Source organism: Eublepharis macularius, chromosome 5, assembly GCF_028583425.1.
Source record: "Eublepharis macularius isolate TG4126 chromosome 5, MPM_Emac_v1.0, whole genome shotgun sequence".
In the NCBI taxonomy this organism is placed as follows: Eukaryota; Metazoa; Chordata; class Lepidosauria; order Squamata; family Eublepharidae; genus Eublepharis; species Eublepharis macularius.
The window spans coordinates 144,838,254-145,126,611 of NC_072794.1; the positions used below are offsets into that span (position 1 = coordinate 144,838,254).

At 43.6% G+C, this 288,358-nt stretch overlaps 4 protein-coding genes and 1 gene segment (V, D, J or C); 1 reads left to right on the forward strand and 4 right to left on the reverse strand.

Moving 5' to 3' along the window:
* Nucleotides 1-48,178: 48,178 nt before the first annotated feature.
* On the reverse strand, nt 48,179-54,804 carry OCSTAMP (osteoclast stimulatory transmembrane protein). Its single transcript, XM_054980442.1, has 3 exons — nt 54,743-54,804; nt 51,193-52,243; nt 48,179-48,544 (listed from the first exon to the last, which is right to left on the reverse strand). The coding sequence occupies exons 1-3, from the start codon at nt 54,802-54,804 to the stop codon at nt 48,179-48,181; spliced, it is 1,479 nt and encodes a 492-aa protein (XP_054836417.1).
* A 13,588-nt stretch (nt 54,805-68,392) lies between these two features.
* SLC13A3 (solute carrier family 13 member 3) lies at nt 68,393-152,326 on the reverse strand. The gene is made up of 13 exons (XM_054981171.1): nt 152,133-152,326; nt 116,753-117,018; nt 111,941-112,095; nt 105,127-105,193; nt 103,668-103,853; nt 102,546-102,671; nt 93,184-93,273; nt 87,368-87,472; nt 85,480-85,577; nt 81,031-81,143; nt 79,418-79,579; nt 77,001-77,138; nt 68,393-72,350 (listed from the first exon to the last, which is right to left on the reverse strand). Exons 1-13 carry the CDS (start codon nt 152,241-152,243, stop codon nt 72,165-72,167), a joined length of 1,803 nt encoding a protein of 600 aa, XP_054837146.1. The 5' UTR covers nt 152,244-152,326; the 3' UTR covers nt 68,393-72,164.
* A 21,086-nt stretch (nt 152,327-173,412) lies between these two features.
* Nucleotides 173,413-191,756, reverse strand: LOC129331038 (immunoglobulin heavy constant mu-like). The segment is given in 8 exon segments: nt 173,413-173,705; nt 174,959-175,273; nt 175,578-175,886; nt 179,019-179,384; nt 183,248-183,364; nt 186,529-186,858; nt 189,091-189,435; nt 191,702-191,756. Coding segments are annotated over 8 exon segments (1,842 nt in total).
* A 5,277-nt stretch (nt 191,757-197,033) lies between these two features.
* TP53RK (TP53 regulating kinase) lies at nt 197,034-199,492 on the reverse strand. The gene is made up of 2 exons (XM_054980827.1): nt 199,237-199,492; nt 197,034-197,655 (listed from the first exon to the last, which is right to left on the reverse strand). The coding sequence occupies exons 1-2, from the start codon at nt 199,484-199,486 to the stop codon at nt 197,177-197,179; spliced, it is 729 nt and encodes a 242-aa protein (XP_054836802.1). The 5' UTR covers nt 199,487-199,492; the 3' UTR covers nt 197,034-197,176.
* A 9,725-nt stretch (nt 199,493-209,217) lies between these two features.
* On the forward strand, nt 209,218-229,733 carry SLC2A10 (solute carrier family 2 member 10). The gene is made up of 5 exons (XM_054980443.1): nt 209,218-209,221; nt 220,446-221,834; nt 224,601-224,723; nt 227,291-227,426; nt 229,371-229,733. The coding sequence occupies exons 1-5, from the start codon at nt 209,218-209,220 to the stop codon at nt 229,468-229,470; spliced, it is 1,752 nt and encodes a 583-aa protein (XP_054836418.1). The 3' UTR covers nt 229,471-229,733.
* Nucleotides 229,734-288,358: the final 58,625 nt, after the last annotated feature.

Consider the following 288,358-nt stretch of genomic DNA (forward strand, 5'->3'; position numbering starts at 1 on the left):
AGAAATAATGTGATATGACCTGTAGTTTAAATGGCCCAAGAAACTGGTTGTTCCGCCACATCACATGGAGACATCAAGCTGAAATTTGTTGGCACAGCGTAATACAAAAACACCAATTCTGATTCGTCTGGAATGTGCCGCTCCTGGTGTTACCCGTTCTTCCCTCTCAAAAGCACAGTCCATTAATGTGGGAAATGAAATCAATGGGTGAAACTGGCATTGAATGCATGATTTTCTGAATGGAGTGCTGAATCAATCAGTCCCCAGTGTTTTAGATTGGGTGTGATGGAAATGAACCACACGTGACGCCAATTAACAGAATTTACAGGCGGGCCCCTATCTGTGCTGGATATCCAGATGTGTTTTTTCTTCTACTGGCGTGGAACAAAAGGAGCTGTTTAAAAGTGGAGGATGCCGAAGGACACTTTGAATATGATGTCCAGAATGATTCTGCTGATATCCTAGGTTTCCCATTCATCACTCCAATCGGGGGGCCAAACGTCGTAGTCTCCAGCCTGGTTGGCACACAGGTTTGAGACAGGTTCCAAACACGAAGAACCACAAAGAACCCACAGAACGCCACATCACAACTTTAAATTTAGCATTCTGTCTGTATTCACTGTATCTTCAGAATGCTTTCTCCATTGTGTCCCCAGGCATAACACCAAATTTTACAGCAAAACAGGAATGGAAATACAGATAAGATTTCAAGGGAATCTATTTTAAGTTCATGGATGTCAATGTGGAACTAAAAAATTGGGTCACCAGAAATAAGAAGCGTTTCTTTAAGAGCAACAGAAAGGTGTTCGATGTTCAAAATGTTTTCTGCATGTTTTTGGACAGCATTTCCCCTGTTAATCCAAGATTGACAAACTTTCTTTATCTACTAATATTTTTGCCAGGAACACAATTGATTCCTATTCTGTCTGTGCGGCACGTAAATCTTCCCTCGATTCTCTGATCCTTTTTTTTCTAATTTTTTTTTAATGAATCTTTGGAATAGCGATATTTTGTTATGTGGGAATAAAAAAAGTATTGCGCCCAGAAAAGGCACCCTAGCCAAGTGTCTCCGTGGTGCTCAACCTTCGGTCGTGACAAACGCCAGCCACGAGACGCACCCTGACCAAACGATTTAATAACATTCCAACAAAATAATTCCGGGTTGGACATTCAAAGCTTTTTATTTTGATCAATCGTCACTGCGTCACGATGTCTTAAGTTTTAAAAAAGCCAAAAAAATTAAAAGAGACATTTCTCAAGGAACAAGAAACACAACAGATTTTAAAAACTTGTTTGTGGTATCATTCAAGAGCACTGTATACATGGGCCGAGGCAGGAGGCGTTAGGACGGCGGTTATATGTGATCTTTGTTGCGCTGGAACACACTACGAAATTTCGCTATGACAGATCTATTTAAAAAAAAAATTTAAAAGAAGAGGGGGGGGAAGAGGATATTCGGGTGGTTGGGGCACTAAAAAGATGTTAATGAGAAAAAAGTTTGGCTTTTGAGAAATCGGATGTTGCTGAACCAAGCAACGAAAGCAAATAAAGGGGAAATATAGGAGAAATCGCTTATGAGCCATCTCTGGTGGAATCGGCCAATGGGAACGCAAGGAAAGGAAGGGGAGACTTGATTGACGGCTGTTTAAAAAAGGAGCGCGAAAATTGCGCTCGCAAGCGTTCACGTCCATCGTGAAACTCCCGCAAGAAAACCGCTACTAGTAATCCGATGGAAATCCGAGAGAGATGCGTGTAGAGGATTGGGTAATGTGACCGGCACTCTGAAATGCGGATTTCATGTGGAGAACAACCGGGAAAAAAGAGGTAATGTGGATTCGACCTGTCTGGGGCCGTGTCTGGCCGGCCGTCCATCAACAGAGAAAGTTGGGTGTCATCCGCATATTGATGACAACCCAGCCCAAACCTCCGCACCAACTGGGCGAGGGGGCGCATATAGATGTTAAATAACATCGGGGAGAGTATCGCCCCTTGGGGAACCCCGCACACCAAAGGGTGACGGGGCGATAGATCTCCCCCGAGTGCCACCCTCTGTCCCCGACCCTGGAGAAAGGAGACCAGCCACTGTAAGACTGTCCCCCTAATCCCTACATCGGCAAGGCGGCTGGCCAACAAATCATAGTCAACCATGTCAAACGCTGCTGTGAGATCAAGTAACACAAGCAGCGCTGACCCACCTCGATCCAGATGCCTGCAAAGGTCGTCTGTGAGGGCAACCAAGGCTGTCTCCGTCCCATGGCCAGGACGGAAGCCAGACTGGAATGGGTCCAGGACTAGAGCATCATTCAGGAATTCCTGCAGTTGTACCGCCACTGCCCGCTCAATCACCTTGCCCAGGAACGGGAGGTTAACACTGGGCGGTAACTGGACGGGTTGGTGGGGTCCAAAGATGTTTTTTTCAGGAGGGGCCGCACTACCGCCTCCTTTAACACTCCTGGAAAAACCCCAGAGCTCAGGGAGATGTTAACAATGGCCTCCAAATGGTCCCGTAGCCCCTCTGAGCTGGCCTTCACCAGCCAGGATGGGCAGGGGTCCAGAGGACAGGTGGTTGGCCTCATCCCCTGCAGGATCCTGTCAACATCGTCCTGAGAGAGCAGCCTGAAATGGTCTAATACGGACCCAGAAGACGGCCAAGGGGTCTCCAGTTCCCTTACTGTATCAACAGTGGGTGGCAGGCCACAGCGAAGGGACAAGATTTTACCCGCAAAATAGCTCGCAAAAGCCTCGCAGCCAATAGTTGAATTAAGAATTTGGTGGTCTCCCTGAGAGAGGGAGACCAAGGTCCGAACTGTTTGAAATAATTGAGCCAGGCATGAGCTAGCGGACGCAATGGAAGCAGCAAAGAAATCCCTCTTTGCTGCTTTCACTGCCACCTCATAGGCTTTCATAAACGTCCTATAAGATGTTCTTGCCTCTTCGTCGCCCCCCCCCGCCTCCACACTCTAGTCGTCTCAGAGACCGCTTCATCTAGCGAAGCTCCTTGGTAAACCAAGGAGCTACCCGTTTGCGGGCTCGGAGAGGACGGCAGGGGGCAATAGTCCCGTAGCCCCTCTGAGCTGGCCTTCACCAGCCAGGATGGGCAGGGGTCCAGAGGACAGGTGGTTGGCCTCATCCCCTGCAGGATCCTATCAACATCGTCCTGAGAGAGCAGCCTGAAATGGTCTAATACGGACCCAGAAGACGGCCAAGGGGTCTCCAGTTCCCTTACTGTATCAACAGTGGGTGGCAGGCCACAGCGAAGGGACAAGATTTTACCCGCAAAATAGCTCGCAAAAGCCTCGCAGCCAATAGTTGAATTAAGAATTTGGTGGTCTCCCTGAGAGAGGGAGACCAAGGACCGAACTGTTTGAAATAATTGAGCCAGGCATGAGCTAGCGGACGCAATGGAAGCAGCAAAGAAATCCCTCTTTGCTGCTTTCACTGCCACCTCATAGGCTTTCATAAACGTCCTATAAGATGTTCTTGCCTCTTCGTCGCCCCCCCCCCCGCCTCCACACTCTAGTCGTCTCAGAGACCGCTTCATCTAGCGAAGCTCCTTGGTAAACCAAGGAGCTACCCGTTTGCGGGCTCGGAGAGGACGGCAGGGGGCAATAGTCCCGTAGCCCCTCTGAGCTGGCCTTCACCAGCCAGGATGGGCAGGGGTCCAGAGGACAGGTGGTTGGCCTCATCCCCTGCAGGATCCTATCAACATCGTCCTGAGAGAGCAGCCTGAAATGGTCTAATACGGACCCAGAAGACGGCCAAGGGGTCTCCAGTTCCCTTACTGTATCAACAGTGGGTGGCAGGCCACAGCGAAGGGACAAGATTTTACCCGCAAAATAGCTCGCAAAAGCCTCGCAGCCAATAGTTGAATTAAGAATTTGGTGGTCTCCCTGAGAGAGGGAGACCAAGGACCGAACTGTTTGAAATAATTGAGCCAGGCATGAGCTAGCGGACGCAATGGAAGCAGCAAAGAAATCCCTCTTTGCTGCTTTCACTGCCACCTCATAGGCTTTCATAAACGTCCTATAAGATGTTCTTGCCTCTTCGTCGCGCCCCCGCCTCCACACTCTAGTCGTCTCAGAGACCGCTTCATCTGGCGAAGCTCCTCGGTAAACCAAGGAGCTACCTGTTTGCGGGCTCGGAGAGGACGGCAGGGGGCAATAGCGTCGATGGCTTCGGAAAGACGGTCATGCCAATCATCCACCAGCTCATCTAATGTACTGCCAGGGGGCATCGGATCCCGCAGAGCCGCCTGGAAACCAATTGGATCCATAAGCCTCCGCGGGCAAGCGTAAATCCGCTCACCGCCCACCCGGGAAAGGAGCGGCATGCTCAGACGAGCCTTCAGAACAAAGTGATCTGACCATGGCACTGCATCATAGGCATCCAGGACCACCATCATCCCTGCCCCAAAAATCAAATCCAGCGTGTGACCTGCTTGATGCGTGGGAGCCGAAACAAACTGGGAGAGTCCTAGGGCCGCCATGGAGGACACCAGGTCAATGGCCTGCATGGAGGCATCGTCGTCAGCATGGACGTTGAAATCCCCGAGAACCAAAAGTTTCGGGAATTCCAAGGCCCAGCTGGCCACCGCCTCCAAGAGACCAGACAGGGAAGATGCAGGTGCAGTAGGCGGTCGGTACACCATGCATATTGCCAACCTCTCCTCGGCGTCCAACGCTAGGCCCACACAATCAATGCCAGTAATTTTTGGGGTGGGGAGTGGTCTGAAGGAGAAAGACTCCCGAATGAGCAAAGCCACGCCTCCCCCCCGACCACTTGTCCGGGACTGGTGGAGGACCGTATAACCTGGGGGGGCTAGTTCTTTCAAAGCGACCGTCTCGCCCTCCCTCACCCATGTCTCGGTCACGCAAGCCAGGTCCACATTCAATGCTGCAAGATAATCTTGCAGCGTTTTGGTCTTATTATTTATGGACCTGGCATTGCACAGCGCCAGTGTCAGAGAGTGGTTTAATATCCTAGCCCCACAACAGGTATATCTTGGGATGGGACGCAGATTGGAAGGGCACCGAGCCCTACCATGTCTCAATGCCCTTCCCTTCCATAATCTGCTCCCACCACCATACCTCCCGCGTCCCCGGATCACTGGGATCCCCGACCCCAAGCCGGCCTCCTCACCAATGATCATAGTGCTAACCCACCACCCTCACAAAATCAACAGCTCACCAACTATCACAGACTAAGCTATCAAACATACACAAAACCCCAATACCCTACCAAATTAACAACATAGACTACAATAACTAACACACATAGTATAAAAACAATACCTGGCCCTCCCTGCGTGAGGTGTCCTCTCCTGCCAGTAGCTGCTTCTCTGCCTCACAGCTCTTGAAAGAACAACTTCCCTCTTTGGAGCGGGGGGGCTTATATTATTTCTCCAATGCTACAGTTTCCTCAGTGCTGATCAACCCAGTTTCCTTTAGTCTTATCCTAAAGCTGGGGAGGATCTTGAGAAATGTAGGCCTGCAGGGGAACTGGCAACCAGCTGATGAGAAATTTACTCTTAAGGCCTCAGGCTTCCTCGAGGTTAGAGATCCCAGGTCCCCTGGTGGGGGATCTTCTGCTCCCCCCCACTATCCACACCACTCACCTGGCCAGTAGGTGGGGAGGCAGGGGCCTCCCAAGTGTGTTTCCAGGGCGGTGCAACAATATCACTTCTGGGAGTGACAACATTGCACTGCCCCAAGCGCGCTCCCACACTTCACACCGGGCCAGTTTTGGCCCCAAACGGGCCTGGAAGTGACATCATTGTGCAGGGGTGCATGCATGAGGACCATGCAAGGAGCAAAGAATAAGTGAGCTTATCCACTTGGAGGGTAAGCGGACCTAGCAACCCTACTTGAGGCCTATAGGCTGGCAATCATGACTAGAACCTTCTTATTTGTCTTTTTGACCATCCTTGATATCTGTAAAACTTTCATCCAGTACCACATTTTCAATGAATCAATTTTTTTTCCTGTCAACTGTCCTCATTGTCCAACTTTCACATCCATACATAGTAATGGGGAATACCACAGTGTGGATTATCTTGATCTTGGTCCCCAGCAACACATCCTTATTCTTAAAGATATTTTCTAGTTCCTTCATGGCTGACTTTCCGAGCCTCAATCTTTTGATTTCTTGGTTACAGTCTCCCATTTGGTTGATTGAGCCATGGAATAGAAAACCTTAAACAATTTCAGTTTCTTCATTGTCAACCTTAAAAAATTGTGTAATTTTGGCAGTTATCACTTTTGTCTTCTTGAGGTTCAGCTGTAATCCTGTTGTGGCATTTTCTCCTTTAATCTTCATCAGTAGTTGTTTCAAGACCACTATTTTCTGCTAGTAATGCGGTGTCATCTGCATCTCTCAAATTGTTAATGTTCCTTCTACCAATTTTCACTCCACCTTCTGTTTAAATCTAACCCATCTTTCCTTATTATTATTTACTACTTTTACTATTTTTCATTATCCTGGCTTAACACAGCCTGGAGGTGGGCATTTTCAGCAGGAGAAATGGCATTGGAAAAATTCTCTTCCTCTCCTCAGCATCAAACAAATGGCTCCCTGCACACTTCTTTTTAGGGTCAAATTGTGCCAGTACCAAAACAAACTCCAGCATCAAGCGCGTAATCTCTTCCAGTCAAAGGACAGGAAAGAATGTGAGAAACGACTTATCTCCTTCTGGTAAAATTTGTTTTTCTGAGAACTGCGATAAAACACAAACAATAACAGGAAGACATTCCCCATCAGCACCCATTTTGGCACACACGCATTGTTTTTGTGCTTGTTAGAAATCTTCCTGTTTGTTTGGTGGTGCCAAATATTAAATGAATTTTTTTTTGGTTCACAAATTATCAATGACACTGATCAGAAGAGGCTGAGGAATTAGCATTTTTTCCCCTTGGGTAAATTTTTTTTTGTAATAGGTGCAGTTACAGCAGCAGGCAGAAACGAGTCTCTGCTCTGGTTGTTCACTAAAGCAACAGAGCCCTAATATTTCTTGGGCATTTTGGATAGATGGGGAGGGGTGGCACTGTGACAGATTAAAGCAGGCTGAACAAACTGGGTTACCATAGGAACCTGAGACATCAGATTTAAGTCTCATAGTCTTCAGAATCCTCATATGCAGAGTTCCATTGAAAGCTTCCAGGTTTAGGAAGCCTTGAATCAAATTCTAGTTTAACAGGTGAATTTACCTTGTTTGTCTGTGGGGATCACACGTGACCTGATCACTGGGTCTGCTTGGTTTGGCAGTGGATGACTCAAACACTTGCTGAACAGGTTTCTATTGCGTTCCCCCCCCCCAAGCGTGCACGCGCAGAAAGAGTGCCAGTTGGAACACATCAGCAGCCATTAATGTTACTAAGAACTTATTAGACGAAGGGTTTCTAACATTTTTGAGCCTATGGGCAGCCTTTGGAATTCTGGTACAGGGTGATGGGAACAACCTCAAAATGGCTGCCACAGGAGGTGGAGTCAACTGCAAAATGGCTGCCACAGCAGGCAGAGCCAGTCCCAAAATGTCAAGGAGTGAGGTTATGCATAACGCTAATAGTAACTCTTCAACATTTCAGACAAAAGTTCTGTTTAATAAGATACTTTTTAAAATGAACATACTATTTTAAAATACTTTCTTGCATATACACAGTTTACCTTTAGTCATTCAGAGCGGAACCATAAGTGACGACTGACACAGGTTGGACACTTGTCATCTTCCCTCCAGTTTTGATGGGGAATGTAGGCAGCTTGGTGGAATGTTGGACAAGTGACAGTTGAAAAGTCCATTGGACAGCAGTCAGAGAGCCAAGCTGTAAGACCAGGATGCCTACATTTCCCATCAAAACTTGAGGGAAGCTGACAAGTGTCCAACCTGTGTCAGGCGTCACTTGTGGTTCCGCTCTCAGTGAAGAACTTTATGCTGTGATGGCAGCTACTCACAAAGCAATATTTCTGAAAATCTGTGCAGCCAATCAGATCTCTAATGGCCAATCAAAAGCCCTGCTGGACAAAAGCCCCATTTGGCCCCATCAGCTTCCAAAAATACTTGATGGGTGTCAGGAAAGCTACTGGCAGGCACCATAGTACTCACAGGCACTGTGCTGGGGACTTCTAACTTTGATGGAAACCACTGATAGAATTTTTTTTTAAATCACAGTGTTTCTTTATGATTGATGTATATGATTTATGACTGATTTAACTTTCTCCTTAAATAAACAGCTGTCAAAAGAAGCAGCAGTGCAGCAGGTATGAGGAAGAATGGAACTGAATCAGGCTATATGTGAACGCACATGCAAGAGAAGCTGATTGTACTGTACTAGGAAACAGCCTGTTAAATAGCCATGAATGAGTTGACAAACAGATGAACAGTCCATCAAAAATTTTCTCCCTGTTCACAACTGGTGAACAGTACATGAGGCAAACTAATAGGTGATCAAAAATCACTAGCTTGAACTGAAATTTGAAAAGGCATCTCAAACCTCTGCCCCACAGTGATTTACCAGGGATAAGTATTAGAAAATTCAAAACGTCCATGCTAAATGGGAACAGCTGGTAGATATGAGGAGACCATGCAGGGAAGAGTTTGGAAGCTTTTGTTGCAGAATATAAACATGCCACAAGTAGAGGTGGGCACGGAACGAAAAATGGACCAAAATTTGACACCGAGCAGCCCGGTTTGGCATTCATGAACAGGCGGGTCATGGGATGCATGTTTTTCACAGACACGATGACTTTTGGGTCACTCTCTTGGTCTGTTGGTCTGTGAAACCAGACATCCTGGTGCCAAGCAATCAATTCCCTAGGCAACGTAGTGGAGTTGCCTGCAGACCTTCTGCTGCCTTTGGAACACACCAATCTTTGCCCTGAAAACCTTGATAGGCAGCTCTGTCTGCCAACCAGAGAGCTCCCATTATTCTCTATGAGAGCAAGCAGTATATATAACACCCGGCACTGAGCTGTGGTTTCATTTTCTAGCTGGTTACCAAGGGAGGAACTGCTTGTTGCAGGAGTTTTTTTGAGTTGTGCAAGAGGGAGGCTTGGGACTTGTGCTGCAGCAAGGCTTTGGGTGAAAGCTTATTGGGCTTCCTCGACTGAGGGCTCACTCTTCTGTTTCATTTTTTCCCTTCAATTCTTATTTGATTGTGGGGTGGTGGGCTAGCCTAGGGCTCTGCCCCAACCTAGTTTCAGGGCTGCAGTCAGGCTCTGGGACCAAGCTTATTGTGCTCCTTGAGGGCTCGTCCTTCTATCTCATTTTTCCCCCTTTCAATTCTTATTTGATTGTGGGGTGTTGGGCTAGCCTAGGGCTCTGCCAATTGCTGCAAGCCAATGCAAGTCAATTGGCATTTGCAGTTCCTAGTCTATCTACTGGAAGTTTCCTGGGAGTGGCCACTTTGAGTGTCTGTAACACAGACTTCCAATATGCAATCTTGGCCAAACTTAGACGGTAGCTGGAGGAGAGCCTGCTGACGACTCACTGCAAGTTTGGCGTCTCTGAGTGCAAAGGGAGTGGTCCTAGGGCCCTTGGAATGATGGACCATGGACCGATGAACCGGTCCACAAACGGGCAGGTCTGTGAAAAGTTCATGGTCTGTGGTCCATGAAACATGATGGACCATGGACCGATGGTTCATGGTTTCCCCCCAGTCCGTGCCCATGTCTAGCCACAAGGGATTAGCACAGGGAAATATGAACAGATGGGCTACTAAAATTTAGGGTTTTTTATAGGTCTATGATTGGGGGTAAGCAATGATTTTTTTTTAAAAAAAACTTATTATTTGTATACAGTGTAGTCAGATCAGAGAGTTCACTTCGTGCTTGGATCATTGCATTGCTTGGTGGGTTATCTCGCATTCTGTCCCTGAAAGGGGCATGATTGGAATGCATCAAAATACAGTGGATGGGGGAAAGAAATTGTCTCTTGAAAACAGTTCTCAGTGTGGTTGAGCTATTGCACCAAATGTTCCCGAAGAGATAATGATAGGTCTAAAGTGGAAGGGAGACACAGGGATCAAATTAGGAGGGCAGAGATCCCTGGCAAGAAAAAAAATAGGATGGTAATTATGGTTGATTTCAGTTCCTAGAATATCTAAGTGTCAACTTTTTAACATTGCAACAATAAATGTTACAGTTACAAAACCACCCCATACTGCTGATTTATTACAGCCCATTGGGAAGATAAAGTCACAGGCATTCTTCTTTAGTTTTGGCTCCTATCGCAATGTAGAACATGTTAAGTGCGTCTGTAACCTTTCCTCCTTTTGTTCCACCAATTTCAGGGACACTTTTCAAAGAATACTGAAAGTTTTCATTTAATAGACCATTTTTACATAATTTCAGAACTATATATTTATAGGAACTAAGATTTTTTTAACACCTTCTATTATTAAACACACACGTGTAAAACTTATAGCAAAAGTCATCTTTGAATTGGAGTCCCAAAATATTCCCATTCCATATGAGTTTCCTATCCAGAGCAAGAAGAATTCAATTTTCCAAGTGAGCACTGCAAAATGAGAATATCACATAATAGAATATATTTATTTTTATTTTATTTATTTCAAATTTCTATTCCACTCTCTCCGTGGGCGGGCTCAGGGCAGATAACAACATATTAAAATACAATTAAAATTCTTCTACATTAAAACTTCATTAAAACAGCAGTGTATTTCTATTAATACACATTTAAAACAGGATGGTGGACAGCCTTCACAGGGAGGGTTAAAATTTTATACACCCCTTTTTTCAGGCCGGTGGAGGTTTGAAAATCATATACTAAACCATATAGAAACAAAAGCTTCAGAAAAAGATCCAGATGCAGATTCTTTTATAATACTGCTGTTGCATATTCTGGATTGGGAAATTCTTGGAGATTTGGGGGTGGAGCCCAGGAAGGGCAAGGCTTGGGGAGGGGAGGAACCTCAGTGGGATGTAATGCCATGAAGTCCACACTGCACAGCTGCCATTTCCTCCTGGGGAACCAATCTCTGTAGACTGGAGATCAGTTGTAATTATGGGAGATCTCCAGGTCCTCCTTGGAGGTTGTCAATCCTAAATACTGTATACAGTTGTTCTCAGTGTATATCATCACCATCTTCAGATTTAGTATACCCTTCACTAGTGGTTGAAGGGGGAGAAGTACATTACTTTTCAATATGATCGCTCATTCATTGTTGCTAAAGGAAGGTGCAGGGGATTGGTAGCCTACCTTTCTTACAAGAGTTTATAATCATAGTAGAGGGTGAGTAGTCTCACAGGGTTGTGGTAGAAGCTTTACACCACACAAGACAGGATTTGCAAAAAAAATAATTCACTGATGGGAGGAGTCACTGTTGCTTTGGATAACCCTGTCCTCTGAGGCTAGATGGGTTGCAATCTGAGAAATGGCCTTCTTGGTTGTGGCACCGAATCTTTGGAACTCCCTCCACAGGGAGATTTGGCTATCTCCCTCTGTTGTTGTCTTTCACCCATGAGCGAAGACTTTTTCGTTTGGTTTGGTTTCAAGTGAGGAGTGATCCCAGCGGGATATAATGCTATAGATCCCACTGTCCAAAGCAGCCATTTTTTCCAGGGGAACTGATTCCTGTAGTTCAGAGATCGGTTGTAATTCCAGGAGATCTCTAAGCCCCACCTGAAGGTTGGCAACCCTATGCACAGACCCTAGAAAATAATATTGCAAGAGCAGTGAGCTATGGGGGGATGAGTGGAGCAAGCAGGGGAGAGTTCCTATTAAGCAAATAGGTGACAATTTGCAATCCTTTAATGCTGCTCCAAATTCTGCCATTCGGACTGCCACTTCAATACTCATGGGCAGCCTTAGCTGCTTCACAATTTATGAAGCATCAATATAGTTTCAAAATGTGAGAATGATTGCCCTTTGAGAATGAAGCTTTCTGCTGCAGAGGTCATCAGATTTTCCCTATATTCTTTTCAACCAAAGTTTTTGCATGAATGGCCCATTCATCCTGTGCTTGCTAAGCCCTTTAGCATTTAGTGATGGTGGGAAGCTTTTAGTTGCCTACTGTATCCACTTGAGTTCAGCAATGCCCAGCCATAGCTAACTGTGTCACTCATGTGGCTTGATGTCCATTCAAAAAAGCCTGAATGAATTTTGAGACTCCAGGCTGTGCCTGCAAGCTCTAGGTGACCATTTTACAACAGTAATTTCCTTCTCACTAAAAATTCAGCATGGCCATATTTTATTTTATTAATGGCTGCAAAAAATTCAGCTAATGCAAGATGGACTTTTTTTTTCTTTTTCAAGAGGACCCTTCAAAACTGGGTTACCAAAAAGTTGAAAATAAAATCACCATATATTGTCAAAGGCTTTCACGGCCAGAGGAATGATGGTTGTTGTGGATTTTCTGGGTTGTATAGACCACGGCTATACAGCCCGGAAAATCCACAACAATCAAAATCATCATAGTCTGCTTTTCTCTCATGAATGAATGAATTAATGAATGAATGATCATCCTGCCTTTGATTTAGCCTGCCTTTCTCTCAAACAAGTCTCCAAGATGGTTTTTATGCAATCCTAAGTATGTATACTTGGAAGTATATCCCATTGAGTTCAGTGGGGCTTGGTCCCTAGTAAATGTGCATCTTTTGACATGCAGAAATCAAAAGGTGAGTCTTTTCATGGCATAAAGCTCAATATTATCATTGGCAAATTATTGCAGATCACAGTGCTGTTAAAGGGACTGCCACAAGTTATGCCTTTAAAGCATAACTTTTCAAAGAGTCTGTGTAATATAGTGCTTAGATCCAGGTTTAGATCCCCATTCTGCCATGGAAGCTTCCCAGGTGACCCTGGGCCAGTCACTGTCACTCAGCATAGCCTACCTCACCGGGTTGTTGTTGGATAATGATATTGTAAGTCATTCTAGATTCCCACTGGGGAGAAAAGCAGAGTAAAAACTAAATAACTAAATAAAGCATGATTTCAAGCATTCTGCCCGAAGTCATTACCAGAATGCTATCCATATACAACCAGGGAAAATTACAATAGAGTATATGTCAATTTTATAATTTTATAAATGTGCGAAGTGCAAAGGCAATTCATATACAATTAAATGCATAGTATAGTCTATCAATAAATTATGTTAAATCCAACAAGTAAAGTCACAAGTCTATCTAATGAAAGTCCAACTGGTGGAGAGTCATACATAAATCAATGATCCATTTCTCTTTCTTTCATTAACAAATTGTGGCCTAGGCCATCGCATGATCTAGAAGTACTAGAGCTGTACATTCTTTCAAACATCATTACCAGCCTTCCTTGCTAGGTGGATCTGCCATATTTGCAGCTGAGGGCCAAGCTACACATGACGAATGACACTTGGACAGCAAGTGTATTTCTCCCTGTTCACTTGCCCTCCACTAAATCCACTTGCTGTTCAAGTGTCATTCGTCATGTGTAGCTTGGCCCTGAGACTTCAAAGAAATCCATGGAGACTCATTTCTTCATAATCAATGTCTTATGTGTACTTTAGGATATTGTAAATTGCTAGCATGAGAAAAGCAGAACATAAGAAGAGCCCCACTGGATCGGGCTAGTGGTCCATCGAGTCCAGCATCCTGCCTCACACAGTTGCCAACCAGTTACTGTGGAGAGGCCGAGGCCTTCACCTGATGTTGCCTCCTCACACTAGTATTCAGAGGTTCACTGCCTCTCAATGTGGAGATTTCCTTTCGTCACGATGGCTAGTAGCCACTGATAGACAGAAGTTTGGTTTTAAAAGCTCAGGAAGTTTTCAAATTTAAAATGTACAGCCCATTTGTCCAGTACTTGCTAAGCCTAGACAAATGGATTCTTTGAACAGATAACAACTTCCTCAAGATATCCCACTGTCCCCTCATCGTAAGTACTGCCAGGTTCGCGTTCATAGCATCTAAAAGCTCCCACCTCCCAGTCACTTAAGCATGATTAAAGGCTTATTAAAGCAATTTTAAAAATGTACCACAGAAAATCTATTATGGGGTGGGCAGAGCTATGCGAGTCCTGTAGATGAAATTTGGAGCACTTAGGAAAGGCGGGCCACCAGCTTCCACTGATTGATCAGAAATTTCATTACTCTAAAGAAGAAGCCCTTGTCCTTTAAATAGAAACCTCACAAACAAGACCTTTATGAAGGCTTTAGCTTTACAGGAAAAGAAACAATGTAATAAATTGAGAGATCATCTGATTAACTCAATTGAACAATCATACAACAAACATAACATTTCTCTCAGTGTTGAACTTTTAACTTTTACAAATGTATAGGGAAACAATCAGAGACGATAAAAATCAACAACAACCCCGAAATGTCATGTTGTTCCACTGGTCACATGACTAATTGTGAAGATGGTCAAAAATGCAGATTAAAAAATCCACAGAATAAGACCATGCACAGATAGCGATCATTTTCCTAGACAGAACAAGGACTCAGGTCTGCAAGGCCAGATTCTTCAGTGTAGTGGCTAGGCTGTGGGTTGACTTCATGATCAGTGGCCCCCATCGAGTCCTATTGGACAAAGTGAATCAGCTAAAGTATGAGACACAGCTGAGTGGGAGAGATGCCAGACCGTATCTCCTAGGTAAAGTGCATAGGAGTACTTATGGGCTGTGCTGAGGTGGAGCAAACTTCAAAATATGTCTCATTTTCACACCTGTGAGGTACATTAGGCAGAGAGACAGCAAGTTGCCCAAGAGCCATCCAGTACATGACACAATTGGTGAGGGATTTAAGCCTAATGTCCAAACTTACTTATCAGATGGCTTGTCAACAAAAGATTCAGGATGGATGCTGCAATTCTTATTTTGAAGAGTTTAGTCTTTTTTGGAAAGTTTCAGGGTTCAACACTGTACACGACAAAACACCCAGGGGTATAAAACACAAATGTCATGCTTTGCAGATCGACAGCATCCGTTAAAGACATTGTCTTTTTCACCCAATTCTAACCATCCTCAGAGCTGAGTTGTCACAATCTGCCAAGCAGTGAAGCTTAGTTTTCCATTAGCAAAGTTCTTGTTAAAGACATAAAATGATAATGAAGCGATGACACCTGTTCTTTGTTTCCTTTTCAAATCAATAGCTTTTCTAATGAGGCTCTGGCACTAATTAAAATTGGATTTTTTTGACTTCTGACCCCAGGAGGGAGAATACATTAATGTACTGATAGAATATCTTCAAAGTTTTTTTTACTTTTAGTTAGTGCATAAATGACAGCTGTGTTCATCTGAGCAGGGTCTTCTGCAGGCGCTAACCTGCAAATGGGCAAAAGCATCAACTGCCCATACAGGTGCTTTCTCCATTATGGTCTTATGAAATGGGTTCTGGAACGCTCCCACTCTCCTGGATTTCCACAAACTATACAAAACGGATGAAGCTGATTCTGCACACGTTGGATAATGCACATCCAATCCTCTTTAGAGACCATTTGGAACTGAATTTTTCGAATGTGAAACAAAAAAATCCACTTCCAAATGATAGCTAAAGTGCATTGAAAGTGCATTATCCAACGTGTGCGGAATCAATTAATTCTAGAGGGATTTTTCCACACAGGTAACAGGATTGTACTGTAAAGAATGGTTTAGAAAGCTAAAAGTCGATGATGGGCTATTCTGTTATGTATAGCTTGTACTGCCTGCTGCTATAAGTAGGATCCCACTATTTAATTTTTGCATCATTTAATGCTTCATATTAATAGTTGGCTTCAAAAATCTACTATACAAATACTATTGCATTGTTAATTGGATGTTTCCAGTACTGTTGATTTATTGACTTCTCTGTGCAATTGTCTTTGAGTCCTAGTGAGAAAAGTGGACTGTAAATAATGTAAATAATTAAAAAAATAAAACAAATAGTTGAAACTGCCAAGCTGCAAGAATGTCAGTTTTGGAATCTACATCCAAAATGAAAAATTGTATATAAGGAATTGGGGGGGGGGACTTTGCATTCTATTCACAGAGAATCTTATGAAAATAAAAACCATTTCTAAATTTTAGAAGAGTGGCTGTGTGGGTCTGTTACAGCAAAAATAGTGCTGATGTTGTATTCAAATTATGTGTGTCTGGTTATCTTAGCCAATTAAGAGAAATGAATACACACACAGAATGAAGTCTAATGAAGGATGTTGTAAAGAAAAAAGAGATATACTTGCAAATATAGGGCGCACACACAGCTACTAGGTGAACTCTGAGTGTGCCACCAGAACAAAGGATTACAAAGGTGCATTACATCACACTAGAGAAACACAAGTCACACTGAAGGCAAAGCATCTGACCTATTTCACATCTTTGGATTGGCTGTTGTCCATTTCTCAAACTTAGTCTTGCAACAGCATCTGCAATTTTATCCCTGTTCATACCTTCTTCTTATCAATTTCCCTTTATATGGTCATTTCACATTTCCTTCAGACTCCATAGCCCATCAATTGTGCTGCACATATCCTCTTCCAGGGGGAGGGAGACCCTCACTCTTGTCTTATCTCTGTTTCTGCAGATGTGTCTAAGGAATTTCCTAGGCAGGAGGAGGTGAATGGAGGCCAAGAGTTCTCCTTTCTGGCCTGCAAGCTCAAGTTTTTAGCCTTCTCATACAAGGAGAGAAAGGCCAAGGCTGAACAGTTACTTTAAAACATGCACAAAGAACACATTTCATTTCTCTTTTTCTATACTAGTGTGATTACATTGTGATCTAAAAGTTACTACTAAAATTTGCTAATCCCACAGTGACATCAAACCCATGGTGGTCTAAGCTTAACTGGGAGGGGGGAAAGAAAATACCATGATTCAAAGTTACTCTTCCTCAGAGATATGACTTTTTCAGTGGTCATGCCATGACTCAGGTCTTCTCACTTCTAGTGAACTTACGGATTGAATTACAGAAAACAGTGAGGATAGAGGCAAAGAATATTCTCTACTCCCTGTCATGTTCCGTTTTTCATTTTTTCATTTTCATTTTAATTAATTTACAAAAACCTATAAACATTTGGCGCTGTTGTTTCTATTCAGAACAGCATACACATATATATGTGAAATAATAATAATTCAATAGTTCATAACAGTGTGTGTGTATATGAAATGATAGTGATAATGATAGTGATAACAATAAATAAGAAGAAAGTGTTTATTGAATATTTACCAATCCCCAACTATATTGTCTTCTAGGTCCCTATACAATTATAAACTAATTGATCAATTATAAAAATGTTGCAAAAAATATACACCAATAGAGAAATGTAACTTTTCCCTTTTCAGAGAAATAAGTCCCATTAGCTGGTCCATCTTTTAGCACTGGGATCCCCCACCTTGCTGAACCATTGGGCATTTTTGGAATTTTGAGAAGACATATAGAATGCCACAACAAAATAGCTGCCATGGGTGGCTGGTCCAATAACAAAAGGGATGTTCCACAATGGAGGCAGCTGTTTCCAAATTGTTGCTCTTCGCAGACAAAGAGCACCAATTTGCCTCCTGGGCTCCTCTGAAGCACTTCCCACTCCAATGAAGTGGACGAAAGCCAGGAGAGTCTCTTAGCTTTAGGACAGAGATACTTTGGGGAAGAAGCAAATGGGGATCAGGAAATACATTACCAGGCATGATGGCACCTCTAGGCACCATGGTAAGGACTGCTGCCGTAGCCTATTTAATTCAGTCAGTTGGGGGTATTTTGCTATTTCCCACATTTGGTTTATCCACAATTTTATATTCAAATATTTTTGCATTTTTCCAGCTCTGTGCAATTAATATTCTTGCAGCAGTAAAAGAAAATCTAGTACCATACATCGCTGAACATTAGGAATTTCTTCAAATAGATGAGCCAACAAAAATCATAATGGACCATTTAAGATTTCATATCCTGAGTAATTTTATCAAGTATCTCTTCCCAAAATTGTTTAACTAGTGGATATTGCCAAAGTGTATGTTTCGTATCCACTTTTCTTGACCCTCATTTTCAACATGTGTGTTTATCGGAATGGCAAATTATATTGAATATGTTTTGACTCAAATACCATTATATTATCTTGTAAAAAATTCCCTTTCACGGCTGAAGCAGCAACTAATGAGAAAACTGTCAACCATTATTTCCCAGAAATTTTATTATTTACTATATTTTCCCATTTCTTAAAAGTGCTTCAATTTACTGCGAAAGAGTCATGCAATAAACGTGAATAAATGGTGGATAATAAAACTCTTTTGATTGTCCTTTATTCACATTAATATCTCAAATATTGTATGTTCAGTGTGTACTAGATGTACTTCTTTTTTTGAGTAACAAAATTATGAATTTTAATATACTGAAACCATGTCACTTCTGTGTTTTTGGTGAATAATTCCCATATATGAGAGACAATCTCCATTAGAGATAACTTCTACTTCGTGCTCCATTTCTTTTAACATATCTCTTTAGCTAGGCTGTCAGAATTGAGCTGGGAGAAAAATGCTGAAAATGCTTCATTCTTGTTTAAATAATAGGCTTTCCCATCTGCAGTGCTGATGGAAATGAACCAGGGACCTCATTAAGGAAAAACTCACATACATTTCATAGAGCAGGTGGAGATGTCAGGTAGTATCTCTGCCTGAAAGCTGCCTCTTCACTCAGTCCCTACTTTTCCAGCACAGAGATGGCCCAACATTCCTGTTAAACATAGTGCTTAATGATGTCTTATTTCCAGGGCTCATTTTGAGGGGGAAGACGCAGGAACGGAGTTCTGGTAGTTCTCCAAAGAGATCACATGTCAGGGGCCCCCACCCACCTGATTTTCAGCCATTTTGGGCCCCTTGTGGTCTGAATTGGGGCTGAAACGGCCTGGATTGGGGCTGAAACGGCCCAGATCGGGTTGGTGCTAGGCGGGGGAACCCTCCCCTGCCTGGCACCGACCCGGTCCCAGCCGTTTCAGTCCCGATCCAGGCCCAAATGGCCATTTTCAGCCATTTGGGGCCCAAAACAGCCAGGATTGGTCCCAAAATGGCCCAGATCGGGCCTCTGACGGGTGGTGGATCTTGACCATTTTGGGCCCCTAATGGCCATTTTCAGCCCCTTTTTGCCATTTTGGGCCCAATTTCGGCCCTGAATGGCCAGGATTGGGTCCAAAACAGCCAGGATAGGTGATGTTAGGGGTGTGTGACATATGCAAATCAGTTATTCTAATGGCACACTTTTGGTGATGTCAAGGGGTGTGACATATGCTAATGAGTTATGCTAATGAGTTCCTGCGGCTCTTTTGACCCCTGCTTATTTCTGTGCTATTGTGCCTACTCTGTCATGCTGCTTGATGTCTTTGGGTTGCCAAAGATCACCCTCTGCCCACTTGCCCACCATAGTGGGCAATCTGCTGCTCCCAATGGTTTTTCCCTGCTCTCAGCTGCTCTTGCAGTCAGAGAAAATGGTGAGAGCAATGAGGCCATGGATGCAGTGAGATCACTTCTGCATCTGTGACACTCTAGGACTTTCCCCATTCTCTATTGTCTTTGCCACTCCCCTTCACAATACTCCACCCCCCCAATCTCCTGGGGGGTTGCCAGCACAGGGATGGCAATACTATAACTGCCCCACTCCGCATGTAAGAAATGTACCATGCAATCCTAAGCAGAGTTACATAAATGCAATGAAGTTAATGGGCTTAAAAGAGATATCTCTGCTTAGGTTTGCTCTGCTTATTGCCTCTAAAATTGGGGCACTTACTATTTGTTTGAAATGTATGGTGCGTGGTAGAACCTCTTTCAGCCTCCATTGGATATGGTGGGAAATTACAACTGGAAATGCCTATCCCATTGAAACCTAATGAAAAAAATGAATAAAAATATATAGCTTTAATAACAACTTTAACTAAACCAAGCTTTTTAAAAAATGAAAAGAAACCAGTAATATGATTAAGTGTGTGTGTGTGTGTGCGTGCGCGTGCATGCAACTGTACTGTACACTTCACTGCAGACTTGTAAATTCTTTTTCATTTCAGGTGCAAGTTGATGAGAAGGCGAAACAGAGATCTCAGAATGTTATCATAAGCGTTCCTTTACCTTTGGCAATATAATGGAAGCAGAGGAAGGAACTGGTTGCCTGTCAGGGCAGAAACTTGTATGAGATCCCAGCCCAAGGCAAAATACAAAAAGAAAAGCAAAGAAATAAGTGCCCTGTGAATGGGGAAAGGTTCAGTGGCAGCAGCTTCACTCATCCAAGCAGAGCCTTTTGAGGGTGCCACCCTGCAAATGGGCAAAAACATCAGCTGCCAGTACACATGCATTCTTTGCAGTGGCTCCCATTGATGAGGTGTGGCAAGTCCAATCGTGGGCATCACCTTGCCATGTGCACCTGTTCTCTGCAGGGCAGGGAAGTGGCATTGGCAGCTCACAACAGGGAAATGCTGCCTGGCTCGTGGACTGGCTATGCCTTTCCTTGCCACTCACAGCGCTATCAACTGCAGCCACCCTGCAATTGGTGGATTCTGCCAGCGTTGCCAGGCAACTACAGAGCATTCTCTCCTCGCCACACCTTGCCAGGCTCGAGAGGAGCTCTGCCCCATGGCAGGGACACTAAAGGTGCAGACAGGGTGCCAGTCCACCCAGGCTCACCCACTCGCTTAATCCCCTTCCCAACAAGGGCCAGGCTGGTGGAGGAAGCACTGCTTGCTTGCAATCCCCCCCCCCCCCATTGTCCTGGCACTGCCCTAAGAAACATGCACCCCCTCCTTGAACAGCAAGACCAGAAAGCTTGGGGGACCCAGCAAGGGTCATGTCCAGAACCCTCAGCATTCAGAAGCAGCCCCTCAAGTCCCGAAGAGGCAGTCCCTTAGAGGCAGGCGTGGTGTGGGTTCTGAAACAATTGAAAGGAATGCCTATTGGAAAACACGGGAGAGGCTGGAAGGCCTATTGGATGTGATGAGAGCAATGCCCCCTGCCAGATACATGCAGGCAAAACTCCAAGTCCTATCTCACTGCTTGCAGTGGAGTCAAGTGGAGGGGAAAGAGGGGAGGGAAGCTGGATGGGGCTTGAGCCTCCAAGGTGCCACTGAACTCCTCGTCGTGGCAGCAGAGCCACGCAAAGGCATGGAGGCACCTGGGGCCTCTTTGGGGCCACCCCATCTATTGTGTACTGAGCCTGGAGCTCAGAATGATTGCAGCCCAGAGTGATTTCAGCCAAACAAAGCTCTTTATTGCAAGCCAGAACAGACAACAGCTGACACTACTCACTATACACTCACTACTGAACTGAATAGAAGCCCTCAATATAAATACAGAAACCCCGCCCCAATAATAGCCAGCAACCAATAAGAATGTATACTTTAGAATGCCATCATTTGCATAAACTATATACAATGTATTGTGCAGGCAGGCCACTGATTGGTCTTTATTTGAGAGGACCGATTGGCAGCTGCCCCCGGAAAGAAACCAGTGAATGTGCTTGTGAATGTACCTAATGAGAGTTAAGTGCAGGCAATGTAACCAATGGGAATGAAGTGTGTTAGGAACCTTGATAGGTAATGAAGCTCAACACAGTGCATGACATTTAATATGAGACAGAAGAGGCCTTGTCTGGCCTCACTCAGCCCAATACACAACACCATTGATACCGGCCCAGGGCCAGAGACCATTCGGTGGGATGTGTGAATGGGCAGACCGATGGGGAAGTAGATCTACTGTCATGCACAGGCAAGCAAACAGACAAGGAGGGAGTTGTTGTTCAGCACAGTCTTTATTAAACAGCCAAAAGGGAAGAGCACGTCTAAAAGCATGCCTACTGGATGTCTGGAAGCATGCCCAACTGCCTTGTCCAGGTAGGGAGTTGTGCCTCGTGGCACAGAAGTTGGACCCAGAAGAGCCATCCATCATGCTGCCTTTTCCAGAGCAGGGTCAAGTAATGGGCTGCCCTGGGGATGGCTCCATGGGCTGAGATCATATGGCAACTGGGATGGATCTCCAGGGGCTGGTACGACCATGCTCCTCAGCCTCCCTGACAGCTCACAAGTCACCACTTGCCTAGAAGGGAAACAGATACACGTGTAGTGAGGGGCTGGGCCTTGCACAAGCAACATCCTAGTCTGCCACATCTGGAGGTGGCAGCAGTGGCTCTATCATCACAGATGCCCCTCTGGCGAGGAAGTGCTCTTTGTCTGTATCAGGATCTTCTGCTGCTGCGTGGCTGCTTGAAGCTCTGATACTGTGAGGAAGACAGTCAAAGGATTGTGTGCCCACCATTGTGGGGAAGTTACAAGAGCAAGCACCCAGTCACCTGACCTGCAGCTGTGCTCTGTCCTCTGCCGGGGGGGGCAGCTGAGGGAGTCTGAACAGAGCCCCCAAATGGGATGCTAGAAGTCCCCTGCAGAACAGTTGTGCCAAGCAAGGCTTCCTGGGTGACTGCCTCTGTGGCAGGCATGGGCCACACCGACTCACAGGCAGGGGCCACACCCCACTACACCGGCAAACCTCACCCACAGAGTCTGGTGTTTGGGAGGGCGTGGGGGAGGCTGGTGTGAATGAGTGAGCCAGGGCGGCTGCCTCCCCAGCTCCTTACCTGTCAGTGCGCCCTCGCAACTCCTCGAGTTGGGACTGAGGAGCTGGGTAACTTGCAAGAAAACTCAGGTGGTCATTGTTAGTCAGACATTCTGGGCTTAATTCTTTTCCCTGAGTGAGTGCAAGATACACCCATTTGTCACAAAGTTTCCCCAGTGCACTCTTGCCCCACCACCATGTGCACTCTCTCCCCCCTCATGCTGTACGTCCCTATGGCTGGGGGCTCTCAGGCAGAGCCCCAGGCCACCTCCCTACTTACCTGGGGTCATAGGTGCCCTAGCCAGAGGTTATGTAGGGTGCCCAGGGAGTTGATTGAGCATGGGGAAGGGGGCTTGGCCCACGGGGGCACGAGCGGATTGGTCCCTGTTGTAGTTGGCATCTGATGCTCCTCCAGGCCACTCGGACAGGGCCAAGTGCAGGGGAGGGCAAACGACTTTTCCCATTTAGTGGGCCCCCATGGGCTATGCCATTTTTTTTGTGGTGTAACTTTCCGCCGCTGCTGGGGATATGGCCATGCCCAGAACATCTTAGGGAACTGACTAACTTGTGCCCTGCCCCCTGGCAGCTCCCCTAGGCACTGGCACAAGGACTTACACCAGACGTATGGCCACCTCCAGCCACAGCCAGGTGCCTTTGTGGGGGGGAGGTTATGCTCTCATAAGTGTGGGATATGCTGATGCAACTCTTAGTTCACTCCCTGAGTGTTTTCAGCCCCTCCTCTCTGGATGAGGCTGGATGAGGCAGTTGAATGAAACTCTTATATCCTAAAATTCTTGTTTTAACAGCTGTAGTTGTCATGCCTATATCCATAAGGTTGCATGGACATTTTATGGCATAGACCATAAACCATAGACAATTTACAAAGGAGACAATTAAAAAAAAATTTTCACCTTACAAGAAATGTATAAATCTTCAAACAGTTACCACAAACACTACAGTTGTCATATGGAAAATTACCCTTGGGAAGATCTACCCTTAAAACTGGGGGCTGAACCAGAACTACTGTCTTGACCTTACTATGGATTAGTATATCCTTTAAATTAGCAGTCTTTAGAGTAAACACAGTCTTAGATTTACAACGATGTATGTGTTGACCTCATGAAAAATGTTCCTATTTTGGAACATGGAATACAGGTTATAATTCTCAATGACTGGGAATAATTAAGAAGACAAGAAGAGAGTGGGTTAGCATTGCATGTTGGACTTAAATGCATAAGTTATCATTTGACTATAACTATTTTCTCTGTTTTCATGTTTTATTAAATTATGTTGAGAAACAACAACAAAAAAGATTTACAATGATATCAGATAAACAGTGCAATCCTATGGAGAGTTACTTCAGTCTAGGTCCATTGACTTCAGTGGTCTTAGACTGGAATAACTCACCATAGGATTGCACTGAAAAGATGTCAGTGTTTTTCTACAATACTGCTAACACAACTAAATGTTCCGTTATATGCCAAAAGAACAACCATTCTGTCCACATTATTGCTTTTTTCTTAGAAGGGATGTCCTATTAATATTTCAAGTCTTGAAAAATGTTTGCTTTACGATTCCAGAGGAATAGCCACCAGCTTTACACTGTTTCATCAAGATATTAGCTTGTCTACAAAAATCTGCATCCATTACTACAATTCCTTCTCAATCTCAATAACTAAGAAAAATGCAGTTTTGTTTAAATAATGGGGGGGGGACTCTCCCAGCCCCCCCCCAAAAGAATTAATATCTGTAGGTTTCCTAAAGGAATTAGTATGGCTTCAATAGCTTACTGTTCTAACTTGAACATGCAAAAAAATTGATCTTGGTGCTGTCAAACTTCATCTCAAATATAATAGCCTGATGTATAGAGTTAGTAAAATCCCTAAGTTATGTCAAAGACTCCACAGAGCCTTGCCAGATAATAAAAATATTGTCCACATTTCTCTTATATAACAAAATCTTATCCAAACACCCACTACTGCTATGAAGAATACACCTACTAATGTATCCATAAATAAATTGGCCAATTCAGGGGGAAATTTGCACCCTATAACAGAGCCAGGTATCTGCCAATAAATGTCAGCATGAAATTGATTATTTTTCCTTTGGGTATATTTCTGAAATATTACATCCTCCCTCCCATCCAGAATATGTGCAATAACCTCTAGTGCCTTTTCCTGGGGTATGTTGGTATAGAAAGAAATCACATCTAATGTTATAAAACAGATTTCCTCCATCTCCGACTGGATGCTATCAACATAACTGAGAAAATCCATGGAGTCCTTCAAAAAAGACCTAGTCATGTTTTCAAAAAGTGATCTAAACACATTGCTAATAGCTCCAAAATGGAACCTTAACCAGATACAATAGGCCTACCAGGTACAGGGAATATATTGTTATGTATGTTTGATAGGTAGTAGAATTGAGGCATCCAATCTTGAGTATCCAAAAGAAAATCGTATATAGATTTACTAATAAAACCTTTCAATATCACCTCCTCCAAAATGCTATCTTTTTTTAAAACCAAAGATGTAGGATCCTAAACACAGTTTTGATAATGGCAAACTACCTCTGCAGATCCTCAGGAACATCTCCGATTGATGTACTATTGTCAGATCGATATACTACTGTCAGACACATGTTCAGTAAATAAAGCAAAAAAACCTTGACAACTGATTAAAAACAAAAATAAATATATTCCTGGAGGCTGTGGTGACTTGCCAGGGAGTACAGTAAACAGGACTGTGGAGTTATCCTTTTTCAGTGATATAATGATTTATCAGTAGAAGAGATGCATTTTAAAAAACTGAAAATGAAACCACACATTTTCCAGGGCAGAGAGGGAAGGGGGAAAGTTGAGGGTGTGGTTCGATGACAAAAGTCCAGCCATCGAAAAGTGGGTTGGAGTTGGGTGGGAGTGGGTGGAACAAACAAAACTGAAAGAAACATTATTCATGAGAAACAAAGGCAAATCAAAATTGATTTCAAAAAAAGATTGAGCTAAAGTGATCCCTAAAGAACCAAGAAAAAGGAGGGGCAAAAACAAAAGGCACAAGAAAACAAGTGGAAATCAGGGGATAAAACCCTGATTTGGGGCTAGAACCAATGGAAAAACCCCATGCAGAAAACTCCTGGCTGGGATATGAGAGACCCAGATTCAAATCTTCATTGTGCCATGAAGATTGCTGGGTGACCTTAGCTGATCACCTGGGCCCAATCACTGACTCTTTCAGCCTAATCTACTGCACAGGGCTGTTGTGAGGATAAAAATGGCAAAGGGGAGAACAATGTAGGCTGCCATGAGCTCCTTGGAGGAAGGAAGACATAATAATAATAATAATTTTTTGGAATCTCTCTCTTATCTAAATGCACTCTCCGTTCTTCTTAATGAAAGGTTCCATGTAACTTGGATCTTTGCCATCTCTGTAACCAGTTGTGATTTTGATTAAATGCTGCCTTGGCTGTTTTGCTTTTTTATTCTTCGGGACCAACATGCCAACCTTGTCTTAATGGAACTCCGCTTTTGGCAGACTTCCTGAGCCCATCTTCTGCCAGCTTCACTGTCTGCCTTTGTATCTAAATAACTTTTAATTACTTGGGAGTTTTAAAATGTAATATACACAGAGAAAATCAGAAGCCAACAAGCCTCCTCACATAATGAAGCTGTCCAGAAGAATCAGAAGCGTATCAGAGCAAAAAGTCTCACATTTGTGTGACTGAAGGAGGCAAGGGAACTGCAGAAGGTGCCTCACATCACTCATCTCATTAAAACACTTGATATTAATATTGGGTTAGATTCCAAATCAGAAACACACCTCCGGGTTTAATGGATACTCTTTGGATGCAAAACATTCCTTGGGGCATTTTCCAATAGCTCTTCTGTTGTACAACATGCGTATGACAGCAATGAGAGCAAGTTTGGTGTAGTGGTTAAGTGCAGCAGGACTCTCATCTGGTGAGCTGGGTTTGATTCCACTTGAAGCCAGCTGCATGACCTTGGGTCAGTCACAGCTCTCTCAGAGCTCTCTCAGCCCCACCCACCTTGCAGGGATAATAATAACATACTTTGTAAACCACTCTGAGTGAGTGTTAAGTCATCCTGAAGGGCGGTATATAAATCAAATATGATGATGAGGAGGAGGGATTTTTTTGGTCAGATTTTCATATCTGCTGATACAGCCTGTGGGGTTGGGAGAATCATCAATTGAAACTTGGGTTGCAAATGCATTAATGGTACATCCTATTGAACTCACGGGGCCCTATTTCTTAGGGGAAATCCTTTGAACCACACTGCATGGATTGTTCTTCCAGTGGAACTACTTGTTATGAGGTCCACATTTGCCTGGAAGAGTATTTGCATAGGGAAAATGGAAGAAAAGTGCTTGAAACTATTGAGGGGGGGATTTTTTTCCCGAATTTCCCCCTAAGCCTTCACATCACTAGTTCTGCTTGAGCAAGATCTTGTACAATACTTAGAGCTTTCCTCCAGCTTCTTGCACAAGCAGGAAAATGGTTGAGGATACACTGTGTTTAACTTAGGGAATAGGGGTAAAATGACAGATTTTACACTTCTGATTGTACAACTACCCTAGTACATGCATAAATTTTTGGTGGATCCAAGCTATACGTCTCCTTTCTAAACTGACTAACTTTTTAAAAAAAATACGCTGCTATCTAGATAACGTTAATTGCATGTAAGTGCCACTGATTTCAAGAGGGGCATCTTAGACATCCATGAACTGGATGCCTATAAAGTCTCATAAAAACTTGGAAGCTAAGCAGGGTCAGCCCAGGTTAGTACTTGGATGGGGGACCACCAAGGAAGTCCAGCGTTGTTTTGCAGAGGCAGCTAATGGAAAACCACTTCTGTTCACCTCTTGCCTTGAAAACCCTCTGAGGGGCCTGAGTCCTGATGGCACTTTACACACACACACACACATGTTAAAGGTAAAAAAGGTAAAGGTGCAAGCACTGAGTCATACTGACCTATGCAGGGACGTCGCACTCGCAACGTGTTTTCTTGGCAGACTTTTGTTATGGGGTGGTTTCCCATTGCCTTCCCCAGTCATCTACACTTTACCCCCAGGAAACTGGGTACTCATTTTACCAACCTTGGACAGATGGAAGGCTGAGTCAACCTTGAGCCGGTTATCTGAACCCAGCTTCCGCCAGGATCGAACTCAGTGAGCAGAGCTTGGGCTGCAGTACTGCAGCTTACCACTCGACATGTTAGGCATATGCATAAGTATCATATTGAAATCAATGAGACTGATACATGCTTAACTTCACCAAATCATGTCAATTTCAAGGAGGAATTTAAGCAAGAGACACCTTCTCCCTACCTTTCTTGTTTACTGCAAATGGGAACAAAATTCAATAGGGAACTGGTGTTGTTTTTCTGACAGTACAAAGATTTGACCTGTCATTTCTTAAACAAAGAAATACTGTATCAGACAAATTACTTTGATACTACATCTACATCTCTGCTTTCAACGACTACTTTATGTATTTATGTAAAATCCTTTTAAAAAGTTTATTTTGATGTTTGCGCTAATACAAATGAACCCCGATAATTTCTCTCAAAATGTAGAACAGTCTTTATGATTGATGGATGAGTAACTCTGAACAAGCAACTCTTTAAATAGTCTGTAATAGTCTATACATTTTTTTCATTATGATGAATTACTGTGAAACTTTGCTTAACTCTAATAAATGTATGTTATTAATACGGGACTCTGTAATTGCACATTGTTGCAGCCTGCATTTGTACTGATTTTTGTGAACTAATTAAACCATGACATTCAAATCCTGTATCTTTTAAAATAATTCCCTTTTTTCTTTGGACACAGGCTCTCGGAAACAGGAAACAACTCAGCTTTGTAAATGATGCTCAAGGAACAGCCAGACAAAGAATAAAAACATTTGCATCTTCTTTGAAGATTGATGGCATGTTTTATTTCTTAGACCTGACTGTTTCTGCAGAAATTTGTACATGCAAGTTTTGGTGTCACTTTTGCAAGGATGAAAAGCCAACAAAAAAGTCATGTGCCAATCAGCATAGCTCATTATGAGCTTTTTTAATATGTATGATTTCTCATTTTGCATAATTTACTCTGCAATGTTTACTGTTTTGCATAATTTATTCTGTTTCTATTTGTCATTTAGCAATACAGCTTAAGTTCAGAACTAGGGAATTTGGTGTACAAATTCCTTCAGTATGGAACTCCTGAGCTAACCTTTCCAACATTTGGGATCAGCTTCTAATTAGTTAAACCTCATCGCCAGCTGTTTCTGTAGCCACCCTGGAGGCTACAGATCAGAAATCCAGATACCTGGGACTGTTAAATCCCAGGGTGTACTCAAGGTTGCAAAAGCATCCCAACTTTTTGTCATCACCAGGTCAGTTTTGGACAGCATTGGCAACTCTAGCTTGGGAAATTCCTGGAGGTTTGGGGGCAATGCCTAGGAAAGGAGTTTAGCTTCTCCTAGTCTCTATGGTATACCATAGAGTCCACCATCTGAAGCTGCCATTTTCTCCAGGGGGGCTGATCTGTGTAATCTGGAGATCAGTTATAATTCCAGAAAATCTCCAGACCCTATTTTTGGGAGAAAGAAGGAGACAGCAGGAGGGGGTTCAGGGTCTAACAGCCTCAAGGTTCATCATGTTTCATCAGAAACATAACCTTAAAATCAGCTAATTTGGGCCCAATCTGAATCAACTTGGAGAAAACATTAGAATGTTAAGGAAATAAAGTCAGGGATTTGGTCAGTGATCTCATTTCTGTCTGCACCTTGGCCTACACCCTGAGGCCATCAGGGCCATTTTCCTGGTGGCCTCAGCCCAAACAGGACGGGGTTCACTCACCTGAGCCCTTCTTCCTTCTCCTCTTCTATTCTGTCTATTCTATCCTGGCTGTGGTGTTGGCTTGCCCTTCCCAGAATCTTCTGCTCACCTGGGAAGGCATCCTTGCTTCAGGTACCTCCTCCACCTGCTGGCAGGGTGCCTATATAGCAGTCAGGAGACACGGAACTGATTCAGAGTAACAAAGCTTTATTAATAGAACTAACAAACTGGATAAGAAAGAAAAAGAGCTCGCCACCTTGCTACTTGAGAGAGTTCTCTAGAGCATTGAGAAGAAGGAGATTAACCTAAGAGTAGCATTCTGTAGACAGCCAGGGAGAAAACCCCTTATTAGAAAAAAGTACTCCCCGCACAGTCCTGTCTAACTAAAGCTTGTTACCCCTGTGTTTAGGTGATAAGCAGTATCAATGGCAGGGCAGCCATCACCTGACAGCCTTGTGCTTGGCAGGGGGCAACTGTAGAATCTGTTTTAGACAGGTTACCTAAGGGACAATGTGCTATCTCATGGCATACCAAAGCAGAGATCTGAGTCTTTAATTATTTGTTCAGGGTCAGAAACTCACCTACATCAACTGCAGCCCACTCTAGTTTCATGTGGGGAGCTATGTTGATCTGTAGTAGAAGAGCAAGATTCGGGTCCAGTAGCACCTTAAAGACCAACTAAGTTACCAGGGTATGAGTTTCCCTGGGTTGGAGCTCTCTTCGTCAGATATAAGGAGCAGGAAAAGGAAAGAGACCTTATAATCCAGGCAGAGGGTAGGAGGGGTATTGTAAATTAGAATGCAAGGAAGCTAGCTGTAATCCACCTTGTAGTTAACTTGATAGTATCTGGATGCAAAGTGCAGGAATACAAGAAAAATCCTATGTCTTGATTCAACCCTGTTCCAGATTTGCAAATAAACTCAGTTTCAGCAATCTCACATTGTAACTTTCCTTTGAGGTTTTTCTGCTTGAGAACTGCTACTCTTAGGTCAGCGATGGAGTGGCCTGGCAGATTGAAATATTCTAGCATGACACTCTAATTTTAAAAAAAAACAAACCTCAGTGGAAAAATATAAAGTTATAGGTGTAGATAGGGTTGGATTCAGCCAGTTTTTCTGCTGGTGAAGGTAGGAGGAGTTTCCCTTGACCATCAAAAATGGCTGCACAGTGTATGACGGGACCTGCATGTACAAAAGTGACATGGGCTGTAGAATGGATGCAATTGGGTGCACTCTTACTCAGGAGCAAATTGCACCTGATACAGTGAATAAATATGGATAAGAATAGTTTGTGTGTATCAGATTTTTTCTGCCCCTCATTTCCCATTGTTTTGTTTCTCCTTCTGAAGAATGCTTTACAGGTTTTATGCAGTATGTCTTAGGTCCTGAATTAACATGAAAATACATAAAAATACATATACACAAGAAGGCATATCAGTCATTAAACACAGCTCGAGCCTGAATTTTTTTGGCTGCCAAGGTCAACTGCGCCACTTTAAAAGAGATATACTAATCGAAATCGGAAAGAAGGAAAGTTAATTTCTCCACCACAGGAGAAGAATCAATGCCTTTTAAGATCTTGGCAAGAAATTTATTTCTGGTCAGAAAGAAAGAACAAAATATAGTGTGGAAAGTATTCTGGGACAGAAGCTCCACAAATACACAGATGGGCAGCAATTTACATTTGTTTATAATTAGAGATGGGCACGAAAAGAAAAAACAAACAAACATGATGTTTGTTCTTCGTTGCCATCCACGAACAGGGACTCACGAACAACCACGAGCATGGCCCTGTTCACGAACATGTTCGTGGTTGGCTGTTTGTAGGGGCCAGCATGCCCATCTCTATTTATAACAACCCTCTAGAATGGCTGAGGGCATGGTTTGAAACTGTAGAGAGGCTAAAGCCATTCTAAGACAAGGGAAGGTTACATTGGTCAGATAAGAGGCTTACCATGATCCTCTTTAAACATCTTGAACCAGAAAGAAAATTTGGAACAGAAAATTGTACTTCTGTCCAATGCAGCATCAGTCTTACAGATCTAATCTTGTATATGGAGACTGAGTAAGGGGGCACCCTGGAAGTCATCCACCAGAGAATAGCAATGGAGGGTATCGTTAAAGCCAGCTGTGAAGCCAGCGTCTGAATGCAGCAGTGCGTCGCTTTGCCTTGAGAGTGGACTAGTAGAAAGATTCCTTTGCTTTCTTCAGAATCTAAATATGGCCAAGTGCAAACTGGCTGTGACGGAAGGTAACTCAAGTTTAGCCCACATTAAGCTGTTGGAGTACTACAAGGCAAAGCTAGAATTCTCTTTGAAAAGAGCTTTTGGATTGGTTCCAGGGTCAAGATCAAAAAGTTCATTCCAACCTCAGATCTCTGAATCATATAGGAGCTGCAGGAGGGCCTTACACTGCAACAGTTTCAAGGCCGGCTTAACTAAAAATTCTCCTTTTGAGCTGTAAAATTTTAATATGGCCTCAGTCATTCTCAAAGGCTCTTGTTATTGCCATGACAGGGTTTCACTAAACGTCACCATACTTAAAGGTTCTGCATTGTTCAATGGGATTGCCATCTATTGACCATTTAAATCTCGTCCCAAAGACCATTACTTTGGTCTTGGCAAAGCCAATGTTTAAGGCCTCGTCCTTACAGAAATTGCCCTGTTTGTACAAAATCCTTCTTAAACCGACACAAGTTGAGGACACTAACACCATGACATCGGCATATTGGAGAATCAATACTTTCTGACTCCCTAAAGGATGGTTGGAAAGAATGCAGTTTTACCCAATATGGATGGTTTCCTTGCGAGTTTAGGGAATTAGTGTGCAAGGAGAGGCAGCGAGAGGGGGGTAACTCCGGGATCCTCCACCAATGTATACCAGGTTCCTCCCCCAGAGGACTCTCGAAATGACTAGGCGGGTGTTTCAAAGGAAATGGTTTTTATTAAAGGGGAAGCAAGCAGTTAAACAAAAACATTCACCCCACACTTACAGATTTCCTAGGAAAAGCAGTGAGGAGGTTGGATAGAGTTTCAGGGAATGGGCTATAGTTACCATCCAGAAGAGCAGAGTTGTCTGTGGAGGAAAGCAGCTTAAGCGACCAACACTTTAGCAGGACGGCTCAGATGGGAGCTGAGGGTATAAGCACATGGATCTACGGAAGTGCACTCACATTTAGCAGGCCATGGAGGACTGCTATCAGCAGGGCCTGATAAACTTGGAACAATATTGTTTAGATTCAGATTGAAGAACAGAGGGGCCAAAATACACTTATGTTTGACCCCCCCCCCAAGTAACTGGAGTCCCCTCTGTTAGAGAGCCTGAGGAGCCTATCTTAACTCCAACAACTATATTGGAATGAAATTTCCAAATCAGAACAATAATTGTCCATATTAGAACCTACTAGTTTTGTCCACAGTCGGTTCTGATCTATTGAGTTGAAGGCAGCAGTTAGATCCACAAATGTTAGGAACACGCCCTTGGTGGGACTGTGGTGGAGACAGACCAAGATGGTGACTGCTGTAGACACTCCACGGCCTTGCGCCTTTTAATTTGTTTTAATTTGTTCTCTTTTAATCTGTTTGAGCAACAAGTTCCCTTGAGCAGCAAGAGATAGTGTCTGGGAGCCAGGAGGGTTTTTATGCTCTGTTTTTAACTTGTTTTATCTCCAGGTCTGTAGGTGTGTTATTTAGTGAGTGACAAACTACTGATAGTTTGAGAATACTGGCTTAACATATAGGAGGGTAGTGCCTCCATTCTAATAGTGCTGATCCTCCGGGGAGGGGGGAAGATGAGTGAAGAAGACAGTATAATTCTTTTAAATCAATAAATGCCCTTACTTGAGTCCATCTTTTGTGTCTTGTCATTTGCATCACAATCCAACTCCTTTTGCAGGGGAAGAAATGATCAGCTAATAAACAGTGGATGATTCAGACACCTAAAATATATCATTGTCTCCCACTGTAATTTACATTTGAATAAGTGCTTGGCATTATTAAAATACATGTGCTTCCCCTAAAGGGAGGGGGACAAAGAGGATAATAATAAAGCAATCACACCATACTCCTCTGTGTTTTTAATTATACTGTGTTTGTTCCAAAATAGACGTGCCTTGCTGTCATCAACAGTGCTCTGTTATGACAGCTGAAAGGGTGATGTGTAGCTAATAAAACATTATGCTCGAGTCATAATGCGTGTGCGCATGTTTGTTTGCTGGTGGTGTTTCCTCTGTGACTATGTGCCTACAAAGAATGTTTCTCAGTCCATTGCTTTTCCTGTTAAATGTCAGCATGAAACTTTTTAGCGTTCCTTTTTTTTAAGTATATTGATCATGCCCTTAGACGCTGTCAGTTTCTCATCAAAGTGCAGAAATGCAATCCAGCCCTGAACGTAGCCTTTCTTTGCAAAATGTCATGTGGTCCGTGCTGCCAGGGTGAGTCACACATCTTGAAGCTATGTAGGGATCGTAATAAATAGTCAATGCATTAGAGTGATTTCGAAAACTGGCTGTTTCTGGCATGTTATAGAGCTCCGTAGCATTTCCACTTTCATTTCTTCACTAAAGTGTCTCCACCTGTCAGGTTTTGCACAAAGTAAAACAAAAGGCACTCTTCAAGGAATGTTACAAAGTATAAGCAATGGAGGAATAGCAGAGAAGATCTGAAACAATGCTGCAACAATCATTCTAAATCAATATGTGGTTTAGTTAAAGATTTGAAAACATATCAAATGAGTCAAAAAGGGTCACAACTCAGAGAAACTGGCAGACATGGTCACAGGATTCCACTACTCCTGAACATAAAACTGCTAGTAAGTAAAGTAAATTTCTGGAACCAAAATCCATTCCAGGCATTAGCAAGCCTTGAACTCTAGGTGGGGCTGCTACATTTCTAGTAGGGGCTTCAAATGAATGGAAAATCAATGACTGGTAAAAACTCATACAACCCTGTTCCTTGAGTTGCAGATTATAAACTGGTCTCTCTGTCCCTTTAATATCAGTTTGACCTGCAGCAATTATCGGGGAATATTGTTTAGTTCCAAGCCATTAAAAAGTTCAGCTACTTATTTCTGCACATTAAAGGGACAAAATCAAAATAATCCAGACTATCGTATTCCCATTACTGTGTATGGGTATGGAAGTTGGACAGTGAAGAAAGCTGACAGGAAGAAAATTTATTCATTTGAAATGTGGTGCTGGAGGATAGTTTTGTGGATATCATGGGTGGCCAAAAAGACAAATAAGTTTAACTAGATCAAATCAAGTCTGAATTCCCCCTAGAAACTAAAATGACAAAACTGAGGTTGTCGTACTTTGGTCATATCGTGAGAAGACAAGACTCATTGGAGAAGGCAATGACACTAGGAAAAGTGGAAGGCAGTAGGAAAAGAGGAAGACCCAAAATGAGACGGCTTTACTCAATAAAGGAAGCCACGTCCTCCAGTCTGCAAGATCTGAGTAAGTCTGTTAATAATAGGATGTTTTGGAGGTCTTTCATTCATAGGGCTGCCATAATTTGGAAGCGACCGAGAGCACATAACATAGTCTTGTTTAAGGGACAAGACTATTTTTCCTGGCTAGTTAGCAACTTTGCCTGTTTAAGGAAAATTAAATTTTCCTTAAATCTCTCTCTGTGTGTCTACCCCAGTAGAAATTTAGACTTTATATTAAGTTTATTTAAGATACTTTACTTTATAATCTGTTTGACTCACTGATTTTTGAGATATTGTTTATGGTCTGCTTGACTCACTGTTTTTTGAGGTAGCTGTTATTTAGGGTTGCCAGCCTCCAGGTGGTGGCTGGAGATCTCCCAGAATTACAACTGATCTCCAGGTGACAGAGATCAGTTCCCTTGGAGAAAATGGCTGCTTTGGAGGGTGGACTCTATGGCATTATACCGTTCTAAGGCCTAGGGTTGCCAGGCCCCCTCAACCTCCCAGTGGGGAATTGGGGCCTGGCACTTACCTGGGGTGTGTGTGTGCGTGCGCACAAAGCATGTATGGTCCTACAAGCACAATGACATCACTTCCAGGAAGTGATGTCATCATGCAGCCCCTGGGAGCACGCCCATGCTCTGCAGGGGCCTGGGTTGGGGATGCTGCAGAGTGCAGAAACACTCCTGCCCTCCACAGCAGCCCAAAACGGGGGAGCACTCCACAGCGGCCTGAACCAGGCCCAATCCATACAAAACTGGGACCGTTTTGGGCCGCTGCAGAGCAGAGGTGCGCTCCCACACTCCGCAGCAGCTCAAAATGGGCCCAAAACGAGCCCGATCTGGGCTGAAATGGGTGTGTTTTGGGCTGCTGTGGAAGGCAGGAGCACTCCTGCACTCTGCAGCGGCTCAAAATGGGCCCCAAACAAGCCCAATCTGGGCTGAAATGGGCACTTTTGGGGCTGCTGTGGAAGGCAGGAGCACTCCTGTGCTCCACAGTGGCCCGAATCCATACCTGATCCGGGCCAAAGTCCCAATCCAGGTGGCTGCAGCACACGGGAGCGCAAATGGAAGGTGTGCTCCCCCCGCTGGCTAGGTAAGCGGGGGCAGGATGTGGGCACGGGGGATCCCCCGGTGGGGGTCTGGCATCCCTACTGAGGCCCCTTCCCTCCCCAAACCATGCCCTCTCCAGGCTCCATCCCCCAAATCCCCAGGAATTTCCCAACTTGGAGCTGGCAACTCTATGGTTATTTGTAGTTTGACTCGCATGTTTTTGAGTTGCTCGTTATCTATAATTCAGAACTCACTGATTATGGTACCGCATAGGGTTGCCACCCTCCAGATGAGGCTAGAATATGTTCTGGAATTTCTCCAGACTACGGAGATCAGTTCCCCTGGAGAAAAGCGGCAGCTTCAGAGGATAAACTGTGCGGCCTTGCATTCCTGCTGAGCTCCCCCCCCTTGCCAAAATCCACCTTCCCCGGGCTCCATCCCCCAAATCTCCAGGAATTTCCCAGCTGAGACTTAGCGACCCAATTAATGTATAGTTTAAATCTTTCTCTGCTTATTAAGTAATAACTCAACATTCTTGTTTAGCTAATGTTTAATTATCAGTGTAATCTATATGGAGTGAGGGTATGTGGATAGAGAGAGAAAGAGCTTTCCTTTAGTCCTGCTTTTGTGGGAAAGGATAGTTTGTAGTGCCTACATATGTGCTGAGGGAATTATAATGCCTCACCACTGTCCCCAAATGTTGGAGAGAAGGGGTCCCATAGATGTTCATTTGTCACATAGACAGAAGCTACCTAAATAGGTGCGCTTGTGTGGGTGGGCGTTTACTGTCTCGTCACCAGCAGCTTTTCCCCCTCTCAGTTTGTCTGTGTGATAAAGCTACTTTGTAAGACATTTTAAAGTATTCATTTCCAACATTTCTATAAATCCACGTAAGGATACCTCCATTGTCGAAGGCACCCATTGTTGCTGTGATAATTGCTTCTTCTGAGAATGTGCTTGCTGATCAAATGTCATGCCTATTCTTATTCAGGCATTTGAATTGTGCAACATATAAGTGAGGGGTGAAATAGTCAGAGTTTCTCAATATCAGCCAGGGAAAGGGGGAGAATGTGAGTTGATGCCACTGACCTTTTAGTTGAGACCATTTTATAATGAACTGTGATGGTTTAAAGGGCAGACTTTTCCCATAGATGGATGCTTATGACCAGGCAGAATCAGACAGACTGCTCAAACCTACATTCCTGATAACAGGTAGTGCTCGCCCACAGGAAAACGCCTCATGTTTGATTAACGACTCAAATGTGGTACTTCAGTGTCATCATTGTTTATAATAATCAGGGACTGCTAAATCCTATTCAGAATAAATGTCTTCATGCACAGATGGGTTGTAAATGGAACTATAAACTTAAAATATCATAAAAGTCACACATTAATATGTCTTAGAGAAAGGTCTCCTGGAAATGACAGGCAATTCAAGCAATATGAAGGGGGGAGGGTAACCAAGTTAAAGGGAGGTAGAGATACAGTGGCAAGAACTATCAGTCCCTCAGAGGTCTGTCTTCTAAGTGTTCAGTCTCCTTAGATCCCTTTTATAGTTGCACACTTTACTTATAGCTTTATGATTTTTTCAAGGAATTGGTTTTCTTGTAATAAAGTACAGCTGCTGATGCAGCAATTTTGAAGGTGAGATTGGCACAGGAAATAGGGTTACCAGCCTCAAGATAGGACCTGGAGTTCTCCTGGAATGACAACTGATCTCCAGAGTACAGAGAACAGTATCCCAGAGGAAACAGCAACTTGGAAGAGTGGACTCTATGGTATACCATAGACTCTAGAGGAAACAGAAGTTCTAGAATAACAACACATCCCCACTGAGCTCTGCCTAGGGTTGCCAGGTCCCTTTACCCTCCCAGCAGGACAGGGGGGACCCTGCACTCACATCTGAAATTTCCTTGGTGAAGCGTGATGACATCACTTCCAGGAGTGATGTCATTGCACAGGCCCCAGGAGCACTCCTGTGCTTTGCAATCCATTTGAGCCCAAATCAGCCCAGCGATGTAGCACTCCCAGGGTTTGTGCAATGATGTCACTCCTGGGAGTGACATCATCGCAATGCACTGAGAGCATGCCCTAGGAGGCCCGTTCCCCCACCTTTCCCCCGTGCTGGCCAGGTAAGTGGTGGCGAGGGATGGAGGTTGGGAATGAGGGATCCCCCACCCCCACCAGAGGGACCAGCCACTACTGCCTCTACTTTCTGTTTATTTGTTTTAATTAGGGCTGCCAGGTCCCCTCACCCTCCTGGAGGGAAGGGAGGGAGCCCAGCACTCAGCTTTGGAGTCTTCTCATGTGTGTGTGTAGTGTGCATGTGCTCCTGACACAGTGCAATGACATCACTTCCAGGAGTGACATCATCGCACAGGCCCCAGAAGTGCTCCTTTGCTTCACACTTGGCCGTTTCTTAAAGAATTGGCCCATTTGGGGCCCAAATTGGCCTGGTGCAAAGTGTGGGAGCACTCCTGAGGCGCATGATGACATCACTCCTGGGACACCTGGGATGCCTGTTTCCCCGCCTTTTCCCCTGCCAGTCAGGTGAGTGGTGGCAGGGAGTGGAGGCTGGGAGTGGGGGATCCCTTGCCCTCACCTGGAGACCAGCACCCCCAGTTTTCATTGTTTAAGCATTTTGTTTTATTGTTGTTTTAAATTGATCTCATAATGTATATTTTTTTAAAAAAAAACTTTAATGGTTTTGATAATTTGACATCTTCGGGGAACCCTGGTTGGATGGGAAGATGGCATAAAAATGTTCCAGACAAATAAATAATGTATTAAACTTCTATATTAGGAAGAGGGCTGTGCTAACCCCTTTTCCACTGATGTGCTTATTTATTACTTGCAACAAGGGTTTTGGAGACCCAGTGTGGCGTATGGTTTGAGTATCAGAATAGGATCTGGGAGACCCAGGTTCAAATCCTCACTGTGCCATGGAAGCTCTCTGGGAGACCTTGGGCCAATCACACACTTACTCTAACCTACTTCACAGGGTATTTGTGAGGATAAATTGGAGAAGCCGAGGATATTGTAGGTCACTTTGGGTCCCCATTGCGGTGAAAAGTACGGTACAAATGTTAGCTCAATATGGGTAGCCGTGTTAGTCTGTCTGTAGCAGTAGAAAAGAACAAGAGTCCAGTAGCACCTATAAGAGCTTTCGTGAGTCTGAAGAAGTGAGCTGTGACTCACGAAAGCTCATACCCTACCACAATTTTTTTTAGTCTTCTAGGTGCTACTGGACTCTTGCTCTTTTCTACTGGTACAAATGATGTAAATTTAAAAAGTAAAAAAATTAAGTGTTGGGGAACCTTAAAAATACAAACTTCCCGGAAATGTGAAGGATTACAGCCCAGAATTCTACTACCTCATTGCACATCATGAGTTGGGGCCTATGTAGTACGAGTAGAGCAACGCTGCATAAATGAGGACTTTCCTTCCGCTTTTCTTCTGCAGCCTTCTGTTCCACCTGAAGCTGTGCTGCCTGGGAATGTCAAAAATGAGGGTCCACGGTGAGAGGAGGGAATCAATGAAAATCCCCCTCCCCCTCCTTCTTTGAACAGAAAGAGCACTTAGGAACATTGCTTCAGAATCAATGGCCAATCTGTTCTGCCTCATATGTTCCAGAAAAATTATTATTGGCACTAAAAACAACAACAACAACAAAAAGATCTCGAGACTGCTGAATGGTGGCTCAGATGCAATCATACAGCTGTTTTGCCTCTAGCAGAACTCCCTCTGACTTTAAGAATATGATTCTGTATATAGATAGCTAGATTATAGAGCATGCATGGAAATATCCACAAGCGAGTGTTCCTACATATAATTACCATTACCCTTTTTAGCTCTGTGAGATTGATACAGACATTTTTAAGCCAGCCAACAAAAAAATTATAATTAATGTTGCTGCCACTTTGGAGGTGGCATTTAACAAAAAGGAAAATAAATAAAAGCCAGAGGGGAAAGATTCCTAACAACATATTTTCAAACAAACAAAAAACGTGGGCTGCATTTGAGGCTCATCCCATTTTAATTTAGCATGGGGGACACCCACGTTCCGGTTGTTGGTGCCCACATCAGTTATTTATTGGAATACTCACAGAGTTATTCCATTTCCATTTGAAATACCAAATGTGGTCAGACTGAAATAGGCATGAAGCATGAGGACATAAAGAGAGCACAGTTGGCATACCTCTCAGAGGACATTTCTTCCGTATGCCCTGTAGCAACAGGCCTCCAGTCTCCTGCGTTATTGATTCCTGCATACTGTAGTGGAGCAGTGGTTAGTCTCCCTACACGAGATGCCTCAGTGCATGTTCGTCAAGTGTAGGGAGACGCAGTGTTAGCAGGGAAGCATAGTTTAAACGGAGGGTTTGTTAATTTCGTCTTCACCTCCCCAAAGGCTGTCAATTTCACCCCTCCAGTCTAAAACTGTGAGGGATAGCAATCAGAGGGCTGTGAGGAATGAAAATGAGCTGGAGTTGCCTTCCAGAGCTGGGCTTGGACCTGGAGAGGTCATAATGGGCTGAAGTTTCCCTTCTGGCATTTCACGGCCCCTTCACACAGCTCCAGTGTATAGCAAAACCATTACCCTGCAGCTGGTGCTATCTTTTTAAACTACCCTTCCCGGTGACCATTGCATCTCCTGGCAGTGTTCTTCTTCATGTGTCAGATGTCTCATGTAGAGAGACTCTCCACTCTGTCATGGAAGCCTGCTAGGTCACTAGGGGCCAGTCACACACTTGCCTACTTTACAGGGTTGTTGTGAGGATAAAATGGAGAATAGGAGAATGACAGAAGGCACTTTGTGTCCTCATTGAGAAGGAAGGGTCTATATGAAGTAAATAAATAAATAAATATAAATAAATAAATTCTAAATGCAATCATTGGCAGGAAGAGAATGGAACAAATAGGCACAACGCTATGTATGGAGCCACGCCTAATAGCACCAGGATCGTCAACCTACAGGGAGGGGGGCTGAAAATCTCTTGGAATTACAACTTGTCTCCAGGCTGAAGAGATCAGTTCCTCTGGAGAAAATGGCTGCTTTGGATGGTGAATTCTATGATATTATACCCTATTGATGTCCCTCCGCTCCCTCCTGCTCTCAGGGACTCATGGCAGGAAGATGATCTGAAATTAGGATTGTCAATCTCCAGGTGGAACTTGGAGTTCTCCCAGAATTACATCTGATCACCAGACTACAAGGATCATTTCCCATGGAGAGAATGGCAACTTTGGAACTGTATGACATCACATCCCTGCTGAGCTCCATTCCCTCCCCAAATTGTCTTCTCCATGCTTTGCCTCCAAATCTCCAGGAATTTCACAACCTAGATGAAATCTAAAAAACAATCATCATAGTTCTTGGCTTTTTCCTGGCTGTCATATCAGGTCATGGCTTGAATGAGAATGGTAAACTGCAGGGCTTTTTTTCTGGGAAAAGATGTGGTGGATCTCTCTATTATCTTATATGCACACGCAAAGCATGCACGCTGCAGGAAACACATGATGACGTCACTTCTGGGAAGTGACATCACTTCCGGAAGTGGCCTTGCAGTTGTCCGCCCGAGCGCTCCTTCTCCTCCCCCTCAGCAGGCACCTCCACCAGCACCACCGTGAAGTTGGTGGGTAGGATGGGGGCCCTTTTCCTGCAGGGCGACTGAGGGGTGCTGCCGAGCTGCTCCTTCGCCCCAACCTCCAGCCAGCTGTGCACCTCCTTCCTTCTCTTGCCCCTTGCTTGGTGCGGTGGCAGCGGAAAGAGCAAAGGAGGGCAGCTTTCTCTTCCTTTCTTCTCCCTCCTGGCCTGCCTCTCAGCCAGCCAGGTGGTGGCGCCACAGGAAGGAAGGTAAAGAAAGGGAAGAAGAAAAGACATGGAAGGAGAAAGGGAGGGAGGGAAAGAAAAAGGGAAGCAAGGAAAGAAGGACAGAAAGAGAAAGGGAGGGAGAGAAAGGCCTGGGAAGAGGCCGGGGAAGCAGGCGGCCCAGGAGAAGCTCCACCTGGGGAGACGGCCCATGGGTCTTTGGGCACCGGGGGTGGGGCCATCAGTCACATGATCTTTTTTCAGAGGTGCTGGATCTCAGATCCTGGGAGATCACGCTGAAAAAAAGCCCTGGTAAAATGTCAATTCTTTATAGCTCTCCAGTGAATATTTAGCCTATACACCTTGGGGTTGTTTGGCTCCTGCCCAGATCCTGCAGGTGGGTGGGTGGGTGAGTGGGATCCTGGAGCCTGCATTATTGTTTGACAAACCGGTAGTGCAAGTGGCCATGAATTCCTTTTTTTATCTTAGGCTTTTTTACCAGTTGTCACCATTCCTGGAAACAGTAGACATCCTTGGTTATACATGTCTTGCTTGATAACATAAAGCTTTAATAATGTTAAACCCCTAAATAGCCTTGGATCATGATATTTGAGGGAAGGTCCACAGCCTTATGAACCTGCTTGCATCTTTAGATTTTCAAGGGATGAATGTTTATATGCCAACTCTATGTAAGATAAAACTCGTGGTCCGCAACTTCTGGACCAGCAGCCAAGAAGCTTCTTTGGTGTGTGCCCTAGGCAGTAGAATTCCCTCCCGCTGGAGACTTGGTTGGCCCTCTTGTTGATGGCCTTCTGGAGCTAGCCTCCTCTCACATCTGGACTATTTCCCTATCATTTTTAAAATTATGATTAATTCTACTTTGGATTTAATGTGCTATACTCTTTCATTTTGGTTGCTGTTTTTAAAGTCTTGTCAGTGAGAGTAGTCTTTCAGGCTGTGGCTGTTTGTTACAGTAACATTGGATGTTTTAGGTTATTGATTTTATCATTTGCTGTTTCCAAACTCCCTCTTGAAAGCCTCCTAGAGTGCTTTAAAATGGAATGCTGGAGTATACATTTCATAAAATAAATTAATTAGCAAAACAACCCATTTGCCCAAGGGCTCTATTCTTACCCAAGTTCTATATTTCTTGCTCTTTCCAGTCAAAGAGCCATGAAAGACTCTCCATTCATCTTGGCTGCATGTTCAGTTGTGCTCAGTCAAGGGAAACATTATCAAATGAATAATTCGGTGATAAGGAAGTTGAGCTGTTTCTCTAGGCAAGGCTCTGACTTATCTTCTACATTCAGTCTTGTCCTTCATCCGTCAGCACTATATGCAAACATAAGCTAAAAATATGTCTTAAGCAAGACCCTTCTGTTCACAATCTTCAGAGCTACCTAGACTGATAGATTCTAGGGAATTATACTTAAATGAATTGCTTGCGTTTGGAAATCTCTTTATCTTCCATGAAGACTTTAAGTGTTATCTATCTATCAAAGCCAAACATTATACACCTGCTAAGTAATGATAATAACTGCATTGATCATCCCAGCAATTTATCTCAATGCATCCTCCTCTAGCTCTACAATAGTATTCTGTGTGGTACAGAAGCAGGGAATAGTTTCTTTTCTTAGTGAATAGTTTATTTCATTTTTTAAAAAATTGCCATTCTTCCTGTACTGTATATAAATCAAGTGTTGTTGTTGTTATTACTCCCAAGCAGCTTAACTAAGAGTTATCATTCTTCCAGAGTATGTGGGATAAAACTTACACACCCATTAGTATTTTTAGTTGATTTTAATGTGCTTAGGGCTGATGTGCTCTCTGCTGTACAAACAAGAGTCCAGTAGTATGAAGCGGAATGGAAGCAGAGGGGAACACTGGCTGAGGAATCCCTTCTGCCCTGCTCCAATCTGAGGTTCAGAAATCAAGGCTGGAATCCAGTTACTGCAGCTGAAGGCAAGAGTGTAGTGTGGTGGTTGTTCCATCAAAGGCGCGATGAGGCCTTAAATACTCTTTCAAGGAGGTGGAGACATAGGCCCCACCCCTCCAGGAGCTGCCTGCCACTAATTTAAAGGTTATAAAGGTGAGTACTGCAAAGGGGCTGAGGGGGAGGGTTCAGGATCAAAGACCAGAATCAGAAAACAGGGCTGTATCCAGGGGTTCCATTTCCTCAGTAAGGGTGGGGGATTCCCTGCCCCCTGCTCCTTTTGCCTACCACCTCTCTGATCAGTAGCAGGGGGGAAATGTGAAAAACCCACAGTGTTGGCTGTATCACTTTACTTCTGGTAAAAAAACTGGAAGTGACATAGCATAGCTCTAGGAATTGCAAAAAACTCTATGGTACATCCATAGCATTTCTGGCAATTCCTAGAGCTACCTATGTCACTTCTGGGTTTTTTTTCCTGAAAATGATGTAACACCATAGCATGCGTCACAGCCTACCACATATATCCACCCATAGCACTTCTGCCAGTTGCAGGCACTGCCTGCCAACTCTAGCTGTATTCCAGAGTGAGCCGACTCAGTGTTGAGGCTCCTCCTGCACATCAAGGGAAGTTCTTGGAGGTATCTACAGTATTGTCCCCTACCCAGCTGCATCCTCCTCCAAGTCTTTATCCTTTTTAGCCCAAGGAGGAGGAGTCTGTACTCTGGTATATGCCAACTTCCCAGCAAGCAGACAGATCTGTGCCCCTTCATCCATTCTCACCCCTTTCTTCTTCCTGTCTTTGTCAACCCAATCAGCAGACCAAGTAATGGCACCAACCTGGTTTTCATGTCCCTTAACTTGAGAGGGCCCAGGTCACCCTACCCTTCCCCTGTATCCCCCCAGCAGCACTTCCCTTATTGAGAGGAGGGTGTTGCCTGGATGAGCAACTGAATCTTGGACACTGAACATCCTGGAAGATTTTAAAAAGCTTTATTAAAACACTGCATTCAAGACAGAATAGAGAAAAAATGTAAAGCATTATTAATAGCTTGCATAGGAAAAGAGTGTCTCACAAAAAGGGAAGCTTGCGTAAAAATCAAGTTAGAGCAAAGGAACCAGGGTGTGCCCTAAAAAAATGCCATGTAATGTGGGAGTTCTGCTTAGAGCCACAGAGCAGCTGGTTAGCTAGCACTGGAAGTGCAGCAGAAGAGCCGTGGCAAACAGGCTGGAATCTAAGCCATGCCTGCTGTCAGCAAAACAAACCAAGGGGGCTGGCCAAAGGGAGGTAAACCCCTGGATTATTTGGGTTAAAGGTATCTAGAAAGGAGCTATGACGGTCCATTCTGGCAAAACAAAACAGAAAAGAGCTAACAACATTTATTGCAGCACACGCTTTTGTGCATCGGAGCTCATTTCTTCAGGCGGTGTTTTGGAAGGAAATTGTTTTGCATGCTTTTGTAAGGACTGTTACAGAAGGGGTGGTGGTGGAGGAGGAGCTGGGGCAGAGAAGAGCTTGGTGTGAATCCTGTCACAGATCTTTCAGGCATGTTTCTGTATGTGAGGAACTGGAAGGGTTTCGTTTGTTTCACAATATGAATGATGAGAGGGGTCAAATGAGAAGTTCTAGCCTTTCACAGGGTGCAGATAAACAAAAGTGTAACTAGGAAGCTGCCCGGAGTATTAGAACACCAGTAAAAGTTGATATAATATGATGATACATGTTAAGAAGAACCCACGAAGGCGTCTACAAAGGGAGTCTTATTGAGCTGTGAGATATTTCAAGTGGAGACCTGCAAGACTCATGTGAAGGATCCCATCCCACTTGCGCTAGCTCATGCCTCCCTCTTTGGTCTGAGGTCCCACTCCTCCCACCTACAGGGACCAAAGAGAAACTTGTGGGAGAGAAGGAATCTTACGCCCACCCCGCTCTACTTTCCTGCCCCCTTCCTCTCCACTCTGACCTCCCACTCTCCTCTTCCCCATCACTATTCCTGTTCTCCTGCCTGCTCCCCTGCCGCTCGGCCTGCCTTACTCCCCCTGGCTCTGGCCCCCCGGCTGTCTGACTCTCCAACATTCTGCCCAACTTCAACTTACCCCTCAGCTACTCTGCCTGCCTGCCCCCTCCTCTCTGATCTGCCCTCCTGTCCAGCCCTACCACTCTGCCAGCCCAGCTATGGGGAGCAGCAGGCTCAGGGGCTCTCACTCTCCCCGCACGCCTCACCCCATCCTGCTCACATGCGTTACTGCCTTCTCCAGTTCTCTTGGCAGGCCAATGGAGGTATGTTACTGGCACTTGCACTGAAAATACTTCTCTGATCTCCGTGGGATTTTACCCCCCATTTTTTAACTTTTCATTTTTTCTTTACAAACCAGGGGAGGGCTCCCCAAGTTTTCTGGGGGGGGGGACCCCTCCCTTCTGTCTATGTTCCCCAAATTCATGGTTTAAGTATCTGCACATGGGGCCATGTTCACTGTTAAATATATTGATAGCATGTAAGGAAATCCAAGTCTCAAAAACTCCCCTAAGGCAAATTGATTGAATTTATTCCCTAAGCTAGTCACTTGTTTATCCATCACTTGAATCCAGTTGGCATGGTTTGTATTCCCTGCAGGGGCACAATAATTCCATTGTCAACAGGCAGCCCAGGTCCAGGGAAATGCACGTCTGAGCCCCTTGGAAGTGGAGTTGCCTTATTTAGAGTTAGGGCCTGCCAGACTTTACTTTTAGATTTATAGGACACAAAAGAAAAGAACAAATCACTTGTGATTAAAATTGTGATTGTTCAGGTTTAACAAGACATTATAAGCAGGCTGGTAGTTACGCTGCATCCCTCCCTGAAGATTACGTCCCTGGCAGTCCTCTTGAGCCATCACTTGGTAGAGCAAATTGTCTAGCTTGTTACGAGTTGCTGTGGCCTAATTGAATGCAAGCACCAGACCTGTCAGTGGGAAGATTTCCCACAGAGAGGCTGCTTACTGCCTTTAGTGTTATCTCTAATTATGCATTAATTGACTGGGAACTGGCAGGGCAAAGCTGGAACCATGGGGTCCGTAAAGATTCATTGCTTCCTCACCATACAATTATGGCTGCCAACTCTGGGTTGGGAAATTCCTAGGGGTCGGGGAGAGTGGGGTGAGACTTCAGCAGGCTATAGTGCCATAAAGTCTACCCTCCAAAGTAGCTATTTCCTCTAGGAGAACAGATCTCTGTATTCTCGAGAACAATAGTAATTCTGGGAAATCTCCAGGCCCCACCTGGAGGTTGGCAAACCTAAGATGGTCTTCTGCATGTGAACCCACTACAGGAAGTTTTGGGCCAGTGTCCATCTTGGGACTCTGATTGGCTTCATTTTTGTACTGAATGCTGGCATGGAGGGGTGACCTTTTTACCCAGGAGGGTTGGCAAGAAGAGAAGGGCTAACAACTTTATTCTAGAGAGGGGAACTCTATTAAACGTGCGGCTGCTTTTTGTAGCTTAAAAGGCAAATAGTCCACTCTAAGTACCTAAGAAGGTAACTCTGAAAAAGAAATGAATCAGGAGGTCAGGGAATGTCAGCAAAAAAATAGCAAAAATCAATGAATCCATGGCATCATAGGTTGTTCGTTCGTTCATTCGTTCGTTCGTTCGTTCGTTCGTTCGTTCGTTCGTTCGTTCGTTCGACTTTTATCCTGTAGCTGAATGACTGCTGAATGACTGCTGGAAGCCAGCCCAGGACCTGTTCATGGAGGATGATGGAAGCCATCTACACACGCATTTGGCTGGTTCGGGACCATGATTTGGTTTGGCAGCAATGGTGAATCAACCCATTGTCTCTGTGTGCATCTGTGTATTTGATTACCTAGATTTAGGAACCGACCTCCCTAGCTTTTGGTTTCAAACATGAATGCACTCTGGATCAGAACATGAGAGCGGCGAGATTTTTGTCTTCTCTTGTCAGAATGCAATGCAGAAGAACACACTGTTAGCCTTTAGCAACCAGCAACAGTCTAAAACACCCAATGCCAGTTTGTAATAAAACACAAGATTGCAGGAGGCAGTGTTAGCTCTGCCATCTGCAAACAGCAACCTACGGTGTGACTGCGTTCTTTTGCCATGTTATTGTTTTGTGCAAGTCACAGACCTCTCAGTTTTTAAAAAGCAAAGAAACAAAAGTCTAGTATGTATGGATGACTTTCAGCTGGTGAGGCCTGATGGTGGCTAAGCTCTTTCAAAGTGTGCCACCTGCCACATCCAATCTTGCCACTTGCCCTTCATGGCTAATAGTATCATGTCTGGCTGGGTGGGTTGCCTCGGTTCAGGAGAGAATAAATGCTTCGCTCTCTTTGTGGGGTAGGAGGTAGTTCCAACTGCTTTGAAAGGGGCAGATATGAGATACCTCCTGAAGAAGGCACCCTGGATCCAAATGACCCAAACAATTACTGCCCAGTGACCAGAATTACCTCCTGTTAGGTGGGGGCTAGAGATCTGCCTGCAACTGCCCTGCACCACCCCAGCATCATATCTGCTGCCACCCTCCAGGACCACCGTGGCTCTCAGTGTGGCAAGACCCCCCTCCAATATTACCCCATCACAAACCACAAAATTTTGTTGTGGGTCCCCTCTTGTATATACTAATAAAGAGCGCCCTCCCTGAAGCAATTTAAGAAAATACTGTGGATTTCTGCTGGTGTTGCTTTTGCTCCTTTCTTTTGTGTTTCCTAACAAGTTTCCTGTACAGATACTGGAGCCTCTGATCTTCATGGCTCTCAAAAAAAGAGGCTGAAATTTTTCGGCACAGTCGATGTGAGTACGTTTCCAGAAATATCATAGCATAAATGATGCAATAAAGGAGTCCGACAGCAAAGATCACAGATGGGTTCGGAGGACACGGCCACTTCAGGGAGCAGTTAGCAGAGACAACGGTCAGATTCTGATGGTAACTGCTTTCAAATGGAGCTATGACTTGTCCTGTTGGAAAAGCATCATTAAAAATCTTTCCCAAAAATTTCAACCAAGTAAGTTTGACCTGAAAAACAATCAAAGAGAATCATTCAGTAGAAATGTAGAAGCCTCTTCAGAGCAAAAGAAAAGTATCCATTAGGGACTGTGAAAAATCATTCTTAATTGTAAACTAGAATTCAGAAAGCGAATCCAGTGCCATCCGAATAAGACTTATATTCTTTTAAGTTCATTCAGATCTCCTCGGCTTAGTCATGTTCAAATGAGATTATACTCAAGATTAGACTAGGGCCGTTTCCACACAGCTTACCTGTGTGCGTTATGTCCCGGCAGATCGCGCAAAAAACGCAGAAGATCGCGTTTCCTCGCGCAAGATTTGCGCGATGTCATGCGACGTCGCGCAAATCTCGCGCGAGGAAATGCGATCTTCCGTGTTTTTTGCGCGATCTGCCGGGACATAACGCACACAGGTAAGCCGTGTGGAAACGGCCTAGGTCATTGGAACATAAGCATACTTGTCTGGACTAAGCCAAATAGCATAATTTCTTACCATTTATAAAGTCTTTCAATAGTTTTCCATCTAGCCACTAAAAACATTCTTTGAAACAACCAACCTAAATGTATAGTGGAAAGATGGTACACAGAGACAGGCAATGGCAAACCACCTCTGTTAGTCTGTTGCCTTGAGAACTCCAGCAGGAAGTTTCGTAAGTCAGCTATGACCTGAAGGCACTTTCTTCTACTATCAAGGAGAGTACAACTATATTTTGACCTCATTTTATCTGTTCCTCTGAACTTAATTACTTCATTTATACCCCATCTTTCTCCTCAATGGAGGCCCAAAGCAGCTTACATAATTTTCTATTCCTCCATTTTGTCCTCACAACAATCCTGTGAGGTGGGTTAGGCTGAGAGAATGTGACTGATCCAAGGTCACCCAGGAAGCTTCCATGGCAGAGTGGGGATTCAAACCTGAGTCTTCCCAACACCCTATCCACAGTTTGAATATCATGAAACATATGAGGAAATCCCTATATCTTTGGATGTTATAATCCATATTTGTGTCAGTCAGTTCATACTACCAGATGGCCATGCTAGTATAAAATCCATCCTGGGGTGAGGGCAGGGAGCATTAAATCACATGGATTAAACCTTAATTATGAAAAGTCTGCTTTAAAAGTATAGGGAGTTGAAAGACCATAAGAAATGATGAACTTTGAATGAACCCTTGCATTTTATGAATGGATTTCAGCTACAAAACTGGAGCATGCTCAGACATCCTGGAATGTGGTGACACTGGGTTTAATTTCCAGGTGGAATGCTACAGGCCACTTCCAGACACACTTCTAAGGTCTGGTTTTAACCAACAATGCCCTAACCAGTCAAGGATTGAGGCATCTGTAGTATTTCATTTGCCTACGAAAAGATGATCCATCAGGTGAAATTTTCATTGGAGGCCCCACTTTCTGAGATTAGGCAGGTGGCTACTATGGTTGCTAGGTCCCCCAACCCCCTGGGCAAGAGGTTGGAATCCTGGCACCTACCTTTTGGTGTCCGTCTCGCGTGCACTTCCAGCCTGCACAATAATGTCACTTCTGGGAAGTGAAGTCATCATTCAGGCCATGTGCTGCCCTGGGAGTGCTCCCATACCCCACATGGGGGCTGCTTCGGCCTGATTTGGGCCCGAATTGGCCTGAATTGGGCTGCTGCAGAGTGCGGGAGCACTGCTGAACTCTGCAGAGGCCCAATTCGGGTCCTAATTGGACTGAATCAGGCTGCTGTGGAGCACAAGAGGCACGTCCCCCCGCCCCGGCCAGGTAAGCAGGGGCAGGGGGTGGAGGCTGTAAGTGGGGGATCCCTCACCCCCAGTGGGGGATTGGCAATCCTTGTGGCTACCAAAGACAGGGTCTTCTCTCTGGTAATGCATCAGTACTTCTCTCTGGTAATGCTACTGATTGTACTAATCTCACACTATGTAATCCACCTTAAGCCTCAGTGAGAAAGGCGGACTATACACAAACAAACAAACAAACAAGTTTACAGTTCTTCTTCATTAAGCATATTATGGTACCGTCTCTGTCTTTCAAATGCCAAGTTGTTGTTTTTTTTAATTCTTTTCTTTTTAGGGTAATATTGTTCAATTGCCCTACCGGTGATATTCATACCAATCTAAATTATGTTTGTAAGTGGCCTGCAAGACCGAAATGAGGATTGGAAAGCTGGAGATAAATCTTTCCAATAAATAAAATAAGGTCTTGTTGACAACTACTTTCTACCTACATTTGCCAGTTCCATATGCTAGCTTTTTAAGTGATAGTTTTGGCCACCTCGAGGTGGGATCATTACACCGGCTGCTGCTCAATGGTAAAGCATCAGCTCTGCATGCAGAAGGCCCCAAGTTCAATCCCCAGAGTCTCCAGTTAAAAGGATCAGGTAGTAAGTGAGGTGAAAGATCTGTCCCTGAGATGCTAGGGTGCTGCTGCCGGCCGGAGGAAATAATAGTCACCTTGATAGACCAAAGGCAGCTTCATGTTTTCATCACTGGATATCTGAATCTATATTCTAAGTAATAAGACTAGATTATTACCATGCGATAGTGTTTCTCATTATCATTGTATGAGCCTGATAATAGAAGCATTCAGCTCAGTTTTGTTTGGCATTGACATCTTGACATGCCTTCATTTAAAGAGTCAAGCGAGAGGCTCTGATACTCACATCATATTTTATCTGGAATTTAATTGGCACTGCAGGGAACCGAGAGACTTCAGTCACAGTTGCTTGCGCCAAGTGGAAGGCAATATAATCTGTTGCTATGATCACTAGGGTCAATATCAGCATTAATGTGATGAGAATCATCTGTCTCAAACATGTCATGAGTTCCTCTCGGGTCAACTTGAGACCAGTGGGCTTGATCAGCTTTTTAGGAGAGCAAACCAGTAGGTGAGTGGCTTGATTTTTCTGAGCCAAATCTTCTAGCTTTTTGGTGATATAAATATTGTCAAATTGGAGGTCAGTCAGATAGTTCTTCAGATACCAAGCTGATTCAAAAATCAAGTAGAAGAGGAAGAAGCCAGCCACGACCCGGTTGGACAACAGTGCAGCCTTCTGGGCCAGCATTTCAACATGTGAGAAATCTTCCTTGATCCCTTGGCTCGTGGTGATCATTTTTCGACTCAGCAAGAAGCTGTTGTTGTGTGTTTCAAACTGAATGTGGCCGTCTCCAGGTTTCACTATTTGGCTGGGCATGTAGTTAATCACCCCTTTGAGATAGTGGCTGAAATCCCAAGAAGCATTTCCCAACAGGTGGGTTGAGGTAAGAACGCTCTTGGAGGAATTCTTGCAGATGCATTTAATGACCTGCAGTATGGCTTGGATGTTGCTCAAGATGTTAGGGGTGATGTTGACTGCCACAATCATGAAGCATGCAGACAGGAGAAGCCTCCGCCCTTGCTTGGTCCCTAACGTAGGCACAATCATCGTGAACATGCAACGGGCAGGGTGCACTAAGAAAAGAGTCAACAAGGCAAGAAGACTAACTGCGGCGGCAGTCGCAGCAGAGAACCGGAAGGAGTACTGCAGTGAGGAAAACATCCAGCGATAAAAGAGGCCTCCTATTGACACAGCTATGCAACAGCACATCAGAAACAAGGACCGCAGCTGCTTGTGGTTTGACGGTAATGGTGCTGAGTAAGCAAGCCAGACTTCCCAGGTGAATGCTTGTATCTGCGGGAATAAAGTATCCTGGGAGTAGGTCCAGACCTCCAACCTGTTCCAAAAATGCACATTATTTATTCCTAGTTATTATAACAAATATTTGCTAATACTTGAAATTTACTAACACTTCCAATTCATCACTCACTTGATATGAGTTTTTTTGCTCCCAAAATTCATATTTTAGGTACTTTAGACTCAATGGCTTCTATGAATCTGGGGAGGAGGCAGCACCAAATATGAATTCTTGTAAATGGTCAGCTATTAGGGGAGATTGGCCCTTTTTACCTTACTAGGGAAGTTCCTGGTGAGCTCATCTGGAGGCAGGGTTGCCACTTGCCAGGTCCCCCTGGCAACTAGTGGGAGGTAGATGATACTTACCTGTGTGTGCATGCATGACCACGTGCATGCACCCATGGCCCCTGCCTATGGGATTACTTTTGGCATGACTTGAAACGGCATTGCACCAGAATCAGTTCTATAACACTTGGCTCAAAGATTACCAAAACCACTGTTTTGAGCTGAGTGTTGCAGGATCAGCCCTGGCATGTTGCTATTGTTTCTGGGTCACACCGTAAGTGACATCATTGTCTGTGGCCATTTCTCCTAGCCCACCTCTTCCTGCCAGTTAGCTGGTGATTGGTGGGGAACATGGTAAGCCTATCTAGAAGGCCACTGGCAAGTAAACAGAGCTAAGTGAGTCCCAGTGGTGCTGGTGATATCACATGGCCGCTTCAGCTCTTGTCTAGTCAAAGGCAAGGTATTGTTTCTGGTGGGGTTAGAGAACAGCGGCTCTTGCAGTGCTCCCAGTACAGCTTGGGCTAATCAGCTCACCTTGTTCCCAGGTCATTTTATTATCTCAATCTGCCTGGTCAGCTATTAAATACAACCAGATACTGAATACTAACCTGGTTCACAAGGTATAATAACATCAATAACATTCAATGTATATACTGCCCTTCAGGACAACTTAACACCTATTCAGAGCATTTTCAGAGCAGAGTGTTGTTATTCTCACAACACTCATCCTGTGAGGTGGGTGGGGCTGAGAGAGCTCTGACTGACCCAGGGTCACCCAGTTGGCTTCAAGCAGAGGCGTGAGGAATCAAACCCAGTTCTCCAGATGAACATCCATGCAATCCGTTTACAGAGTACACTTGATTTGTCTTTATATGTGTGTTGAGTAATTTTCCTGTTATCTTCAATGTATGTACAGATGAATGTATGATTGAAACTGCACATTATCCAGGAATTGGTTCCCAGTGAGTGCACATTGGCTCCCTCTTTACAAACAGATGCATGCATGTACATAGAGGATATACATATGTTCATTATAACATGCAAAACCATCACATGTTGCCAAGTACTAGGATTAAATGCCATAAAATCCATTGCATCTCAGCTATAAAAGTACACTCAAATACTTGGGGAACATTCAGCATCAAAATTAGAGTGGGGTAGGAATTAGAAACTCATAGCCCTTGGTCTGTCAGCCTCTAGCATTTTCTTTTTCCTCCCCTGGACCCTTCATCTTCAAAAGTACTTCTTGTGTCTCTCTGGCATGTCTCCCCAAGGTGAGACTTCAGACTCTATCGGGGAATTTTTTGCTCAGGTTAGTTGCAGCATTACTCTGGGAAAATAATGCATAGGGTTGGAACCTCTGGTGGGATGTGAAGTGTTATCCACTGGGTATTATTAATGAGTCTTGAGCAATGCTGCAGCTTTTGGTGCTACAGTGGGTACAATTAGTGTGCTCCAAGAAGGAAGATATGGCAATGGAAAAAGTGGTATTTGTTTACTTATTTATTTTGATATTTATACCCCACTTTCTCCTCAATGGGGACCCAAGATGGCTTACAACATTCTCTCCTCCTCCATTTTATCCTTACAACATCCTTGTGAGGTAGGTTAGGCTAAGAGCATATGACTGGCTGAAGGTTGCCCAGCAAGCTGCCATGGCAGAGTAGGGATTAGTGAGGAATATTACAACACCTCAGTCCACAGGCAGCGCTTGTAAAATGTAATGCATACTGCTTAAGTGGGGGCCCTATTTGAGTGGAAAAGTGGCACAGAAATGTTTTAATTAAATGAATAAATGAATTGTTCATGATGCTTTCCATGGTTTCGATACTGCAGTTTCCTAAGATGAAAAAGATTGTGCTACAGTAGGCTCATTCACATTTTTACAATGCATCTTCCATCCAGGTCCTCAGACTTCTTTAAACCAAGGGCTATAATAATTCCTTCCCTATATAGCATCAAATGCAAATTCACATGGTGTTTTTCTGAAGAAATAAATTAAATCCAAACTTGGTTGCATTCCCTCAAAGGCAGTGTAGAATGTCATTATGCCAACCAAATCACCATAGGCTCTATTATAGCAATCCAGTATTAGTTTAGTGAACACATTTCCCCAAGCAAGGCATAACTGAGCCAGTTGTTCTTCTGAGGGACAATTCTTAACAGAAGTATTAGAGCAATTCTTCCTTTGATTATTTTTCTAGGCACAGAGCAACAGTTTGCGTGATATTTAAGTGAAAAAAAAGCTACGTACCGAGTTCGGTGAAGGCGTCCCCAGTTCTTTCGTAAGTGCTCTGCGATCCTCCAAATATTCATTTTGTCAAGGGAAAAAAAAATTCATAGATAAAGCTCCCAACTGACAGAGGGATGACCAAGAAAGATAGCTAGTTTTCAACAGAGAGATGGAGAGGTTCTTAAAAGGAGTACTCAGTGGTTGGGAGCTGGTCAGGTCTTCTCCCCATAGCCTTCTCCATTTCAGTGGTGGAGCTGTGGTTCATGGTAAATCACCAGCAGACAGAAAATCCTGGATTCAATCTCCAGCATTTCCAATGGAAAGGAACAAATAGTAGCTAATGTGAAGGCCCTTGGAAAGCTGCTACCAGTCAGAGTAGACAACACTGACCTTGATAAAACAATGGTATGACTGTGTAAGGCACTTCATATGAAATTGTGTGAGCAAGCCCCAAATTCTTATATCGGTTCCTGTTAAGAAACCTCTTACTAGACTATACATATTCTCCCATACAGATCCCAGTTTAAAGCCACCCTAGGTATTACCAAAATGAGTTCAGAAAAGCAGAAGATCTGTATTGCCAGTCAGGATTTATTTTTACTCTGTGGCAAGGCTGGTTGTTGTGAATAACCACAGGACTTTGGTGAGACGTTTGCTAGTCAGCTGATCCACCCCCGCTGACTGAGATTGCAAGGTGTTTGCTAGAAAAGAGTAGAATTTTCACACAGAGAACACAAGCCTGCTTAAAATCTCAACTCCATATAGTGCAGCAATAAACAAAACAAAAAAGCCAACTCGGTTGGGATTGGGAATTATTAGAAAGAGATTGACTCTAAAATGGCCAGCACAAAATGGTTATATAAATCCTTAGGATGGTCATATTGGCAGTACTGTACATAGTTGAGGTTACCTCACCTTTTAAAAAGTATCACAGAGATTGAAATGATGCAGAAGAGGTATAGGGTTGCCAGGTTATCTGGGCGTGAAACCTGGGGACAGGGCGGATTTGGGGAGAGCAGGCCAGGAGGACTTACCTCTCTCATGCTCTGAAGCACTTCCTCATCACACTGGGAATGACATAGTTTGTGGCATGATGCAGAAGTGATGGGTCATGCTGAGGGCCGATTTGATAAAAATTGGCCCCAAACAAAAGACTGGGGGCTGATTTTTATCAGTTTGGCCCTGAGTGTGACCTATTGCTTCTGCATTGCACTGAGAATGACATCTTTTGCAGCATGATGAGGAAGTGCTCCGGAGTGCGCGGGAGCACACTGTGGGGATTTGAGGCCCATTCCCATGACTTGCTCCCTACCAACCAGGTGAGAGGTGGCAGCAGCAGAGGCTCAGAGCAGGGGATGCTCCGCCCCTACTGAGGGAATGGGATCCCTAGGTAACTATGGTGGTCCAGAGGTTAATTTGCTACTAACTTTGCTACTAACACGGGTCCTCAACATGGTTGCTGTGGCAAATTGATCCCGCCAACACCTTTCCTGGTGCCTGCCAAGTGTTTTAGAAAGTGGGTGGGGCTAAGTGGGCCTTTTGCAGAGTATGGCTTCTGATTGGCCATTGGAGTATTGATTGGCTGTGCAGATTTTTAAAAACACTGCTTTGGCAGAAACTGCTTCCACAGCACAAAGATCTTCACTGTGTACCTGAAGGTAAGCTGTAGTATCCATTTTGTGTCTGGCTCTGCCTCCATCTCTTGCAGCAGTCATTTTGTGGCAGCCGTTTTGTTGTTGAGCCCACCATGTCAGAATTCCAAATGTGCCTGCAGGCTCAAAAAAAATTGGGGACCCCAATCTGAGGCTTTTCAGTTTAGAAACAAAGAGAAAGATGAATGATTGACAGGAATGTGGTTAAGGTTTATAAAAATTATGAATGAGGAGGATGGTGGATAGAAGGAATTTTTCCTGTCTCATAATACTAGAACACAAGCTGGAAGCAGAATGTAGGACCAGTGAAAGAAAGTACTGCACACAGGGGGTGTATCACAAGATGTAACTTTTTTAAAAAGCCCATTCTCAAAGAATTTATTTTCCCCTTCTCAATGCTTGTTGTTAGTCATAATAGCTAAATGGAACCTCTGTGTATGGAAGCTATATATGCCTTTCAGTGCCAGATGCTGACAGAAACCTATTTGCTAGGGCTTTTATTGGGGTTTAAACTAAAGGTATTTTCTTGTGGAGTGTGTTAATGTGGTTTGATTATATTGGACATAGTTTTTATTTGAAACTGTCGTCTGCCTTGAGCCATAAAGAAAAGATGGGGTAGTACATACATGGGTATATATGTACGTACACACATACTTAAAGTGCAATTCCTTCTCATCCATTTGTGAACTTCTGACTGACTCCTGACAGAAACAGAGTGCTCAACTAGGCAGGCATACCTTTGGTCTGATCTGAGAATGGACTGGATTATTTGTTTAGATTGTATCAGAAGCTGTTTCCTTCGTATATTCAAACTTTGAAAAAAATCTTGGGATCTCAACAAAACCACTTCTTGGTGTACCCGAAAGAGGGAGGAGCTGTGGCAGAACCCGTAGTAGAGCTACTTGCGGTGCAGCAATAAGTGGCCGTTTCCACACGGCTTACCTTTTGTCAGGATACAGCATCTTCACGTGCGAAATCACTCCAGGAAGATGCTGTTATCGCATGATTTCGCATGAGAACATGCTGCATCCCGTCAAAAGATAAGCCGTGTGGAAACGGCCAGAGTGTTACTCCAGGACTTGGAAGACCTGGGTTCAAAATCTCAACTCAGAATAAAAAGCTCACAGGGTGACTTTCAGCAAGTCACTTTATCTCCCACCTAACCTACATTTATTGGGTGATCATTATGTATGCTGCTCTGAGCTTCTTGGTGGAACAGTGGGGTACAAATTGCAATCTAAATAGATGCTTTGCATGCAGACTAGGATTGTGAACCTCCAGGTGGTGGATGGAGATCTTCTGGAATTATAACGGCTCTCCAAGCAACAGACATTAGTTCCCCTTGAGAAAATGATTGCCCTAGAAGGTGGACTCTACGGCATTATACCCAGCTGAGGCCCCTCCCCTCCTCAAACCCTATTGTCCCCCAAGCTCCACCCACAAAATTTCTAGGAATTTCCCTACCTGCAGCTGGCAATCCTAATTCGCAAACAGTTCCATATTCAGTCTTGGGTATCTTCAGTTAAAGATTTCAGCTAGCAGGTTTTTTTGAAAAAGACTTTTCCTGAGACTGCCAGTGTGAGAGAAAAAAGACAGCCACAGTGTGTCATAAGGATGTTGTGTACGTACAACCCCTGGCAGAGCACATACTAGGAAAGATCACTTTCTAGAGAACGGATGCCAATCCATGTAGGCAATACTGAGCTTAGATGGACCAATGATCTGACTTAGTATGGCAGCTACATGTGTACAACCACCAGCCATTGCTTTTATTCAATTCATTTCAATAGAATTTATATAACAGGCATCGCCTTCCTGGCAGATTTTGCCTGCAGTCAATTGTTTCGTTAAAGCTGTGACCTTTGTAACCCTGGTTAGGCTGTAAGATGGGGCTGCTCTAGCAGTATAAAGAGAAGCATGGGCTTTTTAAAAAATATTTCATCTGTGCCCAACCAAGAATGCTATTGCAAGACAAGTGCAGAATAACAGAAACACAGAAGAGAAAGCAGAAGAGAATAGCAGACACAGGAAAAGAATCTCTCTCTCTCTCTCTCTCTCTCTCTCTCTCTCTCTCTCTCTCTCTCTCTCTCTCTCTCTTGTAATTAAATTTTCCACTTAAAATCTTCCAAGTTAACTAGGGGAAAAAACCTTAGCAACTATATTATGCCCCAAAGGAAACAACAACTAAAGACTCTCATTAATCAAGGAGAGATTCTGTTGTCACAAGTGCCTCCCCCACCCTCTCCTATCTCTGACTCACCTCCCTGCCTCTGACTTTACTCCCATTCATTAAGAAATCATTGGAAAATCCCATTTGATAGCTGTCTGACAGCCTTCTGAGTAATAGGCTCACTGCTGGTGGGCCAAAGCCTGTCTGATTAGGGGTGACAGGGTTTGCAGGGGTGGACACTTAACCTGAGGTGGGACCCCGCTCCTAAAAGCTGATGATCAATCTACGTGCAGTGCCATCTGTCAATCTCACACACATGCATTATATAAATGGTATTGTATTTGGACTGAAACTATGTCACATACTCTCTTCCCTTGCCTCCAAGGGAACGACGACGACGACAACAACAACAATATGGATTTTGGGAGAAATTGCCCTCCCCCATTTTTGAGCGTTTTTTCATCATTTTTTCATCAATTTTTTCCATAATGATTTTTTCATCATTGACACCTGTAGAGAATTTCTAAACTTGGCAAGGTCCTGCTTTCCTATACACCAAATAACGCACTTTCAACCCACTTTCAATGCACTTTGCGGCTGAATTTTAACTTGTGAAACCCACTTGCAAATCATTACTAAAGTGCATTGAAAGTGCATGTATGAAAGCGGCCCAAATCACAAGCCCTTAAACTGGGAGCCTACCAAGTGTGCAAATTAAAAGCACACGGCCCCTGCGATGCACCTGATACAGGACAATGGCCATATTGTATGAATTGGGCATGTGAGGCTTTTCCTTGTGCCGGTTGCCTCCACATAGACATGTTTTAGCTCCTGATCTGTTGGCTTCTGTGTTCCCTGGACCTGTTTGTCTTCAGCAGAGCCCCCTGCTGTGCAGCTTGGCACCTCCTAGCACAGCAACTGCTAGGGGTGCAAGCCTCCAGGTGGTAGCTGGAGATCTCCCGGAATTACAACTGATCTCCAGCTGACAGACATCACTTTCTCTGGAGGAAATGGCTGCTTTGGAGAGTGGACTGTGTGACATTATACCTTGCTGAGCATCCTCCACTCCCTAAACCCCACCCTCTCCAGGCTCCACCTCCAAAATCTCCAGGAATTTCCCAACCTGGAGCTGGCAACCCTAGCAACTGCTTGTGCTGCTGAGCCAGGCCACTGCTAGCTAGGAGCTGTTTTTGCCCAGTCCAAGACCTAAATAGTCTCATTTGCTGTTTGTTCCATTAGGGGACTAAATGCTTCAAGTTCTCCAAATGGCTGATTCAGGAGGAACACATGGGAAGAATGCATTCAGAGTGGGCAAGATTAGTTATCCGTATTATGGTCACATGATTTATTTTATTTATTTACTTCATTTATGTAATAACAACACGAGGCATAGGCAACGGTTTTCTCCCAATTTGAGTTGAACACTGCTCTGAAAGCAAAGTGTGTGCCAGAGTACTACATTTTCATATCCTCCTTTGCACTGAAGTAGAGATTTCTGTTATTTCATGATAACGGAATCTCCATTCTTCTATAGAACAAACTTCTGGAATATAAATGCATGTTTTACATGGGCGGGAATACATGTCATTTAATCATTCTGTGGCTTAAAAAAGAAACTTCCACTTCTACTTTCTACGGAAAGCTGTGGGTAGCTTCATATTGCACAAGAAATAAAATCCAATTTCATCTTTCCCCCCATCTTTTTTTATCTAACATTTAAGTGTTTTTTAAAAAGGCCATTTCTGCTGTCTTTATCTGATGATTTGTGGGCTATTCACACGATGAAAAATTAGAAATTCTTCAATTGCATTGTTTTAGAGAAAACTCCGATATGAGTTTTTGTGAAAACCCATTTAAGATTGCACTGTTCGGGATAGCTAAACTTTCATTTCTTTGTAAAATCTATTTACAGAGTGGTAAGCTGTTAAGTTAAAACTATTCACTCTATTTCTTGCCCTCAATGTGAAGTTTGGTTAACAAAAATGAAGCATAATAATGGGACGAATTTTGGAAGAAATTGCCCTCCCCCATTTTTGAGGGTTTTTTTCATCAGTTTTTTCATCAATTTTTTTATATATATATAATCATTGACACATGTAAAGAATTTCTAAACATGGCAAAGTTCTGTCTGGTTTATGTTAAGATTTAGGTATTATCAAATGTATGAGATGAATAAGAATCAGATATTTGGGATACTATTATATATACACCTGGAAGTCTGAATGTGCTGAGAGGCTTGTTCAGATTGGTTTATATAGTCCGCAGATCTTTCCAGCATGTCCATTTCTGCCCATAAACCCCATGACTCCAATTGTTTATTCCTAAACAAATAGAAAATTCATGAACAGTCTATGACATCACAGAGCCTCAACTTGTGACAGGGCAAAAAGGGAAGCTCATTTCAATAAACTGAATTGAAAGTTTACGTTTATACAAAAGGAAACAATGTTTGTGAAATAATATTAATAATTGTATTATTAATATACAATATTAATATTGTTTTGAGTGTTTATAAAATGAATGGCCAGCTTCCAGAGTTGCTGAAATTTCTCTGTGTACTTTTCTAGATTGCAGATTGATACATTTTTACTATCTGTTGCCCTTTCAACAGTTTTCCAAATCTTATTAACTACTGCTATAAAGTTGTATGGTTAGACTGATGATGAATAAAACTTGCCATTAAAATTTTGGCAGCAATTAATCAATGATTAAAGTATTTCAGTTATACAGATCTCTCTAAAGATCAAAGCAGTTACATATATGTTCAGTTACATATAAGACTTCTCCAGTCCAGATATGGAAAACTTTTACAAGAGTACGTCTCTAATACATATTATTTTTACTTATCTGATGTAAGGTATCAGTGATACAGTAATTTATAGTAATTCTTGTTCAGAGTTATATAGAGACACAATGTTGACCCCTTGGTGAAAAATGTGTGCCAAAAAATATCTGGGATAGGAGTTACTAACATCTTTTTCATGTATTCTAGAAATTATTACCTAGAGAGTATTGTGGTCAAGCGTTGCTTATAAATTTTTAACACTAAAACCTCCCAATAATTCAAAATCTGTTAACTGGGTTCTCAAGTTTCTATTATTAATATGGCTCCCAATCTGAAAATGTTGGCTCCATAATGGTGATCTATTGCCTAAGCCACAACCATTGTTGACCTCCTGCAATGACGTCTTTAAACCTAACTACATTATATGAAGCATATAAAATTATTTTCCCCAGGGGAGGAAAATATTATTTTTTGTAAAGGAAACCAGTAAGGAAGCCAACTGATTTCTTGGAAGGGCAATATTTTAGGGTGACTGACTGATAAAAAACAGCATGCAATTTAACAGGTATGTCCCCAAATCACTGGACCCCTTGCAATGCCACAGAAAATGCTGAGGAGAATCACTTGAGCTGTGTAACACAATGGCCTGGGTAGATTAAATGCTTTTGTTCCTTCCTTTGCCACTAACTGAGCATATATACAAAGGGGAAGGGGGAACGAGGGAGCAGAGAACTTGAGCATCCAATAGAAGGATATTCCATTAACTGAACTGAGCAAGAGCCCAGAAAGAAGGTTCCTTCCAGAGTTTTCTGTCCATACAGCTAATTCTCCTATCAAGCATGTATCCTATTCTACTCTGTATGATTTCAGATTAAAATGCTGCTACTTCATGCAGTTACTAAGGACTTAGTAGAGATCACTCGGTGAGCCAATATGCTTTTATTAAACATATAGGGGTTCTTTGTTAATAAATTGCCTTTTAATTTGCTCACACACTGTGCTGTGCTGTGACATTTTGATCAGAGCGTATTCCTTCACAATTCTTTGGATACCAACTTCTTTGTCATTTCCTAGGCAAAGAAAGGCAAAATAGAACCAGACTATGACAAGCTCCATGTTTTTAGTGACATCCCTGGAACAAACGAGCCAATAGGGCTGAAAGTAGCTGCTTCATTATGTACATAAATGCTGTCAAGTCACAACCAACTTATGGTGACCCTGTCAAGGGGCTTTCATGTCAAGCGAAAAGTAGAGGAGGCTTGCCATTGCCTTCCTCTGTAGAGAGAAAATCCACAACAACCATCTTCCTTGGTGGTTTCCCATCCACCAAGTACCAACCTTGCTTAGCTTCTGAGGAGACTGGGCTCTATCTTGCTATCTCTGCCCATCCCCCCGGCCACTGCTGCCTCATTACTGGATAATAGCAGAATTCAGTTTCTCCCCTGTTCAATTGTGATTAGGAGACAAATTTTCCAGGTGAAAGGATATTTCTGAACCTAAGGACCCAAGGACCTGTCTTAGTGGTCCATTTAACTCAGAGCAGCAGCTCTTCAGGGTCTCAGGTAAAGAAAAATGTCCCCCAGCACCTGCCATCTGATACTTTGGTGATGCCAAAACCTGGGCTCTGTCCCTGAGCTATGGGCCTTCCCTCAAACTTCTGGGAAGACTTAGGCCTATTGTCATGAATAAAGCCAGACTGAGAGATGCAATCCTGGAAGTAAGCCCCATTGACTAAAATGGAGCGTACTTCTCAGCAGACCTGCTAGGTGATTGCTTCTGAACACCCTTATAAAAAGAAACGGCTAAATATCACTGTGCTCAAAAACAGATGTCAAGGTAACCAAAAACTGGTACAGCCAGTATCTCACATAAGCACACAGGCACACACTTGCACAGCAACTACCAGCTGTTGATAGATTTCAAGGAATATCGATAACTCTAACTGAACAAATACAGATAAATATTTACTCTTCCATAATACATAAAATGACATTAATTCACCAGAATGGCAGATTTAAAGCCAGCAAAGGAAAAACCTTCTTGACCCTTGAGGCAGAGTCATGGCAGGGCATCTGCTTTACATGTAGAAAGTTCCAGCTCAATCTCCAGCATCCCCACTTAAAAGGACCAGGTAGTAGGTGATGGGAAAGACTTCTACCAGAGACCCTGGAGAACCACTGGAGAATGAACCAGGGACCTTCTTCATTCATTACAGATGCTTTTTCACAGAGCCGTGGCCCTTTATTGTGAGTCACTGGACCCATCTCCCTAGATTACTGTTTCCCATGTTTAAGTCTGAGAAGATGTCCATTGCACATGACAGATACCACTCTGGAATAGATTTATTCAGTGCACAGCGGCAGGCTGACTGGAATGATTTATTCACGCACTGGCAGATGAGTAATGCAGAGGTTTGCGCAAAAGCCGTTTTTGGAAATGTGCAGGCTTCCTTGGGGCGGGGGAGGGTGTTACAGAAAAGGGAGAGAGAGGAGAGAGGCCACAGGTTATAAAACGGCAGCCCTTTGCACAAACTTTCTGGTAATTTAACACCAAGTCTTGACTTCCTTGAATCTTTGATATATTTGAATAAAATATTTCTTACCAACCATTTATTTCTACTTGTGTGGAACAATTCTGACTCCTGGTGGCCAGATGCTGCTATTCCACCGCAGTACTGCCTGATGAGTATGACCCAGCTGATCAACTCAGATTTTGGAGTGATGATGCACAAAACTGCTTCCAGAGGAAAGACTTTTCACACATTAGGTACTATGATTCAGCATACCCAAGACTGGTAAGCCAGAGGCGTACTATACTTCTCCCCGTTTAATCCAAATTGTAGACAGAGAGTCACATCAGGTAGTGTGGTCCAGATTGAAGTACTGTAGAAAACCAAAGGCAACAGTAACCCCATGTGAATGCTGAATCTGTATACAGATGAACATGTCGAGGGAGGATCCAGCTCATGCCTGCTGGGGAGCTGGATTATGTCCAGCTTCCATGCCTTCAAGCTCTCATCTGCATAGGAAGCTCTGCAGCATGTACATCCCAATGGGATTCCGGTTGTGGACTCTGTGCGTTACAAAAACAGAGGATCCGCATTGTGCGTACAGACACTATGTACATGGGGTGTAAGTTCTGAACTGCAAATATACGAGGAATAGAAGCATGGAGCTTTGGAGGAGCACCACCATAGACTATCTGACAAGACATCATACGCTCCTCCGTTGCTCTTCAGTCTCAAGGAGACTGACCATCCTAGAATGAATGCATAAGGATGATTGGACAGGGGCCATTCGGTATTGGCTTCATTACTGGTACAACTGACTGTTGAATTTTTTGGTGAGCTTCCTCAGATCCTAACCCTAAGGCCTTCTGGAAGCGCATTAAGAAAATCCAGTTCCAAGAGGGGAGATTGCTATTGCTGGCACAAAGGCTTTTATCAAGGCCTATTGAATAATATGCTAATATAACGAGATATAGAGCGGGGTATCCTCTGCATACTGATGGCATGCAATTCCATAGGTAGGAATGCTTTCTCCTAAAGGTTTTACATAGAGGTTGAATAACATGGGGGATAAGACTGAGCCCTGAGGAACCTCACAAGACAATTCCCAAACTGAGGATAGCTGGTCTTCAATAGTAAGTCTCTGAGTCCATTCGCTGAAGTCTATAATAATGTGTTTTCTGGGGAAACACAGCAACTTTAAATCATATATTTAAGTCATATATTTGCTTAAATGCAATTTTTTTCAGTGCTGTTGCCTGAGAAGCTCGTAAGTACTGTGTGTGTTCTGTTTGTGGTATCCTGTGCCTAAATTAATAACTACTGGAATAAAATGCAAAATAGTATTAGCAGGAGTTGCTCACTTCAGCAAAGTGGATTGAAGGCTGGATAGGAAAGGAAACTGAAGTGTCCTTTCTCTTACCATGCTTCCACAATGAAATATAGTAAGAAAGTTGTAGATGAGAGATGTGCATGGCCAATATGTGAAAACAGCTGTAACGTCAGACGCATTATCAGACGCGGAATCAATTTTTTCTCAATTTTTCTGCTGCCAAGAGATCCTTGAATACCACAACCCCCTTGAATTTTGCAAAGGATTCTGCATTGTCTTCTGATGAAGAGAACTGTGATTCTCGAAAGCTTATGCTACAGTAAAGTTGGTTAGTCTTAAAGGTGCTACTGGACTCTTGTGTAGAAGCAATGGCTATGCCTATTGGGCTTTTCCATCTCTCCATATAAACTCCCACTGTGTTAGACCCAAAGTTTATTCTATACATTGATTTAAAATATTTTATCCCAGCTTTCTTTCCAGATTTGTAGAACCTAAAGTGATAAGCTTCCCTATTTCCCCTGTTTTGTTATAATGTGTGGCAAGATCATTATGACTGTAATCTAGCAAACAAGTAAGGGAAAAGGTTCTCTGAATGGTACTTTGGGAAAAGATACTATGGATGGTTATTTGGAGGACACATTTAATTTTTAAAAAATAAACTATTGACCCGTTTCTTTGTGATATTGAATGACACAGACCTCAAAGAATCATCAACTGTATTAACCTTCCTACTACTGGAAGACCAAAGAACTTTGGATCCATTTACAGGGATCGCTATCTAAGCATATTTAACTGTACTATGCAGGCATGGGTAGCACTTCCCCTTGAAATGTTCAAATGTGACTATCTGTACCCTTTTCACATTGCAAACATGAGCCTTGTTCAACATAACCTGCAGCCAATGAGAGCCTGAACAGGCTGGGTTTTTCATTCTGCAACTTCTGTTTATACTCTTGTTCTCCATTTTCAGAGCTCTAACATTCTCCTGGATCTATCTGCAACCTTCAGTACAGTAGACCTTGCCACCCCATTGGGGCATTTGGAGGCAGAAGTAGGTATCGGGATGTGTGCCTTGGACTGGTTTAAATTGTTCCTCAAGGAATGGACTCAAAAGGGTTGCTATTGAAGACCAGCTATCCTCAGTGTGGGAATTATCTTGTGAGGTTCTCCAGGGCTCAATCTTATCCCCCATGTTGTTCAACCTCTATGTAAAGCCTTTAGGAGAAAGCATTCCTACCTATGGAATTGCATGCCATCAATATGCAGATGATACCCAGCTCTATATCTCGTTATCCGAATCCCCTGATGATGCTGTTGATTTATATTGTATTCTCTTGCAATGTGTAATCTGCCTTGAATCTCAGTGAGCAAAGTGGACTATAAATAAATAAATAAATAAATAAATAAATAAAAAATAAAAATTATGTCCAAAACCCTTTAACCTAAGCGCCTCCATGTAGCTTCATAGAGCAGAACTACAAGTGACAAAAGGCACAGGTTGGACACTTGTCAGCTTCCCTCAAGTTTTGATGGAAAATGTAGGCATCCTGGTCTTGCAGCTTGGCTCTCCGACTGCTGTTCAATGGACTTTTCAACTGTCACTTGTCCAACATTCCACCAAGCTGCCTACATTTCCCATCAAAACTTGAGGGAAGCTGACAAGTGTCCAGTCTGTGCCTTTTGTCACTTGTGGTTCTGCTCATTGTCTTTGCAGAACCCTGAGAGTCTGTTCCATTTGGAATAGTAACAAAGGGATTGTTGAGTTTCTCCTCTTATATGGGAATCTCCCCCATAAAGAGATAAAAGGGCTTTTGCAAAAAAGATCCTGTGACCTGTTTTAAGGGTTGTGAAGGATTTTGTTTCACAAATGGTTACTGTCGTTGCAATGGGAAATGCATAGTGGTAGTAGTGGGTGGTATATAAAACCAAGCAGTCATTCTTCTCAACATATGCTTTGGGGATGAACATAAGTGCTTATGGTGTACGTGCCAATGTGCAACTATACCCCTATGATCATCCAAAGTCACACCTAGGATTTGCATGAATACATCACAGCCATTAAGTAGGAGGTATGTTTGTTGAATCATAACCTTTGAATCATCCTTAGGACAATTAGTGGATTTTAATATTAACAAAAGTGTGATGCTTAGAGATATAATCACAGCATTCCAAATACCTTCCCCTGGATATATCTGTCTCTCTAAGCATTTTAGTATTACCAGGGGCTTTGGTAATTATGAGTTGTGTATAACTAAAGAACCATCAAGCCCTAAGAAAGTGACCCAAGAGAACAATTTCATTCAGGAGTTTAAATGTGGTGGCTGTTGCATCTTTAACAATGTAACAAGCTGAGATGATGTGCAATCTGTGTATGGGGCATGCTGATTGGTTCAAGCTGGGCTCACAACAATACCCATTTCACTAATGCCATTCCAATGGGCCTCAGCCCCAAAGACCACCTCCAACATGGTCCTAATTACAGTCATTGCATGAGTCTTGGCATTGAGAAGCTGGTATGAAGGTCCCATTTTGCACTTTTTTTCTGCATTGAGTTTTCTAATTTGATCCATCAAAACTGCTGTGCCCATGCGACAGTCAGATGCAAATTTTATGAAGCTATAATTAAGAGGAATTGAGTTGCTCCCTCGCTGCATTTTTTTAAACCAGCCCTGTACTGTTGCCCTGTCTTTGATAGCACTTTGATACACAGCATTAAGCATGTGAAATGCTTCCTACCACATTTCCTCAATTCTTGGAAAAGTGTATCTCCATGCCCCATGCTATTAAAGGCAAGGCCAATAAAAGCTGGGAGAAGATAGTTGGTGAATTGTTCTATGAGCCTGTCATTCTAAATGTACATTTATGTCACTTATAATACCATCCTAAGCAGAGATTTACCCTTTGACTTCAAAGGATTTAAAAGGGTATAACTCTTTAGGGCTTCAATGATGCCGTCATCTAATTTCCTGATTCTATACACGTTTCATCCGACTGTTCAATGGAATTACGCTTAAGGTTGTTGGCACAGGATTGCAGCCTATGGTTTACTAAAGGGGGCTGTGTTTCTTTGTTTCCTACCATTGCCATGAGCCATACCATCCTCTGTTTTATGGGAGGGAGACTTGAGATTAATTCCACTTGGGCTACAGAGGATAATGTGCAGGAGAGGAGAACATGCGCAGGAGCATTTTCCTGTGACTCACAAAAATGTAACAGCACAACAGGCCAATGAATGCATTTTTATTTTCAGAATCATGGGCCTCAACAGTGGTTTGGTCGACCTGATGACGCTTTGGTTTCAGCTTGACTTCCTAATTTTCATAGCAATAGCAAAGATGACAGAGTGTGTGTGCGTATGTGTGTGTGTTTGCCCTGGGAACAGGTCCCAAATGATTCAAATAAGGCAAGTTAACGTTAAGTAATTTCTTCAACAGGCCAAAGTCAGTATTGTTCCAAACATTTTGTAACAGGTAAAATGAATTGCAACGCCATCACATTCATTTTCACCACATCAAGAATTTACTCCAAGGCCTCCCCCACCCCTACCCCTACCCCTACAACAGCACAACTCCTGGTGCGACATCTTCCCAAAGATTTCATTTAAATAAATCCATTCCTTAACATTGCACATACGTAACGTAGGATCTTGATTACAGTGGTGATTAGAATCACTGTCCATTTACAAACACTTTCATTGAAAGTATCTAAATAATCAATTTCATATAAAAAAGTGATCAAAGTGTTAATCCCCCCCTTTAAAATCCAACAAAAATAATCCTTTGCAGTGTTCTCTCAGTCAGAAGCTCTCAACTGTGCAAATCAGTCTTAAAATATTGCATGCATTAAGTTTGCATAGTTGCAACAAGTAGAGAGAGACCCTCTGTGGCACGTTATATGAGGATGTCATTTGGCACTGCCTACCTACAATTCTCCAGCCAGCACCGGGAACTGAATAAAGTTATTTATCGCTTCTATAGCACTTATAAATTTTATAGTCCTTCTCTCACTTACCCTTACAACAGAAGTCTGAAGCAATTTGTCATTATCCCCATGTTAACTGTGAATGACTGGCCTAACGCTATGAGGATGAAGACCCAAGTGCAATGTTTTAAGAGCAGTGGGTACAGTTTGAAAGTGCCCTCACTATGTTCAATATGAATATCCTTTTTCTGTCCTGGGATGGTCTTCAAAAACCTGTTTTTGTGTTTTCAGCATTGTTCAGTTTGAACACTGAAAACACTGGGTATGGAGGTCCCCTTGCAGGCTAGCACCCGCAGTCTGCACAGCCTTTGCAAAAAATGTGTAAGATAAAGGATGAATGTATATACCACAAAACATGCAGGCACCACTTTCAAATAAGGCAAGTTGTGAAGCTGGAATAACACTGTTAGTGAAAAACCTGCACTGACCTCTGTTAAAATGCTACAGCTGTCTTCTTCCCAAATGACTTATTTGCCACGTTGAATTTAAACCAGCCTTCCACGTCTATTGGCTCACACGTCAACATCAGAGTTGAGAAGGGCAAAGCAAATGACTGGAAACCCTCAGGTTTCTTTCTGTATTTCATAATTGTCTACCAATAGAGGAATAGCCCAAATGCCACTCCCAGTAAAACTCCTGAAGCAATACGCTCCATGCTACAAGAAATAATCACTTGCAAAACATTAAGAACATTGTGTCTTGGCATGCTTTTTTCCCACATCCTAGCATCAGAAATCCTCTTCCTAAGCCTGATCCTCATAACCTAGCCATCACTGAACATCAAACATTATATGCCAGCAGGGCTTTTTTTCTGGGAAAAGAGGTGGTGGAACTCAGTGGGTTGCCCTCGGCAAAAATGGTCACATGCCTGGTGGCCCCACCCCCTGATCTCCAGACAGAGGGGAGTTTAGATTGCCCTCCGCGCCGCCTCCGCGCCACCAGCCATGTGACCATTTTCAAGAGGTTCCGGAACTCCGTTCCCCCGTGTTCCCCCTGAAAAAAAGCCCTGTATGCCAGTATATCCTTCTGGTAGAACAGAGGAGGATAGGGGATAGTTAGTCGGTCTGCAAAGTACTATTGTGGAGATCAACATGGCAATAACAAGAATGACATTAGCTACTGGGTATGATGTTAACTGGCACTTTCTCAAATTATAACTGTCAATAATATACATAACAAGAGTGCATCTGGACTAACAATTTTTTTACTCCACTACCACTACTGATATTCACAAGAGGAAACTCCACTTTGTCTCCCTTGATAGGTCACTGTTTATACTCTGTTTCCTAGATTTCTCCCCCCAGAGGCAAGCATTTTCTTCTAGACTGAAGTTTTGTGTTGTTCCTTTTCCAAGGCACCTCCTCCTTTTCTACTCAAGATTTTTCTTTACTTTTTTTTAAAATGAAGTTGTATCATTATACCTATGTATTCCTTCATCTATAGAGATAGAGTAAGACAGGTAGCTGTGTTAGTCTGTCTGTAGCAGTAGAAAAGAGCAAGAGTCCAGTAGCACCTATAAGGCTAACAAAATTTGTGGTAGGGTATGAGCTTTCATGAGCCACAGCTCACCTCTTCTTCTGTGGCTCACGGAAGCTCACACCCTACCACAAATTTTGTTAGTCTTATAGGTGCTATAGGACTCTTGCTCTTTTCTGTTCCTACACCTAGACAGTTGGCTAATTTTGTCTCCTGGCAGGTATGGCTGCTACACAATTTTGCCTCAAGGTTTTCTTTCTCACCACTAGCCCTTTCCTTGACATACCTGCAAAACTTCATTACTGGAGTAAATTAGTGCATAGGTATTCAGGTGCAATTTCAAACATTTAGTGCTTATTAAAAGAAAAAAACATTTAAAAAACAGGCACAAAATTCCGGAAGGGGAGAATGTGTGCGTACAGAGCAAAGACACAAAATTAGTTCTGTGATGGAAGGCACAAAATATGGTGAGAAATGAGGCAAGAGCACTTGTGCAGTCACACATTTAAGACTCAGATCTACTGCCCACATTTAAGACTCAGATCTACTAGATTCTATAAGAGAAGAATGGCCAGATGATGTTTGTCTTGAAAGCTTCAATAATTTTGAGCAATTGTCTGAGAGGACACAGCACCAAACCTTTTATTCACTAGGGGTGCTCGAACAAGCTTTATTCTGTAGTTCACACATTCCCTTCTCCTTTCCCCTCATTCAGATTCCAGATTGAAGACTTCTAAACTATAGTTTAATCATGGCATACAATTCCAGCTTGTTGACAAGAAACACTCCAATGTATCAAAATGTCCACATTCAAGTGTCACCCCCCCCCAAAAAGTGGCTAGATTACGGATTTCTTAATCCAGGAAGTTTTCAATCTTTGTTGTTTTTGTTGCAAGGGTGGGGAGAAATGCATGCTCACAAAACCAAACCAAGCTCATTCTTATTGTAAACAAACTCTGGCTTACAATTCAAGAGGGTTCCGTTTCATGAAGGCTTATTCCAGAATAAAATCATCCTGGTTTCTAAGGTGCCACCAGTCTTGTTCATTGAAACTCATTGTGTTCCCAGCATCAAAATACAGTTTAGGTACTCCTATAATTTTTCAGCCAAATGAGCTGTTTGACAGGAGCACTCTCCAAGTTGTTCCCCATCTTTTAAATATAATGACTATTTTGTTATGCCTCATGAGGCTGTTCTGTCATTTGCAAGGGGCCTGTGAGACCCCAAAAGGAACAAGGGAGGGAAAATATGCCTTACTTTTCTAATTATTATATTTCCATTTGCTGCGTGTAATTTTTTCCCTCAATTTACTGCCTTATCTCGGAAGGATCTTTAAAACCCTGAGCTCTCAGCCATCTCCTTGGGCAAGACTTGTTCATCATCTGATTAACAAAGTCTGTCCTCCAGACTTCTTTATTCTAAACATCGGCAGATGCAGCTAGGTAGCTATCACCACGGACGAATGAGATCATGTACTTGACGTTGATTGATTTCAGTGCCCAAATTTGAAGGCAGCAGCTCCCTCTCAAGGTTGCTTTGTTCATAATTTACTCAGTGAGTTCAAAGTGACATTTTGAACACCTTCCAGTAGGGTGGTGGTGTTTTCCAAATGTACGTTGGCCCAAGCAGGGAATGTGCCTAGCTGGAAGATGCTCTTGGCCCAAGTATTAATTGCCAGACTGAGAAGTAAAACCCCCATCAGATTCATAAGCAGACCAGTCTTTGCCTGTAAGAGAAGAAACAAAGAAATGAATTGTTTTTTATTTTCAGAGTATAAAGAGTTTGAGGGGCCATGGCTCAGTGGTAGAGCATCTACTTTGAATGCCAAAGTGCCAGATTCAATCCCCGGCATCCCTAGTTAAAAAGGATCTGGTGGGAGGCGATGTGAAAGACCCTCTCCTGAAACCCTGAAGAGCCACCACCAGTCTGAATAGACAATACTGACCTTGATAGACTAATGGCCTGACTCAGTATAAGCCAGCTAGCTACATGAGTTCATGTGAGTGTGAGCCAAGTTAGGGGAAGTACAGAATGCCAAAGAGAGAGAGAGAGAAAATTATAGAGAAGTATCAAATTGTAAGGGGAACCCACAAGGACTTGCCGGGAGGGGGCATCTTATTTTCCTCTCCGCCTCCATGTCCTCTTTCCCTGCCCCCCATAGCCTCTCCCCCGTTTCCTGCTTCCTTCTCTCCTTGTCCACCTCTGTCTGCCCCCCTCACTTTCACATTTCCCCCTTCCTTCCAGCAGCCTCTCCCCTATGGCCCAGTTGTGTGGTTCTGGCTGAGCCAGGCCCAGTTGCATGGTGGGGAACCGGCAAGGACTTGTGGGGGGAGGCACTTCACTTTCACCTGTATTCTGTTCTCCACATTATTTCCTCTTTCACGCCTCCTGGCAGCCGCCATATGCTCGCCTTTCCCTACATCCTTCTCTTCTTCAAACCCACTAAACAACTTATCTTTTGTCTGTCCCCTACCTTCATCTATATTTACTAACTTTCTTCATGTATATACCACTTTTCTCCACAATGGGGATCCAAAGCCGCTTACATAATTCTCCTTGCTTCCATATTATCCTCACATAGGATTGTCAGCTCAAGGTTGTGAAATGCTTGGAGATTTGGGGGATGGAGTCTGGGGATGATGGGGTTTGAGGAAGGGCTAGAGCTCAGCAGATTAGCTCAGCATGGAGTCCACCCTCCAAAGCAGTCAGCTGCTTCAGAGGAACTAATCTCTGTCATCTGGAGATCAGTTGTAATTCCAGGAAATCTCCAGGCCCCACCCAGAGATTGGCAACCCTATCCTCTTAACAACCCTGAGAAGTAGGTTAGGCTGAGAGTGTGTAACTGGATCAGTGTCACCCACTGACCTTCCACAGCAGAGAGGTGATTCAAACCTGGGTCTATCAAATCCAAGTCTGAAACTCTAAACACTACACTACACTGGCTTTGGGGGTGGGGCGCTGTTGAACAGTAGCAAGCAGCCAGGCCTGGGTAAGTCATGGAAGTCATGTGGTATCAAGTTGTCTGGTGGTTGCTTCAGGGCCTGGACCCAAGAAGTCCTCCCTCAGAGGCCAGAACAGTCCTGGAAAGGGTGCTGCCCCCTCCCCCTGCCTTTTACTGACAGGGTTGGACTAGATGGTCTGTATGGCCACTTCCAACTCTATGATTCTATGATTCTATGAAACCAGTCCTGGAGTAGTGGCTAAAATGTTATGGCTGCCTAGCAATAGCCACTGAGAGCATCTGGTTAAAGCTGCAGGCACTCCTTTTATCATTTGGGTTTTGAAACTCCCCAGTGTATTTTTTTTAAGATTTCAGATTTTTCTGCAAACCTGAGGCATTTTTCAGGTGTGTAGGAAGATCTGTCTTGTCCATTCATGACTCCAATCTCCAGATTTAAGTATCCACAGATCAGGCCACTTGGCTGTTAGTATACAAGATAAATCCATCTTATGTCCATGTCCAGATTAGTTTGGCAACTTATAAAAATGATTTTTGCCCATACTTATCCATATCTGACAAAAGGAGCTTGACTCTCGAAAGTTTATATTCTGGATATCTTGTTGGCCTTTAAGGGGCTACTAGACTCGAATCTTGCTCTTCTACCGCAGACTAGACTTGAATCTACTGCTCTTCTACACAGCCTCCCACCTGAAACTTGCCTATCCTTAGACAGTCTGTTCGAATTGCTTAGAATCTGCCTACTTTACCTCTTTCCAAATTAAAACCATCCATGCAATTGCTTTGTATCGTATATCAAGTAATTTCTTTCAGATCAAGGGAGCCAAATGTAGGAATTTTAGGTTGGGTCAAAGTCTGGCAACAGTACAGGAATTTAATCCATGAGCAGATAAACACCACCTGCACTTTCTGTGAGAGAATATTTATCTTCTTCTGCAATTTTTGATGATGTCCCACTGGAGCAATTTAGTTTGGTCTGATTAGTAACTTCTTGCTTGTCGTCTTTTTGAAAACAAGGCAGTTTAATAGCCTCAATCTCAAAAACCTGAGAGCTAATGAAGTCTGGCAGGAGCCAAAGGTGAGCCTGCAATTACTGGTAGCTTCATTACTAGAATCCTGTTCTTTGAATAAATATAAATGGTTGCCAACACATCCAAGAATTAACTCCCCTTCATCAGTCCACACATTCATAAGCTACATTTATCCTTATTGAGCCTTAATAAATGAAAATTTAGTTCTCACTTACTTGCTGATACAAACAACGGCCAAGGTTTCAGTGCAGCAGAATTGGCTCTTTGCTGCTAGATGTGTTCCTTCCTACCACTGCACAGTTCACACAGACAGGGACAGCTTGGTGTTAAATTATTCCTGGAAGATCTAAAAGTATTTTATTGCTGCTGAAACAGCATAGACAAGTTCTAAAGTAACTGTCCCATATCTTTGTAAAGAGTCCAGTAGCTCCTTTAAGACTAACCAAATTTATTGTAGCATAAGCTTTCAAGAATCACAGCTCTCTTTGTCAGATGCAATTACAGACTAATATGGCTAACTCCTCTGGATCTACGTCCCATATCTTCTTTCTCTTGAACCCAAATAACTGGTGCAGTGGTCTTTTCTATGGCACTCTCCTCAAAGCAAAGAGATATATGATAGCCACTGCTTTTCTTCTCAGCCTTGGGTTCAGGATGCACCACCTTCTTCACTAGCCACATGTCAGCTAAGAAGCAAAGATCCAGCCCCTTTCCGCACCAATGGACAAGGTGAATAGGACCAAGCCTGACTTCATAACATTTAACTGAGGAATAACAGCATTCCAGAGAAAGAAACTCTGACCTGCCTAGTATCCAGCCATCAGACTATAAATCCTGCACATTACACACCCTCAAAGGCCTGTGTCCATACTAGCATTTTCTACATGGTTCTTAGTTCAGGCTAACACAATTTGGACAGGTTTGAATTCCTGGGGTAAATGCAGTTCAATGGGCAATTAAGACTGCCTGCAACAGGCACACACACCCTTCCCAATCCTTATTTGAAATATTCCCAGGACCACTGGAACACCCTCCTTTTCATCTTCAGGAAGCAAAACTGTTAGGTCATCTTGCCCCCTTCCCACTGTCCAAGCTGGAAGAGAAAAAAAACCACTTTTGCTTTGAAACTCAAGCCTCTTGCTTTGTAACTGAAGCCAAGATCTGTCCTCCAAAAAAACCTGTGCTCCACTGTTGCCATGTATGAGTACAGTGCCTTTCCATGTTCAGCCCTGCCTGGCAAAGTTCCTGTGTGCTCCTGCTGACTTCACTCCTGTAAGAGGCTAGGGAGGCAACCCTTCTCTAGACAGACAGCCTCTCTACTCACTTTGGACTGATCTCCACTGATCTCCCATTTGGATTTACCTTTGGATTATTTGCTGCTTGGGACACACCTGCACAACTATCCTCGTTTTACCTGTCTGGCCCCTTGTCTTTCCATTCTTGGATGATATATACCTTGCACAGTGCGTGAAAGCATCTGGAATATTTGCATCTCAGCATGGGCATCTTAGGGCTGAAGTGTGATTAACCATACACTTGCTGTGACTGCTGGACTGTGCTAATTATCCCCCTCAATAAACAATCTCTGATTCATCTTATCCAAAACTCTCAATACTTCTCTCAAACTTTGGGGGCTGCTTAGTCCCTTCTTTTCCTTTTAAACATTAAACTAGCATAAGAATCATAGCATGGTATTTTCCCTCATATGGTATGTGGAGGAGCACCTTCTTTGTAAAACTGGATCCCTTTGCGCCATTCCCGTAAGACTGAGTGGGGAAGGCACTTCATTGTAGAGGGAAGACTACTTCCAGTGCAAATTTTGTGTCATTAGATTTTAAAAAAACAGCTGTCCAAGACCCCCTAGATTGACTCCCTCCGTAAGAATTAATGGTGCCAAAATTCTGGATTCCAGGTGGGGGGAAGCAAACAGAATCCCAAAATGGTAACAAGAAATCCAGAAATTCAATATAATGAAAAAAAATGGCCATCTGAATCCCAGACCCAAACTTAAAACAGAATTTTCTAGTGCACACCCCTAATACATACAGACCTGTGTGTAAGTCACATCAGTCTCCTCGAACACACACACTCAGGGCCAAGCTAGAAGTGACGAATTACACTTGAATGGCAAGTGAACAGACTCACATGTATTCCTCCCTGTTCACTTGCGCTCCACGCAATTGCGTGGAGCGCAAGTGGAGCACAAGTGAACAGGGAGGAATACATGTGAGTCTGTTCACTTGCCATTCAAGTGTAATTCGTCACTTCTAGCTTGGCTCTCAGAGTAGCCTAGTGGATCATTCATAATTTTCTGATAAGTTCAAGGGCACTAAAACACATGCTCTAACCATGGTCTGTGATATCAACAGAATACAAAACAACTTACCATATCTTTGACCATTAAGTGCCCAGAAGCAAAGGCAATAGAATTTGGGGGTGTGGAGACGGGAAGCATGAAAGCGAATGAGCATCCTATTGTTCCTGGAATCATTAAGTAGAGGGGATTCACTTTCAGATGAATAGCCTTAAAAGAACAAAGCAAAAGTTAGGAAACTGGTAACCTGATATTTATTACCTTGGATTGTAGAGACATGACATGATTGTAGAGACATCATTAATTCTGTGAGTTTCCACTAGATGATCTTATTTTAACTCCCTGCAGAGCTTCTCATACTGTTTCTTGGGTTCGTTTCTCCAGAAAGCACAGCCAGATTTCCTTCCATCCCTGCTATATATTTCAGCAGGAAAGGAAGAGGGAAGCAGCCAAATGGTCCTTTATTCTTGGATTGTGCCCTGGAAACTGCAATCCAACTGCTGCTCATTCCCATTCCTTCCCTTCTCTTGATTTAGAATTAGATTCTTCCACTTCAGAGAATAAAGTGCAGAATGCGGGAATAGTGTATTTCCCCCAGCTTTGGCCCTTTCCACATGTGCTTAAGGGTACAGCCCACTCACTGAACGCGGGTGGCTTTTCTCCTTGACTCCCCATACGTCCCCATTTTCAAAATGGTTGCAGGCTGTTTGGCTTCTGGTTTGGGGTGGGGGGCGCCTTACTGTGGGAAAGTGTGCTTCTAGAAAAGGCACTGAAAAAACAGGAGCCAAACAGCTTGCAACCATTTTGAAGAAGTCTGGAGTCAAGAGGAAAAGCTGCCAGCATTTGGCGAGTGGGCCGTCCCTTTAAGGACATGTGGAAAGGGCCTTTGTTACAGATTTACCCAGACCGTTATTGGCTTGGGGTCCTGCTAAACCCATGCAAGTCATATTAACCCCTTCCTTGAACTTCTGCCATAATCTTCTTGACTATTCCAACTCCCATTTGCTCTTCTCTGCGCCACCTCATTCAGAATTACTTCCTTGGGGTTTTTTTTAACCACAGCTTCTAGTCATGTTATCTTTGGAACTTACCTCAGAGATTTATGATACTACTAATTCTAGAAGATACTGTTTCAGGTGGACAGCCATGTTGGTCTGCAGTAGAGCAGCAAGGTTCAAGTCCAGTGGCACTTTAAAAGTCAACAAGATTTTCAGGGTATAAGCTATTGAGAATCAAGACACTGAAGGATATCTGAAGAAGGGAGTTTTGACTCTCGAAAGCTTATACCCTGGAAACCTTATTGGTCTTTAAAGTGCTATTGGACTCAAATCTCACTGCTAATTCTTGAGGAACAGCAAGATTCCTGAACCAATCAACCACCATCATCACCTGTGCCAGACACCAGACATCTATCAATCTGTACTGGCCTTCAACATCAATGCAGAGCTCTCTGGTCTTCCCATATGAATCCCTGCCTTAGCGATATGAAAGTTGGCACAGTGAGATCATACCAAGCAGCAGCATCTGTTGCCATTGCAAGGCATGTGTAGATTTCTTTGCTACCCCTGAAGAATATGGAACAGAAACGAAGTTCCCTGCATCTATCAGCATCCACTGACTGTAGATGAGACCAGGCCGGGGGGGGGGGGGGGAGAGCAGATGGAACAGTTCGCCTAATACAGATCAGTATAAAAGCAGATGAAAACTGCATTTTATGAGAATGAAAACAGGTGAACATTGTCAGGAGCTCAGCGCTAATATTTGGGACCTGGCACTAGCAGAGATTTTTCCCTGGCAATAAGCAGAAGAAATCATTACACAGACAGATGACTTGGCTTGTTTTCCATTATGGACTGAATTCTGGCAACAGGTACAAGGATTCCTCTTTCCTTGATATTCAGAATGCTCAGTTAAAATTCAAAGGAAGCTCAAACATGCTATTCAGAGGAATTCAGGGCTGTTTCCACACGGAGGTTTTCCTCTGCCTTGGCTTCCTTACAGAAGTCCTGTTTTCAAGAGCATTCACGTGACCTTGTTTTTTACTGGACCTTTTCATGTTTATCCCAGCTCTGCTGCAATCTTTCTTAAACCTGGTTTGACACAAATGTTTTGGCTTTTTTTTAAGACTGGAAAAAAACCCTTCTGATGTCATGGTGCAAGGGAAATGACAGACACTGTGGACTCAGTCAAGGAAAGTGAGGAGAAAGCTTATATGGGGATGGCTCTGTTGCCACTGTGAATGCCTGTGTGTTTGAAGCAACAAGAAGTATGCAGAAGTAGCCCTGCAGTCAACACAGTATGGCATTTTCAGCTGTGTAGCTAAAACCATCTCTTCTGCTGGTTATGCCACATGAATTAACTGACATCAGAAGGGAAATCATATGGGCCAGTGCAGGCTTTACATTTGAGCTGATTTCCACTTCATGTGTGAGAAAGGCCTACACAGATGCAGCTGCGACATGGCTGTAAGATTTGCAAACATCTCTTACCAATTCTGCCAAGACAGGAAGGAAGATTATGATTGTGGCTGTGTTGCTAGCAAATTCTGTGAATAAGGCAATCACTACTGTGATAAGAATAACAGCCACAGGAGGAGGGAGATTCTCCAGAGGGTCGAGGCGGCCTCCAATCCAGATGGACAAGCCTGACTCCTACAGCAGGAAACAAAATCCAGAAGTTTCCATAAGAAAGTTGCCTTCTGTGTATTTTGTGACTTTCTCAGCTTGCTTGTGAAATGATTTCGTAAACACATGAAACGGGATTATACAAAGACATAGTGGCCTCAGAGTTCAGGGGCAGAATATCTTTGAATGCCAAGTGCTGAAAGGCAATGAAAGAGAAGACAAGCCTCCATGCTTGTTGATCTTTCAGGGCTGGCTGGCCTATGTGGGAAACAGGGTGCTAGAACAGATAGACCTTTGATCTGATCCACCACAACCACTGTTATGATGAGATAATTTTATCTGATATAACAACAAAAACATTTGATTTATATACCTCCCTTCAGGACAACCTAATGCCCACTCAGAGAGCTTTACAAAGTGAGTTATCATTATCCTCATGATGACAATCAGCCTGCGAGGTGGGTGTGGCTGAGAGAGCTCTGAAACAGCTGTGACTGACCCAAGGTCCCCCAGCTGGCTTCAAGTGGAGGAGTGGGGAATCAAACCTGGTTCTCCAGATTACAGTCCTGCTCTTCTTAACCACTGCACCAAACTGGCTCTATCTTTTTTCTAAAAAGAGATGCTGGTACTTATGATGTTCTCCCCTCTCAGCCCAAGTTCCAAACGCCCAAGAGATGCCGGTACTCTGTAATGAGGTGCCAGTACTCTGTACTGTTGCATTCCCCCCCCTTGAAAAAAGCCATGATTTCATACTCAAGGACGGGGTGGGAGGGGGGGAATACAAGTGACTTCTAGCTCACCAGACTGTTGTAGTGGTTAGAATATTGGACTAGGATCTGGGAGACCCTGTCATGGAAGCTTGCTGGAAGGCCTTGGGCCACTTACTCTCTTTTCAGTCTAATGTGTCTCTCAGGGCTGTTGTGAGACTGTAAATGGTGGGGGCGGGGAGACCAACATATGTCATCTCAAACTCCTTGGAGAAAGGGCAGGATAAAAATGCACTCAATAAATACAAACACACCTGATACATTGGGCAAAATCTTCTTTACCACTGGTAGGATGACACAGGTGAGTAGGCTATGGGAAGACAGCCCACAAATTGGTCATCTGTATGAGGCACAGAATATTGTCCTCTAAAGTCTTATTCTACTTTAAATTAAGGCCAAGTGGCATGACCGTTTGGAGCCCTGGCAGCTCCCACATAGTTATTTTTTTGGCTGTTTTAACATGTGTGTGTATGTTTATGTGTGTGAAGATCATTACCACATTACCTACATGCCTCCACCCCTTTTATCCTCAAAACAACCCTTTAAGGTGGGTTAGGCTTATGGCTACCCAGTGAACTTCAGGGCAGTGTGGAGATTTGAATAAAGGTCTTCTCAGTCATAGTCCCTAACCACTTCACCGCTTCAGTTCATGAAGTGCAGGCACGTTTCCAGAAAAGTCAGCACCTAGAAAATCAGAGATGTTAAGCATACCTCACATCCTTTTGCCATAGCAAAACCTCCTCCAAGCAGCAAAATTATGTTCCAAGGTACGCTCTCTTCAGCTTTTCTCCATGATAGCAAGGGTTGGTTTTCCGTGTTTGGTGCTACACAAACAAGTTCATGACACAGAAAAGAAACAGATAGTGGTTACCATCATGGATCATTTGAGCAAAAGACTCTATGAAGTCCTCAGACTTGGGAACTACCTTCCAAATTCCTCTAAGGACAGTGATTTCCAGCAATGCTGTTCCAATCAGACATAAGGACAACCTACAATCCCTCCCCAACATTTCTTGATCTTGAACCAAGAGCTCAGCCCTGGTTTGCAAACTTGGTTTGCAGACAAAGGAACAAAACACGGTTGTTCTGTCAACCTTTAATCTCTGAGCTCCATGCAAGAGGAAGAGGGAGGGGTAGGGAAGGAGACGAGCATGTGAGCCTGAAGGTTTCCAAGGCTCCTTCCTATAAGGACAAACCACAATTTATTATGCCTTAATGGAACATCACATTCATTTCCATCCACAGAATTTCATATCATGTATCGAAAGTCACATATCTGGATAACATACCAGTGGTCACATTTGGGGTTGTTCAGTTTGGAAAATAATGACTAAGGTAAACGTTTACAACATCATGTGAAGAGAGGGATTGGAGAGAAATGATCTCCTTCTTTCAGAATTCCAGAACTTGGGGTCATCAAGTAAAGTTGTTTGATAGTGGTAATTTTAAAGCCTTTTTTTTAAAAAAAAAACCCAATGCATAACTGGCTTATGGAAATCCCTGTCACAAGATGAAACTGTGTGTTTTTATTAAAGGGAAGAATTCATGGATTATAGGTCTATATCAACTAAACAGAATCCCCATGTTGAGAGGCAGTATACCACTGAATACCAGTTCCAGGATTAGAAGGGCTTTGGTCTGATTCTTATGTTCCTATTTATTTATTAATTCATGTTTGTTCCTTTTTTATGCTGCCTTTTCTGGCCCAGGGTCATCCAGCCAGCTTCATGGCACAGTGAGGACTGAAACCTAGATCTCCCAGATCCTAGAACACTTTAACCATTATTTTAATCACTTGTGGCCATATATATGTATTCAACATGTGTCACCAGGCATCTAGCCAAAGGTATTTTCTTTCTGGCATGAATTCTTAAAGAGTATGTTATTATTAGCTATTATTACACATGTATTTAAGCTGATGTGAATAAAAAGATACTTTGAAAATTGTTTGCTATGCACAATTGCTTAGGGTGGGGCACAACAAGCAAAGTCACAGCACCAGGTTACAAATCAACACCAGAATTGCAGTGGATTGTTTTCTGACATCACTGAAGATAGATAAGCCAGTGGATAGGTTTTGAGAAGCAGAAAGCTGGAACAGAACTTAACCCACACACCAAACAGAACCCAGATGCTTTCTATTTAAGGATTGGTTTGTTATGGGAAAGATTGGGTGTACAAGGTTCACCGTACCAGAGACAAACCCTAATGAATCGGAGTGAGTAATCACACGTGCTGCTGAGGCAGGAAGAAATACCCACTGACATTGGCTGTTGTGGGTTTTCCGGGCTGTATTGCCGTGGTCTTGGCATTGTAGTTCCTGACGTTTCGCCAGCAGCTGTGGCTGGCATCTTCAGAGGTGTAGCATCTTCAGAGGCTGAGAGTGGGTGAGTGGACCAAAGGTTGTAAGAACATAAGAAAAGGTCTGCAGGATGAGGTCAGTGGTCCATCTAGTCCAGCACTCTGTTTCAGCACAGCAGCCAACCAGCTGCTCTGAAGGGACAACAAACATGAATCTGTCTAATCCTTTTTAAAGCCATTTTTGCCTGTGACCATCACTACCTCCACTGGCAGTGAATTCTACAATTTAATTTAATTATTAATTGAGCAAAAGTCACCAGTGAGTTTTATGTTAAAGGTGAGATCTTAATCCAGGTCTCTCAAATTCTAGTCCAACACACTAACCACCACACCATGCTGGTGTTAGCTAATTTGAACTAGGGGGAAACAACAACAACAACAACAACAACTGTGTTTATATACCACTCTTCTAGACAGATTAGTGCCTCACCCAGAGCGGTGAACAAGTTAGTGTTGTTATTATCCCCACAATACAGCTGGGGATCTGGGGCTGAGAGGAGCGGCTTACCCAAGGCCACCTACTGAGCTCATGACAGTAGTGGGATTCGAACCAGAAGAGTGCTGATTCGCAGCCAAACCACTTAACCGCTGTGCTACAAATGCTTTCCTTGCCCCATTAGATACATTAGGAAAGTGACATTTGCCACTTTGCCTGCAGTGCTAGCTGCAGAGTGAATCTTCTTACACTAGACTTGATGAATGAATAAAATATGCAAATTTGGGGCAAATGTGTTTTTCAGTGCAAAATAGGCAATATTCTTCAACATCAGTCTGGTCACAAATGGCCATTTCCCTTTCATTTGCCTTGTGGATCCAAGTTAATTATGGAATTTTTCAGCTCAAATATTGTGTGTTTTATGTCAAAGAAATATCCAGATCCTTCCATAAGCAATCATAAATTGATCCCCCCCCCACCACCACAGAGCTAGATACTGTGTTACACAAGGGGTTCCCCATGGTAGTAGAGAAAGACTAAACAAGAGACTGAAACCCCTGTGAAACACCCTACCTGAGGAGATCAGGAGAGCCCCCACTCTCTTAGCTTTCTGCAAACGATGTAAAACCAAATTATTCAAAAAGCCTTTTGTATTGGGGGGGGGGGCTCTCAGATGCTTCACTAATGAATTAAGGACCATAGACCTTAATTGTTGCCTTATGTACTACCTGTTGCCTTATATACGTGCTCCTATGAGCTACTTGTACATCATGTGGTCTAATGTCAGCCCCAGAATTGCTTATGTTCTGTTTCAGCATTTCTACAACTCTGTATTGGATTCTTACTAATGCTATGTCGTTGTAAAATTGTGTTTATTTACCCTATAGCATTGTTTATGGAAATGTTCTTGATATTGACTGTACTAATCTCACGCTGTGTAATTCTCCTTGAGACTCAGTGAGAAAGGCAGACTATAAATGACAAATAAATAAATATACAGAAGCACTCTGACTGATAGTTTTAGTACACTAGTATAAATCTTCACATGGTCACACTTGGATTACTGGCAACCAGGGCTCATTTCGAGGGGGAACGCAGTTCTGGCAGTTCCCCAAAGAGGTCACATGTCAGGTGGCCCTGCCCACCTGACTCTCGGCCATTTTGGGCCTGTTTCAGCCTGGATTGGGGCTGAAACAGCCTGGATCGGGCCTCTGACGGGTGGTGGAGCACTCTCCCACTCAGCAGCGGCCCAATCCTGACCATTTTGGGCCCCTTTTTGGCCATTTTCAGCCCCTTTTTGCCATTTTGGGCCCAATTTCGGCCCTGAATGGCCAAGATTGGGTCCAAAACAGCCAGGATAGGTGATGTCAGGGGGTGTGGCATATGTAAATCAGTTATGCTAATAACACACTTCCAGTGATGGCAAGGGGCGTGGCATATGCTAATGAGTTATGCTAATGAGTCATGCTAATGAGTTCCTCCAGCTCTTTTTCTACGAAATGAACCCTGCTGGCAACAGTTTGCCTCCACCATTTTTCTTTCCCTAAAGGATCTCTAAGAAGCCCTTTGGTCCCATAAAAATCCTTTTCCTGTCATTCCCTTCACATACTGGTCATTCTAGCACCCCATCTATCCTTCTATTATACCTAAACTTTTGGCTCCATACTGAGCCATATTTGGCTCTGGAGCCACAAGTTGCAGGCACTTGCTTCAGACCATACCTTGGGACCTCATAAGGCCACTAAGGCACCCTTCTGTTGAGCAGGGAATTAAAAAATCAAGTCACCTTATCTTCCAGATACCATCTTCCATAATATCTTCCATAATATCTCTATAATAGTGTCCCAGATGTTCCTGAGCAACTCTGTCCAGGTTCTCCTCCTGAAACACTTCACTGGTGCAGGCTGGAGAGGGAGTGGAATGTGACAGAATATGTTTGGGGTGACATTTAATGGGGAAGAGAGCACCTCAAAAGGACTCATAGTCTTAGGAACAGAATATTCCCTCAGTGTGTGGTTACGAGCTATTATGACATCAGCAGCCAGCAACTCTAAGCGGGTCTAATAGGAAGTAAGTCATATTTTATTCAGTGGGGATTACTTCCAGGCAAGTGGAAGAGCAACCTAATTTGCTCACCCATCCCTTCCTCTTCTGAGCTCCAAAACAACTACTCAGGCCATTAGAGGAAGCCCGTGACCCCTCCACACACACACACACACACACACAGCTTCAGAGAATAGGGAAACTGGGGGCAGATAGTGACAGCCAGCTTATGACTCACGGGAACCTAGCTTGATGATAATTTGAACAGAACACCCAGAAAACAAGAACAGGACCTTGGTGTTGGTGGATCAGGCACTTACCTTTCAAGTCAAACCACCATTTAAGGGATGGCCTTTTTGAAGGGAAGAAGAACAATATTGTCACTATTGTGACTCCAGTAACAGCATCTGTGACAAAACTAACGCAAAAAAGGAGGAAGAATTACAAGCTGAAAGGCAGAAAAGGGTCTTCATTATTCTCAGTATAAGGGGTGGGAACAGGGGCTGTCAAAGAAAATGTTGCATCAAAGGTCAGTAATGCTAATTGTTTGTTTCTCTGGTTTAAAATCTCTCCTGCAAATTACAGCCCCCAAATGGGCTACTGCTCCAGTGGAAAAACGAGCTACAAACCTAAATGAAAACTAGAGAGAACATGACTGTCTTAGCTTTTATGAAGGCTTCTCTTCTGCAATTTGTTTGACTATTCATAGTTTGATTGATTATACAGGCCCATTGCAGCCATCTCCCACTCTTAGGAAACCAGGTTTTCTAGGACAAAAGGTCTGGGAGAAACCTTGAGTTGACTACACAGTTCAGAGGAAACTTTGATAAATGGACCTAATTTGGTTAGGAACTATAATCTCTTTATGACAAACTGAGACACCAACAAGATGAGTTAATTAAACTATCCTTGATCTTCATTCTGTCAAATAGGCTTTCAGCCTATCTGTCATGCATCATATGTATTTTGTCTCAGTGCCTCTGAGTGGGAGCGGAGAGTACCAGAACTGTGTAAACCTGTTGCTAGCTGCTTATCTTCCAGGCAAGGTGTTTTGGTTACGAGTTCTTGCAGATGCCTGGGAATGTGACCTTGGGTCCACTACAGAGACTGAACTGAGCTCTTCTTCTTCCCCCTCCCTTCTTCCCAGGCGATGCGCACCAAAACTCCTAACTGCCTCTTCTTCCTGCTGGCGGCCGGGAGGAGACATTAACCTATAACTGATCTAACTTTTCCACCTTTAGTCATTCCAGTCAATTCCCTTATTACAGTATCTTGAAACTGGTATTTACTCTAAATAAACATTTTAAACTTATAAACTGGAGTAATGCAGTAAAGTGTTTAGGAGAAGTATCTGGCAAGACCTGACACATTAATCAGAAACACTTAAGAGCCTTCTTCTGACTAGCAATTTGCACAACTGCTTTAGCAACTTTTACATACCTGATCAATTTTGACAATAATTACACAGTAAGATGCCTTATTCTGAACCACACCAATGTCCCAGGGCAATATGCCAAGACTATCTCTGAATCTCTAAGGTATTAGGCAGAAGCCCTTCTACATTTTAATACCTGAGATCTCTTTTTTTTTGGACATATCTGTGCTTGATCCTGAAAACTACCTGTGAAGTCCTTGCAAGACCCAGATATGGCTTTCCCTCAAAGTTCTCATAACAGTGTACATGTCTTAATTGATCCAGAGGAGTTAGCCATGTCAGTCCTGTAGTAGCAAAAATAGAAAAGAGTCCAGTAGCACCTTTAAGACTAACCAACTTTACTGTAGCATAAGCTTTCGAGAATCACAGTTCTCTTCTGCATCTGAAGAAGAGAACTGTGGTTCTCGAAAACTTATGCTACAGTGAAGTTGGTTAGTCTTAAAGGTGCTACTGGATTCTTTTCATGTCTTAATTATATCAGGACCAGCAAGCAACAGTAGTGGGTGGGTGGGAGGGAGGGAGGAGCAAGCTAGCTCACTTGGTCAAGGTACCCCTGGAGTCCACCATGGACAAGGGCAGAAACGGCATAGGTCTGAGGGGTGATGATGGATGCAAACCACTCTTGTCACTTCCTCCCACACTGCCTCCAGTTGGAAGTAAGATGAGGCAAGTGCCATCTTGACACCCTAGGCAGGTTGTTGCAACCCTAGGAGTTGCTTGAGCCATTTGGATGAAGAAGTGGATTTGGATACAGTAAGGGGAAAGATTCTTACCCTGGGTTGAAAAAGCTTGCCCAACCAGTGATGAATTTTGGGTCTCTGGAGAATAGCAGGATGGCAAATAAGCAGAAGAGAACAAAAACTGCTTGTTCAGCAAACCTGCAGGGGAAGGAAATGCAATAAGCCATTCTAAGGAAGACATCAAAGCTTCTTTTCTAAACTTGCTTAGAGTAAGTTCAACTAGATGGATGGAACCTTGCATGAGATGGCTCCTAGCAGGCTGCTGGGTTGTAAATAAATTATAACCCTAGGGTCAGCAATGTGTTCAGTAATGAGGATCAGAGAAGGAATTTTTGCAGTTGTATGCTCGAACATTGCAACAACCATGAGTAAAGTATTTGAATCAGCCATACCAAAAAAAACACAAACCCAATGAGTATGAATATACACAACTAGATTAATTTTTTTATAATGAATGCCATTAAAAAGTGAGCACTTATGGGAAGTTTTAAGCTGCAGTTGCATTGTATATCTGTTTCTTTCCTGTTTTTAAAGCAAAAAAAAATTGCAACCCTACACTTGGGGATAGGATTGCATTGCCAGCCCCCACCCCATTTTTTGCACGCCCACCCACACCCACACACTCTCCCAGCCTGAATGTATGTATTGAATCATGCTCCTCACAGTTACTCACAGCTACCTCACTTGGTATATACATTTCCCCGTGCAAAAACAGTGCAGGGAAGAGTTTTCCCCTTTCTGCTGCTGCATGTGCACACAATACCTCCACGAGGAGCAGCAAAAATGAAGAACTGTCTCCCTTCTGCACTGTTTTTGCATGGGGGGGGGGGAAGCTTGGGAGAAAGCCAGGAGCTTTCTCTCCCCCAGCGGCAGCTTTTGCAGGCTGTTTGTTTTATAGAAGCCAGTCCTCGGCTCGAGGTGATGTGTGTCTGTGCAGAGCACAGCTTGGCTCTGTGCAGAACTTGTGAAAGAAGTAACATGTAGGGTGATTGTCAGGGGCCATGGAACTAAGACAACCTGATTAGCCTGAATGCAGTAGCTCCTGACCCCAACAAATGTATGTGTACTCAGATGCAACCCTGAAAGCAACTCTGGGCAGGAGCCATGTTTTCTGATCACCTCCCTGACTTCTCAGGCCATAGGCTGTCTGGGATTGCAGGAGAGAGACAGATCATGCTTGATATCAAACTGAGATACAAAGATCAGGCAGCAGGAACAGAAAAGCTAACTCACTGACAGGAAAGGTAGCCAGGCTTCCCTGGGAGCCTGGACACTCCCTTAACAATAGTTCTATTCTTTGGCGTCCGAGGGACATCACAATTCAGGCCGTATTTAAAGATCAGTTTGCTGAGTGATAATTGACTTTCCAGAACCATCAAGAAATGCAGAGTCCCCTGAAAAATTAATCATAAGGAAGGCTAGGACATCACCCATCTCCCAGCCTTTGTTAATCAGGCTTGCTGCTCAGATAAATCCATCAAGCCATTATCCAGTCTTTGTCCAACAGACCTGAGCTGGCCACCTGTCAGGTAAACTACTTTTTCTTTCCACATACTTTTAAATCATGTCCATATCTGGAGTTCGCTTTACCTTTCACTCCCCTAAAATTCCAACCTTCCAATCAAAGTTTGTAAGCCTGGGCCCGGGCCCGTGAAAGCAGAGGCATTACCTTCCTCTCAATACATCTAGAGGTGCATAAAAGCCATCTCTCAGCCCCCCAAATTTTGTAGCTGGTTTCTGGATCCTACTTACTACCCTAACTCCACAGTCGGTCTAATACAGAAATCACTTAGAGCCAAGCTACAAGTGACACCTTACACAGGTTGGACGCTTGTCAGCTTCCCTCAAATTTTGATGGGAAATGTAGGTGTCCTGGTTTTACAGCTTGGCTCTCTATTACAGCTGCAAGACTAAGATGCCGACATTTCCCATCAAAACCTGAGGTGACCTGACAAGTGTCCAACCTGTGTCAGGCGTCACTTGTATCTTGGCTCTTAGTCTCCTCTGGGTTTCCCACAGACAGCAATAGGCTTCCGCTGCATTGGATCCTTCCTTCTTCCTTTCGATTTCTACGAAGAATAGGAAAGGTATATCTTTGCTCCCCATCTTTAAGCTATAGCCCCTTATGTTCCAGTTCTCACTGCACCACACAGAGAGCTGGCATTCTGCTTCTCTCTGCTAGTTAGAAAGAGAAGACACTTCTCTTCCCCATTCCCTCACATTTACACCTTATACCTTAGAGGCAACCACTGCTCCAATTGGAATTGGAATAGTTTTGATTGATGTTTTCTGGGTGTTGTTAAGAAATGTGCTATTGCTTGTGCTCTGTTTTAATACTTGCTAGTATTTACTTAGGAGAAGTCCCCCCTTCATAATATTGTACCTAGTCCCTCAATAAATTCCATATTTCTCTTCAAACCTTTAAAATCTATGTCTGTTGTCCATTTACTGCTGAATCCTGCTCCTCACAGTTACTCACAGCCACCTCATTAGGTAAAGATCCCTTTCCCCACACTGTACAAACAAGCAAGCTAATTCCCTATACCAGCCTAAATGTGCATGTTCATACATGTGCATGGATACGTGTGCAGGGATACGTGTAACAGCTGCCAGCCTCCAGGTGGTGCCTGGAGATCTCCCAGAATTACAACTGCTCTCCAGAGCAGTTCAGCTCCCCCAGAGCAAACGGCTGCCTTTGAGGATGGACTGTATGGCATTATGCCTCTCAGAAGTCCCTCCCCAAACCCTGTTTTCCCCAGGCTCCACCCCCAAATCTCCAGGAATTTCCCAGCCTGCAGTTGGCAAACCTACTGGGGTTGGGGGAAAACATGATTTTAAAAAGCCGTAAGTGAGCACTTAAATGGAAACTCACTCAGTTATCCTTTATTCTTCAAGGCTTTATGTAATAGCAAAGTCTAGGGTCCAAATCACAAAACATTAGATTTAAGGGCAGGAGAGGTGCGCTGATGCCATGTGGAAGAAATCTGGAGTTGCTAATCAAATTGGCAGCGGCTGGTTTAATGGACTTTCAGAGCTCTTAGAATGGGGGAAAGAGTCTTTGATTCTTAAGATGACAATTTGCAGGCTGCTGGTGCAGGACGAAGGGGGAGGTTAATTGCTTTCATTTAGCACTTGCAGAACAAATCACTGTCTCAAGAAACATTTGAATTAATAATTAGATAGGCTGACCTCAAACTGCTGTCAAACTAGAGGAGATGAGAGAAGTTCTGTGACTGGGGTTCTCAAGCATTTTCTTTGTCAATTAGCATCTGTACAGAGTTGTAGCTGTGTGGTGTATGTGGACTGGGATATGTTGCAGAAGGAACCAAGAAAATGGCACACGGGGTGAAGGGTTAAACCCTTTCCCCAGTGCAGGGCACCCTAGTCTGCCTTAGGGCCTGCATTGTTGCTATTGACCAAGAGAAAAAAAATCCTTGGTAGCCCTGAACACGGCTCCTGGTTCTCATCTCCTTTCAATTCAATACTCAAAACAAAAGTGTTGAAAATCTTAACCAGCATCAGGATTTGCATGTGTGTGCCTTCTCAGCTATTATTTAAAAAAAGAGCCTATAATTTTAAAACTTCTGAACAACTTCTTAAGAAATCTTTAGCACCAGCTTCCTCTTATGAAATATTAAAGCTAAAGAAATACTTGCTACTGAACAACATATTAAACCAAACCCTCTTAATTACTCTCTAGTCATTATGTCAACAATTATTCATGAAGTCATCAGCATTGCATCATTTGTCTGTGGAATCATTCTTGGAACATTTTACTACAAAATTCAGTGGGCTGGCTAATTAGAGAATTAGTCTGTTCCTTGGTTAAGTAATTTAGAAGGTGTAATTAACCAAGACATCCTCAGCTGTGAAGATGCAAGTTGACTCCTCAATTTGAAATTCACTTTGAAGGTATATTTGAGATATGCCTTCTCAAGCCACCTTAACATGGGTCTAAAGGTGAAACATTTGTGAAAAGTAAATAAGAAAAGAATGAGGAAGAGATGGGAAAGAGGTTTCCAGTGATTCAAAAAAAAAAGAAGAAGAAGAAAGGCCAGTCTAATAAAATTGACAGAGTCAAACTACACATTACATTTTTTTTGGCATTCATTTCAAAGTAATTTTCTTCTGAAAATGCAGCTGACTGGGATACTTTTTAAGGATAAGAACAGCATGGAGGGATGGGGGTTCTTTAACTTTTTCCTCCCTTGAAGTTTTGTTGCTGAAAAAAATCCATTCCCAATCTGCTTTTACTGCCAGTGGGGAATATGCCTTTTTCTTTGTAAGGGTATATGCCACGTGGCTGGCTTTATTTTTCAGTGACAGAATAGCAGAAGAGCAAACCTCTCCCCCTCCGCTCCATGAACATGAAATAAACCATAATGTATAATATGTATAGTATGGCACTAAATGATAAAAAAACACTTCATGACAAATGCCTTAATTAGTACATGGAACTTTAGATGGAACCACATTTTATCTCAGCAAATCCATATTCCCAAGGCCAAGCCCACATTTCCAAGATAATACCTGCCTGCATCTGTGTGTGTGGGAGAAAATCAACAGTGGGAGAAGATGTACCTATGCCTTCCTACACCTGTTTATTTTACCCTGCCAACTGTTTCCTGCCTCCTCATGACAAGGAGGCCATTTTCCCTTTAGTTTGGCTGACTTCTGATCTTAAAGCCAGGGTGAGAGAAAAATAAGCTAAAAACAACTAGGAAGAGGAGGGCACTGAACAGATTTGCTTGGTATACAGTCTTCTCCTACCCGCTGATTTCCCCATGCCAATATCCCCCAAACTATGTTAATGGTTTTCAAGAGGCTATGAACCATGTGTTTGTCTGGTAACTTTGGCTTTGCTGTGGCATACTGCTTAAGTGGCTGGGCTGCAAATCAGCACTCTGCTAGTTCAAATCCCACTACTGCTATCTCCCACTACTGCCACTTCTCTCAGCCCTGGCTCCCAAGCTGTATTGTGGGGATAACAATAACACTCACGTTGTTCAGCGCTGAGTCCAGAAAGGTAGTATATAAGCACACTGTTGTTGTTATTTTTGTTATTACTACTACTACTACTACTACTACTACTATTATTACACTCAATGACACTCTAGCATAAATAGCTTTCCTAAAGGATATGTGATTATTATCATGACTATTAAAATGCTTAATTAGCATGATGGGCAGATAGTAATATGACTAATATATTGCAGATGCAATCACTTCATGCACATATACTTCATGAGATTCCTGTAAGAGGAAAATGAATTAGCACAAGTATAGGTTTTACTCTCACAATGTACCCATGAACAGTAGTTTACTCTTCTGGGAAAACAGCATGAGAGATAGGAAGGCTTACATCCCTTCATCCCACATGCTGTTGCCCTGATCCAAACCAGGCCCGTGCATAAATTATTCCAAGTACAGAATGCAAATGATTAACAAGACCCAGGGAAGACACATGAGTTGGCCCTCTGAGTGGAGATTTGATCCTAAGTCTTCTGGGGCAAAGTCCTAGAAAACTGCACTTGGTCTCTATAACACACGTTCTGATTTTTAGTTCATGACTCACTCCAGACCACGCAGTGAGCTTCATGTCTGAGCAAAGGATGTGAAACTGGTTTTCTACATGTGAACTCAGCATGCTGTCTACTAAGCTACATTGGCCCTTGCTCCATACCGGCCACTGACTTTGAAATGGCTACTAATTAAACTAGCCAGCGCTCTAGCCACTACAGAACACTGTTACACCCCTACATATGATATTCTTATAATAATGCTGCTGCCCCCTTCTCTGATTTTAGCACCTCTAGTTTGCTTCTTGTATTGTTTTATTTGCAACTTACTTTATTGGTCCCAATTTTTGATATTCATCTTTTATAACCGATTTGGCTTTGGCTTCTGCATCTGCTCTGATTTCTGATTTCTTCGTTCTCCTACCAACATGGGAAGAAAAAAAAACAGGCTTAGTTTTCATATTCTAAGTACACAGCAAACCTTCTTGTGGAAAAGTGTAAGGCGTTCTGTTACCTTATCTGTGCATTTGTAGGCAAAAGATTTTAAGAAGCATTCATTTTTGGAGGAGCTTTTAGTTGAATATATAATTATTTGTCCTTGTTGACAGCTTTAGCTTTTTATTTTCACGTTCTGTGGTTTTAAGGCTTTAGTTTTATTTCTTACTGTAATATTAATTTTGTTTTTAGTTGTAAACTGCTTTGGGAGCCACTGGCTGAAAAAGTTGGATATATAACCCTAAGAAAACTAAATAAAAATACTGATGTTTGATTAAATATGTTGAAACCTAAGCTGAAAACTCTGTTAAGATTTTAACCCCTTCTGCATAGGCCAGTTTTGCTTGCTCAGTTCCCATACTGCAGTGGTTGCTTTGTGACCATGTTTTGTGACTAATTGCTGCCATGAGTAGTCATTCTGGCCATTATGTGGTTTTCCTACTGCTTTCCATGGAACTCTTATACCACAACGTTTTTAAAGTCCATTTTGCAGTCGGCTATTTCCCTGTGCACACACTTTATTCCGTTTTTTGGTGTTCCACCCTCTTCTGCTCACCCTCCTGGCCTTCTGCCCTCCCACTTCATTGTGATCGGCTACTCTCATCTACCCAGCCACTCCCTCTCCCATCCTTTCCATCCCTCTCCCATCTTTTCCTTCTTTCTGTCCTCCCCTCTTTCCTCTCCTTTTTTAAAAAAAAAATTAAGTCCACCACAGGATCAATGAATTGTTTGAAAGCACACAGGTGGAACTTCCCTTTTTATTCTTTTTGCTTTTGCATGGGTGGAAATATTGTATAGAGGGCAAAATATCTGGGTATCAGAAATAAAGACTTTAATATTGAGTTTTAGATTCTCTTTTTATCTCATGGTAGAGAAACAGGTGCTTGAGGGCAACAGAGAAGGAGGCAGGAACAGAGTTTTGCTCCAATGAGATCATTACTTCAAGGTAAAATTCCTTTTAAAAATATTATTTCTCTTTGTTTCTGGGAAAGAAAATGTCCTTGTTCAAATGAGGAATCATAGTTGATTCTCACAACCTATCACACGCGGAGTGCCTTAAAAGGAAAAAGAGGAGCACAGGCGAATCAGCAAATCAGGATCAACAAAGGAAGGGGGGGGAGGGTGGAGAGGCTGAAATCCAGGAAATAAGTCAATCCAGAGCATCGAAGCATCGATTCAGCGCATACACAAAAGGCAGGAAGGAGGGAAGGGCTGGTGCTGCGATGCCACAAATGATGGCATCAGTGACAACAATGTAGGCACTCATGATCTCAACACATTTTGGCACAGTGTGGACTAAAAATAATGGGTCCACATCAACCAAACATGAGAGGTGCAAACTGCCACATACAAGCCAATTCCATGCCTTTTGGCTTGAATTCTGGGATAGTGAGGAGGAGTTATGTCTGTGGTGCAGAAGGAGATTTTGCTGCTTCTGCTGTACAAATGAAACCTTTGAGGACCAATTTTCTTGCAAATGGTTCATTTTACCAAGCATGACAAAAAACTCTCTTGGGGGGCATAGTTGTTTTAAGAAAATCTTTTGGTGTTAAAGAAAATCCCTGGTAACAGGCACACCCAGCTTATACTGGAGAATCATCTCCCACTCCTATTGTGAGTACAGTGTAAAACTCAATATGCAAAAATCCCTTCTCTTTATATCTATGCAAAAGGAACTCTGTTTTCCCACAACTAGGGAAAATGTTTTGGGTTTTTTGTTGTAACTATCAAAGTTTGCATTTACAAAGATTAATTTAAACACAAATCAGGGCAAATTTATCAGTCGTTTATCACCTATATGTAGCCTCCCTCATAATAAACGTCTGGATCAGAAAACATGAAAACTGGGTATCCATCGCTCAATATAATCACAAATTGTCTGGATCATTTACTTTATGCAAAGCACTAACAGATGATAAAATAAGGAATTTGGAGGAAATAAAGACTGAAATACTAATGTGTTTCTACTTATTTCAGTCAGGCTAAACCTCTTAGGCAGACAGCGCTAGGCTCAAAGGGGCTTTGACCTATGATGCCATTTTTCCTTCCACTTTTCATAGGTGCATAAGAAAGACACATCTGTCCTAACATTTTTCATGTTAGTAGTGTCATGCCATAAATATACATTTCTGACATTCCCTAGGCTTCCATTAGCTCTGTAGAACTAAATAAGATCATCAGACATTCAGTCTGCCCTTTACTGAGGATGTTGTAATAAATATGAAGAGCATTGCATAGAAAAAGGTACGTTACATTGATTTTTAAAGCAAAATTAGCGGTGTTTTTAAAAGGCTGTAACTACATATTTCCAAGTCAAAGTTTTTTTCTTACACAGTTAATGCTTTTGAAAGATTTTAACTCAAGAGAAGAAAACCTTTTCTTCCTTAAAATGCAAACAGGTTAACCAGTTAAGCCTCTTGTCCTTTGCCTGCATGGCCCCAATGCAAATTGAGGCTCCACATGATTATATGTTGCAATTTATATACAGATGCAAGAAGGGCTTTTTTTCTGTGGAAAGAGGTGGGGGAACTCTCACCTGGGACAGCTCCCAACAGAAGGTGGTGCCCTGTCATGCACGCATGTTCCTGAAACCATGTGATGACATCACTTCCAGGAAGTGATGTCATCACACATGGTGCAGCTGCCCCCCAGGAGCACTCCTGTGATTTGGGCCCACACATGCACCCAGCCCTTACCTGGGAGCTGGGCCCTCCACCACGGGCCTGAATTCTGGGAGATATTCCCAAAGCAGCAGACACGGCTTGAAATATATCAAACCCACACCAATAAGGGCTTTATAGATCACAGCCCATTGTGTTATTAACAGCCCACAATGTTATTAACAGTCAATGTAGTTCCTTGAGTCTACTCAAAATATTAGCCTAACTGCAATGGTCTGCATGAGATGTCTCTTCAAACCATATTCCATCTTCATGGGCATTTCCATAGTAGTCTAGGTCACTAAGGCATAAATGACAGTAGCCAGATCTCCATCTTCCAGTAAAGGACACAGCTTATGAAGAAGTCAAAGTTAATAATAGGCAATATAGGCTGCACCCAACAACGAAATAGCTAAAACCAGAAGCAGGATGTAGCTCAGGGGCAACAGCAAAGTTGGGTCACCTACGTTGCACACTGATCTTGCAATGAGAGTGTGACCCTATCTAAGACACATCTTCCCTTTAACTGGGTCAAGAAGCCCCCCACCATTGTTACTTTCATTTAGTCTAGACTGAGCTTAAATTTATTCACCTTCATCCAATTCACTACAGAACTCAGACACAAGTCCAGGACTGACCCCACCTCACCTGGGAAAGATGAAAAGGAAAGAGAAGAGTTGAATGTCATCTGCATGTTGATGACACCATGCTCTGTTAACTCCAGATACCCTCACTCAGCAGCATCATATAGATGTGAAAATATGGGAGGTCTTTGAGGAAACCTGTAGGACAATTCCCAAGGAAAGGAGCAATAAATTCCCAAAGCAACCTTTGAAATGTAGGTCAAAAAAGTAATGGGAACTCGATACAGTGGTGTCCCAAGCCAAAAAGATCCAGAATGATACCATAGGCTATGGTATTAAAAGCTAGCGAGGGACCGAGAAGAACCAACAGGGATACACTCCCCATATTTTTCTCCTAATATGGGTCATCAACTAGGGTAGCCAAGGCAATCATCTCTTCCCCAAACCAGTTAAAAGATCCAGATCACCAGCTTATCCTAAAGTGTTTTGAGTTGTCAGGATGGATCTGCAATTGTTCATGCCAGCTACCTCCAAAGGTTTATTTAAAAAGCAGGAAGAATCTACCATTCTCCAAAATGGCTGGTATGTGTTCCTTCGAAAAGAAATTGAACACTATCTTTGGCTAACCTACCACTGTATGAAGTTACTAACCCCAATGGGAAAGGACTGAGCAAGCAAGTAGTATCCCAAATTGCCTTCTCAGGTGAAAGTGACAAAAACTCATCCAAGCAAAAACCACTGATGTCATTCTCAGGAATTACAGGTAAAAAACTATTATCAAATGTATTCCCTAAATCAGAGCGGATGCAAGCAATTTTATTTGCAAAGCACCTTGAAAAAGAGTAACAATGGGTTACAAATGGTTCTTAATGGTTCCAGTAATGAAAAGTGAACCAGTTTCTTAACTAGCTGGAAAAACTCCACTAGATGGCAACTTGCAGATAGAATACTGGTAGGCTAGGCATGTCTTCTTTGCTGCCAGAACTGCCACAGAATAGCAAGTGGCTTCAAATGGATTCTGAGCCATATTCAACAGGATTCAGTTCAAGTTTTCTGCCACTTGTGCTCATATGATCACCCCAATCATTCCCACAGGAGTTCTTCATTTAACCAGAGAGAAACTTCACATCTACAAATTGGGAGAGGGGTTCTCAAAGCAACTGTGTCTATGGCTCAATTCAGTTTTCTATTCCAGGAGTCAACCAAGACCTTGAGAAGATAGCCTGTCAAATCATCTGATAGTTTTTGAGAGCTTCCTGGAAGTCTTTGGCACCAGGAGTTTATGGGAATGAGCCGTTTTATCAGTCCTCTACCCCTGTGGAAGGTGATGCATTCCATGAACTTCACCTTCACCAGGGCCGTTTTCACACTACTAACCTGCTTCCATAATGTTGCGAAACATTGTGCAAAAAACATGGAAGATAGCTTCTTCTCGCAAGAGTTTTGCGCGATGTCGCGCATGTCCGAGGTCTGAGCCCCAGCCCCCAGACTTGACAAGAGGGAACAGCAGGTCAACCGGGCTGACGGGCAAACAGAGGGAGCAGCCAGCAGCCAGCAGGTCAGCCAGCAGGCAGTAGGTCAACCAGTCTGACTGGCAAACAGAGGGGGCAGCCTGGGGACAGCAGGTCATCCCCTCCCACGGGCAAATGGAGCCAGAACCTGCCGGTGCCAGGGGCAAGAGGCAAAGGCCCAGGGCCTCAGGAGTCAGGGGGAGACAGAGAGAAGCCAGCGAGTTCCACTCCCCTGAGGAGGGAAGGGGGGACTAAGCAAGGCAGAAGGGGGCAAGGGCAGAGGGATTGGGGGCCCAGCAGTCACCCACCCAAAGACCTTACCTAAGGAGGAGAAGCAGCAGCAGCCCCAACAGCCCAAAGCCATGCCCCAGCTAGAAAATAGTAGCCTGGCCCAGGAGTTGCCAAAAGCCAAGCCACTCCAGGTGGGGCTATTGGAGGCACTCTGCAGGAAGCCCTGGGCAACCAGCCAAGGAGCCGCAGCTGGACCCACCTTCAGCCATCAGCTCAGCCAGGGAGGCCGAGCTGCTAGCCAGGGGACTGCAGCTGGACAGGCCTTCAGCAATCAGCCAAGGCAGGGAGGCTGGGCAGCCAGGGAACAAGGCACAGCTGGTGCTGGTCAGTGGGGCCAGATCAGCTACCCCAGCTGCAACTGCTTGGTGCAGCCCAAGACTGGGCTGGAAGAGGGGTGGGGCAGTAGAAGGAAGCCCTATAAAAGCTGGCTGGGAAGAGCCCTGTGGTGGTGGATGTGAGTAAGGAGTGATAATGCGGAGTGAGAGCGGTGCAATGCAAGAGTGGAGGTTTGGAGGAGAGTTCTGGAAGGAGGGGATGAAGAAGGACACAGGGGGCAAGCAGGCCAGGTTGAGCAGGCCAGCGAGTGAACTGAGAGGGAGTCTGGGTGAGGTATACCGCCCCTCCTTTCACAGAGCAGGGTCCTGCAGCATCCCTGGCCCCCCTATGACGTCAGGAGCAGACCGCCCAATGCCACGCCCAGCGGCAGCGGCGGCAAGCCCTGACAGCGCAAAACTCTCGCAAGAAGACACCATCTTCCGCATTTTTTGCGCAACGTTTTGCAACGTTATGGAAGCAGGTTAGTAGTGTGAAAACAGCCCAGGTTAGTAGTGTGAAAATGGCCCAGGTGCTGACCTGTTCACAACAAGGCACATATCCAAGGCTACCCAGTTCACAAACCTACCTCATCTGACCCTGAACAAAACATCAGTCTCATGGGGGCGGGGGCAGAGACTCAACGTTTAGAGCAAACAGAGCATGCAGACAAGCCTATCCTTTGGCCTATCTCCCCGTCATCCATATCTGCAACTGAGCTACACTCCTGGAAGTGAAGGAGCTTGAAGAGAAAAGCTGTAGGGAGGTAAATGGCAAGCAGAGGTTCTTTTCCTGTAACCAGTGTCCTTTTAGCTATAAAAATAGGAAACCTACCACACATTTCATTCATAGTTGTGCCAATCTTGAGTCTGGCTGTTGTCACATGGAGTTCAACCTGAGTTTGCCTGGTTATAGTTTGCAGCTTTTGACTGGTTATTTTCTAAATCACTTCAAACCATCACAGTCCACTGTGGTATGGCTTTCACTGAAGAGGTAAACCTATGTCTGGCTTGTATTGTTTTAGACTGCAAAGCTCAGATGATTGACTCTTTCTCCATACCAAGAAAAGAAAAGATTTTCTCCTTGCAGAAAACTAAATGTCGGGGAGATGGCTTCTAGCCAAGTTTCTTTCCTACCATGCTGCACACAGCTATTTTTTCCTTGGGGCGTGTGTGTGCATGCATGTGTGTGAACATACTATCGTGTAAGCTCCCACTTGCAGTGCTGTGGTCCAGCCCAGACAAAGGTTTGTCGCCTCAGAAAGGGCCATGCATGATAGCCACTCCAGTTTAGATAAGGCCACAGTGTGGGAGTGGGGAAATTTAACTTTGACTTCCATGTCATTTTTCCTGTTTATGCTTTCCCAAATAGCAGCTCCTCCTGTATGTGTGCATGACCTGCAACAGGAAAATAGTGCAGGAAAAGAATTAAATCCAAGCGAAATTCACCCTCTCAGTGTCACCACTTCAATTTAGTTTGGGTATTATTTACATGGCTGCTGTTTACTCTTCAAAAAGCCACCATGTTTAGCTAAGAATATGACCATGGATATAATTATTCCACCAGTTCAGCAGAGGGGCTTCAGCTCACAGACACAGATTGCATAAAGTTAAATCCATGATCATCTCCAGATAAAGAGATCTGAAGTATCAAAATAGGGAAAGACCCTCTGCCCAAGACCTTAGAAAGCAACTTCTAATGTGGGCTAGGAGTGGACCAAAGTTCTGTCACAGCACAAGACAGCTTTAGCTGTTCTAATGTGTATCACTCCTCACTTACTGACACTGTCCTCCCTTCTTTTATCTATCTAATCAAGAAACTGCATTTATAAGTTTTCCACATACCCAAGCACAAAGTGGACCATCTATTTGATGGAACTAATAATCCAGTTTTGATCAAAAGTCAGAAGAGTATCAGAAATGTGTTTTGACAGCAAAGCCACAACTTCCCTTGAAAAGTTCTATATCATGTGTGCAGTAAGCAGAAATATCTATTATACTGTCTGTCATCAGCAATTCCTCAAGTCAAAATGCTCCAAGTGAAGGAGCTGATGCAGAGGGGGAGGGGAGAATGTTGTAAATACCCAGATTAGTGAAAGGTTTACAATAAAACCCATGTTACTGCTCAGTGACAGATTAACAAATTGTGTTATAAAATCACTGAAGTTTAATCCTTGTCAGAATGTAACACATTCTGGGCGACATTTCCAGCCACAGACTTTATACCCGCAAAGACTTTATACCCACAAAGGCAACACATTGTGAGGACTATGCCTGAAAAAAAGATATTGGCAAATTAATTACCTAACCACAAAGTTTACATCAGAGATGCCTCCTTACCCTGATGAATTTATGCTAGTACAATGCATGCAGGCACCGAAAGCTCAGGAATTAAGTTAAGTGGTAGTATAGTCAAGAAAAAAAACCTTTTGAATTCTACCCTCATTATGGCAAACGAGCATGCTCTGTAGACCTCAGCAGTGCCAAAATAAATCTCCTAAATGTCATCTGTGCTTACATAGGATAAAGCAAATTAAAATAATATCCACAGGTCAAATGATGAATGATCAGGGCATGTCTGCAACATTGTTTGCATACCCTATATTGAGTTACTTCATTCTAAGCCTATTTATTTCAATGAGTCTACTGGGGGACTCCAAGGTCTACGATTTTCCTTCTGAATGCTGAAATCTCTCCCTTCTTTGCTGAACTGAATATTATATACATTAATTATATCAGTTCTGCTTTTGATCATAAGATGCAGTTCCTCCTTTTCATATCTTCTTAAGGGTATGTTTTAATGCTATGAGCTATCTGGACAAAAATGCTTTGTTTTTGAACATCCAAAATATCCAAAAACAAATAAGCAACTACTGAAATGCAAGGGCTCTCCAAGATTGAAATGGCAGGGGGAGTGAATAAAAGGTTGTAGACAGCAATAGCAATCAAAATTTATAGAAAATACACATTCCCCTTGAAAGAGTCCTGTATTCCAAGGTGTATGAACCATGAATAAACTTTTTTCCATATGTCGACTAAATCATATTCTTTGAAATGATGACTAAAGTACACAGCTGTTTCTCTGTCAACAGATGGTATATGTTATCATTTGGTAATAAGATAGTTATGGTATCCATTTTCATTGGTAGGAACAGTCTACAGCAGGGATTCTCAAATTCAGTCATGGTAGCAACGTGTGGTTTTGGCACAAATTTGATCCACTGTACGTGGAATATGATGGTTTTGTGGCCATATATGCAGTCATCATGCTTGTTCTTTGACTTGACCTGCACTTGCAGCCTTAAATAAAGACTAGGCTCAGAAACACAGTCTGGGATGCTCCCTCTCTTCTAATTCAGAGCTCCTCTTTTTTATTCTGTATTTGTTTGGGGGGACAAAAATGTCCTGCATAATAATAGGGCACTTCCAATAACTAAAGTAAATCTCGCTTGTATTTACTGCATGAGGATCTCTCCCCAACTCCCTTAGACATATGTTACAGAATCAGATTACACAGGCTGGATCTGGAGTCCCCATCCAGTGCATCAGTCAAAAGCGAGCTGCAAGTTCTCCTCCAGTTTGGATCTGGACTGGATGGAGAAACCTTTCTTCCCTATACCATTTGCCCAACCAGAAATAATCCCGATAGTGCTACTTGGCCCACTAGAGAAACCAATGAGTATCCCAGGTACTTTCAGGTTATTCCCATGGGCAAAATAGCTCCCACCCCCTTACCGTACTATTTCAGGTCAGGAAAACCTGTTTGAAAATCAGACTATTACTTTGACCACAGTTAGAATCAAAGGCTAAGTTAGTCAAATAAGTCAGGAAAAAAGGTACCTTAAGGTGATGCATCCATAGAGAAAGGAGATCCAAAGCCATCCAACAAACAGAAAAAGCACCATCAAGGGAAATGCAAACAAAAACCAAGAGCCAAAGTTCACAACATCGCATTCTGGAAAAAAGCTTTGAGAAGGAGAAAGTCAAATTAATATATAAACTGAAAAAAAAGAATGCTATATATGTAATGAAGGGAAACGTATCATGCAAAAATTCCAGATATGAATTTTTAACCATCTTCCCAATATAAGATTAGCCAAAATTTCTAATGGCTGACTTACAATGAATTCTGGCATGAAATATTTACATGTTTAGAAAATCACTTGGATTTGTATTCACACATATGCACCTATGCTTTGTGTATGCTTTGTGTATGCAATGGGTTGGATCCAGCAAAAAAAAAAAAAATTCCACTAATGGACGAGATTATTTTTGTCAATTCCCCCCTCTGGCAGAAGACCTCCAACTCCACAGGAGTGGCTTTTCAGGGGGCTGTGGCAGAAGGAAGTGGAGAAATCTCTTCAGTGACAGAAATTCCTTCAGTCAGCAGAGATTTTGCAATTGAAACCAGCATATACACCACAAAAAAAGAAAGACAGCTCACAGGCATAGACTTATGTGAACATATATACACACACACATTCTGGATCATACATGCTGCCCTACAACTATTAAAAGAGTGCACAGGAGCCCAAGACCCATTCATGTGCTCCATCTCATGCAGAACCTACAAACTGCCGGAGAGAATTGTTGACCTGTCCTTGAGCCACATAGAAGAACCACAGCCACTCCACTGAAAAAAACAGTCCACAGCAGTACTTCCACCTCTAGCTTGCACTGTTCCACTTTCCCTCCAAAAAGTCTCTGGGAGATATTCCCCGCCCCCCATCCATAGGTCACACTGAGGCTGTCATTGTCACTGCTTCCCCTCTCAAAAGGAACGCAATACAGGCAGAAGCAAATTCCCATCAAATCACTAAAAATGTAACTACAAAAATCTTCTTTGTCCACACTGCCTGGGAGCCACATTTTTACCAGTTAAAAATCATGTGTAGTTCTTGAGTCACACTTTGGCAACTCTCACTATTGGCAGTCCTCTCAGCACAGTCCCATCCCCCATACCTCTTTAGCTGTCCCAAAAGGAGGAGGTTTGGTGCCGTTCCAGTAAGTGTTGCTGTCCCACCAATACTCGCAGAGTAAGGGATGGAAATGAGGAAACCTTTCCAAATGTTAGTCTGGTATTCTTGTTCCTTCCTTAAATCTGAGGACGCTTCAACGGTCACATCCTTCTTCTCTGTCAAATCATTTCTTTAAACACATTCCAAAAGACAATTCTTGAAACTTTTTGTTTCCTTGTGTGGATTTTTTTAAAAGTTGGTTAAGTTTTGCTTTCAGAACTGACACTTTCACTGTATTGTTTTTGCCAAAAATACCATCAAGGGATTTTCTATAAAACTATTCTGCTTGAGGTTTGAAAGTGATAGAATAAAACCAGGCTCATTGAATAACTTTTGTTTAGATGGCTATTTTAAAACAGGTAATGCTTCCTCTGCCTTACAGCATTTTCACACACAAGGCTAAAATCAGATTGTTTTTCATGAGTGTAAAACTTACAATGTCCCAATATTCATTTTCTATCCCTTTTCTATGAATTACTGACAACATCCACACAGGTTATTGAGTACAGGAGAGGCAGAATACATTTCAGCATCATGTGTGAGAATTTCCACCTTTACATTGGGTAATATACATATCTGCATATATAATGGCTCTCTTCTGCTTTCTATCATGCATAACACAAGTTTAATACTGCAAGGTAAGAAATATTATTAGAATCAATTGTGAAAATATTAATGCAGTCCAAACCTATGCACATTTTCTTGGAAAGTTTGTCCACTAGTCTCATTGTGTTCAATAGAACTTACTCCACAGATATATTTTAAAAGGGCGGGATGCATGCCTGAGGCAGAAAGGCAGCACAGAAATTAATTAAAACAATCTTTTAAAAAATAAAAAAGTAGCCTTGGTTTTGCCATGCAGGTTTTGCCATCCAGGTAGCCTTGGTTTTGCCATCCAGGTAGCCTTGGTTTTGCCATCATCTTGCCCATTTGCTTGAACAACTGCCTGTACACAGCGGCCCCCACTTTGTAGAATGGCCTGCCTATGGTGGTCAAGAAGGTTCCCATGCTTCTGTCTTTCCACAAACTTATCTAAAACAGAATTGTTCAAGAGGCCATTTTATAAAGGAAATAGGGCTATATTTAACAAAATGGTTTGAGAAGGTGCTTTTATAAAAGGAATGGACTGTAAACTATATGTGTTACCTGTTTGCTGTATGTATTATCCTGCTCTCAGTGCATTGTTTTTTATTTCTGCCTTGTTTAATGTGTCATGTCTAATACTTTATGCTTTGTTCAAGATTTCTGTAATCCTGTTACATTGCTTATTAGATGTTCTGCCCTACTGATTGCACTGACTTACGCTATGTAATCCACCTTGTCTCAGCAAGAAAGGTTGACTATAAATACAGTAAATAAATATATAAATAAACTCTCCAATACAACCAGTAACGATAACTTACTCATCAACAGTGGCGAGCAGCTGCATCTCAGTTGACACCGTGTGAAGGTTATTATGTTCCATGGAAGCTGGAAGAGAAAGCATTTTGAAAAGCATTGAAATATAGAAAAATGCTTTCTAGACTATATCTATACAATGAGGTGTTAGTATTTTCTTTTTAAAAAAAATGTTATATTCTAGCCACTGGGAATAATTAAAGTACCACCTGAAACACAATGAATTCAGGTCACACGGTCAACTGCAAGTAATCACAAAGGGAATGGGAGGTGTTTGAAAACTGCAGGTATGAAGCTGCTTTATACCATTAACCTAGTGATCCATCTGGCTCAAAATAGTCCATCCTGACTGGCAGGAGCTGTCCATGGTCTCTTCCAGAGAAGGGTCTTTCCCAACACCTGCTGTTTATGATTCCCCCCCCCCCAAATAGATCCAGAGGAGTTAGCCGTGTTAGTCTGTAGTAGCAAAATAGTAAAGAGTCCAGTAGCACTTTTAGGACTAACCAACTTTACATCTGACGAAGACAACTGTGGTTCTCAAAAGCTTATGCTACAGTAAAATTGGTTAGTCTTAAAGGTGCTACTGGACTCTTTACTATTTTCCCTGAAAATGCAAGGGGTTAAATGTAGGGCCTTCTGATTTCAAAGTACACACTCTTAACACTGAGCAATGAACCCTCCCTTCTCGTCAATGTGACAATCCCCACCGACAAATTCTTCAAATGTCTAAATACTTGGATACACCCAAGTGAAAGGTGACATTGCGAGCATTCATTAATGCAAGTGCAAAAATGAGGAAATATAATTTTATCAGTGTCTTAAAATAGATAGACATGCTCTCATTTTCCAGACATGTGCCAAAAAACTTAATGGTTGTTTTTAGTCAGCAGTCAGCATTCACCTGCACATCTCTGGATTTTTAGATATCCACAAAATGAAGCCAGGACTCTCATTCACATGTAAATGCCAACATATATCAAGTCAGGGAACCCCAAAATAGAACATGTCCATCTACCACAAAGGAATTTGAAAAGGGGGCATAGCTGAGTGGTAGAGCATCAGCTTGATATACAGAAGATCCCGGGTTGAATCCCTGACCCTGACATCTCCAAAAATGGCTCAATAGGTGATGGGAAAACCCTCTGTCTGAGGCCCTCGAGGGCCATTGTCAGTCTGGGTGGACAATACTGACCTTGATGGACCAATGGTCTGATTCAGTATAAGCAGCTTTATGTGTTCATGTTCCCCAAACTATGGCTTGTGCCTCCTACTGCAGGGTTCTTTTCTGTTGCTGAGGTGCAGAGCACGTTCCTCCAGTGCTAGACATCATGCAGCAACTGAAACGTACCTAGCGCACAAGGAAAGCAATATACAATGGAAGGCTGCTTCCACAAGGAAGAGGGACACCAGTGGAAATAAGTCTTAGGATCCCAGCCTATGGGCCTAACCAGGTGTGATGTCAAAAGCACAAGCCCACAGATGAATCCTAATGTTTTTGGAGCCATCTTGTTGTTTGGCTCTATATATGGACATACAAACGGTGTGTCTCTGGGATTTGCTTAATGTTGAGTTGTTGTTTCACAAGGTTGCTTGTTTTTGCTCTGCCATGGTTTTAATGTTCCACATTGCCAGGTTCATAGTTTAATGGTTAGTCTCTCCGCCCTGGCCACCTCATTAATCGCCATCTCTTGGTTCTCCCCCCTTCACCTGTTAATAAATTCAGGGGTGCAAGGAACGGTCTGCTCTAAGTGTATTTTTGTGCCTTTAACTTGCATATCCATTCTTTTTCGACCCTTCCAAAGAGATTCCCTTGTCATAAGATCTTCTGCTGCACTTCTGGGCTTTATATAAGTATCATGAGTTTTCAGTATGCAGAGAACAGAACAGTAATTATAGTTGCTATTTTTGTTTGTTTATCACACTTTATCCTATGATTGACAGCTTTCAGTTATATTACATATTTGAATGAGATGTTTTTACTTTAAAGGGCAACACTGTAGCTCAAGGTAGAGCATTTGCTTTGCATGCAGTTCAACCGGTGGCATGTTAACTTAGAAGGATCAGGTAGTAGGCAATGTGAAAATCCTCGGCCCAAAACCCTGGAGAGCCACTGCCAGTCAGAGTACATAATATTGAAGTTAGACCTATGGTCTGACTCAGTATACGGCAGCTTTGTGAATTCACGGGCATTTTTTTTTAAATTATCTTTTTCTCTTGCACATAGTATATTGGTGAGTTTCATTTGCTGTAAATTGTGTTTGGGATCACTGAGCTTTGGAATGCCATTTCTCAGAATGAATGCTATTTGGACGCCAAGATTTCCCTGGATTTTTCCATTTGAGAATGTTGCCTGCTGTTCCATTTCCACGTGTTAAGAAATTACAAGAAAAGTCCATCATGGCCAAAGTCTATGGACTTGTTCACCCTACTGCAGAAGGCATGTAAATGTACACTGCTCAGTGAACCAGTGTCCTTTTTTGCAGTGTCATGTTTTACATCTCATTTACTCATCATCACAGGTCTTATTGCTCAGTGAAGCAATATAAATGAGGTTCACTTCCATGACCACAATAATAACTAGGAGAACACTGGAAAGAAGAGCATGAATGCTTTGGCAACCAAGCTGATCTCCCTTTTCACCAACATATTGAAATCGTTCAAGTCTTCTTAGGTTGTGCACAAACTACTGCCTTTTGAAAAGTATTAAAGGTGGTATATAGACATGGCTTGTAGTACAGACAATGGTTCCAGAAAAGTCCACAGGGATATGTAAAGTGCTTCTCCCCATGCACAAGAGTGCCACCTTGCAGTAGCAGTCCTTCCCACTTAACAGAAGGCTGCTCTTTTGAGCTAGCTTTTCAGGGGGTCTCCCACTAGAAAAGGAAGCCTGAAAATGCATGCTTAGGCCTTAGAATGCCAGCCTAAATTTATGATCCTTATTCCAATAGGTTTGGCTGGTTTTTAGTGCTTCAAAAGTCTGTTTAACCAACAACCTGTCCAAATATCTATAGAGTGGCTTACAAGATTTTGCGTTATACCAGATCGATGCATTGAGGTGACAAACTGGTTATTCCACAAAAGTGGTGGAGAGACTTAAAGAATGTTGGGGGGGGGGAGTATGCACATGTATTCTTAGATGAAGTTTGGGGAAATGAAGTCATTTCCCTCCATGGTTTAGAGTCAATTTCCATGAGACACACAGTTCACAGCTTAGGGTTGATTCCCATGAGATACAGTTCACAGGGTGGGAACCCCACTTCAAATTTGTGAACTGCATCGCAGTGATGCATGTTCCCTGGTCTTCCCTTGTGTGCTACTCCTGCTCCAAATCAGATTATGGGAGTTTTAGCCCTCCCCTCCGAACTGTTACTCTGAACAGGAATGATCAGGGACGGCATTATTTGGCCCATTGTGGAATTCTGCAATGGCCAGATAGTTCCTTCCCTGGACCATTTCTATTCAGGGTAACAGTGCAGGTGGTGGAGGGGGGGGAAGGAGGCTAAAGCTCCTTCTGCATGTACATTATGATCTGATCCAGAGTGAGAACAGCATCTGGAGAAAGAAAGAGACTAGAAGAGAGAAGTTGAGAAGACAGAATTCACAGGTGGGTCCAGGGTCCCCACCATCTTGTACCTGCAAACTTCATTTCACAGAAATCAACCCTTACTCAAAGCCTACAGGTATTTGAGCTTGATTCAAAAGTGTACTTTAGCCCATGTACATGGGCACAAGGCCTTGCTTTAAATTACACATGCAGCTCCTGGGGATTGCTATATGCAACAGATGAAACTGAATTGCAATGTCTTGTTGATTCCAGACTAATGGGAAATGCGAAACATTTCTCATCCCTGTCTCCCCAACTGTATTATGGGAATAATGGCACCGACTTTGTTCACCACTCTGGGTGGGCACTAATCTGTCCAGGAGAGGGGTATACAAATAAACTGCTGTTGTTGTTGATGAAACAAAACAAAATTTTATGAAACATCCTAAATTTCAGGAAGAAAGAAAGGAGGCTTATGTTTGGTAAATGATTTATTTATCATATGATTTTTAAAAATTCCTAAGCTGAAATGTAAGCAAACATTACATAGGCTAAATATACTTCCTTGGTGACATAATACTATTGTAAGCAATTTGTCATGGCTTGCCTAAGCAGCCACTGACATCAATGGGCTTAGAAGGGTGCAACAGAGGATTGGTCTGCTATGCATGTTATGAGTAGAATTGGATGTGTAGTCCCACCTATTGTTGTGTAACAGGTTGCTCATAGATATCTTGTTTACAGGAACACAGAAGTCAAGGGTGTGTTTTTTTTTGCTCAATCCAGTTTGCTGGATTTGCCCCATTCTGTATTTTTCTCCCCTGAGTGAAATTAAGTGCAACTAAGGCTCCATCATGGTCATTATTTAATTCTCTCTGCCTCCTCTTAAGGTGTTGGTATTGTACTTTCAGCCTTACCTACCTCACAGGGTTGTGTTAAGGAGGAGAATTATGTAAGCTGCTTTGGGTCCCCACCGGAGAGATAGGTGGGGTATAAATGAAGTTAAAAAAACTAAAGATAAATAAATTTTAAAATAGTCAAATTTGCATTTTCAATATGGAAGTAAAGTCACAGAAGAGTGAAGAAGTAAGTCTGGGGGTGCAGAGAACAGATATCCTTGACATAATTTAGAAATTAAACCTGCATGCAATAGTCTTCCAAAATACTTCCTCCTGCTTTGCAATTAGTGAACACCCCCCCCCAATGATGCCTGGAAATATTGTCAATCATTATGCAAGATTTAAATGACTATTATGTATTTAGATTGCTCTCTTTCCCATGTGAGCTGAAAAACTAATGACATTTCTGAGCATCTCTGATTTTCATGGGGGAGCAAATCTAATATTTAGCTAGAGCTGGGTTGAGTTTTTGTTTTGATGGGGGAGGGGGCCAGACTGGGAAGTTAAAACAGCTCCGAGCAAGACAAGCTATGTGAAATTTGCTGTGCTACAAGCCAACACAGTAAAGCCAGCAGGGCCAACAGCAGGCATTGGCGCATCCATTGCCTCCTCTGGCAGACTGGTGGCCTTTCAGGAGAAGGTGATCGGTGAGCTGACACCAATTATCATTGCTGCTGAAGAATCCAAGCCAATTGGCCTGAGACTGACTCAGAGCCAAGCTACAAGTGACGCCTGACACAGGTTGGATGCTTGTCAGCTTCCCTCAAGTTTTGATGGGAAATGTAGGCATCCTGGTCTTGCAGCTGTAATGGAGAGCCAAGCTGTAAAACCAGGACGCCTACATTTCCCATCAAAACTTGAGGGAAGCTGACAAGTGTCCAACCCGTGTCAGGCGTCACTTGTAGCTTGGCTCTGACAGCTGAGTTGATGGGGGTTGGCTCTGCTTGCTGCTGGCTGCCAGCAGCCCACCAGGAATTTGCCTGTATGTTAAGTGGCCAATCCATCCCTAATGAGGGCTCTTCAGCTAGATCCTTGCTTATTTTGCCTCTCTCTCCTAGTGCCATGTGGAAAAACAACGCAGTGTCCTTGAGAATGTGCATTCCTTTGCAACTGCATGACCTCCTCTCTGAACAGCTGAAATTAGGGAAAAGAACAAATGCTTCTAAGCACTGCCACTCATTTTCTAAATCTACTAAATGTCCACCTGTAGCTGGCGTGGATAGAAGATCACAGACTGTGCATGAACTACACTAGTCCAGATGATCAACTGGGAGCCCCTCGGGATACTTTGTGGCATGGCAAATGTGGGCCAGCTGTACCTTGTGTCTTCATAGATCTTACTGCTGTTGGTGGAACCAATACAGACACTTCACAGAAATAGCAACCTTCTGTCCTAAACCACTCGAATCGAACAGCCTTCGAGGTTTGAAGGAACCGGTCACATGATAATGCACTCACTTTTGCGTTAGTCATCGCCAGTTCTACAAACCAGTCACGACTGCTGCACAAGAGCATCAGCAACCATTGACACACGGCCAAGATCTCTAAGCTCGTAAGAGAACTCTGTTGCTCAACTGCAGCTCGGCACTGTACTACCAACATTATATGGTGGTGGTGGAGAGTGCCCTCAAGTCATAGCTGGCTTATGGAGACCCCTGGTGGGGTTTTCATGGCAAGACACTAACAGAGCTGGTTTGCCATTGGCTGCCTCTGCAACCCTGGTCTTCGTTGGAGGTCTCCCATGCAGTTATTAACCAAGGACAATCCTGCTTAGCTTCTGAGATCTGATGAGATCAGGCTCACCCGGGCTATCCTAGTCAGGGCACCAACATTATATAGCCTGAGATATTTTTCATCCGTTTTGGCTGAGTGTCTAATGCTGCCATTCCTGATGACCTCACCCTTGAGACTTGACCATCCAAACCTTAAAATAGTCACTAGGCCTCTGAAATTGTCAACTGGCTCCCCCTCCTGCCAGACCCCTCCCTCTTTTTAGCAGTCTGTTTGTTTAGAAAACGGGGTGCTGGTAAGGGCAGCAAGCCTGTTATAACTGGGTTTGAACTTTGGTGGAATTGTTGTGAGCTCAGCTTGTGGTGTGGTGAAGTGGCAAATCCTTCTGTTCATAATTATAACTCCCTGCCCAATTCTGTACTAATTCCAATGCACCAATTTTAATTGGACATTTTAAAGACAAGTATTTAAAACTGCTGTTTAAGTACTGGGAAATAGCAGTGTTCCAGAAATGTACATGTTAGTAAGTGGAACATAACCAAGGATCTCACTCAATAACTCAACCACTGATAGGTTTACATTTTGTCATTAAAATATTTGCCATAACATTTGCAGCAACCACTGAAATGAACCCATCTGACTTACCTTGATTTTCCTCCTTCTCCCTGCTAGATATTTCTCTCTCTCCAAAGAGACTCTTCAGAATTGCTGTCGCGATGGGTAGCATCATAGCAGTTGAGGCTGTGTTACTCAGCCACATAGACAGGAAGGAAGTTGTCAACATCATTCCTAAAATGAGCCTGGAAGAAAGGAAAAGGAAAAGGGAGTAGGAGAAGGAAGGAAGGAAGGAAGGAAGGAAGGAAGGAAGGAAGGAAGGAAGGAAGAAAGAAAGAACCATGTTGTTTGTTTGTTTGTTTCCCACTCCCGTGCCAAAGCCTTATAGAAGATGAATCAGGACAAAGCTGTCTCTGGCTGTACTCTGTAAGTCATCCAAGCCTATACAACTGGGATCAGTGCTATCAGATGCCAACAGTGTTGAAGTAGCTACATTTCTCCTCTTCTGCTAGTCGGGGGGAGGGGGGGATTTTCCATATGATTATAACAAATTCAAGTTCTTCTTTCCTTAGCTCTACACTCGTATGAATCTCTACTCATATGTGGCCTAATTGGTGCATGGCAGCCTCCTATTTACACAGTTCCAGGCAGGCATCAAAAACAGACGGCTTATTGTGATTCAGAATGCAGGTTCACGCTGATTCAGAATATTGGACACGGTCCCACACATGTCGTGCCCCCAGCCCAGTTACACTGTATCTATTCCACATGCCGCAGCAAGATATCTGGTCATCTTTCCTTCTTTCTTTTTAGGCAATTCTGGGCAGATTGCACTTCGTCACTGAAGAAGGAAGCCTTCAAAGACTAAATAGCGTCTATGTGGCTCAGTGGCAGAGCATCTGACTTGCATGAAGCATGATCTTGGCTTGTTCCCAGCACCTCCAGTTAAAAGGAGTGGGAAATAAGTGGTGTGAAAGGCCTCTGCCTGGAAGCGTGGAAAGCGCCTGTCATAAGAATGGACAATGTTGAGTTTAGGGTTGCCATCCTCCAGGTGGTAGCTGGGGATCTCCTGGAAGTACAACTGATCTCCAGGTGACAGAGACCAGTTCCCCTGGAAAAAATGGCTGCTGTAGAGGGTGGACTCTATGACATTATACCATTCTGAGGCCCCTCCCCAAACCCCACCCTCTCCAGGCACTACCCCCAAAATCTCCAGGAATTTTCCAACCTGGACCTGGCAACCCTAATTGAGTTTGATAGACCAATGGTTTCGATCAGTATAAAGCAGATGCATGCGTACTGAACAATCACAGTGGGACACAGATGTTGCAAAGGAAAGGGGTGGCCTTGCTTATGTTGGCAACTTTTTAACAGACCAATATGAGCACTCCTACACTTGAGTGGCATGTTCACACAAGCTCTAACACATGCTAAGAAATAATTAGGTACAACAACAATAAAAAAGAATTTGCATATGCCACTGGCATGAGGAGTCAGCAGGCTTGGGCATTTGCAAAGCCTCACAATGGGCAAGGGGCCCACCTCCATCTGGAGGAAAGTGGGTGGATCTCCAATCTTCCAATGGAGAGAAACAGAGTGCAAAATAAACATGCTTTTCTTAGGGTTGCCAACCTCCAGGTGGGCCTGGAGTGCTCCTAGAATTTCAGTTGAGCTCCGGAACATAGAAATCAGTTCCCCTGGAGGAAATGGGAGCTTCAGAGGGTGGGCTCCACGTCATTATGTCCCTGTTGAATTTCTTCCTCTACTGAAGCACCACCCAAAACTCTCCAAGAATTTCCTAAGCCACAGTTGGCAGCACTTGCTATGCTTCTTTTTACGGGAAACCAGAGTTGCTTACAACATTATAGTGACCTATTTTTGGCTTGTTTTTGGGCGTGCCAGCAGACCCAGGCTAAAGGGAGTATGAAAAAAGTCACATTCTGCTCCACATAGCATAGCTGTAAGTGGTTGAGGGGGAAAGGGTACTGCGAATGGAAGGGGGCAAAGATGGCTGCGACAGGAAATAAGAATAGAGCCACGCTGGGTGGAGGGAGAGAGTGAACACGATCAAGGTTCTCTTTTCCTTATTTTGCGTAATGCATTTGCTTAATTTAATTATAAAAACTGGCTATTCACCTTTCTGTCACAGGGCACAGAAAGCAACAATAGCAACCGAACAATATACAAAAAAAGGTTATATTGCACATATTCTATCCAATGGCACTTACGCAGCCAAATTCCATATTCTGCTCATAAACCCAACTGAGGCTGTATTGGGTGAGATCATATGTTCCCTACAAACAAGTGTTGCATTCTGAGAACTGGGGGAAATGTGATGCTCCTACAACAGAAGCACTGCCATTGGGAATCCACCATAATTAATAACAACTGTGTGTTTATTACACCAAAGAACAAAATATTATTTAGAAGGTCTCTTAGCTTTATGGGGAAAATGTCACACAGACAGCACATTGCCTACTGTGGTTTTGTGGGTCACTTGCACAATATCTTTTTATGGTGTTCTCCTTTGTTTGGTGCAAGTCTGACTCCACGCCCCACACTCACATATCCTATTAATTGGAGGGGGAGGAAAGTTTATCATGCAGCATAAACTACCTTGAGGCCTAACAAAAACATGATTTACCATGTATACAGAGTTCGGATCATGCATCTGACGAAGAGAACTTGATTCTCGAAAGCTTATGCTACAATAAAATTGGTTAGTCTTAAAGGTGCTACTGGACTCTTTTTGATTTTGCTACTACAGACTAACACGGCTAACTCCTTTAAATTCAAAAAGTCTCTTCACACATTACAGAGTACCTGTCGGGTCTGGGGCCCCTCTCTGTGGCCCATGTACCAGTCACACAGGATGTGCAGGTTCTACTCAATTCCTGTGCATATGGGGAGGGGCTATGGCTCAATGGAAGAGCCTCTGCTTTGCATGCAGAAGGTCCCAGGTTCAATCCCCGGCAGGTCCAAAGGATCAGGGAGGAGGTGATAGGAAAGACCCCAGTTCGAGGCTCTGGAGCGCCGTTGCCAGTCTGAGCAGAAGTACTTATCTCAATGGGCCAAGGGTCTGGCTCAGTAGAAGGCAGTTTCGTGTGTCCATGTTCATGGTGCTCAATTCAGATTAAGAATGTCGTGTGTGTGTACAGTGGAGTTTTAGCCTTCCTTCCTGACCTAATATGACCTGCTGGTGAATACAAGTGTGGGCCAAAGAGCATACCCCACCCCGCCCCCCGGGGACAACTGAAGGAGGCTGAAGCCCATTCACCATTCATGCCACAGGCACAATCCAAATCAGGCTTCACAGAGACAGGCAATGAGGACAACCTATAAGCCACATGTGACCATAACACAGGGCACTGAGAGGGGACCCTGGTAATGTAGGAAGAGAGTTCTCAAAGCACTTTAACTCAATAACTCTATCAGGTAGATCATTTTAATTTAATTTCTTCCAGGCATTTTGGTGTTCCCTTCCCCCATTTTATCTCATAGGTAGGTTGTGCGGAAAGACAGACCATGATTACTTAAAAGCTTCATAGGAGGGTACAGAACTGAACACGGTCTCCCCAACTCCTCCTCTAACCATCAGGCTAGCCCTCAGGTTAGGCTAATTTATATTCTTCCCTTCTGCTCCCAGTATGTAGTATCTCTTGAAGACAGAGGGATTAGCCCACATAAAAGGATTAACAGCAGTCCAAGAACATTTTCCATTCCTCAGGGCATGCCTATACTAATAAATTAAGTCTGTTTAATGCCCATACTTTCTCTTTGTGTGTTCTAAAAACCATAGTTCTGAAATAACATGGTTGATTTATTTACTTATTTGTAATATCTTGGATGACAAGAAGACTCACTGGAAAAGACAATAATGCTATGAAAAGTTGAAGGTGGTAGGAAAAGAAGATGACCCAACATGAGTTGGATGGACTCAATAAAGAAAGCCGTGGCCTTCAGTCTGCAAAACCTGAGCGAGGCTGTCAATGATAGGATGTTTTGGAGCTCATTAATTCACAGAATTGTCATAAGTTGAAAGCTACTTGGTGGCACATAACACACAATACTTGGGAGCCAATGTGGTTTAGTTGTTAGGGTGTTTGACCACAGAGAGCTGGGTTCAAATCCCTGCTCAGCCTTGGAGCTCACGAAGAGAACTTGGTCCAGTCACACTCTCAGCCTAACCTACCTCACAGAGTTGTAAAGATAAAATGGAGGCGTGTAGAACCATGTATGCTGCTTTCAACTCCTTGGAGGAAGAGCAGTATAGAGACATACTTATACCCAAAGTCAGGAGACACTCAAGGCATATTACATAATACATATTAAAATGCTAATAACAGAGAAAGGAACAGAAAATTTCAGAAATATCGGACCAATACTTCCAATATGGAATAAAAAAACAGTCATGGCCTTTCCCCACTTCTCCATACAGAATTAAGAGGGAGGAAGACAACGGGGAAGTGCCCCTGCACTTTAGTGCCTTGGTGTTTTAAACTTTAAAGGGGCATTATTTTCTAAGAGGGTAGAACTGCACTCCAGATTAGGCCTTTCTTTAAAATAGCCCTTTAAATTTTAAAGGGCCAAGGCCTGACTCCCAGTGAGGGAATGCTCCCAGCTCCCTGGCCACTGCTGTATGCCCCACATGACTCCCAATGCTATTGGGAGTGATAACCTTAGAATTGGGAGTTGTGCCAGCAGAGTTGAATATTGTCCACAGACCTGATACCCTAAGTATCAGGCATCTTTTGGGGCTATATCTGACTGCACACCTCTACTAGCAAATATACTGCTTCTTCCTTAGTCAACCAATCCTTTTGATGGGTCCGCTTTGCTCAGTCCCTTATTATCCACTTTTGCAGCAAAGTCAATGACAAGTTCAGGGACTGCCTCAATCACCTGGCTGGCTGGACTCCCACGAACATGAGGATTCTCAGAGCGATCCTGCGATGCAGATTCCACTCTTCAATGGCTGCTGCCATGATTAAGCCACTCAGGAAGAGGAAATTGGTGTCTAAAAAATACTGCGGGCAAACTTTGCTGGCAGGGAGGACCCCCAGGAAGGGAAAGAGAATTATGGGAAGAAGGGCCGTCACAGACAACGGCAATGCTTCGGTGCACCAGTAGAAGGCCATGAGTAGAATTACGTAGAGACATTTTCCTTCCTGAAAGAAAACAAAAGGAGAAAGAGGTTAAGAGAGAATATTATAAACCGCTTAGTTCTTGTGAATATGCAAAAACTCCCTTTAAAATTCTTATCTTTATCTTACTCTTTTTAATACCAACCCCACAAATTAGGTAGCCAATATTTCTATGGGGATTTGAGGTCGCTACACCTATATTCTAAAAGTATCTCAATTCATAGCTTTAGATTTAGTCAACTTCCTCTCTGTGCTCAAGATAAGTTATTTCTTTGTGTTTATTTATTGTAACTTTTACACTGTATCTTTCTTCTTAGTCTTGGCCCCAATACACGCATAAATAAAACAGTAATCAGATGCTGTCAACGGTCTGGGCAAATAAAGACATTTATTTCTAAGCAGCTAATAGAAAATCAAATAGCATAGGTGCCTCATGAACTTGTTTGGAGGCAGTATTTTAAAGTCTGAGTGCCTCCACAGCTTGGAGAATAATGTTCTGTCCCTTTAATAGCAATTTAATGATATTATTTAACTCCCTACCTTGAGAAGCTTAAACTGCCCATTTCCACACATTAAGCCTCTAATAAAAGGGCAGGACATTTTTCTCCAGGCTTGTTAGCAATCCTACACAGTAAAGACCCTCTTTCCAATAGCCAACCTCTTCACATAAGAAAAAAGACGTCAACGAAACAGTAGAGGATCCACTTCTGAATTTCCAGTCCAAACTACAGCCTACGCTGGCCCATTCCCAGCGGCTGCTTCACTGGCCAGTGGGGGAAGTGCGGGGGCTTGCCAGCATCACACATCATGATGCATAAACAGAAGTGACCTGCAGGGAGACATTGGGATGCTGCTCTAGGATGTACCCCAAACTCATATGGTTTAACCACAGAGTTTTGGCCAAATCCTAGAGGCTCTTCCCAAATGACATCATTTCTGGTTGTACATTGAAAGTTATGTTGCATGTTAGTGTGATGCCAGTGTGACTTTCCCAACACTCCAGAATCTCCCCGCAGCTGCTTTTTTTTTTTTTAAGGAATACTGATGGGAAACCTTTCCACTACAGAGCAGCATGTGTAGTTTTTATCATATCTCTTTTTAGCCTGAGAGGGCCTTAGGCAAGCTCACCAAAGCCCACATTCCTACCAAGAGCAGACCGATGGGCAACGCATTCACTTGACCTATGTGCTTGTGTTTTTGCCCTTAACATTTCTAAGCACAAATCTAAGCTGTATAATATCCTGTCTTTTTTTACGGGTAAGACTTTAGAAAAACAAAGTCCATACTGTGTGTCCATGTGGTGGAAGAGGCCAAAGTGCACCAGTTTCTATGTAAATGATGGTGGAATGGGAATAGCATCCTCTCTGACCACCTTTGACTTCCCCAGATCAACAGAGAAGCAACTCCTCCCCCACTGCTTCTTTGCACCACAAAGCTTAAAGCAAGAGATCTATATGCTTCTTTATGTGCTTCTGCTGACAAGTATTGGGAAATGGTTCAGCATAACACATTTTTCAGTTCCTTAGCAGTTTCTTCATACATTTCTCGTTTTGCTCTGCCTCTAAGGCGCATTTTGTCCAGGGCAGCCACCTTCACATTGGCCTGTGAAAAAGTGCTGTGAGTTTTGGAAAAATAAATAATTATCCAACTTGTTTAAAGTACAGATCATTTTGGTCTCAGATGAGAACTTTCTTATGCATCTTGTGACTCCATTAATTTTCCGGCCATGTAAATGATTGGCGGTGAAGGACAAGGCAATGCCTTGGGTTTTTCCTCAGTTACACAACAGCTCCTTTACACAAGTACTTCTATTCAGAAAGAGAAGGAAGAAGATAAGAATACTATGGTTTCACTTTACAAAACAGCAGAGATTCCCGAACCTCCAAAGTGGAAAGTGAAACTGCCTAGTACATAGCTCCTGGCTGCTGCTATGTAGCACTCACTAACTTATCTCCTGTCATCCACCCATTTCTTCTCTAAAGCAAAGCTACAGAAGGGCCAAAGAGATATCACCTTTTTGTCTTCAGAGAGCACCCAATCTGACACAACTGAAGTTCTATGACTGGCCCCAGCCCCCATAGCAGTGTTAGCTTAGAGCTTGGTTTGTGCTGCAGAAGGGGGATGATGCTTATGGAAGAAAGTCCAAATTAGGTTTGTTGCTTTAGAAAAGAAATAGAAGCTCTTTGTTTTGAAGGAATACCATACTGGGTAGGAAAGGTAGAGAAAAGGGTTCTCACTTTCTAAGCTAGGGTGGAAAGAGATTGCATAGAGCATACCTTACCGGTATAGTGGTTAGGGAAAGAAGGAGAATGGGTTAGCTGGAAGGAAGTCACTCCTAAGAGTAGCATTCTTACTAAACAAAAGGACTTTGCTGGCTTCACTGTTCCCTCTGATGTACCAGCGTGCTTTGTAAAAAGGAGCATAGCAGTCCTCCACTTCCAGCAATGGCAGCCATTTTGCAACTGGTTGTGCCTTTCCCCTGGCAGCCATTTTGTAGTGTTCTCATAATTCCAGAAGCACCCACAGGTTCAACAAGATTGAGGACACCTGTTGGCCGCTGTAACCCAGAAGCAATGGTCCGCTAGAGAGAAGCCGACTGGGTCTGATGGAAACATGATGTAGACATCTTGTAATGTCAGCCCTTGAAAAACCGTTGATATGCGAAACAGATATGGCCAATAATCTGTAGGGCATGGAGGTTGGTGTGTGAAGAAATAACATTGAACGCAGCATGATCTTTTGAAGATTGGTCTTGTACTTCATTGGTTACTCCAACGTTATCTACCTCAATATTCACAGCACTTACATCTTGTATGGACTAAATGGACTGTGTTTCTTATAATTCCCCAGGAATCATTCCATCAGCTTTGTACATCAGTGTCATATATCGGCTGGAACAATTGCAGTATATATTTGTATTGGAAAGTATTCATTGTATATGATTGTATATGTTTACTTCCTTAATGCACTTTCAGCACTATTGCACTTTCTTAATATAAAATTTGTAAAAATTACATTGCTTGTTTGGTTAAGAGATCCATCACCAGGAGTTTGTAGTATTGTAGTAAGTCAGTCACCTAAGCAGGTATCTGGTGATGGCAACTGCCCCTTGTTCACATCCTTCATATCCATGGAGCACCGTTTGCTCTGAGCAGAAATTGTTGTTTAGTCAGGCAAGCAAGCACAGTTTCTGCTCGCTGGCAGAGGGAAAGCTATCTGCCAGAACTAGGCTTGCCATTTGCCCACTACTGGTGCAGGCCCCCCTGCTAGCATGCCCTCTCACCTGCCAATATTTAATGGGGGAGGATGGGGGATGAAACAGTGTACTGCAGCATAACTTCCAGCTGTATCACTGGAAATGATGTCACCGCATCACAGGGCACTCTAGGATACACCTGCAACACAGTGACATCGTTTCTGGTTGTGCAGCTAGATATGGAATTGCAGGATACCATTAGGGTAAGGCCTGCTCCCACCAGTCTCCTGGGGGTTGCTGAGGGCTGGCAGTCCTGGCCATGACTGATCCCATTCATACCTACTGCCCATGCAAGGAGAAATTGTTCAGTCCACAGAAGAAAGGTAGTGAATGAGCGGTGACTGCTCATCGCCACCATTGCTGCTTGCAAAGGCAGGCATGAACATGAAGACAGGTCCTTCTCTGCAGTCAGAAGAGTGTAGGCTATCTCTTGCATCGTTTGTGTGCTTACTCTCCCACCCATGTGCCTGCTGCTGTCTGATATGTGCACCAACAGTGGGAAAAAGGAGGGGCCCAATTCTTTCAAGGGGGTCCAATTCCAAGAGAATGAAGACTGTCAGCTATGTAGCAGTGGGCTCATACAAGGTGCCTTTCCGTGCCAATCTCTGCCCCACTTCCCTGATGGAAATGACAGTCTAAAGTATGGGAGAAGATCAAGGCACAGTCCCACCAAGTATTCTCCTGGCATCATGGCAGGATTTGCAGGGGCTACCTTTCCAGTAGACATATCTCAAGCTTTAGACCCAAAATTCTGACCAATGGGAGTTGAACCTTACTAAGTAGACACAAATGAAATCTTGAAAATTTAAAAGGAAATCAAATATTCTGCACTAAAATCGGTTGAAATTATTTGTCTCCCTTCAATGGAATTATCAGATGTAGGAATAATCCGAGTTTTGAGGTTTAGCTATTCAGCCACAGCACTGAAGATTCGTCACTAGAATAGGGATCAATGCTTACATAACTTGTTTTACTCTGGGCACAGCACTGCCAGCTAACGTCCATTGGCTGTTCCCGTCTCCACTTGAAAATGAAAATTTCCTTTACGCCCCCTTACATTATTTTTGAAACCTTAACCCAGTGTTCTTTGTCATCTCTAACACACATTTTTACAAGTGCAAGTCCAGTTGTCAGTGTATTGTCCAAATTAAGAAAAAACAATCAAACCTCCTGTGACGGTCCATTTTTAAAAGCTTAGAAGTGCTGTATAAACAGTTGAAGGACTGAGAAGGGTTAATTCTTCACAGAAACAGACAGCTTTGAGTGACAAGCTACTCCAAGGGATCTGATTGGGTAGCATGAGCTGAACAAAGAAAAATGTCTGAACTAGATGTTGGGGAGAAGGAAGTCTAGGGTTGCCAGGACCCCTGACCTCCCTGGCGGGAGATCTGGGGCCCAGCTCTTATCTTGGGCTTTTTCAGGGGGGCAATTCAGCCCAATTAGGGCCCGAATCAACCCAGATTGGGCCACTGCGGAGTGCAACAGCGCTCCCGCACTATGCAGAGGCCTGATTTGGGCCTGATTCTGCCTGAATCTGGGCCTATTTGATCCAAATAAGGCCTGAATCCACCTGTATCCGGCTGCTGTGGAGCATGGAAGCACTCCCGCACCACGCAGTGGCCTGATTCAGGCTGAATTGGGCTGCTGTGGTTCATGGGAGCATGTTTTTTTTTTTTTGAAAAATTTTTATTGGGTTAGAATCCATTATTTCCACATTTACATTCAATTTTCCCCAATTTTTTCATCTCTAACCCCCTCCCTTTCCCCCCCTTTTTGTTGACTTCCAACAGCTTTCCAACCCTTTGTCCCCTTTCCCTTACTTTTATTAGCTTCCTCTATCTAAAACAAATATATATTCTCCATTATTCTAAGCAGTACATCCTTAACTATTTTTAACATTATATGCCCAAACTGTAAGTCTTTGTTTCCATCTTAGATAAACAATTTATCCCAATTTTTCAGTTTCAGATATTTCTATATATCATAAACCATATAGATCATACATTCGTTTATATCAAACAATTTGACTTATTCTCTATATATATTACTCATTCTATCTTTTTATAATAGTTCTATATATCTCTCCTCACGTAGTCAATCAATTTGACCCATCTATATCTTCAGACATTCAGTTTGGTACAAAACTTATCAGAAAAAAAGAAAATATTGTTAGTTAATCGCTCCTTATATTTAGTCCTTATAATTAATTATTTTCTCTATGTTCTGTTTGTTAACCTATATATATCTATATATATGTCAATCTATTAATCTGACTGCTTATTAATTCACATTTATCTCTTCTCCCCCCGGTAAAGTCTCCCCCCTCTACTTCAATACTTCAGTAGTTCTCAAACTGCCACAGTTTTCCTCCCACCTCCCATTTCTTCTCCAGGTATTGTTTCAGCTTCTCCCAATCTGTGTTGAACTGCCCTGAGTCCAGATCTCTCAGTTTTCTTGTCATCTTGTCCATTTCAGCCATATACAGCAATTTGTAAGTCCAATCTTCAATAGTTGGCACTTCTTGTACTTTCCATTTTTGCGCATACAAAAGTCTAGCTGCTGCTGTCATATAAAATATCAACGTCCTGTGTTGGGCTGGAATTCCCTCCATTCCCAAGTTCAGTAGCAGGAGTTCTGGGTTCTTATTAATTTGAAATTGTAAAATTTCACTCATTTCTCTTATTATTTCCCCCCAGTACTGCCTGGCTACCTCACACGACCACCACATATGATAGAGGGAGCCCTCATGCTTCTTACATTTCCAGCATTTATTAGAAGTATTCAAATTCCCTAGCGCAATCTTCTTTGGTGTCATGTACCAACGATAGATCATTTTGTAAATGTTCTCTTTGATATTAATACATGTCGTTGTCTTCATTGTAGTTTTCCACAAGTATTCCCATGCCTCCATTGTTATTTCTTTATTAAAGTTTATAGCCCATTTCACCATTTGTGTTTTAACTATCTCATCCTCGGTATACCACTTCAACAGTACTTAGTATACCTTGGATATTCTTTTCTTATCTTCTTTAAGAAGGGTCTGCTCTAGTTCCGAATTCTCTATTCGTATACCTCCCTTTACAGAGTCCGAATTATATAAGTCTCTGATCTGTCTATACTGGAACCAATCGTAGTTAGGTGATAGTTCCTCTTGTGTCTTTATTCTAAGTTTGGATGCTTCAGTTTTAGTTATTTCTTTATACGTTAAACATTGTTGTTCATTATCAACAGCTCTCGGGTCTATCACCTCATATGGAACCACCCACAAAGGGGTTCCTTTTTGTAGATAAATTCTGTACTTCTTCCAGATTATATATAGACTTCTCCGAACAAAGTGATGCAGGAACATCGAGTTGACCTTTACTTTGTCATGCCATAAATATGCGTGCCATCCAAATATTTTTTTATATCCCTCTAGGGCTAATAGTTTCTTGTTCTTTAATGTCATCCATTCTTTCAACCAAACTAGGCAGATTGCATCATGATAAAGTCTCAGATTGGGCAGTTGCATTCCGCCTCTTTCCTTTGCATCTTGTAAAACTTTCACTTTCACTCGAGGCTTCTTGCCTGCCCAAACAAAATCTGATATTTTCCTCTGCCATTTTTCAAATTGTTTGGAGTCTCTGATGATTGGTATTGTCTGTAGCAAAAACATTACTCTTGGTAACACATTCATCTTAACTGCTGCAATCCTGCCCAACCATGACAAACTCAATCTATTCCATTTAATCAAGTCTCTCTCTATCTGAGTCCATAGTTTTTCATAATTGTTTTTGAATAGATCTATGTTCTTTGCAGTTAATTCGACTCCCAAATATTTCACTTTACTTGTTACTTCACAATCCGTTGTTTCCATTAACAATTGTTGTTTCTGCTTAGTCATATTTTTGCATAATATCTTTGACTTCTTTTTGTTAATGAAGAAACCTGCCAAGTCTCCAAACTCCTTGATCTTATCTATCACTCTTGGCATGTTCTCCAATGGGTCCTCTACAATTAACATTATGTCATCCGCAAATGCTCTGACCTTGTATGAATAGTCCTTTATTTTTATTCCACGAATTTCATCATCTTGACGTATTTGTATCATCAGAATCTCCAATACTAAAATGAACAACAATGGAGATAACGGGCAACCTTGTCTTGTTCCTTTACTTATCGTCAATTTCTTGGTCAATTCATCATTCACCACGATTGCTGCAGTCTGGTCTCTATAAATTTCCTTAATTGCTCTGATGAATCTTTCTCCCAATTGTAGCTTTTCCATAGTGGCAAACATAAAGTCCCAGTTTAAATTGTCAAACGCTTTTTCAGCGTCTACAAAGAAGAAACCAACCTCTTTGTCACAACGCTTGTCATAATATTCAATAGCATTGATCACTGTCCTTAAGTTGTCTCTTATTTGTCTGTCTGGCAAAAAGCCTGCTTGTTCCTCCTCTATGACTTCCGAGAGCCACCCCTTCAATCTCTCCGCCAATATCTTCGCAAAAATTTTATAGTCATTGTTGAGTAGCGATATAGGTCTATAATTTTTCACATTAGTCAGGTCTTGGCCCTCTTTTGGGATCAATGATATATTCGCTTCACTCCAAGTTTCTGGAATCCTTTGATCCCTTAAAACCCCATTCATCACCTCTTTTAGGAATGGTGCCAGTTCATTAGCCATTGTCTTATAGAATTTAGCCGTAAGTCCATCTGGCCCTGGCGCCTTTCCTAGATTTGCAGATTGTATTGCCTTACTTATTTCCTCGTCAGTTACTTCACTATTCAACTTATTTCTCCAAGCTTCCGAGATTTCTGGAAGTTTGGTTTTCTCCAAATATGACGCTATTGATTCTTTGTTTACTTCTTTTTTATTATACAGCTTAGCGTAAAATTTATAAAAGGCTCTACTAATGGTAGCCTGCTCCAAATACGTTTTGTTATCTTCGCAAATTTTATTTATTATCTTCTTTTCCCTTTTCTTCTTCAATTGCCATGCCAGGTACTTCCCAGGTTTATTAGCACCCTCAAACGCTTTTTGATTCAGTCTTTTGAAATTCCACTCCAATTCTTTATTGCTCATTGCTGTTAGCTGTTCTTGAAGTATTTTAATTTCCTGGTATACCTTCTTTTTCCTTGGTCTCTTTTTTAGCTGTATTTCTTTGGCTTTTATTTTCTCCTCAATCTCTTGTCTTTTCTCCTCTTTCTTCTTTCTTGCTCTACCATTTAAGTCCATTAGTATGCCCCTTACAACCGCCTTGTAAGCATCCCAAACTTTATTGGTTGGTACTTCTTTATTCACGTTGTATTGTATAAAAAACTTTGTCTCTCTTCTCAATATTTCCATATTCTCTCTTTCCTGTAACAAGTCCTCATTTATTCTCCATGCTTTCCTTTTTCTCTTTTTTCCAAATTTCCACATAATTGGGTTGTGATCTGAGCCTACCATAGGCATTATTTCTACCTCCTTAGTCCATAATGCTAAGTCTTTTGAGGCCCAGATCATATCAATTCTTGATAATGTAGAATGCCTTGCAGAATAAAAAGTAAACTGTCTGCTTTTAGGATATTCTCTCCTCCATACATCTTCAAGAGTCTCTTGTTGAATCAACTCAAAAAAAAGCTTTGGTAATAATCCTCTTTTCTTTTGTGCCGTTGTAGTCTTTTTGTCTAGTTCCAAGTCTGTCACTCCATTGAAGTCTCCAGCAAGAATTATCTGGTCATATGCAAGATCGTCTAAATGCTTCCTTAAATCCTCAAAGAAGCTTTCTTTTGCACCGTTAGGTGCATAAAGTCCGACTACCAACACTCTCTTTAAATTCCAAATACATTCCACTGCTACAAATCTAGCTTCCACATCTCTCATAACAAATTTTGGCTGTAGCTCCTCTTTTATGTACAACACCACTCCTCTTTTTTTCTTGTTGGAGGCCGCTACAAATTCTTTGCCCAGTTTTCCAGATTTTAAATATTTTACATCCTGCTTTCTGATATGGGTCTCTTGCAAACAAACAATGTCACATTTTTGTTTTAGTAGCCAGTGAAAAGTATTTTTCCTCTTATTCGGTGAGTTTAGTCCATTTACATTCCAAGATAATACTTTACACTCCATACTCATGATCTTGTTGGTAAGTCTTTTTCATTGTCCTTAATAAATCGCTCCATCTCTCGCTCAGATCTGATGCGTTTTTTGGCCCCTCCAAACTCAAAGGACACTCCTTCCGGTAACTCCCATCTGTACCTGATTTTCATGTCCTTCAAAATCTGAATTAGCACTTTATATTTTTTCCGGTCCAGTAACACTGATCTGGGCAGTTCCTTCATTATAATAATCGTCTTGCCATCAATCTCCAATGGATCTTGAAACTGTTTTGTCACAATCCTCTCTTTCATATTTCGTGTTGTAAACTGCACAATCACATCTCTTGGTAGTTTCCTCTGGGTTGCTATTCTCGAATTCACACGGTATGCCACATCTAGGATAGCCACAACTTCCTCCTCCTCCTTCCCCAGGTACTCAGCCAACACCTCAGTCATCTGTTCTTGCGCTGACTTTCCTTCCACTTCTGGCAAGCCACGAAAACGTAGCTGCTTCTCCATATGTTTAGTTTCTGCAACTGACATTCTCCCCTTCACCAATCTCATCTCTGTTTGTTGCGTGTCTGCTAAATTCTCCATCGCGTCTTCTACTGTTTTAACTCTCTGCTGCGTTCCTTGTAATTCACTTCGTATTGTTTCCATACCTTTTTTCACTTCTGACAGCTCCGATTTTACTGTCTGTGTAACCTCTTTAACCTCTTTTATCAGCTCCAATTTCGTGTCCTTAAGTTCTTTAATCATATCTAAAAGTTTTTTGTCCAGGTTTTTATCCAGGTTTTCTATTGCCGATTGCCACTCTTTTTTTGACATCGTGGGGCTTGCTTTAGCTCGCTCCCACGAATCCGCTCTCTTCCTTAACTCCGTGGCGTAAAATTTAACGTTTTTCTATTTTAAATGTCCCGGTCTTCTTATAGAAATTAAATTTTAAAGAGTCCAAAATGTCGGGCGTCTTTTCTCTATGGTTTCTCTATGATTTTGTAATCCAAGATGGCCTACTTCCTCTTCCGCTGAAGCCGCGACCCTTCCCCTTTCAAAAATGGCGATTCCCTACTTCCTGCCCTCCAGCAAGGGCCGCTTCTCTCCAGCCACTCTATTGTTATTACGCACTTCCTGTCTCCCGTCTTCCCACAGCAGATCTCGCGATGGTGTCTTTTTCTCACAGCTCCAAAGCCACAGGTATTCAAAACAATAGTCCCATTTCTTTAATAACTTCTTTAAACTTAGTCTCTTTTTAAATTCAATTCCTGCCGAGTCTTCCCCTCCTTTTCACTAGTCTGTTGCAGTTTAAAAATCTACTTTTTTTCCTCTCTGTTTTTATCAATCTGTCCCGTCTCAGAAGATAATGATCTTTACCTTCTCTTCACTTTTCTCGGGTTGTAATCGCTGTTTCGATTTTAAGTTCTCCTCTCAGCTTCTTCCCCCAATCGAAGCTTGGGTATGTAGGTCTTATGCCAGCCGAATTGGCCCCAAAACTGCCGCAGAGATTATAGCCGACCCGTCGCAAGGTGGGACCTCAAGGATCGGGAGGGGACCCGTTGTGTAGAGCCCCCCCTCGTCCGAGATCTAGCTCACCCTAGGGTCTTGAGCGTTCTTTGCCTGCTCCCCGCCTGAGAGCAGTCGGCCGCGGGCTATTTTCACCCCGCCGGCCGGTTAAAACGGCAGTCCGGTCAGCTCTGCAAGTGGAGCTGCGTTAGACCTCCATGGATCCCAAACAGGAAGTCCATTCATGGGAGCATGTTGTGGGAGACATGTCCCCCCCTGCCACCCAGTTAAGCGGGGGTGGGGTGGAGGGTGGGAGCAGGGGATCCCCTAGTGGTGGGGTGGTGGTGGCATCCCTTAGGAAATCTGAATTCAGCCCTAGCTGAGAGGAGTTGAGTACTGATGGACTTGAGATTCAACCCTGACAGAGAGCAGTTTAACAGACAGGAGAACTGGAGGAGAGTTGGCAAGGAAGTTTGGGAAGTAGGCACAGACTATCATTCGGTCCAAAGAAAAAGGACAGATCTTCTAGTGAGAGGAGAATTTCCCTACCCAGTCAAACAGGAAGTTAGCTCTGAGGAGTGAAGAAATTCTTGGTGTAGTTAGAAACTGCCTCTGAAGGCCTTAAGAGTCAGTTAAAAACTGAAGGCGAGTACTGGTGTTTCAAGAGAAGGAGTCTGGATACTGGAAAGAGGGTACTAACCTTCTTAAAACCAAAAGCATAAGAGAATACTCAAAGAAAATGTACTAGAGTGATTGGGAAAACATTGGAACAAAAGCCTCTCAACATAAAGATTTAGATAATGGTGAAGAGCTTGAGAAAGTCTCATTAGTCTGAAACCTAAGAACTAAATTCTGAGCATGTACTGATTTTACCTCAGAGTTATCTATATTGAGTTGCCTCAGACATTTTCAGCCTCTAAATTCACCTGACCTTTCTCATCTATGTTAAATATTTTGTTATTTTTGAATTTAAAAACACCTCTAGTGCCATATTATGTCAAATGGGGGGGCGACCTACTCCCCCCCCAAACTTCAGTAAATATTATCAACACTGATTCAAAGAGAACAAAAGAGAACTTTCTACCCGCCACACAGATAGATTATGAGGATCTGATAGACAAGTTTGGAGTACACATTTCCACAGATAACATCAGAACAAGAAGTCAGAGAATAAGCCCCTTCGAGCACCCCTTGCCCTGGCTCCTTACAAAGAGAACTCACTAAGCAGGGACTCCACCCCATGAAACTAAACCAACTCACACAAACATCAAGAGGGAAGCAGACTGTTCCATTCCATGTAAGCAATTCAATATGTCATGTCCCTCATTGTTTAACAAGCTGTCCAAATGAATCGGGATGTGTTCATTGCATGTGATTACTGTTTCGTGCATGTCAGAAACCACAGTGCTGGTTATTATGAATCTCTCTCCAAACTTCTTGCTGACGTCACCCTTTAAAAAATTCAATTGGTATTACACTGTTTGTACCATTAGGCAATACTCCTGGTGTTGTGGCAAACAATTACATCACACTAGCTCTGGACAAAATCTACATATAGGTTAAAGTAATGATAAGGTATGAATAGCCAGTGAGTAATTGTTGTATTTATGATTCAGTTTTCCCTTTTTTGTTTTCAAACTCCACTACAAGATTACTTGAATCAATAATTTACAGTACATGAATCAAAACCAATTAACATGGATGAGTCACCCCATGATACATTTTAAATCTCCATGTTAGACTTCGTAAGTACCATTAAAATGATGGTTTCCATATATAGACAATTAAGCGAATAGATCGGTTAAAATTTGTTTTAATCGGCTAAAAATGCGCACCTAATAAACCTAATGTTTATTTATAACATGAGTACTTATAAAAACTATGGATGGCAAGTACCATCTTAGATGAGGCATTCCCTCTTCTCTCCCACACAGGGAATGCCTCTTCTAAAATGGGCCCTGATAAGAGGACATCATCCCAAAACAAAGAAAAGTAGGCCTTTTCTAAGTATTGTTTATTCAAATGCAAATGTTTGCACACTAAATAAATTAAATAGCATACAATTAATTTATTCACGTGGCAGGTCTACTCAAAATATGCTAAAGGTATTGATTATTTCATGTATTTTATGTGTATGGGTAGTGGGTTTTTAATCTAGGCTAGTGATCATGAACATAAAACCTGGGAGACGTCATTATTTTGAGTCAGTCTAGCATACCCTGCTCTCATCTTTCAAGGTTCTTTCCTACTGCTGCTTTAGATGGCCAGAAAAGTGGTAGAGCTCAAACACATTTTGGTTCATGACACATTGGCTTCCAACCATTCAAGCACTACTTAGATGAGAATGAGCAGTCATTCTGCCTGCTGATCCAACTGATACACATGCTAAGTGGAGTTCAGCTGACTGCATAAACACCTGACTGCATAAACTGTCCTGGGAACAGTCCTTTCCTTCTGAATGAGGTCCACTCAGGGTAATACTGGGGCTCATATATTTTGCAAAGCAGTCAATCCAAAGTGGGATAGCAGGTTTCAATAAACTGGTGAAGAGAACAAGGAAGTATGGGAGTTTGCTGAGCATTTTAGGAAGCCACAACTACTGAATCACCCACCCATTCTCTGCCCTCAACCTAACCTCAATACAAAGCCAAGAAATGTATCCTGGACATGCAAAGGAAACAGCTAAGCTGTGTTACAGCTGCAGCCTCTCGTATTGTCTCTAGTCTTCCTTGGTTTCAATTACTACAATTTCCCAGAGTACCTCCATCACTGAAACAGAGACCTTCAGCAACCCAAACTTGAGTGGTGGCTTAAAGCCTCCTACCGTGAAGAACTGCCTTCAATACCTACTGCCAATTTCAAACTTGGGCACTGCTGACACCAAGTTCATAAAAACCTGTTGTGATGCAGCTTTTGCAAACCTCATTAACAATGTCCCCTGTGCCTCTGCCAAGAACCCAGGTGCCCCCTGAGTCCTCTTGAATCATTCATCACTCACAAGAAGAGCTTCCTGGCTCCCAAGTTAAGCATTCCACAATTTTAGCAGAACTTGAACATGAGACGAGGCATGGCTAAGTGTTTCTGGTGCATACCATATTAAAAAAGCAGCTTGCAGTGCACCCTTAGGAATCCTTGAGCTGCAGCTTTTATGGAGTAATCAGTATATTCAATTGCACAGCCTATCCAGACAAAAGTCTCTTTCCTATTATGATAATGCCTCTAGTGGTTATTGCAGGATTGTATAAAGCCTCTTGCCCAACTAACTGCCTGAACACCTAAAAACAGCCTCTGGCCAGGCTGGCAGGAAAGCTTTAGCAGGAGAGTTTCCCCCTCCTTTAACTCAAAAATGTACCTTTGTGAACCCAGTCCCTGATTAATTAGAGGAAGGACTTTTTAAAAGACTTCTTAAAATATAAGTACCTGCAAATCCCACAGAAAAGAGTGAATCTACTGAAAAGTTTGTTTGCTTAAATTATTTATATTCCACTTTATTTAGTCAAACCATGCAATGCTAGGTTGAAAGGATCCAAAACATAATGGTCCGATTAGCAAGATCTTTAAAATGTACAGATAGTGCCTTCTGAGACATACTAATCTAAAAACAAAAAGTTATCTAATCACTATACCAATGTTTTCTCAAACTAGGGCTCTACGATGGTCTGTAAGATTATTCCACAGGACCCATGAGTCTTTTCTAAAGACAAAGGATAAGCCATTCTCACTCCCATTCAGCTGATATGAAAACAGAGCCCTCTCAGTTTTCTAAGAATTGGGTCAGGTACTCTCTGTCTCAAGGAAAGGTAACAAAATCAGCTTTCCTTTCAACTGTTTCTAAGAGCAAGAGCTCACAGAGTTCCCACCTGCAATAACTAGCATTGCCAGGTTCCCTCCAGCAACCAAAAGAGGGGGGTGGGTGGGACTGATGGCAGGCAGCAGTGGGGGAGACTTACCAGCCTGTTCACATACTCACCTGTGACAGAATGGTATCATTTCCAGAAGTGACATCATCATATCACTAGCCCACTGGAACCACTCTGGTTGGAGGGCAAAACTCTATGGCTTCAACAGCGACATGATGGTGCCACTTCCTGGTGATGTTACATAACTGGTGAGGGCATGAACTTGCTGGTGAGTCCCTGTTTTCCCCTTTAATATGCCCCTGCCTCCTAGGTGAACAGTAGCAGAGGGTGGTAGGCTAGGGGTGAGGGATCTCCCATGTCCAGAGGGCCGATGGCAATCTTAGCAGTCAACCTGCTTCCATGTCATCCCACAGCACTAATCAGAAAATGCACTGATTGGAAAGGATTTAAGCACAGACAGACCCCACTCTCCCGCTGGGAGAGTATACTGACCTGGCACCTCATTCAGCAGCCATTTTGTGGTCTGAGCCACCACTCTGTGTCAGAATTCCAAAGATACCCAAAGGCTTAAAAAGGTTGGGGGACCCTGCCCTACAGAATCATCTGTCCTTTGAGATCTGACACTGTAGACCATGTACAGACAGTAAAACTATTTTTCTTAAACATGCTTTTAAACAGCTAGTAAAGATCACACAGTATTGCTCTGAGATGCAAGAAGACAAAGCCTCCACAGGTCATTAACATCTTGCTGCTTGAAAAGGGGCTTCCAGTGTGGTGTGTGCTCGTGAGGGAGAAGGAGAGAGCTTAGAGACTGTGAAAATGGAGGACCTCAGGTTGCTAAAGTTTCAGTGCTGCACTACATCACCCTTACTTTTTCACTTTAGAACTATCATTCAATTCGTATTTGTTTATTTAATAAACACAAATATACACAGATTGAATTGATTAAAACACATGCATGGTAATGCTGGAGCATTACCTGATGTCTCTGTAATTACTAATTGAATAGTATGTTCAAAAGCAAACGAAACTGACGTCAGTTCAGCCATCTTATTATACCATCTTTGATAATGAATGGAAATGGGATTAAGGAAGAGAACTGGTCAACCCGTCGAATGGTCTTCTTTTTCCATCTACCTCATCAATCTGTACATTATTAACTATACCTATGGACTTGGCTTCTGAACTGTGATTTATTGGAATTGAAACAGACTGTTGCAATATTGTTTACAAGCACTTTGAATGGTATCAGTTCATAGGAATTAATTGTATTGTATCTGCACAAGCACTTTATGTACAGTATCTGGGGGTTGGAAGACTGCGTGTATTAAGAGGCTGAAGGCTATTGATGGATAAAATACAATACTTGTAACAGACTTTTGCTAAAGATATTATAAATAATTCATACATGAGTATCTATTGTACTAGTAATTTATTAAGGTTATAGTTAGTTTTCACGAATATATTGTATCTGCTTGGTCCTTTTTCGTGATACTCTCCTTTTTGCTAGTAAGGATAATAATGGCATACTTGGTAAACCACTCTGAATTGGCGTTAAGTTGTCCTGAAGGGCAGTATATAAATCAAATGTTGTTATTATTATTGTTATTATTACTTTGTGGGCTAGTAACTTTTTCAGACTTAGAAATATTTTATTTATTTATTTACTGCACTTAATTTGCTTTTTGATGATTTAGCCTCAGAGATGTGGGAAAATGGGGGGAAAACTCTGGCTTCCTGGCAGGAAGCTAGTAGCAACTGAGATCCATCTATGGGGACTTTCCCCCCCTCCTCTTCCTACAGGTGTTTAGCTTGGGCTAGGCCAAAGGCAGCATGTGCTCTTGGGCAAAAAGCCAAAGGCAGTAGACCCTTGACTCTTAACCGATGGGTCATGGACGGGTTGCTGAGTCCCGGGTGCAGGGACATGGGGGGTGCCATCAGGTTATGGTGTCAGGTGGGGGCGCCATCAAGTTATGGCGTCACTTCTGAGGAAAGCTCGGAAGTGGTGTGATCTCTCTCGGAATCACTGGAAATCACTGGTGATTCCTGTATCAGACTGATGTTACTTCTGGGTTTTTTCCGAAAAGTGATGTCATGCCAACAACTGACAGCAATTTTTTAAAGTTATTTTTCTCTTGCCAACCACAGGAGTGGAGGTGGGAAACAACAGTTAGGGGCAGAGGATTCCCAAGCAGAGAAGACGGCAGCCCTGGCTCATGACCTGGGACCTGCAATCATCAGTGTGATGGACTTGGACAAGCTCAGGGTTGCTTCCCCCCCTCCCATTTGGGTTTACAATTTGAATTTTTCTCTTCTTTTTGTTAGCTGCTTTGGGTCCCTCAGGGAAAAAAAGTGGCCTAAAAATACTTGCTTAAATGAATAGTTTTTTTACAACTGCAGGTTTACCTCCTTGGTTGTTGACCTTGCAGAAATCTCACCCTTCATCCAGTTTCTTGTCTTTAGAAGACTGATTTGGTGTTCGATACAAAGTGCTTGAACCAGAGTGACATACATAGACCAGCTATGGTATTTGTTTTAGCTTCAAGAATTCGAAAGGCTAGTGGTATAATTATGGAATTATTGTCCATGATTACACCACTGCCAGCAAAGCCCAGTGTTTTTAAATGAACAATGAAGACCCATCTTCATGAACCAGAGGCTTCATTTTAAATGGCATCTCCGAGCCTTTATGGAGAAAAAATTGGGAGGACTATGACTATGCAGTGACTATGATGTCATAAATAAGCAAAGGAAATGATTTCCCCAACAATCACGTTTTTATGACTACCTTATCCAATTGTTAGCTTCTGATGATCCCTTTCCTCTCTGTATGCATGGTCATGAGACTCATTTGATTCAAGCAAATGCTGGTTTTGTTGGTCTTCACTACCCCCCTTGATGTAAACCAGCAGGGCCATGAAAAACGTGGAAGCTTCCGGCTTATGGTGAAGAAATCACACCACCAGCTTGCCATATCCAAGGAGCCATAGCCTAAAGAAAAGAAGTCTGCCACAGCCTAAAGAAAAGAAGTCTCTGCAGTCTCGTAACTCATCTATGAGTCATTCCTCAGTATCCAACCAAAAATGTGATTTATGCCTTCCTGCACAGGTACAGTAGTCTACTGGGAGAATTCGAAGCATGTTAGCAACAGTGTACCAAGTAAGAAAATTAGTATGCATGTACCCATTAAATGCAGTATGCATTTTCTTACTCGCACTGACAATCTGGGGAACAAAGAATTATTTCAAGAACTGCACAACTAGATGAAAATTCTAGCATTCTGTGTCCATAGACTTGTATAAATTTAGAAGTACATGGAGCACAAACTTCCCTTCATCTCTGCGTGCCGTCTGGAATCCAGTCACATGAAGTTCCTTTGCCTGCTGTGACTATGCCTTTCTTGCTCCCCTTGGCATTTTTCAAGACGCAGTTAAAAATGTAACCTGTACCTTCTTTTTTTCCCAGCAGTAACTTTCTGGTTGTGGCTGCACAGAACAAATTCAGACACAACTCTCCATGTTAAAAGTTTAATTTCACTTGGGAGCAAACAAACATCTCTGCTGGCAAAAACAAAATAAAGCTGTTTATTTTTAACCCCAAGAAACCCATAGCAGAAAGAAACTACCTTAGGAGAGTGCAAATTCTATGAAAAGCAACACTAGGTGCAAAGAGAGAAAATAGAGTTCTCTGTGTTTGATTTAGCATGGTAAAATCATATTAACTTCAGCATGAAAGAGGCCTGTTGTAGAGATACAGCAGTGAAGCACATTTTGATTTTCCACACCACTCCAACAGAACACAAGAGCCAACTATGCTGGATCAGACCAAAGATCCTTCAAGGCCAGCATCCTATTTATTTATTTAAATATTTCTATACCACCTCTCCAAAGTCCTGCTCAAGTAGAGTTACCAGCCCCCCCCCGCAGTGGGGGGTGGGGCTGGCCAGCAGGGTGGGAGGCTCAGGAATGGGCCAAGGAACCCTGCAGAGTGCATGCACCTGCCCCCCCCCCCAACTCCCCTTCTCCTGCTGTCGAGCCTAGGGAACCTGGCAACCGTACGCTCAAGGCAGCTTACAATTAACAGCCACAGGATAAAACATGAGCCATTAAAAAACATATACAGCATAAAAACTGTCCATAAAACAAAGCAGTACAGAGGAAAGCTGATAAGAACCCCCTAATTAAAGGACTGGGTTAAAAGATGTGTTTTAGCCTGGCGCCTAAAAGAAAGTAACATAGGCGCCAGGCAAGTCTCAAGGAAGACTGTTCCAGAGGCAAGGTGCCACCACCTAAAATGCCCCGTTTACCACCCACCTCACCTCTAAAGCCAGAGGTACAGAGAGCAGGGCTTGAGAGGCAGATCATAACTGGCAGGCTGGATAGTATGGGAGCAGATGGTCCTTATGGTATCCTGACCCCAAGCCGTTTAAGACCTTGAAGGAAAGAATCAGCTCTTTGAATTGTGACTGGAAGCAGATGGGTAAACAGTACAGCTCTTTCAGTACAGGGGTTATACAATTCCTGCAACTAACCCCTGACAGTAGCCTGGCCACCACAGTAGCCTGACCAACTGAACTTTCCCAACCATTTTCAAAGGCACTTACAGCACGTTACGGTAATCTAGCATGGATCACTATGGCCAAATCATGATTTTGAGGAATAGCTGTAACTGGCGAATCAGCTGGAGCTGAAAAAAGACACTACATGCCACGGATAATATCTGATCCACCAACCGTGGGCCAGGATCTATTAGCACCCCCCAACCTACAAACCTATTCCTTCAGGGGCAGTGCTTGATCAGCAACACCTTAGTCGTGCCTGGATTGTGCTTCAATTTATTGGCCTTTATCCATCCCATTACATTCTTCAGGCACCAGTTTCCCACAGTGGCCAACCAGATGCCCTTGGGAAAACCCACTAGTTTGGATCCACAATAGGCATTGGGGGGGGGGCTGTAACAAATAACAAAGTTGCACTCCACAGACAAAAGTCCTTGTGCCCATGGAAATGCTCCTCTGGATCTGACGAAGAGTGCTGTGGTTCTTGAAAGCTTATGCTACAATAAAGTTGGTTAGTCTTAAACAGTACAGTGCTACAGGACTCTTTACTATTTTGCCTCTGGATCCAGGTCACTGACTGGCATATTGGCTAAGCTAACAGCCATATCATAAACTTAATAGCCATGATGAGTTTATTGCTCTAGTAAGGAATGGCCAAAACAAAGTAGATTCTGAATATTGTAGAGGGTGGAAATTTAATGTACCATGTGATAACTAGTCCTTCCCTCAGTGATCCCGCCTCCCTCCCCAATATTTTAACTGTTGTTTTTATCTTTTGTATTGATTTTAAGCTCTGGTTTTTAATTGTTTTAATGATGTATTTATGTGCTGGTTTTTAAGATGAGAATTTAATCTGTATGATTGAATTTGTTAGCTGTCTTGGGCAGAAAGGTGTGGTAAAAATCTTGTAAAAAAAGAGGTAACTTAGAAGCATGGAAAGCCACAAGTTATGCATTTGTATGGGCAGGATATTTGCATGAAAAGTGAACAATTATACATGATTATGAATGTTCCTTGCTTTGAGCCAACAGGAATGTTTGGGTATAAATATTTTAATAAATAAACAATAAATAAATGGTTGAGAAGTTGTTGGCTGAGTAAGTGCCATTAGGTGAAGCTGCTGATATTTGGCAATGCCCAACAACTTGTATTCATATGAAACTTATTCCCAGAGGCATGGGCATCCCTTGATGACTGCCACATTAACTGACAGCTTAAATGTGTGAATGGGCCATAGTTAGAAGTTTCATGTCAGTGATTTGCAGTGGAACTACTTTGCTCATTCAGCTGCAAGTCATAAAATGCCAAGAAATCAACTGATGTACATGCATGTGGGAATCAACCAATCCTTGCTAGAGCAAAAATTCATGGTGTATACTGAGAAAAATGCTCCATGCCAACCGGCTACATTCAATCCGTTACTACTTCTGTCTTGGACGTTTCGTGAAACCTTTAAGCTTGCTCTTCACATCCTTCACTTCCTTTCTAGTAAATTCCTTGTTTCTGTTTCTTCATTATTATCCACAGTTTGGCCAAAGCACTGTGCCTGAATTCATAGCATTCCTAGCCCACGTTTGATCTTTTAGCTCCCTGTCCCTCAACAGCTGGCCTGCCCGCAATATCAACACAGCAATCCTAAGCAGGTCTTAGACCCAGCAGTAGATTTCCACTAATACGAACCAAGGGTGGTTCATATTAAAACAATTAAAAACCAGAGCTTAAAATCAATACAAAAGATAAAAACAACAGTTAAAATATTGGGGAGGGAGGCGGGATCACTGAGGGAAGGACTAGTTATCACATGGTACATTAAATTTCCACCCTCAACATGATAGAGGTTTACAAGATAATGCACGGGTTAGAGAAGGTAGAGAAAGATGTGTTTTTCTCCCTTTCTCACAATACAAGAACTCGTGGGCACTCTATGAAATTATTGAGCAGTCGGGTTAGAACAGATAGAAGAAAATACTACTTTACACAAAGGGTGATAAACACATGGAATTCGTTGCCACAGGAGGTGGTGGCAGCTACAAGCATTGCCAGCTTCAAGAGGGGACTGGACAAATATATAGAGCAGAGGTCCATCAGTGGCTATTAGCCACAGGAGATAGATGGTATTCTCTTTGTGGGGAGGTGGTGCTCTGTTGTCTTGGTGCTGGAAGGAAGGCAGTGGGAGGGCTTCTGGTTTCCTGGCCTCACTGACAGTCCTTTAGATGGCACTGGATTTCTAGCCACTGTGTGTGACAGAATGTTGGACTGGATGGGCCACTGGCCTGATCCAACATGGCTTTGCTTATGTTCTTATGTTCTTAAGGGAGGGATTTTTGCTGGATCCTTCTTTCCATTGCAGATTCACCACTCATACTATTTCGGGGGGTCATACATTTCACAGTAGCAGTTTTTCAGGGAGTCCTTTGGGTTGCAACATGGAGGTGAGGCACTCCCATTCTGCTGATGGATTTCCCTTCCACTGGATCCAACCTCAAGTCTATTCAATGGGGATTTTCCCCAGGGCAGTGGTCTGAGAATTGCACTCCAATTGATCCCCCCTGCCTTTTCTCCTCTCATTATTGTTTGCATAATCTCCCTGTGCAACTCCTGGTGGCTGCCAGTGTCCCTGTTGCTTGCCACCAGTTTTTTATGTGGCTGTACTGGTAAGTGGCCGCTAAATGTAATCAAACAGGGCAATGCCTATACAGAGTAAGTGTGTAGTAGTGGTTAGAGCAATGGACTGATATTCAGGTTCCAGTCCCCACTCAGTCACAAAGCTCATTGTGTGACTTTGGGCCAGTCACCCTCTTTCAGCATAGGGTTGTTGTGAGGATAAAATAGAAAGGGGAGAACCATGTAGCCCACACAGAGTGGGAAAGAAAAAACAGTTTAAGTGCTTGCCAGACAGCAGCAGCAGGTCTTTATCCTAAGCATCACTGTAAAATAAGTGCTTTCCAGCTGCACAAGGAAGTGCAAAGGGTTTGCATCAATCACAAGCTCCGAATGATGGTAGACAACAGGTCAGAAGGCGTCAGTTGCACTGGCTTTTTTGATAATCAGACTGTAGAGCAATCCTAAATAGGCCTACTCAGGTCTATTCAATGAGTTTTACTCCCAGGATTCTTAGAAAAACACTGCTGATCCTCTTATTCTTTCCACCATTTTTTGCCAAGAGGAAAAAAAAAGGTGGGCTGCTGTTGCTTACCTATGTGAAAAATTGTGTCAGCGATCAGCATACATAAGGAAAAGCTGGCTTAACCAGTGTGCTCCCATTAGACTACAAGTTCATAATAACCCACCAGGCCAATCACAGCTGCCTGTCCATGTACGGTGGCCTACCAGGAGTTTGGCAATACCTGCTTTCTTCTGGAACTGCTCTTCTGAACTTCCAAGGTGGAAGCAAACCACAAGTTCACTGAGCCTAGAGGTACCATACATGTCCCACGGGTTGCAGCAGATCACAGATTGTGCAGGCCTGCTCCATGTGAAATAACAACACTGTGTGTATGATGTGCTGACAAGCTGCTTCTAATTTATGGCAATTCTACCAATTAATAACCTCCAAAATATCCTATTATTAATACCCTTGCTCAGAGCTTGCAGACTGGAGGTTATAGCTTCCTTTATCCAGTCACGCCATCTCATTTTGGGTCTTCCCTTTTTCCTACCACCTTCCACCTTTCCTAGCATTGTCATCTTTTCCAGTGAGTTTTGTCTTTTCATGATGTGACCAAAGTTCTGTCATTTTAGCTTCTAGAAAGAATTCAGGCTTGATCTGATCTAGAACCCACTCAATGGCTGTATAATTCAGCATAACCTCCACCCCACAACAGGCAATCTTGACTACTATTTGTGCAAAACCCAAAGCCTGGGCACTTTTAATGAAAATATTCTGCCTTTAGAAGGCAACATACTGTTTGTTCCTCAAGCCCTATATGTAAGCTTGTATCTGCAAATCTTCAAAAGATATTATAAGCTATTAAAGTTGTTTGTCAACTTAATGTGCAATAACAGGCTAATATAATGAGATATTTACAAGCTGCTAAAAGGAATTAAATCTGTTCTGTAATTCTATTTCTATCTTTGAATCAAATGAAACATTGCAAATGCACTTACAAAGCACAGAACAAACATCCAAAAAAGAATTTATAAACAGTAAATTTTGAAAGCTCTTCCATCCTATGTGCTATAATATCAAATGGAGCAATATATTGCTCCCCTTTGCCTTATTTTGAGGAAGCTGTAAACTGGGGAAATAATAGCACAGTCCTGTGTCTTATCTACATACAGACACGAAATAGATATGTCAAGGAGATACCTCCCATAAAAATCAACTACAACTCTTTCACAGTACATGGTTCATTTGACTACCCTTTTGTCACACTCTCTAGCCCAAGGGTGTCCAGATTATGAACTCTTTTCTTCCAGCACATGTGGACATAATGAAAAACAAAAAGTGTGGCCAAAGTAGTTGTTGTCAAGCGCCCAGGTCAGCTCCTTGATTTCAACAGCATACCTGAAAGTAAACACAGGCACCTCAGTTCCATGCATATCTCAGCCACTCTAGGACTTGTAAAGGGGAAGGGAGTCTTCCCTTTATAGATAGTCTAAAGGGGAGACTCTGTTCTGCTTTACAAATTCTAGAATGGCTGTGGCATGGAAAGGAGCTAAGTTTGGTGCAGCAGTTAAGCCAGTTTGGTGTACTGGTTAAGAGTGGCAGGACTCTAATTTAGAGAACCAGGTTTGATTCCTCACTCTTCCACTTGAAGTCAGCTGGGTGACCTTGGGTCAGTCACAGCTCTCTCAGAGCTCTCTCAGCCCCATCTACTTCACAGGGTATCTTTTATGGGGATAATAATAACACTGACTTGTTAACTGCTCTGAGAGTTATACTGCTCTTCAGGACTAATCTGTCCTGAAGAGCAGTATATAAGCACAAGATTATTATTAAATAGGCCCACCCAATGGTCTCTTTTATCTCAATATGGCCCAGACCAGAATATTTGGATTGTTATTATGTGCATGCAAGTAGAAATATCGAAGTAGATCCCACAAAACTAGTGATTTCAGCTCATGATTTCCTGAAGACCCAAGTTTGAATCCCCACTCTGTCATGAAGCTTGCTGGATGACCCTAGGCCAGTAACACACTCTCAGCCTAACTTACCTCATAGGGTTGTTGTGAGGATAAAATAGAGGAGAGAAGAATGATGTAAGCCAACTTGGGTCCTCACCGGGGAGAAATACAGGATAAAAATAAAAAGTAAAACTAAAGAAACATTTTTCCATGTTTTTTTTTTTCAGGACCCTGAGGTAAATGAGTTAAAATTTCATACTGAAGAGTAAAAGTTGTCAGCTGCTATAAGTTGTACTTTCCATGAAAATGTCCTTGGCAGTCTGGGTGGCAGTCACCTCCTTCTTTGCTAACAGGGGGAGGGGGGAGGACAGCCCTGCTGAGCCTTACCCCCTCATCAGGGCTGACCGAAGTTTCTTGCTGCCATAGATGAATTAAAATGTCCTCTTAAAACGTATAGAGAAGCATTCATTCTGCAGCATTTTACATCCTCAAAAGTTGTCAAATATTCACAGATTCAGACTGAATACCTGACACTTCTTTTGCTTCCAGGCCTTTACAACTGTACCTGTGTCCCAGGCAGGTGATGGAGATTAGAAAGGTCCTTTTTGTGTCCCCAAGAACCAGGGATGCATTTTGTCCCAAAGTGGCTCTCTCTCTCCAAGCCTGATGTCCTAGGAATTTTGACCACTTGCCCCTAGTCGAACTATAGATTGCAGACTCCAGGAGACAGGATTTTTATCTTTTGTCTACACATTTTTAAAGCCTCTATTAAATAACAATAAAAACAATAACCATACCATCACAAGGAATGTGATAGAGAGGAACTGAAATAGCAAACAGCCACTTTCAATAAAACGATACATCTGGGGGGGGCCGAATGAGAAACATTATCAGCCTATAAGGGTAAACGTTGTAATTAGGGATGTGCGTTTCGGCATTCAGAATGCCGAAAGAATGCCGAAACAAAAGTGTTTCGACTTCTTTCGGGGAATGCCGAAACGTTTCGGGGAATGCCGAAACGTTTCTGGTAGCCGAAAGAAAAAAGCCAAAACGTTTCGGGATTCTTTCGGCTTTCTTTCGGCTTTTCAATGGGAAAATGCCTCCGTCTTCCCGGACGTCTGGGGGAGGCATTTTCCCACCGAATAAGCCCAAAATTGGTGGGGACCTTCCTCTAACCCTTCTCTAACAACCACCCAAGTTTCAGACAGATTGGACTTTGGGGGGCCATGTTATGGTCCCCCAAAGCAGGTCCCCCCATCCTCCCATAAGAAAGCGAAGGAGCAGCATATTGTTAGCATGCTGCTACTCATCTTCTTCATTATTTCCTATGGGGAAAAAATGAAGAAGCAGGCTTCCTTTGCCAGGGGTGGCATTTTGCATGCAAAATGCCCCCTCACCCTCAGGGGCCCTTCTCCCACCCCTCCTCCCACCCCCCACCAAGGCTCAGCCTGCTCCCACTTGGGGGGGCCATTTCATGGCCTCCCCAAGTAGGTGCTCTAATCTCTACCACTGACAGCTGGGGGAGGCTTGTCTTGCCAGGGGTGGCATTTTGCATGCAAAATGCCCCCCAGCCCTCTGGGGCCCTTCTCCCACCCTTCCTCCCACCCCCCACCAAGGCTCAGACTGCTCCCACTTGGGGGGGGGCATTTCATGGCCTCCCCAAGTAGGTCCTCTCAGCCCCTAAAGTCCACCCCTTACAGCCCCACACAAACCCAATTCCCCCCCAGCTGCCACACACAGACCCAAATCCCCACATTAGCCCCTCACAGACCCAAATCCACCCCCACCTGCCCCACACCCATAACCCCAGGAACAGGCTGGCAAAGGCCAGCCCTCTCCCTTTGTTCCCTATGCTGGGAACTTCTAAACTCTCTTTCCCTGGGCAATTCTGCACAGCCCAGGGGTGCCACAATGGTGGGCACACTTCTGAGTGCCAGCTGGTCCCTGTGAAAGAGCACCTGAACCACAGACACCCTCCCTCAAATTCCCCCACCACCTACAGAGATGGCTGGCCAGCCAGCCCCATTGTTCCCTATGATGGGAACCAACTGCACAACAAAGAATAAAACAAGAACAACACAAAATAAAGTTTTAAATTTTTTTTCTCCCTTCCAAAGTACAAGTAGGCAAAGCATTATGACACATTACACCAGCAGTCCCCCACACAGAAAAATAACACAACTCACTTAACATCAGAGAATCACAAAGCATGATTCCTGTCAAAAACACTTTATTTCTTGAACAGCTTTAGGTTACACAGCAGGGGGGAACACCAAAGGGCATGGCAGCACTATCTTACACAAAAATAACACAACTCACTTAACATCAGAGAATCACAAAGCACAATTCCTATCAAAAACACTTTATTTCTTGAACAGCTTTAGGTTACACAGCAGGGGGGAACACCAAAGGGCATGGCAGCACTATCTTACACAAAAATAACACAACTCACTTAACATCAGAGAATCACAAAAACACAATTCCTGGCAAAAACACTTTATTTCTTGAACAGCTTTAGGTTACACAGTAGGAGGGCACAACAGGGCATGATAGCAATGTACTACAAAAAATAATACAACCCACTTCACCGTTTTTGACAGCAATTGTGTTTGTGTGATTCTCTGATGTGAAGTGAGTTGTGTTATTTTTGTGTAGTACACCGCTTTCCTGCTCTGTGGTGCCTTCCTACTGTGTAACCTAAAGCAGTTACAGAAATAAAGTGCTTTTGACAGCAATTTTTTGGGGTGATTCTTTAATGTGAAGTGAGTTGTGTTATTTTTGTGTAAGATACTGCTTCCATGCCCTTTGGTGTTCCCCCCCTGCTGTGTAACCTAAAGCTGTTCAAGAAATAAAGTGTTTTTGACAGGAATTGTGCTTTTGTGATTCTCTGATGTTAAGTGAGTTTTGTTTTAATTTTTCTGTGTGGGGGACTGCTGGTGTAATGTGTCATAATGCTTTGCCTACTTGTACTTTGGAAGGGAGAAAATAATTTTTTTAAAACTTTATTTTGTGTTGTTCTTGTTTTATTCTTTGTTGTGCAGTTGGTTCCCATCATAGGGAACAATGGGGCTGGCTGGCCAGCCATCTCTGTAGGTGGTGGGGGAATTTGAGGGAGGGTGTCTGTGGTTCAGGTGCTCTTTCACGGGGACCAGCTGGCACTCAGAAGTGTGCCCACCATTGTGGCACCCCTGGGCTGTGCATAATTGCCCAGGGAAAGAGAGTTTAGAAGTTCCCAGCATAGGGAACAAAGGGAGAGGGCTGGCCTTTGCCAGCCTGTTCCTGGGGTTATGGGTGTGGGGCAGGTGGGGGTGGATTTGGGTCTGTGAGGGCTAATGTGGGGATTTGGGTCTGTGTGTGGCAGCTGGGGGGGAATTGGGTTTGTGTGGGGCTGTAAGGGGTGGACTTTAGGGGCTGAGAGGACCTACTTGGGGAGGCTATGAAATGGCCCTCCCAAGTGGGAGCAGTCTGAGCCTTGGTGGGGGGTGGGAGGAAGGGTGGGAGAAGGGCCCCAGAGGGCTGGGGGGCATTTTGCATGCAAAATGCCACCCCTGGCAAGACAAGCCTCCCCCAGCTGTCAGTGGTAGAGATTAGAGCACCTACTTGGGGAGGCCATGAAATGCCCCCCCCAAGTGGGAGCAGGCTGAGCCTTGGTGGGGGGTGGGAGGAGGGGTGGGAGAAGGGCCCCAGAGGGTTGGGGGCATTTTGCATGCAAAATGCCACCCCTGGCAACACAAGCCTCCCCCAGCTGTCAGTGGTAGAGATTAGAGCACCTACTTGGGGAGGCCATGAAATGCCCCCCCCCCAAGTGGGAGCAGGCTGAGCCTTGGTGGGGGGTGGGAGGAGGGGTGGGAGAAGGGCCCCTGAGGGTAAGGGGGCATTTTGCATGCAAAATGCCACCCCTGGCAAAGGAAGCCTGCCTCTTCATTTTTTCCCCATAGGAAATAATGAAGAAAGATGAGCAGCAGCATGCTAACAATATGCTGCTCCTTCGCTTTCTTATGGGAGGATGGGGGGACCTGCTTTGGGGGGCCATAACATGGCCCCCCAAAGTTCAATCTGTCTGAAACTTGGGTGGTTGTTAGAGAAGGGTTAGAGGAAGGTCCCCACCAATTTTGGGCTTATTCGGTGGGAAAATGCCTCCTCCAGGCGTCCTGGAAGACGGAGGCATTTTCCCATAGAAAAAAGCCGAAAGAATGCCGAAATAATGCCGAAAGAATCCCGAAAGCCGAAAGCCGAAAGAGATTCTTGTTTCGGCTTTCGGCTTTACGATAGAGAATCTTCTTTCGGCTTTCTACTTTCGGCTATAGCCGAAAATTTTTGGCTTGCACACCCCTAGTTGTAATCTGTTGGAGCAAAAAATATACAGGAGTCTTGTAGTGCCTTTAATAAATTTTTATTCTAGCGTAAATATTTGTGAACTACAGTGCAGATGCCTGAATGCTCAAGAAAACACAAACGCACACACCTGGGGAATTTTTTTTAAAGAACACATCTAGGAAGTGAACAAATCCACAACCAAACAGATTGAACAAAGTCCAGATACAAAAATGCCCTTTTGGAAATTTTCCTACCAGCAGCCCTTCTTAGTTAAACCAGAGGTCCAATCCTGTGCACCCTTATTTGGGAAGAAGTCTAAATGAATTCAGTGGCACTGATGTATAAGCAAACAGGCATATCATTACACTGACAGAACGGCTTATGTTTTAAATTGCCACATCTTTTCCACAGTAATGGTGGGGATTAAGATTGAAACGAAGATTTCACAGGATTGTATGCTGCAGCCAACATGGGTTAGTTAATTGAAATACTTCTTGATCACCGTTCCCTATCAAATGCAGGCTCAAGACAGGCTCAAGATGGTTTACAGACACAGTTGACACAAAAGTAGACCACAATGTAGTTCAATAAAACCAAATGTCCAATAATAATAGCAGTTTAAAATACATTCCACCACAAATTTGTACCAGTTTACTGTTTCAAAATTCAGTGCCACTACTAAAAAAGTGCTGGAATGAGCCGCCACCATCCTGACCTCCCTTGGGAAGGGGGCAGGGAAGAAGAACCAATGTGATGAATGAAGCTAGCGTATAAATTCATACAAGGAAAAGACTTGGAACAACATGGGCCAGATTCCCAGATTTTGAGGATTAAACGATAGAAGAAAGTACATATCCTCACCATTCCTAGCACTTATGATAGAGGAGAAAAAAATCAAAATAAAGGATATATTATGAAACAGATAAATATCCTTTCCCCTAAATATCAACATAAATATCCTTCTTAAGTTTATATAAGCTGATATTTTGTGTACAGTTGACTTGACAAGGAAATAAGTTTGTTAGAGTTCTGCCACCCAGTTATTTAGCATAATGGCTTAGTGTTTGGGCTGCAAATAAGTATGCTATTGGTTCAAATGCCACTACTGCCCTGAGCTCAGTAGGTGGCTTTGGGTAAGCCCCTCCTCTGAGCCCCAGCTCCCCAGTTGTATTGTGGGGATAATAATAACACCAACTTTGTTCACTGCTCTGAATGGAACACTAATCTGTCTAGAAGAGTGGTATGTAAGTGCAGTTGTTGTTGTTGTTATTCCAAGCAATAGGAATGTTAAGATGACATGAAATAATTATTACACTGTTTTTTATTGCCCTGGCAAGCAAATAAAGCAATGAATGGAGAGAACTAAATCAGAGTCTCATGACCTGATATGCAAAGAGTTGATAGAACCAATTTATTATAGCAGCAGAAGAGGGGTGCTTTCATCATATGCCACAGGGTCTTTTTAAGAACGTGTCAGAGGGCTGAGATTAGTATGAAGATATTATAGAATATATCCCACAAGACAAATCTGCACAAACAGTCACAACAATGTACTAAAATAACATTCAAGTCCAGTAACATCTTAAAGATCAACAAGATTATAAGAGTCAAGCTGGCACTGTCAGATACAAGTATATCTGTAGGATTTGAGTCCAGTGGCACTTTAGAGACCAACAACAATAATAATAATAATATTTGATTTATATACTGCCCTTCAGGACAACTTAATGCCCACTCAGAGTGGTTTACAAAGTATGTTATTATTATCCCCACAACAAAACACCCTGTGAGGTGGGTGGGGCTGAGAGAGCTCCAGAGAACTGTGACTCGCCCAACGTCACTCAGCTGGCTTCAAGTGGAGGAGTGGGGAATCAAACCCGGCTCTCCAGATTAGAGTCCCGTGCTCTTAACCACGACACCAAACTGGCTTTTGAGAGTCATAGCTTCCTTCTTCAGAAACCTGAAGAAATGGAGCTTTGACTCTGAAAAGTTTACACCCTGGAAATCTTGTTGGTCTCTAAGGTATATTGGACTGAAATCCTGCTGTTCTACTGCAGACCAACAGCTACCCACCTAAAATCTAACAGTGCAATCCTAAGCAGAGTTACTCCAGTCTAAGTCCATTGAAATCAATGGGCTTAGACGGGGGTAACGCTGTTTAGGATCACACTATAAGTGTATCTGTCTCTCTTTTATCTGGTGAAGGGAGCTTAACTCACAAAAACCTATACCCTGGAAATCTCGTTGGTCTGGACTTGCATCTTGCTCTTCAACTGTAGCTCAACATGGCTTCCCACCTGAAATAATATATAAAATTGATGCTTGTATGTTGTTCACCGCAAGCTAGCTAAGGGGTGGAATACAAATACTTAAAATAAATAGCTTGCAAGACAGTGGTGAGGCCTATGCACAGTATTATAGATTCTCCAAGATACTGTGTGTCAGTTCTCTAAGCCCACTGACTTCAATGAACTTAGAAGGTTGTCACTCTGCTTAGACAGCACTGCTAGATTTAGCAGATTTAGAGGCAAGAACAGCAGGCAAAACAAGAAAAGGCATATATTGCCGGAGCCTGGGAACTTTTGGCTTCTTTGGGATTAATGAATGCTCCTCTGAAAGCTTCCGTCCAAATTTGGCAAGAAGAGAAAGAGAAGGCAGATTATTCTAGTTTGGAAAATACTTCTATTTGATTTTCTCTGTACTGAGTCCCTAAAACATTTTCAGTTCCTCCACTAATACGTATAAATTAATCATTATATATTCTTTAAATTGGGGTGGGAGGGGTGGGATCTGTAATTAAAATCCTCTGCTGTGTCCCAATACTGTCAAGGCAATCTAGAGTGCCAAGATTTAAGAACAATTACAAAGAATTGCTATAGAATTTGCAGGCCTGTATAATAAGTCCAAAAGTAACTGTAGCATCTTAAGTAGGACCAATTGAGAGCAAGCTTTTAAGGTCATGAGAGCTCTTTATCAGGCAGTATGTTGACAACAAACAAGAAAGGAGGGAGGGATATTGTGTTTGATGGAAAGACCAACAGCACAATCCTATGGAGAGTTACTCCTGTCTAAGTCCATTGACTTCAAGAGGATTAGACTGGAGTAACTCACCATAGGATTGCATGGTAAATCTGCAAATGATATCACCCAGATTGCTAAGGAAGTTGTCATAGGCTGGGTCTATGCACGGTGTTGGAACTTGTGCAAAATCTTTATTGACCAAATAAATATCCATCAGTTGGAGCAGGATATCTCCACCTCTTACTTCCCACTGCACCCCCCTCAATTCCTCCTGAAATGTTGCTCCTGGGGTCAAGGGACCTTAGGAACAGCAGGGGTGGAGGATTGCTGCAGGAGAGAGCAATCAGTCAAAACTGTGACCTCCTGTCACTTCCATCAGTGGAAATTTCCAGCTGGATCCAACTCAAGGAGTAGAACATAAAGAAAGAATGCTGAGGTGGTAAAATGGATTCTACCACTTCAGACTACAGTTGAGGTATGCCACATTTGAATGTTCTCCCACATTTTCTTCAACCCCCAGCAAACATCCCCCCAACACAACGAGGACATTTGTACCAGACCTTTCCCCCCCCCTTTTTTTTTTTTTGCTGCGCTGGTTTTCTATTTCCAGGGCTTTTTGCCCCACGGGGAGCATTCAAAATGTGATTCTCCACCTGCTGTCTGAAATGGTACACTCCACTCTGCCATCTCTGCATTCTATCGCCTCATTCTACCACATGGGCAGGCGAAGATGCAGGCTTTGTTGACTCCTCATTTCAGGAACATCTTCTGCACTTCTGTGAATGAGCCCCTATCTGTGAGCCAACTGGAAGGGACTCACGCCTTTTTTGTATGGGCGATTTGGGCTGCTTTTGGCCCCATACTTCTTCAGGTTTTCTGAATTCTGGCCACTTAACTTCCCCTTCAGAAAAAGCGCAGGGAGAGGTACTGGGCCAAAGAGGAACTGGGCCAAAAACAGCAAAAATTGCCCATGCAAAAAAAGGCCTTTGTCTGGGAGGCAGACTGACTGAGAAACAGAGGCAAAGAATTAGTGAAATTGTGCTTTTTATTGGTCTGACAAGCTTGGAGAACTGGCATAGAACAATGCCTGGATAAGGAAGAAAGGGCATTCCTGAGCGGAACCACGGACAAGACTAAGGAGAGAATTACTGTCTTGTGACAAGAATGAAAGAGATGCACAGCCAGTCTTTAAGTAGAGTGGCTAGATGACGAGGCTGCAATCCAGAACTGGGATTTCCATTCTACAGGGGAATGTTCTCCGGAAATCAAGGATGGTCGTTATCCTTGGAAGGAAATGTACTGCTCTGAATTAAGAGGAGCATTTTTATGAAATGGAGAAGAACAGAATACTCCACATGGAATAGAAAAAGTGGGGAAATAACTGCCCCTCTGAGCTGTTTCTGAATGGGAAAATGTCTGAGGGGGCAGTCAGTAGCCCTTCCTCCCTCAGTAGCAGTAGTCTCAGTGTTCCAAGACTGTTCAGGCTCTCCCTTTACTTTTTAAAAATAATTTCCAACAGCTGCTATGCGGCTGTGGAGAACCCAAGTGGATGGCAGGCAACTTGGACTCAACTTAATAAAAACTCGAGAGTCTGCTATGGAGAGAGTGACACGTCTTTGGAACAGAATTCAAGGAGATGCCATGTAGACGAGATAAAAAAGTGGAGGGAAGGAATGGAAAACAAGGGAGAAAGGAAGAAAGGAGAAAGGGAAGATAGATTTTCTTTTATGGGCCGTTGACAGGAAGTTTTCTTTGGAAAAAATCCGCTCAGAAGCATATTGCCCTGCAGGATTTGCTGTCAGTTCTTCTCAGTGTTTTTTTTAAAGGGTGCCAGTACCAATAGATATGGTTGCAATGATTCCCAGCAATTCCTCCCTCTGAACTTGGGACAGCCCCCCCCCTCAAAGTACCAGTACTCAGTACTGGTGAGTATTGCCACACACAAAAAAGCATCCTGGTTTTTCTCTTACAGGCAAGAGTTGCAAGTTCTCTTGGTGGGAGCATGAGTCAGAGAACTTCATCATGAGGGGCTTCAAAGGGGACATCTAGGATTGTTCTTAGTGGCCCCCCACAAACAGTCAAGGGCACATATGTGGAATGCGTCATGGGGAGTCAGGTGAGGCAGAGAGCTACTCTAGGATTCCTTGGTTGGGATTACAGATAAGATAGCCATTGTGGAAGTATGGTAGAGTGGCACAGAGTGGTAAGCTGCAATACTGCAGCCCAAGCTCTTCTCACGTCATGACCTGAGTTCGATCCTGGCGGAAGCTAGGTTCAGGTAGCCGGCTCGAGGTTGACTCAGCCTTCCATCCTTCCGAAGTCGGTAAAATGAGTACCCAGTTTCCTGGGGGTAAAGTGTCGATGACTGGGGAAGGCAATGGGTTGACTCAGCCTTCCTTCCTTCCAAAGTCGGTAAAATGAGTACCCAGTTTCCTGGGGGTAAAGTTTAGATGACAGGGGAAGGCAATGGCAAACCACTCCATAACAAAAGTCTGCCAAAAAAACGTTGTGATGCAACGTCCCCCCATGAGTCAGTAATGACTTGGTGCTTGCACAGGAGACTACCTTTACCTTTACCTAGATGTGGTGTTGGTGGAAGGCTCAGGGCAGAGGAAAAGGTGCTATGACTAGTAGTTTCTTTGCTGCTGCAGGATGAAGGATTTCCTTGAACACATTTGAGAGAGGACTTGTTAGGGAAGCTGTAACTCAGGTTAAGCAGAATGTCGCGCCCCCAAAATATTCACGTGACAGACACAGAAGAAGAGCAAAAGACAGCAACATAATGGACAGCTGATGGTGAGATGTGGGCATTTTTCCTCAGGAAAGATGGGTGAGTTTTTCTTGAGTTACGGGGAAAGGCAAATGGCATCACCTTTTCTGATCTGACAGATCTCCTAAATGATAGCTACCCAACAGTGATCACTGACAGAAAGTCAACTGGGAAGCTCTTCAGAGCACAGAAATGCAGTGATAAGGAAAGCTTCCCCTGTTGACGCTCTAAATCCACAGAGCAGAGGTTGATAAGAAAAGCTCTGGTAGTTCAGATCCATCTAGGATCTGATTGCTGTAATGGCCTATCAAATGTCCCCTGGAGACCTACAAAATGGGCAGGAAGGTCAAAGCTGTTGCTCCCCTGCTGTTGGCATTCAGAGATATACTGCCTCTGAACATGGAAGCACACTGCTAAGGGGGGGGGGAGTAATATTGTAAAGGAAGTTTTAGGTGGGTAGCTGTGTTGGTCTGCAGTACAGCAGCAGGATCTGAGTCCAGTGGCACCTTAGAGATCAATAAGATTGTCAGAGTGTAAGCTTTCAAGGGTCTGGAGACTCTGGAAAGCTTCTATATTGTGAAGAGAGAAAACAAGATGAACATTGGGAAGTTCCCTTGGCGGGCTGGGTCTCTTGAATGGGGGGGGGCTGCGGGGGGAGAGGCAGCAAGCTAGTTACTGGGGGCAATACTAGCGCGGGCCCCGGGGGGCGGGGGCGGCAAAGGTTACCTTGGGGGGCAGGCTGAAGAGGACGGGCAGCAGCACCAGCGGGCTACAGAGCAGCACCAGGAAGCGGCGGATACTCCACACTTTCTTCACCAGGGCTCCCAGCGCTGCCATCACCCGAGAGGCACCGGCTTGAGAGATCGGCCGCGGCGCCAGGGCTGCCGTTTTATGCAGGGGGGGAGGGAGGGAGGCGGGCGAAGGCGGTCGGGCTCTCGCCTCGGGGCGGCGGCAGGGAGCACGGGGCGCCTCGTCCCGCCTGACTCCCGCCTCCCCCTCCAGCCCCCAAGAAGCGCCGCCCTCTCTCCGGGCTTACGGTCAGTTCCACCCCCGCGGCGGGGAGTAAAGGGGAAGCCGGGGCGGGGAGTCGCCACGCGCCAAGCGCAGCGGGCGGCGGCGGGCCACGAGGTTGGGTCTGTTTACGAGGGAGAGGGAAAGGCCGCGCAGCCGCCAATCGCCCGCGGCGGCGCTGGGAGAGGCAAGCCAGGCGGCGCTGGGACAGCCGAGCGCCTGACAGTCCAAAGCCGCGCTGCCTTTTCAGCGGGACCGACCCGAATTGCGCGAAGCGGGGGGCCAGCTTGGGAGAAGGAAGCCCCGAGGTCCAGTTCCCAGCATCTGCAGGGAGGTGCCTAAAAGAAGTTTCAGGTGGGAAGCGGTGTTGGGTTGTAATAGAAGAGCAAGATTCCGGTCCGGTAGCACCTCAGGGCTTGAGAGATCTGAAACTGTCTTCATAGAAGGCACCTTATTCAGCCGCCTGGAATGGAAATACATCAACCTAACAAAAAACTTGCATAGGTACGGATTGATAATCACTTTTCTTACCAGATGCAAAAGACTGGATATTATACCTAAGGAGCAGAGAATTAAAAATCCCTTACAAACCACTTATTGAAATCTAGTTGGTTTTTAAGGTGGTACTGGACCCGAATGTTGCCTGGAAAAGTTACTTCCAGGTATTTTATTTATTTTTATTTATTTACGTCTTTTATAGTCGGCCTTTTTCACTGAGTCTCAAGCGGATTACACAGTATGAGGTTAATACAATCCATATCAAGTACATTTCAATACAATACCACAAGATAAACAGAGACAAGTTTAAAAGACATAGCATTAGCAAGGATCCAAGACAGAGTAGAAAAAATACTGGAGCAAAACATAATCAATTCTAGGACTAACATTAGACAACATGGAGCGCTGGTTGTACATAGGAGTACATATTTAAAGCAGCAGATAATATATAAGGCAAAAATAGTGAAGAAGTCTATGGTCCCCAACTCATTAGCGAAGCATCTGAGACCCCATCCCTACAATACAGCCCTCCCATTTGAGTAAAAAGCCTTTTTGAATAGTTCGGTTTTGCATCATTTACGGAAAGCCAGGAGAGTGGGAGCTCTTCTGACTTCCTCAGGCAGGTCATTCCACAGGATAGGGGCCACCACAGAGAAAGCCCTTGTATGGACTGCTGCTGACTTCACCTGTGTGCAGCCTGGTACCTGCAGGAGACCCTGTTCAGATGAGGGAAGCTGCCGTGGAGGAGCATAGGGAGGTTTGCAGTTTTTCCATTATTTTGGTTGGTCCTAATTAAAAGGTTTCCAGAAAGAAAGTACAAATCAGAGTCCACCCCTCCAATGCATCATCAAATGAAAGAGTACTGGGGCTGTTTTAGGATTCTGTTTTTAATTTTTATACGTGTGATTTATGTAAGCTGCTTTGAGTGACCCATACATGTACAAAAGGGGTATAAAGGTAATTTTATAAATAATTAGATAAATATCCAGGGCATGGCTCCTCCTGAGTTCACATAGTGTCTCATAAAATCCGCTGTCAAACCACACCCTTGTCTGGGAACTGAATTATTAAAAAATCACAAATCTACCACTTTGTGGCTTCACCACAATGCAGAAAACTGGATGGATATTCACAATTTTCACAAAGAATCCCCTGGAACAGCTGCATCTAGAGCCTAAGATGTAGCAGGATACACAATCCAGAACCCTGGAAAATCAAGAGAAAGCTCTGCTTGCATAGCAGTTATTAGATGGTCATACTAGGGCCAAGTAGATTTATGTTCAAATTCCCTTTTTCTTTTTTTTAGATATTTATGCCCTCACTTTTCTCTCCAAAGCAGCTTACATCATTCTCCCCTCCTCTGTTTTCTCCTCACCGTAACAACTCTGTGAGGTACATTAAGGCTGAGAGAGAAGGTGACCTGCTCAAGATCACCCAGCAAGCTTCCATGTCAGAGTGGAGGATTTGATCCTGGCTCTCTAAGCCCAGTCCAGCACTCCAACCATAATTACACTTTGCTGGAAGCTTAGTCAATGATTTTGTGCTGGCTACTTATGGGTGGGTTAAAGGAGGATCCACATACCACCCTCAGCAAATAATAACAACAACAAAACACAGACTGTGCATGTCACCTGGGGAAATTTGCCACTGAAGCTGAGCTTCTCCACCCACTCAGCCCCACCCTAAGCTGCCACCTGTAAAAATCAAAACAAAACTTGAAAGCCAGGACTGGGTTGTTTGTTAAAGGTTGGACATGTGACATTTCTGTTATAATAGGAAGTTATAGTAGAAGGATCCATGAGCCCACAAAGGCTCATAGACCCTTCCAGATTCCAAAATGCCTTGGGAGATTTTAGAATTCCAGATACATGCTCCGCATAAGCAGCTGTAGGAGCATGAAACACAAGCTATTGACACCATTGCTCCTTGTCAACTCCTCCAGCCGTTGGGATGGAAGTCAGCACCATGGTTTAACATGGAGCTGGCTGACCTGAAAGGGGCTGGAAGACATCTAGAAAGACGCTGGTGAAAAACTCACACGGAAGCTGATAGAGCTTGCTATAGAACACACTGGAGGAGCTATGAAGCGGAAATGAAAGTGGCAAAGAAACGTTATTTCTCGGCAGCCATTGTGTAGGCTAGTTCATGACCGTCCCTGTTGTTCAGGATATCCAGACACCTTCTAACCCCTAAATCTGAACCTTTACAGTCCCGAGAACAGACAATTACCTGTGAGGCCTTTGCTAAGTTTTTTTGCTGATAAAATAGCACGGATACACTCTGATCTAGATGCTAGCTGCAATGCAAATGAGATAGGAGAAATGCTTAATACACCACTTGGCCTACATTTGGACAGCTTTGAACCAATTACAATGACAGACCTTAACAGGATCCTGGCATTTATGAAAGCCACTACTTGTGTGCTCAATCCTTGTCCATCTTGGTTATTAAAATCAAGTAAAGATCACATAAGTGAACCACTGAGATCTATTGTAAATCAATCACTAACTCAGGGCTCCTTCCACCGGCCACTCAAACACAGGCAGTTATCCGTCCACTAATTAAAAAACCATCTCTAGACAAAACTGATGTGGCCAATTATCATCCAGTCTCTAATCTGCCCTTTCTGGGCAAAGTGATTGAAAGGGCAGCAGCTGACCAGCTCCAAATCTTCTGGGAAAACTTTAGCACTCTAGACCCTTTCCAGTCTGGTTTCAGACCAGGGCATGGGACAGAGACAGCACTAGTAGCATTAGTGGATGATCTCTGTCTGAATATAGACGAAGGCCATGCCTCCTTATTGCTCCTCTGTTTGCAACCTTTGATACAGTAGACCATGTCATCCTGTTGAGGCATTTAGAAACAGAAGTGGACATCAAAGGATGTGCCTTGGACTGGTTTAAATTGTTTCTCATGGAACGGACTCAAAGGGTTGCCATTGGAGATCATCTATCTCCAGAATAGGAGCTATCTTGTGGGGTTCCACAGAGCGTAATCTTATCTCCCATGTTATTCAACCTCTACGTAAAACCTTTAGGAGAACTCATTTGCAGCCATGGAATGGGATGTCATCAATATGCAGATGACACCCAACTCTATATCTCGCTATCCAGGTCCCCACAGGATGCAGTAGAAATCTTAGATCACTGCCTGACAGCTGTGGTGAAATAGCTGAAAAATAACAAATTGAACCTAGACAAGACTGAAGTGATGCTTGTTGGGAAGGCAGAGAACTTGAAAGACATTGTACTCCCCACTTTCGATGGAGTTTGTCTGTCCCTTGCAGACTCGGTTAAGAGCCTAGGGGTTATACTGGATCCAGTGCTACTACTAGAAAACAAGTTAAGACAGCCACAAAAAATGCTTACTACAATCTCACTCTATCCTACGTAGAAGATGGCTTCTTATCTCGACATGGCCGACATGGCCACCTGGATCCATGTTATGGTAACGTCAAAACTTGACTATTGTACTACACTATACATTGGTCTCCAATCTAACTAGGAAGCTCCAATTGGTGCAAAATGCTGCAGCTCAAATGTTAGCAGGAGCGAGCAGGGGCATGAACATCACTCCCATCCTACAGTCACTCCATTGGCTACCTATCAGTTACCGTGCTCAATTCAAGGTATTGTTTATTACATACAAAGCACTTCACAGCCTTGACCCGACATACCTAAAGGATCACCTCCTTCCCTATGTCCCTTCACGGCAGCTTTGCTCATCTGAACAGGGTCTCCTGCAGGTGCCAGCCTGCACATGGGTGAAATCAACAGCAGCCCGTACATGGGCTTTCTCTGTGGTGGCCCCTACCATGTGGCACGGCCTGTCTGAGGAGGTCAGGTGAGCCCCCACTCTCCTGGCTTTCTGCAAAACTGAATTACTCAAAAAGGCTTTTTACTCAGATAGGAGGGCAGTATTGTAGGACGGGGGTCTCAGATGCTTCACTAATGAGTTAGGGACCATAGACTTCTGCCTTGAGTCTCAGTGAAAGGAGTGGACTATAAATAACAAAAAATAAAAATAAAAAGTCTAGCATCCTGTTTCACATAATGAGCAGCCAGCTGTCCCGAATTTTGTCTTTTTATTTTATTTACTTCATTTATACCCTACCTTCCTCCCCATAGCAGGTTATGTCATTCTCCTTTCCTCCATTTTGGCCACCAAACCAAACAGAGAGGCCAACACCTTTTCTTGATGTTGCCTCCTAGCAAGGTTTGCTGCCTCTGAATTTGGACGCTCCCTTTAGTCTTCATGGCTAGTTGCCAGGAAATGACCTTTCCTCCATAAATCCGTCTAATCCCCTTTTAAAGCCATTTATGCTCCCTCATAGATGAAGGGGCAGAGTTTACCACTGTAATCACACATACACCGCTGCACACTTCACTGTACATTCTTTCAACATTTGAAAAGGGCTTCAATGATTAGTCGCAAAGTATAAATTGATAGGCAGACGTTATAGCTGGACCACAGTGTTTTCCAACAAAGTCTTTCTGTTCATGTAGAAAGCTACCAGTACTCAAGAACACAATAATCAACCTTACCAGAGAAAACATAAGATTATACATCTGTAAATTTTGTGTTTTTTCTGTGGAAAGAGCCGAGGGCGGTTCCTCACACAAAGGCTGCTTAAGGAAAACAGTTGCTTAATGCTGATCAGTCATGTAGATCCCCAGTGTGTGGTGTGTCTTCATGCTGATGCAGACATCTGTTGGCAAGACTCTGCAAGCTTGCTACCAAAAAAGCTCCACCTGCGGCAACTTAGCCAGAATTCTGAGTGAAGAAATGCCCTATTCTGCAACCTGTGCTCTGCAGTGTCATAGCCAAGATTTCTGAGGCTGGGGCAAGGTGTATTATGCTGTAGCAGTCTCCAACAGGTAGTTTGCTAGCTGCTTCAGAGTAGTTTGTGCATGCCCTAGAAGATCCAGGAAAGGTTTGCGAAAAGATCCTCTCTAGGCTTTTTAAAAAAAATTTCATAGGACTTTTCCTGTATGCTGCTTAGTTTTGTTTCTGGTGCTGTTCCTACTCCATATTGTTTTCCAAGGACTGAACAAAACTTGGTCACATTCAGAGGGGAAGGTAGCTCAGGATATTTTTCATCACTCAAAAGCAGGTCTCATTAAAAAAAAGGCTGGTAACCCCCAGAATGACATAGGAACAGACATTGTGTAAATGACGTTCATAAAACCATAAAGTTGCATAACATTGTTCTCTATATACTTTATGATATTGCACATTATAAAGAACAGTGTCCTAATGTAATTAAAGATGCACTTATTTGGGCAAGCATCCAGCTGAATATTTTGATTTTCTTTTAGATTTGTGCGTACCATAATAGCTGCCTAGTGGTGCCTATAGTTTTTATGCTGATGACTGTAGTTTTTATGGTGAATTGATCATGTTTTCCTTTTTTGATTTTACTATAAGCTGATTTCAGCATATTAGGGCATACTGAGATATACAGATGATGATGATGATGATGATGATGATGATGATGATGATGATGATGATGATGATGATGATGATGATGATGATGATGATGATGAGAGACAAGAGCAAGATTCAAGTCCAGTAAAGACTAGAGGTGGGCACAAGCAGCAATACGAACGAAAAATACCCATGAACAGCCCGATCGGCTGTTTGCGAACAAGCCGTTTGTGAGGTGCCATTGTAAATGAACAAGTGGTCGTTGCAAGCCTCGTTCATTGCGCTTGTCCACTGTTCATGAAGCCAGTCAGGCGCCTTCAATCAGTTCCATTGGCAATGGAAGCAGGGACTGCCTGAACTCTGTCTGCACTCTTTCTGTTGCCCTGGAAACCCCAATCAACGCCCAACTTAGCTTGATAGGCAGGTCTTCCTTCCAAGTGTGGAGCTCCAAATTGGTTACATGGGGAGCAGAGATCAGGGGGGAAGGGGGTGTTCTGTAGCCATGGGAACTCCAATCTCATCCCTGAAACCCTGTTAGGCAATTCTAACTGCCAACCACAGACCTCCCTCTTTGCTTTATGGCAGCGGTGGGGAATCTCCAGCTTGTGGGCCGTTTACGGCCCACGAAGCCATTTGGACTACCCCGTGGACGGCAAACCCCCTGATCCCACCCTTCCCCCCTGCTCCCACTTACCCACTTGGCAGGGGGCGCACTCCCTGGGGCACCCCTTCCCTGGGGGGGTGCTCCCACACTGCAAGAGCAGGCGGCAACGGCAGCAAAAGCAGACTGCTCTTGCTGCCACCATCACCTGCTATTACCAGCACTGCCCACTGCCGCCACCGCCGCCACTGAGAGTGACCTGCAGCACTAGTGAAAGCGGCCTGTGCCGCTGCAGCGAGAGCAAGCGGCAGCAGCAACAGCAGGGGGCACTGGTGCCAGAGCTGCTGCCGCTGCTGCAGCCGCCGCCACCACCGCAAGCAGCGGCAGGGAGAAAGGGGACACAAGCGCCCTTTCTCCCGAGCGTGACGTCACTCCTGGAAGTGACGTCATCATGCATGGCACATGATGGCGTCATTTCCGGGAGCGAGTTGTGTGTGTGCGCGCGCGCACAAGCACACACACAGGAGAAAGGGCCCTCCCCACATGGGACAACATAAAGTTGGCTGGGAAAAAGATTCCCTACCCCTGCTCTATGCGACCTCTGGTTATAAAAGGAAGTGTGCTCCAAGCTCTAGCTTTCAGTTTCAGCAGGCAGTAGAGTGGGAGAGAGCTAGCATTTTGGGAGAGAGACAGGGAGAGTGCATTGGTAGCTTGAATTTTTGTGTGTGTGGTGGGATAGGGTGATGGCTGGAGGAGAGCCTGCTGAACACTCCCTGTGAATATGGGCTCGCTAAATCCCAAGGGGGCCATTCTGGCTCCCACGAACAACGAACAATGAACATGTTCGTTAATGGGTCATGTTCGTTACTGTTTGTTTGTTCGTGTTCGTTGACGGCAAAGAACAATGAACAGCGTGTTCGGTTTTTTCCCCCGTTCGTGCCCATGTCTAGTAAAGACCACCAAGATTTCCAGAGCATAAGTTTCCAAGGGTTAAAGCTCTCTTTGAAAAGTTTATACCCTGGAAATCTTGGTGCTCTTTAAGGTGCTGCTGGATTTGAATCATGCTGCTTGAATGTAAACCAACACCGCTACTCACCTGAGACAGACAGACACTTCCACATTACATTTAATTCCCTACCAAAATGTAATGACAACCCTTACTGTCTTCATACGGAGCTGGACCCCAAGCTCTCGGCAGCCTGAAAGTCCTGGATGGGCCACAGACCTAGGTCCTGAGAGGGAACTGAATTCTGAACTATGAGAAGTCCATTTAGGGACATTTGTCCCTTTTTTTCATTTGGGCATGAAAGGTGAAATGCCCTGGATACCAGACCCTAATCTAAATTCCATCCTTAGGGGTTGCAGTTGTAAAACAGCAGAACATACACAAGTGTGTTCTGTCTGGATAGCAGTTTGGAGCCTTCTAGCAGTTTGATACTCTGGCACATATACAAGAACATGTGAAGGATCCCTGGAAAATGAAGGACCCTCTTTTCTTTTGGGAAATTTGGAATGCCTTGCTAGAGTTCCCAGGTTGTTTTTCTCATCAGCGCTGGCTTAGCTTTTATAATCATCATCATTTACTGACCTAACAACACTTATTTTATTTATTTATTTATTTCAGATTTCTATTCCACCCTCCCTGCGAGTGGGCTCAGGGCAGATAACAACATATTAAAAATACAATTAAAAATTCATGTACATTAAAAACAACACATTTAACTTAACATGTTACTCTAAAGCTCAGCTGTAGACCAACTCTGCAAAGCTGCGTCAAATAATTTTCTCCTAATGAACACACCTTTACAATGAAAACAAATTTTAAAGGAAGTTTCTTTTCTCTCTTCAGCTTTTATAATTTTCACTTATGAAGCTTTACAATACAGATTTTGCTGCAAACAGAAATATATTTATTTACTTCATTTATATGCACCTTTCTCCACAACGGGGACACAAAGCAGCTTATGTTGTCCTCCTTGTCTTCATTTTATCCTCATAACAAACCTGTGAGGTAGGTCCGGCCAAAAGTGTGTGACTGGCCCGTCACCCAGCAAGCTTCCACAACAGAGTGGGAATTTGAACCCAGATCTCCTAGACCCTCCTCTGACACTAACCACTACAGCACACTGGCTGCACTACACTAAACACAAAGTAGAAAATGCCCTGCAACTGACAAGGAGCAAAGGAAGGACGGTGGGAGAATAACAGTGCCATCCTAAACACAGTCACACTCTGCTAAGCCCAGTGATTTAAATGGACTTGGAAAGGTGTAATTCTGCTTAGGATGGCAATATTAAGGTACTGGGTGGCACAAATACTACACTTGAAGCAGCAGGACCTTAAAAGATCTCTGGTTCAGGAGAATGGGTAACAGACATTCAAAAACCCCTAATGGGTTGAAACAGAACCGTGGGGCAGACTCTGTTGGGTGAGCCTATCATTGGCAGTTTTCTGTACCCCACCTCTGTCAAGTTTGGTGAGATCAAAGGCCATGAGAGCTATTGCAGCAGGCCAACTTCTCCCTACTTTCCGCTCAATGGAATGTATTTTGTACAGTACCCTGCAGGATCAAAGCAGGGGTGTGGCTTGGGGGGGAGCAAGGAGGAGGGGCTAAATTGGATGAAGCAACGTTCAACTGAGTCAGACCACTAGTCTTTCAAGGTCACTATTGCCTATTCAGACTGGTAGCAACTTTCCAGGATCTCAGGTGGAAGTCTTTCACATCACCTATTACCTGATCTTGTTAACCAGAGACACCGGGGACTGAACCTGGGACATTTTGCATGCAAAATGGATGCTTGAACATTGCGCCACAAGCACAGTGCGAGGCTGGAGCTTGTGGGTTTCATTATACACCCCTTTACCTTCCCCCCACAATTTGAGCAGTGGCTGTTTTCTCTCTTGGGTTCTACCTTGCAAAGGATTTTCACAGAATCACAGAGTTGGAAGGGGCCATACAGACCTTCTAGTCCAACCCCCTGCCCAATGCAGGATGAGCCTAAAGCATCCCTGACAAATATTCATCCAGCCTCTTCTTGAAAACTGCCAGTGAAGGGGAGCTAACCACCTCCCTAGGCAGCTGATTCCACCTTTGAACTACTCTGACCATGAATTTTGAGCATGACTAGCATGTTGAGTCAATATAATGGATGCCTGTGCTTCACACACAGGCTGGCACGAAGCTGTCCCCCTTCTTAGCCCAATCAGACTAACAAAGTCAGCTTGAACAGCAAATCACATAGGCTCGTGCTAACTGCAGCCTCTATCCCCTCGCCTATAGTTTGGCGCATCATTGGGGTGCCAATTGAAGATGCCATATTCAGGCAGTCCCATGTTGAAAGAGCAAAGACCACCATGCTTCACACTAACCATGGAATAGCTCCTGTCCACGATATGAACAAATGAGAATGTAATGAGATGAGAACCTTGTGTGCATGTACTGGAGTTTTAAAAAATTCCACAATGCTGGTCGCCAAGTGCACAAGTCAGTTCAAAGAGCATCTCCTCGCTCATAATTATCCTGCTGCTTCAAAATGGATCTTTGTATTATTGCTCCAAATACAAGTCACTTCATTTATGATGTTAACCATTAAAAAGAACCCTGATTGGTCTCAACAGGAAGAATTTTAACTTGAGCATAGCGGGCTGCCCACCGCATTTAACATCTGGAGGGTAAAGGTGATGCTTAGGATAAATCTTCCACACCAGAAGGCCACTTAAACTTTAGAGAGCTTTTGAGAGGGGAGGAGAGTCATTTGAAGATGAGGCTTCACATAACCTGCAAACAAACTATTCCACAGCAAAGGACTGGGTGGACATAGTCCATCATATCCAGGGTAGAGGCGCTCTAGTAAATGAATATTTTGGATTGGCCTATTTATTAACCAGCATTTCGAGAGCACAGTTCCATGACCCATCCCCTGCTATATACTTCATCATCAAATAACTCCATAAGTCTACAAGGGAAAAGAAGCAATACTCACTTGCAGCCTTTGTTGATTTATCATCAGAATTTGATTATATTAATAGAGACTGATAATGGAAGAAACTCAGCAAGGCTGTTTATTAACATGCTTAGAAATGGATCCTATTCTCTGCTGTGCAATGGTAGCAGAATATATGGGAATATTCCTGGTGCTCGTTCAAGGGATGCCTCACCCTCTCGCTCCAGTACTAGTCCTTTCTCTGAACTGGGGCACCTGCAAACACTGGGATATCTATTCTGGTGCTGGAAGAAGTCCCTCTGTGGCTCAGGAGGACCATGCAAGGCATTTGGGGGGAACAGTTGGTGGGAGCGTATCAGCAAGAAGGGGATGGGCGGTGGCTCAGTGACAGAGTATCTATATTGAATGCAGGAGTTCTGCCCTTGACACCTCCAGTTAAAAGGGTCAGGAGGTAGGTGATATGACGGACGTTGACCTGAGACCCTGGAGACCTGCTGCCAGTCTGAGTAGATTGCACTCATCTTGATAGACCAAAGGTATGCGTGTATTCAACCTAAGAGCGAACCCTAGCACAGCATCCCAAGAGCAGAAAGAGGGGCTGGCTAAAATGTCAGCTTGTGCCACAAACAGCTTTCTAGGGAAAAGCGGAGCAAAGATATCCATTCCCTGCTGGCTGGACTGCTCAGCATCCTTTCGTAGTTAATGATGTGCGCAAAGCCTTTGTGGTCCGCTTGGTGATCTGTCTGGGATAACCCGGTCAATGATCCAAGTTAATCTGGACTCTGAATTGCTAATGTGAGCGCTTGCATAACGCTAGGCTTGGTCAAAATCAACGAAGCTTTAGATGAAGCATTTACAAGCGCAGATCTGGCCATTTCAAAGCTGGTAGATGGGAAATCCATAGCTCTGTGGCAGAATGTAGGCTTTGCAGGCACAATGCTCTGGATTCTATTCCCACATCTCCTGCTAAGGATATCTGGTAGCAGGAATCCAGAGGAGTTAGCCATGTTAGTCTGTAGTAGCAAAATCAAAAAGATCACTGTAAAGGTCACTGTAGTCCAACAGAAACCTTTCAACAACAAAATCCAACGGGAAGCTGCTGAATTGGAATTCATATGTAAATTTGACTCTGTCAAGCTGGGACTGAATAGGGACTATGAATGGTTATCTCATTATCAGAGGTAACTGATTTCCTCAACAGAAGCAAACTGATCTCCATAGCAGAAGGAGCTGTTTGCATCTCCATATCAGAAGGAGCTGTTTGCATCTACTCCGCCCTCCCCTCTCCTCCTCTATATCTGACCAGTTTCTTTTTGCCCTCCATGCATCTGACGAAGAGAACTGTGATTCTCGAAAGCTACAATAAAGTTGGTTAGTCTTAAAGGTGCTACTGGACTCTTTTTGGTAGCAGGAAGGATCTGTCTGAGACTTTGCCAGTAAGAGTATGCATGCATGAATGCGTACATGTATTGACTTCATTTATGCCCCACTTTTCTCCCCCTTGGGGATGCAAAGCTACTTACATCACTCTCTTCTCTTCCATTTTATCATTATAACAGCCCTGTGAGATAGGTTCAGTAGAGGGTATGTGACTGGCCCAAGGTCACCCAGTAAGCTTTCACAGCAGATTTGGGATCCAAACCTGGGTCTCCCACATCATAGTCTGAGACTCTAGCTGGCAATAATAAATAGGCAAAAATGGGTTAGCTGTGCCATGAGTGGTACCACTGTATGCCATTCACACATGACACACAGGTTTCAGGTTCCCAGCCCAAAGAGAACCTGACCCATGAGGTCAGGTTCTCAGTTCCAGCATATGCAGTGTGCAATTTGTATTGCAACTGCAATGCACATGGAGAAGGGCTTAACCCATCTTCTCCCCTTGCCTTTCCCCCAAGCTGCAACAATGTCAGAGGTGTGCTATTTTGGCCTCTAGGGAAACACAGGTGTATACTTGTGTGTTTCCTTGACAGGCCAAGTAGAGGCTGCCAGACCAGTTCTGATCAGGAAAATAATGTAGAGGTGGCAACTGAAGCCCCTGATCCGTATTTGCAGCAGTAGCAATCCGAATCAGGTTCTCCACATGCAGGAATTAAGAATAGCTTGCAACTTATGTGTGACTGTTTCACAGGACGCATAGTGGGGATCCTGGACCTGACATGTATATTTCATAATGTATGAACTGGCAGCCTTATTCTGTATGTCTTTGTATCCCTTCATATCTATCACTGACACCCCGCTATCAATGGGTTTTTTGCCAGCTTTTAAAATCAGTAGTCGCTGAATAGCTATAAGCCAGTGTGCTGCAGTGGTTAGAGTGTCAGGCTAGGACCTGGGAGACCCAAGTTCAAATCCCCACTCTGCCATGGAAGCTCACTGGGTGGCCTTGGGTCAGCCGCGCACACTCAGCCCTACCTACCTCACAGGTTAAAATGAAGCACGCACACTCAGCCTAACCCACCTCACAGGTTATGATAAAATGAAGGAGAGATCAATGTAAGCCACTTTAGGTTCCCATTGGGGAGAAAGGTGGGGTACAAATGCAGTAAATATAAATATAACACTATAGAAATAGAGCTATTGTCAAATTCTAAAAAGCTGGTAAAAAGTCATCTGGCAGTGCACGCAGGAAGGGGGCTGAACAGGCCCAAGGGGATACTGAGGGAAACATGGAGAACCCCCCCCCCACGTGGTTGCTTCTTTGCCACTGTGAACTCGTCTGCATTTGCAGTGGTAATGAGCGCACAAGAGCAAATCGCCCCCTGCGGAAGCACCCCTGGTCATTGAAGGCATTCAGAAGTTACACAAGCTGCTGCCTTCCAAAAGCAATTATAATACGTCAAAGACCTGGCTGGTTGAGCCGGCCCAACACCCCCAACCAAGTCTTACAACATGGAGCCATCTCACAGTCAGGCAGTGCTGTTCTTTTAGTTACCAAACAAGGGGGAAGCAGACCGCATAAAGAGAGGGGAGATTATTCCTTTTAGCAGTCTAAAAAGCAAGAAGATCCCTGCCAGGGAGCCACGGAACAAAGGGTAGAAGACACAGCTTCCATCTCATGCTTTGTAATCAAATTGAAGAACAGATCAAAGCTGTAAAAGATGAGAAGGAAATTATCTGCTGGATGTTCCCCCTGCATTGTTTGTGACATGGAGAATGAGGGCAATATTAGAAAGCAAAAGAAATGGATCTTACGTTTTGGTTTCATGATGTTCTTGATATATGGAAACACCGATGAAAAATCCTATAGCATGCCTGGGGCACAGAAAAAAATACGATCAAGTCAAAAACCAAGCTTTCTTCTTCCTAGATAATTTCCCATCAAGAGAGTTGCAGGTACTAGAGAAGGGAAATGACTAATCAAATTCAAGTATATAACAATAAAATAGAAAAATGAGTTTGCAAAGGTGGACCGCAAACAAGACTTCCCAAGAAACACTGTTGATCACATCTGGGTTGTGGGGAAGGGGAGGGGGTTCTCAAGCAGTACCAGCCACCCCCAGGGAACCTCAGAGAATGACGCCATCTTGGAGGGAAGGTGGTCGCCTATTCACATTTGAGACATGATGTCACACCCAGAGTCCTGGGCTCTCTGCTGGGCCACCCCAGTCCTAATGGATGCTGGACAAATTAAAGCACTCAAAGGGTGATGGAAGGAAAATCCTACCGGATTTATGGAACAGGCTGTGTTTAGATCTCTACTCATCCCACCAACCTAAGACTTTTAAGAAATGTTTCTTAAACCGAGGAATAGGGAAAGGAGATGGAGTTAAGGGCAGCCTCAAGGAACTTCCACCCGGCGCTGTTTTCCTGGGGAGGGGTCAGTCCTTGGCATTTCAAAGTCTCCCAAGGAAAGCCTTGTGCTTACAAAAGAGGTCTTGTGCTGTGGCCATGCTTTACAAAGCAGTGCAAAGAACTCCCCGGGGTCCTTTCTCCAACTTCACACCATGACATACTAGTTGGCCCTGAAAAAGACACACTATGTAAGAAAGCACTTAGATTTGTTCATTGACTGGGGCTTTGTTTGTAAATAGCGACCTTCCGGTGTCGACCTTGGAACATAAATGAGGTTTTATGCTTTTATTGCACTGCTTGTCTTCTTTTTCTGTACCGGATTCAGTAAGAGCCTTGGTGCACGGTTCTGATAGCACTTTGCAAAACACAGAGCCAAGCTACAAGTGATGAATGACACTTGCCTGGCAAGTGAACAGACTCACGTGTGTTCCTCCCTTGTGGAGAGCAAGTGTAACTTCTCTTTACGTGGGTTCTATGGGGCTTAGAAAGCAACTTTCACAAAATTTTAAGAAACAACTTTTTTTTCTTTTAAACTTTTTAACACTTAATAAAATACAATTTTAACAAAAAATTAACTTTTAAGTACAACCATACAAAAAAACTCCAAATCAACAATGTCGTTGAAAAGGCATCCAAGAAGTGATGATGTGTCCTCTCTCATCCATTTGAAGCAGCTGTACCCCAGGCTTCAGGCTTCTGGTTGGGAATTATAGCCCTGCAAAAATTATACAACCCCAGTAACACCAGCTACACACAATACACAAACACCACTTTAAATCATATTTTACATACAATATTTGATTACCTTATTCAAGGTGATAAGAGCTTATAATTTATTAAGCTCCCCAGCAAACAGCCTCCTCCTCAGCAGCCTGCCTCTAGCTTCTGACTCCACCCCACTGGGCTAAACCAATTAACCTCACAGGGGTTACACAAGCGAATGGCAAGTGAACAGGAAGGAATACACTGAATCTGTTCACTTGCCAGGCAAGTGTCATTTGTCACTTGTAGCTCGGCTCTGAGGGATAGTACATTCCTGCATATCTAACCGCCTGCCCAACCAGTCAGAATTGGGTGTGCATCACTTGCACATATAAGTTGCCATGCAAAAGCTCCATAAGCTGCAGGGATGATGAACAGTCCATATTTGCAAGGGTCATCTTCTCTGCTTCCAGCAGATTAACTGCTGATGTGGAAGATATGGTCTTGTGGGGATGCAGCCAAGCACTTGCTATTATTCTGACAGGTGAAGATCACTTTACATCAGGTACAATGAGTTCGTAACAATGCATCCAACCTAAAAAGATGGCACATTGGCTCCTTAGGCTACAGTCATAAAAGATTTCATGCTGCTTTCCCACGATCACTGCAAAGTCAAAAAGCAACTTACCGGGTCCATTCCCTTGTGAGAACTGCAGATATTTTTGTAAAGTCAATTTATTTACAATTATATAGAGACAGCGGATAGAAAGCAACATGTACAAAACATGCTAGTCACAAAGCAGCACAAGTCTCTCCCAAAATCAACAGCACAGCCTTGCGCCACTGCAAGGTTGCTTCTTGACTTTAGTAGCTTCCACTCAGACTGTTCGTCATGCTGAAATCAGTGAGGCAAATTAGTCATAACTAGTGCTACGCTGAATGTTCGGAGTTGTTGATTTTCAGATCACGAGAACTAATTTTAGAGGACAGAATTTTGCTCTCCAAAAAACCATGCAAATATTTCCCCTTGCTTCAGTCTGGTTCACCCACTACTGATTTCCCATGGCCGCTACTTCTTGGGGCAACCCACGTCCCCTGTGCTGCCGTTTCCTGAGTTAGTTGCCTATTTAATCTCACCCAATCAAGGATAATTCTGTAGTGAGCAGAATGGATATCAGCATGATCTTTGGTGTGGTAACATCACAGGATGACAGAAAATAAAGTCGAAACCAATCAGGTACGATATGATGACACTGAAGAAAAGCTCAAGCTAGAGCGGGCGAGGGGTGCCCATGCCTTTCCTGGTGGGCCCTGTTAGCTATGTGATTTGGTCTCCATATACTTCTGTTCAAAGATGACACACACCCCCTCCCAAACATGGATTTCTCAGCCATGTCTCTCTGTGGCTATAGATTTGGCCCAGTTTGATCCTTGTTCTAAATTGCTTTGTTTACTCTGGATCTCTCTTCATCCTGCTGGCAGGCTGCCTGCCCTTCTCCCTTCAGGGACTTGACTAGATTAGCTACTCCCTCTGTCCAGATACGCTCTTGCCACACAGTGCTAAATAGTTATTTAAACAGTGTTTAAGCCCATTCATATCACCGGCCGTAAGCATGCTTCCCATTGTGTTGGATTTTGGCTAATATGTTTAGGATCAGGACTTCGGTCTGCATTGCTTATTTACTGTTTTCTAAAGTAATTACACCAAAGGTTTATCTACTTAACCTTTGGTATTATTAATACCGCCAGAGATTTCAAAGCAGTTCAGAACAACTAGTGACATTTTAAAACCCAAATGCAGAAATGTTCCATAAGACGAATCAGTAATCCTTATATTTAGTGGTGTCTATATTCAAGTATGTCTTATTCCTTATTCAAATAAGTGATACTGATAAATATCCATTTGTCCGGCCACCTGCGGCACATAAGAACCACTTCCAGGAAATCAGACAAGAAACCAACAGCTTCCAGATCTGAAATGACTAGCATAGATGGGGACTCATCCAGTAGCACCTTTAAGACTAACCAACTTTATTGTACCATAAGCTTTCAAGAACCACAGCTCTCTTCATCAGCATAAGCTTTCGAGAACCACAGTTCTCTTCATCAGATGCATCTGATGAAGAGAGCTGTGGTTCTCGAAAGCTTATGCTACAATAAAGCTGGTTAGTCTTAAAGGTGCTACTGGACTCTTCACTATTTTGCGACTACAGACTAACACACAGCTAACTCCTCTGTATAGATGGGGACGTGAACTAATAACTTTGGGGGGCTTATTTCCTCCAATTGTATGTACATTGCATACATTGTAAAAGAAGCAGACTTCCAGGGTCCCAAAATGATGCCTTTGCGGCAGCCAAGGCATCCCAGAAGTAGGGTTGCCAACAAGCCTGGAGAAAAATATACACGCCCTTTAATAGAGGGTTAATAAGAGGAAATGGGGCAGCTGAAGATTTTCACGGCATGAACATTTTTCTCCAGACTTGTTGGCAACCCAGGGGACCAGAGCTGCTTCGCTTCATAGGAGACAAGAAAGGAGTCTTATAGAAATATTTGCTTTGTTTATAGACAAAAGGGGGAGCACAGGAAAAGAGGCAGCAGATCCTACATCAGGTAGCAGAGACAGAGGTTGATTTATTTATGTTTAGATATTTATACCTTGTTCTTCTTCCCAAAGAGGACCCAAAAGCAGCTTACAACACCATTCTCCCCTCCTCCATTTTATCCTAACAACAACCCCGTGAGGTAGGTTAGGCTGAGAAAGAATGACTGGCTCAAGGTCATGCAATTAGCTTCCATGGCAGTGGAGATTCAAAGCTCCATCTTCCAATTCTCTCTCTTCCAAACCTGTTTCTTTACAGTCCTGATCCTGTTCCCTCCCCACAGCTGGGAAGGTCGTGTCTCCCAAACACTAACGAGAGCTTCAACAAAGCCATGGCAGGACTATCTCCTAACAATTGGCACCCCTTAATAAAACCTTCTGAACCATTAACCTAACAAAGGAATCGTCAATCCTCAGCAGTAATTGTATTATACTACTATACAGAGGAAGACCATTGGTCCCTCTGGCCCAGATCATCTTACTGGCAGCTGGTCTCATATCTGTCTTGTAAGAGCTATATTGGCTTCTACATGCCCCTGCTACAATGCTATGCTATGCTAAACCATGGCAGGTGATAATTCTCATCTCTATGCTGGCCTACTCACCTGGCCAGCAGGGGGGGAAAGAGGGAGAAGCAGGCCAAGACACACTTCCAGTTGAAAACTGGACGCTACAGGGTCTCAATGGGGCCAAATCAGCCCCAAACATAGTGAAAATTCTGTGTTTGGGGTTGATTTTTCCTCCCTCTGAGACCTCATTGCTTCTTTTTTTCAACTGGAAGTGATGTCATCAGACGCTCTGGAGCACATGCACGAGGAGGCTGCATCAGGCCCCCACACCTGCAACAAAGGTGTGGACAGTAAGGAAGAGTGGCGCTTTGACAGTAAGGAAGAGTGGCGACCTTTATGCTCTGAAAGGCTTCCAGGACTGAGTTCTGCAAATCAAACTCACGTTCAAAGGCACAAGCCCATTTTTCCCTGATCAGCTGGCAACCCTTCCTAATAGCCCAGTACTTGGACTCTGTTCTGGCTACCAGCTGATCCAAACTATAATTCATACATGTGGAAAAGAAGAGAGTTTGACTAAGACATGACCTGACGTTCTGAATTTTATTCTAGGCTTGGAGGCGGGCTGGGTGAAAGTATAAGGTATTTCCCAAGGTTTACACCCAGTTACTTCTTTATCATTCTAGTACTGTACTAGGAGGGCACCTTAGTAGGGGGTCGGTCTAGAGGTTCTCAGGAGGTCCCTGAGTGGTGGCAGCCAGTTACCAAGGTACTTTCCTGGGAATCCTTGGTCTAAGGGAGTTTCCCAGAAAGAAAATCCACCGCCCACTCAGCGGTGTGGTTAGAGTGTTGAACTAGGATCTGGAGAACCAGGTCTGAATCCCTGCTCTGCCATGGAAACTTGCTGCATGACCCTGGGCGCATACTTTTTCAGTCTCACTTACCCCACAGGATTGTTGTGAGGATAAAATTGAGGAAAGGACAATTACATAAACCACTGGGGAGAAAGGTGGGGTAAAAATGAAGTAAATAAATAATAATATTAATTTTGACCTGAATTTTTACAGCATAAAGCCAGTTATAAAGCTGTTCTCTTTCAGCGCAAGCAAATAAATCCTTACATAATAAGCATTTTTTCATGGAATTTTCCATTTGGAATGCCAGTTTTGAAAACAAGCAATGGAAAACAACAGATTTCATTAATATTAGTATTATTATTATAGCACACGTCAGCTCAGTCAACAGCAAATCCCTGCTTCCAAAATATACATAATTCAAACTGTCTCTCTCCATAGGATATCTCCTTCCCCACTGCTCTTTTCACCATTTCATTCCTTCTCACACGTTTATTCCTTGAGTGATTTATTATCATTCTTTATTAGGCCAGATTCACTCTAAAAATCAGCTGATTCACAGCTGAAGCCTAAAGTTGATCCATTATAAAAGAATTTTTCAGTTTCTTAGCACAGCTGGGACCTGTTCTTGTAAAGACTGGCAGCCTTTCTATAGTAGAACTCTACTTTTAATAACTGCATAGAAGAGAAGTTTTCAGCTCATACACTTTGTCATGTCATAGGGCTGCAAGAATTTGTAGTCTTCTCTACACAAGTATCATCATGTATGTGTGTGTACAAATAAGTAAGGCATCCTTGATTGCTCTCTGAGGAGATCTGGGTGTTTTAGCTTGATGGTAAAGGGAAGTCTAGTTTTAGTAACTTCAGGGGATGGACCTGAGACTTTCGGATGAGTGTATAAAGAGAGGCTTTTGAGGGCACATTCTAGCAAGTATTACTGATGGATTTGTATGTAGTTTTTTGTCAGTTTTCTTGTGAAAAGACTCATGGTAATTAAGTAAACAAAAATAAATACAACTGAAAGCACAGCCTTTGCTGCTGAGAGCCAACAGGCAAAGATTCTTTCTTCCCCCCATGTCCACACACATTTGGGCCACATATTCAGAAAAAACCCACAAAAGATCCTTAATTAGAATAGACATGCTCCTAACACGCACACGTGCGCGTGCGCACAAACACACACATACTTTTATCCCGCCCTTCCTTCAAGGAGCTGTTGGTGGCTTTACATAATTCTCCTCTCCTCCCTTTTTTCTTCACAACAGCCCTGTGAAGTAGTTTAGTCTGACAGTGTGATGGGCCAAAGACCAGCCAGTGGGCTTGAGTGGAGACTGAATCCCATTCCCCAAGTCCTAGACTGACACTCTAATTAGTATATTACAGTGCTCTCCCCCAGTGGCATCTTGTCTGGTGACTCTCAAGGGTGCCAACATTTTCTACTCCTAGCCCCCTTCCCACATCCCTGTTATAGGTTCTCAGATACATTTAGAATTTGGCCAGCCCCAAGTTCTTTTAGTGGGAGGGTTGCTCCGGTGATGATGGTTTATCTTTCATGTATATGAAACAAAGGGCACAAACATTTAACAATGAAATACAAATAACAACAACAACAACAACATTCAATTTATATACCAGCCTTCAGGACAACTTAGCACCCACTCAGAGCGGTTTACAAAGTATGTTGTTATTATCTTCACAACAATCACCCTGTGAGGTAGGTGGGGCTGAGAGAGCTCTGAAAGATTAGAGTCCTGGCACTCTTAACCACTACACCAAACTCTTTCTCCCCAGGTTCTTTCCGTTCCTTTTGCACTTCAGTACCCAAATTTAAATAGCAAAACGTGTGTGCGATGCCATCCAGGGCTTAATTTTCCTAGCTGTTGCATCCCACGTGATGGGAAACATAGCCAGTAATGCACAAATGTCATTCACAATTGGCATTTGGCACAGTTGGCACAGAGCATGCATTTGCCATTTTGAAACTCAAAATGCCAATGTAGCCCACGTTTTAAAAGGAAATTTTTATTGGATGGGTCATTATACAAATATAAAAACATACACAGTTAACTTTCCATCATATTGTAATACCCCCCCCCCACACACACACCCTTTCCCCCACGTTTTAAAAGTAAAGTACTAGCTAAACCATGAAAGAGCTTTTATAACTTTTCACTTCACCCGTTGGCGGTGTAGAGAGACATCTAGTGGTTAGTGAAGATATTACATATTACTTTTGTTTCTCCTTGTTCTGTTCCTGAACTGTAGTGCATTTGATGCTTTTGTGCAGTTTGCCTCTGTTTGCTTCTATGCAACTTCCATTCCTTTTCCATTAATTCAGTTCGGCCTCTTCCCAGTCAATCTATAAAAGAAAGGTACAGAATTAACATTCTAGCATTACCATTAACAGTTGGCTACTTGTAGCATAATAGCTGGCCACTGATTTATTGAGATACTTATATCCCACTTTTCTCCCCAGTGGGACCCTAAGAAGCTTACAACAGTTTCTCCTGACAGAACACACCTTGCTCACTTGGAAGGTGGAGGACGCAAATGCTACGGTGGAGGAAAGCCTCCACAGCGGCCAGAGAGAAACACAAGGGGAATGATGTCATGGGATCCAGTAGCACCTAGGGTTGCCAACCTCGAGGTGAAATCTGGAGAGCTTCTGGAATTATTAATGATCTCAAGACAACAGTATTCAGTTCTCCTGGAGAAAATGCTCTGGAGGCTGGCCTCTATGGCATTATACTGCTTCCCAAACCCCATTCTCTCCAGGCTCCACTCCCCCCCCCAAATCTCCAGGAATTTCACAGCCTGGAGTTGGCAGCCCTGGCTGCACCTTAAAGACCTTACAGGATTCCACTGCAAAACAGCTACCAGTCAAAGGTGTTCCCCCAGCATTCCAGTCAAGAATTGTTTCCACCTGGGGAAAATTCACAAGTATTCACCTCCTCAACCACCCCACCCACACAAAGTGGCCTTCTGGCAGAATTCATGCAGGAATGTGACCCCACTGGAGAGGCCATAATAGCTGCCAGTACTACAGGCAGTCTCAGACCCCACTGGACAGGCCATAATAGTTGCCAGTACTACTGATCAGGCCACGGAACTGGATCTAGTAACCAACCACTAATAAAACTAATTACTTAACCCCAGAACACATGTATTAGGCTGCCCAGAGAAGTCTCAGGGACTCCAACTTGCGTAACCTCTCAGCAGCCCTAAAAAATGTTCCCCCAGCATTCCAGTCGCTTGCAGGAAGCAGCCAAAGGCTACATTTTAATAGATTCACAATAATATTAATAATTGGAAATCAACGGCTTCAAAGCACTCCGTAAGCAAAATTTAATCCCTCTGCCACCCTGTGCGGTATTTTTACAGATGAAGCTCTTCGGCGAAAAGCCAAAGTATGTTGCTTTGCATCCTGTGGTGAAAGTGGCGGAAGGTCTCATTCAAGCTCCTACCTCGCCGCTTTCTATTCAAATCGTTTTACCAAACCTCTCCTCATGGTTCCCTTTAGGCCTGCTTCTGGCCTCTTTTTCAGTCATACTGTTTGTCCAAAGATCTTATCGACTTTGCTATCCAAACAGAGACAGCATATAAAGGGCTCACCAGGCATCTGCAGAGCGTATGATCTTTCTACGCATTCTCTCAGGGCCCCGTGCTCCACCCTGCAGGTAAACACAGTCTTTCCCACCCCCTGCGCGGGTATAACTCTCAGAAGACTCCACATGGAATACAAGCCATTGGTGCCGATGACAGAGACTGAATGGCAGATTCCAGTCTGCAGTGGCTTCCCGTCCTGGAACCAGTTCACTCTAATCACGTTAGGGGAGAAGTTATTGATTCTGCAATTCAATCTCAGCTCTTCCCCTGCCACAGGAACTGAGGGGTCTGCAGTGATCCAGAGGACTTCTGGAGGGGTTCCTGATTGGGGGGAAAAAAATAATGCTGTTGGCTATATGAGCTGCTTGTGAAAGAGGCTTGATGTATACAAGGCATCCTGCTATACGCAGATCATTTGGGAAAGGATGGGGCATAATTTGTTGAATTTTTCAGGGAGGGGGAACTCTTGTAAGTCTCTAGTCCATGTTTTGTAGAGAAAATCTTGTAGTAGGTGGATGGGGAACCAGCCTACAGTCCAGGCATTCAGAATTCAGTCTCCAAAAGGAATGAGACGACAAACTAGCTATCAGATGAACTCTAGGACTTCTCAATAATAATATCCTACCTTGCAGATTTATTTCATAGGAGAGCTCCTCAACATTTCCAAAACTGCTGTGTTTGAGCTGACAGGTATAAATGGCTCCCTCCTCATCTGGGTTCAAGATAAACTCAATCTGGCTCCACACGCTGTAAAAGTCGCTTCCGCATGGGAAAGGCCCAAATTGCACTACACCTTGCACTGGCTGTCCGTTTCGAAACCAATCCAAAGCGATGTCCTTGGGGTAAAAATTCTCCACCACGCAGATCAGAATGAGCTTCTCTCCTTGCACGGGAGCTTGAGGCCAGATGAAGATATAATGACTTGCTGGGCGAGCTGCCAGGCAGAGATCAGAAGTGGGTTTTAATGTAGGCCTTTCAGACACTATGCTTGAGTCAGCATAGTGCAGAGTGGGGTGCACACAAAAAAAGAGTCAAACTTCAGAGCTGATACTTATGTCATTGTTTGAAAACCAGGGCTGGGTTCTTTAATATCACAATAAGATGTATTAGGGAATCATTCTCTGATAGATGGTCTCCATTTAAAAAAAAAAAAAGGAAATTACTTGCCATGTGTAATTTTCCTTCCTCATGCAATTGGGAGGAAATTCTCAGATACTGTATCTCTCACCTAAGAGATTCTCCATACTACGTTTCAACTAGACAGGATAGATAATTCTTATTTTAGAAGCAACTCAAATTCACACTCATAGAGCACAGAGAGGCATGAAGGGGCATGTAAGAGAGCTTTGCTTCCTTTAGTGGGAGCCTTGGGGAGGTCTTCTCCCAGGCTAGCTGACTTCTCATATTAGATCCTGACTGAGATAAAATATGTTTCAAACAATGGAGTATGGCAAAGCAAGAGGGAGGGAGAAGCAGCTTTCCTTGTTCACATACTATAAAGGTGTCATGGAGAACTCAGGTCCTGAATCGATTCTCTCACACATGGAGAGACATAATCTTATTCCGTTTATATTGCACCTCTCCAGAAACCTGCTCAAGGCATCTCACAACTACGATGATAAAACCAAACCAGTAAAACAGAACCATTATAAACAAAGCCAGTTTGGTGTAGTGGTTAAGAGCGGTGGTGGGACTCTAATCTGGAGAACTGGGTTTGATTCCCCACTCCCCCACTTGAAACCAGCTGGGTGTCCTTGAGTCAGTCACAGCTCTTCCAGAGTTCTCTCAGCCCTACCCACCTCAACAGGGTGATTGTTGGGATAATAATAACATACTTTGTAATGTGCTCTGAGTGGGTGTTAAGTTGTCCTGAAGGGTGGTATATAAATTGAACGTTGTTGTTAAAGCCATTATAGCAAACAAATTAAAATGAAATAATATTTCAACCCTTCTCTGTCTCATGTTTCCTCGTGTTTCCTCTCCGAGGGTCTGATGACATGAGCTAAGTGCAAGGTGGGAACGGGGCATTTAACATGTGACCACACTCGCCTTCAAAGTGATGGGGGGGAACGGGCCCCCAAGCACACACACAGGCAGGAGCGGCTTCATCAGTTCCTGTTTTTCACCTAATGTGTTTTTGCAGACAGAAGAGGGCTGTGGAAGGCAGGGAGACATGCTGGAGACGCACATCTGGCCAGGACCCACAGACCTTCAGTGTGTTTGCTTATTACTATTATTGGGGGGGGGGCTTAATGTGACCCATACTGCAGCCAACCATTCTTTCGTGGGGGAGGGGCAAAGATTTCTTGAAGTCAGGCCTCCACCTCTGTGTTCCCTTTCCACTCTGCCTTACAGTGTGTGAAAACAAAGCTTTTATCTAGTACACACGTCCCCAGAGTTGCATCCTTTCAATGAGCATAAGCTAGTTGCCTGCTTTTTGTACCTGTACAGTCAGCAGCACCATCTATTCAAGAATGATCATAGAACAGATGACAAGATGACCTCGTTCATGGCAGTCACCAAAGGAAAACAGAAACATTTAATAGTAAGCCCCAACTCAAAAAATCTAAGTCTGGGAAAGACTTCTGCCTCAGACCCTGGAGAGCCAGTCCCAGTCGGAGTAGCTAATAATGGGCTAGATAGAACTATGGCATGAATTAGTGTAAAATAGCTTCATATGACAGGTGTGCATAGTATTATTTTCATTTTCATTTGTATTTCGTTCATTATTTTCATTTTCCACTGTGGGAATATTCCCACTTGCTCCCCCTCCTCCCTCACCATCTTCATATGTATTTTGCTTGACACTGCAGCCACCGCTGGGTAGGCTGGTTGCAGTAGCAGTACCTCATCTTTTCTATGTCCAGCAGGGCCATTGGCTGCCCTTCTCTGGAATAGCTTCTCAGAGGGGGTGAGGCTGGCATAATAGTCCTGAGGAGAGGCTTCAAAACCATATTGTGCAGGAGGGGATTTGGCATTAGAAAAGTAACTCTTTGGACATAACATCATGATTACCCTTGGATTAGGCTCTGCTGGCCATTCATGAAACTATAGCTTATGCAGACATTAGGACCCAAGCTTATAAAGTATCACGATATCTTCCCTAAGCAAATGAGATGCTCCTATTCCATGGAAACAAGAGCTAACCAATATGGTTGGATAACATCCCTAACACACACATCTGGGGAGTCATTCTTTTCCCCTTGCTACCCCTCCTGCTGCTGGGTCAACGAACTCAGAGAACAAGGTGCCAAAATAACTGTCCAATTAGAATATTCTCACAGTTCCCAAATGTCCAAAATAATTTTATTCGGATTCAGAGATTTATGATATTTATGAATGGGCATTGTTGGGTAAGATCTTGAATAGTACTTTTCTGACAGCGCATACTTACTATTCACCATTCCCTGCTAATGTTATCCCTTCATTCATCTAGGAAAAAGACCCAGGTGGGACAGTGCTGACTTGGGACACCTGGATTCAACTCTCCCTCATCCATGAAGCTTTCTGGATGACTGATCACTGTCTCTCAGCCTTATGGCACAGTCAGGCTGCCAATGTATGTTATGCTGAACTCACAGAGAAGGAGTGGAGTAAAAATGAAATAGATAATCTATTCAGTTAGCTAGTATCTAAGTCAGGTCTTATTTTATTGGGGGGGGGGCGGGGGGGAGTAGAACAGTGACAACTTGCTGTTAGGGCATTTTTCCTCATCTGGGGGAAAGGCTGGAAACAACATTTATACATGTTTCGGCCCTTCTATCCACTCTTCTGTGGTGACTGGGACCAGAACTGTGATTTCAAAAATAATTTGATCATGGGGAGAGGGAGAGACCATGGCTGCTGACAAGAGAGAAAGGAGAATTGTAGCAAAAATCCTTTTCAAACACCAGTAGTTGGGGTACAACACAATATAGTCCACTGAGGAAGATACGCTTGTATTCCCCAACGCATCACTCACAACGCTCCTATTCTTAACCTGGTTTCAACTGACTCACATTATCATGTAAGATAAAAGCATCATGATCTGAAAATGGCTACCTCCAACATATGGCATCACCCTTACCAGTAACATGAATAGTTGTGGCTTTCCTTTTAGGGGTCTTCAGTGTGCTGTGCTGGATCCTGCATTCAAATTCTGCCCCATCATCCTTTATAGTGGGTGTGTAGGTCAGGCAAGAGGAAACGCTATAAAATCTGCCATTGGCTTCCACGGACTGTGTGGTCAGATTGGTGACATCTTCTCTAGCCTCAGAAAGGGCCACGTCATCCCTTGTCGAGTCTTCTGATGATGCCATTGTCTGTGGGTTTCTTAGGTACCACTTCACTTTAATCGTTTTGGGTCGGAATCCATTTATATTGCATATCAGTTTGAATTTTTCATTAATTGGAAACAGATCAGGCTTGATGATTGAAGAGACCTGAGGTTCCACTGAAAATAAAACAGTCATCGATCATGCTTTGTCTCATCCAGAAATGACTCTGTTTAATACCTGATAAGCGCTGAGGAAATACCTTTTTGGGTCCCAGAACTGACCTTAAAACATTTTGTTGAGCTGTTTCCTGCATTGGGATAGCTGTCTGCAAATGTTGTGCTGGTGTTCCATCCATGCAATGTTGGAGCCACCAGCGAGTGTGTGGATCCCTATGATGCACCCAATACACATGGTCATGTAACACACGAAAAGGCAGGGTTCTGGTCTCTGTGAATGGAAAATCCATGCATTGCCCTTTTCACACATTATATGACCATGCATAGTTTACTCTCCAAACACACAGCTGGAAAGCTCCCACATAACATGAGTGGAATGCCAGGGTAACGTCTGGCCACAGTTACTTTAAGTATAGGTAGTATCTATTTGCTCCCATTATTCTTCCCACATCCAGAATGGTTAGATACCATTGACAGACTGGTCTGTTTTTAACCTTATAGCTTCAGGGAAAAAACGAGTCCAAAGGTAAAGTAACCATAGGATCTGACCTGCTCAATTTGTGGTTGTCAATTCAGCCATCCCAGCCAGTGGCAACAGCCACTCAGGCCGGTGGCTGCTTTTGCCTCCTCGGAAGGAGGAAAGCAGAAGGCACACCCTGGCATCCAGGGCTTAGCATTGGGGGCGGAGCCTGTAGCCTTAGCTGGCTTCTCTGCCCCATTGCATTGTTGTGCCTCATGCTCGGCCCACCCACCTCACCCTATTGCAGTGCAGGATTAGCTGGTCGCCTTTTGGGCCAGGTAGGAATTTTTCTCTCCTTGTCCCTGATTGGCACTTGGGAATGGAGTTTTTTCGCCTACCTTGCACTGTGAGAAGAGGAAGGTAATTGGCTTGGTGGGATTGAGGTAATTCCCTGGTGGCAGGATTTTAGTTAGGGAAAATCTGTAGCGGGCCGGTGAGCACCCTTGGCACCTCCCCATTGGTGGGGAATTGGGATCTTTCAGGAGCGGCTGGCTGCCGTACGGCCCAGCTGCGAGGTCAGACGCCCTGGGTGGGGAACCCCTGGACAAGCCAGTCTCCCCCCGCTGCCGTACGGCCGGGAGGGGGAGCTTTACAGGGGTGAACCACTCCACCTCCGCCTGGCCAGGCCGGGTCCCAGCCATTTGGTGGATGGCTCGCACCCGGAGCAGCGGGTGCTCGCCCAGACAGGTCAGGGCGGGGTCCAGGAGTGACCCCAGGGCCTGACCTGTACCGCTAGTTAGGCCCTTGCCGTAGTTTATATTTAATTGTTGTAATTTTAATAAAGCTGCCCATTTTAGAACCCAAATACTGTGTCTGCCTTTCATTCCGACTGAGGGGGCAAAGCCTCCGTGCTTGTTTTTCTGCCAAATATGACAACTTGTCATACATTATGGTCAATTGGTCATTTTGCAATCATTCACCAAAGGTCCCTGGCAAACATCTCAAGTACACCTGAGCATGTGAAGAGAGGACTATCACATTAATGTCCACAAAAAGCAGCACTGATTTATTTAGACCAACTGCAGGAAGGAAAAATCCTTAAGCTTATATTGTATAGAGAATTTGTAATTTATAAAAATTACTTTTATTTATTTACGCTGAGACTCAAGGCGGATTACAAAGTGTGAGTCAAATTTTATTTTATTGAATGTCTGATGCTTTTAGGTTACATTTATGTTGTTTTCATAGTATTTTGATTATGGTTTTCAGTGCACTAAAACAGATGGATTATTAATTTTTGCTCAGATGTCAAGACAGAACAGTACATTTTACAATGATTTGGAAAGTATCATTACCAATTAATGGTCTGGACATTTTTAGTGAGTTTGATTTTCGTTTACCTTTGTATAAATTAGAATGATATTCTTTATTATTATCTAATAAACAGTATTATTAATTTTTAAAATAATATTTAAATATATAATACTGGCAATGACTTTGTGGAATAGTTTCCATGAGATCCATTGAACCGAACAGCTTAATAGTCATAGGGATCCTACACTCTGACTCTGTAGTTCTATACAGAGATGTTGTTGTGCCATCAAGACACAGCCAACTTATGGCAACTGTATAGAGTTTTCAAGGCAAGAGATGTTCAGAGGTGGTTTGCCATTGTGTGACTCTGCAAAGCGACTTTGGCATTTCTTAGTGGTCTCCTGTCCAAATACTGGCCAGGGCTGACACTGCTTAGCTTCTGAGATCTGACGAGATCAGGCTACCTGGAACAATATACGTCCGCTGAAATCAGCGGGCTTAGAAGGGTGTAAGTTTCCTTAGGATTGCACTGTACACTGTTCTTGAAAAGTTCAGAAAGAATACCATCCTCACCTGGTGCCTTAAAGAGATGCTAACAACTTCATAACTGTATCAAACATCAAGATATTTGCCAAGATCCTTATCACTCAGTCCGCTCCACTGTTAAACACTGTGTAAAACTGTTGTTCCCATCTCCTATTTTAAATGCTTGAAGCTAGTAGAGTCTCGGTTCCATTCTAGCACCAGCTAACTATCTGTAGTGAAACTGCAGAAGACCATTGGCATTTTGAGGAGTCAGGTGGTGTGCCACAATTTCTCCATTTGTGCTTGAGCCACCTTCCACAGAAGTGTTACAGACCCAAACATTTGTCTCTGTTTTGCATGTAGCAATAGCTGATGTACTGCTTGTCATGGGTCTGAGATGTATCACTCCTGTCTAGGTCTGTTATGTATTAATGCAAGCACAAGTGAAATTAATGAATCCTAAGATAGTTGTATATAAAGCCTCAGGAGTAGCCCTCAGAGCAGACGACTGAAACCACCAAATAGTACTGTGTGAGTACCAGGAGTTACTCCAGGAGTTCCCAGCAGCTGAAGGGACATAAGCATATTCTTGCACTGATTCTTCTGTACAAGTTGTGTTCTGCTGAAGACTACTTAATAAAATCTCTTTTCTTTCACTATATGTGTGTTTATTGCCTCTGTATCCCTTACAGGAAAAGAACCATTGGCCATCGTCACACGGCCATAAATTTAGCGCCAAACTAGCGCCATCTCCCGCTGAATGCTCACCTTATTCCGGTTCTCTTGCGATTTCGCCATTCTCCCCAATTCACGCTTTGTGACTCTTTATGTCGTCTTTATCCACTTCCATGTGAATGCCCTGGATCGACTATGAACGCTTTGCAGCACCAAAACGCTCACTCTCCCCGATCATCTGTCTCACCTAACACTGTCTGCCCTACACTCCCACAAGCCCCAGCACGACCCGCAATTAAGCCTCAAAGTAATTTTTTTTTAAAAAAAACGTCAGCCTTATAGCGCTATAGCACTATTCTGCCATGGGTGGGAAACCTCTGCTACCTATCACAGTTGGCTTTTGGGTTGGCCCAGCACAACACTGGTATAACAGAAGAGTGATATAGCGCAAGTATGCGAATTTTTCTTTTAAAGGGGCGGGATTTTTAGGGCCCCGTTTCCGGAGGCACTTTGACTGACCGTTGAATTGCGCTTTCCCCTTTTAATGTGACTGACTGGAAGCGCAAGCAGTCGTCAAAAGATGGGAGAATCCGTTCTAATAACAATAACAGAAGAAACGATTTCCAGTGCAAAACTGACGAAATAAGGGCCTGTGTGACGATGGCCATTGTCGCTTAGCAGTCCAGCATCTTTCAAAAGTCCACGGTATTCTCTTGTCTTGCTTGCAGCACAATGAATTTCATCCCGAATAGCTCTCTCCAAGAAAGAGAAGTCTGACTCTTCACTAACTTCTTACTTCTGACTTCCCTGGCCTGTATTTACAGAAAACAATCCTGTCTAAAACGAATGGCTTCCCTGCTAAAGTGTTTCAAGTTTTTTTTAATTTTACCTTTTGCAAGCCTCTGTTGATAAAATATGGTAAAAAATATGCTGCATAAGCCTGTCACCACAACGCAAGCGCCAGCCACCCCGGTGATAAATCCTGTGTCCCGATGATAGTGTTTTGCTGCTAGGAACAAATATATGTATTAAAAAACAGTAGAGATGGTTCTTTTGGACATCCACTTCATCACCTCTTTGGTCTCATCCTCCAATGCTGATTGTTTGATGGGAATGTCTTGGTCAGAAGGGAATTCATTTTATTTAGCCTATCCTGTTATTAACTCTACTAGTAAAACAATAGAACTATTTGAAAGGAAATCAGTTCAGCTGTCCTGTAAGATTTGGTCTTGCTATGTGAATCAAAAAACAGCCCCTTGGCTCCAGTCCCCAGAGATGTGTGCTGGCCATAATTATTTAGACAGTGTTGGTTCCAAAGATCTACTATAGGATTCTGCAAAACCCTCTCAAGTCTGTTGCAGCAGAAGTTTTGTGGCATCTTAAATGTTTATTCTAGCTTGAACTTTCATGGACTACTGCCCACTCTCTCAGATATCCGAGAGTGGAATTTCTGTTGGCCTCTTCCAATAGAAGATCTGCCTCGTGCATTTAAGGAAATGGGCTCAAGTCCATGAAAGCTCATGCCAGAATAAACATTTGTTCATTTTAAAACTCCTGTAGGATGTTGCATGTATTTTCATTGTAGCAGGTGCATTTACATTGCACAGGACAGCAGTTTAAATCTATGCAGCTAATAAAACTCATGGACTCATTCTGGCAGTATTACTCATTCTGGCAGTCTAACAGAACAGAGTGGTGTCAGCGTCTCCAAATAAACAAAGTTTCCTGATACTACCCTTCTACTGGGACTTAGAATAATACATTCTACCATCCAGACATAATTAAGTAGAATTTGATAGCTTCTGCTCCCAGACAGTAGTTTTGCTAATTTTTTTCACAGTTTGAAAAAGAATTTAATTGTTACTGACCTAGGAATTTTATAGCATTTACCAGTAGTACTCACTCTGTGGCTCATAAAGAATTACATTTACAATGATCATCGACCAAAAGGCGGTAATTGTGTAACATCATAAATGCACAGATACAATAATACATATTTAATATCAGCTCTGTTGTCTAACTACAAACATGTCTAATTAGCAGCGTACCCCTATGCATGTAGGGCTGCCTCTCCCCACCATGGCTGAACTTTGAACAGCCCTTGTGTGTCTGGAAGGAGGAGAAGGCTTTCCTCTCAACCTCTGCTCTCTCCTCAGCATGAGGCACAAGAGTTTGGGTGAGAGAATGAGCCTGTCAAGGCACCTAGAAGAGAGCATGCTGGTTATGTGAAGAAAACCACCACTCTTTTCATAGGTGACCACTGTGGTGGTTGGTTTCACTCTCTCCTCTCTGAGCCAAGCTACAAGTGACGCCTGACACAGGTTGGACACTTATCAGCTTCCCTCAAGTTTTGATGGGAAATGTAGGCATCCTGGTCTTGCAGCTTGGTTCACCGACTGCTGTCCAATGGATTTTTCAACTGTCACTTGTCCAACATTCCGCCAAGCTGCCTACATTTCCCATCAAAACTGGAGGGAAGCTGACAAGTGTCCAACCTGTGTCAGGCGTCACTTGTAGCTTGGCTCAGACTGTCTTCAGATTGCTCCCCTCCTGACAGCCACCCAAGTGCTAGAATCATCATGCAAAGGCTGTGGAGAATGGGGGTGGGTGGGTGGTGTTAAGGAGGATGGGCCCTTTACTTCCATCCCTAGTGTGAAGCCTGTAGCTCACAGTTTATCCATCCTTCAATCCCTGCAGCAGCTGTGCCAAGGTGGGATGCACCTGCCAGCCAGGAGCCCTAAAGAGCTTCCCTGGAACATGGGGTTGGGGCCACACTAGTGAGCAGTGTCCATAAGAGCCTTAGATGGCATGTCAAAGAACCATGCATGGCTCTCAAGCCACTGTGAGTATTGCTGGCATACACAAGTCATGCCAAGGGTGGGAGTGAACCCCAGAATGCTGCCATGAAGCAAAGGAGCGCACCGCTGTGGTGCACCTTCTTTCCTGATTCCTACATAGTTGTTGTACCCCTGCTTGGATCAAGGAGATGTGAACCAGAGCAGCAAACCTTTCCGATGTACAATCACAGAAGTATGACTCTGTTATTAAACTTTAAATCTGGCTTCTGTGTCATTTTAAACAAAAAATCTACATCGAGTCCCACAGAATGGCTTGGTTCCTATGAACAAGTTTTGCATGTGCAAGACAACCTCAAGTGTGTAGCGCACTCCCTTCCGTACTAGGACTTCTATTTGTGCAAGGGCTCATTGAAAATCCTAGCTTTTGCATAAATGGACATCCTAGTACAAGAGGAAGCACCCTCTGCAGCAGAGACTATCTAGCGTGCACAGAACTTGTTCATAGGATCCAAGCCAATGTCACCGTTCCTATTATGCAAATAAAGGGCATATAAGCACTGCAGACTAAACAGGTTTAATAGTTATTCCATCTCCTCTTGGAACCCGAGGAATCAGGCATGCGGTGGGAACTTGCACTCTCAGTACATTGGAGCTCCCAGAATTATTTGGGTGGGACAATGAAGCTGGTATAAAACCAACATAAGCACATAGAGTAGATTCACCCTAAGAAGAACTGCACCTTTTTGCTTTCTAAGGATGATTTATGGTTGTGCCTTTTGTTCTCATCACAGAGCAGGGAAAGAAGTTATAAAGAGTCAATTCAACTCTTATCCTAAGTAATCTTCTCCTTCTCAGGTACTTTCAGATTTATCTTTGCAGCCATGAGGGATACAAACTTGATTATTAAAAGGATGAGCCGTGGAGATTCTCATGCTGTTAAATGCTGTCCCAATACAATACTATGGCTTGGAGCCCATGAATGAGTTCCAGTCATGCTAAATCATGTCTGCCACGGAGCCCACTTCTGTAGGGCTCATTGAACACCATTGGTCTTGCACAAGCAAAAATGCTAGTGCAAGAGGAAGCATGATACGTGGCAGAAGCAATCTATCAGGTATGAAACTTGTTCCAGCATCCAAGGCGGTGTGTTTATTGAGCCCTTGTGCTTCTGTGCCTCATCTTGCCTGAGTGTGTCTAAGCCCTTAAGAACCTTCAAGTAATACACTGCATTGCAAAAGCTCTCTCAACAGCACCACCACATCCTGGAGTTAGATTCAGGCTCACATCTCCCATTTCCCTTAAAGCCCTCTCATCTACCGAGCAAGCACACAGGCCAAAATCTCTTTAAAGAAATAGACATGAGACCGCTTACTTGTGACGAACAGTGTCGTATTTCTCCGTAGAGGTTTCAACAGGGACTCGTGTTGGACTTCACAGATGTACAGGGAACCATTGTTGGTCTCATACATCACTTGGGTTACCCGACTCAGCACAGTGAACAAACCATTGTGGCCACTAACAGATGGGACACCGGTGCATATATCGGAAGACAGTGGCATCTCATGTGCATTGACATGCTGTCTGACCAGCCAGGAGATGTTAATTGCTTGAGGATAGAAGTCATGAACATGACAGGACAATGTCTTCTCCCCTTCTGCTACAACCCGGAGGCTTTGGGGTGTCAGCATCACTGTAGGCTGGGCTTGGGTGGAAAGACAAACGGTTATTCTTAGGGAGGCAGAAGAACCCACTGTCCATAATCAGTTTCTCTAAAAATCTGTAAAGAATCTAGTAGCACTTTTAAGACTAACCAACTTTATTGTAGCATAAGCTTTCGAGAACCACAGCTCTCTTCATCAGATACATCTGACAAAGAGAGCTGTGGTTCTTGAAATCTTATGCTACAATAAAGTTGGTTAGTCTTAAAAGTGCTCCTGGCCTCTTTACTGTTTTGCAACTACAGACTAACATGGCGACTCCTCTGGATCTAAAAATCTGGCCTCTTCCAGGCATTTTAGCAAACTGGTGGGAAGTTTTCCATTGATGGAGATACTGTCCAACAAAAAGATATTTTATGGCTATGTTTTTTAAAGGCGTGGAGGTACAGCAATGGGGAAGTGACACCTGCAGCTCTGATATGAGCCCCTGTGCCAGAAGATCAGTCCAGCAGGTCCTGCTGCGGTATCCTCACTAGGTCCAACGAGAAAAGAACAGCTGCCAGAGGAAAAGGGACTGGTATTTAGTAACCCTCACCCCAGCTCCCATCCAGGCAGGCCGATATTTCACATGCTAGTGACGTGACTGACAAACAGATAGACAGAGCGTGTGTGTGATCTTTAAAGTCTGGCAGAGAAAACAGAAATAAACTGCTGCAGGATCTCCTAGCAGTAATAGAACACCAAATTACCATTGGTCAAGTGCAAATGCTACAATGCGGGGGGTATATTAGTAAGTTATTAGCACAGCTGCATGCCCAATTAGGTTCTTGCAATAATATTGCTCCTTTTAATAGCAAATGTCCTGTGCCCATCTGCAGGGCAGAACATGAGGCCATCCATGGGTGAGGTAAGGGTGTCTGCAACTCAAGGGAGGCCTCACATATTCAGAAATAGATTCATCTTTGAATTAAAAAGAAGACCCCCCCCCTCTAAAAGTATAGCCCAGTGAAGACTAAATATGCTCACAGGCTTTCAGGATGCATGAGATTTTAAATTAAAAATGTTGAATATAAAAAGATGCATGGGATTTTCAGTGCAATTGAGCATCAGTCTTGGGGGGAGCAGGAGGGCGAAGGGAAATCGGTTCACTTGTATCCCCAAAAGGAGCCCTGGAAAAGGAGATTAGAACTGGGGGAAAGCTCTATAAGCTTTTAAGCATTCTCATCACTTTGAAGCTTAAAGACTCTTGATGGTTAATTAGGATCAAAAGAAAATTGTTTTCTCCAGTCCTAATTAATAAAGTAGGGGTGGGCTGTGGCTCAGTGGAAGAGACCCTGATTTGCCTGCGGAAGGTTCCAAGCGCAGTCCCAGGCACCTGCAGCTAAAAGGCCCAGCCCATAGCTGATGTCAAAGACCTCTGCCTGAGACCCCAGACAGCTGCTGCCAGTCTAAGTAGACAGTACTGACCTTGATGGGCCACTGGTCTGATTCAGTCTCAGGCAGCTTTATGTGCATCTGTTATTGCAGCTCCAAGAATGCTTTGGGCTGCGAGGAGGGCAGAGCGTCTAACAGTTCATAGCCCTTGACGGGAAGGTGAAATTAGGGTGGTGAGGATGCTGGCCTGATGTTGCCCCAACCCTAATTTTTTCCATACATCATTCAAAGGGAGGGCACCTTGCATTGTACCAATGAGGTTCTAGTTTAGATGAGCATGAGGCAATTGCGCTACAGTTGCTAGACCACTGAGTTCCAGGGCTAAGAGAGCAGGACAGCACTCATCCAGCCCCATCTACCTCACAGTGTTATGGTGAGGATAAAATGAAAGAGAAGAGAACAATGTAAGCCACTTCGGGTCCTCACTGGGGAGAAAATCGGGGTATAAATTAAGTAATAAAGTAAATAAATAAAACTAAATCAGGAAATTCCCCTGCCCACAAGTCTTGCATGTTCCCCTTGTAACACTGTATTAAACCCTTTCACTGATGTGATGGCACCTTGCCTCTCAAACGTTCTCCCTCTTGAAACTCAATTGGGGCCCACTTTATTTTCTTATGGGTACCTGGACAAAACACATCTTTTTACCCAGACTTTTAGTTTGAGGTTTTATTTCACCAGCTTTTCTTAATGGTATGCTTCTAGTTTATGGATCATTTTTATGCTATTTATGTCCAACGACTTGTTTTTAATTATTTCTTTGTATATTTTTGTAGTTTAAATTGTAAGCCAACTCAAGCAAGACTCCAAAAAGATGGCATAGAAACAGTCTAAAGAAATACCTCTGACTTTGAGCTGGATCTTCCCGTGTCCATATTGAGGAGGTACTAAAATAGTGCACGTGTAAATCCCTTCATCTCTCAGCATCACATTAGAAAGGGCAAGTGATGCAATGCCAAAGGGTAGCAACTCTGTCTTTACAAGGGATCCGTGTCGGTGATCTGCAATGAGATTCCCATCAAACTCATAAACTGGCTTCTCTTCTCCAGATGCTGTCTTCAGGGTCCACTTCACAGCCACATCTTCCTTCTTAATACTCTGCCAGAGTGTAAAGTTACAGTGAAGCATAACATGCGTCTCCACCAACCCTACTACTGGAGAAGTGCTTGTCTTTACTTCTAAGGCCGCTAGAAAGACAACAGAAACAAACAAATTGTGGAATGCCTCATAGCTTTCATGAAGATGTTACACACCGATAATGGATCTGTTTCAGTCATAGGCTGCTTCAGCATAGAGACTTTCCCTCAATGGAAAACAGGAAGCCCCACTGAAAGGGGAATGTCCACATGCTTGGAACAAGCATGACTTGGGATGTTTCTGTGGCATTCCCCTTTCAGCCAGACCAAAAAAAAACCCAAATACACCTGCTTTTCTGTTGTTTTAAGAGAATTCTCAGAGCAGTTGTACAAGGGGGGAATCTGTGGACACTTCTCTTTGAGGTGGTGGTGGGGGGTGGAACTAACCTCAGCTGTCAAAATGTCACAGGGTGCCTTGTTTCCATGTACCATTCCCCCACCCTCTCCTTTAAAGGGCTTTTCTCCCCTGCCAAGTCATGCTGTAGTGTAAGAGCCTGGCTCAGTATGCAGAAGGAAAGGAGGTTTTCTGGCCCGTGAGTGATCCTGGCACAATCATCATTATGATGAGTTGGGCAGGGTTGGGGGGCAGCAGTGAGCAGCATAGGAATGGGTGCATGTGGATGCCGTTCCTGCCCATTTGTCAGGCAGGGCTAGCAAACCAGCCTGCCTGCCATACATGGAGGTTTCTTACTATTGGGGGGATGGGGAATAGAACAACTGCTTTGCTGTTTCTCTGCTGCTGTCTCATTATTGCTTTGCTGAGCTGTCTTATCATTACAGGTGAGAGTGTATGGAGCCACCAGACGCCTGAGAACCAGCTGGCTGACCTTGAGGTCCCAGCTCTGCATCTCTCCCTGGCTCCCACTTAGGAGCTATGCACCAACTCTGACTTTCATTTGAAACAGGGGGAGGAGAATGAGGGGTATTTCTATTCTGCGAGGGCTTCGCTCTGGCATAACAGGCACTTGCTTTGTACGGTGCACTACTGGTGGAAATCTCATAATAAAGACCTTTAACTTGTGCAGCCAAAGTGAAGAGTCTGAGAGTCCTCTAGCCAGGCCTGACACCATTCCTGTGCCAGTTGCTGCTGCTGCTGCTGCCCTGGTGGGTTCCTTTCTCACTCCCCATATGGAAACAGCAACAGTGCAGAAGTTGCCTTTTTCTTGGGAAAATCTGGAGTTGGGGCAACTGATTACTGGGAAATTAGCTGCATCAAAAAAGGAGAGTACTTCATGTTATGGCTTGGTAAGAGGTCACATGAAATCATGGTGTTCTTTAACTATGGTTAGTGTGATGGTGTGAAGGTGGGCCGCTTCGATATGGTTCGTTAGGGCCTGTCAAACCAGCATTCTCTTGAAAATAACAACCTGGCATATATTTTATTTCTGCAGTAGGTATAGAAAAAAGAACAAGAGGAAACTGTCCCACATGTCACTTTTTCTCAGCTGTGGCTGAGGAAAGCAGCATGTAAGCTTACCAGCTGCACACACTAAACCTGCTTAAATGGCATTAAACTACAAAAATAAATGGTACGATTCTAAATGCCCTCTATGCCTCTGGTTATGCTTAACTTTGAACTTCAGTGTCTAGGACAGCTGTATTTGCATATGATAGCCTCACACATCTCTTAAGTTTCCAAATAAATCATTGCAGCTTGTGAAGTTTACTTCCAAGAAACTTCCAAGAAAAATCGGAGTATAAATCTGTTATTATAAATATGAGGGTTGGGGTGGGTGGAATAAATTCAGTTGAAATCATGGGATCTGTTTCCAGAGATGCAGGAGAACACTTTGCCCTCTGAGGAAACTGCCCCCCCCAGTCTCTTTATGAGTCCTTGCCATACCTCCCCCCCCATAAAAAAACCCCAGAACTCCAGTGGCACTTTAAGGATTAACAATACTTATTCCAGCATAAACTCACTTCAGTCCCGCCTCACTCCATCAAATGCATAATGTGCCCATTCAAACCATCAACATTTATACACTTATAGTCTACAGATGGGAGGGTCTGGGCTAGGAATCTATCTGAAAAGATACTGGGGACATTTGTCCTATTTTGCTACAACAGACTAACCTGCTGCCCCTTCAGAAATGTTTCCATTGCCAAAAGCGGCCCATGTAGTGATACATGGGATAGGCTACTTTGAGATCTGATAATTTCTTACACAGTCTAGAAGTCAACCCTTTCAGTGTCTCAATGAAACTCTCTTCCATTTTTTAGCTCTAGGATTTTTGGACTAGCTGGAGGCCACTCCATACGTTGCATTTGCTTGCTCGACATCCTAAACACACAACTCCACAAAGCAAAGGGTACTTACCTGCTGTGGTGAGGCTTAACAAAAGGAGCAGGGATAATTCCGTGGAGTAAGCCATTCAGAAAGAGAAAGGGAGTGGGTGGACTTTGAGCTGAACCTTAAAAGGTTAAAAGTACACAACGGTTATAAGACTCGCCTAGAAAGCAACTGGGATCTACAGTGAAAAGTTGCATTAATATTTGCTGAAGCTGGAATTAGGAAACCTGGAATTAGGAAACGGTGCTTTTTCCCTCTCAGGGCATAAATCCTATTGAAATTATGAAAATTTTTCTGTTCCTATTGGGCTTAATCATTACCCAAAGGGGAGACTGCACCCAAGAAATCAGGAAATTGAGACTTGGAAGGGCAGCCATGAAGGAACTAAGTAAGATGCTTAAGGATAAGGAAGTGTCACTGGGGAGGCAAGATCAAGATAATTCATACTATGGCATTCCCCATTACAATGTATGGACCTGAGAGCTGGACACTGAAGAAAGACAGGAAGAAGGTTAATTCATTCGAAATGTGGTATTGGAAGAGAGTTTTACAGATATCATGGGTGGCCAAATAGATGAAAAAATGGGGTTTACATCAAATCAAACCGGAATCCTCCGTAGAAGCTAAAACGACAACACACTTCAGCATGTGTTCATCACGTGTAGGAAGGAGCAATGTGAGCTGGAAGCCTGCTGAGACCTCCTCAGAGGGTTTGTTAATTTCATCTTCTCCTCCCTAAGGGTCTGTCAATTTCACCTCTCCAGTCTAAAACTGTGTGGGATCCCAACCAGAGGGCAGCCAGGAATGGAAATGGGCTGGAACTGCCTTCGAGAGCCAGGCAGCTCCCATTATAGCCTGGAGAGGTTATAATGGGCTGAAGTTTCCCTTCTGGCATTTCACAGCCCTTTCACACAGCTCCAGTGTATAGCAAAGCATTTGCCCTGCCCTGCTCTGTCTTTTTAAACTCCTGGCTAACGTTGCATCTCTCAACATGTGTTCTTTACTTGTCAGATGTCTGGTGTAGAGAGACTCTAGTCACATCATGAGAAGACAAGACTCCCTGAAAAAGTCAGTAATGCTAGGAAAAGTTGAAGGCTGTAGGAAAAGAGGAAGACCCAAAAAGAGATGGCGTGACTCAATAAAAGAAGCCACGTCCACCAGTTTGCAAGATCTGAGCAAGGCTTTTAACGATAGGACATTTTAGAGGTCTATCATTTATAGAAACGACTTGACGGCATGAAACGCACACCAGAAGGCTACCTATGTTACTCTGCTGAAGCAAAACTAGAACTGAATCTTGTGGCGCTACCCTTTAAAGACTTGCTGCAAAATTTATGCAAGTTTCCTGAAAAGTAATTCCAACTATGTTCAATGCGACTTAAGAGGATATAGGATTGCAATCTTTCCTGGGTGTAAACTAGTATGGTGTAGTGGTTAAAGTGTAGGGAGATCCAGGTAGAGATCCCCACGATGGGAGACCGTAGGCCATTCACACATTCTCAGCCTAACCTATCTCACAGGGTTGTGGTGAGGATAAAATGCAGGACAGTAGAACAATGTAAAGCACTTAGTTATTAAATAAATAAATATTAAATAAATAGCAAACGCCACTGAATAAAGAGAGTGGGATAGAATTCACGCTGCTTGTGCGTTCTGTTCCTGATTTATCTGTGATAAACCTGTTAGTTCTTAAGATGCCATAAGGCTCCTTCTTGAATGAACTCAAGTAAGCAAGTAACTACGTGCATCAAACTACAATAGGTGCGTGAGAAATGGGGCACGCTTTCCTGCTTTTGGGGCAGGAGGCAGCGAAGACGGAAGGCGCACATGGCGACAGCCTTGAGCTAAAATTATGCCCTGGCCGGTGGAACCCTGGATCCACAAGGGAAACAGAGCACTTGGCCTGGATCAGTTTTCTCTAGCAAGTAAGTGAATACGCCTCCGACACCAGCAACCAGGGGCGCTAGGACGCTTGCATGGGAATTATCTGCCCGCCGCAGTCTCGAACTCTCTGCCACATTTTCTTTGATATTGATTGCGCGGCGCACTGCCGCTAGGCTAGTTTGGAAGTAGCTCGGCTTCTATTTCAAGAGACCGTAAATAAAGTGGTTTTCCTCCGCAAGGGGCGCAAGTGTACGATCTGCAGCTAGAGTGTGGAAGTTCCCTCTTTTTCGATTCCTACCATCCGGTTTCTGCATCGCGATTCTGTCGCATCACCAAAACTGCCGGAGCAGGGCTCTCGGCCGATTTTCGGATACAAGCAGCCCTAAGAAACTACGCACATTTATTTGGATGTAGATCTCATTGTGTTCTCATAAGGCGTAATCTCAAGTAGGTGTAACCCTACGCAAATTTATGCAGAGTAACCCCATATGCTCCAAGGGGCTTGTTGTAAGTAAGGTAATGGTTGCAGAGGTAGGATATAATTCTGCTGTTATTTACTGTGGAGTAAGCCCTGCTAGATTAATTGGGGGGTTTTCAGATAAAGGTGAACGAGGGTGAACAAAGGAGTTGATTGAATATTATTAACCCCTGGCCCAAGGTTTTACAAAAATCCAGTGTGACATTATCCTCTTTAACGTAAACAGGGGGAAATATTTGGCAATGAGCTAGTGTGGCAGAGTGGCTAGTGCACGGGAGTAGGGAAATCTAGATTGGTTCAAATCCCCCCTCTAAGACCAAGTTCAATGTTGCTGTCCCAGTCATGGGGTTGCAAACACGGGTAGGAAGATGTCCTATCCCTTTAATAGAGACTTAATAGGGTGTTATGCACCCCCATGCCCTGAAAAGCTGCGCATTTTCATAAGCTTCTACTAAAAGGACAGTCTGTTTACAACCCTGGCCAGTGACACTTTTAGATGAACCTACCTTATAAGAATGTTGTAAGGATAAATGCATGAACAAAGAATCCTTGGGAAAGAAAGGGATTAAAAATATAATGATCCAATACATGTATTCTCCGGAGTAAACTCTGTGGAATACAGTGGGATTTATGTGTAAACCTGCATTAGATTGGAAGAAATTAATACTTCATTCCAACCATTTAGTCAATGATCCTCAACCTGCTGTCAGTTTTGCAAGTATAAATCATTTGAAAATAGTTTCAGGGGGGTAGCCATGTTGGTGTGCAGTAGAACAGCAAGACGGCAGTCCAGTAGCACCTTAAAGACTAACAAGATTTTCAGGGTATATGCTTTTAAAAGTCAAAGAAGGGAGCTTTGACTCTTGAAAGCTTATACCCTGAAAATCTTGTTGATCTTGCTACTGGACTTGAATCTTGATGTTCCTTTGATGTTTCTACAGTGATCCTTATATTCTAAAAGCTCCCACACATTCAGCTAGAATTGCCCTTTTAGTGTAAATTCTAAACCAGCAGTTTAATGGGCCATAATCGAATAGGTGAAGATTTTCCCATGCTGGGATAAGCCCGTTGAATCTCTACCTGTCAAGAAACTGTTAAAAGCTGAGCAAACCTGCCAGTCCCAGTGACAGTATCGAAACCTTAAAAGGTTGTCGACAATTTCTGTAGCATTTTTACTATGCAGATGAAAGACAGTCCACATTCATTAGAACATACTTCCTATAAAATGTGCATGCGAGTTAAGCTTTAATCTAATTAAAAATGAACGGATTTTGTTTCTGATTATTAAAGCTCAATTTTTCACCTGTTGGAGCTATTACCTATTGCCATAAAGTTACTTCCAGCCACTGCTAACACTGGTAGCAAAGCCTTTGAACTAAAAGTGTTATCAATTGAACCACAATGACAGCACATAGTCTGCCTTTTGTTCCGTGTTTCTGAAACACTGCGCAAGGTTCAGACATCTTCTTGAGTGCCAGCAGTTGACTTAAACTGCAGTGTACTCCTGATCAGCTTTATTCTGCATATTTGACAATTGATTTCTTTTTTCAAAGCTATGGGAAAGGCCAGAGTGATCAGACTTACATATTGCCTCGGTTTCCATCCATACCCAGCTATGGCATATTTAGGGAAGAGGCTGGGGGTCAGCAGTAGGATGGCTGCTTTGCATGCAAGAAGTCCCAGGTTCTCAGCCCCTGGAATCTCCAGACAGAACGATTAGGAGCAGGGGATGAGGAAGACCAAGAGTCAGAGATTCTGGAAACTCACTGCCGGTCGGACTTGACAATACTGACTAGATAGACCAAGGGTCTGACTCAGTATAAGGCAGCTTCATGTGCTGATAACACGAGTAAGACTGAATTACCAATTTTGCGAGAAAGGACAAAAACTAAGATATGTGCTATCAAACAGTTCCATCAGAAAATAGGAGGCCCCATAACCAGATATTCCCAGCTAAGGAAGGCATTATATTATAGAATTAACAGAAGGATAAACAATTGCTAGTGGTCCCTAGCCCCAAAGAGGAGGTCCTTGCCTCAACCAAGACCAGGGCCTTCTTGGCCCTGGCTCCTGGCTGGTAGAACTGTCTGTGGAGACCCAGGTCCAGCAGGAATTATCTTTCTGCCAGGCCTGTAAGACAAGAGATGTTCCACCAGGCAGATGGTGGTTGAGGCAGGTGTGCTGTGAAACTGGCCTCCTGCCATGGGGGAGATCTCCTGTTAGCATCTAATAGTTGGCCATCCAGCCCCACGGATTGCTGTTTGGGATATGCAATACGTGTGCTGCTTTTAGAAGTTGTATCGTTATGTTTACTGACTTTTAATCTGGTTTTAAATTAACATGTTTATGTATTTTATATATGTTGTATTCTGCTCTGAGCCCATTTGCAAGGAGAGCAGATTAGAAATATAATAAATAATAATTATAATAGTATATGCAACAAAATGGAAGGCTGAACTTTGTCCAGCTGTGACTGAATGGATGTATTAATTGCATTTTTATGTGTCAATGGCTAAATTAACCTCTTATATACATAATAGACCAATTTCAGGGAAAATGAAAAGTTTGACTATGTGACTGAAAGTTAAGTTCTTTTAAATGATGAATATAAAATGTCAAGTATAATGTATAACTTATATATTCTGTTTTCAATATTATGTTTACTGTCTCATGTTACTTTTTGTTACATATTCTGCTTTTGATATTTTCTCTATAGTCCAATGTTCTGTTTTAATATTTAAAAATAGAAACTAAAATGGCCCATGTTAGCTATCTTACCAGGACGGCTGGATTGTGCACCAGAACCTTCCCATAAGAAATCACATCAGGCATCTGTTTTATGTTTTTATGAACTCCTTATGTTTTGAATTCCAGGTATAAATTACTAGTTGATTCAGGTGAGAAAGAAGATGAAAAACTCAAAGCCAAAGCTAGTGCCTGTTTCCACTTCAACAGTTAAGTTTCAGCTGTCTTTAGGATATGATTACTACCGAGCCATAGAATCACAAGCAGTTTTATTGGACAAACGAAAGAACATTGAAAACAAACCTAACAATTTTATTATCCTATGTAACTGAAAATATTTCACACACTTAAGAAGTGCATAGAAATAAAAAACCCTAATTGCTGTCAGTGTTCTCCTACCCAACCATAGATCTCTTTCTTCCTCTTAGCCGTACTTCATCCAGCTTCTTAACCACAGGGGCTGACTTTTTAGATGCAGCCGAGTACTTTTTCAAGAGTGCTTCAAACAGAACCTCTGTATTTGGGTGGGTACTCAAAAAAGCTTTCTCCAAGACATACAAATCAACTCCCTTATCCTCAGGAAGGGCAGAAATAAAACTCAGTCCAAAATCTATCAGTACCAACTCCAATTTTTCTGCTGGTGATCGCAAAAGTATATTGGAAGTTGTAAGATCTCCATGAATGAGATCTTCATCATGCATTCGTGCCAAAACCTCCCCTATCTTCTCTGCTGCTGGAATGAGGCTGCTGGTATCCTTTTGGGATTTCTGTACAGATACGATATAGTCCCGGACAGTAATTGATCCCACAATATCTTCAAGATATATACAGTTGGAAACATAATCCACAAAGTATACCACAGGTGCAGAAATTCCTAAAAAAAAAAAAAGTATTGTGTTACTTTGGTCTTAATAAAAGGTATTACATGGCTTTTGCTTTAGGGTTTTGCTATGGATCAGTGCAGTTATCCACATCTTTTATTATTAGACCATAGCTGTGTTGTAGTAATCTGATTATCTACAACTATAACTACATCTTATCGACTCGTTTGCTGACTAGATAAGACTTTTTTTTGTGGTCTGTACAAACAGCAGCTCCGGTTTGTAATACTTGGCCACCTACAACTAGTAAAACTTGCTTCCAGGGGACTAATGCAAGTCCCCATTTTGCCTTCTAACTTAAATTGCTACTGGACCTTTAATGCCAGGTGCAAGTCACAGGCTGCTCAAACTGCAGATTAACAGAAGCGCTACCATCATAACCATCAGCCAGCCCCCAAGGCAGCTTGTTACATCTTCTGCCTCCTCCCTCTGTAGAGAAGAGCCTGGAACTTCAACAATCGCATTTATCATCACGGGCCAGGAAAGATTAATACAGACACAACCATATTTCATGTTTTGTCTCTATGCTGGATTTCAACTTGTGAGCTGCTTCGGGTCCTTATCGTGGTTGAAAAGGAAGGTATAAATAAAAGGAACAAAACATCAGAATCTAAGCCTGGGTAAAACAGGACTGACATTGTGGGTGGGCTCTTCCTTTCTTCCATGATTCAAAGTCAGAGCTCTAAGGTAGTCATCCTTAGAGCTGTACCAGGGAAACTGCAGTCGCCCATCCTGGCTTTGAGAAATGGGGGTTTGGAAAGAGAAGGAGGGAGTTGCAGGGGAAAGGAGTCAAGTGTAGACATCAGGCCCTGTGGCGTTATCTTCCAAGGTCAACACTATTTACAAGCATGGCAGAGCACTGTTGGGAATCTTTAGAAGCCCAATTTTTTTATTCTTGGCAAGGTTAGCAAGAGGCTTTAAAACTGTGGAATGCAATATATAATACCTGAAGCACACTTAAGGCCCTAATATTTGGGAATAGAACCAAGAGCATGGCTACTTAAAAGCTAACGATCAAACACTGCAAACGTTGTCATTTCCAAGATCTGAGTCCAGTGGCACCTTAGCGATTAACAAGATTTTCAGGGTATAAGCTTTCAAGAGTCATAGGTTCCTTCTGAACCCCAACTCAGAATTGCGATTTTAAGATTCATAGTTAGTGGCATACTGTGCAATCCTCATGAGTTCCAGCACCCTTCTAAACTCACTGAAGACTGCTGAGCATTACTCCCACCATCCGCAAAGCACACCACAGGCGCCCTAAATGCTGGCCCCGCGGTGCAGAGGTCAAATCGGGAGTATGCCTAAGGAAATATTGTTCTTGCCATTCCCGAACAGAGGGGAGTGGAAATCCTCCCTTGCCCCAGGACCCCTGTTAATTTCTACCCTATACCGCAGGGAAAGGCTGCTCCTGCAGCTCTTATTTGGCATCTGCGCACTGGACTCAACAGTATTGCCATTATAATCGAGGTTCCAACGGTAGCTCTTATTCATTAGCTTGAGCGGGTACGGAACACGTGACACACCCGTCCCCTCCTTCTCACGTCGAATCCCAACACAAGCCCCGCCCCCACCTGCCCGTCGGCACCGCAGCAGCGAGCGGGCTTCCTGGGTTGTCCGTTTGCGGTTCAACCGTTCTTCCAGCAACGGGTGGCGGTAGCGCTTGGGGAAGCGGAGCTTCATCACGGTCGGCCGGCCCAGGAACAAGCCGCGATAAAGCCTCGCCTCGGCGCCCTGCTGAATCAGCTGCACCCCCGGTATAGGCGCAGCGACCACTTCAGGCTCCGCTTCAGCCGCGCTATCCTCACCGCCCGGCCCCGCCATGATGGCAGAAAGGCCGAGTTTCTCACTGCGCGTGCGCGGATTATCTCGCTACGCACGTCCCGTCCCGTGCGAAAATTCCGGAGGCGGAAGCGTACACGGCGCAACCTTCCCTCTCCGGCAATCATCGGCTCAGGTTTCCGAAAAGAAACGAAGCTGGAATCGGAGACGGCTGTCTCCCCCTCCCCTCTTGCCATTTTATTTTGAAATAAGCGTGCGTAAGATTGCAGTTGTGGGAATAAGCCTCCTGGGATTTACTTCCAAGTAAACATCTACGCTGTTGAAATATAATATAATCACCAGATTCCTCGGAATTCACTTTTGGATCAGTTTGGTTAGGATTGTGCTGTTATTCCTACGCATTTTTAGAAACATGCTGGAGTGTGTTAGGTGCCAGGTACGCTTCAAGGACAGACAGTCCACACAATACTTGGCAGGCTACAGTACAGGACAAAACTGGCCAGGAGATTGCTGGGCGATCTTGGGTCTGTCGTGCTTGCAGCTTAGCCTACTTCATAGGTAGCTCTTTGAAGGAAGTTCAGGGTAAACTATGTGATGCATACAAGTGACAAATGAGTGGACTACCCTGCTGGAGTGGTATATGCACTTCCCTGGACTCCAAAGCCCCTCACGCTGGGTTCTTGTTTATTTTATTAAACAATCACTCAAAGTCCCACTGCCATAAAAATGTTAAGGTGGTTTATAGAATTTTTTTAAAAAGAAAAATAGTGTATTGAGAACTACGCTGGCAGTTTTGTACTAGTCCAAGATCCAAGATCAAATCCACAGTTTACTGTAAAGCACACTAGGTGACCTTAGGCAAGTCATGCTCTCAGCCAAGCCTGTATCACAGAATTGCTGTGAGGATAAAAGGGGAGATTGTGTGACTCTGAACTCGGTCAGAGGACAAGCAGCGTAAAAGTCAAGTAAGTGGACTAAAACAACCATACAGAAGGTACTATTCCTGCTAACCATCAACACCACTTTAGAGGGGCTGGAATACTATTCAAAGATGGGCTGCGGTTAAGATTTCAGCTGATGAGCAGGACTGTATGAGAATATGCAGTCCTTGAGATGCCCTCGTCCCAGTCAATTTCGGGCTTTATACATCAAAAGCCACATAACCAAATTCTTTCCAGAAACAAGCTAGGCATTTCAGTGCTTCAAGGCACGTTCTTTTCTTTTGAATTTTTCAGTTTTTACAGCTCTGCAATGAGTCTGTTTCCAATCGGCACTTCCTGTCTGTAGCGGCCCTAAGATATCCTGATGATTTGCTGCTGCCTTCCCTCTAACTGTAATTTTTAGTTCCCCATTAATTGAGCCCATCAGTAGAGCTTCATCATGTTTATTTGGGAAGCTTTGTTTCGGCTCTCACACATAACAAAGTGTAACCTTTCCAAAAACAATTTAAGTCATCTTAAGACAATGAAAACATCTGCAGTAGTTCATGTGGTCTCTGAATCACAGAATTTCTATGTGTAAAGCTGGCTACATGTGCTGTGACAAAAACATGGCTGTGGTAGTTTTGATAACACTTATAGTAACAGATTTGAACTCTCGCCCCTCCAAATGTTTTCTCTGAAACATCTGGCTACATTAGACATTTTGTTTGGTATGTGGGGGGGCGCACATACCAAGTTCTGCCTAAAATGCTATGACGCGGATGCATGTGGATGCAGTAGGTGTGATCTTCACAGCACTCTTCTAAATGTGAGCTGCTCCCACTTGGCTTGCAAAAAGAACTTGATTTAAGGAATAGCTGCTCTGCATAGTTGGCAGCCCAGTTTAAACAAGACTGCAACATCCTATGGGACGTGTTTGCCTTCCCTATGTCACGCCTCAGGAAAACCTACCTCCAGGAAAATCACTAGCTCTCAAAATGTTTTACTAGTCCATCACATGCCTTAATTAATAATTTGTAGTGTGCAGTAAAAAGTCAGTTAATTGAAGAAACAAGGTAGGTGGCTGAATTGTAACAGACATTTAGAACCTAATGCCATATTCTTAATTCTTGTCCTTGTTAGTTTGCAAATAAATACCTCTGCTCCATGTAGATGCAAGGGTTTGGTGCCCTCTGCTGACAAGTTTTAGAACTAGCACAAGAGATTGAGTGAACTGAACATTGTTGTATTGTCGAAGGCTTTCATGGCCGGAGAACGATGGTTGTTGTGGGTTTTCCGGGCTGTATTGCCGTGGTCTTGGCATTGTAGTTCCTGACGTTTCGCCAGCAGCTGTGGCTGGCATCTTCAGAGGTGTAGCACCAAAAGACAGAGATCTCTCAGTGTCACCAACACCTGACCTGACCCTCACCTGACACTGAGAGATCTCTGTCTTTTGGTGCTACACCTCTGAAGATGCCAGCCACAGCTGCTGGCGAAACGTCAGGAACTACAATGCCAAGACCACGGCAATACAGCCCGGAAAACCCACAGCAACCATTGAACTGAACATTCCTTTGGAAGAAGCTTGTCTCAGTTGCATACAGCTATAGAGCTAATAATAATAAACATTATGAAAAATCTTATGAAGGCTTCTATGATTTGTACTAAAAATTCAGGGAATTGAAATTCTGGGCCTAAAAACATTTGCCTTAAGCAGGCTGAAAGCAAGTCAGTTTGTTTGTTTTTAAAAAATAGAATTTATATATAGTGAGGAATTGTAAAAGATTTATTTTTCCCATACTCAAATCTCCCAGGACACTGTACGTTTAACAAGCATGATTAGGCCAATTTCTCCTCCCTCACCCCCCATTTTTCCATTTTTTAAATTTAGCTGTCACTCAACTGTTCTCAGTATTACAAGCCACCCCCACTTGACTATGATGATAAAATAATAAAACTTGCAAATGTGCTCTTTTGCACATTTCCTTCTGAACCCCACTAATTGAGGTTTTGTGGCATAGAGAACATTTGTAGGAGCAATTGGAATACATGGGTTGTTACCCTGCACTCAGCTCTGCTGACCAAGTCACTGGCACAGGTTCATTACAGGATTCTAGTGGAAGCAAGACCAGGGAGCACGCAAGTGCTTGGATTTATAAATATTATGATTGTGGTTATAAATGTCCATGTAAAACTTCCCATTCATATTATGCATTTGAAGAAGTGAGGTCTGACTCAACAAAGCTTATCCTGGAATAAACTCAGGTGGTCTTAAAGGGGATGCTTGATTTCTGTTTTACTTTGCTACAACAGACTAATGTGAAACGATCTGAAAGCAAGAGTTCAGGTTGTCTTTTTCTCACTAGAGATCCTGTGTTCTCTGATCAAGAGGACTCAAATCACAATAGTCACTCTTAACTAGCATCATATAGTGTTGTGTATCATAAAACTGCCAGTGTTTACAACAACGGGAATCTTTCCAGTTTGAAGTTCGGTTTTTCAGGGTAAGTCCAAAGATACACATTGATTACACACTGTGGTATAAAGAATGTTTGTTTTATTGCTAGGTGAGGGTCATTTCTTATCTCTTGGAAATTATTTTTTTTTTAATGCTGAAACAGTATTATATTCAGTGGGTATCATGTCAGTGTCTTAGAATGTCACTCCCAACCACAGCTAAAATCATCTTGATGCACCCACTAGAGAGCATTTTCTTATGTGTATAATTAAATCATAAAAACCCTTTCCATATCACATGTCCTTGTTGTCTTTGCTAGTTAATTACCTAATTACTAAGACCTGTCCAAGACACATGTTGAGATGATTCTGTGATGCTAGATCATTTTTCTTAACAATTGATGTTGTCCTCAAAGAATGTTGACTTCCCTCTCCCCTTTGAACACTTTGCCATGAAGCGAGGTGAGGGTCAGACGCTGAGAAAAATTCAACACTCCCTTGGGTTCACTGATCAAGTGACATGTTTTTTTGGATCCTGGCCACTAATAACTCTCCCTGGAGCTCAGACCAATAGGCCTTCCACCTTGTGTTCAGACAAAATTCCTGTCCTGTGATTTAATGTTTGTGTGATAGGCAAAAATGCATTGGATGCCATTCAGCCTGTTGCTGCATCTCAGTGGGTTACCTGTTAAATTTCTGTTTGTTCTACAAGCAGACACAAGACTATTACTTTTTCCTCTTTGCTGTGAACGCAGTTTGTTTATTCACTTCCTGTATATTCCATCTTTCCTGCAGACTCAAGGCATATTGCAAAAATTATGAATAGTACAATATACATACAAAACAGTCTAGAAAACACCCACATCCATTAAAACTTCTTAAATTCCTAATAAAAACACTCTCCTATACAGTTAATTTTTGCACATTCCACAGAACGATAGCAGTGTGGGAACCTTCCTGACCGCTTTGGGAAAGCCATTCCATCAAGCAGGGGCCACAACCGAGAGGGCTTGGGTACGGACAGCAGTTGATTTTACCTCTTTGTAAAATGGCATCTTCCAAAGGCCTCACTCATCTTAAAACTTAAAGCTATATTTGTATTGATGATCATCTAGGGGGACCAGATTCAAAGGAGGAGCCACCTTTTCTGTTAGTTTTTTTTTGGGGGGGGGAGTTGGAAAGTGTTGCTTGTCATGCATATCTTCAATACAATAATAAACATGACAGGAGTCTTTTCTTCTTTTGCAGTCACCCTTTTCTCCTTTGTTGCATAGGATATCAAACCACTGCACTGGGCCCAATGATGCATTGAGGATTCCTACTTTATTGTAGCATAAGCTTTTGAGAATCACAGTTCTCTTCATCAGATGCATGGAGGGCAAGAAGAAACTGGTCAGATATAGAGGAGGAGAGGGGAGGGCGGATCATCAGTGAGCTACAACCCATCCTGGAAAATGATACCTCTCTCTCAGAAGCCCTGGGTGGAAGACCTCTCCTTGCCTACAGACAGCCCCCCAACCTTAAACGACTTCTCACTTACAATCATGAATCGGCTAGCAGAGTCACCAGCACAGGTACCAGGCCCTGCAACAGACCCAGATGCCAGCTCTGCCCTTTTATCTACCCAGGGAATACAATTACAGGACCCAATGGCATCAACTACACTGTCTCTGGCTCTTACAGCTGCTCATCCTCCAATCTGATATATGCCCCCATGTGCCAACAATGGACACAAATCTGACATTAAAAATGGCAACATCCAGAAACTAGTGGGAGAACACTTCAATCTACCAGGACATTCCATCAAAGACTTAAAGGTCACTGTAGTCCAACAGAAACCTTTCAAAAACAAAATTCAATGGGAAGCTGCTGAATTGGAATTCATATGTAAATTTGACTCTGTCAAGCTGGGACTGAATAGGGACTATGAATGGTTATCTCATTATCAAAAGTAACTGATTTCCTTTACAGAAGCAAACTGATCTCCGTATCAGAAGGAGCTGTTTGCATCTACTCCGCCCTCCCCTCTCCTCCTCTATATCTGACCAGTTTCTTCTTGTCCTCCATGCATCTGACGAAGAGAACTGTGATTCTCGAAAGCTTATGCTACAATATAGTTGGTTAGTCTTAAAGGTGCTACTGGACTCTTTTTGATTTTGCTACTACAGACTAACACGGCTAACTCCTCTGGACTGGGGATTCCTGTGTCTGAAAACTGCACATGGCATTGTTGTACACTCAAAAAAAGCTGGCTTTTTATTGTGCACTCAGAATTGTTCATGTGGTACATTGGCACTGTTGCTTTAAGAACTCCCAGAAGCCCTCCAGAGAGGCCCAGGTGTTGTGACCACAGCTGGAGGAGGGGTTACAATTGTAGAGGCCTAGGTCTGGCCTGTTCAGTTAGTTAATAATAACAACATTTAATTTTCAAACTGCCCTTCAGGACAACTTAACACTCAAAGTATGTTATTCCTACAACAATCACCCTGTGAGGTGGGTGGGGCTGAGAGAGCTCCAGAGAGCTATGACTGACCCAAACTCACCCAGCTGGCTTCAAGTGGAGGAGTGGGAGATCAAATCTGGTTCTCCAGATTAGAGGTTCTGCAGATTAGAGTCCCGTTGCTCTTAACTACTACAGCAAACTGGCTATAGCCAGTTTGTTAAATGTAGTTCTTGCAATCATTGCTGCCGCCACTACTGATCCTCTCCCTCTCCACAGACACTGGTGTCAGAAGTCAGCATACGTCTACATCTAGCCTGAACAGTTGCAGAGTGGTAGCTGTGTTAAGATGAAGTCCTAAGAATACTTTCATAGGAGTAAGCCCCATTGAATAAAATGGCACTTACTTCTGAGTGGACTTGGTTAAGATTGCTTCCTTAGTCTGTTGTAGCAAAAACAAATAGGTGCATTGTGTGGTGGCATCTTCAAGACTATCAGATACATCACTACATAATTTTTAAAAGTACCATGATGTACCACAAGATGCCTTTTAATTTTCTGCAACAGGTGAGTCTAATTTATACATGCATAGAAATGAACTGACAGAAAGTTCTGTAGTCTGTGCTACAGCAGACCACAGAGGAAAGATCACAAATTGAAATGTTCCTTATGCTAAAAACTTTTTCAAAATAGAAAACTAGTATTGCAAGAAAGAAAGGAAGCTGAAAATTTTCTCTTTACTGCACTAACTTTTCATTTCCATCTAATTTTTTTTACCTGAAGGAACATTCAAAACTGGCACCCACCACATCCTGTCAACAATGGTGCATTCCATTCTTCCACCTCAACATTCTGCCATCTCCTTTTCCTGCCTGAGTAAAACCAGCCCTAGGACAGTGACCATTCTGGAATTTGTCACTATGGAAGGCACCATATTCAATCATATGAAGTAAAAATATACACACGCTAATTTTGGAGCAACTAATTCATTCCTAGAGATGTATGCCTGTGGTTTTGCAGTAGCTAAGGATGGCAGAGCACCTCTGAGGGTGAACGCAGAAAAAAACGAATTCAAGTTTATTGATGCTTCCGAGGATTGTGAACTTCAGAAGAGAATTCCCTCCTGCTTCAAAAATTGCACAAGGAGATGCCTGGCACAATACATGAAGTCATCAATCAGTTGGCAAACTTTTGTATTTTTTTATTTTTTAATGAATTCCTTCCTGTTATTTCAAATTGGACCATCTAGTGTCATTTTCACAGCATGACACTGTCATTTTCTGTCCTTCAGCAATTAAAGTCACTTGAAAACCACAGAACTTGCGGTCAGTCCTTGAAGCACAAATCCCAATTTGCATAGTGAAAAGCATCCCCCCCCAAACAGTTGCTATGGTTACTAAACCTTTCAAATCTCCATCCAGAAACCTTTTGAAAAGCCACTCCCTTGGAAGTTACTTATCTTATTGGTCCTCTTCTGCATCTAAATCATTAGGGCTGCAATCCTAAGAACACTTTTCCTGGGAGTAAGACCAACTGAATAAAATGGGACTTACTTTTGAGAAGACCTGCTTAGGGTTGCTCCCTAAAATCGCCACACTGTTGTAAGTGTATTCAGGATGCAAAATTGGGTTAAATGCTTCATTTGAAATTGAAATGAAGGAAGGTGAAGCCCATTTGTTACTATGCAAACATCTGGCAAGCTTCTAACACATTCAAATACAGTCTAGATGATTTGATTTTGAAAGAAAACAAAAGACACGTCTGTTGCACAAATTTCAGACCAGAACAGATGGTCTTCAAGCTTCAATCATATTTCCAAACATGCTTCAAGGATATACAACTCCCTTTCACTAACACAACTCCAGGTAAAAGCTCCGAGTTAAGCTCCCTGATGAAACAGTTTTTATCATTAGATTTTTTTAAAGCTGACATTTTTTAAAATTTCATTTAAGAAAAAAAACACTTCAAGAACTTTCTTTACACAGAGGACACCTCTGCAATTTAAATACATGAACAGATGTCTTTAGATTATCAGCAGACACTCCATAAACACACTTGAAAAGCATGTCCAGAATGCACAGAGAATGGGAAAAGATTCTGTTCATAGTTCTCAATAGGATTGTCAACTGACCAGAGAAACCAGCTTGGTGGGCTCCTGTGACTTTTACAAAATTCAGGTGAGGAGGTGGCGCTTTCCCCCAGTCTGGAGAGGAGGATATCTGTTAAGGTCTGTAGAACAAGCTGTTGTTAAAGGCACATATGCAAGAGCCTGTAAAGACAAATTGGCCACCCAAGTCTGGATCTGTTTGCTAGTCTGAAGTTATCTGTAAGAGCCAGGCACTCTGCTCATGCTTATAAAAAGTACTCTCTTCCTATTTGTTAAGTTACATGTTTCATGGATGGCCTCACCAATACAAAAAACAAATCCTGAGGCTTAGTCTTGGACAGCCTTAATACGAATTAAGCCTTTGGGGTCTTGCTTTTAAAAATTGTGTGACTGGTCCAATGCTTTCTGCATAGGGTGGGATGTGTGACCAAATCCATGCTAACCCATACGATGACTCCCGCACAGAAGGCTCAGTATTCTGTGACATGCATAGGAAAGGAGTGGCTATTCGTCCTTCCTACATATAGTGCAAAAATCTTGTGCATACAACTGCCGGGTGCTAATTTCCATGGGAGTTCCATGTTAATTCTTGCATAGAAGTATGTTCTATGTAGTAGTTCTGCCAAGCAGCCCATGGGACAGAGAGACTGTTTGCATGACTGATGACATGTACAATATCACCTTAAAGATCAACTAGATTTCCAAGGCATGAGCTTTCAACAGTCAAAGCACTGACTCTCAAAAGCTCATACCTTGGAAATCTAGTGAGTCTTTAAGGTGCTATTGGTCACAGATGTCACTCTTCAATAGCAGTCCAACACTGATACCTACCTGAAAATATCCTGATGACATGTAGGATCAAACATAGTAAGCACTCACTAACTCTATTTCAAATTTGTTTTGGGTGGGGAGGTTATACTACTCTCAAATCAATTGTACTGTGCTATGCCCTTTCATTTTGCATATATATCAGGGATGCCAAGTCAGCCATTGCAGCTGTCTTTAATAGTGGCTGGATTGGTTGCAATTCCCACCTAACCATGATTACCTGCAGGCATCAAAATCATTTCCTAACATTTGGGGTGGGGAACAAGGCGCATGGGCCTCTTACCGTCGGCCTATTTCTGGTAAACCGACAAAGGTACATGATGCTGAATCTGTTTGCCACACATTTCCCAACTCGATAATCGCAATGGCTGCACATTCATATGTTGGTAAACACGAGCTCCACACCCATATCTTACGTTTCTAGCCGCACGCCAAAAATAAAATAATGGGTGAATCTGACCTAAATGTACGAAGTTAGCCATAGCTTAACAATAACCTGAAGGAAAGGTGAGTTTTACGATGCAAAAAGATGATGGACGGCGCGTCTGGACCTCCAGACGTCCCAGCAGCCGGACAAACCCCCGTTTGTGCAAAGAGGTCTTCTCTCCCTTCCCCATCCCCCGCAGTAGGCAGGGCCGGAGCAACGTGGCGCTGTTCGGCTCCGCTGGCCAACGAAGAGAGAGAACTTTTTGCGAAGCGCCGGAGAAAACTCCAGCCTCTTGGCCCTGAAGCTCCGCGGGGGACGCCAGTCTAGTGTCTCTCCCCTGGTTTGCGAGGGCGGCTCTCCGCGATGCCGGCGCCTGGAAGCTGAGCAGCCTCGCTCTGGGTGAGCATCCAGGCGCTGGGCTGTGGCATGCAAAGCGCGCCTCCCTTTCAGGCGCCGGCCGAGGGCTAAAAAGCGCCGACCCGCTTGCTTTGCGCTTCGTTCCCAGCAGCCCTCCGGGATTTCGCTTTTGCCCGCGCTGTTGGAATGGGAAGCAAACTTTGGGGGAGTTGAACTTTCGATGCCTCTTCCGTCGCCATGGGTAAGTGGACTGAGGAGCCTCCCTGCAGGACAGCTGGGGGGAGGAGGGGGCGCGTCCGGCTGGCTGCAGGAGGGGGAGAGGGAGGCGCAGGGAATTTTTTCATCCGCATCTGTTGGGGGGGGCGGTTGTAGCCCGTTCTTCCCATCCTTCTCCCTCCCTCCTTCCGCAGCGGATTCACTACGCAGGGTACGATGCGCCTAGCTTTGCAAGGATTGGTGCAAAAGAACGAGGCTTTTTAAAACGAATTCCTGGAAACGTTCAGTGCGTTTCTTTCTAGTTTCGGAGTTACAAGTCAAAAGGGTGAAACTGACACCGAGATTAATTCTGTTCAGCATCAAGGCAGCCTATGCAACCGCTGCGCAACGCTCGAGGCAATTCTGCACGGTTGCAATCCCGTGTGTACTTGCAAAAGAAGCCGCGCCGAGTAACTTCTGAGTAAACATGGATCAGTTTGGACTGTAAGACCGAAATTCTAAATGTATTTACTCGAAATGACCCCCCCCCCCCAAATTAAGACAGCGAGTTCTCATAACGAGTACTATCGCCAGCAAAGGAGGAAAGGGAGAGAATTGGTTTCAATCCTTTTTGGAAAGAGGGGGGTTTGATACTTGGTCGAGCACAGTGAGGCCTTTGGTTAGGTTTCTTAGCATCTGGTTTGTAATGTAGTCACTTCAGTGAATACTGACCTATCAGGATGACATTTGGCACACAAATCCAAGTTGGGATCCCACTTCGAGCCCCGCCGGCTTTATTCCCTCCATTTGCAAAGGAGCAGAATTAGGAAAATGCAAAAGATAACGCAAGCGGAGGTTCAGTGGCGAAGCATGCGCTTTGCATTGCAGGAGGTCTCCGTTTCAGCCTCCAGCTTTCAGAGGATCAGGTAGCAGCAGGTGATATGAAAGGTCTCTGCCCAAAACCCTTGTAACTGGACAGTACTGACCTTCATGTGTGTTCAGTGCCTCCTCTGCCTTGATAGACTGGAATGCAAGTGGGAGAGTAATGTTTAGAACAAGCGGCCTCTCAAGTACAAACTCCAGTTGGACCCTTAAATGGGGGGTGGGCGGGCATTTGCAGCCATTCACATATATCATGCTGAAGAAAAGCACCTTTTTGTAAGATCTGTTTGGTCCTTGGAGCCTAAGCTTTAGTTGAGAAAGCATCCACAAATTTCAGTAACTGAATTAATGTTCCCTTTTACTGGGTGCGTGTCTCACCTTTAGCCTGTAGGATGAGGCTGCCTATAAATAAAGACAGCCTGGTAAAGTCTGCATATATAGTGCACTTTTATCAGCTCAGTGTGTATGATTCTTATATTATCCACACAGCCACCACCTAGGTAAGACCCGGAGAAAGTGACTGCAACGCTCCCACCCATGAAGATAGTTTCAGGTGGGTTGGTCTGCAGTCGAAGAGCAAGGCAGCGCCTTAAAGACCAACTCAATTTCCAAGGCGTGAGCATCTTAGAGAGCAACTAGATTTCCAAGATATACCTTCAAGAACAAGTTGGTCTTTAAGGGGCTGTTGGACCCCTCCCACTCAGTAACCTTCATTGCAAAATGGAGATCTGAGTCCAGTACTCTCACCCCCCCATCTAACCACTGCACTGCACTGGCTCTCTGCAGAAATTCATCTGTTGTAAATCATCTGTACGCACCAGCTACAAACGCTTGAGATGTGAGGCCACTGCCGTACCTAGCAGTGCATCCTGCCCTCCCTCCACTGGTCTTATTTCTAAAGTTACTAGACAGGCTTTTCTGTTTCTACATTGTCCCTACCTGCTCCATTCATATAGTCTTGGAAAGGCTTGTTACATACTGGGAAGGCTGGAGAATTAAAATATCTCACAAACATCCTCATTATAGTCTTTTACTTCCTACATTTTCTTTGGGATGTTCTGAATTATAATGCGGGCTAAATTTTACCAGATGGTACAAGAAGTCAAATACATCATTTGGGGGGGGGGAGATCTGGTCAAAATAACATGCTGTAACTGCAGACCCTCTAAACTCTTTGCCCCAATTCCGAGGCTTGATTATTTCTTTATTTTATTTATACCCTGCCCTCCCCACAAATGGGCTCAGGGTGGCTCACAGCATGCATTCAATATAATAAGTTAATCATAAAAAACTATAAAATCAGAGGTAAGTTAAAACAATCATTAAAATAGTTCAGACGCCTTCTGTCTTTAGGCCACTTAAATGAACAATCGGCAGCTGCATATGAGCCATAACATGTGGGCATACACATGGCCAAGGCTAGTCACAGAAAAGGTGGTGGTCATTAAGTGGAAGGGTAAAGGACACCCGCTGGTCCTCAGCCAAAGGCCCGGCGGAACATCTTTGTTTTACAGGCCCTGTGGAACTGTAACGGGTCCCACAGGGCCCAGATCTCCAGCAGGAGAGCATTCCACCAGGCCGGGGACCAGGGTAGAAAAGATCCTGGTCCTAGTTGAGGCCAGACGGACGTCCTTCAGGCCAGGGACCACCAAGAGCTGCTTGTCTGCAGAGCGCAACACCCTGCAGGGGACATAATGAGAGAGGCAGTCCTGCAGGTATTCAGTTAATTACTGATTGCTTCAATCCTTGCCCCAATTTTTAAAATCAAGGATAGAATTACCTCCTAACCATACCTGGGAGTCACAAGGCACAGCTAAACATTTACTGTGTAGAGAGTGACTGATGCTGAGGCCGGGCACAGACTTTTTGAAAATCACAGGAGTCCATCATAGTTGCTTTGTACTTTTTAAAAAGCCGGAATGGTAATGGCCATGAGTCTTCCATGTCACATTTAGTTTGATCCTTAATTCCATTAGGTGATGAGAAATACTTTCTTTTTGTTGATCAGCTTTTCATTGGACTGAAGAGTTTAAGGCCATGCAGTATTACCCTCAACGGCATAAAAGGGAACCTTGTGGTGAGTGGCAGTCCTGGGCATTTGATGAGTCAATAAGATTTACTGGTTCGATGTATTGTCGAAGGCTTTCACGGCCGGAGAACGATGGTTGTTGTGGGTTTTCCGGGCTGTATTGCCGTGGTCTTGGCATTGTAGTTCCTGACGTTTCGCCAGCAGCTGTGGCTGGCATCTTCAGAGGTGTAGCACCAAAAGACAGAGATCTCTCAGTGTCACAGTGTGGAAAAGATGTAGGTCATTTGTATCTACTCAGGAGGGGTGGGGTTGAGCTGAGTCATCCTGTAAGAGTTTCCCCGGGTGTGGAATGCTAATGGCGGGAGGCTTCACTGTATCCTGAGAAGGTTCTTTTGCATATGGATTGGTACTTGATGTGCTAATCTTCTCTGCAGGGCTATTGTCAAGGATAGAATGTTTTGTTAGCCTGGTGTTTTTCAGAACTGGCAACCATGCTCGGTTCATTCTTAAGGTTTCTTCTTTCCTGTTGAAGTTTTGCTTATGCTTGTGAATTTCAATGGCTTCCCTGTGCAGTCTGACAAAGTAGTTGGAAGTGTTGTCCAGTATTTTGGTGTCCTGGAATAAGATACTGTGCCCTGTTTGAGTTAGGCTATGTTCAGCCACTGCTGATTTTTCAGGTTGTCCAAGTCTGCAGTGTCTTTCATGTTCTTTTATTCTTGTCTGGATGCTACGCTTTGTGGTCCCGATGTAAACTTGTCCACAGCTGCAGGGTATGCGGTATACTCCTGCAGAGGTTAGGGGGTCTCTACTGTCTTTTGCTGATCGTAGCATCTGTTGTATTTTTCGGGTGGGTCTGAATACTGCTTGAAGGTTATGATTTTTCATAAGCTTTCCCATCTGATCAGTAATTCCTTTGATATATGGCAAAAACACTTTTCCTGTGGGAGACTGTTTTTCTTTGGTTGTTTGCTTCATCCTGGGTTTGATTGCTCTTCGGATTTCATTTCTGGAGTAGCCATTTGCCTGAAGTGCGTGGTTTAGATGATTAATTTCCTCATTTAGCAAGTGCGGCTCACATATCCGTCTTGCACGATCCACTAATGTTTTCATTATGCCTCTTTTCTGTCGGGGATGGTGATTGGAGTTTTTGTGTAGGTACCGATCAGTGTGAGTTGGTTTCCTGTAGACCTTGTGACCTAACTGAAAGTTTGCTTTGCGGATGACCCAGGTATCCAGGAATGGGAGTTTTCCCTCGATTTCTTTCTCCATGGTGGAGAACCCCACATCAGCACCCCACAAACCTAGTGTATGGTTCCGGTTTGTGGATGATACATTTATCATTTGGAGCCATGGGGAGGAAGAATTGATGAGGTTTTTGAATCATCTCAACAACATCCACCTGAACATACAATTCACCATGGAGAAAGAAATCGAGGGAAAACTCCCATTCCTGGATACCTGGGTCATCCGCAAAGCAAACTTTCAGTTAGGTCACAAGGTCTACAGGAAACCAACTCACACTGATCGGTACCTACACAAAAACTCCAATCACCATCCCCGACAGAAAAGAGGCATAATGAAAACATTAGTGGATCGTGCAAGACGGATATGTGAGCCGCACTTGCTAAATGAGGAAATTAATCATCTAAACCACGCACTTCAGGCAAATGGCTACTCCAGAAATGAAATCCGAAGAGCAATCAAACCCAGGATGAAGCAAACAACCAAAGAAAAACAGTCTCCCACAGGAAAAGTGTTTTTGCCATATATCAAAGGAATTACTGATCAGATGGGAAAGCTTATGAAAAAGCATAACCTTCAAGCAGTATTCAGACCCACCCGAAAAATACAACAGATGCTACGATCAGCAAAAGACAGTAGAGACCCCCTAACCTCTGCAGGAGTATACCGCATACCCTGCAGCTGTGGACAAGTTTACATCGGGACCACAAAGCGTAGCATCCAGACAAGAATAAAAGAACATGAAAGACACTGCAGACTTGGACAACCTGAAAAATCAGCAGTGGCTGAACATAGCCTAACTCAAACAGGGCACAGTATCTTATTCCAGGACACCAAAATACTGGACAACACTTCCAACTACTTTGTCAGACTGCACAGGGAAGCCATTGAAATTCACAAGCATAAGCAAAACTTCAACAGGAAAGAAGAAACCTTAAGAATGAACCGAGCATGGTTGCCAGTTCTGAAAAACACCAGGCTAACAAAACATTCTATCCTTGACAATAGCCCTGCAGAGAAGATTAGCACATCAAGTACCAATCCATATGCAAAAGAACCTTCTCAGGATACAGTGAAGCCTCCCGCCATTAGCATTCCACACCCGGGGAAACTCTTACAGGATGACTCAGCTCAACCCCACCCCTCCTGAGTAGATACAAATGACCTACATCTTTTCCACACTGTGACACTGAGAGATCTCTGTCTTTTGGTGCTACACCTCTGAAGATGCCAGCCACAGCTGCTGGCGAAACGTCAGGAACTACAATGCCAAGACCACGGCAATACAGCCCGGAAAACCCACAACAACCAACGTTTACTGGTTCTCTAACCAATTGATGGTGTAGGGTAGGCTACTGCCACAAATCACTAGTGTACAGATGTTCCATGGAAATGGTGCTTTAACACGTGAGGAAATAATCTTTTTATGTATGTTATTTATAGTCCACCCTTCTCACTGAGAGTCAAGGCGGATTACATAGTGTAAGTCAGTATAATCAATTGCTGGGCCATTCGGTAAATAATATAATAGGGTATGAATTGCAGAGATTTGAAAACAAGCAGAAATCTAATACAGAGCTGAAACAAAACGTAAACAATTTAACACGACATATTAAGCAATGCAGCTGCTACCCAGTAAGGGCATACTCTTAGCAACAGACAATATACAGTAATATAGTCTGCACAATCCCTCTCCCTTTGACAAAGCATCTCTGTGAACCATCTCCTTACAGCACAGCCCTATTACGTGTATAAAAAAGCCCTCCTGATCAATTCAGTTTTCATAGTTTGCAGAAAGCCAGGCGAGTGGGAGCTTTCCTGACCTCTCCAGGCAGGTCGTTCCATAAGGTGGAGACCACCATAGAGAAAATGTGTGCGGGCAGCTGTTGATTTTGCCCAATTGCAAGGTAGTACCTGCAGAAGACTCTGTTCAGATGAACAAAGCTGCTGTGACAGAGCATAGGAATAGAGGCAGTCCCATAGAGAAGAGGGACCAAGGCCATGAAGGGCTTTGTGACAGTCAAAACCTCACACTGTCTGAGTAACGAGCAGCATTTTAATCAAAGCTTATAAACCATTTGCACCCTGAAAATTGCAGGAGAATCTAATTGGATCAGCCACAGCATTTGCTGCCACACCATATGTGCCTAATAGAGTTTGAAGATTGGAACTAATGAGCCTTTCCAGTTCTCCGCAAAGCTCTTTTATTCTTCCAGAATAAATATTGTTGCTAATTGTCTGTCTAACCTAGGTGCAAGAATCATTTACGGCAGTATAGATAGCTGTGTAGACAGCAGGATTTTTCAGCATGTGTGTGAGTGGAATAACAAGTAGAAATGAGATGGTAAAAGCGGGTTTAATAAATGCAAATATCAATACAGCTCTTTTAAAAAAAAGATGAGACAACAGACTTTGCTAAATGCAAAAAAGAAATACTATATTAAGATCTGACTGTAAAAAGGATTTATAAACGCCTAGCAAGGAAAAGCTTCCATATTTTAGATGGTGTTTCCGTAATTTTTACCCTTTGAAGTGGCTTTAAAGAAAAGCCTTTTTAGTTAAAAAGATGTTTTACAAAATAAAAATGGCAGTTTATTACAAAATGTATAACATTTTGGAAAACCTGGAGCCACTGGCTCTTGTGATAGTGTGAAATCCTGGTGTTTTATTGTCATTATGGTTCCTTTCATGCACATCAACACAGAAAATGAGCATCTGGCAGGAACACATGAATCTGACGGTTGGTCCATCAAGATCAGTATGGTCAAGTAGCTGTAGTTCTCCAAGGTTTCAGGTGGAGGTCTTTCACATCACCTCCAACCTGGTCCTTTTAACTGGCGATGCCAAGGATTGATCCTGGGACCTTCTGCATGCCAACCAATGCTCTGTCACTGAGCCACAGCCCCTCCACTGGTATTTTTTACCAGGTAGGATGAAGCGGCACAGCACAATGTTATAATGTTGCTACCAGCGGAGAAGATAAAGTGAAGGTAGGGCTGGTGGTAATTCTGTTTACACACCATCCTAAAGGAGCTTCAGTAATCACCAAGTCATGAGTGTTGCCTTGGCTCTGACACATGATAGATGTTTTAAAGACAAAGAGGAAAACACGCACCTTGAGATTATGAACCAGTTTCATCTGAAATGCTGCTGTTAGTATACTGGGAGCAAAATCTTTGAACTCAAGGAGAAGTGAGGCAAAATAGGTGCAGGCAAGATTTGGAGTGGTGCAGGAAATAAGTCTGGCAATATGGTAGAGATGGCAAAGGAGATTAAACATGGCAGAGTTCCCCGAGGCCCTTTTTTCAACTCTGTGAAATTGAAAGCGCAAAGCACAAATCATTTGTGTTCCTGCAAAACTCCTAGCTGGAAAAGGGACCCACAGATGTTGCCCGTCTGTGTAAAGAAGGCTGAAATAGTAATGCAAACTAACAAAGACGTACGTACAGCTTTTCTGACTGGCAGACTGTTGACAGTTTACCAGCAGCAGTTAGCTGGAATATCAGAAAAAGCATTTGAATGGCTGGTCTGCTGTGCATCACTGTCACCTTGAAAGCTTGTGTTCAGGAAAAAAAAAATGTTGATCCAGGACCTTGTAAGGCTGAAACTGGAATACCAGAAAAGTTTTCATGGCAGAGGGGAATATTTTAAGTGTGGTAAGAACAAGACCTGTGCCACATGGAGGCTGAAACTGATCCTTGTGGCAGTGAGGGGTTGTTAGGCCCCCAGCACTTCAAGCCCCAGAGGCATATGGGGTGGGGCCTAGTGATGTCACATTGAACAGCACTGCCAATGGGGATAATTTCACACACCATTCGGAATTTTGCCCTATGAAGCGTTTAAAGATGCCTGGCCAATGGAATGGTAAGGAATGTTAGGTGCTTTGGCTCTTGTGGGGTAGGGTGCAGTAGGGAGGAGAGAGCAGCAAGAGGGAACAGCCTGGGAGGGCAGTCTGCATCCCTTGTGGAGACATCTCCAAATGACTTCTCCCTGTAGGCATACATACAATTCCTAGGATCTTCTGAAGCACCTCCTGCATTGAGGAGATGGAGTAAAGCTGAGATCTCCTTTTTCCTTTGAGGAAGAGATGTTTGGTGTCATTTTCCAAAGGGGGAGGTGTTCTTAGTGTGGCTAGAGAGAGATGTTTCCCAGGGTAGGAACATAAGAAAATCTGTGGCTATGACTGAGCTCTTGGCACACAGCTGTGAGTGATGCAGCTGCCCAGGATGAGCTCACAGCTCTGGTAGTCAGTCAGTTGTTCTTAGGGAACTATCAGAAATGCCTTTTTTTGAGTGATTGTTTCTGTTTCATTTAAGACCTTTGGAATTCCATCCCCAAAATCCAAGCAGCGAGCAGGACCTTGGAAATACAAGAAGCCAGTGAGGCATAGAGTGACAGACTAGGATCTGGGTGGCCCAGGTTCGAATCCCCTCTCTGCCATGGAAGCTTGCTGGGTGATCTTGGGCCAGTCACACTCACTCAGCCTAACTTACCTCATGTGATTGTTGTGAGGATAAAATGGAAGAGAGGAGAACAATGTGAGCCACTTTGGATCCTCATTGGGGAGAAAGACGAGCTATAAATAAAAAGTAAATCAATAAAATAAATCAGTCTGTTGCCATCAGTGCTGCATTGGGGATCCCTGTTGTAATAGGACTTTTCAACACGTGCACCAGGAGTTCAAGCAAGGGCTTCCCACCCAGCACATGGCACATATTTCCTCTTAGTACGAGCGGGTGCGTATAGACGGTAGATAGTCCTCCAGGTAATTTGGGCCTGAGCAGTTTAGGGTTTTGAAGGTCAAAACCAGCACTCTGGAAACAAAAGGAGCCAAAGTAGTTGAAACAGTGTACGGGTTATCTGCCTGTGGCAAGGGGCCCTTCAGCGACAAACCTCATTTGTGTAGCTTCGGAGAACTCGAAGCACTTCACATATAACTTCTTAGTAATCTTTACCACAGCCATGTAAGGAAATCATTACATATATGGCTCTAAGGTTGAGAGAAGAGCTTGGCTAAGGGTTCAGTGCGGCAGAAGCAAGTCATCCTGACTTTGTGGTTCATAGCCAGAGTCCTCTCTAGCTTCTACAGGTGCTGAATTTTCACTGGAGAATGCAGTTTTCTGTCTGCTATAACTGTTTAGGCAAGGATAGGTGTTGTGTTATTTGCACAGTAATGATAATTTAATAAGTATTTGAAGAATGATAAAACAAATTTTAAAGTTCAGTGAATTAAACTTTATTGGACAGTGTACTGCTGGTCCACATTTATTTATTTATTTATTTTGGTTGATTTATACCCTACCCTTCCCACGAATGGGCTCAGGGTGGCTCAAGCATGCATACAATACAATAAATTCATCATCAACTGTGAAATCAATAACACTCTTAAAATCGTCATTAAAATACTCCAGGTGCCTTATACATAGGCTACTTTGAATAAATAATCAGAAACGTGCATATAGGCCATAGCATGTGGGCAGAACACATGGCCGAGGGCAGTCACAAAAGAGGTGGTGGTCTTGGATGGAGTGAGGGGGGACACCTGCTGGTCCTCAGCCAAAGGCCCTGCGGAACTCTAGTAGGTCCTGTAGGGCCCGATTCTACAGCAGGAAAGCGTTCCACCAGGCTGAGGCGAGGGCAGAAAAAGCCCTGGGCCTGGTCGAGGCCAGATGGATGTCCCTTGGGCCGGGGACCACCAGAAGTTGTTTGTCTGCTGGGGACATAATGGGAGAGGTGGTCCCACAGGTATGCCATTCCGTCTGTGAAGAGCTTTAAACACCAAGGTTAACACCTTGAACCGGATCCAGAACTCCACTGTAAGCCAGTGCAGCTGGCACAGCACAGGATGGATGTGCGCTCGAAGTGGCGTTCCTGTAAGAATGCATGCCGCTGTGTTCTGGACCAGGTGCAACGTCCAGATCAGGCCCAAGGGCAGCCCAGCATGGAGTGAGTTGCAGTAGTTTAGCCTGGAGGTGACGGTTGCATGGATTACTGTAGCCAGGTCTTGGGGCGAGAGATAGGGCACCAGTTGCCTGGCCTGCTGGAGATGGAAAAAGGCAGACCTGGCAATAGTTGTGACCTGGGCCTCCATTGAAAGTGTGGCATCCAGAGTCATGCCCAGGCTTCTCACTGTCAATGAAGGCTTTAGTTGTACCCCATCGAGGGTTGGGAGCCGGGTCCCCAACTCCATTTCCCCGCAACCCAGACACAGAACCTCCATCTTCAGGGGATTCAGTTTCAGGTGACTCTTGACATAATCATGCCATCACAGCCTCAAGGCCCTTCGCCAAGGAATCCAGAGCAAAATCAGACTGGCCGTCCATCAACAGATAGAGCTGGGTGTCATCCTCATACTGGTGACAACCCAGCCCAAAATTGCAGACTGCCTGGGTGAGGGACACTGCATACCAAAGAATGGTGGGCAGACATTTGTTTCCCAAGTGCCACCCTCTGTTCCTGGCTATGAAGGAAGGAGCTCAGCCATTGTAGGGCTGTCCCTTGAATTCCCATGTTGGTGAGGCAGTGGGTCAAGAGATCATAACCATATCGAACGTTGCTTTGAGATCTGGATGTATCAGCAGTGCTGATCCGCCCCGATCCAAGTGTCACCGCAAATCACATGAAATACTCATTTTAACAGGACTTCATTCCAACAAATGTATCTGGAGTGAAGTCTATGAATCCCTTGGTCACTTTGTGTAAAACAATTGCATCAATTTTCCCTTTCAAATGTAAACTGGGATCTGACTGTATTCATGTTCTATTCATCTTTCAGGCAATTTGAAATTATCTTTCATGTGTACTACTGCTACTACTATTAGTAATAATAACAACAACAACAGTAACAACAGCTGGGGCTGACAGGAGTGGCTTACCCAAGGCCACCTGCTGAACTCATGGCAGTAGTAGGATTCGAACCAGCAGAGTGCTAATTTGCAGTCCAACCACTTAACCACTAGGCTACAGCAGGAGGTTTTTTTTAAAAAAAAAAAATGATGGACTGGTCAGTGCTGCCTAACAATGACCTTGATGAATTGCTGAATAAGATTTTATGTAAAAGGTGGGCGAACAACAGGCTGAGATCTCATCATTGTGTTTTTTCCCTCTTGATGTGTAGGGCATGCCTTGATGGTCCTCCTGTTGTCTTCAGCCGTCTCACTCCTTGGTGGGTTGATGTTCGGATATGAGTTCGGAATCATCTCCGGGGCATTGTTGCAGCTGCAGCTGGACTTTCATCTTGGCTGTTTTGAACAGGAAGTCCTAGTGAGTTCCTTGCTCCTTGGAGCTCTCCTGGCTTCTTTAGTGGGCGGGTTCTTCATTGACCGACAGGGAAGACGGAAAGCAATACTCGTCAGCAATGCAGTTTTGCTGTGTGGCAGCCTCCTCCTAACACTAGCTGGGTCATTTGTTTGCCTGGTCTTTGGGCGCATGACTGTAGGTTTTGCAATCTCTTTGTCATCCATGGCATGCTGCATCTATGTCTCTGAAATGGTGGCTGCACATCAGCGAGGGGTACTAGTTTCCCTCTATGAAGTGGGCATCACAGTGGGCATCTTACTTTCATATGCTCTGAATTACATCTTCTCAGATACGACAGAAGGATGGCGATACATGTTTGGCTTGGCTACAGGTCCAGCGGCTGTTCAGTTTCTCTGCACCCTGTTCCTCCCAAAGAACTCAGTTAAGTTTAGTGTATGCGGCAACGAGAGTCGCAAAAGTCTCATTCAGCTACAGAAGAATGAAGATGGTGAAGATGTAATACCAAAGTGCCCTAAGGAGAAGCATTATTCTCTTATGGACCTTCTGAGGTCGAGGGATAATATGAGAAGGAGAACTCTGGTGGGCCTTGGACTGGTGCTCTTTCAGCAGTTCACAGGGCAGCCCAACATTCTCGGTTACGCATCCAAAATCTTCCGCTCCGTAGGGTTTCAGAGTGACTCCTCTGCAGTCCTGGCTTCTGTTGGCCTTGGAGTGGTGAAAGTTGTGGCTACTCTTGTTGCAATGGCTTTTGCAGATAAGGCCGGCCGGAGGGTGCTGTTGATGGCTGGTTGTACGGTGATGGCCTGTTCAGTGATGGCAATTGGCTTGACCAGCTTCTCCATTCCATTAGATATGGCCAAAGACTGTGAAACGATTGTAGGGTCAAACAACACTTTGTTTGGCTCAAATAATTTCCCTATGAAGTCAGTGTCTTCTCAACCAAATGTGTCGTACTTCCCACGGGCGTCAGATGGTGTTGACATTCAGGAGGATCCATCTTTTGCTATCTCAAGGCCAGGAGGAGTTACCAAAACAGTTGCTGGCAATAAAAACAGAAACAGTATGGCAAATGTTTCTTTGCATGGTGAAAAAGCAGGCTTGTTGGATCCGCCTGTTGAAGAAGGGACACAAAATTCCAGTTCATCTCTCCCTGAGGCCCTTTCCAAGGATCTTAAGATTCTCAACTGGATTACTCTGCTAAGCTTAATGGCTTTTGTGACTGCATTCTCCATTGGATTTGGGCCAAGTAAGTACATGTGCATCCACATCCCCAGCACATAGAACTCATCTGTGTGCATGGTTCTGGTTGGGGATTCTGAGCTTCTATATTTTCCAAGCTGCTGCATTGGGTCATAATAGAATTAGCACAGTAGGACCTCTGAAACAAGAAACTCTTCATTTTTGCTTCTTTTGAATCTCTGTTGCTGCCTTAATGCCAACTCACACCATTGCTCTACCTAGCCTGGCAATTGCTTTCTAGGATCTTAGGTAGAATCCTTTATCTACTGTCCGAGATCCTTGAACCAAAGATGTTAGGCTTGATTTACATGTGCTTTACATGTACATCAGAACTTTGAGTCCATTCTCTTCTCAGTTCATGATTAGTAAAGGCACTCTGTATCTTTGGGTCTTCCACGCAGGTTATCTGCCCTGAGTGCAATACTTTTGTGAAGTGGGAGTTTTCCTACTTCCCCACAGCATTGTGGTGCATTTGTGCACTTGTGCACCTTCGGGGGCGGGGAGAGTTTCCCAGCTTTTCTCTGATCTTTCTCAAATCTGCTTTGCTCCAAAGTTTTGGGAAACATCACACTAAAAATTAGATGGTTGCTGTGTGGGTTGGAAAATTCAGGTTTTCTGGCCCATATGGCCGCCATTTTCCCCAACTCTGCCCCTGTAGCAGTCATTTCCTCCCCCTGTCACCTGGGGGCTTTTATTTTTAATAGGCACTAGAATCATTTTATTGCTATACTGTTGTAACAATATATATAGCAGGTTCTCTGAATTCTCAGGTTTCATTTTGTTTTAAAAGGAAGTCTTTAGCCCTTTCCCTTGTGGAGATATAAGAAAAAAGGCATACTTTTGCAAGGGAAGGGGCCAGAGACTTACTTTTAAAAAAAATGAAGCTAGGAATTGAGAGAACCTACTATGTCTGTTGTTAAAATGGTATATCAATATAACAATATTCTTGCGCCCTTTTTAAATTGTAAAAATTCTGGTGTTCCAGGGGTGGGGGTCTGGGGTCCTGGAAGCTGCAGGGAAACTTGTAGTGTGGAAGCCACATTGCTGCTCTGCTTTACCTGTAGGTGCACCAGCAATGGAGAAACCGCAAAATCCATCCCCATATGGAAGACACCTTCATCTTAGTTGCCAGTGTCATGTCTAAAGGGAGCAGCTCTCTTTTTCTCTTCAGATGCCAGCTCTCTGCTTCTGGTCTAGCATAAAGAGAGAGAGCTCAGTTCCAGTCCCTTCTTAGACAGAAATGTACAAATGTTATGATGTCTGAGGCTTCCCCCACCTATCATTGAAAGACTTTCTTTTGTGGTTCCAGGAATTGGCACTGCCTTCAGGCTCTTGCTTATATGCCCAGATATACAAACATGTTTAAAGAATCCACCCAAATGCATATGGAGTTTGGCAGATGGGTTAATTTGTAACTCACAGATTTGCAGGCTGTGTTCATATATGTTTCTCTTACATAATGTGACCCAAATGCACTTAATACAAGTACCTCACACATATCCTGCAAGAAGGGGGGAACCCATTTGGGCAGGAGTCTTAAAGTGGGGAGGTGCTTTTAATAAGGGTTTGGCTCCACCAATTAAAGCTTTTTTTCCCCCAAGAAAAGTTGGGAGGGGGTGGAGGTACCAATTTAACTGGCTGACTTGTTAGTTGGATAGAGGAAATTTCATGAGTGGCTTGTGCAGGCCACACCTCATTGCTCACATTGCTTCATATGCCAGGAGAGCACTTTACTAAACATATGCAAGCTTTGCTATGGCGTTCCCCCCCGCCATCCCCCCCTTGTGCTTTGACAAGTTACTCAGAATGTTGGTTATCTAGGATATCATTCTGCCCCTCCATTTGCAGAGTCTTGCTTTTATAGAATATCTTTCTGCTTGTCTTTGCTCATTCACCACTGCCTTTTAGCTAATTTTTTCTCTTAATTTCCTTGTGAATTTGGGGGAGTGTTATGCATCTGCCAAAGTGGGCTCCAGCCCATAAAAGCTTATATACCCCCATAAGTTTCTTAATCTTTAAGATATTGTGGGATTCTTGGTTGTTTTGAAATGCAAAAATTCTAGAATTTAGAATTCTAAAATCCTGTTCATTAGCATTCTTTTTGGAGAAATGGTTTGCATTTCTGCATTTCCTGCAATCCCGCAGAGTTGCCTTAAAGTTCTGCTTTCTATTGCCTGCATCTCATTTGCTGGGCTATTTTGCCCATGCCCATTGGATCTTAATTTTTTGAGTCATTCATGATAATTGGGTGGGAGAAGCATGTATGTACTTCAGATGAGTAAAGTAATGGGGCAGTGAAGAACAAAACACAATTTGGGGCTTTGGTCTGGCAGTTGTTGCACAGTTCTCAAGTTTAGCTCTTAGTCCAAGCTATGTAAGGCTGAAGATGGACAATTGTTTTAAAAGTACTGAGAATAGTTTGGGAGAGGCATCATTTCTCAATAAAGCATTCAGATGTTTCTTTTGTTGGTACAGAGACCTGCAGAGGCAAAAGTAAAATGAATGTACGCAGCACTTCAATCAGTAGTCTCTCTTTCAAGCTGCATTCAGTTCTCTGGAATAAACTAATGTCTGTCTCACGACTTGATGGTTAATTGTCTTGTATAGGGATTTCTAGATGTTCTCAACACTACGTCCAGCGGAACTCTGATATTCCACTTGCTGTGGCTTTTTTCCATTAAGGTTTTTGTCGCCAGTTGCACAGAGATACTGCTTGGTGTGTTCTGTTTCCTTCCCCCACCTCAGCCTGTTGCCTTCCTTTCCCCTGTCACAGTGACATGGCTTGTTCTCAGTGAGATCTATCCTGCCAGCATACGAGGAAGAGCCTTCGCCTTCTGCAACAGTTTCAACTGGGCTGCTAATCTGCTGATCAGTCTCACGTTCCTTGACCTCATAGGTATGTGCGGGCAGTGCTGGCTGTTGATACGTTTGGTGCCTGTTTGCTTTACAACTGGGCTGGTCAGGCCGGATGCTGAGGGGTGTGAACGGGGATATTCTTACATTACCTGCTTTTCCTTTGTAAAACAGCGGAAGGTTTGTCTAGGTGATGGCATGGCTAGCGATAAGGGTTTTACAGAAAAACTGGACAATTTTACAATGTCCTGATGAGAGCAGCAGCTGATTTAGTATGGCATTTTGATTTATATTTAGTAAGCACATTTTAAAAGTACCCCTATGTTATTTTTATGTCCCAATAACAACAACAAATACTTGCTTTGAAATATTTGATTAGGGGAAAAATCAAGTTGGCTTAAATGGTATATTCAAACAAAGCCAAAGCTTTAGGTTGGATCCCTCAACCTGTCAGCAGAAAGTGCCGGTGGCCCAAGGGTTTCCTGGCTCTCGTGTCCCCCACAGCAGTCATTGATGACCATGGTAAAGTTTGTTGCCTGTGAGACTTGCATGAGATGAGGTAAAAGCTGTGTTGGTTAGGATATTGTAGTGGGGAAGTGAAATAAGGAAACATTTTCCTTCTTTCTCCCCTCCTCAGCCTTCTGACCCATATGGCTGTTACTCTACATAGGTCCCACGACCTCTGGAATAAACACCATAAGGGGGCAGCTAGAAGGTTCTTGCACTAGATCCTGTTCTATGTGGATATTATTTTTATTGGAATTTTATTTTTATTGGAATAAGCATGGGAATGCCCTTGCCGCTTGCAAGCAGCACGGAAAGGGCCCTTTAAACTTCGGCGGCAGGTGGGGGGATTCCCCCCACCTGCCAGCTAAAGCATGGGAAAGGCCCTGCAAGCGGCACAGAAAGGGCCCTTTAAACTTCAGCTGGCAGGAGGGGAGATCCCCCCAACCTGCCAGCTGAAGCATGGAAAGAGCCCTTTAAACTTCATCTGGCAGGTGGGGGATCCCCCCCCTGCCTGCCAACTGAAGCACGGTAAGGGCCCTTCAGCAGGCAGGCAGGGGGCACAGCTTGCAAGCGGCACGAAAGAGTCCTTCAAACAGGGCGCACGGCTTGTAAATGAGGAATCCCCCCTGCCTTCCAGCTGAAGCGCAGGAAGCTATGCCACCGCTTATTTCCCTCCCCCCATGGGGGGCGGGGAGAAGGGAACCATCTCCTCCCCCTCCCATCGGGTGAAATAAGTGGCGGGGCCGGAAGTTTTAGTGTGCTCCGAATCTTCATGGAGGGTCAGTAAGTGGTTTCTGTAGTGGCTTGCTGCTTCAGAAATCACTTATTTCCAATTCTTTTTCCCGCTTCAGAAATTCCAAAGCAGGAAAACCAAAACTTTCTGTCCCTGCACCCTTACTGAGAATGCAGTAAATCTAGCAGAACTGTGCATGAAGTGCCATGGACATAATTGTCCATTCATCTTTTTCAACAGAATTTAATTCTCATGCACAGAAGTTACCAGGGCACCTCATCACTTATATTACTTCTTATTTCCTTATTGGATTGGTGATTATTACAGTTTACCCTGTACCATGAGAGAGTAGACCTATAAATACAGTTTTAGCTTTGGTTTTGATTTGACCCATACAGCCAATCAGCTGAAGTCATAATTTGCTTTTAAAATTTTGGATTACGATATGCATTTGTGGCATTACCTCCTTCCCCTGTTTGCTAATCAATAAAACAGACATGTACCCTATCACACAATTTCTAGAGATAATTACCTGAAAAAATTAATTGCCATTTTTGAAATGGTCAGGCTGCCTGATACTGTATTTGCAAGAGCGTTCATTTATGGTTGCTAATTTTATGGATAAATCTTTAGAAAAGGATAGTTTTCCATGGGAAAAAATTAAGTATTGGAAAAATTTTCCATCCTACTGCACAGAGCATGGCTGGCCTCCCACTCAGCCTCTTTGCCTCTTTGGGAGCAGCAAATGACGGGCAATTCTGAAGCTGCCCCTGCTAAACTTCTGTGAAGGGAAACAGAGTGGGTTGGATCCAACCAGCTATTTGCTGGTCAGAAAGGAAGGAGGGTGTCCCCTTTGAGCACCAAAAAGTTTATGCCTGGGATCATGAGATCTGCATGCACAAAATCCATGTGTGATAGGGACTCTGTAATAAGGAGGGGAATCCATTGTTTTGAATCCGAGACCTAGTCTAAACACACAGCCACATGAAATGGTGGAATTCTGAGGTGGTAGAATGAGTTGTTCTACTTCAAACTGGAGGTGGAGATGTTGGTCTTTTTCTTGTTCTCTTGTGTAAAAACGCTTAGGAAATAAAAAAGATCACACATCTGGTAGTAGGGTTCCAGCCTGGTTCTTTGCTTGAGTGTTCAAGCCCAAGGATTTATAATAGCAAACCAGAGTTCAGTGTTGGATCCAAAGCTGAATTGCAATCTGTTCTCTGTAGTTTTATCTTTGAAAATGTATTTTGTTGACCTTGTTTGATGTACTCTCTCCATGTTAATAAGGCTGTTCAACTTGATAAATCAGCTTCCATCAGATCGAAGCAAAAGCCTAGCCAAGCTCTATTCTGGTTTTTTTTTTCTACCTGCAGATACCATTGGCTTATCATGGACATTCCTTCTCTATGGACTAGTGGGAGTGATGGCTGTTATATTTATTTACCTTTTTGTACCAGAAACCAAAGGACAGTCTCTAGAAGAAATAGACCAGCAATTCTCAAAGAAGCGGTAAGTCTCAGTACAGCTGCTGTCGGGTAGCTTAGCTGGCAATATCAACACAGGGCATTATAAGACTGATTGATTGATTGATTTAGAATATTTACATGCTGCCTTTCCAGAGACCTGCTTGACCTGAAAAAGATTCTCCATGTTTGAGTTGCAGAAGACAATTGGGGGATACTTGCATGATGCAACCATATGGATCCTTCTTAGAGCTCCCAGGATAGGGAAGGCCTATTAGGATTTGTGTTGCTTTTTGAAGGAAAAGGATTCACTGCTTTGAAGCTGTCTTGTGTACCGTATCAGCCTGGAGGAGATGGCCTTTCTAGAGACTACCACAACTTCCAGAAGCATCCTTTGTATCAACTTTCCAACTTGCTATGCATTCCACAAAATAGTTTTGAAGTTATGTGTATGCGCATGAGGAACCTGCAACTTTGCTGAATTTGAATAACTAAAAACAGAGAGGCCCCCTGTGTCTTACTGCACTATCTCTTGAGTAAGAATCATATGAGCATAGTTACAAAAAAGGTACCGTTTTAACAGGGTAACTCTTGATTCTCTTTCCCCGCTCTCCCTATGTACTGATTCAAGTTACAAGTGATTCAAGTGTGGCTCCACCTCCTCTGGCAGCCATTTTGTGGTTTGCTCAGCCTCCTGAGGCAGCCATTTTGTAGTTGTGCCTACCATCCTGTGTCAGAATTCCAAAGCTGTCCATAGGCTCAAAAAGATTGGGCCCCCCGCTCTAGAGTACTGTAGTTCAACACATCTGCAATTCTGTTGTCTGAGATCAATATTAGGATGCAAAGCCCTGGGTTGTGGATCAGGCAATACTTGCAGTAGCAACCGCTTTGAGCTCTTAACTGAAGAGAAGTGGTATAAAAATCAGATAAAATAAATAAACTCAAAGGATTTGAACACATCACAAAGATGCCCTAGTTTGCTGTTGCCTAGTTAAATTTTTAGAGCTGCCCGAAGTGGATTTGATAAGCACAGAAAGTATATTTGAACATTCCTAGGCAGTTTAGGAAAAAGTAGATAAGCATGGAAGACTTATTATTGTGTGTACTCTATCAAGCAGGCAGATATTTATAATGTTCCAAAAATTAGAAGGATGTAGCCAGTGGTGATGTGGAAGATTACACAAAAATACACATTGTCCACAATGCATATTGTTAAAATGGGATTGTTCAGGTGCAGGAATTGCCCGAAATGTCAATTTGCAGAATTGGAAGAGCTGAGCAATGTCCATAGACCTTCAGAAGCCCTCTAGGTCAATAGCAGGGAGTCTTGTGGCACCTTAAATACTAACAAATTTATTGTAGCATAAACTTTCATGAACCCGCACTCACTTCATCAGATGCATGCCATCTTCCTGCATTTGACAAAGTGGACTTTGACTCGCAAAATCTTATGCTGCAGAAAATTAAGTAATCTTTAAGGTACTACAAGACCCTTGGGATTACTAGCAAATAACTGTTCCATTTCAGAATATATTGCTCTATTATGTGTAGAAAGTAGGTCCCAGTTTCTAGAGAAGAGCCATCTTCCATGTCTTAAGAAGCTTCTATTAGTTAAAAGGAACCAGAGCCCAATGTCCGCTGAAGATTTACAGCACAGGGTGTTCTTTTCCTTTAAAAAAATCTGGTAAGTAAAATTTAAATTGTGACCCTTTGTACTTCATCTACATATTTCTCAGTGCAAAGTTTCCTAATAGCGTGTGACCCACTTTATGCTGAACTACTGCTTTGTATACAGTAGGACCTTATGCATGTCCCGACCCATAGTCTGAGAAGTGCAGTCCAGGAACAGTTTTGCGTCATGTTGAAAAAGCTTTTACAAATTTTACTTTTCAAACTCGAAGAAATTAGAACACTATAATCAAAAGTAAAGAAGGACAGGAGGGAATAAAACTGCAGCTGTTCTTCACTCACGACATTAATGTTTTTCCAGATTGTTGCAGGGAAATATATTCTGTCCGAAAATATGGAACAGAAGAGAGATCCACGCACGTGCTCATTACCAAAGAGTAGACCATTCCAGTGACTCCTGAGAGAAGATCGGTGAACATTGCCACATACAGTCACGCAACATTACTGATAACAGGGTATTTACTACTGCAGTGTTTGAAGTAAGGTGAAGAAGTGCACAAAGGAGGAATTGCCACTGTTCCGCTCAAGCCCTTTTTGTTGGGGTGACAGCCCAGTTTACCTCCTTTAAATATGTTACTCTGTTGTGCGTAGAATCTAGGTCCCATTCTCTTGCATGCCTTGAGAGGCTTCTGTTAAGAGGACCCATAGCCGTTGCTCTACAAAGGTTTGCAAAGTAGTTTTTTTTAAAGCATTTGGTAAATAAAACATAACTTATGACAATTATTAAATTCAGTCTCTGTATTTCTTGGTGTGAAATATTGTAATGATGGGTGGCCTTATGTACAACCCAGATATACTGAAATACATGTGTTTACATTAAGACCTTAGTTGTAACAGCAGCAAATTTCCCTAATCTGCCCTTTCTAGGCAAAGTGATTGATAGAGCAGTAGCAGACCATCTCCAGGTCTTCTTGTATAACTCTTGTGCTGTAGACATTTTTTAGCCTGGTTTCATGCTGGGCTATGAGACGGAGAGAGCTCTAGTTGATGACCTCCGTCTGACGGTAGACAAAGGCCATGCTTCTATGCTGCTCCTCCTGGATCTGTCTGCAGCCTTTGACACAGTAGATCATGCCATCCTATTGAGGGGTTTGGAGGCAGAAGTAGGTATCAGAGGATGTGCCTTGGACTGGTTTAAATTGTTCCTCATGGAACTGATTCAAGGATCTTCTCTTTCTTTCAATGATGACTCTTTCAGTGCTGACTCAGTAAAGAGCCTAGGGGTTATACTGGATCCAGCACTGCTGCTAGAGAAGAAAGTTAATGCATCTGCAAAAAGGCCTTCCAATTCAGTCTAATCGGAAGACACCCCCCTAAATGGTGACCAAATCCTTTCAAGAAGGACTCTTCCAAGAGCATAATTTGCTTCACTGCATTTAAAAAGGCCTTAGGGGAATGAGGAAGTAAAGGAGGATTCATCTCCTTTGGCTCCTGTGGTAGTCAGGCAGAAAACAGGTAAACCTTTGACTGGCTAATGATGAACAGGACAGGTGTTTTCTGCCTGTCAAAATGTCACCCCATCATAGTTCAGAAGGCTCTTAAAGCAAGAGTGTATCCTCAGGACTGTACTAAAAGAAGCAGGCCTTGAAAGTAGTGGGCCTGTTATGACCCTTTACTTTCTCTAGGGTAGATTTTGCCTTTAATCTTTCCCTTAACACCCTCTGGGTAGTTTGCTGCCACCTGGAATATTATATTCCAAGATATTTTATTTAAGTTTTCCTTTTTGTAACGTGCCTAAGCGTTAGGCTCCTTCGTGGTTCTGTGTGGCCCTGAGGATAGGAAAGGGATATAGCAATGACAGCTACTCTGGGATATAACAAAACAACATAAACTTTTATTTTTCAAGAAGTGTATTGGTTTCATAAAAGTAGTTCTTGGTTCTTAAAGTTGCTTCATTTAAACTCATTCACACAGATCTCTTCTAAGCCTTCACACACAGTTAGCCTCTTTCTCTGACTCAATATTTCTCACAGACGTGCTTGAAGTTACTCAGGCAGCACACAGCTTGCCTTTCTTTCCCTGACTGAGTGTTCTTTCACAAACATGCTCAGTTCAGGTTCCACACAGGTTATATTTCTCTCATAAATACTTCAACATAGTCAGGCAGCACACAGCTAGCCTGCTTTCTTCTGACAATGTTTCTCTCCACTCCCAGTCTAAACTGCATTCACTCTGCCCACACTCTCAGTCATCAACCAATCATATCGCTCACTCATCCCTCTCTCTCTCACCCCCACTCTTCACCTATCTCACCAATTATTTAAAGATACATGCACACATTTACTTGAAATCATTACAGGGCCTTTGCCAGTGTTGTATGCTCTATAGAAGATGAGTTACTAAGCCTCTCCGAGAAGAGGGAAAAGATCTAGTACCTTTCTCAGCCAATTCCATTGACCAGTCAATAGGTCTCCACTTACTAGTCTTCCAATACATGACTTTATGACTGCAGTGTGGTTGGTCCTGTTTATTCAAGCCTCACCCCACAAAAGCTACTTCTTGGTGCCACTTGCTTACATCTGGTTGACCGTTCCTATTCAGAGCATGGAAGCGCCTACCATGTTCATTGTAGGACTGTACATTACTTTTCAGGTTGCATTCAGCAGATGTACAAAGTTAAAATAATTCATGTTGGGTTTGTGTTTTGAAACCCATAAAATAGCACTTCGTATGATGATGTTGTAATTGAAGACGAGCAACAGGAAGCAAGAGACAGCCAATCACCATTGCAATGCAGCTGTTAAGGGGCTTTTGCAGCCAGGGCATTCTCACATTACGCCTTGTGATTTAAGGGTGTGCATGTGAGAGCAATAATGAAGTCGCCATACTTATCCAGATGGTAACAGGAGCCCCCATTTATTGTGAATTGTCTGAATAAATATTGATGGGTATGCACTCAGGTGGGACGTTTAGGAGAACCATCTATATGCGACATTTTCACAAAAGAGGCCTCCTGAGACTCCACGCTGAGCAACTCGTGGTTGTCAAGGATTGAGCTCAGAACTACATTTTCCAGATCCTCTGAATACAACTTGTCAGATAATGGTCACAGTTCCTTCCTGCTGTTCTGTTTCCTGCATGTTCCATTGTCCTAGTGGCCCAGCTGAGCCTCTGTTAACAACATTCATTTCATGGCAATAAATAGTACCCTGGCTTGACATTTTATGACATCTGTGAGCAGCAATTCCTGTTGAGTAGGAGATGCTCATTTTATATATTTAAGCCACAGGTGTGGCTAAGTTCAGGATGAGATGGTATAAATGAGATGATGATAGCCAAGATTAGTAGCTTCTTCCCACCTCCCTCTGCACCTTGCCATGGTATCTCAGCTACAGCCCTCATGCAGCAAAGGCCCACTCCTATTTTCAAGGCGTGCTTCTTTTAGTACAGTTCTGAGGATATACTCTTGCTTTAAGAGCCTTCTGGACGGACCTGACACTGTAATGGGGTGACATATTGGCAGGCAGAAACCACCTGTCCTGTTCATCATTAGGCAGTCAAAGGTTTACCTGTTCTCTGCCTGACTACCACAGGAGCCAGAGGAGAGAAATCCTCCTTTACTTCCTCATTCCCCTAAGGCCTTTTTAATTGCAGTGAAGCAAATGATGATCTTGGAAGAGTCCTTCTTGAAAGGATTTGGTCACCATTTATGGTTTCTGTTAAGGCAACCAAAATGTGGATCCAACTTCTGTAATCTCATGAAAGTTCAGGAAGTCCAATAAGGCGTTCATGGCTTGCCATGCTATTTTAAAGAGATCGGGGTCAGAGAAGAGGCAAGGAGAGTTACCTCCAACAACTGTTGGCTGGGAGCAGCAATGAGGGCATTGTAGGGCACCGGCACCTGTTGTCACCTCAGGGCATCTGTTGTGTCACCTCAGGCAGCAAAATACTTGAACCCTTCACAGGTTTTGAATTCAGCCAAGGTCCACCTAGGCTGTTTCCACACAACTTACCGGCCTCCAGAGTGTTGCACAAAACACGCAGAAGATACCGTCTTCTCGCATGAAATCTTGCCAGGAAGACGCGATGTCACGCAAATCGCCCAGATGATAGCATCTTCCTGGCACAATTTTGCACGAGAAGACGCTATCTTCCGCGTGTTTTGCGCAACACTCCAGAGGCCAGTAAGTCGTGTGGAAACGGCCCAAGTCTAGCATTCTTGTATGCAATCTCCCTTTTCTTCATTCATGAGGTGTGTGAGAAACATTTCAGTCAGAAAATTGTTATGCTCTCATCAAAGATCTGAGAAGCCCTTGAAGGTCATTCATTTTCAGAGTATAAGAGTCTCGGAGCTTTCATTTATATTCATATTGTGAAGGATGCTAGTAAAAGAGTTGTTTCTGGTTGATCTAACGCAAGGCAGAATCAGTGGAGACCTCAAAATCAATCATACCATCTAAGAACACATTAGGTAGCTCACTTCCAAATCTCTGCTTCCAGCAAACACTCTAGATAGTAAACGGATTCACCTCTTTCTCAACTGCACCCCCATAGCCCCCTGTATTTGACTTTGATGAGAACCTGTGCCTTTTATGTGATTGTCTTCTGTCCAAGATAGGTTTGTAAATTGTATTGTTTCAGTAATGAATGTAGTGTGAGCTTGAATGTAATTATCCTGTTTCAGATGGAGAAATCCTCCGCTCCAAAAAGGTAAGGTTCTTGTGCTGCTTATGGTTAGATTTATTTTTTCTCATACTGAGAAAGCAAAATAACACCTATTCCAATAATGGGAGGTTTCATAAACCACTCTATGCTGAAGCTGAGACTACAATGAAAGCTGTGGATTTAATTTCCTCTCCTGATGAGGGCAACTTGCTCTGTCTCTCACCATAACAGAACTACGCCTTGTTCCAGCGGCCCATTGGGGGTGGGGGATGCACAGCATTATGGCACGAGAATAGTGTTATGTTATCCTACCTTCGGTATCAAACATTCTCATGGAGAAAGATACTGGGAAAATCGTTGCTCATGGCTGAAATAGCAGAGGCCAAGAATTCCGTGTTTAATTTCCATAGGTAGTGGCAGTGTTGTCCTTAATGCAACCTTGCTGTATCAGTTTGGGAGCAAAAACACTCAACTAGATAGCTCTTAGGGACAAACTTTAAATTTTGCCACTAGGTGGCACTTTGTGATTGAAATAAAGAATTGTACCTTTTGTGAGGCACATGTATATTGTGGCTTGCTTCCTCTGTAGGGTCTAAAATCAGCAGATGAGGAGAGATCCAGATCGTATCTCCCCAGGTTTTTTTTGTTTGTTCAAGGTAAATAGAAACTGCAGGGCTATGGCTTGGATAGGGGCTGTGGTATAAGGGGAGTAGGGGGAATAACCCTTCCCCCTAATATGGTTTTGGTAATCAAAACAATTGACCCTCTTCCCATTACCATTTTTAGCCTTGGCTTGGAAATGGGAAAAAGATAGTCAGAGGAGGGAGGGGGGTATCTTCTTTTTCCATACCAGCAAATAGTGTGGAGGTTTCTTTTGACTGGCAAAACTATGCCACAGTGGAAGGATTAAGCCCATTCTTTCCCTGGACCATGGCTCCAAATGAGAGCCCATAGCACTGCTGTTTATCATTATTTTTGCCTACAGATGGAGTAGATTGCTTTGAGTGTATTGCAAAAAACCGGGGTATGTATGTGTGTATACACACTCATACGTACAAACACATACATATACACATTTACATTTTAAACATATTCCCATTTATTTATTTGGCATATGAAGAGCAGCAAGAGGAATATTTTCCAACACCTTATTTATTTTTTGCTCAGACCAGGGGTGCCTGGCCAGGCTCGTGGAGGGTCCCTCTGGCTGGCACTGTGCTGCTAGTGGCATGGCTCTGGGCCCAGGTGAGGTAGGTGTCCAAGGAGGCAGGAAACAGGCATAGGTGACACAGTCCATAACAGCAGAGAGAATAGGAAACAGGCATGGGCAATGCTGCCCCTAACAGAGTCTCTGGTGGAGCCTCAAAATGGCAAGGCGGGAAGTTGGCATTGTCCAGAGTGGGTTCCAAACTGGGGGGGGGGGGTCCCCTGGCAACACCCACCAACATCCCCCTGTGATACACAGCAGCTAGTGTTCAGTTCAGTGCCAGCCAGCACCAAGGGAATGCCCCCCATGCTCCCCTGGCCATACAGCCAATAAGTGGCTGGCTTAGGCAAACTCCCTTCATGGACAGATACCTTGAGGTGCTTGCCATTTTTTCATGCTCATCTAATATTTTCCAGAAAATTCTATTTACCTTGGAATAGTACTGGGAAGAAGGAGATTCTAGGATCTCATCCGATTGGTACTGAAAGTAACACATTTGTCTGTAGGCTTGGGATGAGTCTAGTACCTCCAGATTTCTAGTCACAGTCTTGACAGTAGTTCCTGCATCTTAGCAGCAACAAGAACAAGATGAAATATAGCAGATGTTGAGTCTTCTATCATGATGCTGAAGATATCTTTTCTGAGTGCCACAAAGGAAGACGGAGTTTGGGATGGAGGGGATGATTCTGAGGCCTTGAGAGACCTTTGGCATACATTTCAAGTTGAAGTATGAAGAACCTGCATGTTTTAATACTTGTTACAACTGTTTTGCTTTTTTTAAAAATGTCTTGTAGCAGCGTTATCAATGCTAGGGCAGCCACCCTTTCTTCCTTTTCTCTTTAAACAAAGAGATGTCTGCCTTTACGCATTATATAATACATTAGACAATCATTGTGTAAAACCAGTAAGCTGACTGCCAATGCTGATGCTCTTGAGCAATAATCACAAGTCATTTGAAACTTGAGAGGAAGGGAGCTGTTCCCAACCCTCCCCCTGCATGGCCCATTAACGGTGAGGAAAAGTCATACATGATGGCCTCCCAATATTGACACTTCATAAGTCTTAGTGGATTTTGTTCCCCATGAATTTGGGCACAACCTGTTTTATTTTTGCTCAGTTAGTTGCCGGGCAGGCTGCCTTTGCAAAAACTCTCTGCAAGGATCTGTAGCCATAATAAGCAATATCAAAGATCTAAAAATCTACTTTAGGCATGCCCTGGGTCAAGCTTGACCCTGGTGGAACTTTTGACCTTTTAAAAACAAACAGTTGGCCATCAGGCCAAATCACAAACTGTTTTTGTGAGACATTTCAAAAACTCTTTACTATACCCATGGGTGCCAAGAGAGGTTGCGGTTTGAGAAAAACAAGACCAAAGTTCCCTTGGGTACCTTGAACTGGTTGCATGATTTCCTGGACCCCGGCCAATCATTTCATAACAGGCACAGTAAGCAAGAGTGGTAACTTAATAATAGGTAGGGGTAAGTAATAATTCTAGTTCAATTTTCCTCCCGTTTCCTCTTCAAAAGTGGTTTTCAAAATGGGGTCCAGGGAGACTCTTCGGAGGAAGAAAACCATAAGCAATTATGTGAGAGAGATAAATTCTCACCACACATCTGTTTGCCTCAGTAAGAACAAGGAACTCCTCTGTATTTATGGGTATGATACCTGAACTGGTTGGTTAATAGAGGGATACAGGTGCAAATCCCTTTGGTTTCTAAAGAGGTGATGTAAATGCCATAGTTCACAATATCATTACACCAGTGATGGTTACTATGGCCCCATTCATACACAACATGGGAGCTAATGTGATGAGGCTGCTTCCACAGTACTCCATCAATGAAGGAAAACAGGGCTGCACTTACCTGTAACTGTTGTTCATTAATATCTTCTGTGCAGGCGCACATTGGGACGGTGCAGGTGCAGGCCAACCATGGAGAGATTTTTCTAGCTTCTAGAAGGCTCCTAGGGTGCCCCTCCCCTGGCCCGGTTTCCCGCCGAAACAGTCATGTGCCATGAGGGAGAGGCACCTGCTTCTCTCAGTTCTGAGCCACGTAAACATATAGATTAAATAAGAGAATGCACTGCGAGGCAGGAGGGAGGGAATGTATGTATGCACAGGAGACATAGGTGAGCAACAAATACAGGTAAGTGCAATCCTGTTTTCATCGTCTTGTTTTCTGTGCAGTTCCACATTGGGAGAATAGCAAGCTATTCACCCAAGAGGTGGGAGTGAGTAAATAAATAGAGAATGAAGAGGTAAATTGAAAACTAGGAACCAAAATACTAGACGTGCTTTCCTGACAGTGGCAAAAGAACTGAAACAGGTGCCTCTCCCTCATGGCACATGACCATTTTGGCAGGAAACTGTGCTGGGGGTGGGGTGCCCTAGGAGCCTTCTAGAAACTAAAAAAAAATCTCTCTGTGTCTGCCCAGTCCCAATGTGTGCCTGCACAGAAGATAGATGAAGTAATGTTTAAAGGATTGTTGGTGGAGGTTTTGCTGTAGTTACTTCCTCTGACGTCACTGCAAGCCCTCTATAATGGCAGGAGGGTGGGGGACCTGGCTTTTACCACGTGCCGGCAGTGTGGTGTGCCCTTACGCATGTGCTTTGTGCATGTGTGCTCCTGCACCTACATGATGACGTCACTCCCTGAAGTGGCATCATTGCATCAGCCACAGGAGCACTACAGCGCTCAGTGCGAGGCCAATTTGGTCTGTTTGGGGCCAAAATTGGCCCCAAATGAAGCACAGGAGCACTCCCACAGCGGGTGCAACAACATCACTTCTGGGAGTGCACACACCATGTGTGTTCCTGGGCTGTCTGCCAATGACAGGTGACTTCTAGGGGGCTTGCCACCTCCCACCGATCACTGGCAGATTGGCGGGCAAGGGTGCAAATCCCTGGGAGTTTGCTGGCCGCCAGCAGGCAGCTGGGGACCCTAGGCCCACATACTGTTGCTCACACCATTGAGTAGCATCAAACATGGAGGGACACAAACCCATGTGGTTACGTCTGAAATGCCTGTCTTGCCATTCAAATTTTTGAATAAAAAGAGTTGAATTCTCATGTATGTGTCCATTTTGAATATAAAAATGTTAGCTTCAAAATTCAGATTCCTGTCCTTTGGAGCTGTTGGCATCTTTTGACTAATTTGAATACCGGAGGCTTCAGCTATGAACTCCTTATAAGTTGTCAACTGTCAAACACTAATGTGAGTGAATATGATCAGGGCCCTAACCACACATTCTTGCACTCAGTTGCAGCATTGCTGCAGAAGAAGCTACTCAGGTGCACACAGAACAGGTGATCAGTGCTGCCCTGTTGTGATTAGCATTTTCACAGAAGACTGAAGCAGCTATCCACCCTTTCAATGGGAGCAACACGTGGCAGGGCCTTTCCAGTGCTGGCACCAAGACTGTGTAGTGCTGTCCCTGGGAAGTTCATTGTCGCCCTCAATTTGACAGCATTTTGAAAGGTGGCGAAAACATTCTGCCCAAACTTGTGCCTGTTTTAGACTGTTTTTATGCCCTTTACTTAATTTAACTTTTACCCACTGTCATTTAGAATTTTATATTTATTTTAATGTGCATGGTTTTTTAAAAAAATGTTGCTTTATTGTTATAGTTTTATTGTACTAACCATTTGAAAGCTTGCTCACTTCATGGCTTTCTATTAGCTGGTCCTAATAAAGATACTGGGTTTCATTCCACAGACCGAGGAGGCTTGTGGGTTGCAACATTTTCCCTTGCCTTTCCCTTCTCCTGTCAACCTCTTAAGATCTCTGCAAAAGTCCATACTAGGGGTTTGAGAAGACCCATGAACAAAATATTATGAGGTGTTGAGGGGCTACAGTGAAAGGAGAACTCAGAAAAATTGCTCCCACCATGTTCTTGGGCCAGCTGAAAGTTTGTCTCCCGTGTTTCTCACGGCTCTTTATAAAACCAGCATCGGCTGTGGTGTGGCCTGGCCTTAGTGTGCTGGAGGAAGGGGCGGGGGGCACAGGGGTGTTCTTAGTGATACGGCCCTAGAATCACTACAGCCCCACCTCTACCCACCCTGCCCAAGCCAAGCAAGAAGGGGGTCTTGCCTTCACCAAGCTGCTGCCAAAGCCTACTACCTCAGCCCCAGACGGGATAGGCCAAGACTGCTATTCTTCTCTTCCACTCCTTTGTGGTAGTGGGTAGGGCCAAGGGGGGGGGGCGGGTCAGGGCCCTCCTAGCATGGGGCTCGGGGTGGTTGTCCCTATTGCCCATCAACAAAGACCTGCCCTGAAGGCAGAGAAAGATCCAGTTCTATGAATGTGTGGTGTTCACAATTTGTAGGATCCAACCCTCTATTCTACTTTTACTTTTTGATTTTTTTCCCTAATGGGACAGCACATCTCTTAAACAAGATTCTTAAAAGATTTTCTAACTAGACAGATTCCCTTGCTGCAGTTTCTAAACGTGTTACCTATCAGCACAGGCACGGGCTGCTTTCCTTCTTTTCACTGAGGCGGAGACCACATTACAGTGGGGGTGGGAAGTTAGGAGGTGGGCTGCGTAAGTGTTTTGAGGTACCGATAAATCTTCTTTAGAGGGCTTTTTTATTTCCTTTCCTTCCACAATATTTTCTTTAGTTTCCTAGCCAAATATTTCCTAAGGAAGGATTTTGGACTTCCTTTGAGCAGCAACTCAACATCTGTCCATATCAGGGGGCTGCAGTAATGGGGGTTTGATGTCAATTCCAAATCCTCACTAGGGAACAATCTATGAAGCCCTAGCCTTCCCTCCACCCCCGACTTCAAACAGACACTCCCCTCCCTCTCTTTCCCCACCGCCTCCAGCTATGCTATTTTGCACATTATAGAGACAGGATATAACACACACAGGCCCAAGAAGATTTAGACTTGGATAGCTCTATTATGTACATTACAATGAGGCATAAGTTGCGCTTGCACAGTCCAAAACTGCTGGAATTATCTTGGTACCCATCCAGATGAGGGGGTGAAACAGTTTCCCAGCTCCCATTGTCAACTTTTGTGTAGGACTGTGTAGGTGGAAGTGCTCAGGCAGGCCACGTCTAGCAATCATACATGCCAGCAAGTGTTTTTGCTATAGATAAATTTCTTAAAAAAAACCAAAACAGTCGTTACAGATTAAATAGGAAGTTATTTTACATTTCATTCTGTATCTCAAAAAATACATCTGTATTGAGATTTTTGTAGAGTTGCACCTTTTTGATTTTTGGGAGGTGAGGATTAGCAGATTTGGGGAGAGGGAATATATTTTCTCCTAAACGCTTTGACTGAAAGAATACACGCTTTTTTCTCCAACATGATCAGTGCTATTTCCCATCTGCTGCTATACCTTGCCTTTCTGCCTTCATCAGTGCCACCATGTACTGTTTCTTCCTGGATGAATTACTGGGGGCAATGTCAGCCATATCTAGGATTCTGCAGTAAATGGAGTGACACACTGTGTGTGCAGCCAATCAGATTTAGCTACACGTTGATGAGCTCTGAGGACGAACAAAGTCAATTGAAAGTGAGGGCAATGCTTCTGGATAAGGTACATGGAGGATCTTAGCAAACTTGAGACATTGTTGCACTTCATATCCAATCATGTTTAGTTTATGTTATAATAATAACAGTGTTCTTACATACCACCCTTCTGGGCAGATTACTCGGAGAGGTGAACAAAGTCAGTGTTATTATTATCCCCACAATACAGCTGGGGAGCTGGGGTTGAGAGGAGTGGCTTATTCAAGGCCACCTGCAGAGCTCATGGCAGTAGTGGGATTCGAACTAGCAGAGTGCTGATTCACAGCTCAGCCACTTAACCACTATGCTACAGCAGCTATCATGGAGGACAAATGAAACCATGAGAAAGAGGGATAGTGTAAATTTTATGTTTGAAATTTTTGTGCTGTCTCTCCAGAGAACCTGCTTGAGGTTGCTTACAAAGTAAAACATTATAGAAACACGAATCACAAGTTAACAAATTCCAGCATTAAAAAAACCAAACCAAATATTAAAAAACTAAGCCAACAGCATAAAAACCAACATAAATCAATTTTAAGAGTCTCATAAAACAATCTAGAAGCACATAATAAAAAATTAAAGGATCAAACTCTTCTTTAAAATATGTCTGTGTTTTGGTTGGTATTGCTGAAAAATCTTTGACAGAGTAGAACATTTTTGACACTGCCTTAAATGTTCTCAAAAAGAATTTTTTGCTGAGCACTTTAACTTCCTCGGTCAACTAGTGAAAATGGATAATGAAATTCAAAATTCTGCTCCGACAAGCAGCTTGGCGTAGTCAGTAGAGTGTTGGACTAGGGTCCACTCTGCCATGGAAGCTCACTGGGTGACTTTGGCCCAGGCATATTCAGCCTAACCTACCTCATGGGGTTGTTGTTTTGAGGATAAAATTGAGCAGAGGAGAATGTTGTTGTACTACATTGAGGAGAACTGCAAGGTATACATTTACAGCCAATTAACATGAGAGTTTCAGTATAAGGTTCACTTAGAAGTAGGATTGCCGACTCCAGATTGGGAAATTCCTGAAGATTTGAGAGTGGAGCTTGGGGAGGGTGGAGTTTGAGGAAGGGAGGGACCTCAGTAATAGGGCTGCTGGTCCCCCAATAGGGGTGGGGGATTCCCCGCTCCCATCCTCCTCTCCCTGTCACCACTTACCTGACATGCGAGAGAAAAGACTTGGAAATGGGCCTTCCCAGCGCAGCATGATGACATTGCTCCCGGAAGTGACATCATCATGCCATGCTGGGAACACATGCAAAATGCGTGCCAGAAAACTTCTTACACAGTGCCAGGTTCTCCTCCCCACCAGGAGGGTAAGGGTACCTGGCAACCCTACTCAGTAAGTTATAATTCCATAGAATCCACTCTCTTAAGCAGCCATTTTCTCCAGGGAAACTGATCTCTTCCAGGGGAATTGATCTCTTCCAGGAGATTTCGGTGGGGGGGGGGGGGACTGAAGAGTGAAGAGCATTGCCATCTCTGGTTTGGGAAATTCCAGGAGATCTTGGGGGTGGAGCTTGGGGAGGGTGGAGTTTGGGGAGGCAAGGGACCTTAGCAGGGTATATGCCATAAAGTCCACCTTCCAGAAAAGCCATTTTTTCCAGGAAAACTGATTTCTGTGACCTGAACAACTGTAATTCTAGGAGATCTCCAGCCACCTCCTGGAAGTTGGCAATCATAAGAGCTGACCATACTTCCCTGGAGACATAGTTTAAAAAGTGTATGTCAGGTTCAATAGTACATTAAGGACAGAAAAGGAAAATCAACTATTAACCAGCCATCTCTGGTTCCTGCTTACTTATGCATGTGAAAACAAGACTCCCCTGCTGCCATAAGGGGGAGCTCTAGCACTCTTCAATTTACTGACACAAAAGGGGAAAAAATCACCTTCTGTTTCTAGGCGTTCTCAAAAGAAGTTTCAAAATCAAAAAGAGTCCAGTAGCACCTTTAAGACTAACCAATTTTATTGTAGCATAAGCTTTCGAGAATCTTGCTACTACAGACTAACACGGCTAACTCCTCTGGATCAAAAGAAGTTTGTGATTTTTCTCTAGGGATAGCTCAGCATTTTGATGTAGTATTTGCACATTAGTTTAAGATTGTTTACTGGTGCATGCTTATGGAGCTGTGGCCCTGGAACTTTCCCTGGCCACCTGTTGGCAAGCAAGGGAATATTGCTGCTGAGCTGCAGTGCTTCATCCTACAGGTAAATTGACATAATCCTCAAACTTATTTATTACATTTATACCCCAACTTTCCTTTATGGCATTTAGATGCATGCATAAGGATTAGAGCCAGCCTCTTACGCAGACACTGATAGACCTAATCTGCAAGATTGCTGCTGCTGCTCCATTTGTAATCCAGATTGTGCCCTAGAGATGGCGAAACTCTGTGGCTAGCAACGCCTAGGATTTCCATCGCTCTGGAAATCAAAGTAGCAAATACCATGAAGCCGCTACCCAGAAGTGACATCATGGTGTCTTATGACGCTCTAGGAATTTCCCAAATCTCTATATTTTTTACAGCATTGTACAATGCCGTGACATCACTTCTGGGTATAAAACCAGAAATAAATTGCGGCATCATGCTACACTGACTTTCCCCCTTATTTTCCTCCCATTGCTCCATTAAGAGCAATGGGGATGGAGACTGGAGGTTGCCTACCATATTGAGCAACCTGGCCCCCCATCTTTGTGGCCACCCCACATTAATTCGCTTTAGGGTTGTTGAGATAACCAGCCTTAGCAATCATTTCTGACTGGAACTAGTGCAGCTTTGTAGGCAGCTAAAATGGCACATCTATGGAGGCTGATTCTAAAATGACATTGGGCCCCTCCTCAGTTGGGTTTGATTCTAACTAGGAGTAAAGATGAGATTAGGATCTACATTTCCAACCATCCTCTACTTCAGCAGACAAAACAACTGGAAATGAGACACTTTTAGTAACAGAAGCCCCCTGTTTTTTAGGACATAAAGGCTATTTTGCAATGTCCTGAATCTTGGTATTAGTCCAAATGAGGGTTATTGTCCCCAGATAAGTATCAGCCAATTTATAAATATTTAAGGTTGTCCAATGAATATTCGAGAACAACATCTGCAAACATGAATTTTGATAGCAATTTGTTTCAGCTCTACTCAAGTTCCTAAACCCTTCAATTCCAGCATAACTGGAGAAATTACCAGGAAAAATAAAAGGAAGAGACTTTGTTTTCTGCTGCCTGAATTTTTATAGGTTATGACTAGACTTTTTCTGTGGAGATCAAGAAGGGCGGTCAGAGTGCTGTTTTTGTCTGTTTTGTCATTTAAAAAACTCTGAAATCTATTATTTATTGTTCTCCTTGGCTGCTGTGTTTTTATGCTGGTGTAATTTTTTTAAAAAATCCTTTTTGTGAGTTGCCCTCTGGAAATTTTTCTGTGTAGATGAAGTGGCATTTAGAAATAAACAGATAAATCTTTCTCTTTGCAAAGACTTAGGGCAAGTCATGTATTACTTTAAAATGCCCGTTCACATATTCTATCTTTTTAGTATATTTTTCGTCTTGCTGGTTCTTCCAAGGAGCTCAGGGAAGCATACACAGATCTTATCTCTTTATTTTATCCTCACAATAATTCCATGAGGTGTGTTATGCTGAGGCAAACATTTGGCCTAAGGTAACCCAGTGTGCTTCATGGCAAAGTTGAAAGATTTTTGAATGTAGGTCTCCCAGATTCTGGGCTGACACTCCAAGCACTATACCACAAATTGACTTTGGACCATCTTCTCCCTCTTTTGGGAGGGAGACAACAAGTAGTCTTCTCACAAAATGAGTTATGGCAGATTTCAACTGCGGCAACTTCTGTGATGTATCAGACACCTTGTATGAGCATCTTTTTAAAAGCTTTTTTAATTAGAGAAGATAGCACCAAATAATTACTATACCTTCATATCAAATTAAGGGATAGAATAATTGGACCAAAAATGGGGTTGCCAGCCCCCCTTACTGTGAAAGGGAGGGACAGGGGGTTGCTAGGCAGGCAGGGTCCCTGGATTCTTCTTCCTTACACATACACATAGTGCATATGTGTGCTCTGGAGGCCCTGATGATGTCACTTCCAGTTGAAAACGGAAAACTATGGAGTCTCAATGGGGCCAAAATCAGCCCCAAACGTACTGTGCTCTGGTGGCTCCTCCTGGTCTCCCTCCCCCCTCTTTTCTCTTCTTCCTATCCAGGTGATCAGTGCTATCGGCTGGCATCCCTAACCAAAAAACAGGTTAAACATAAATGATCCATTATGCTTGTTCCTCTTCTGGAAGGACTTGTCAACAAAGAATAACATATGAGTGGCATGGTTATACAATTTAGAATATTCTACAAGAAAATAGTAGCAACTATCACCATAACAGGCTAATGGATTTGCACTGAGTAGGAATGTTCTTTTTCTCCTCTGATGATGCCAAAGCCTGACAAGAAAATTATTTTTATTTATTTGGGCTTTTCTATGTTATTCTTCTCCACAAAGGGAATCAAAGTAGCTAGTGGCCAATTTAAACAATGTAATTTAAATAAACAAGACAAACAATTCCATTCTATCATCCTTATTCTATGCTGGCTATCATAGGCACCAGTCTGCAAGCTATGGGCTAAGACCCAAGGACCAAGAACCTTTTGGATCTTGCCTTTCAGGTCCTGCCTCTGGTCACAGCAAGTACCAGCAAAATGAGGAAACAACAAATTCAGCCTAGATGGTATGCAGCTGCTGCTAGCAAGCTAGCAGGTTGTTCCCAGCTTCCTCCGTTGCCAGAAAGGAAACGTTAAGGAATGTATGGTGGCACATTTGATTCTGGAACATAGTGGCTTGTATTTGGCATCCTGTCATTTTATTATTCCTCTTTGTGCCATCTAATGAAGAAGCCAGTTGCTTATGGAAATTCATTCCACAATAAACCATTTCAACTGGAAACAGAAGGCCAGAGTAGATGAGACGTTGGGAGATCTGTGAATGAAGGTTTCCACAATGTTGTTCTTTGGGGGGGGGGGGGAAGCAGCAAATCAGCTATACCCCAGTTTGGATTGGTACTGCAGTGTAAGGGAGAAGGATTATCAACCCTCTCCCTGATCAAAATTGCCCTCCTTCCATTTTAGTATTAACATATTAACACTGAAAGGGAAAAAAGGCACCCTCTTTTGCCTGTCTTTTTTCTCTTCCAGAATTGAGTCAGTATGTGTGTGTGTGTGTTTAGTTTTGACTACTGACACAGTAAGGAGAGGAATAAAACCCTTCTTCTCCCACAATGAGGCCCTGCTCCAAATCATGAATCCTCACAGCTGTTACTCCCTTTACAAAAATATTGTGGGATCCACCCCTAGATCTCCCTGCATATCAAGTTCTTTGGTCCAGACAGTACCATTTTTTCCAGAGAGTTGCAAGTGGCCTGATAGAACCACCATTGTGCATGATAGCATCTCTCATACAGATGTCCCTGATGAACCGATTTTGCAAAGTTTCATAAAACTTTAAAACTCTGGAAAACGTGGTTGATTAAAGGCAACATTGCGACAAAAGAAGTGAGTGATTGCCGAAATATCTCATCTTTCGCTTAAAAACTAACTCCTGCCACCAGTCTTAGACTCTATGGTGCCATAATATTTCTTGTCTTATTGATGCTCTAGGATAAAACAGAAACTCTTCTGCAGGGTGTGGTCTATAATATTTCTCAATGCATTTATGAAAAAGACAGAGACAGCTTGCCAAGCCAAGTGCCATATATAAAAGATGATAGTATAAAAATGAAACAATTTCTCCCATATATCCTGCTAAGGTAGAATTTTCATGCCTTCCATCAGTTCTTCTTTTCTCTGTTTAAACTTCTGTAATATTTATTTCTAATCCTAACCTTCCCCCCTCCTCCCCATTTTTCTAAAGTGGTTCCTTCTGATGAAATCTTGATAGAAAAGGAATATCACAACAGCTTCTATTCTATTCCATCTTTTCAATGATCAAGGAGGTTTTCAAATACTTGAAAATGACTGTTGATAAAACAAACTATAAAACCAATAAAACCATAACTTCAGACTTGTCTATTAAAATGTGTATTAAGAAGCAGAACGTTCAATCTCCTAAGGACAGAAATACACCAATTTTTTTCAGCATTGGTAAAAGCAGCATGGGGGGACATGAGCTCTGATTTTTGGCCTGAAAATGAGAAGAAAGAGTTCACCTCTCTTCCCACTGATCCTTCCCTCCCTCACAGCCTCCATGGCTGCCTTCTGTTTAAAAAGGTAGAAATAATAATCATGAATAATACAACTATCTATTCTAATACAGCAAGTTCAGCCCAGCCATACCAGGCAGAAATGTTTCGGCTGGAAAAGACAGGTTTTACATCTGTAAAAAGCATTGTAAGGAATCATCTTTTTCCGTCTCCTCCAAAAGCAGGTCCCAAGCATCTCTGCTGAAAAGGCTCTAGATCTGGCCAACTGTGGTTTCATCTAGCAAAAAGAGGGCACCTCCAATAGTGTCTGGTTGGCCACATCTATAGTAGGCATGTAGGCCTACTCCCCAGAGCTGACCCATAACTAAAAGAGAAAAGGACTGAAGATCACATTTGATTCTTTTTCACTTTAGCTCATGGATCTGGGAGTAATTTAGGGAATATGAAAAACTAAGGAACACTTGGCACAAAAGAAGAAATTGTGAAGAAGAGACTATGTCAAGAGCAATATCAAAAAGACATGATTCTTCCACTTACTTCATTCAGTTTAATGGCTTCTCATTTCAATTGCTCCTTTGGTAAAACACGAGATATTTGGCACATGAGGTAGATAAGAGATTTAATGCAGCTGGGCCTCAATAAAGTGCTGTTAGAATGGACTCCTCAGGAATTGCCTTATTGACAACTGACTACTTTGTCCACAATTCCCACTTTGAGAACTTGGCTAAAAAGAATGGAAGTTGTCAATAGTAAATAAATAAATAGCTTCATCAAGCTGGAGGGACAGTCAGCAGTCCATTTACAATACCGTCATCTTTCATTAAGTGCAGAGTTTGATCCTTAACTAAACATACAAAGTTGCCTTAGTCAGAGTGTTTGTCTGTCTAGCTTTGGCTGGTGGTGGTTCTCAGACTTTCAAGGCAGAGTAATTTCCCATCCATTCGGTTACATTGATTGATCCTTTGAGGGTGTGCATGCACACCAATTGCCCTACCATTTAGCAGTGGCCTGATTCTAGCAATTTACACCCCAGAATCCCTTCCGCTTGGACACAGAGGACACGGCTTTCTCTGTTGTTGTAACCTTGACTAAATGATCAACGTTATTTTCATTTTGACTCCATGTCTCGGTCAATAGCTCTAGCTAGATATTTATTTGTTTATTTAATTTTTCACCTGCCTAAGTACGGTAGCAATAATTTGTAAAAACCCAAATTATTTCATTGCTGACTGAGTCAAAGTTGCACACAGTCCAAGTTACTAGACAAATTCTGATGTCCTTCACTGGCATACGGTAAGACATGAATGAGACAAAGATTATACAATTCTCTGTTCATAACAGGCAGATTGTAGGCTCCTACAAACTCATTTCAGTCATTCCATCTCCACTCAGTATTCCAAATGGAGTTCTGTGTTTTACTTTTAGCATTTGAAAGTGGAGAAGCATTTTCCCCTTTAAAATCCTACTAGTAGAATGGGAGCCTAGTTTTGAACAGAAAAAAATTCAGTGGAGGTTGTGTTTGATGGGCAGACCAAGGCATGTGAAGTTTGTCTCGTCTGGCTGAACATTCATCAATGAGAGAAACTGGACTGGATGGCCATCGAGACTTAGAATTGCCATATGCAAATCTGAAAACACTCTGTAACTGATGGAGACAGGGATTGCTTTCAGATATCATCATCAAAACTCAGCCTTAATCGAGACAATGCAGGCATCACAGGGACATTTCTGCTTTCGAATGACATGTTTATAAGACCTTCCACATGTATTTAGGGTGTTGAATTGTTTTCCTGGAATCCTTTAGGCCCATGAATTTCCAAATCTTTGCTTTATACCCCAGAGGAAGGAGGCTTTCAGTATCAGCTGGCCATGGAGCTCTGATTCCAAATCAACTGAAAAAATAGAAAAGAACAAAAATCCAGTAGCACCTATAAGACTAACGAAATTTGTGGTAGGGTATGAGCTTTTGTGACAACAGCTCGCTTCTTCAGATACTACCAGCTCACTTCTTCAGATGCTTCTTCGTATTTGAAGAAGTGAGCTGTGACTCATGAAAGCTCATACCCTACCACAAATGTTGTTAGTCTTATAGGTGCTACTGAACTCTTGCTCTTTTCTACTGCTACAGACAGACTAACACAGCTACCCATCTTGATCTAACTGAAAGAATGGGTAGTGTATAAGCCTCTCTGCCTATGGGGCTCCTTTCTTTGGAAAGCTTTCAGTAGTTTATAAGAGAAGAAATCTCTTTGGCACCAAGGAAAGCTTTTAAAAAAGTTATACTACACAAACAAACAAAGAAACACATAAATACAAGACATCACACCAGCCAAGAATGTGATCAATATATCATTTAGACAAGGTCAGTTCATAATTAGAACAATTCAGGAAGTCATACAGACTTGCTCGGTCACCTCCACTTCTCCCCACCAACCCATGGGCAGAGATTGAAAACTTCCCTATGTTATAACAAACTGTAGTTTGTTGTCACACCGTAACAGGGCAAAACAATAAGCCGAGACTTGTTCTCTTGACTTCAGGCCACAGTTCTAAACTGCAGTTCCATCATGGTTTAAATTCTGGTCTCCACATCTCACAATATATCTTTTCATCAGATCCATACATCATGTATGCATGTACAGGCTGGGTGTACATGCATTCACTGTAACGTGAATAGGACTACTGAGCACAAGAGGAGGTGGAGGCAGCATGCTAGTCAAAGGAATTCCTGGCTTGTTATTTGTTTGAGACATCTGAATGCAGCCGATGAAAGTGTGTGCAACAGTGCTGCGTCCTCGCACCTCTCCTACAATCCAGTTGCCCCACCCTTCTTCCCTGCCTGCCATGGCATGCAAGAGACTCCATTACTATAGCATACAGGATAGAAGAGTAAGTGAAAGGACCATAAGATCTGTGAGGCAGAATACTTGCACTTTACATATCTGCATAATGTCTCTGCTCTCATCAAAAACTAATATGAAAGGGAAGTTATCCATCACAAGTAAAGCTTACATGCTACTTTGTGAAAGGAGGTCCTTCCATATATTTGCTTTTCTGGTGTCCTACAAGATCATGGTCTATTTTTCCCCTTCTGCAGAAGCCTCTACACTGGAGCAAGCTGCAGCAGAAAATTATTTTTACTAGCATTATTAACTTTCCCTCATGTGATCTCACCATTTTCTCCCGTGCATGGTATTTATGACCTACATTAATGCAAAGTGCCCTGCCTCAAATCCCCAGATGTAACATATTTGATCCATGCAGTTACAAAACTCTTGAGTCTTTTGAAAGAGGAATTCAAATACCCCAGTAAAGAACCTGGTGTTCTCCATTAATCCCAAAGAGCTCCAGAGTCCAGACTTGACTGTTTTCAGTTAGGCAGAAAAACTCGCAAGTTAGCCATATGTGCATACAGCAACGTGGTGTTTTCAAACCAAGCAGGCCAGGCCAGTAATGAATAGTAATAAGAACATCATTTTCCCCCTTGAGTGTTAATAAGCAATAAAATGCCCCACTGACAGAAGACCCCCTGAGTAATACAGAGTGATAAGGAGTCTCTAAATACTCGTGACTCTCTCAGGTCAAATTCCTGTCTTTAAACAACTCCCATCACCATTTCACATGTTGGGCTGCAGGAAGCCTCAGAGGAACTATTAGAACATACCATGAGAGAATAAAGCATGTGTCAAAAAGACTTTTAATACTCAATTAAAAGTTCCCTGAGTACACCATGTAGTTACATGATAAATGGCAAAGTCTTTCTGGAGGATAAATGTTTTCCTTTCAAAAGTATCTCAGTTCTCACATACTTTTACAAGAGCCTGTTGTATGGCTGTGTAGTAAAGTTACGGGAAGTGTCCTCAGATATGATGTTAAGAGTCTGGCATTTGTTCCACTAAGCCTGTTCGTATTGGGTTTCTCCCGCTTTCCCTTAAGTATATCAACAGTAAATATTGCATATAAAGCAACTGGTATTTCTGTATCTCAGTATGCATTTCACCATAGTCCTCCAAGACAGGTAATTTTATGTCCCAGCATTGTAGGCAAGATTCAGGTGCAGTCAAATTAAGCAAGTTTGTGTTGCAGGCATGCCAATTTTTGATTTCAAAAATACTGGTAGGATGCTAGGAAAGGGCCAGTATTGTATATAGCAGGAATAAGGTGGGAGGAGCCACCACAGAATCTTGTGGTCCAGTTTGTCATCTGAGGGATTATGGGATGGATCCTGGAAAAATCTGGAGCTTTCTGAATTCTAGGCCATGTTGCACATCCCTGTTCACTGGTGTATGACATGACAGGAGTATGAGAAGAATGAACCCATCTGATTATGGAGGAGCCTACATCGGTGACTTAATACAGGCAATCATTTACTAAGTTGTTACTTACCAGAGTGTGCGTGTAACAGCTCAGAAAGCTAATTATTAATAACATCTTGCTGAGTGGAATTCCCTTACCCTCCCAGCAGGAGGGAGTACCTGGTACTCACCTCTTTTGTTTTCTTCACACATGCACACTTTGCACCTGCCCAATTAGGGCCCCAAATGTCACTTCTGGGAGTGATGTCATCATGCTGCCCTGGAAGCGTACCCGTGAGGCTTGTTCCCCTGCCTCCCCCCCGCCAGCCAGGTGAGTGGGGGGGGGGACAGAGGATTGGAGCGGGGGATCCCCCACCCCCACTGGGGGAATGGCAACCCTAGAGAGCTTTATTATACATCAACTCTTAGATTGAAAACTCGGAAAGAGATGGAATGCTGAAGTCCTCCTTACTATTTGGCAGGTAATACCAGTGCTTTTTTTCTGGGGGTACACAGTGGTATGCATACCCCTAAACATTTTGTGAATCTAACGGAATAAAGTAAAAATGTTAAAATCTTGGAATTCCCGCTAAACCATCTCCAAACGTATTATGGATATTTATGTGATTTGTTAAGTTTTATGTAGCGTATGTTGGCAACAAAGATGTTTAGTTATATTTAAACTCCCTAGGAGCGCTGTTTGTCTTACGAAAAATGGAACGTCTTTGAGCATCGAACACGCCACCGAGATCACTGGCATAATCGGTGATCGTTAGGGTGCAGGCAAATACAAACAAGTCTTCTCTAAGCCACTTGGAGCTCTGGTAGTTGGAATCTAGCACGGTGATTGATCAGTTTTGTTGCTACCCCCGATGGCGGTGACCAATTTGTGTATTTGTGTACGTTTTGCACAAAGAGTGCAAAGAGTTCGTCTATACCAAAACTCTTTGGTTGTGCGCACGTGTCACTATAGAGGGGCTTGGTTGGCAATACCCATAATTCTCATCACCGACAGTCTTCTGACGTCATTTCCTTTCACGGTGTTTCCTGAGTCTCAGATGGAAGCAAGTGTTTAATCTGTGAAGTAGTGTGGTGTTTTACTGATGAAAGTTTGGCCTATAACCTCATTGAGTGGCAGTATTTCAATATGAGTAGGAAAATTACTAACTACTATTTTACATCCTCACAGCCAGCAAAGAAGTGTAAAGTGAATGATGACTCTGTAAAAGCAAAAGATGCGACAACGGTGTTGTGTGAGACAGCGTCTGCTGTAGATCACGTGGAGAGTGGGCACACGACCCCGTCTTCTGTTGACCATGTGAAGAGTGAGCATGTTCTTGGTAATTTTGTCCATTGACTGCATTTATTTTTTCCGATCTGAACTATAAAATGGTGATTTTCTTGAGTCAAACTGGGAGTACCCCTAAACATTTTTTTAAGAAAAAATGGGTAATACTGAGAGCCAAAGGAGATAATTAAGTTACTCTGAGGTTAGTTCTAACTCTGGGATAGCTTGGTTATCTTTCCAAATAGTAAGCAGCAGTTTCGCGCACATTGGCTATTTCCACATGTCCTTATAGGGACAGCTCACTCACGGAATGCTGGCGGCTTTCCCCCAAGAATTCAAACGTCTCCATTTGCAAAACAGTTGCAAGCTGTTTGGTTTCCATTTTTCAGTGCCTTTTCTGGGACCATGGGAAAGTGTGGTCCCAGAAAAGACGACGAAAAAACGGAAAGCAAACAGCCCGCAACTGTTTTGCAAACAGAGATGTTCGGGTTCGTGGGGAAAAGCCACTAGCTTTCCGTTAGCGGGGCCATCCCTATAAGGACTTGCAGAAATGGCTCTTATGTGATAATCTGTGGTAGAATCTGTGTAAAATGCTGCTTTGCAAGGGATCAAACAATGCTGCCAATTATTGTTTAGGAAATGATTGCTTATATTCACCTAATGTAGGAAGATTGAATACATTTCAGTTATTGAGAATCACCTGTTTTTGTATTATTTATTTATTTAGAAAATTTCTAAGACATCTCTCTGGAAAACTTGCTCAAGGTAGTTTACAATGCAAAAGCAATAATGAAAACATAGAATGCCATAAACATTTTAAAAAATTAAGTATTTTTAAAAAGGCATGAAAATTCATAAAACTATAAAATAGCATTCAAATAAAATATAGCAATATGGCCTCCAGACAGCGACCCAACAGACAGCACATACTGTACTTTACATACTGTATTTTCAAACTTATGGTCTGATAATTCATAGTTCCTATCCATTCATCCATCCATCATAAACAGCTGAAGAATTCACTGATCATTTCGTGAAAGCACCGATTAAGACCTCTTTATTTTTTATTTTTTTTAAAGAACATTGCACAGGATCTGCTAAGCAGAGTAATCTCTAGATACACTTTTGCTTTAACTTGGGAAGGAGAAACCAATGCAAAGTTAGATATGAATACTGGCTTTGAGGAATGTGGTGTTAAAACAACAAAACCTTCAAGCTTTCACACTGCGGGACCTACTGGCTTCTTTAACCATTTTTTGACATTGTGCCAATTCTCTCCAACTGCACTTAAAAAAAAATCAAACCATGACAGCTCATTTGTTTAACTTGGGTCAGCTTTAAAGTTCTGATGCAGCTTAATCTTCTGACCTGTGTTTATTTTGGCTTTGGATGTCTTTAGCACAGGGACTTCCTATCCTTCCTAATCTTCTCAGCAGGGAAAAAGTTGTGGGAGGTGGGGGGTGGGACCAAGTGGAAGGGAAGTCATCTGGCTATGTGGCGAGAAAGAAATGCTTCATGTGTGTTTGTCAAGTGGATGAAGAAGAAAGATCTCAGAAGATATTAAAGGGGAGACTTGGCAACTCAGGTGACACTAGTAGGAATATTCAAGTTGACCATGATGTGTCTGAGATTTTGTGTATCTGGAAATACATCTATTCGGAACTGCGACTACTTGAAAGGAACTTGGGGTGGAGGAGAGAACTTCCCACCCTCCCAGATTGGCCAGAACTCTGTCAAAGTCACCATGGATCTTCTGTTAAGTATTGACAACAATCCAGAAAATGGCTTTCAATATTCACTGAGAGATTGCCCCACATAAAAATGCAGCAGCAGCCAGCCCCATAGCACATAATGAGATCTCCCAAATGTAAAAGCTGGCAATATAAAAGTGAAGTTAGCCTGGTTGTACTGGAACACAATTGGAGATACAGTAAAGCGGAGACAGTCTCCAAGGATGGCTTCAACCAGCAAGGTGGGTCTTCAGGAATAGCTCCAGTCAACGTTGACGACCCTGGAGTGGGAGTCCCATTTATCTCCACAGCAACCTTCTATGATAAGTTAGGCTGAGAAAGAGTGATTAGCTCAATGTCACCACTGAGAATTTTGATGAGAATCTGAATACAGACCACCCTGGTTTAAATACAATGCTTTGTGTTTACAGAATCACAGAATCACAGAGTTGGGCCATACAGACCTTCTAGTCCAACCCCCTGCCCAATGCAGGATGAGCCTAAAGCATCCCTGACAAATATTCATCCAGCCTCTTCTTGAAAACTGCCAGTGAAGGGGAGCTCACCACCTCCCTGGCAGCTGATTCCACCTTTGAACTACTCTGACCGTGAAAAAGTTTTTCCTAATATCCAGCCAGTACCTTTCCGCATGTAATTTAACCCCATTGTTTCAAGTCCTATCCTCTGCTGCCAACTGGAACAGCTCCTTGCCCTCCTCCAAATGACAGCCTTTCAAATATTTAAAGAGAGCAATCATGTCTCCCCTCAATCTCCTCCAAACTAAACATTCCCAAGGCCCTCAGCCTTTCCTCATTGGGCTCAGTCTCCAGTCCAGACCCCTGATCATTCTCATTGCTCTCTTCTGCACCCTCTCCATTTTGTCCACATCCTTTTTGAAGTGAGGCCTCCAGAACTGCGCACAGTACTCCAGGTGCGGCCTGAACAAGGTAATATAGAGAGGGATTATGACCTGCAATTTTGATGCAATGGCCCTTTTGATAAAACCCAAGACTGAGTTTGCCTTTTTTCCCACCACATCACACTGACTAGTCATATTTAGTTTACAGTCTACTCTTACTTAGGGCTTTTTTTCTTGGAAAAGAGGTGGTGGAAATCAGTGGTGGAACTCAGGACTGCACAATGACATCACTTTGGGTCAGCTGGAACAAGGGGGGAGTTTTTTAAAGTTTAAATCTCCCTCGGCGAAAATTATCACATGGCCAGTGGCCCCACCCCCTGATGTCCAGACAGGCTCCCCTCTGTCTGGAGATCAGGGGGTGGGGCCACCGGCCATGTGACTATTTTCAAGAGGTGCCAGAACTCCGTTCCACCTCGTTCCCGCTGAAAAAAAGCCCTGCTCCAAGATCTTTCGCATACACTACTACCCAGAAGTGTATCCCCCATCTTGTATTTGCAGATGTAATACTGTGCACTTATCTATGTTGAATTGCATGCTGTTCACAACTGCCCACTTCTCCAGAGTATTCAGGTCTTGTTGAATTTGAACTATCTTCTTGGGTGTTTGCCACTCCTCCCAATTTGGTATCATCAGCAAATTTAATGAGTAGCATCTCTTCTTCCAGATCATTGATAAAAATATTGAAAAATACCAGGCCCAAAACTGAGCCCTGTGGCACCCCACTGGACACCTCCTTCCAATCTGATGAAACACCATTGATGACCACCACTCTTTGGGTGTCGTCCTCTAACCAGTTCCCTATCCACCAAACTGTCCTATAGTCCAGTCCACAGTCTTCCAGTTTACCCATTAGAATGTCATGAGGGACCTTATCAAAAGCTTTGCTGAAATCCAGGTAAATCACGTTGACAGAGTTGCCCCAATCCAGTAAGCTCGTCACTCGATCAAAGAAGGAAACCAGGTTGGTCTGACAAGATCTGTTGGGGACAAAACCATGTTGACTTCTCCGGATCACTAAGCAGTCCTTCAGATGCTTACAGATTGATCCCTTTAAAATCTGCTCTAATATCTTGGCAGCAACAGAAGTCAGACTGACCGGCTACTAGCATCCTCCTCTCAGTTCCAGAGAAGGGAAGCCAGGTACCCTTTTCTCTGCTGCCGTCATCTGAAGGGAAGTGGGAAGAAGAAGACCTATAGGTGAAGGAACATTCACAGATATCTAAACTGTACACTTCTGCAGACAAAACTGTAGAAGCAAGGGTTTTTTAAAAAAAAACACACACACACAGTTTTCATGGCTTTTTGTAGATATGCTGAAATGGAAACAAATTGGAATTTGATTGTGCTTCTGTAGCATTTTGCCAAAGTCTCCATTAAAAAATACCCTTACATCAATGCATTTGATATACTATGACATAAATAAATACCTAGGCTTCCTCTTTGGAATACTTGGCTGTGCCAGCAGTTTTCTTTACAAACCCTTAACAGTAGACAAAGGGCTTAAAAAACTTTCAGCACAATTCTGAATGGGAGGGCAAAAGTGCTCACAGAGCAGATGTGCCACTGTGTCAGCATATCTCTGAGACTAACCTGGAATAACTCAGAAATATGCTGGTTCAGTGCTGTGGCACCCCTGTACTGATGCTGAGTGCCAGTATGTTATCACCTGCTGGAGTACCACTGGTGTAATGCCCTGCACTTGCAGGAGAGGGGAGGGACCTGGGAGCATTGTGGAGCAGCACTAAGCTGCTACAGTCCAGGAACGCCCCCTAGAATAGGCAGAAAGTTACACCAGCAGAACCCATGGCATAGCCCATAGGTGTCCAAAAGAGCCCCCAAAAGCAAAAAACCCCTCCAGCCATCACACCCCTGGTACTCTGAGAACCATAGAAGGCCAAAGTGTATCATGCTCAGCACCCATTGGTCCCTGGGTGAACCCATGCCCTCCTACCATGGCCAATAGTGCACCTAGTGGGCAATATATACTCTGGTTTGTACACAAGTATGCCAGATGTCAAGTTGCAGAGTACAAAACTATGTTTGGTTGGCCCTGCAACTGCATGACTTGGAATCTCATATCGTGGTGGCAGCTCACACACACTCAGCCAATGGACACCCAATGGAGGAATGTGTATAGCTCGCTGATAGGGCAAATGGGTGAGGGAAACAGCTGCTGAGGGCCAGTGAACCCCTGCAGACCTGTTTCTCCCACAGAGGGTGCAGCTTTGCCCCTGCAAAGGTGCACCCTGGTTCTCTCCCCCAGGCATGAGGACCTGGAGCAGCCACAGCAAGAACATGCCACTTCTGTGTCCTGGCTAGACATGGGCACGAACAGCATTACGAACAGAAAACCCCCACAAACAGCCTAATCTGCTGTTCTCGAACAAGCTGTTTGTGAGGCCCTATCCTAAACGAACAGGTGGTCGTTGTTCGTTGCCTTTGGCAAGTCAGACAGTCTGGCACCTGCTGTAATCAATCCCCTTGGCAACCGGAGGCAGGGAGGGACTGGACTCTGTTTGAACTCCTTCTGGCTTTCCTTCTGGCTTTAACCCTTGAAAGTACTTCCAGCAGACACCAAGGCATGGCTTCACACTATTAAATATTGGTTGAAACTCCATTTTAATTCTGGTCTCCCCAGATATACGTACCATTTATTATCTGAATTTGCCAATGCTAGTTGGTCAGCCTGTATTGAAGCTAAAGTAAGTTCCTTGAACTTATCTATAGAATCTTTATCCCTGCTATCTGAGTCTGAGGCCTTCTCAAAAATAAAATCCAGTCTTTTGGGATTAGAGTTACAAACTCTCTATAGTTCTATGTATTGTCGAAGGCTTTCACGGCTGGAGAACGACACTGAGAGATCTCTGTCTTTTGGTGCTACACCTCTGAAGATGCCAGCCACAGCTGCTGGCGAAACATCAGGAACTACAATGCCAAGACCACGGCAATACAGCCCGGAAAACCCACAACAACCATCTCTATAGTTCTGCTAATAGAACTTGTTCTCCCCTAAAATTGGGGATTTTCCCTAATGTAAGTTTCCCAGCATTATACCTTTACCAACTCCTGGCTCCCAATCTACGTAGAGCCTTTTCTCTGGCCAGATTTAATGTTCTTCCTTCAGCCATTTTATCTGGCAGATTTCATGGGATTCCTTACAATAGCAGGTGTTGTCCTGCTAGTTTGATGGACTGTGTTGAAAATGTTTCCCATGTTCTTCTCCAGTGCCCTTTTTATCTGGCACCACGCTGGGATCTTCTACATCCTATATTAGCCCAACTTTCAGAGTTTTCTGATGATTTTAAGGTTCAGTTCCTGCTTGACAACCCAGATGGGGAAATAACTGAAATAGTAGCTAAGTTTCTCTACAGTGCCATGGCTATACACCCTGACAAGTAATATTCTGTACTGGTTTTGCTGCACTGTTGCCCTGCTCCTATCTGTATTCTAATCTCATTTTGTATGGAGTCTCTGTATTTAAAATTTTATATTTTATATATGCCAATAAAGGCTTGCTTGACTTGACTGACTTCCAGCAGAGAGTCCCGTTTTTGCCACTGTGAAGAGAAAATGACAGCCAACAGGGAGACCCGTGGATCATGCCTTTCTGGGGGTGCAATCTCTCTGAGGGGGTCTTCTCTCTGGGGGTCTTCAGAGGACAGTGAGGACCATGTCCCCTGCAAATTTGGCGGGTATTGGACATTGGGAAGGTCAGTTGGTGGGGTGTTTAAAGGGCCCTGCCCCTTGCACGTGGCAGGAAAGGACCCTTTAAACTATCAGCTGGCAGGCGGCTCCCCCCTGCCGCCTGCCTGCTGATAGTTTAAAGGGATCTTTAAAGGGCCAGGTAAGTGGGTTTGAGGGGAGAGGGGGCTAAGTGGGGTTGGGGGTTGGGGTGGGGTTCTGCCCCCCATGAACAACTAACATGTCCGAAACAGTTCATGTTTGTCCATGTTCGTTATTCGTTGTTCGTGGATGGCACCGAACAATGAACAGGGTGTTCGGGGGGGGGGGGTTCCATTCGTGCCCATGTCTAGTCCTGGCTTAGCAGTCATGGCATGGACATCCAAGGACAGAGCAAGGTAAGAAGGTCACTCCACAGGCCCCTTCAGGAGGTCCCCTTGGCATGGGGCTGTGATTGCATCTGGGCAGCTGTAGCAGATGGCCCTGGACAAACACAGCACTTGGCCAGCAGGGGGCTTATCCCACCATAGGAGCACCACCCTGAGACCCACCCACTTCCTAAGCCATCCCCCCGGCCGTCCAACCCCAGCCTGGCCAATCCAGGCAATCTATGACATATACACCAATATACCCATCCAGGAAATGATTATGCCTCCTTCCCAGGCTGCGCCATCCCTGAAAGGAGAACTACCGCCACCCAGATTAGGGTTGCAAGCCTCCAGGTGGTGGCTGGAGATCTCCCGGAATTACAACTGATCTCCAGGTGACAGAGATCAGTTCATCTGGAGAAAATGGCTACTTTGGGGGGGTGGACTCTATGGTATTATACCATTCTGAGGCCCCTCCCCAAACCCTGCCCTTTCCAGGCTCCACCCCCCAAATATCCAGGAATTTCCCAGCCTGGACCTGGCAACCCTAACCCAGATGGCAGAAACTACTTACTACTTGGCAGACATCCAGACAGGCAGGTGACATTCATGGGCAGCAATCTCCTTGGCCTTGTCCTCAAACCCTAAGGACCATCCCAAGTTGCAAATGTGGAACCCATGTGGCCCAGATTGCCTTGGGCAGGCAGAATTCAGTTGTTTGCTGCGTCCCCAAAGCCATATTACTGTTGTTCCTTTTCCTTCTGTAGGTAGGACCCCCATGGTGATCCATCCATTTGCAGCCCACCAGCTAGTGTCCAGAATCACCCACAGCATCAGCTGGACTGACACGGCCCTTCAGGCCCTCCAGCCCTCTGGGCAGCCCTCAGGACTGTGATGCCCATGAAGAATTTTGAAAGAGCACCCGAGCTTGTTCTTCAGCTTGGTCAAGCAGTCAGTGAAATAATATCTGTACACCGTCTTCTTTTATCATTTCTTACAATAGTAAAAAAAAATGATTTTCTAAAAAGTTTCATTTTAAACACACACACACACCGCCCAATGTATTTTCTGGATAATTTTGCAAAAGGTTTACATTCTATATTCAAATGCAATTTTAAAAGGCACCTTTTGAGCAACGCTTAAAGAATATTTCAGATATTATCACTGGGGGTTGGATCTAAAGTGTTGTTTCCACAGGTACAAAGGTGGAGCATGATTTCTCCACCTCTCCCCTACAGCAACAGCCCAAAATGCCTTCCCAAATCCTGTTCCTTGGTATCTGCTCTCCCCCAACAACAGGATGGGGGTGCATTTCTGGCCACTGCATGAGAGGGGAGGTAGGAAAATCATGCTTCATAGACAGAAATCCTTGTTCCTGCGGAAACATTAGTCTGGTTCCAAACCCAGGTTTCTCCCAGCATATCATTTATTACAAAGTGAAATTCAGTTCAGATTGTTAATCATCTTGTCTCTCCACTATAGGAAAATATTCTCAATTATTTGTTCCCGTTTCTGTGTTTATTCTCGAAGCTTAACTACTTTCCTTTCTCCCCCTTTATGAATCAGTTGTAGCTTGAAAACTTGCAGATTCCAATACTAAAGAAAGTTGGTGCAATGCCACATATATATCCAATTACATGTTTTGGTACCATTGCTACGATATGGAGGTTTATAATGCAAATAATTCTGTGCCCCACATGTTATTCTTTCAAAGGAGCAGCTCCCTCCACTGAAGAAAATGGAGTCCATCAGAGGTCCTGCGTTCATGAGGATCAGGGCCATCATGTGTCAAATACTTCATTCAATGAATGGTAAATGATCCATAATATATATAACAAACTATCAGTCCAAAAGAAAGTCAAATGCCAAGAGCAATTCTATGCAAGTTGTCTCAGAAGAACCCTCCATTATATTCAATGGGGCTTACTCCCAGGGAAGTGTTTTTAGGATTGCAGCCATGAGCAATGTACTGCATGCAGGCAACTCAGTCCGATGGTAGGGGTCACATCAGTAGAGCATTCTCAGAGTCAGAAGAACACAGAGTGCTTTGGTTGTTGTGGGTTTTCCGGGCTGTATTGACCACGGCAATACAGCCCGGAAAACCCACAACAACCATCGTTCTCCGGCCATGAAAGCCTTCGACAATACACAGAGTGCTTTCTTTGCACCTAAGAGCCTCATGGGACATTGCATTGCATTTTGTGAACGATGCAAGCCAAACAAGATGTTACATTCGACTTGAGTTGGGTTGGGGGGAGTTGCAACCCTATGTGCCATCAGGGGACTAATATTCCCTGTTGTGCTGGGGCCCAGTTTGGCTCAGGAGCATGGCACGTGGGAGGCTCCAGCCTTCCTTTCTACACCATTTCCCTGAGCCAAAAAGGCCATGGGGGAAGGCTTGTTTGCCCATCTGTGTGGCTTCATGTGCTGTGCTCCTGAGCTAATTTGTCCAGAGGAGTTAGCCATGTTAGTCTGTAGTAGCAAAATCAAAAAGAGTCCAGTAGCGCCTTTAAGACTAACCAATTTTATTGTCGCATAAGCTTTCAAGAATCAAGTTCTCTTCGTCAGATGCACCGGTTTCTGTACTATGCATCTGACGAAGAGAACTTGATTCTTGAAAGCTTATGCGACAATAAAATTGGTTAGTCTTAAAGGTGCTACTGGACTCTTTTTGATTGAGCTAATTTGGGCTCTGTCGTGCTTGGGAACATACAACTCCTATCTGATTCCTGTCAATCATAGAATCATAGAATCATAGAATCATAGAGTTGGAAGTGGCCATACAGACCATCTAGTCCAACCCCCTGCCCAGTGCAGGATCAGCCTAAAGTATCATTTAGTTTGGCTCTGCCCAGAAAACTTAGACTGGGTACAACAAACTTGCCTTTGGGCTACCAGCCAAGCAGCAGGCATTGGACATGCCCATTCTTTTCAATGAGAAAGGAACCTTCTGCACAAGGAACGGGAGATGATGTCCTTGCATGTACTGAAGTCTCTTCATAAAAGGGGTTAGGGTGGTCTTGCATAGGAGAAACTCTTTGAACATATTGAAATTGCCTTATGTCGAGTCAGACCGTTCAGCCAAACCCTGCCAGTGATTGAAGCAACTCTCTAGCAAAGGTCTTTCCCATTCCTTGTAACTGGAGATGCCACAGACTAAACCTGGGACTTTCTCTGTACTGAGCATGTGCTGTACCATTGAGTTATCCTTTGGATAGTAGCCAAAGTCTATAAACAAAATAGATATGTATCTCCTCTTCTCACATCTTATATAAAATCAATTACCTCTTTTAATCTGCGCAAACAGCTTGGGATACATGAATCAAAGAGAATAAAGTGATCTTTTAAAGCACTAAAAAGGTGGGGGGAAGAGGGGCGTTCTTCATCTCTAACTGTTCACACTTCCCTTTGTAAAGCGATACAGTCCTCCCTGAGTTTTAAACGGTGCTACAGAAAGTCAGCATTCTGTTTTATGCCCCCCACCCCATTCCCCTCTGCCTAGGCCCATGCCTGCATGATATGGATACTGCAAAAGAGGGCACAGTGCAGCGAATCAATTGCAAACTGCCGTGCTATGGGTGTTAGTGAACAAGCATACCGTGACCTTCTGAAACTCCCTTTGCATGCTTGCCTCTGGAAAACATCAAGAAGGTTTATCCTGCTTATTTTGAGGACCAAACTCCAGTAGCTCTATATCAGAAAGAAGCAAGTACAGCATCCTCAGACTGAGTAATATTTCATGATGTAGAGTCCTTTATATATGTTCCTTTCGCCAAAAAGCTTTTGTGGTCAGTCTCTCTGGCTTTTCGTTGGGGGGAAATAACTGTGTGGACTCGTGACTAAACACAAAACATACTGAGCTGGCAAAAGCCACCAGAAAATAACACTATAATGACAGGAAGAACAAGCCATGTTAGCAAAAACCAAAGGAAACAGAAGCTAGGTAAACAGAATGAGTACCCTGCAGACAACTCCAGAGATCTGTCAGCAGGCCACCCTGGCCTTCCTGTTTGTGTTTATGAAGACACCGCCCTCTCCGCCTTGGCTGGGTTGTGCTCTTGCCAAATAGTAGGGTTTGGTGACAGACAGCTTCTGGTAAAATGTTCCGCATCAGCCAGTAGAGTAAAGTGATAAACACAGCCATAGGCAGATGCTGATGTTCTGCAAAGACAGACAAAATAGAAAGAACTTAACTTAACAGATTCTGTGTTTTGGGACACTATTATAGTGGACATGTTCTATTCAGGTGTGATGAGAAGTGGCCCTGCACAACGCAGGTACTATAGCACAAGCTGCAATCAGACACCATGATAAACTGTGGCATATAATCTAGAGTTTGATCAAATGCAAATGAAGGTGGCTCCCGGCTGAGTTTATTGGTTGGCACCCAACTGCAATTTCAAAACTCAAGTTTGTAGAAAGTTAGCAAGCGTAGTTTGTACTAATTGTGGTTTGTTGAAGAAGGATCAAGATGGGTAGCCATATTAGTCTGTCTGTAGCGGTGGAAAAGAGCAAGAGTCCAGTAGCACCTATAAGAATAACAACATTTGTGGTAGGATATGAGCTTTCGTGAGTCACAGCTCACTTCTTCAGATATCACTAAGGAAATCATTAAGGCAGAATTAAATCTTCCAGTACATACAAGGCATCAAATGTTTAACAAGGCATTTTTTTCTCCCTGTCCATATTGGAATGGAAATCACTGTGATACTTCAGCCACCCGTGAGTCATTTTCTGTGGGGGCAGGGAGTGTGAGGGCAGCTGCTGGACTGGCCACGGGTGAGAAGAAGGAACGTGTGATGCATTTAGGGTTGCCAGCTCTGGGTTGGGTAATTCCTGGAGATTTGGGGGTGGGCCTTGGAGAGGACATCGTTTGGAGAAGAGAGTTACATCAGCAGGGGTATAACGCCATAGAGTGCACCCTCCAAGGCAGCCATTTTCTCCAAGGGAACCGATCTCTGTAGTCTGGAGATCCGTTTTTATTCCTGGAGATCTCCAGGCCCCACCTGGAAGTTGGCAACTCTAGATGTCTTCCTGCATGCATGCTGCCTTCTTTCTTCGCACCAGCAGTGTCACAGACCAGCTAGCCAGACAGTGAAGGTGGCTGGCTACTCAGGCATGGGTCCTCTCTCCTGGCAGCAAGGGGCAGAGCAGAAGAGGCGGCACTGTGCAGCACTCTCCTGCCTGCCTGCCTGCCTGCCAGCCAGCCCCTGACCACTCATCTTGCTCAGCTCCTTGGCCAGGGCTGGCTGCCTTGGCAGGTGAGTGAGTGAATAGGCAGGTGCTTTGTAACACAACATGTCCTCTTTCTCTCTGCCACTTGCCTTGATTCAGGCACTGTGTGTCAGAGGCATGGGCACAGCAGCTGTGCTGTGATAGGGGAAATCCCCAGCCTCCGCCCCTTGCCTCTGGAGTTGCTGCTGCTGCTGTAGTGGTGGCAGAGATGGCGGGCAGGGGCAAGGCCACCCCAGCATGGTGGTCAGGGCAGCTGCCCCAGTTGCCTGATAGCTATGTGTGGCTGGCCCCGATCATCTGGTAAGCTTCTGTGGTAAAGTGATGATTACATGTCCTAATCCACCGCTGTGGGTGAGGGATCCCCTGGACCAGCTGCCATTGCCTTCTACCTGATCCTTTTAAATGGAGATGCCAGGAATTGAACCTGGGACCTCCTACATGCCACGCAGACGCTTTATGACTGAGCCACAGCCTTTCCCCATTCGAAATCTGGCAGCTGAAGCAGCACAGCTGTGGCCAAAGCTCAGAAAAAAGAGAGAGGAGAAAAGTGCTATCTAGTGAACAATAATTTTTAGCCTGTCTTCTTTCCCTAGAGTTGACCTTGTCTAACCTTTTTTCTTCTTCCTTCTGTTTCTGGCAGTATCACAGCCTCAGGATAGAGCAATAGGACAGACAGCTTTAATATCATTGTTGCTCTGCACAAGATTACGCTTCAGAAAATTCAGGCTTGAGATCAAAAGACTTCCTCTTTATACGAACAAAAGTACCTGCTTTTTTCAGAGATGCAGGATGATATCAGAGCTACAAGGGATCAAGTGCCACAAGGGATTTGTGTGCCATTTTGCTGACAATGTGATTTGAGAAATGATCAGAAAGTAACCTTGAAAATATATGTAGTTCATTTTTAAATGGTTATTTCTGATTCAAAGCCTCTTGGAAAAGTTATCTCAATGATAATCTAACACAGGGGTCCACACAGCCATTTCGAGCCTGTGAGCACCTCTGGAATTCTGACACAGGGCGCTTGCAACCACAAAATGACTGCTGCAGAAGTCAATGACAAAATGTCAGGGAGCGAAGTTATGCTTAATTCTCGTAGTAGTTCTTCAACATTTCAAGCAGAAGCTCTGTTTAACAGAATGCTTTTTAATCTGCCCAGGTGATGTGATCTCTCGTGGTTAATCAGAAACCCTGCTGGGCAAAAGCCCCCCCTAGCCTCGCCCACTTTCTACAAATGCTTGGTGGGCATCAGGAAAGGTGTCAGCACTGCAGGTGCTGTGCTGGGCACCACGTTGGAGACACCCTGGTCTAACACTTCCGAAAAGCTCCATACATTGCAATGGCAAGATAATCATTGTTTAAATAATCCACATTAGACGCAAGAAAACCAAAAGCCACAGCGGAAATCAGTGAATAGTTAACATTAAAAACCTGGGGGAAAGACCAGATGAATGGAAAAGAAGAAGGCATTTCATAAACAATATGTCACCACAGTGAAAGCCCTCTTGCTTGTAGCTGCCCCTTTTACTTCAGGTGCAAGTAGGGATTGTTTATTCATAGAGCATAGTACAATGCAACCAGCAGCATTTCACTCATGCACATTCTCACACTGCCAAATGGGAGCCTAGTTCTTGCACTGAAAACTCGTCCCTGTTGTGTGCTGCGCCATAAATACTTTCGACAAAGTACCAGCAAGGTTTCTCTCTCTCTCTCTCTTATCTATGGCAATCAGCATCCTCACAGCTGCTTTTTGAACCAACTACAATTTCTTAGTCTTCATAGGCAGGCCCACATAGAGTGCACTGTAGTAAACAAATCTGAAATGATTCAACATTGCAAGATTTTGGAACACTTCACATCCATTGTCTCAGTAATCTCCATTACTTCACTAAGCTTCTAGTTCTGGCAAAGGCTCGGGATTGTGTCTGCTGGGGCATATGGGGGTGATACACCATGCCCCCTATCTGAATTCCCAGCTTAAAACTAAGTCTCTATGCCCTGGGTGTTATGGAGATGCAAGAGAAAATGTGCGTGCAGTTTATGTCCAGATTGGTTGGGAAGTAATGGGAGAGGGGAAACGGCAAGAAACTCCTGGAACTGAGCCAATTGACCTTTTATTGATCATTTTTTGTTATCTTCCAAAGGAGCCTTGGCTTTGAGACTTTTCTGATATCTCCCATTGGCCTCCTAAAATCTTGAAAATTATTGGAAATTGTCAGCATTGTAAGTTATTGATCCAGGAACCAAAAGTGGATTTTTTAAAAAAACTGTAGGATTACTGAGGTGTTTTTCTCCCTTGAATAATATCAAGAAGTCCTATAGCGCTGCATTTAGCTCTGGTACCTGGTGGAGAAACCTCAGGACTCAATTTTATAGCCACTCCCAATGAAGGGATATCACTGATTTAATGGAGCTATAGTTTCAGCCCTTGACACCAGAGTTTTCTGAAGGCTTACACATTTTAGGATGAATAATGACCAGGAATGGGCCAAGCTATCACACAAAGGTTCACACATGAATTTCTACATACTTGGGCTCTGAAAGGCCCAATTCCCCTATGCTGCATTAACAGCTAATAAAACAATTGCGTTAGAAGTCCTGGACATGCGAGGCAGCTGTGATAGAGGGATAAATTGTGCAATTCTGGATGCTGCTTTAGGGACTTGCAGATCATCCAAGCTAACAGCAACACCTTTGGGACTTCAGACATTACTACTTAAAAACAAAGGATGCCATTCTGCTTCATAGGCTGCTAGGCCACATGCACATAGCCTAGTTCCTATACCAGTTCAGCAGTGGGGGTTTCATACATGAACAGTCCCCGTCAAATCATCCTCAGTTGCACCATCATTCCTGGGGGAAGTTGCAGATCATCTTATCCTGCCCCTGGTCTTCCTCCCCAGCCCTTCAAACAAATGACCAGATATGTATTGTCGAAGGCTTTCACGGCCGGAGAACGATGGTTGTTGTGGGTTTTCCGGGCTGTATTGCCGTGGTCTTGGCATTGTAGTTCCTGACGTTTCGCCAGCAGCTGTGGCTGGCATCTTCAGAGGTGTAGCACCTCTTTTGGTGCTACACCTCTGAAGATGCCAGCCACAGCTGCTGGCGAAACGTCAGGAACTACAATGCCAAGACCACGGCAATACAGCCCGGAAAACTCACAACAACCAATGACCAGATATGACTGGGCTTGAATGTGCCCGTTTGCACTTGTGGTTCCTCCTCATACAGTGAGAGCCATACATGTGTTAAGGATGGCAGGGAAGACAGAAGCAACACACGTTATGTTGTTATTATAGGGAAGATATTCTGGTAGTGGAGGACCAGCGTGGCGAATGGCAGTCCAGCAGAAGTCAGTTTTGCAGATCGTGTAGTTCATGTCCTGCTTCTTGATGAATGTTTGTGAATATGAAATGTATATATTTGCATACCATGACGATAAGTCTTTGTGCTTACACTATTCAAGCGTTCAAACCTCTTGCAGCATTTAAGAAGAAAAAGTAATAGATTCTCAGTTGCCAACCTCCAGGTGGGGCATGGTGTTCTCGTGGAATTATAGTTGATCTCCAGACTATAGAAATCTGGAGCAAATGGCATCTTTGGAAGGTGGACTCTTCCCCAAACTCTGCCTTCTCCAGATGGCCACCCTCCCCCAATCTCCAGGAATTTCCCATGCTGGAGTTGGCAACTTTTTTCTCAGTGTATGCAACAAGCCCATAAACATGTGAAAATGCGGTCTTTCAGGCCCCAAAGGGCAAGGATGTGTGGGCTTATCTCATAGATCACCCCCTCTCTCTGGTGTTTTCCAGGCATTCAGGTCACAAATATCAGCCAGCTGGGTGACCGGTCTAAAACATACCGTGTGGTACAGTTTCCATTTTCTTGTGGCTGCAGCTCAACAGCCATTTACATTTCACCACTTCCCTAATAGTTCCTCGGTGACAGGCAGTTGAAACCTAGCACTGAGAACCGGGGGGGGGGGGGGGCTGAGCAATGGATCACCCCCCCCCCCCCGAATCACGGCCTCTCCCTTGATTAGGGTGATGATGACATAAATGACTCCAGCTGTACCTTGCCAAGGCAGGCAGACAGAGGAAGGTAGTGAATTTTAACACCTTTCCTTGCTGTTGAGTAAATCCATTATGTTATCTGGAAAAAACTACTACTTTTCATGATGCAGATCTATACCTACAGCTCCAGGTGTCTGATTTCTATTAGAAATTTTGCTTATCCTAAGTAGATGGAGAGTCGCAACATTTTGGAAGCTCCTCTCTCTGACAGAACTGGACACTTTGATTGCCCAATGAGAGTGTGGTTTAGGGGATAGAGTGTCAAACTAGGACCGGGGAGACCCCGGTTCGAATCCCCACTCTGCTTGCTGGTTGACCTTGGGCCAGTCACACACTCCCAGCATAACCTACCTCATAGGGTAGTTGTGAGAATAAAATGGAGGAGAGCAGAATGATGTACACCCCTTTGGGTCTGCATTGGGAGAAAAGTGGGGCAAAAATAAATGGGAAAAAATTGCAATGGGTGAATCAGGAGGTTGAGTGGACTTCTCCCTGGATAGTGATTCCATTCTACTGATGGCAGAACTAACCTGGCTGGGACAATATGATGATAAACATTCTTTTGAGGAGGGCGGAATGCCCCAATCCACTATTTCCATGTATACACAGAGGACCCTAATGTACATGACTCTTGTTTCGTAACTTGTGCAGAGCTCCATAAGTGCCTTGGTGGAGAGTGCCCTCAAGTCATAGCGGACTCATGCCGCCCCCGGTAAGGTTTTCATGGGAAGAGACTAACAGGGGTGGTTTGCCATTGCCTGCCTCTGCAATCTTGGCCTTTGTTGGAGGTCTCCCATCCACTTACCAGCCAAAGCCGACCCTGCTTATCTTCCAAGAGCTGACGAGATCAGGCTCACTTGGGTTATCCAGAAGTGCATTAGAGCCGCCTATACATTTGCATTGTGCCCAAGTTGCCGTCTTCTGACAGAATAAACAATAGCAAAATCTCAGCATGTAATAGCTTGATTCCTTCATAGAGATTATTAAAATGTAATATAGATAGGAAAGTAACAGACTGAGGATTTCTTTCTCCAATGTTATTTTCTTCATTCTTCTAAGGCTTTTTCTGGCATCAATATTATTATTTGTTTCACTGTGGTCACACTTAGGGCCAAGTTATCAAAGTTTCCCTCAGCCCACATCCTCCACATAAACATGTGTACAAACCTCTAGTGTGATGGGGGAGCACAAAAGTTCAATAATTCTGGATTTCAAGCACTAAACAAGCAGTTGTCAAGTGAAGGATCCTACATGCCAATACATCTGGTCATACAGCTAAAGATGCTCCCAAAAAATGAGCACACATTAGGGCTGTTTATGAAAACTATGAAGACAAATAGCAGGACTTTCACAAAACCAGACCGACTTGAAGATTCACTTAAACAGAAGCTGAGTTGCATTCCTTTATAGTTCAATGCCAGCCCAGCTGGTCTCTGGCTTGTCACTCAACTTCTCCATCTCTATGTTTACTTACAATTTATTTCTTCCCAAAAATTTTTGCCTGAGGCCAACAGAAATTAAAACAAGGAGCCAAGATTCCTCCCTTCGTTCCCTCCCCCTCTTCCCTTCATTGCTTGGGCTCTTTTATCAAGGCCAGTGAAAATTTGGCACCGTTTTGTTCAGCTCCTTCTTTTCAGCTTTGAAGTCAATATAAAGCCTTGCAAGGAGTCTAGGCTTCCACCCACATCTGCTTTCCATGAAGCCATTTGACCACACTTCATTTGTGCCATTATAAGAGATTTTTCAGGAGAGGGATAGTATAAATGAAGCAGTGATATTTGGGTGAAAGTGCTTGCAAGGCCCTAGTCGGGGCTGCGAAGGGCAGGATGGGAAACTGTTGGCAGTTAAGATGCCTTTTAGTACTACTCCATCGATCTGTCATGAATTCATATGTCATCAAGTTTTATTTGCAGTAAAAAATAAAAAAGTACAGTCAAGGCGTCGCATGAAACCATGTTTAGCTAAACTAGAGCCAGTGTGGTGCAGTGGTTAGAGTGTAGGATGAAGATATGGGAGACCCAGGTTTGAATCCTCACTTTGCCATGAAATCTTTCTAAGTGATCTTGGATCAGTCATTCTTTCTTAGCCTAATCAATCCCGCAGAAAGAGAGGGAAATTACGTTGTAAGCTACTTTGGGTCCACATTGAGGGTATCAGTGCCTACATAAATAAATAAATATGGGTAGTGTGATCATTCAAATGCAGTTAACTGTACTAATCAGGGTTATTCGGGAATCGGGATTCATCAGACCGTATTGGAAACCAACCATGTTTCAAGCTGCTTTATTAATAATAATGTCATTAAGCTGCTGAGGAGCTGCTGTAGCACAATGATTAAGTGGTTCAGCTACAAATCAGCTCTCTACTGGTCCATATCCCACTACTGCCATGAGCTCAGCAGGTGGCCTTGAGTAAGCCACTCCTCTCAGCCCTAGTTCCCCAGCTGCACTGTGGGGATAATAATAACACAACTTATTCACCGCTCTGAGTAGGGCACTAATCTGTCTAGAAGAGTGGTATATAAGTGTGGTGGTGGTGGTGGTGGTTGTTACATTCAATTTATATATCGCCTTTCAGGACAACTTAACACCCACTCAGAGGGGTTTACAAAGTGTGCTATTATTATCCTCATGACAATCACCCTGTGAGGTGGGTGGAGCTGAGAGAGCTCCGAGAAGTGACTGACCCAAGGTCACCCAGCTGGCTTCAAGGAGTGGAGAATCAAACCTGATTCTCCAGATCAGAGTGCTGCTACTCTTAACCGCTACACCAAACTGGCACTAAAGTTTCATGTGATGTACAAATGCAGACATCCCGTCTTGTTCTCTAGCAGCACCCTGGCCACACTTAATCCTGGGACTCTGGGGAGGGGATGGAAGAAAGAACAAAGGTGAAACCAGTCATGACAAATTAGGATTTAAAGGTTCTCTGAGCTCATTTTACAAACTAACCAGAGTTAAAATAAACCATGGTTTTGTGTTATGTTTGACGTGAACCACAGATTAAAACACTGTTTAAGAAAGTGAGGGATCAACTATAAACAGTCTGTTATGTTACTGATGAAACTTCCAAGTGTTAATAAATGCTCATAACTGGGAGGGATTGGGGTGCCTGTTGCTAGTTGGTAGGTAGAACAGAAAGTAGCATGAAGAGAAAGTTCAGTTCTACAGGGCAGGTCAAACAACTATGTTTTTCTTGACAATGGTTCATTTTGCAAGTAGAAATGTTTTTCTTCTTCCCTTCCCACCCCCCACCACCGACTCCTTGAATCGGTTTTGCAAAGTTGCTGAATTCTTTCTTAATCTTTCATCTGATGTGATCATAAATATCCTGATTGTATTCTGTTGATTGACAGACTTGGAATGGATTAAGCGGGGATTACAGCCCGGAATGATGAATATGCACTTCCCTGCTCAATAACTTTGCAATAAGGCTGCAGAATACCATTTTCCCTGTAACCATATAATTTAATTAACATGTCTGTTTATATTCTGAATATTGTTTTAAGAACTTTTTAATAAGAGGGGCTTTAAGAATAGTGATGCCTTAATATCAGAGGTGCACCTCTAGGTTAGCGTAGTCTTTTGGAATCTATTAATAGCCAACTAATAAAGTGTTCCTTCATATAAAAATTGCATGTTCTAATTATTTAGGATAGGCTGAGTTTGATTCTTCATGTTTTTATACAGGTTATAGGCAGGCCTATGTTTATTCCATGGCCTTAAAGTTAGTGTTAAGGAAACCTCAGTTCTGCACTTGGGATAAATACCATAAAAAAGCAGAATCGTTGTCCTAGGGGGGTTAGTGGCTTATTTTTTAAAGTATCTTTATTGCTTGTTAGCAATACTACTGTACACATTTGCTTCGGAGTACGGTTTGCTGAAGTGGAATTTACTGTTGAGTAATTGTCAATGCAATCCTAAACAGAGTTACAGCCTCCTAAATCCACAGTTTAGGGATGGCACTGCAAGTACAGGATCCAGCTGCAACTATTATTCCTTGGTCTGAGCTTTTCAGCAATAGAAAAGCAGCATCTCTAGACTACCATGCTGGGCTGCAGAGCGGCAAACAGCACCCAGCATGAACCACTGATGTCACCTCCCCTCTCCCAACCTGGCTGTGTAGGGTTTGTTGGCTGGTCTTGTGACCGTAATAAACCCTTTGCTTTGCTTTGCTGTAGGGTTTGAGTCACCTGAAGAAAAAAATATCCTGTCCCTTTAAGAGAGACAATGGAATGTTATTTACTAAGCAATGTTATTCACCCTTGTGCCATGAAAAGTGACAGTTGCTCGTTTTCTGACATTAAACCTCTACTAATGGGATTTCTCCAGCCTTGTTGGCAACCCAGTGGCTGGCTGCTAGCCACTTTGTAGCTGTTTGCCTGTATGGAGGTGAACTAGTTGCCCCTATGTTTCTGCAGTTGCCTCGTGATGCTCTTAGGTAAGGGCAGAAATCTCCTGTGAACCACCTGATGAGCCATTATTAGAAAATGATGGCATGAAAACTGTGGAAGGAACTTAATATGCCATGTCCTACTGGCTGCACATTGGATACAACTGGCTTAAAAGAATTAGAGGCATCTTTAAAATGTGGCAATTGTCATCATGTGAAATTCTTTGTATCCATAATAACACTGGACAAGCCTGGTTATTTCCCAAATGCTCTAGGACTTAACAAAAAAATGCCAAGCACTCAAATCATTTTAAGTCCTCCAGGACGGCACATCCTCGCCGTCCAAACAGACTTTGCATTCAAGCGCTTATGAAAACTTGAATGCCCTCCAATATCATTTAAATCACTCAGTGAACGCTCGGGTGATTTAAGACTTTTGGAGCACTTTTGTGCTTGGCGTGTGAGTTCTCCAAGTTGGCAGGGAATCAAGGCATGTTCTAGTGTGGCAGCCCAGAGCATATTGAATTAATTTTGGTATGTAAAAATAATTAACAATGATAAAAACACATTAATAATGCTATAATTATAAAGGCCAAGCCAAAAGGGTTTTTTTTTTGTTAGAAAAAATATAGAAGAAAGATGGTTGTAGAAATGGTAGAAATGGTCTGTGAGAAGTTTGAATGAAGAACTATTAGAGATTTCGGTGGCAAGGGAAAAAGCATGAAGACGCAGTCCATTTGTCAGGTAGCTTAACAGTTGCAGTCCTTGTAGAATTTGTTTTATAAGACATGTTGGGGACAAATGCAGACCACTGCTGTTTAAGGTCCAATCTCTTTCAAACTGTCATTGTCAGAATAAAAGAGCCTAGATCGTTGAAGCCCAGGGCTGAGATATTCAGTTTTCTAGTAGCTAGAGTAGGAAAGCCAAACTCAACACTTGCGAAGAAAGAGCAAAGGCATCTGCAGGGCGTCCAAATCCACCTGGAAAGGGAAAAGGGAATGAAATCTGAGGCTGAAAAATGACTTAAATGCAGACAATTAAATGTAGCAATTAGGCTAGCCAAAACTGTCTTGTGGATGGTTTTCATCCCCTGCTCCCCCACCCCCCATTCTTGCTTTTGATTTGTCAACCTGGATATTTATAAAAAGAAACCAGAAGCCGGGCATGTTTGTGAAAGTTTGGCTCTCTGCCATGACCAAGGATGCCTGTTACGTTCCAGATGGAAAAGGGGAAGGAGCAGGAGAGCATTGGATGCCCGAGAGATCCCACATTGTCAGCCACAGCCCCACCCCTTTGACAGCCCCCCTTGGGGTTGGATGGGACATGGGGCCAGCCAGGGGGACCAGAGGGAAGATTTCGCCACACAGGACAGTTCAAAGGAGATGGGTGGTGGTAGGCCAAAGGCAGGACATATCAAAGAAACTAGCTGCAGCCATGGTTAATTGAGGAACATGCGATGTCTATATCCAGGATGAGTTCTTGAGGTCATCCATTCTCAGTTTTCACAGCTGGAAAGTTGTTTAAAATGTGTCAAGTAGACATGGGCACGATCAGAATTACGGTCTGAAAATTGCCCTGATTTTGGCGTTTGCGCCATCAGGACCGGGCTGATCGGTTCTGTCCACGGCTCCCGGTTCAGCAGTCGGGTGAGGCGCTCTATTGGGTCTCGATTGGATCGATCGGTTTACGTTCGGGATTGCAGTCTGCAGACAGTCAGGCACCAGCCATCTGTTCCCGAGGGAACGGAGCCCTGTGGAAACGGAGCCTGGGGAATGCCGGAGCTGTTTGCCCTCCTTCTGTCGCCCTGGAAACGCAAATGGAAGCCCAGCTTTCCTTGATCAGCAGGGCTTCCTTCCAACCACGGAGAAGCCAGAAAAGCGCGCACCCGTCTCGTCCATTTGGGAGAAGAGAGGGGAGGGGAGGGGAAGGGGGTGTTCTTCTGTAGCCATGGGCACTCGAATCTCATCCCTGCAAAGCCTGAGAGGCAGCTCTTACGGCCAAACACAGCCCTCCTGCATAGCAGACCCAGGCTTTATAAATAGCTATGTGCTCGCAGGTGGAGTGGGGCAGAGGCGAGCTCTCGCTTGCCGCTTTTGGAGAGAGAATGCACGCGCGCGAGAGAGAGGGAGCTTTAGCTTTGGGCTTCAGCGGATAGGGAATTAGGGAATAGGGAGCTATCTCCTCTGGTTCCAGGGCTGCTGCCTAGCTCTGGAGCCAAGCTCGGTGGGCACCTCGGCTGAGGGCTCAGGTCTGGGGGGGAGTGTTGCAGCTGGGGTTGGGCTCTATTCCTATTCTCTCTCTCTGCTTCCAGGGCTGCTGTCTAGCTCTGGGGACAAGCTCAGTGGGCACCTCCTTGGCTGAGGGCTCACACAGTATTACACACTCTAGTGCCTGGTCACTCTGGTCTGGGGGAGTGTTGGCGGTGGGGCGCCCTCCCGCGTCGGCCTTCCCGATTCCCAATTCCGTATCGGAAACAGGACTTGATCGGCGAGGTTCAGGTACCTGGGTTCGGCGCCGCCGCGGAATCACGATCAGCTAAATCGGGATTATTTTTTGGATTGTGCCCATGTCTAGTGTCAAGTGTGTTTGTTTTGAGGTGTTCTGTTGTTGTTTTTTGTGGATGTTCGATTATTTTAACTTACCCATTTGAGGGACGAATTTGGGGGAGAGAGCCAAGTTTATAAATATAAAATAAACAAATAAATTTCAGGTTACTACTCCTTAATTTAATTTGCCACGGTATTGTTTTCCTGTTCGTGTTGCATTTAACTATTCATTTTCTATTCCCTGCATCTGGTTGAATTTGGCTATGTAAATATTCTCCTTTGGACATATGAGCAGAGTTTGCTTGGCAGTAAAAGGGCAGTCCAAACCATATTTAATCAGAAGAGATATGCGTCCAGGAAAGCAGGCTTGGGATTGCACCCTAGCTCTATAAAAATAGACTACCGTTCAGTCAACGTGAAGAAGTTTTAATCGTCAGCTTCAATTGGAAAGTTAAGCACATGCTGTTTAAAAACCTGCTAAAATCAGCAGAGTCCGCCATCATTTCCTGAATCTTGCCTTTAATGTTTATGATGTTGTTCATCTCTCACACTAGCAACATAATGGAATACACAAATAAGAAAGGAGGATCATAAGGAATTTTCTTTAGTCTAAATAGAACTGGAAGAGCAGAAACCACACATGGAATGTTTCGGCTTTGACCAGGTAATAAGGAAAGATCCTGGGACTAGAGGTAGAGTGGTTGATCAAGAGCTGAGGTCATCACAGGTGTATACCCAAAGTCCACAAGGGGATCTGAAAGCTGTAAGCTGTCTTCTTTCTAAGATGCTTCATGCCTCATCACTTCTACTAAATGTTTTGCTTATTCAGAAAAGGTGTGTGTGTGTGTGTGTGTGTGCGAGAGAGAGAGAGACTGAGACTAAAGGTTCATTCCAACATAACTTTACCCTCTCACACAAGTACTTAATGATTTCCTTGAGTGTGTGTATACATATGGAAGGTAAATGGACCACCAGTATGATAACCTATGAGAATGATACACAGAGAAGCCAGGACATAAGTGCCTAGGTGAGAAAGTAAAGTCATCATTCTGGTTGGCTATCCATCCTTCTACACTCATAGGTGTTGGAATCAGTTGTGTCTTGTGTACAAAGAAGAAAGAAAAGGGTTCTGCAGGGGGCAGCAAGCTCTAGCTAGACAGCACTGTCAGGGAAGTACTAGCTTTCTAAAGGGGCTTTTCCTTGTGTGTCTGCAGGATGCTACTCTTAGAGCCAAGCTACAAGTGACACCTTACACAGGTTGGACACATCAGCTTACCTCAAGTTTTGATGGGAAATGTAGGCATCCTGGTTTTACAGCTTGGCTCTCCATTACAGCTGCAAGACCAGGATGCCTACATTTCCCATCAAAACTTGAGGGAAGCTGACAAGTGTCCAACCTGTGTCAGGCATCACTTGTAGCTTGGCTCTTAGGCTTTTCTTCTAGAATCTGCACGATACTCTCCCAGCTAGCAAGACAGCTACATTTATGTCCTTTGTTTTCTATCCAGATTGTTAGTTCCATAAAAAAAATCTTTTGTTACTCTTTAATTAGGTAAGTGTCCTGGCTAGGGTTATTAAGAGAAATTCTCTTCATTCTTCTTTGCCCAGTTTCTCCCAGAAACTCAACAGTCCTTTTCTTTCCCCCTTTTTAGGAAATTGGAGTCAGTTTCTAATCAATTCCTATTTGATTAACGAGAAATTTGAAGAGAGGAGAGGCAGGAAGGGTGATTCTGCAAAATTTCAGAATTTCACAATATAGATGCTCAGAGGCAGTCAAAGTCTTCCCAAGCTTTTCTGTCTTCCTGATAGAGAAGCATCTTGGGGTGAATCATATAAAACAACTGCAGGGGCTGAAGTCACAAAACGGTGCATTCTTTCAAGAGAAACAAAAGCGAATCCTGCTCTTAAAAGAGAAAAAAGACAATAAGAGGATTTGGTGGATATATCTAAAAAAGAAAAAAAAAACCACCCCATAACAACACTTTGCCAACAACAGGATCATTTTTAAAAGCTCATTATGAGCATAGATGGCAAATGGTATGTCAGAATTCATCTTCTCTTGATTTTCTGTGCCAGCATCTGAACTTCCTGGAGTACTAAATCCAGATTGTTTGCCAAAGAACCATGAATCTTTTGGTTTGCACAATGGCCTGCCAAAACGGATGGTCAGACTAGACTGCCTGGATGTGCTTCTGTGCTCGAAGGGCCTCTTTGCATAGGCTCTGGGATCTATACTGTATTATGCTGGTGAAATATCCTCAGTGGGGCTATTAACTTCATCCAGTGGTGTCTTGTCTTGGAGTAAAATAGTAAAGAGTCCAGTAGCACCTTTAAGACTAAGCAACTTTATTGTAGCATAAGCTTTCGAGAACCACAGTTCTCTTCGTCAGATGCATCTGACGAACAGAACTGTGGTTCTCGAAAGCTTATGTTACAATAAAGTTGCTTAGTCTTAAAGGCGCTACTGGACTCTTTACTATTTTGCGACTACAGACGAACACGGCTAACTCCTCCGGATCTTGTCTGGGAGTGGATTTTTTTAGTCTCTCCTATCTCCCTATCCTACCCAAGAATGCCTCTGGCAGCTATGTTTTTCCAGCTTTCTCCTGCTTAGCAGCTCCTCAGGGGGACTATTTGCATGAGAGGTTTGCTGGAGTTTTATTTTTACAATAAATGTTACACTCTTTAATTTTATTTTGTATGTTAATTAAATACTTTTTAAAAATCACAGTGCCAGCACTGTAGCTAGGGCCAAGATAAACACACAAATAAGGAGACCATCCAAGCATATCACGGAGAAGTAGCAGGGCACAGAAAGCTATTTCAAAGCAGAATTCACAATTTGAATTTTTAAATGAAGCACCAAACAGGGTGACTGCAGCATCTAAGTAATGAATTCTGCATCATTTCATAGGAAAATATTAATGAGTTTCTCATACATTGAACATTCTAGTGCACATTTTGTAAATTTGAATTATCCTTCAGTGATTCTTACATTTGCATAGCATTGCTCCTCTGAAGAGATCAGAGCAGCTGTTTAGCCTTTACAGCATTCCTGTTAGGTAGGAACACTTCCGAAGTTCTCCTCAAAGCTGGTAGAGTGGTTAAAGTATTGGACTAGGATCTGAATGATCCAGGTTTGAATCCACACTCCGCCATGAAGCTCTCTAGGAGACTGGTCACTCTCTCTCAGCATAACCTACCTCACAGGGGTGTTGTGAGGGTGAAAAGGAACAAAAGAGAGACCATTATATACCACCCTGAGCTGCTGGAAGAGATAGTGGGATAAAAATGTACTAAATAAAATAAACTGGGGAGTAACAAATTACTTGGTCCATTTTCCTACTGAGATCAAAGCGGAACTGTCCTCTTCCTATATGTTATGTATAACACTGTACACTCATGGTTTGATGTCAGGTTTAAATAATCCATGGTTTAAATAAATGCAAGGCAGGCAACTTGAGGGCTATGTTCCTTTGGGTGTATCAGAAACGGTGTCCAACTGTCCAAGGCATCAACGGAGTATGCAGGGGTGGGGAGGGAAGATTCCACACCACATGAGGGCTGGCTAATGACTGCTCGTAGCCAGGAGTACAGATGGACGAGCAAAAGAGGGCAACGGAAAATGGAGCAGGGTAGTGGGGGAGGAGAAGAAGAACAGGAATATAATCAAGACATTAACTCAGTTCTCATATTCCTTTTTGTTTTTGCATTTTTGGGAAATGGAACAAAAGTGTATTTTCAGGTGGAATTTTTCCTGTTCATTTAGGAACAGATGTACTTCCCAGAACACCCTGCCCTGCCCCAGTGGGTCATTTCATAAAAGGCTAACTCCTGGGGTCACTCACTTGGTGTTGTTGAGGCCTGGCCATCTAGTCCCAAGCGTATAGAACTGGGCTAGGCAGGGACAGAATAAGCTCTTCATTTGTTCCAAGGCCTTCATTCCTCTCTTTATTGTAGCTTCACATATTCCAAAACTGAGCCATGTCACTGAACATATGTTCCAGGATTGAGGTCAAAAACTGAATTCTGTAAAAGCCTGTCTCAAATTTAGCCCCCCCCCCTCCCCAAGTTGTCCACACTGACCGCATATTTATTGCTGCTTTGATGTTGCACATTGGGTTGAATATTTTAATTCATAGCCAAGTGCCTCCTAAGAGTCATAAACAGACTAACAATGCAATAAAATGAAGGCTGTCTTGCAGCAGGATACTTCAAAGATAACAGCAGAAAAGGCTGCATTGTCCCAACCCAAATAGAAACAACACAAATAGGTTAAGGCAATGGGTTATCAACTACTGTTTCCACAGAGGCAAGGACTTCCACTCATGGAATGCTATTTTCCTGCCCTGCCACCAAGAAATCCTGGACTTCACAGGGCATTAAGTCCCCCATAGGATAGTGGAGAGGAGAAATCACACTTCAGGAGAAGTCTTAAACTTGCAAAAACACTAGGATCCAAGCCAATAGAAAGTAACAACAACAACAACAACAACATTCGATTTATATACTACCCTTCAGGATGACTTAACACCCACTCAGAGCAGTTTACAAAGTATGTTATTATTATCCCCACAACAAAACACCCTGGGAGGTGGGTGAGGCTGAGAGAGCTAGAAGCTGTGACTGACCCAAGGTCACCCAGCTGGCTTCAAATGGAGGAGTGAGGAATGAAACCCGGTTCTCCAGATTAGAGGCCCACGCTCTTAATCACTACACCAAACCGGCTAATTGCTAGTAATTGCTATATCTGTTCTGGATTTCATATGCTCCAGGATTACGGTTACCAGGACCCCTTATCCTCTCAGTGGGAGGTGGGGGGACCTGGCATTTACTTTCAGTTTCTTCTCACGTGCATGCTCTCGGCACAGTGTGAAGACGTCACTTCACCACCTCTACCAGGGGGATTGGCAATCGTATTTGGGATCAATGAAGCAACAACTTTTTGTTCTGAATGTAAAGGCAATGTAAAGCCTCCTCGAGCAACAAGCTGGAAAGGTGGCATTAAAATCCTATAAATAAATAAATCTGACCACATTCAAAAGACCGGGGGGGGGGCGGTCCTCTGGCATTCCACTGGGTTCCCCATCACCACTACAAAATCAGTCGCCTTTCCTTAATAGGAGACTCTGTTGACAGTTGCTCTTGCAAAGATGCTTGCTGCAGTTATTTTATGCCCATGATATTCACACTGGAACCAAATGTGAGTCAGCTTGTGAGTTAAAAGGACTTTTGGTGGCGTTCCATGTAAGAAAGATATTTTTGCATGGTTTCAGTATCTTTCTGTCTCTAGTTAGAAAAAAAATCCCACAGCTGTATCTGATTTGTCTGATTGCAAAGTCTGAGGAGTGATGGCCTGGCAAACCTGTCATGTAGAGTCCTGAGGCCCAGCACTTTGTTCCACAACATGAAGGGCCACGTATATCTGAATTAGTTCCATTACAGTTGCCAGGTCCCCTTACCCTCCGGGCAGGAGACCCAGCACTCACTTTTGGGTTGTCCTTGCATGGTTGCTTTGCACACACATGCTCCCGGGCTACATGATGATGTCACTTCCAGGAAATGATGTCATTGCACAGGCCATGTGACACCCTGAGGAGCACTCCTGCACTCTGCAGCAGGCTGAATCAGATTCGGCCCAAATCAGACTGCTGCGGAGCTCAGGAGCGCTGATTGGCCAGCACAATGGGCCCTGGAGTGCTCCTGTGCTCAGCAGCAGACAAAATTGGGCCTCTTTTGGGCCAAATAGAGCCCATTTCAGGCTGAAATCGGCCTACTGTGGCAAATGGGAGCATGCCGCGCCACCAGGGAGCATGCCCCGGAAGGCACATTCCCCATCTTTTCCCCCTTGTGGCCAGGTAAGCAGGGGGACGGGGGAGCAGTCCCATACAGTACCCTGTTTCAGTTTCATGTGTTTTTATTGCAGAAGTATAAATATCAGATAACTTTTATATAGTGCTTTAGAATGTTCAGTGTTGGCAGAGTGCCTTACTCAGCGATAACCATGTGTTACTGCTTAAGTGTAAATAAAAGTTTATTTAGGAACTTACAAGCTTAATAGTGAAGAGGAGAGATACAGAGAGTGTTTAGCTATCTAGCTGACTAAGAGCTGACTAAGAGAGAGAGAGTACTGAGAAGAATCAGGATATTGCCCTGAGAGTACCAATCAGAAGACAAGACAAGGAAGGGACACTAAAAAAGAGAGCAGTGCTGTCCTCACCCTCCAAACTGACTAATCATTGCTGCCCCCTGGTGGGTCATCTCCTCTTTATCTTTGTACACTCGACATTGCTGCTTCTAACACAAAGCACTTCATATTCATTTTCTTAGTAATGTTTACAACAACTGTGCAAGGTAAGTATGCATTCAAGAGAACTTTTGGTCTCCCTTTCTGTTGCCCATTGACTCACTGAGAGTCAGTGGGGGAATTTTTAAAAATTTAATTGGCAGCTAGTTGCTCAGAATGGAGCAAATGGTTAATTCTCCCAGTACTGGTGCTGCCCTGATAAGGCACTGCCCTGTTCACGCAGCCATCCATTTCCAAATTGCTTAAAAGAGGCAGTTGAGTTTACATCTAATATCCAGCCAATTATCAAGGCACTTGTCATTCAATAGATACACGCTGACATAAAGTAGTTATATACCGTGCAGCCATTGAAGAAGCATCTGCTGATTCAATTGTCTTAAAGAATAACAACAACAACAAAAAGCTCAGCTGTTTGGTTGGCAGGCAGAGAGGTCAAGTTATTGACCTCTGCTTCAGGGATATCAGTTACAATCCAAAGTCAACATTCCCTCCTGGACAGTGCAGTCTTCTTGTCTTCTTCTAAATATAGCAAATTGCAGAACTTGGCTTCTTTTTACATGCATAAGTACTATACATCACCTTAAGTAAACAAGAGAACCAACAAAATAGCAGAGCACCAGCTGGGAAACATGTGAGTAAAGTCTGATATAATGTTGGTCAAGTATAAAAACAATGTTCAGCCATATACAAGTAGCTCCAAGTCTTTGTTCATTTATTGCTCATATACTTAGGGAATCCCAGTTGCCCACCGGTGGTGGGCAATCTCCCAGTGGTTTACCTGCTTGCCTTCTAGTCACTGGCGACTAGCAGGAGGTTTTGGGCTACCCAGAGATTGCTTGCCATTGGCAAGCACGCTGGGAACAGGCACAGCATGTGCGCTCCTGGTGGACACGATGACGTCACTTCCAAAAATGACATCATCACATTGGCACTGGGAGCACATGCGTCATGTTTGCACAAAGAGAAGATTCCCAGTAAGTACAGGGTTCCCCCCTCTCCTACCAGAAATGCTCAATAAGTGGTATATGTACCCCAATATTTCAATGATCACTTGGTTCCTTCGGGAAAGTAACACATTTTTGCCTTAAATGACCTCCTGAAGCTACTGCAAAGATAAAATCCAAAGGATGCTAATATGGTAAGTACTTAAAGCATTTTTCTGAATGAGAGTGCAGAATTCAATGCCTTGATAGGGTGGTCCGAACTCAAGAAGATAGGGAAAATATGATAATATTGACAGTGGGTTTACCGGCGGGAGGGGGGAGGGAGTACCATTATCCCAGCATGATACTTTGATTCTTAATTTGGGATTGTAACATTTTTATTTTAACTTTCCTTTGACCTTTATTATAGTTCCTCCTTACATTACTTTACACTTTTACCTCAGGAACCCTGGTCAATCAACACTCCTTTTTCCCACACACGCAGAGCTTTAGGCATTCTTTATTTAACTCAGGCTTTTACCTTGAGAACACCTTCCCTTTGTGGTTTGAATCCCACTGCTAGTACCATCTGTGGCATTTTGCTCTGTTTGTGTAACCTATATATTGCTGCCTCCCTAACTTCTGTTCCCAAAAGTTTTTTTGCTGCCACTAATATCTTTTGCCTTAGATCTCTTCAGTTTAACTGGTACTACAGGAAGGCTTAGTTATAGATAGTAGTATAATAGAAATGTCAGCACATGGGGGGTGTCTTATGTCATAAGCTTATGTCATAAGCTTAGTGGTTTCAAAGTAGTTATATATTCTTAAGGGGTTACTCTCAGATCCAGCCTACAAAGACTAATTTTCCACACAGGTCTTCACTAACTAAACATTCTACACATCCACACAGACATAGATTCATTCAGGCCTTTCCAAAGAATGACTGATACAAAATAACCTCCTCGCCGGTGACGGGCAATCTTTGGGGGGTTGGCCCGTTGCCCGCCAGTCATTGGCAATTGGCAGGAGGTGGCAAGCCCCCACAGAGATCACCCACCACCAGTAGGCAAGCCAGGAAAGTGTGCACTAGGCACGCTCTCTACAGAGCACGACAACATCACTTCCCGAAGTCATCGTGCTGGCCCGTTTGGGGCCAAAATTGGTGCCAGTGAAGCACAGGAGCATGCCTGCAGCTGGCCCAATGATGGCACTTCCCGGAAGTGACATCACTGCACCCCGCCAGGAGTGTGTACGCACAAGGAATCTACAGCAGGTAAGTCCTGGATCCTCCCCATTCCACCGGGAAGGTATAAGGACCTAGGAACCCTACCTCTCTCTGAGATATGTATAGATTGACCAAAGCATGTGTGTAGTTTGCCTTGACTTAGACAAAATTTCTCAGAACTCCACACAGATTGACTGAAGAGACAGTATTCCCCTGCTGACTAAGCTCTTTTCCTCAGCTTTGACTGAAAACTGCAGTTCACTTTGTTCCCTGGGGTACAGCTACCATCCAACCACAACAGACTCCGTTTACCCATCCAGCTCTCCTCCTTCTCACCTCAGAGGCCTGCATTTAAACTCACAGTAACAAATATTCCCAAACCCCACATTAACCATCGGAAATAAAACACACAAACTTATTTAGATGCAAATCATTACAGGAATATTCAGCACTATTTTGCCAGAGCAAATGACTGATAAAAGTAGCCTATTTGAATGAGTGAGAACAAGCAGCAACTGGTTCAGTTCCTCAGCCTAACTGGGAACAAGTTTAGGGGATTTCTTCCCCCTTTTTGGAACTATAGATAAAATCTGTGAAACAATGTAAGGACTGAAGTGAGAAAGTTTGGCTTCCCCGAGACATTTTTTACATTCCCACGTGTCTCAAATGTCCACAGCTTAAGCATAAACAAAATCAGTGGAGATTAAAAGATTCCAGACCTTGCATTCATCTTGTCTTTGTTCAAAACAAAGAACCGAGAAACCACCAGTAAGAATCCTGGCTTCTCTCTCTCTTTTTCTAGGGGTGACCTCCTTTTGGATACTGGCCAGACTACTTAGGGCACAGGACAGTCTGTTTTCATATCTGCAGCTTAGGCAAGGCTGGGAGAAACTGATGTTGTCAGGAAATATCTTAACTGATTAAGCATTTTATTTTGTTCCATGCACTATTCTGAGAGGGACCCAAAGCATTTCCTTGGTTTCTTTCCACTATAGAAAGCCCAGAATCTCAGTTCTGGACTAGATTTAATTCTTACATTAAAATGAGTAGTTATGTTGTGTCTTGAAGCATTTTTCAGAAGCAGCAGCACTTTATATTAGATTGCTTCATAACGGCACCACTGAGGTCTAGCAGTTCATAACAGTTTTGCAGAACTGAATTTCAGCAGTATACATACCGCTTTCAGGCAGTAGTGATAGATGCCATCATTTCAAGGTCTCAGCAGTGAACTAGGTTCAAAAAACAAGCTGGAAAAATGTTATTTGATTAAATGAATGTAAGTTTTGTTCTGGATCTGTTAGGCAGTAGGGGTGTGCATAAAAAAAAAAAATGAGCTGAAAATAAACGCAGAAATCTCTCGATCAGCTCATTAAAGTGACTTCCCGAATGGTGGATCAAATTCAGGTAACGAGGCTATAACTAGTTCCCTCCCCCCACCAAAAAGTGTATGCATTTTTACACAGAATTCAAGGAAAGGCTGGCAACATCCACACGGGCATGCACATCTGGGTTTGAGGAAGGAGGGCCTCCTGCAGCCTCCGAGCTCCTGGCTGCCACAAAGGCTCGTGTTATCCAGATTAGGGTGAAAATTGGAAAGAAAAAGCCATTATTAAAGGAGCGCCAGGAGGTCCCAGGCATGTGGAGCTGGTTCATGCTCGCTCAGAGGCCTTCTGCTGCTGCTGTCCTTTGCTTGGTGCCATCATGGTACCCCAGAGCCACTGCTGTTACTAAAGAAGTCCTCCAAAGATAGTGTGTCAAAGAGCACCGAGAGGCATTTCACCTAACCCAGAAAGCCTTCTGGCTTTGGGGGCTTTTCTGATTAAAACTGTTAACCCAGATTTAAATGACGAGGAGGTAGCAGCCATGTGCACTGCATTCTCTCTCTCTCTCTCTCTCTCTCACACACACACACACACACATACATGCGTGCACGTGCGCGCGCGCACACACACACACACACACACACATACACGTGTCTTTTCAGATCTGTATTCCAAGTGGAAGTGCTGATCTAGTCAAATTGTTTATTTTCTGGCACAGCAAGGGGACTCTCTTGTGATTTCTTGTCCTGTGATTTCTCCTTCCCCCTTTTCATTCAGATGTGGGTTAATGGTTTTAGACAGAAAGGGAGGCTGGCAGCCAGCAACCTGTCTAGCCTTCCGCTTTTACTAGTAAAAAATGGGTGGGAAGAGAGCCATCCTCCCTCTATTTCCCTTCCTGTGAAGGAATAACCAACCTCTAGCCCTCCCTTTCTGTGCACTTTTACGCCTAGTGCAAGGACAGGCTGGCAGGTTTAAACAGGGAGTCTTGGGCTGCTGCAAAGCAGATTAGGGTGAAGAGGCACAGGGAAACATGGTATAACAGCAGGGCCGACGGCTTACCTACACCCGGGACATCACGCCACGTTTCGGATCATGCCGGGGAAAACGCGAAATATCGCGTTTTCTCGCGCGAGTTTTGTGTGACGTCGAGCAAAACTCGTGCGAGAAAACGCAATATTTTGCATTTTCCCCGGCACGATCCGAAACGTGGCGTGACGTCCCGGGTGCAGGTAAGCCGTCTGGAAACAGCCTAGGACTCAAAGGTAATAATTTATTACCTTTGTCACTAAAGCAGAATTTTTAAACAAATTTCGCTGTGGTGTGTTTGTTGGCAATGCAGTGCCACTTTGCCAGTAAGTTTCTGCCATTGTGTGTGCCTGCCAATACTTGCCTTCTTTGGAGTCCATTGCTGTGTGAATTTTCATGTGCTTCAGGAGAAACTGATTGGATCAATAGGTTTGGGCATGAACCTACCAGAACCTACCTCCAAAAGAACAGCTAATATGCATGCAATGGGCCACTGTTCACTGTCTATTCTTACTTAGGGTGTCAGGGACAATAATCCCTGATGAGGTCCTTCATCACTAGAGGAAGAGGAATACATATCAGACCCAGACCTGTTCTACAGCTGTCATTCAAAAGAGACCTCTTTCCTAGTTATGCCAGAAAGCTTGGTCTACCAAGCAGACCACTATATAAAGGTTCTATGTAGCAATTAGACCTTTCAGGCCTCGAAGGCTTCTTACAGTTTAATTGGTTAAACCATCAGTTAATTCATCAGTGGGAGGGCATAGTTAATCAGTACTGATGGCCAGTTTTAATTGGAAGGGTGTAAAGTTTAGGGAACGCAAACTTGCTTTTAGAAGCTGTTTGTTTTCTGATGTTCCACATGGGGACAAGCTTGTGTAGGTTTCCTACTGTTGCCAAACAGAGTTGCCAATGGATCTCAAGAGGGCAGAAATCAGTTCCCATGGAGAAAATGACTGCTTTGGAGGGTGCACTCTATGGCATTATACCCCGCTGAAGTCCCTCCCTCCCCAAACCCCACCCTCCCCAGGCTCCATCCCCAAATCTCCAGGAATTTCCCAGCCCAGAGTTGGCAACCCTACCTGTGGGAAAGCACTAAATGAACCCACTTCCCAACAGCGTTGAATTTGGGGCAACTCACTTGTGAGGAAATGAGCATGTCATAGGGAATGAAAATGAGAATAGTAGAGTATAGACGGACTTTCCTGTGAGCCGTTAGTGGTAGCCTTTGTTTTATCAACTTGTCAAATAAAAACCTGCCTGCCTTGTAACCCATCAAGCCAAAGACGCCCCCCCCCTTTCAGCTGAGCATTTTGGCTTGTCAAATGCTTGACAACCTCCCTGTGTTTGTGGTTCCAGGCAAACAGCAAAACCAGGAAGCTGGCTGAAGTCTGGGAATGGTGCCATAAATTGCTGTATTTATCTTGGTGGGTTTCTTCCAAGCTGATTATTGGAAGTTATCTTACACTTCCATCACTGTTTCAAAAAGGCATATTGAAATCTTAATACTACGTAAACTGAATTTTAATCAGTCAAGTAGCTAAATGGCAAATGATCAATCAATTAAAATTCTTCAGTTTATTGATAAGTTGTTTTGACTTGGTTTGCTTGTGCGTTGGAGGCTGGACAATAAGAGTTGGGCTCGATTTATAAATACTGTTGGGGTCTTTCACATTTGTTTCTAATAAGTTGGCACAGAACTTGAGTTCATCTCAAGTAAACAATCAAGATGGCCCCACTTAAATCGAAGAGAGAGAATTTCCCCCTTTTCAAAGTACCCCTGCAATTGTAAGATTTCTTCTAGGACCAAAAAAAAGCACTGGATCCTTAAGCGTAATTCCTAAAGAAGTTTTATGGACAGTGTTGTGAAGATGTTTTATTGTATAAGACATGAAGCTATCTTATTGTAGTCCTCTCTACACATGAGCCCTCAGCATGTTGACTTGAATGTGCTGAGAGGGAGCCAGCACAGCCACATGGCCCCACCTCACCTCCGTATGATCACTGGCTCATGAGAATGGTGCTTTCACACGCACACAGCCAGTGTCCACATGAATGCTCCTTTCCCACGACTGGAGGCGTTTGGAAAGTAGCGCCTCAGATCACAGGGAGGGAATGTACATATGGATGCTGCCTCCTGTCACAGATGCTGTTTTGACAAGCCAGAGATCACATGGAGACAAGTGTAAGGCTAGTGGGGTCATGCCTAGGGTTGCCAGCTCCAGGTTAGGAAATTCCGGGAGATTTGGGGGGTGGAGCCTGGAGAGGGTGGAGTTTGGGGTGAGGAAGGACCTTAATAGGGCATAATCCCGAAGAGTTCACCCTACAAAGCAGATATTTTCTCCAGGGGAACTAATCTATGTTGCCTGAAGATCACTTGCAGTTCCTGGATATCTCCAGTCACACTACCCAGAGGCTGGCAACCCTAGCCTGCC

Coding starts and splice junctions, on each gene's coding strand:
- OCSTAMP (XM_054980442.1), bottom strand. CDS start 54,804: ATGAATATTTGGAGGATCGCAGAGCACTTACGAAAGAACTGGGGACGC. Junction 52,244..54,742: donor GGACGCCTTCACCGAACTCG/GTACGTAGCTTT, acceptor TTTTTGGAACAG/GTTGGAGGTCTGGACCTACT. Junction 48,545..51,192: donor AATTCCAGATAAAATATGAT/GTGAGTATCAGA, acceptor ATTGTTTTTCAG/GTCAAACTTACTTGGTTGAA.
- SLC13A3 (XM_054981171.1), bottom strand. CDS start 152,243: ATGGCAGCGCTGGGAGCCCTGGTGAAGAAAGTGTGGAGTATCCGCCGC. Junction 93,274..102,545: donor TATGGATGCATCACCTTAAG/GTACCTTTTTTC, acceptor CCATGTTGGTAG/GAGAACGAAGAAATCAGAAA. Junction 87,473..93,183: donor CAAAAATTGGGACCAATAAA/GTAAGTTGCAAA, acceptor CTTCCCCTGCAG/GTTTGCTGAACAAGCAGTTT.
- TP53RK (XM_054980827.1), bottom strand. CDS start 199,486: ATGGCGGGGCCGGGCGGTGAGGATAGCGCGGCTGAAGCGGAGCCTGAA. Junction 197,656..199,236: donor GCTGCGGTGCCGACGGGCAG/GTGGGGGCGGGG, acceptor TTTTTTTTTTAG/GAATTTCTGCACCTGTGGTA.
- SLC2A10 (XM_054980443.1), top strand. Junction 221,835..224,600: donor CTCCATTGGATTTGGGCCAA/GTAAGTACATGT, acceptor CCCCTGTCACAG/TGACATGGCTTGTTCTCAGT. Junction 227,427..229,370: donor CAGCAATTCTCAAAGAAGCG/GTAAGTCTCAGT, acceptor ATGTTTTTCCAG/ATTGTTGCAGGGAAATATAT.